This window comes from Coregonus clupeaformis, chromosome 37 (genome assembly GCF_020615455.1).
Source record: "Coregonus clupeaformis isolate EN_2021a chromosome 37, ASM2061545v1, whole genome shotgun sequence".
Lineage (NCBI taxonomy): Eukaryota > Metazoa > Chordata > Actinopteri > Salmoniformes > Salmonidae > Coregonus > Coregonus clupeaformis.
Window position 1 is genome coordinate 35,275,610 of NC_059228.1, and position 288,358 is coordinate 35,563,967.

The 288,358-nt window shown below is 43.1% G+C and overlaps 1 protein-coding gene across 3 annotated transcripts; it reads right to left on the reverse strand.

Moving 5' to 3' along the window:
• Nucleotides 1-14,874: 14,874 nt before the first annotated feature.
• daam2 (dishevelled associated activator of morphogenesis 2) lies at nt 14,875-230,306 on the reverse strand. Of its 3 annotated transcripts, none has more exons than XM_045211643.1 (26): nt 230,127-230,306; nt 136,641-136,892; nt 122,442-122,531; nt 95,030-95,104; nt 85,032-85,126; nt 66,336-66,669; nt 65,802-65,912; nt 65,125-65,228; nt 64,892-64,958; nt 64,458-64,575; nt 53,947-54,085; nt 50,598-50,656; nt 50,073-50,257; nt 49,246-49,527; nt 47,341-47,448; nt 45,247-45,276; nt 43,016-43,122; nt 35,244-35,328; nt 33,527-33,633; nt 32,322-32,410; nt 28,004-28,172; nt 27,661-27,768; nt 27,301-27,361; nt 26,935-27,066; nt 19,393-19,563; nt 14,875-16,864 (listed from the first exon to the last, which is right to left on the reverse strand). In XM_045211643.1, the coding sequence occupies exons 2-26, from the start codon at nt 136,806-136,808 to the stop codon at nt 16,652-16,654; spliced, it is 3,207 nt and encodes a 1,068-aa protein (XP_045067578.1). In that variant the 5' UTR covers nt 136,809-136,892; nt 230,127-230,306; the 3' UTR covers nt 14,875-16,651. The 3 variants fall into 3 exon arrangements, with proteins under 3 accessions (XP_045067578.1, XP_045067579.1, XP_045067580.1); XM_045211644.1 differs by lacking the exon at nt 230,127-230,306 and adding an exon at nt 159,855-160,088; XM_045211645.1 differs by lacking the exon at nt 45,247-45,276.
• Nucleotides 230,307-288,358: the final 58,052 nt, after the last annotated feature.

A 288,358-nucleotide genomic window follows, 5' to 3' on the forward strand; every position in this document is an offset into this window, starting at 1 on the left:
AACCAAAAACTATTAACTTTAAACAAAGAAAAAGGAATGAGGTGTGGAAATGTCATAATGTAGGGTGTAGGTAAGGTGCATGGATGCATGAATCTGTGTGTGAAATAATAATAATAATATGCCATTTAGCAGACGCTTTTATCCAAAGCGACTTACAGTCATGCGTGCATACATTTTTTTTTGGTGTATGGGTGGTCCCGGGGATCGAACCCACTAACTTAGCGTTACAAGCGCCGTGCTCTACCAGCTGAGCTACAGAGGACCACATGACTGAGTGGAAACTAAGTAAACCAACAAAGGAACAAACAAAACAGGACCATACCTGGAGGAGCAGGGAGAGAGAGAGAGAGAGTGGTTAGTGAAGCAGTTTTAAATACCCTGAGCCCAGGTGGCTCCAATCACACCAACTCCAATCACTAACGCCCCTCTGCCTGCAGGAGGGACCGCCCCTGCACTGCAGAGGAGGGGCCGTGACAGTCTTTAGGTGCCTTTTGGCAAACTCCAAGCGGGCTGTCGTGCCTTTTACTGAGGAGTGGCTTCTGTCTGGCCACTCTACCATAAAGGCCTGATTGGTGGAGTGCTGCAGAGATGGTTGTCCTTCTTTTGGAGTGCCTTCAGAAACGATCTACACAAAAATTCTAACATTTTTTAAATATATATGGAAAAGAAAACTCTTGACCAATATGGTTTCCATAAAAACGATTCCCCAGATATGGCGCTTTTGCAACTTGTGGATAAAATATTTACAGTCCTTAACAATGAATACGCTCTTCGCATCTTTTTAGATTTATCCAAAGCATTTGACACGGTTGATCATTAAATATTACTTTCTAAATTGCATTATGTTTTTATGATTATACATACTTCATAATTGGTTATATAGTTATGTTTATGATAGAGAACAATGTGTTTATGCAAACAGCTGTGCATCTACAGGGCCAAGATGTCCAACCGGGTTCGGTAAATGGACCTTTGTTATTCCTAATCTATATCAATGACCTTGCTGCTGTGTCTTCTACCGTACTTCCCATTCTCTTTGCTGATGATACCAATTTGATTTTATTACAATCATTTTGATTCACTAATTAATGAAGCCAACTCAGGCATGGACACATTTTCTGAATGGTTCCAGATAAACAAATTATCTTTTGAATTCACCTTTCAGCAGGACAATAACCTAAAACACAAGGCCAAATCTACACTGGATTTGCTTACCAAGGAGACAGTGAAGGTTCCTGAGTGTCTGAGTTAGTTTTGACTTAAATTTACTTCAACATCTATGGCAAGACCTGAAAATGGTTGTCTAGCAATGATCAACAACCAATTTGACAGAGCTTGAATAATTTTGAAAATAATGGGCAAATGTGGCACAATCCAGGTGTGGTAATCGCTGCCAAAGGTGCCTCTACTAAGTATTGACTCAGGAGTGTGAATACTTATCGAAATGAGATGTTTGTGTATATAATTTTCAAAAAATTAGCAAACATTTCTAAAAAAATGCTTTCACTTTGTCATTATGGAGTGTTGTGTGTAGATGGGTGAGATTATTTGTTATATTTAATCCATTTTGAATTCAGGCTGTAACACAAAAAAAAATGGAATAAGTTGAGGTGTATGAATACTTTCTGAAGGCACTGTAGCTAGATAGCTAGCTAGCAAGCTGGTGAACCAAATACACATCTGTCATACAGTGGGGGAAAAAAGTATTTAGTCAGCCACCAATTGTGCAAGTTCTCCCACTTAAAAAGATGAGAGAGGCCTGTAATTTTCATCATATGTACACGTCAACTATGACAGACAAATTGAGAAATTTTTTCCAGAAAATCACATTGTAGGATTTTTTATGAATCTATTTGCAAATTATGGTGGAAAATAAGTATTTGGTCACCTACAAACAAGCAAGATTTCTGGCTCTCACAGACCTGTAACTTCTTCTTTAAGAGGCTCCTCTGTACTCCACTCGTTACCTGTATTAATGGCACCTGTTTGAACTTGTTATCAGTATAAAAGACACCTGTCCACAACCTCGAACAGTCACACTCCAAACTCCACTATGGCCAAGACCAAAGAGCTGTCAAAGGACACCAGAAACAAAATTGTAGACTTGCACCAGGCTGGGAAGACTGAATCTGCAATAGGTAAGCAGCTTGGTTTGAAGAAATCAACTGGGAGCAATTATTAGGAAATGGAAGACATACAAGACCACTGATAATCTCCCTCGATCTGGGACTCCACGCAAGATCTCACCCCGTGGGGTCAAAATGATCACAAGAACGGTGAGCAAAAATCCCAGAACCACACGGGGGGACCTAGTGAATGACCTGCAGAGAGCTGGGACCAAAGTAACAAAGCCTACCATCAGTAACACACTACGCCGCCAGGGACTCAAATCCTGCAGTGCCAGACGTATCCCCCTGCTTAAGCCAGTACATGTCCAGGCCCGTCTGAAGTTTGCTAGAGTGCATTTGGATGATCCAGAAGAGGATTGGGAGAATGTCATATGGTCAGATGAAACCAAAATATAACTTTTTGGTAAAAACTCAACTCGTCGTGTTTGGAGGACAAAGAATGCTGAGTTGCATCCAAAGAACACCATACCTACTGTGAAGCATGGGGGTGGAAACATCATGCTTTGGGGCTGTTTTTCTGCAAAGGGACCAGGACGACTGATCCGTGTAAAGGAAAGTATGAATGGGGCCATGTATCGTGAGATTTTGAGTAAAAACCTCCTTCCATCAGCAAGGGCATTGAAGATGAAACGTGGCTGGGTCTTTCAGCATGAAAATGATCCCAAACACACCGCCCGGGCAACAAAGGAGTGGCGTCGTAAGAAGCATTTCAAGGTCCTAGAGTGGACTAGCCAGTCTCCAGATCTCAACCCCATAGAAAATCTTTGGAGGGAGTTGAAAGTCTGTGTTGCTCAGCGACAGCCCCAAAACATCACTGCTCTAGAGGAGATCTGCATGGAGGAATGGGCCAAAATACCAGCAACAGTGTGTGAAAACCTTGTGAAGACTTACAGAAAACGTTTGACCTGTGTCATTGCCAACAAAGGGTATATAACAAAGTATTGAGAAACTTTTGTTATTGACCAAATACTTATTTTCCACCATAATTTGCAAATAAATTCATAAAAAATCCTACAATGTGATTTTTGGAGAAAAAAAATCTCATTTTGTCTGTCATAGTTGACGTGTACCTATGATGAAAATTACAGGCCTCTCTTATCTTTTTAAGTGGGAGAACTTGCACAATTGGTGGCTGACTAAATACTTTTTTCCCCCACTCTAGTTCACCCACATTACAAATATTGGTTTCCTTACCCTGTAAGCAGTCTATGTACAAGGTATGACAGCAGTTCATGCTTTGGTTTTGTTTACCTGGCCACTGTTTCCAAATCCAACGCAAGTCAATGGTGCCGATATTAGCATTTTTTGCGCTTCATGTCCAAATAATCTACAAGTTGATTGAGTTACACAATCAATTGTACATACTTTATGATGATTTGGACATGAATTGTGACAATGCACAAATAATGTCATCCTACAACCAACAGTTTGTGAACCACTGGGCTAGATAGTAATAAAACCATAATAAACAATTTAAGGCATTTATAGTGTTAATCATTTATTAATCAATACTCCCACATTTATAGACCATTTACTAATCATTAGTAAAGTTTTGCTGTTCATAATCTAAATACTTTATAAATATTTTGAGTGACCAGTGTAATTTCTCATGCCATTGGTGGACCTTTCAGAAAGTATTCAGACCCCTTGACTTCTTCCAAATGTTGTTACGTTACAGCCTTATTCTAAAATGAATTAAAGAAATAAAAATTCTCATCAATGTACACACAATATCGCATAATGATAAAGTGAAAACAGGTTTTTAGAAATTTTTGCAAATTCATTAAAAATTAAAAAAACAGATGCCTTATTTACATAAGTATTCAGACCCTTTGCTATGAGACTCGAAATTGGTGCATCCTGTTTCCATTGATCATCCTTGAGATGTTCTACAACTTGATTGGAGTCCACCTGTGGTAAATTTAATTAATTGGACATGATTTGGAAAGGCACACACCTGTCTATATAAGGTCCCACAGTTGACAGTGTATGTCAGAGCAAAAACCAAGCCATGAGGTCGAAGGAATCCGAGACAGGATTGTGTCTAGTCACAGATCTGGGGAAGGGTACCAAAACATTCCTGCAGCATCGAAGGTCCCCAAGAATACAGTGGCCGCCATCATTCTTAAATGGAAGAAGTTTAGAACCACCAAAACTCTTCCTAGAGCTGGCCGCCCGGCCAAACTGAGCAATCGGGGGAGAAGGGCCTTGGTCAGGGAGGTGACCAAGAACCCGATGGGCACTCTGACAGAGCTCCAGAGTTCTTCTGTGGAGATGGGATAACCTTCTAGAAGGACAACCATCTCTGCAGCACCACCAATCAGGCCTTTGTGGTAGAGTGGCCAGACTGAAGCGACTCCTCAGTAAAAGGTACATGACAGCCCGCTTGGAGTTTGCCTAAAGGCACCTAAAGACTCTCAGACCATGAAAAACAAGATTCTCTGTTCTGATGAAACCAAGATTGAACTCTTTGGCCTGAATGCCAAGCGTCACGTCTGTAGGAAACCTGGCACCATCCCTACGGTGAAGCATGGTGTTGGCAGCATCATGCTGTGGGGATGTTTTTTAGCGGCAGGGACTGGGAGACTAGTCTGGATCGAGGGAAAGATTAACGGAGCAAAGTACAGAGCGGTCCTTGATGAAAACCTGCTCCAGAGCGCTCAGGACCTCAGACTGGGATGACAACGACCCTAAGCACACAGCCAAGACAACGCAGGAGTGGCTTCGGGACAAGTCTCTGAATGTCCTTGAGTGGCCCAGCCAGAGCCTGGACTTGAACCCGATCTAACATGTCTGGAGAGACCTGAAAATAGCTCCCCATCCAACCTGACAGACCTTGAGAGGATCTGCAGAGAATATATATATATATATTTTTTTTTAATCAATTTTAGAATAAGGCTGTAACATAACAAAATGTGGAAAAAGTCAAGGGGTCTGAATACATTTACGTCATTTAGCAGACGCTCTTATCCAGAGCGACTTACAAGAGCAATTAGGGTTAAGTGCCTTGCTTAAGGGCACATCGACAGATTTTTCACCTAGTCAGCTCGGGGATTAGAACCAGCGACCTTTCGGTTACTGGCATAACGCTCTTACCCACTAAGCTACCTGCCGCCTCTGGCACTGTATGTGTGAATAACTAGCTTACTAAATTTACAAAAGTACGAGCAATGATTTAATACACTATATATATATATATATATATATATATATATATATATATATATATATATATATATATATATATATATATATATATATATATATATATATATATATATATTTTTTTTTTTTTTAACTCAGCGAAAAAAGAAACATCCATTCACTGTCAACTGCGTTTATTTTCAGCAAACTTAACATGTGTAAATATTTGTATGGACATAACAAGATTCAACAACTGAGACATAAACTGAACAAGTTCCACAGAAATTGAATAATGTGTCCCTATCAAAATCAAAAGTAAGTCAGTATCTGGTGTGGCCACCAGCTGCATTAAGTACTGCAGTGCATCTCCTCCTCATGGACTGCACCAGATTTGCCTGTTCTTGCTGTGAGATGTTACCCCACTCTTCCGCCAAGGCACCTGCAACTTCCCAGACATTTCTGGGGGGAATGGCCCTAGCCCTCACCCTCCGATCCAACAGGATTGAGATCTGGGCTCTTCGCTGGCCATGGCAGAACACTGACATTCCTGTTTTGCAGGAAATCAAGCACAGAACGAGCAGTATGGCTGGTGGCATTGTCATGCAGGAAGGGTACCACATGAGGGAGGAGGATGTCTTCCCTGTAACGCACAGCGTTGAAATTGCCTGCAATGACAACAAGCCCAGTCCGATTATGCTGTGACACAGCGCCCCAGACCATGACGGACCCTCCACCTCCAAATCGATCCCGCTCCAGAGTACAGGCCTCGGTGTAACGCTCATTCCTTCGACGATAAATGCAAATCCGACCATCACCCCTGGTGAGACAAAACCGCGACTCGTCAGTGAAGAGCACTTTTTGACAGTCCTGTCTGGTCCAGCGACGGTGGGTTTGTGCCCATAGGCGACGTTGTTGCCGTTGATGTCTGGTGAGGACCTGCCTTACAACAGGCCTACAAGCCCTCAGTCCAGCCTCTCTCAGCCTATTGCAGACAGTCTGAGCACTGATGGAGGGATTGTGCGTTGCTGGTGTAACTCGGGCAGTTGTTGTCATCCTGTACCTGTCCCGCAGGTGTGATGTTCGGATGTACCGATCCTGTGCAGGTGTTGTTACACATGGTCTGCCACTGCAGGACGATCAGCTGTCCGTCCTGTCTACCTGTAGCGCTGTCTTAGGCGTCTCACAGTACTGACATTGCAATTTATTGCCCTGGCCACATCTGCAGTCCTCACGCCTCCTTGCAGCATGCCTAAGGCACGTTCGCGCAGATGAGCAGGGACCATGGGCATCTTTCTTTTGGTGTTTTTCAGAGTCAGTAGAAATGCCTCTTTAATGTCCTAAGTTTTCATAACTGTGACCTTAATTGCCTACCGTCTGTAAGCTGTTAGTGTCTTAACGACCGTTCCACAGGTGCATGTTCATTAGTTGTTTATGGTTCATTGAAAAAGCATGGGAAACAGTGTTTAAACCCTTTACAATGAAGATCTGTGAAGTTATTTTGATTTTTACTAATTATCTTTGAATGACAGGGTCCTGAAAAAGGGACGTTTCTTTTTTTGCTGAGTTTATATATTTTTCTATTTGTACTTTTACCCCTTTTTCTCCCCAATTTTGTGATATCCAATTGGTAGTTAGTCTTGTCCCATCGCGGCCACTCCCCTACGGAGAGGTGAAGGTCGAGAGCCATACGTCCTCCGAAACACGACCCTGCCAAGCCATACTGCTTCTTCACACACTGCTTGCTTAACCCGGAAGCCAGCCGCACCAATGTGTCTGAGGTCCCGTGTAGCTCAGTTGGTAGGGCATGGTGCTTGCAATGCCATGGTTGTGGGTTTGATTCCCACGGGGGGCCAGTATGACAAAATGTATGCACTCACTAACTGTAAGTCGCTCTGGATAAGAGCGTCTGCTAAATGACTAAAATGAAACATCGTCCAGCTGGCGACCGAAGTCAGCTTGCCAGGCCCGCCACAAGGAGTCGCTAGAGCGCGATGGGCCAAGGAAATACCGGCCGGCCAAACCCTCCCCTAATGACGCTGGGCCAATTGTGCGCCGCCTCATGGGTCTCCCGGTCATGGCCAGCTGTGACACAGCTTGGGATCGAACCCAGGGCTGTAGTGACAGCTAAAGCACTGCGATGCAGTGCCTTAGACCGCTGCACCACTCGGGAGGCTATAAAGGGTTTCTTATTGACCCTTAACATAAAGTGTTAGCGATATGGGGACGCTCCCACTGTCTTCAGTGTGCAATGCCCATTCTGTGACCACACTGTAGAGTGCATTCTCCCAGGAGTAGAGGGCAGTATTTAGCTTAGGTACCCTTGTTTTTCATGTGGTGGAAGTTGTTAGACCACAGGATAATTAGTATCAGCTTGTGTTAAAGGTAAACTCAGTGAAATTAAGTTGACATGAGCAGCACTGCAGATATTGAGATGAGCGAGATGCAAGATTTCGCTCTCACACGGTCACACACAGTATCTGCGCATGTGCATGGGTTCGCGTGGTAGCCAGGGGACCAAAAAGAGGAATTGAGCCTCGCACTTCAATGCTCTTAGTTGTAGAGGAAATTGACCCACTATGCCGTACATCATATCGCTGAGTCTACCTTTAAATGGATATTAACGAAATACACAAAGTGCAAGGGACAAAAGTTTATTGCAACCCTACAAAATGACAAGGCGAGCAATGATTTTAATATAGAAATTAAGAAAAAAAGGTTCTCATTCAGTTGGAAACTATCCAACATACACAGAACCACAGTATAATAATTATTCATATTTATATTTTTTATTATAACATTTTGTTATGCTGTGTATACATACAAAATATAGCAAACTAAATAAGGCAAATAAATAGAGGTACAATTTACAGGAAAAGTGAACATTCCTCAACTTTTTTTTACCTTTTCACCTTATCTTAAACAACAATAATGGTGTACATTTTTATTTTTTAGAACTGTACATTTTTCGGTGGAGCGTTTTGTCAAATCAACCATAAAAATACTGACTCCGTACAATTCTACAACCTCTTAAAATCGGGTGCAACTTTTCTCAAGCAATACAAATGTGTAACATTTTGCAGGCATGTTGCAGGTATTAAAATGAAAGGAAAAGTCAAAAGATCACACTTTGTGCACCCCTTTTTGGGCATGTGGGCCAATACCAAGTGCATAATCAGACAGATGTGGTGGAATAACATTCTAGGCATGCCACAAGATGCAAAGCAAGTGATGCAGACAAGAAAAGTGAGGACCTAAAACTTGATTCAGTCTTGCTAAGTTGGAGCATCCCCACCAGGGATGCCCACGCTTGCCTACTAGCACAAGTCCCGCCCTCTCCATCTCTAATTTTTACTAGTGTGACACCAGCAGCCCAGCCGGTAATACCCAACCTCACGTGTTTTTTTCTTTCTCCATCTTCACGTGGGTTATCGCCACAGAATCACCACAAGCTGCACCCTTTCACCTGGGGAGCAAATGGGTGGCCCCGCATTGGTGTCTGAATGGAAATGAACCATATTAAAAGTGCATTCAGCAACAAGCTACATTTTCTCTAATTTTCTCTTCCAACTCCGCACTGCCAGTCAATGGCCAAAATAACATATACCTATACCAAATGTGTAACAATACAAACATAAAATAATACAGTTGATTTTTTTAAATACCCCTCAGTTCTGTAAGTACACTATATATACAAAAGTATGTGGACACCCCTTCAAATTAGTGGATTTGGCTATTTCAGCCACACCTGTTGCTGGCACGTGTACAGAATCTAGCACACCACCATGCAATCTCCATAGACAAACATTGGCAGTAGAATGGCCTTACTGAAAAGCTCAGTGACTTTCAACGTGGCACCGTCATAGGATGCCACCTTTCAAACAAGCCAGTTTCTGCCCTGCTAGAGCTGCCCCGGTCAACTGTAATTGCTGTTATTGTGATGTGGAAACATCTAGGAGCAACAACGGCTCAGCCGCAAAGTGGTAGGCCAAACAAGCTCACAGAACGGGACTGCCGAGTGCTGAAGCACGTAAAAATCGTCTGTCCTCGGTTGCAACACTCACTACTGAGTTCCAAACTGCCTCTGGAAGTAACGTCAGCACAATAACTGTTTGTCGGGAGCTTCATGAAATGGGTTTCCATGGCCGAGCAGCCGCACACAAGTCTAAGATCACCATGCGCAATGCCAAGCGTCGGCTGGAGTGGTGTAAAGCTCGCCGCCCTTGGACTCTGGAGCAGTGGAAACGCATTATTTGTAGTGATGAATCACGCTTCACCATCTGGCAGTCTGATGGCAAATCTCGGTTTGGCGGATGCCAGGAGAACGCTACCTGCCCCACTACCAACTGTAAAGTTTGGTGGAGGAGGAATTAATGGTCTGGGGCTGTTTTTCATGGTTTGGGCTAGGCCCCTTAGTTCCAGTGAAGGGAAATCTTAACGCTACAGCATACAATGACATTCTAGACGATTCTGTGCTTCCAACTTTGTGGCAACAGTTTGGGGAAGGCCCTTTCCTGTTTCAGCATGACAATGCCCCCGTGCACAAAGCGAGGTCGGTGTGGAAGAACTTGACTGGCCTGCACAGAGCCCTGACCTCAACCCCATCGAACACCTTTGGGATGAATTGGAACGCTGACTGCGAGCCAGGCTTAATCGCCCAACATCAGTGCCCGACCTCACTAATGCTCTTCTGGCTGAATGGAAGCAAGTCCACACAGCTATGTTCCAACATCTAGTGGAAAGCCTTACCAGAAGAGTGGAGGCTGTTATAGCAGCAAAGGGGGGGACCAACTCCATATTAATGCCCATGGTTTTGGAATGAGATGTTCGACAAGCAGGTGTCCACATACTTTTGGTCATGTAGTGTATAAAAACAATTAAAGCTTTAGAAAAACTATAATGTTGTACAATGGACTGTTACCAGTAGCAACTGCTAAATCGCTCGCCTAAGAATGAAAATAAATAAAAAGCCAAAAGAAAAAGAATGGAAAATAGAATAGCCTTAAATGCCCAAATATACATTGATGTTGAGGAAAGAGCAATTATGTTGTCAAAATGTTAGATTTTTCCTCAGTTGGGTCTTAATATTTTTTTTCTCCAATTGGAGCAACACTACAAAGTTTGAGTGGGTTTTCTTTTTGGTATAACAATTAACATCAAGGAGTGGGGTGAGTGCTAACTTGACGGCAAGATCCTTTCTTCACCCTCTCCAAAAAAAGACATGACGCGGAAAAATTGTTTTCGGGACCTCAGTGTGATAGCTCCGCTTAATGCAGATTCAACTCTGTGACTCTGTCAAGTGCAAGATTATTGATTATGGATAGATTAAAGCTTCTGTTATTCCCTTGGACGTAAAGAGAAGGGTCCTAAGAGGGATTTCAGCACACAGATGGCAGGGCAAACCTCATGGTTAGATTACTAAAACCTTAAACTCCAGTTTCCCTTATGAAACAGAATTTATCAATACCATAACTGACATACTGTACATAATGACTGAGTCCCAAAAGGCGCCTTATTCCTCTTATAGTCAAAAGTAGTGCACTATAAAGGGAATGGGGCGTCTTTTGGGTTGAAAATAATACCTGGGTGATGTAGTACTTTTTAAGCTCCAGAGCACAAAATGCAAGGTCTACCCATTACATTTTAGCAGACGCTCTTATCCAGAGCGACTTACAGTTAGTGCATACATTTTCATACTGGTCCCCCGTGGGAAACGAACCGACAACCCTGGCGTTGCAAGCGTCATGCTCTACCAACTGAGCTACACACTATGGGAGTAGAGGGTGGGTAGACATGGTTCTCAACCATCCAAAACCCCAAGACAGGTGCTTATTTCTATCCAATCTCTGCACACTTCCAACCTATCCACTGTTTCTCAGTTCCATATTAATAACCATCGACATTTCAGGAAAAACCAATGACGGCAGGAAAGGAACACATCCAAAATAGATCAAGATGCACTTAAAGGTGAACAAAACTGAAAAGGAGGAAAGTGTGGCTAAGAGGAGGAATCATGGTGGTGATGGGGGGGGCCATGTTTCCCATGTTTTTTAATGTACTGTATAAGAACCTTGGCATGACCCTGGACAACACCCTGTCGTTCTCTGTAAACATCAAAGCAGTGACTCGCTCCTGCAGGTTCATGCTCTACAATATCCGTAGAGTATGACCCTACCTCACACAGGAAGCGGCACAGGTCCTAATCCAGGCACTTGTCATCTCCTGTCTGGACTACTGCAACTAGCTGTTGGCTGGGCTCCCCGCTTGTGCCATCAAACCCCTGCAACTTATCCAGAACGCTGCAGCCTGTCTGGTGTTCAACCTTCCCAAGTTCTCCCATGTCACCACGCTCCTCCGCACACTCCACTTGCTTCCAGTCGAAGCTTGCATCGACTACAAGACCATGGTACTTGCCTACGGAGCAGCAAGAGGAACTGCCCCTCCCTACCTTCAGGCTATGCTCAAACCCTACACCCCAACCCGAGCACTCTATTCTGCCACCTCTGGTCTCTTGGTCCTCCCACCACTACGGGAGGGCAGCTCCCACTCAGCCCAGTCCAAGTCTTTTCTGTTCCCCCTTAAAATAGGACAGCAGAGTTCCTGCCAATCTTCCGAAACCCTTCCGCTTCAAAGAGTATCTTAAATAATCCCACAGCACCCCCCTTTGCACCACCTCCTCACCGACCATATTTCTTATGTCAGTGATGCCATAATATCGAGATTGATGATTCTGTTTCATTTTGGGACCAGTGTGATTGTTAGTTCTACCTCTGGATACCCGTTTGAGTTTTATCTGCTTCGGAACTGCAACATGGGATGTTAATTCATCCCCCTTTGCCTCATAAAAAGCAATTGAGAATTTCCAGGGTCTACTGAACACGACCCAGTGTCCAGTCTCTAAAGCTTAGATAGGGCAGTATTGAGCCGCATGGTAATATTCTAGGCCCTGGGTGTAGCGGGAACATGTCTTGAACACTGCCTTCTTCCATTCACCAGGGAGGGTTAAACACACACGAAGAGATTGTCACAGAATGTGTTCAATTTTCTATTTACCCTTAAAAGCCAAAGTCCAATCCTCTTACTGCACTGTTGGGCTCCTCACATATGGACACATACTGTATAACTGTCACCATAGAACAGGAGGGGCCATCATAGAACAACACCGATGTAATCAACTAAGAATAATCATAATTTTGCCTACCTTTTCTAGCACTGAACCACAGGTGGCTGGTGGCATCTTAATTGGGGAGGACAGGCTCATAGTAATGGCTGGAAAAGAATAAATAGAATGGTATCAAATGATACCATTCCATTCACTCCATTCCAGCCATTATTACTACCCATCCTCCCCTCACCAGCCTCCTGTGCAATGAACGGTCAATTATTGAAAAGTGCCTTGTCTTCATTTAACTTCATGAGATTCAATGTCTAATTCGACTCGAGTTCACTGGATGTGGAAAAGTGGTGACCTTTACTGTGCTACGCAGCCCACCTGTCGTCTCTGCTCTGCCCGGCCTCAGCAAGAAGAGAGCCAGTGTTATGACATGGATGATGGACGGTGGCCATGTTTGTTTTTGTGTTCGGGCCCGCTCCACTCTGATCCCTAGCATGGTTTCATGGGGGTTCCCAGGCTTTTGCCCTCCAGGAATCTGCTCCAATGTCTCCCTCAGGATATGTGCTTTAATTTTAGTGGAAAGGAATTTTCTTTTCATTGGGTTTATGTGTGTGTGTGTGTGAGTAGGGGCGGGGTTAAGTATGTGTCAGGCACTGCTCACATGTGACTGTATTTTTGTATATTTTGAATGTACAAAATGTGTACATGTTTATTTTCTATGTAATATGTGTGGGTGTTTTTTAGTCTAAATAGGTTTAGAGTATGTCTGCCCCTTCGTTTGACAGTCCAGACCATAGTATGGTCTAGTTACCCCCTTGGCCTCATCTCCCTAACCACTATGTCTGAGAGCCAATCCCCCATGGCACAGAGAAATCATGACCCCAGGAATGGAGCTCTCCTTGGGGAGAGGACCTCTATTCCTCCCCCCTCTCCTCTAACCTCCCTCCACATCCACATAATTCACCTCAGAAGCCCAAACTCTCAGACAAACATATACAGACCAACCCCAGGACTGCCAAAAGAGCCAAACGTCCACATACATGCAGCCTTTGTCCTGCCTACTGCTAAAGTATTAGAAATGTGTATAACAACAAAATAATAGGAATAAATCAAAACTGAAACAAATAAAATAAAATACCCAAGTGGGCTGCAGTATGTGAACTGTGTGGCCTTGTTCTTCCATGGAGTTGTCTGAACCACTGACCTACTGTCAGAAGAACGATCCCTTAAGCTAAAAGATACATGGGGGACCCAGGGAATAAGGGGTGAAGGATAAAGGGAGGAAGTCTTTCCAGGCTAAAAACACAGGTGTCGCCGCTCGTCTGTTTTGCCTGTTGTCAGTCCTATAGTCAGTTGCGCATCATATTTTAGTTTAGAAGCAACATTTGCTAGCTACCAATTTGCTTTGAGACCACTCCAAGAAATCTTTCACCCTTTTAAGTGCTGTGTACATTCATCCTCACGTTACAATTACATTGAGATCCCACTGGATGGGATGGTCACAAATCACAAAGTCCAAAGAAAGGAGACGAGAAAAAGGATGCCCCTTCAATTATATGTATTATTGTTATTTAATCGTGACCCCCAAATCTTAGTACCAGTAACCACCATTTTGATCAGAATGGAGTTAGCTGCTTGTGGTATAACCAACCTAGCACATAATTATTATTAGAGGATAAAAGTGACAAAATGCATTGCGTTAGCTCCATTGGAATATGTACCATTTTATCAATGTGTTAGGAAACATAGATGATACTTGACAGGGGACGTTTGATTGCCTAGTGGTTAAATAATAGAGGCTGTGGGGGTGAGAAGAGCATATAGGAGAGCGTCGCAGGGTTTGGGGTTTTCAGAGACAAACCAGTGCAAATGAAACCTGGATGTAAAAGACAGGGCATGATCTTTTACAAAAAGCTCAAATAAATGAAAGAAAAAACATTAACCGATTGAAATGTGAACTGAAAGACACCAACAAATAATGCATCAGGAGTACAAACAAGAACATAATGCCATGAAACATAAAAACCCTTATTCTTTGCAATTAGCATGTTTGCTTCTAAATATAAATATATAAATGGCTTCCTAATTGCAGTACTTTTTGTATTAATATATATATATATATATATATATATATATATATATATATATATATATATATATATATATATATACAGTACCAGTCAAAAGTTTGGACACACCTACTCATTCAAGGGTTTTTCTTTAATTTTTACTATTTTCTACATTGTAGAATAATAATGAAGACATCAAAACTATGAAATAATAACACATATGGAAGCTGGTTGAGAGAATGCCAAGAGTGTGCAAAGCTGTCATCAAGGCAAAGGGTGGCTACTTTGAAGAATCTCAAATATAAAATATATTTTGATTTAACACTTTTTTGGTTACTACATGATTCCATATGTGTTATTTCATAATTTTGATGTCTTCACTATTATTCTACAATGTAGAAAATAGTAAAAATAAAGAAAAACCCTGGAATGAGTAGGTGTGTCCAAACTTTTGACTGGTACTGTATGTATATATAGTGTTTTTCTGTTGCTTTGGCACAGTGTAATGCCAAAACAATCCTTCTTTTCTTCAAATTGTTAAAGACAAATGAATAGTAAAAGGTGAACTTGACCCTTAATTGTAGCACAGTCCCACTTTGGGGCACGGGTACTCCCCCACACGTTTCTACTGGGAAGTGTTGTGCTCTCGCTCTGTGAAATTCCGTCTGGGAGTGAGTCCTCGGGAATGCGACGTGGTAGAGGAGGCACATGGGAAGAGGGTGTTCCCAAAGGCAGCCGATGTGGCCACAGTCCCCATTGTGTCACCTCAACATCCTACTCCCAACTCCTGAATGGGCCGACACCAGCTGCAAAGCATTGTGGGACCCATAGTCCCTCTGTTGCAATAATGTTGGCAGTTATGGCTTTTTGGGAAGTACTCCTTGTGTCTTTACGTTCACTATTTGAAGTAGTAAAGCTACTACCAACCAGAATAAGCACCACCAGAGTAAGAGACAGAGCGAGAGAGGCGGCTCCACAGAGAACCACTACCCTCTGCTGGGCTGGAGGAGTCATTACACCAAATAGCAAAAACTCACAGATGCAACACAACATGGCACAAATAGGATAATCAAAGTTGTGTTCCGTGGTTGCCATGGCACCGTGAGATCGGCTAGGCAGAGAGCTCCTGTATATTTTGTAAATATTTGTCATTAATTGTATTTATAGCATTTTTCCCTACAAACGTTTGGTTTTATGAATGAACTATTAGCTTATTACTATAGTCTGAATCCAGCATGTTTTAAAGACTGAAGTTGGCGGTTGTTTTTTGGCTAGCTAGAAAACGAATGTTAGCTGGCTAGTACGCAATGTTTTGATTTGATTATGCGTACTGTCCAGAGGTTGAGGATCGAGAGAAGCCCGAATACAGAGTTATACAGAGATGACAGATGACCATGACTGGCTAATCCTGAATTACTATTGAAGTGTGGTGTGCTTTCTGGCGCCTCGTGACTGCCAAGTGGGTGCTGCATTTTGGTAGTAGTGAAGAGTAGCTGGCTAGCTAGTCCAGTGGCTAGTACGGAACTCTAACTTCATCTGACTGAGTCTGACTACGAAACCACAGACGCCGTGGATGGCGAGACACCATGATGACAACGTGCTGCTTGCCTGCTCCCGGCTCTCCCCTTTGACCACCTCCTCCCTCCGCTGACCTCAACCAAGCCATGAACTTTCTCATTACGTTTTGTTAATTTTGATTGTTTGTTTTTTTGTTGTTGCTTTACAGCACTTTGAGATTCCTTTATGTAATGAAGAGCGCTATAAAAATGATTATTATTAGAGTATGTGTGTGTGTGAGTGGAAGAGCACGGTGAGAAAGGGATAGACAAAGTGAGACATGGAGCACAGTGCTGGAGAGATGTGGTCAAAAGGGGATGGAGAGGTGGTCAAAAGGGGACAGGGAGTCATGTCACAGTGGTCTGTCTGTCAGTCCGTCTAAGTGTCTGTAGTCCACTTCTGAAAATGGGGTCAGGTGTCTTGGTGGAGTTTTGAAGCAGAGCAATTCTCATCAACTAAAGGTCTACTTTCCTTCCATTTTTCCTTCCGATGGGTGGTGTGGCTGCTATATCGAAATGACAGTCCGACACCCACAATCTTACCCTCTGACCCTTAACCTCTAGAGGTCATTGGTGAGGAAAACAGTGCCAACATTGTCCGCTGTATCCCTTTCACCCTTGACTCCTGGGGGCCAGGGGTCATTAATAGTTGACCTTGGTGACCGGTCTTTCGCGGCCACCCCCTTCCACTAGCTGGTTGACCGAACGCTTGCGGTTGCGCTTGAGTTTGGACAGGTCCTTGTCGAAGACCTCACCGGAGCGCAACGCCGACACCAGGTCGTCAAACTCGCCCCCCACCTCGTCTGTGGCACCACCCTTCTTGGCCCGCCGTTCACGCTCTCGCTGCTCCTTCAGCTATAGGGGGGAGGTATAAAGGGGGGAGGTATAAGGGGGGGAGAAAGAGAGACACATAGTTATAGACAGACAGAGCGTTGAACAGCAGTTAGAAGTGCTGATAGAAAAACAAAACAGAGAAACAGAGACCATATGACACACACAGACCAATAAAACACAGAGAAAACTAGACTTGCCATCTTAAAGACATGCTCCGGTACTTTGGTGCCTAAGAAAGTATTTTTAAACCTCCCGCTTTGGGCTAGATGTTTCAATGTGTAGTTCATAAATGTATAATCCATGAGCAGAATGACTGTCTTACCTCAATTATCCACAAAGTCCCTAGTTTGAAAGCGACTGTTTTCTTAAAGCTGTGCCATGGCATTTTCCCTACATTTCATGGCTAAAAAGTATATAAAAGTACCGGAGAATCTCTTTAACAAATGCAGAACAGAGTGCAGACTTTAAGGTTACTACAGATTACTAAAATGCTTATCATCATCTACATCACTACGTAAATATGATGTGGTTTTACTCAGGCTGCAAGGTTGTTCTGTGTCTATGTGTGTCTGTAAGTGTGAGTGCAGGGGGATGGATGTCTGGAGGTCTGTCTTGTTCCCAGACTTGTCCAGTTCTCCAAGCCACATTCCCATGACTGTTGTCATGAATATTCTCCAGGTCCTTCCTGTTGTGTGTACAGTGGGGAAAAAAAGTATTTAGTCAGCCACCAATTGTGCAAGTTCTCCCACTTAAAAAGATGAGAGAGGCCTGTAATTTTCATCATAGGTACACATCAACTATGACAGACAAAATGAGATTTTTTTTCTCCAGAAAATCACATTGTAGGATTTTTTTATGAATTTATTTGCAAATTATGGTGGAAAATAAGTATTTGGTCAATAACAAAAGTTTCTCAATACTTTTTATATACCCTTTGTTGGCAATGACACAGGTCAAACATTTTCTGTAAGTCTTCACAAGGTTTTCACACACTGTTGCTGGTATTTTGGCCCATTCCTCCATGCAGATCTCCTCTAGAGCAGTGATGTTTTGGGGCTGTCGCTGGGCAACACGGACTTTCAACTCCCTCCAAAGATTTTATATGGGGTTGAGATCTGGAGACTGGCTAGGCCACTCCAGGACCTTGAAATGCTTCTTACGAAGCCACTCCTTCGTTGCCCGGGCGGTGTGTTTGGGATCATTGTCATGCTGAAAGACCCAGCCACGTTTCATCTTCAATGCCCTTGCTGATGGAAGGAGGTTTTCACTCAAAATCTCACGATACATGGCCCCATTCATTCTTTCCTTTACACGGATCAGTCGTCCTGGTCCCTTTGCAGAAAAACAGCCCCAAAGCATGATGTTTCCACCCCCATGCTTCACAGTAGGTATGGTGTTCTTTGGATGCAACTCAGCATTCTTTGTCCTCCAAACACGACGAGTTGAGTTTTTACCAAAAAGTTATATTTTGGTTTCATCTGACCATATGACATTCTCCCAATCCTCTTCTGGATCATCCAAATGCACTCTAGCAAACTTCAGACGGGCCTGGACATGTACTGGCTTAAGCAGGGGGACACGTCTGGCACTGCATGATTTGAGTCCCTGGCGGCGTAGTGTGTTACTGATGGTAGGCTTTGTTACTTTGGTCCCAGCTCTCTGCAGGTCATTCACTAGGTCCCCCCATGTGGTTCTGGGATTTTTGCTCACCATTCTTGTGATCATTTTGACCCCACGGGGTGAGATCTTGCGTGGAGCCCCAGATCGAGGGAGATTATCAGGGGTTTTGTATGTCTTCCATTTCCTAATAATTGCTCCCACAGTTGATTTCTTCAAACCAAGCTGCTTACCTATTGCAGATTCAGTCTTCCCAGCCTGGTGCAGGTCTACCATTTTGTTTCTGGTGTCCTTTGACAGCTCTTTGGTCTTGGCCATAGTGGAGTTTGGAGTGTGACTGTTTGAGGTTGTGGACAGGTGTCTTTTATACTGATAACAAGTTCAAACAGGTGCCATTAATACAGGTAACGAGTGGAGGACAGAGGAGCCTCTTAAAGAAGAAGTTACAGGTCTGTGAGAGCCAGAAATCTTGCTTGTTTGTAGGTGACCAAATACTTATTTTCCACCATAATTTGCAAATAAAATCATAAAAAATCCTACAATGTGATTTTCAGGAAAAAAATTCTCAATTTGTCTGTCATAGTTGACGTGTACCTATGATGAAAATTACAGGCCTCTCTCATCTTTTTAAGTGGGAGAACTTGCACAATTGGTGGCTGACTAAATACTTTTTTTCCCCACTGTATGTGTCTCACTATAGCCTCAATGCATGCCCTCCTCATAATGCCTCTCTCTCTCTCTCTCTCTCTCTCTCTCTCTCTCTCTCTCTCTCTCTCTCTCTCTCTCTCTCTCTCTCTCTCTCTCTCTCTCTCTCTCTCTCTCTCTCTCTCTCTCTCTCTCTCTCTCTCTCTCTCTCTCTCTCTCTCTCTCTCTCTCTCTCTCTCTCTCTCTCACTCACTCACTCACTCTCTCACTCACTCACTCACTCTCACCATGGCCTCCATGCGTGCTCTCCTTTCCTCCTCCTGCTTGCGGCGCTGCATGTTCTCCAGGTCCTGCCTGGCTTCGTCGAACGACACCAGGAACGTGTCGAAGATCCCAAAGAATTCATCGGGCTGCATGCGACCCTGCTCCTCCCCAAAGTGCTTCAGCGACTTGGTGAACTGCACAGGGAGAGAGAAGGAGGGATGGTGAATGTTGGAGTTACACATCTCACCCTAATGAAGGTCTAGTGACAGAAATGTAAACGTGTGTTAATTCCTTAGTACTACGTGTGTGAGTTTAACTTGTAATTGGAATTACAGATAGTTCGGGAATAAATGGTATTGATACACCTCTACCATGGACCGTGGAATTTCAAACAAATCCCAATTGAGCCAAACAATTGTAGGAATTAATTTGTTAAAAAATAGATGGAAACACACATGCGCACACTGATTGGTGCTTTGGACAAATCACGATTTCGCAGGTGTTGGCACGTTTCGGATTTGGGAAGGGGACGGGACATTTGGCCCATAGACTTGCCCGTAACGTTCCGGTCCCGATCCTCGTTCTATCTCTTCTCTTAACATGTATGGGTTAACCGAGATTACTCTACACCTAGACAGAGTGTTTTATAGCAAGCCTGATTCCTCTACACCTAGCAGGGGGGGACTTAGTGATTTGGAGGCCCCAGGCAGAGGCCAGTCTGAGGCCCCCCACCCACACATTCCCGCACGCGCATCCACAAACACGTGCACACACACCACCCTCTGTCCAACACAGATTTTTACTACCACAGACGACACACTCCGCTGAGTTCTGTGGGGTCCTAATTCGCAGCAGCTATTAATCATGGAGACTTTATGATGGGTAGAGGAGACAGGAGAGGAGGAGAGAGAGGAGGTGAGGGCAGGGAGTGCTGAAAAAGAGTGTGAAGTGGTCTCTGCAAGTGGAAGTTTGGGTCACACCTTATTTAGGTAGTCCCATATCGATGATCTACAGATGGTCATACTATCAACAAACTGTCTGTTGATAGGCAAATGCTTGGTAAAGTTAAGGTAAGGGCTAGGTTTAGAATAAGGGTTGGGTAAGTGTTAAAGTTAGGGCTATGGTTAGTGGATAGATAGTTGAAATGTTGTTCACAGTTTTTGAACATCTACTGAAGATCTACAAACCATCTACTTGGGACTATCAAAATAAAGTGTTACAGAGGTTTGTAGCTGGCTACATCCCAAGACTGTTAAGTATCCTCCTTCCACATTTCCTTTCCTTAATGACAGTGGATAGATGAAAAGGCTACATGGGCATCCACCATATCATTATCATTACACCCTGTATCATTACCATTTCAATATTACCACTGCAACTTTATTTATTTCACAACGGTTAAGGGTTTTCAGATTAGCCGTCATGAAGGAAACAAGACAAGAAGGAATCACTTAAACAATTTGGACACTTGTGGGAACATAGAACATATTGTGCTACTGATGAGAGCCATGGGACTCCTCATATAGTACAGTGGTCACCGATCCTGGTCCTGGAGAGCAACATGGTGCACAAGCATTTGTTCCAGCCCAGCAGTAAAATGCTTGACACCATTGATCAACTACTCTTGAAATCTCTTGAAAAGATGCAAGACACTAATAATAATGAAATCAATCAAACTCATTCAGGCCTTTGATTAGAATAGAAACCCTTCCTGAATTCTTCATTTTTGGTACATCCCATGTTCCCTCAACTCTCGGGGCAGTGAGGAGCCAGAGGCTTTCTGAATGACTGCGCCAAATTCTGCCCCACAATGGCTCCTTAGTTAGTGCCCGCTGCCCTGTAACTGATTCCCTCACCCTTTAAGCTGACATTCCCGACAGCTTGTCAAACAGTTGTCCCAAAGTTCAACCCTGACGTTCTGCTCCCCTTTCCCCCTTGGTGCGAGTTTATATAGCTAGGAATGTAGACTGTTGAGAGGTGGTTGTATGGTGTAGTTGTTAAGACGTTGGTCTGTTTACCCCAACATTGTAGGTTCAAATCCCAGGTTGGATGACCGCATTACCCCCCCGGGATATTTTTTTCCGGTTATAGTCATTGCCGTGTACAGTTGTCCCAACGTTCCGCTCCCTTTCCAACCTGTGCCCAGCTAGCCTGCCAAGTTTTTGGTGCGAGTTTAAATAGCTGCCATGTACATTCCCCACAAGCCAACACCACGACGGCATTCAAGGAACTACACTGGACTTTGTGCAAACTGGAAACCGCATACCTTTATTGTAGCTGGGGACTTTAATAAATGAAATTTGAGGAAAACCCTCAGAAATTTCGCAGCGCTAAAATTCTTGGCCATTGCTACTCTCCCTTCCGGGACGGCTAAAAGGCCCTCCCCCACCCTTTGGGAAATCTGACCACCTGCTCCTCCTTGCCTATAGGCGGAAACTTAAGCAGGAAGCACCCGTGGTAAGGACTGTTCAACGGTGGTCTGACCAATAGCTCAATCTATGCTTTAAGATTGTTTTGATCATGCGGACTGGGATATGTTCTGGGCCGCCTCTGGGAATAATATTGATGTATACACTGACTTAGTGACTGGGTTAATCAGAAACTAGCGCTGACCCCATTAGTCGACTGGTCGATTGTTTGGTCGCTAGGCTGTTGGTCAACCAACAATATTTTAGTCAAGCAGTTGCAAAAAAAACGGCACGTCTTGATTGATGCCTGTCTCAGTGGACTAATCCATTGTGGAGGCCGTGGGGATGCCACACCAGTATCACTAGTAGTACATTTACCATTCATTCCCATAATTTCTAATCTACAATGTTTGTTTGGTTACCGTAATTTCTGTTAATGCATTCAATATTTTATTATTACAGTCTTTTACAGTTCTCATTCTCGGAGTGGAAAAGTTGTTTGCAGAGCGCACAACCTAGGCTTGTGAGAAACAGGTTTTGGTTTATTTCATTCCATTTACGAGTTGTCAATTTATGAATTGTGTTTTGTTTGGAGCACTCCTGTCAATGTTAAGTAAGGACGCGCACCTGATTATGCATAGAAGTAGGCCTAGGCTACCTGGCCTGCGTGCAAATGTAGGCTTATAACTTTTCCTATTTGGGTATCTGATAGTATTTCTGATTGTCTTAACTCACCACCACTAATGAGCTGTGGAGCTTCTCAAACAAAGTCTGTTTTTACATCCATTGAGAATGACAATAGTTCATCAATGTAGCCTATTTTAAAAATCTTTCCAGCTCTCTCCCTTTTGATAATCACTAAGCCAAAAAAATAAAAGAATGCTCTGATCCGGTGGAAACGTCATAAAATAGGACTACTTGATTACTTCTTATCCCTTGCGCAAATAGCTTACAGCTGTGTCTGTCCGGACCTCACTAGTGCAGAAAACTCTGAGGGTCCAGAATATTTTATACAATGTTGCAAGTTTGTTAGTGCAAGCTTCGGGCTGTTGATACAATGTTTCAAGTTCCAAGTAGCCAATGTGATATTTTCTACCTGCAGGCTGCAATGTTTTTATTTGTTGGCTTTATGTAGGCTATTTTTACATGGTTGGCAATGGCAATAGAAGTTACTTTTAGATTTGTATAATTTTTATTTAGATTTAGAATTCTTATTAATCACATGACAAAAATGTGCATATGAAAATCATAACTGGCACGCAGATCGGTAGAAATGGTAAGATAAATTGGTACTCAGGTGCCTACCCAGGTGGTGGAGGTAGGCAACAACCCCTCCGCCACGCTGATCATCAACACAGGGGTCCCACAGGGGTGCTTGCTCAGCCCGCTCCTTTAGTACCTGTTCACCCATGACTGCGTGGCCATGCATGTCTCCAACTCAATCATCAACTTTGCTGATGACAAAAGTAGGCCTGATTAACAGTGCCTTGGCGTAGTGGTGCCAGGAAAATAACCTCTTCCTCAAAGTCAACAAAACAAAGGATCTGATCATGGACTACAGGAGACAGCAGAGAGAGCACGCTCCCATCCACATCGACAGGGCCGCAGTGGAGAGGGTTAAAAGCTTCAGGTTCACAGAGGACCTGAAATGGTCCCTTTCCACAGACAGTGTGGTGAAGAAGGCGCAACTGTGCCTCTTCAACCTCAGGAGGCTAAAGAAATCAGTCTTGGCCCCTAAGATCCTCACAAACTTCTACAGGTGCACCATTGCGAGCATCCTGTTGGGCTGTATCACCGCCTGGTACGGCAATTGCACTGTATGCAACCGCAGGGCTCTCCAGAGGGTGGTGTGGTCAGCCCAACGCACAATCGGAGGCACACTGCCTGCCCTCCAGGCCATCTACAGCACCCGGTGTCACAGGAAGGCCAAGAAGACCTCAGCCACCCGAGCCATGGCCTGTTCACCCCACTACCATCTAGAAGGCGGAAACTGTACAGATGCATCAAAGCTGGGACCGAGAGACTGATAAACAGCTTCTATCCCCAGGCCATCAGACTGTTAAACATCCATCACTAGACGGCCTCCGCCTAGTACCCTGCCCTCTGCCCAGTACCTTACTTTGACCCTCAGTCACTGTCACTAGCCGGCTACCACCGGGTACTCTACATTGCAACTTACGGACTGCTGCCCTATGTACATAGTCATTGAACACTGATCAATTTAAAGGGATACTTCAGGATTTTGGCAATCTACTTCCCCAGAGTCAGATGAACTTGTGGAAACCATTTTTATGTCTCTGTGTCCAGTATACAGTGGGGTAAAAAAGTATTTAGTCTGCCACCAATTGTGCAAGTTCTCCCACTTAAAAAGATGAGAGAGGCCTGTAATTTTCATCATAGGTACACGTCAATTATGACAGACAAAATGAGATTTTTTTTCTCCAGAAAATCACATTGTAGGATTTTTTATGAATTTATTTGCAAATTATGGTGGAAAATAAGTATTTGGTCAATAACAAAAGTTTCTCAATACTTTTTATATATCCTTTGTTGGCAATTACACAGGTCAAACATTTTCTGTAAGTCTTCACAAGGTTTTCACATACTGTTGCTGGTATTTTGGCCCATTCCTCCATGCAGATCTCCTCTAGAGCAGTGATTTTTTGGGGCTGTCGCTGGGCAACACAGACTTTCAACTCCCTCCAAAGATTTTCTATGGGGTTGAGATCTGGAGACTGGCTAGGCCACTCCAGGACCTTGAAATGCTTCTTACGAAGCCACTCCTTCGTTGCCCGGGCGGTGTGTTTGGGATCATTGTCATGCTGAAAGACCCAGCCACGTTTCATCTTCAATGCCCTTGCTGATGGAAGGAGGTTTTCACTCAAAATCTCACGATACATGGCCCCATTCATTCTTTCCTTTACACGGATCAGTCGTCCTGGTCCCTTTGCAGAAAAAACAGCCCCAAAGCATGATGTTTCCACCCCCATGCTTCACAGTAGGTATGGTGTTCTTTGGATGCAACTCAGTATTCTTTGTCCTCCAAACACGACGAGTTGAGTTTTTACCAAAAAGTTATATTTTGGTTTCATCTGACCATATGACATTCTCCCAATCCTCTTCTGGATCATCCAAATGCACTCTAGCAAACTTCAGACGGGCCTGGACATGTACTGGCTGAAGCAGGGGGACACGTCTGCACTGCAGGATTTGAGTCCCTGGCGGCGTAGTGTGTTACTGATGGTAGGCTTTGTTACTTTGGTCCCAGCTCTCTGCAGGTCATTTACTAGGTCCCCCCGTGTGGTTCTGGGATTTTTGCTCACCGCTCGTGATCATTTTGACCCCACGGGGTGAGATCTTGCGTGGAGCCCCAGATCAAGGGAGATTATCAGTGGTCTTGTATGTCTTCCATTTCCTAATAATTGCTCCCACAGTTGATTTCTTCAAACCAAGCTGCTTACCTATTGCAGATTCAGTCTTCCCAGCCTGGTGCAGGTCTACAATTTTGTTTCTGGTGTCCTTTGACAGCTCTTTGGTCTTGGCCATAGTGGAGTTTGGAGTGTGACTGTTTGAGGTTGTGGACAGGTGTCTTTTATACTGATAACAAGTTCAAACAGGTGCCATTAATACAGGTAACGAGTGGAGGACAGAGGAGCCTCTTAAAGAAGAAGTTACAGGTCTGTGAGAGCCAGAAATCTTGCTTGTTTGTAGGTGACCAAATACTTATTTTCCACCATAATTTGCAAATAAATTCATTAAAAATCCTACAATGTGATTTTCTGGATTTTTTCCCTCAATTTGTCTGTCATAGTTGACGTGTACCTATGATGAAAATTACAGGCCTCTCTCATCTTTTTAAGTGGGAGAACTTGCACAATTGGTGGCTGACTAAATACTTTTTTCCCCCACTGTAAAGGAAGTTAACAAATGATAACTAGTTTTAGCACAATGACTGGAAGTCTATGGGTATCTGCTAGCATGCTATCCACGAGTTCATCTGACTCTGTGGAAGTAGATAATGGGCCTCATTGCCAAAATCCTGAAGTATCCCTATAATAATGTTTACATACTATACATATATATATACTGCTGTACTTCATTTTGGATTATTGTGTGCTTGTTTAGATTTACTGCATTGATTGATAGGAACATAAGCATTTCACTGCACCGAGGACATTACATTACTAGAATCAGTTTCCCTATCCAAGAAGTGATTTCATCAGAAATTATCCTTTCTATTACTTTACTAAGCAAACCACACACACACACACACACACACACCCCATTTCCATGGATATTGAGGAACCTACACGTTGACTCATCCACTCCCCAACACATACACATGCACACACAGCTCTGAGGCAAGAGGGTTAGATAGAGTCTGGCCTGGTGCACACAGAGGTTGTTTTGTTTTATGGCAGCAAATGGAGCTTTGGCTCGTGCCTTTTCCTGTGACGTCCTAAACGACCAGTTTTTTCCCTCCTTTTTACAGCGCTCCTTGAACAAATAATTAGGAGTACAGACGCTAACACAGACGAGGCTCTGTGATGGCAATGAGTGCCCTTCCCTGTCTTTTTCTCTCTCTCCGTCTGTCTCTTTCTCCCTCCCTCTTTCCATCCTTTACGCACGCACACATACACCACATCAATCCTCATGGTCATGTGACTCACCGACAAACATACGCATCATCGAAGAATACTGCAAAACTGCCTTCCCACTCAAACACTCTCATACGCACTCCACTAAAACCCTTCGCCCCCTACAGAGTTCAAAAAGCCTTCCTCTCATGCCCTTGAAAGAAGGAGGTTACAAAGGAGACCAACTACATTTCAACAGGAATAAATCTGAAAACAGAGGGAAAACAATCCAACATCGGGGTTCCCCAGCCTGTTTAAGTCATCACACAGGGTTGGAAAGATGCACAAAGGTTCCTCTCTTTCCTTTTTTGGCTCCCTCTCCCATTCTTTTCCCTCTCTTACCCACCACCAACTCCTCTCTGTCTCATACTGGTTTGGCAAGAGTATTTTGAATGGGATTGGAGCCATTAATGTTCATGGTTGAGAGGTGACACTACCTTGTCCTTGGCCTCATTTAAAATCGTATGATTAGGGCCAGGGGGATGGTAAGGGTTGAGAGGTTAAAGGTCAGGGTTTCTACCTTGTCCTTGGCCTCGTTCAGAAGGTCTTCTAGCTCGGAGAAGCTGAAGCTGGCCACTGTGATGAAGTCCCCCACCACGGGGACAAACTTGTCCCCTCGGTCCCTCGTCCTGCTCTGCTGGTACTGCAGCTCCTGAAGGGGGAGAGAGGGATGTTATCATTTCACTTTCCTTTTCACCCACTTTTTCGGTCAAGTCATATTAGTCATGTCTTATTCTTTCTCTTAAGTGAAGGAGGTATTACAGAGGAATATGTGTGTGTGTGTAGTGTGTGTAGTAAATAAAGACATAGAGAGAGACAGTCGCCAGATGCGCGTCACACGCACACACATATAGAGACAGACACACACACATTATTGACAACTCACCGTCTCTATAGCCTTCAGTCCACTCTTGATGTTGTGCACCTCTTTCTCCAGCTCAGCCAGACTGGTTGAGAAAAGGAAGACGTTCAGATGTCTGATATTATTTAATAAAGTGTATTGGGGTAATAAAGCCTAATCTAATCCTAGATCTGTGGCTAAGAGAAACCTCTCCCTTGCGTTCCCATAGAGCAGCGCTGTATTTCAAATAGCTTTTGAATGGTACTTCAGTAAAGTGTAGGATAAAGTTGCGTTTAGACACTGATCTAAGGTCAGTTTTGTGTGCGCTCCCTAATGGTTAAGGTTAGGATTCGGTATGAGGTAAACTGATCCTAGATCTGTGTCAGCCAGGCGGTGGGTACTTACTTGACTTTGGCAGCCTCAGGTATGCTGAGCAGGTCCTGCTGGATGTGGAGGATGTCGGGGTAGTTCTTCTCAAAGATCATGATTAGGTAGTGCAACATGGTGATGTTCCTGTTTCAACACACATTAGCATGGACAGCGATAGCACACACATGTAATTGAGAGAACACACATGTAATTGAAAGCACACTCTCACTCTCTCACACACACACACACTTTCTCCAACACACTCTCTCTCACCCTTACAAACACACTCTCACACACACATTTGATCTGCAAATCTCTGCCCACCACCCCTCCGCGGTTGTGCAACCGTTAGTTAACCCCTCTCTCTGCCCGCTCTGACCTGTCTATGCTGGACTTGGTGTCTGCAATCTTGTTGAGGGATGACACCTTGAAGCCGTAGGCGTTGCCCCGCTGGCCTTTGTTCATGAAGTTACCGAAGGCCAGGACCACCTCCAGGGTCTGAGTCAACCTCTTACTGCGGACCACCTCCTTTGAGGCACTCAGTATGGCTGAGAGAGGTAGGGGGAGGGGGGTTGAGAGAGAGGGAGAGGGAGAGGGGGTGAGAGAACAATTGCAATGCATCGTGATAGCTTTCACAGACTGCATTCAATAACGAAAGACGTCCATAGTAGTTAAGGTTTGAACCTCAAACTCCAGGGAGAGAGAACAATTGCAATCTTTCGTGATAGCTATAACATGGTGAAGATCTCAATTGCATACTCCTCGCGTCCTCTCTCCTCTCTCATCGTCTCCTTCTCAAAACCCATTGGATGAGAAAGCCAGAGGTCCCGCCCCTCTGACCTCCTCCAATGGGTTTTGAGAAGGAGACGAGGTGAGAGGATGCGAGGAGTATGCAATTGAGATCTTCCCATAGACTACATCCATGACATCTTAGCTGAGGGTTCAACCTCAAACACCAGCGAGAGAGAGAGAGAGAGAGAGAGAGAGAGAGAGAGAGAGAGAGAGAGAGAGAGAGAGAGAGAGAGAGAGAGAGAGAGAGAGAGAGAGAGAGAGAGAGGGCAATTAACAACGCGTCATGATAGCTATTCCACAGACTACAATCAATATGCAAGATGTCCATAATAGCTAAACGGTTAATCCTCAAACGCAAGGGAAGGAGAGAGATTGTTTCTTTGACTTAAAAGAAACAAAACCACAATACACATCTGACACACTACTAGTGGAACAAAAACCATCCCCATCCTAAGCTATCTTTCCCTGGAGTGAGAGTTGACATCACAGAACGGGCCGCATCTCTTCAGAGCAACCCATTCATAATTCTGTCTACTTCTTTCTTCACTTTAAAGGGTCAATCTGCAGCTCAAACAACAAAGCTGTTATCCCACCACTGTTTTGGTAAATAGCTGAGAGATGGGGCTGAAGAAATTTTACCAATCTCAAATTCATAGACATAGCTATGGATGCAATGACAGACCCCCCCCCAAAAAAACTCACTCTTGATCCACTACGACAGAACGCAACTCATACAGTAACCAGAGTTGAGTTCAGGAGGGCACAACTTTTTTGTTGCAGATAGAAATGTCTCAGAGATGACCTACCAAGACAGAGGAGGATGTATATTCTACATGATGTATTTCTATCTGAATGTTCGGTGGCGTTGAACCCCATACACGACACAGGTCAGGTGGAGCCAATGTGGTAGTGGGGATATTTGAAATGAGACACAACATCATCCCCTGCCTAAGCAGTTCATAGATGCTTCATAGACGTCAACAACCTGACCCCTTGACGTTTCCTCTACTCCTGTCTACTTCTGACAATGACAATTGAGAAGTGAGCGGAATCAGGTTTAGTGAAAAGGTAGAGAAGAACCACCTACTGCAAAGAGTGATATTTATTTTTTAAAGCCATTGTCAAAATACATCAAATCACTTCAAAAACTTCCAGATGCAGTATTAAGCAGATATTTTGTGAAATATAGACATAGTCAATAATTACATGACTGAATCATGCTTGTACAGTATCTGCCTCGTTCCATTCCAGAACCTACAAACTGTCCCCACCCTGCATGGACATCATAGAATGAGAGGTAAAATAAATTCCACTGTATAAGGGCTGCTTATTTCCTCCGTTGGCTCTGAGGTTATGACAGGATTACTTGTCTTATACAGTTGAAGTCGGAAGTTTACATTCACTTAGGTTGGAGTCATTAAAACTCGTTTTTCAACCACTCCACAAATTTCTTGTTTATAGTTTTGGCAAGTCAGTTAGGACTTCTACTTTGTGCATGACAGAAGTAATTTTCCCAACAATTGTTTACATAGACATTATTTAATTTATAATTCACTGTATCACAATTCCAGTGGGTCAGAAGTTTACATACACTAAATTGACTGTGCCTTTAAACAGCTTGGAAAATTCCAGAAAATTATGTCATGGCTTTAGAAGCTTCTGATAGGCTAATTGACATAATTTGAGTCAATTGGAGGTGTACCTGTGGATGTATTTCAAGGCCTACTTTCAAACTCAGTGCCTCTTTGCTTGACATCATGGAAAAATCAAAAGAAATCAGCCAAGACCTCAGAAAAAAAATGGTAGACCTCCACAAGTCTGGTTCATCCTTGGGAGCAATTTCCAAACGCCTGCAGGTACCACGTTCATCTATACAAACAATAGTACGCAAGTATAAACACCATGGGACCACGCAGCCGTCATACCGCTCAGGAAGGAGACGCGTTCTGTCTCCTAGAGATGAACGTACTTTGGTGCGTAAAGTGCAAATCAATCCCAGAACAACAGCAAAGGACCTTGTGAAGATGCTGGAGGAAACAGGTACAGAAGTATTTATATCCACAGTAAAACGAGTCCTATATTGACATAACCTGAAAGGCCGCTCAGCAAGGAAGAAGCCACTGCTCCAAAACCGCCATAAAAAAGCCAGACTACGGTTTGCAACTGCACATGGGGACAAAGATCATACTTTTTGGAGAAATGGCCTCTGGTCTGATGAAACAAAAATATAACTGTTTGGCCATAATGACCATTGTTATGTTTGGAGGAAAAAGGGGGTTGCTTGCAAGCCGAAGAACACCATCCCAACCGTGAAGCACGGGGGTGCTTTGCTGCAGGAGGGTCTGGTGCACTTCACAAAATAGATGTCATCATGAGGAAGGAAAATTATGTGGATATATTGAAGCAACTCATCTCAAGACATCAGTCAGGAAGTTAAAGCTTGGTCGCAAATGGGTCTTCCAAATGGACAATGACCCCAAGCATACTTCCAAAGTTGGCAAAATGGCTTAAGGACAACAAAGTCAAGGTATTGGAGTGGCTATCACAAAGCCCTGACCTCAAACCTATAGAAAATGTGTGGGCAGAACTGAAAAAGTGTGTGCGAGCAAGGAGGCCTACAAACCTGACTCAGTTACTCCAGCTCTGTCAGGAGGAATGGGCCAAAATTCACCCAACTTATTGTGGGAAGCTTGTGGAAGGCTACCTGAAACGTTTGACCGAAGTTAAACAATTGAAAGGCAATGCTACCAAATACTAATTGAGTGTATGTAAACTTCTGACCCAATGGGAATGTGATGAAAGAAATAAAAGCTGAAATAAATCATTCTCTCTGCTATTATTCAGACATTTCACATTCTTAAAATAAAGTGGTGATCCTAACTGACCTAAGACAGGGAATTTTTACTAGGATTAAATGTCAGGAATTTTGAAAAACTGAGTTTAAATGTATTTGGCTAAGGTGTATGTAAACTTCCGACTTCAATTGTAACTTATTCAAATGTTATTAAAGTGTGCATGTCTTAATGTCATAAGCCTGATTAGAAACCTCTAAGGTAACTTCTAAAACAAGTGCAAGCACACACATACAAGCACACATTCTCACACATGCACGCACACACACTCTCAAACACACACATGCACGGACATCACAGACAAATACACACACAAAAACACACACACATTCTCACGCACACTCTCTATCTCTCACACACATGCACACACACACGCACAAAGTGTGTGTACTGCATGCCTTTTTCTGAAAGCCTTTACCCATGCAGCTTTTAGAAGGGAACAGCAGTGATTATGAGAACGCCTCTCCCCTCTCAACAAGTGCCAGCTTTCCAAAACAGCCTCCCTGGTAACTTCGCTCTTTATTTCAACTGGAGGAAAAGTCCACAAACGGTCCATATGCGGTCCAAACACACACATGGGCATGCACGCACACGTTCACGTGCATGTGTGCACACACACACACATAACTCACATATACCGCACACACACACATGCTCACAAACACAAAGAGCTCAGAGAAATGCTTTGCTAAATGTCTAATTAACAGACTTATTGACAATTCCTCTCCTCCTACTAGATCTTTCTCTACATTGGGGTTTCACCACAGATAACTAGGGCCTATTTATTCACATTTAATAGTCTGATGACTACTCTCCTCACATTTCCTCTGCTATTTCAGTTAATCTATAGGAGCCTTTTCAAGCACATTCAATATACCCAAATCAAAAAAAGTGAATCTGAATTAAGATATGCTCTTTGGCAGAGGCTTTTGTACGGGTGGCCCCAGAGGGAATCAAACCCATGACCCTGGCGTCGCTAGGGCCATACACTTACTACCTGAGCCACACAGGACCACAGGGCCCGAGTGTCTTTGACTAGCTACTCAATCGTACCTTCGACCTTGGGCTTGGTTTCTGCCAGGCGCTCGGCAAACTTCTTCTTGAAGAACAGGGCCTGAAGTCTCTGCTGGTAGTGGTCAATTCTAGAGATGGGATGAAAGGACGGGATAGAGAAAAGAAACAGACAAAAAAGAGTTAGGAGTTAGAGTTAAAGTTGTCCCCGGGGGAGAGTCATTTCAAAACGAGCAAAGAAAGCATGCTCCCTCCAAAATATATCCTCTTTCTCATTTTTCACTTGGGCTTTCATCGTATAATGGGCTCCCATCAGCTCAGCGAGTTTACAGAGGGCCATGTAAGACATATCCGAGGTTACGAGAGGGAGGGAGGGAGGCTGATTTCAAAGGAGGACCAAAGACATTGAATGGCAAAAAAGGAAAACAGGGAAGTCCCCGGGGGACGAAAGGGAAGACCGGCGGACTAATATTTTACGAAACAAAAAAAAGTTTAATTATCAAGGACAAACACCGAGGAGGGCACACACGGTAAGTCGGGATGAAACTTTGTCATTTAAAACAACAAAAAAGTAGCAGCATTACCGATTTAAGATGCGAGTGGTTCATCCATTTTTTTACTTTCAGGTGGATGATTGCCATTGATTCTTGAAGAATATAACTTATAAATGCCTCATGAGCTTAGTTCAACTGCATTTACCTCATCAGAACCCAAAATAAGCTTGTATTACTCCATTGTTTACGAACAACAAGAATGACAATGACTAAATGACTAAATCTGCAGTTTGCCTACATACTGTCCATGTCATAATAAAGCACTCGGCATCATGCACAATGCAATGCAAATGTTTCATGTATCCATTAATGTACACATGTATGTGTAAAGTTGATGTTTGCTTGATAATATACACTTGCAATGAGACCACATTTTCTTTGGAATTAGGCCTCGTCAAGTGGGGATATGCAAATTCAATTGACTATGTCACATTGTTTTGTATGAAGGGGAAGTGCTCTGTAAGTCGTTTCTTTTTTACTCATAACTAGTAAACTCGAAGCCCACAATATCCTTTGAAAAAAGCACTTTGTGACAACTGCTAGTATAAAAAGGGCTTTTACAAATACATTTGATTGAGTGAAGCAGTCTTTAAAAAAATTGAACACAAAAAACTCATAAGAATTAATAGACTTAGACTACACAAACCCAGAATCTCATTGGAAGTGGAGTGTTAGCAAAATGGCGGAGCTCACCTGCTCATCTCGAAGAGGAAGCGGTCAGCACGGGCCATGCGCTCCAGCTCGTGTTTGTGCTCTTCCAGGAGGTCAATGTCACTCTTCTCAGGGACAAACTTCAGCAGCTACACAAGCACAAACCCAGGAGGAACTCAAAACAAACCCAAGTTTTCTTATAATGCACCTAATAAATCTCAATGTAGTTAGCAATACACGATTGATTAATTGAATTTGCATCCCTGCATTCATATCATCATTTGTGTAATTTTACTGTATAGTCCTGGTTCCTCCCCAAATACAGTTTTTTTTTTTCTGTAGGCCGCAGCTTTTGTGTCTGAAAATTACATATTGAGCTAATGGGAGTAATCCTTACAGACATATTGTGCGTTTTTTGATGGGAAATCATCTCCATTGACCATCTAAAACAAGCACGGGCCTTTGTGCTGTATTCACATTTGTATTAAACTAGTTGACGTGAGTTTAACTTTTGACGGACAGAAATGGACAACTGATTAACGTATATATGACTTTATCCATGTTCATTCGTCGGTGTGGCCGTAGCCTAATCTACAGTTATGTATACAGGTACATATCTTAAGTCTGATATTATGAGTTATACTTAAGTAGATGCCAAAACGATTCTCCACCCTTCTTCCAAAGTGTGCACTTGCACACTTCCAGTAAAGGATTTAAAAGCATTGAATTGGTGTGAGCATTGGCTGGAAGGAGTTTCCACAAGTGTTAAATCCATGACGGGAGTGTGCAAGTGCACACTTTGGATAAGAGAGAAGAATTGGGATGTAGCCAGGAAGTGGATGTAGCCAGGAAGTGGCTTAATTCTCATGTGGTTTACTTTATTGTTGTGGAGCTAAGCAAAGCATTAACCTGATTTTCTTTTGTCTATGTCTGTGCACGCCACAAGACTCACTTTGCATAAAAGTCTGCCAGGCAAAAGGAATTATTTTTCGCTTTCCTGAGTGTACGACTGTGACTATGGGTTTTTTCTTTAAACAGCCACAAGCTAACTTTAGCCACCACTTGCTAACAATCAATGGAAGTGATAGGGGCAACAGAGCAATGTTTTTTTTTTTTATGAACAAATCACCTTTAAGTAACATCAAACCAAATACTGAGTTGATTTGAGTTGATTTGGCATTTAAAGAAAAACCAAACCATGGATTACAGTTTATCCTGGTCCCTAGTCTACTTGGGTGAGGAACCATCTAACATTAAGATGTAAAATACTGAACTACCCCTTTTATAATAATATTAATAATAGATTCAACTTATTTTCATAATAGAAATCTCATTGCGCTCCATAAGCAAAAAACTAACAAACAAACAAGCAATATATCATGACAGGTCAGGTCAACCAATAGGGGCCAAGTCTTTGAATGCTGCATCCTCTGGAGAGGTTCATGGCTTGAGCAGGAGTAAATTATGGTGATGGGTCTGCTGATGATCTTGTAGAGCAGGGGTCGGCAATAGGCGGCCCGCGGGCCAAAACGTTCCCGCAAGTGATTTTTTTTTGGGGGGGGTTAGTTTTAGGTAAAAAAAGTCTTAAATCACCAGGAATTCAGCTAAAAATGAATTGAATTTAGGAAATATTTTCCGAAATATTCCCACAAATAAAAAAAAGAGACGTGATCGTGTCTCAATGTAATCAAGGTATGAAACGATAGTTATTTTCAAATATAATTAATTAATTTATTTTATTTTATGGAGGATAAATTACCTGCTCCAGCATGTCCTTGGCTAGCTCTTCCCGCTCGTCCATCTCTAGAATGGCCCTCTTGATCTCCTCATTGCTCATTTTTAACCTGCGAGGACAGACCAACACACCACAAGAGAGTAAGTTAGCAAAGATGATACAAACGGCAGGGAGGCAGGAGGAATACTGTATCTACTATGTGACTTACAGTGAGGGAAAAAAGTATTTGATTCCCTGCTGATTTTGTACGTTTTCCCACTGACAAAGAAATGATCAGTCTATAATTTTATTGGTAGGTTTATTTGAACAGTGAGAGACAGAATAACAACAAAAAAATCCAGAAAACGCATGTCAAAAATGTTATGAATTGATTTGCATTTTAATGAGGGAAATAAATATTTGACCCCTCTGCAAAACATGATTTAGTACTTGGTGGCAAAACCCTTGTTGGAAATCACAGAGGTCAGACATTTCTTGTAGTTGGCCACCAGGTTTGCACACATCTCAGGAGGGATTTTGTCCCACTCCTCTTTGCAGATCTTCTCCAAGTCATTAAGGTTTTGAGGCTGACGTTTGGCAACTCAAACCTTCAGCTCCCTCCACAGATTTTCTATGGGATTAAGGTCTGGAGACTGGCTAGGCCACTCCAGGACCTTAATGTGCTTCTTCTTGAGCCACTCCTTTGTTGCCTTGGCCGTGTGTTTTGGGTCATTGTCATGCTGGAATACCCATCCACGACCCATTTTCAATGCCTTGGCTGAGGGAAGGATGTTCTCACCCTAGATTTGACGGTACATGGCCCCGTCCATCGTCCCATTGATGCGGTGAAGTTGTCCTGTCCCCTTAGCAGAAAAACACCCCCAAAGCATAATGTTTCCACCTCCATGTTTGACGGTGGGGATGGTGTTCTTGGGGTCATAGGCAGCATTCCTCCTCCTCCAAACACGGCGAGTTGAGTTGATCCAAAGAGCTCCATTATGGTCTCATCTGACCACAACACTTTCACACAGTTCTCCTCTGAATCATTCAGATGTTCATTGGCAAACTTCAGACGGCCCTGTAAATGTGCTTTCTTGAGCAGGGGGACCTTGCGGGCGCCGCAGGATTTCAGTCCTTCACGGCGTAGTGTGTTACCAATTGTTTTCTTGGTGACTATGGTCCCAGCTGCCTTGAGATCATTGACAAGATCCTCCCGTGTAGTTCTGGGCTGATTCCTCACCGTTCTCATGATCATTGCAACTCCACGAGGTGAGATATTGCATGGAGCCCCAGGCCGAGGGAGATTGACAGTTATTTTGTGTTTCTTCCATTTGCGAATAATCGCACCAACTGTTGTCACCTTCTCACCAAGCTGCTTGGCGATGGTCTTGTAGCCCATTCCAGCCTTGTGTAGGTCTACAATCTTGTCCCTGACATCCTTGGAGAGCTCTTTGGTCTTGGCCATGGTGGAGAGTTTGGAATCTGATTGATTGATTGCTTCTGTGGACAGGTGTCTTTTATACAGGTAACAAGCTGAGATTAGGAGAGTGTGCTCCTAATCTCAGCTCGTTACCTGTATAAAAGAGAGTGTGCTCCTAATCTCAGCTCGTTACCTGTATAAAAGTCACCTGGGAGCCAGAAATCTTTCTGATTGAGAGGGGGTCAAATACTTATTTCCCTCATTAAAATGCAAATAAATTTATAAATTTTTTTACATGCATTTTTCTGGATTTTTTTGTTGTAATTCTGTCTCTCACTGTTCAAATAAACCTACCATTAAAATGATAGACTGATCATTTCTTTGTCAGTGGGCAAACGTACAAAATCAGCAGGGGATCAAATACTTTTTTCCCTCACTGTAACTGCCTCAGCTCACTTATGTCTTCTGTTTACTGTGTTTTAGCTCAATTTAAAAAGTAATTTGTACTCACAGTTCAGCTTGTACAATGCCTTGTCGAAGAACAGTAAAACAAACTCTCTCTCTTAACAAGGCAACAGTAAACATGTCATCCCCCATGAGTGATGCAGCTCCCCCCTTGGGCCAATGAGTGTAATTTTGTAAATGCCAAAATCGGGCCAGTGATGTCTGAGATATCGCGTGTGACGTACAGTTGAAGTCAGAAGTTTACATACACTTAGGTTGGAGTCATTAAAACTCGTTTTTCAACCACTCCACTAATTTCTTGTTAACAAACTATAGTTTTGGCAAGTCGGTTAGGACATCTACTTTGTGCATGACACAAGTAATTTTTCCAACAATTGTTTACAAACAGATTATTTCACTTATAATTCACTGTATCACAATTCCAGTGGGTCAGAAGTTTACATACACTAAGTTGACTGTGCCTTTCAACAGATTGGAAAATTCCTATCACGATCGTCGAACGGAGTGGACCAAGGCGCAGCGTTGAAGGCAAACATACTCTTTTATTAATAGTGATAACCCGAACAAAACAACAACCGATACATGCAGCCCTACGGTACAAACCAAAAGGAACAAGATCCCACAACACCTGTGGGAACACAGCCTGTCTAAATATGGCTCCGAATCCGAGACAACCAGCAACAGCTGACACTCGTTGCCTCTGATTGGGAACCACTCTGGCCAACATAGAAATACAATTCTAGACTGTGAACATAGAACAAAACCACAATGAATCTACACACCCTGGCTCAACATATAGAGTCCCCAGAGCCAGGGTGTGACAGTACCCCCAAAGGCGCGGACTGCGACCGCGCCTCAACATAAACCAAACAGGGAGGGCTGGGTGGGCATTCCTCCTCGGAGGCGGTTCCGGCTCCGGGCTTGCCCACCACCCTCCAATAATCCCCCCGTAGCGCCCCTGGTCCGGTCTGGCCCCGCTGGCTGGAGCTGGACTGGACATCGTAGGAGCGGATTGCTTAAGCTCCGGTGTGGAGCAGCTGACCGGTACCTGACCAGGCACCGGTGACCCAGGCACGGGTTGTGCCGGACTGACGACGCGCACCCCTGGCTTGGTGCGTGGAGCAGGAACGGGCCGGACCGGGCTGACGATGCGCACCCCTGGCTTGGTGCGTGGAGCAGCAATGGGCCGGACCGGGCTGACGATGCGCACCCCTGGCTTGGTGCGTGGAGCAGGAACGGGCCGTGCCGGGCTGACGACTCGCACCCCTGGCTTGGTGCGAGTGGCAGGAACAGGCCGGGCCGGGCTGGCGACGCGCACCGTAGGCTTGGTGCGAGTGGCAGGAACAGGCCGGGCCGGGCTGGCGACGCGCACCGTAGGCTTGGTGCGAGTGGCAGGAACAGGCCGGGCCGGGCTGGCGACGCGCACCGTAGGCTTGGTGCGAGTGGCAGGAACAGGCCGGGCCGGGCTGGCGACGCGCAACATTAGCTTGGTGCGGGGAGCAGGAACAGGCCGGGCCGGGCTGACGACGCGCACCATTAACTTGGTGCGGGGAGCAGGAACAGGCCGGGCCGGGCTGGCGACTCGCACCATTAGCTTGGTGCGGGGAGCAGGAACAGGCCGGGCCGGGCTGGCGACGCGCACCGTAGGCTTGGTGCGAGGGGCAGGAACAGGCCGGGCCGGGCTGGCGACGCGCACCATCAACTTAGTGCGGGGAGCAGGAACGGGCCGGACCGGACTGGTGATGCACACCACTTGCTTGGTTTGAGGAGCGGGACTGGGTTTCGTCATAACCCTCCGCTCCCTCCGCTCCCTCAGCTGCCTACATAGTTCCTCTCGCCGTGCCTCTACTCTCACCTTCTCCCTTATCGCCTCCAGTAGCTCCACCCTCTGGACCACTAACTCCTGCTCCCTCTGCACCAATAGCCCCCTTAACCTGGTGGCCTCCTCACCTAACCTCCTAATACGCCCTGTAGCTGCCTCCTGCTGCCCCGTCGCCCATGCCGTGTGCCCCCCCCAAAAAATTTTTTGGGGTTGCCTCTCGTCCGTCCGACGACGACACTGTTGACGCCGTTGCTCCTCTCTCCGTCGCGCCTCTACCGTCTCCTTCCCTACTCGACGGCGATCCATCCCGGCCTGGATTTCCTCCCAGGTCCAGGACCCCTGCCCGTCCATTATCTGCTCCCACGTCCAGGCTGCCTGCTCCTGGACACGCTGCTTGGTCCTGATATGGTGGGATCTTCTATCACGATCGTCGAACGGAGTGGACCAAGGCGCAGCGTTGAAGGCAAACATACTCTTTTATTAATAGTGATAACCCGAACAAAACAACAACCGATACATGCAGCCCTACGGTACAAACCTAAAGGAACAAGATCCCACAACACCTGTGGGAACACAGCCTGTCTAAATATGGCTCCGAATCCGAGACAACCAGCAACAGCTGACACTCGTTGCCTCTGATTGGGAACCACTCTGGCCAACATAGAAATACAATTCTAGACTGTGAACATAGAACAAAACCACAATGAATCTACACACCCTGGCTCAACATATAGAGTCCCCAGAGCCAGGGTGTGACAATTCCAGAAAATGATGTCATGGCTTTAGAAGCTTCTGATAGGCTAATTGACATCATTTGAGTCAATTGGAGGTGTACCTGTGCATGTATTTCAAGGCTTACCTTCAAACTCATTGCGTCTTTGCTTGACATCATGGGAAAATCAAAAGAAATCAGCAAAGACCTCAGAAAAAAAATGGTAGCCCTCCACAAGTCTGGTTCATCCTTGGGAGCAATTTCCAAATGCCTGAAGGTACCACGTTCATCTGTACAAACAATAGTACGCAAGTATAAACACCATGGGACCACGCAGCCGTCATACCGCTCAGGAAGGAGACGCGTTCTGTCTCCTAGAGATGAACGTACTTTGGTGCGAAAAGTGCAGATCAATCCCAGAACAACAGCAAAGGACCTTGTGAAGATGCTGGAGGAAACAGGTACAAAAGTATCTATTTCCACAGTAAAATGAGTCCTATATCGACATAACCTGAAAGGCCGCTCAGCAAAGAAGAAGCCACTGCTCCAAAACCGCCATAAAAAAGCCAGACTACGGTTTGCAACTGCACATGGGGACAAAGATCGTACTTTTTGGAGAAATGTCCTCTGGTCTGATGAAACAAAAATACAACTGTTTGGCCATAATGACCATCGTCATGTTTGGAGGAAAAAGGGGGATGCTTGCAAGCCGAAGAACAACATCCCAACCGTGAAGCACGGGGGTGGCAGCATCATGCTTTGGGGGTGCTTTGTTGCAGGAGGGTCTGGTGCACTTCACAAAATAGATGTCATCATGAGGAAGGAAAATTATGTGGATATATTGAAACAACATCTCAAGACATCAGTCAGGAAGTTAAAGCTTGGTTGCAAATGGGTCTTCCAAATGAACAATGACCCCAAGCATACTTCCAAAGTTGTGGCAAAATGGCTTAAGGACAACAAAATCAAGGTATTGGAGTGGCCATCACAAAGCCCTGACCTCAATCCTATAGAAAATGTGTGGGCAGAACTGAAAAAGCGTGGGCGAGCAATGGGGCCTAAAAACCTGACTCAGTTACACCAGCTCTGTCAGGAGGAATGGGCCAAAATTCACCCAACGTATTGTGGGAAGCTTTTGGAAGGCTACTCGAAACGTTTGCCCCAAGTTAAACAATTTAAAGGCAATTTAAAGGCAATTTAAAGGCAATTTAAAAGCTGAAATAAATCATTCTCTCTACTATTATTCTGACATTTCACATTCTTAAAATAAAGCGGTGATCCTAACTGACCTAAGACAGGTAATTTTTACTAGGATTAAATGTCAGGAATTGTCGAAAACTGAGTTTAAATGTATTTGGCTAAGGTGTATGTAAACTTCGACTTCAACTGTACGTACTAACGTATGTCCAGACGGAGACAGATCCATAGTCCCCCTCCCAATTTCATCGGTGGGGGACAATTAGCACTGTAGAAGCTAACCAACCATTTGCAAACACACAGTGGTGCCATGTTTCCAATCAATGTGGGTTCATACTGAAAAGTCAATATAGCTTATCCCCACCAGGCAATGTGTTACACAATGCGTACAAAGCATTTCACATTAAATAGCCTGGCAAAATGAGTTCCCCATCCACAGTAAATTGGTTTTGTTCAAATACTAGCACATCAGCCTATCCGTTCAATTGGGTAATCAAAGGTTTGATTAATGAAAAACCAACAATACAAGCAACACAATCAGTCCAATGTACTGTGGTACTGTACGGTAACTTCCATGATCTTACTCGGCCTCGTGAGCATGGCCAACTGCTATCAGCAGCAGAGTTGATCAATGCCCACTGAATTGGGTTTGGATCGATGACACTCTCTGGCAGTACACAACAAAGCCCTATTGACTACAGACTGACCTCATTTGGACCTGGTTGGGCCTGTGTATGTACCTACTGGTTTTTAGCCATTAACAGTGACTTTATCCCAAATTGGACCCTTAGGCCTAGAGCTCTGGTCAAAAGTAATGCACAACCTAGGGAACAGGGTGCCATTTGATACGTAGGCATTGACAGGGAAACCTGAACTCCAGGGCATGTGGGGGCTCTAAAATCCTGTTTATTGATCTGTGAAGTGGGACAGGACTCTCAATCATCTCTCTTAGGGCACTAAAGCATACACATGGCCATATTATGAATTGGGGGAGAAGATAGCTCCCTTGAAGTGACAAATATTTATCCCAGTCAAGATGTTATGTGACTGGACATCCACCGAGGAGAAGGTATCATGTTTGTCTAGTTTTAGACATTTGTGTCATTTCAGTCATGTTTATCACTGTGATTCCCCAATTACTTTGAAACATCAGCAAAAAGGAGTGTCATGTTTTTCAAATCACACATCCTTGGCTCCAGTTTGAAAATCCCTGCTCTGCTAAATAAATACTATGTAATTATATTTCCTTAACATATGTCCTCCTCCTTGTGAGTCCATTAAAAACACACTGCCACTGAAAGCTATGATCCCTTATTGATGTCACCTGTTAAATCCACTTCAATCAGTGTAGATGAAGGGGAGGAGACAAGTTAAAGAAGGCTTTTTAATCCTTGAGACAATCGAGACATGGATGTGTGCCATTCAGAGGGTGAAGAGGGCAAGACAAAATATTTAAGTGCCTTTGAAAAGGGTATGGTAGTAGGTGCCAGACACCAGTTTGAGTGTCTCAAGAACTGCAAGGCTGCTGGGTTTTTCACGCTCAACAGTTTCCGTGTATTTCAAGAATGGTCCACCACCCAAAGGACATCCAGCCAACTTGACACAACTGTGGGAAGCATTGGAGTCAACATGGGCCAGCATCCCTGTGGAATGCTTGACCCTCGGAGGTCCCTTGCACCTCCTTGCTACCACGGCACCACAGAGGCGTCAATTGAGTTATCGTGTACTTTGCAGTAAAGCCTACAGTATATTCAGGGTACCTTCCATACTTTCTAACATAATATATTGCAAATATATATTACCATATAATGTCATCTTTATGGTTACAAGAGTTCAGAATTATAATGTGATTAGCCTGGATCCCATATCTGTTTGTGTTGTATAGCTAACTCCTATAACGACCATAGTAGTTGGCTACACAGCACAAATAGATCTGGGACCGGACTATAACATGATGTGCGTAAAAAAAACAACACTGAGTCCTATATGTGGGGCCTGTTGTCAAGTGGTAACGCTCTAGGCACATACAGTATATTGCTCCCCACCAGACTGGGGTTCAATCCCGGAGTCCACCCTTCCAACTATTCCTCCCACCTCTCTGTACCCCCTCTAATTCTGTATGTGTCTAAATGTACTGAGTCCTGTTGTCCCAGTGTTACACCAACTGACTTAGCATCGACACAGGAGGGGATTGTGCATACTTAGAGAGCAGGATGACGCAGTTCTGAGCGCGGCGACCGTCGATGACCGACAGCTCCTTCACCTTGCGCGTGCTCAGGTAAAGGTCATCCATCGAGCCTGTTTCTTTCTTCACAGAGAGAGAAGAGAGAAGAAACGAGATCAGTGTCTGACAGTATACAGTATTGACACATCAAGTGAGAATATTTCCTTTATAGTCCACTACTTTTGACGAAGGCGGGCCCTGGTCAAAAGTATTGGACTATATAAAGAATACAGGTGCCATTTTGGACGAACCCATATTCAGTTTAAAGCTCACACAACACCCTCAGGGTTCTGCACTGACACCTGGAGGCCAATTAGCATATGATTGGATGGAAGAAGTGTGATGCCACTTCTTTTCATGTGAAATGTGACATATTGACACTTTAGTGCAGGAGAAGGGCATTTAAAGCGCCTAGATTGAATTCTGCCCACAATACTACCATACTGTACATACTATGGTTGAATGCTAAGGTTGTGCCAATGTTGGCCTTTGGTCACATTCGCCCTTCCCGGAACCATTGACGAAGGCAGCTGGAGCCAGGAAAGGTTTTCAACTGTCACCGAGTGCTTATGTCAGGTTTCACTCACGTCACTTATGAGGGCGTTATGGAGGTCTTATAAACATTTTGCTGAAATGAAGCGTTGCAGTCAGGCATATAAAAACAGTTCAGAAAAGCCATGAAAAAAAGAGCATCAAAAGTCCATGTTGGTGCGAGCAGCAAATCTAAAACAGGTCTTGGAAGGAAAGCTTTTTGGTGAGTCACCATCAAGAACACAGTGCAGGCTATTCCATAAACATCTCCGAAAGGGCAGAAAACGGCACTACGGACTGGGCTCGAGGCAGGCTGTCAGATATTTTGGTAAGCTTCACACAAATCCACAAGGGGAACGAATAGATGTTTAAAAACTGTCTGGGGTTGAAATGTTCAAAAGTATTTGTATTTATGGCCAAAGCAGGCTTCCTGCTCTTCCGAAATGTCCCTTTGGGGTTACGGGGAGGATGACAAATGTGAAACAGCTGCTGGCTTCCAAAGAAAGCCGCTTTTCTTCCATGCCCGCATTGACCAATAGTTCTACGGCAAAGCCTGACTGGTAGGACGGCACAGGGACCACTCCCATTTGCTGTACTGCGGCCGCCAAACCCTGCTATCTCTCTCTACTCTGCACCAATTTGTAAGTCGCTCTGGATAAGAGCGTCTGCTAAATGATGTAAATGTAAATGTACTCACACGCTCAAGATATCCGTGCCTTTATAATTGTTATGATGAACTGAGGTGATCAAACGGTAGTTGGTGGAACCTTTTTTGTGTTCTTGGCAACACTAGTTTGTGGCTTTAGCTAAGTGGACTTAACTGTGCTCCCCTTCATACTTTTCTTACTTAGTTCATTTTAGTTTAGTGATGATGGTTATGATAATGCTGATGATGGTTATGACAATGATGATTGATAGTGAAATTACACTTCAGCTTCATGAACCCAACTAGGGGCATTATAGGCTTCATGAACCTAACTAAGGGCAGAACTGAGAAGTGCTGCTAACAACTGACTGATGATTTACTACTGATTGTTTTCCCACAGGTACTGTACATGTCAGGGTTGGGGTCAATACCATTTAAATTCCGTCAATTCAGGAAGTAAGCTCACATTCCAATTTGCTTACTTCCTGAATGACTGAATTGAAGTTGAACTAACCCCGACTCTGCTACCATGACACATTTAGACATGAGCTGACTGACATCTTTTGATATGGTATCTAAATGGACAGTTTTAGTACTAAGGTATCATTAAAAGCACAACCCACTTTCCCCCCTTGAGGTTCATGAATCCAATGTCTCCCATCACTGTTAAAACAGATATATCTCTACTGTTATTATTTGTTTATTAATTTAACCATTTTTTATCCAGGTAAGTCAATTTAGAACACATTTGCAATGCTTATTAACCTCTTATCAAGCAAACCAATTCAATTAAATTGAAATAGACTATAAATGGTTAATTTTCCAATATGTATTAAAACATTTATATAAACTTTTAATTAACCAGAAAGTCCCATTGAGGTCAAAAGACCAATAACTCCACTAGCTACTTCAAACACTACATGACTCTCCAGGTGGCAGCCCATGTGTGCTTGGAGAAGGGAGTGAGGAAGGGAGGGAGGGAAGGAGAGACAGAGGTAACAGTGTGGGAGCGCGAGAGACCCGAGACTCACCTGTTTGAAGGATTGGTTAGTGAGCAGCTCCTGCCCAGGTAGTCAGAGAGTGCAGAGAGAGAGAGAGAGAGAGACCAAAATCGAAACACATGCATAGGTTAGCACTTCAAGCCAGCAAAGAAAGGCAGAACCACAGTAGCTAGCTATAGAGCAACTAGAGCCTACATACTACATAGCAGAAGTGCAGATGTCTCTGGGAGGCTTGCTTCATCGAAAGTCTTCAAGGGCTTGTTTCATCACTACTGATGGTATGGTGATATTTGCGATGAGTTTATAAAAGGTTTTGGTCAACAACCCATTAAAAAATGACATTTGTGGATAAAATGACCAATTAAAAGTCTATAAAAGAACACTAGTCATTTGTAACCGTTGGAATACCATCAAACGGAATAAGGCACTATTTTTTACCAATTTTTCTCCCCAACTTCGTGATATCCAATTGGCAGTTACAGTCTTGTCCCATCGCTGCAACTCCCCTACGGACTCGGGAGAGGCGAATTTCGAGAGCCATGCGTCCTCCGAAACACGACCCTGCCAAGCCGCACTGCTTCTTGACACACTGCTTGCTTAACCCGGAAGCCAGCCGCACCAATGTGTCAGAGGAAACACTGTCCTGCTGGCGACCAAAGTCAGCTTGCAGGCGCCCGGCCCGCCACAAGGAGTCGCTAGAGTGCGATGGGACAAGGAAATCCCAGCCGGCCAAACCCTTCCCTGGGCCAATTGTGCGCCACCTCATGGGTCTCCCGGTCACGGCCGGCTGTGACACAGCCTGGGATCGAACCCTGGTCTGTAGTGACGCCTCAAGCACTGCGATGCAGTGCCTTAGACCACTGCGTCCCTCGACAGGCCCCACTCAGTGTATGTTTTGATAATGTTTGTATCACAACTAAAGTGACCAAATAACTCTAAGCGTAGCCTATAGACCTATGACCAAGAAACAGAGCAGAGTGCATGATTTTCATGCAACTTTTTTCAAATCATCATTAGTCACATCATGCAGCCTTAGAATGTATTAGAAATCAAAACATATAGCTAGCCCAACGTTTGTATCACAACTAAAGTTGCATAAATAACTAAATTAAGCATATAGGAGGACCTGTTTCAAATTATCACTTTGTTAACTGCTCAACACAGAATGTTTGCACTCTCTCGGAAATTGCTTGGAGAAAAATATCCTTTCTATTTTATTCAGCTATGTTCAATTGTATTGTTCTTACTAAAAATGTATATTAATAATGCCACTTTATAAACAAATCTTGTCTGCTAAATGAACTAGTCATATGGCATAGCCAGATCAGGGCCTAACATAAGGACAACTCAGAATATGCTATTCTGTTCTTCTGAAATAGGCTACATTTTCTTCATATCATGTTTCTTTAGACCTGCCTAAAATAAATAATGGGTTTATTGTGATGGTGTAGGCTATATTAAATGGATTTATTAGACTTTTTATAATGTAGGCCTAGATGTTCCAAAGGTCCGCATCAGTGGCTTGTAGGCTATGCGTGGAAGCCCAGAGATGCTAAATGTGTTTATGTTAATTAACGGTCAATTACCGTGAGACCGGCAATTATTTGCATGACAGTTACCAGCTGACTAAATTTCATGACCACCACAGCCCTACTTTGCCATTTGGGGTGTAGCACATGAGCCTGTGAAGACACTACTGCATGCTCCAGCTCTTTGGCATTCACACAATCAGCCATTCAGGAGGGAACAGCAGCTAAGGTTAGCCTAAAGCCAGGGGTAAGCCAGACTCCTGGCTTTGGGACTAAGGTCCTCTTCAAAACCACTCAAACACACACACATGCGCACGCACTCACACACACACACACATTCTGTCTCACACAGACAGGCACAAGCACGCACACAAGCACGCATGCATGCACGCACGCACACACACCAAGATATCAAGGCTCAATGCATTACTTCAAACACAATCAATCCCTTTCTGCCACTGCAACCACACTCTTTTATATACACTACACACCTGCGCGCACACAGACACACATCAATCCCCATGATATTTGACAGTTTGGGTGACAAGACTAAAAATGCTGTTTCATTTATCCAATCAATTCAAAGCGTCCATACTTGCTGTCTCTGATAGGCCGAGAACATCTTCTCGATGTCCTTGAGGTCGAGGATCTTGAAGGCCCTCAGGTCATCGACGTCGTGCCAGATGGTGCCAGTGATCTTGTTCTGCGGGGGACACAGGCGGGACATAGGGAGGCCATAAATTGAGGAGGGATTATAAACTCTGAAGTTCCCCCCAGGTACAGATCTAGGATCAGCTTCCCCTTCCACCGATCCTCACCTTAACCATTAGTGGGGAAAATGCGAAACTTCACCCTACACCAGATTATAAACTGTAATTCAGGGATAATCCAGTATTGGGGGGGAACCAGAGATGATTGCAGACGAATGTAAGTGTAAGAATGTTAGGATGTAATAAATGATGCCCTAACTAATAGTTAGCCCCAGAACAGTCTACTGCGTAGGCCTCCTAGTTTGCTAATTAGCTAGCAAGTTAGCAATGTTAGCCATTTCGGGTAACTTTAAGTCCTGCATCACCTTTTGAGAAGTGTAACTAGGTCAAAATAAATGTTTTATTTCAACTAATTTTAGCATTTTGTCAACTTAATAAAAAACACATTTTCACATCTCAATAGGTTAAATAAAAAAATAGCTATAGTAAGTGCGTATTAAGTGCAGAAAAAAGTAACAGGGTTGACCGTGACAGGGTTGACGATTTCTTCTTAAATCAGCCATAAATCCCCTTGTGACGGGTAATGGAAGCTTGTTGTGTGCAACAGGGATTGGCAATTGAATGCAAGCTTCACCAAAAAAATGAAATTGTTAAAACATTTCTAGCCTATTTATGGGTAACAGGGTTGACGTGTTATGGTCGACCCGCTCAGTTTTCCACCACAAAACACCAGAAAATGGCAAAAATTTGTAGAACCAGCTTACCTGTTTTTACTCTATGATTTGAATATTAGACGTTCAATGTTTCTTTAAAAATATATATTGATAAAGGAACAGTTTCACCATATTAAAACGAGAGTTCAGTTCACGTAACAGGGTTGACCTTAAAATAAGGGACATATCTAAATGAATCACTAATAATAATCTTCAGAAATGACTTTGTCAAAGCAACAAAATAACTAGGGCTTTACAATGATGGTAAAACTTGGAGAAAGTTTTGGATTATGGGTTAAAATCTTCAGAGAAACGACACAGGGTTGACGGAGGGGAAGCCAAAATGTGGAATTTTGGCACTTTAGCAAGCCTTTACTCATATAAAAAATCGGATTTATTGAATTCTCCATGTGGTCTATATTAAAGGGTACTTCATTTAATATAACAGGCTTTTAAAATGCAATATTGGTTCATCGCTTCTACTTAAAATATCAAAGGGATGCAAAAGCCACACATTTCGTTGGAAGGACCCATGTAATAAATGATGTGCTTACTGAAAGTTAACCCAGGGCAGAATTGAGTCTACTGCATATTCTCTGTCCTGAGAAACTCAATTCAACAAAATGGGCTCCATTCAGCCCATAGTGAAATGCTAGGACAGTGTTCTGTTGCAATATACATTCATCAATCACCAATGTAAGGACCTTGCTGGATTGCTAACATCCTCCACTTCATATCTGTGGAAGTCTAATTTGCCCCCAAAATGAAAGATGAATGTACACATGCACTTTTTGTGCCCATGGCCACCTATTGGGTTAGTTAATTAACTCGCAAGTTAGCTATGCTAGCCATTGTGGGCAACTGTAAGTACTTGTAAGACATTCATCATTTGGAAATACTCGTTCTGGACTTTTTTCTGAAATAATCAAATATGTTTTACTATTTTACACATGTATTTACACGTTAATACATTAACACAAATATATATATATATATATATATATATATATATATATTAAATGTAGCCCTAGAAGTGGTTATTTCGGTACAAACAGACAACAGACCAGTGCTCTTTACCTCGCCCAGCTTGGCCCAGTTGAAGGATTTGAGCGGGTGCGAGGGCTGTGGGATAGACTTGGAGCGCATGGTAGCAGTAGTACCAAATCCAGGTGGGCCCGGAGGAGGTGGGATTCCAGAGAAGATGGGCGGAGCTCCAGGAGGAGGAGGCGGGCCTCCAGGTGGAGGAGGGGGAGGAGGAGGGCAGCTAAATGGCGGAGGGGGAGGGGGGAAGCCTCCCGTCATGGGGGGAGGGGGGAGGGGGCCACCAGGGGGCGGAGGGGGGAAAGGTACGTTGTCTCCCTATTGGTGGAAAGAAAGACAAAAAGATGGGTCGTTTACTAGTTAGAAATGAGAAAATCAAACAATCTATTAAATACTTTTATTTGCACACCATTAAACCAAAACAAACTATGGAGCATTTGGCATTACATTAAGAACGTAAAATGTGGTTTCAAACCAACCTTCGAACAGTTTGTAATTGAACATGACTGTGTGTTTACCTTTTCTTAATATGTGTAAAAATATGTATACTGTTGAAACTACATTGCTAGATTTTCTGAATCTCAATCTTTAACTACAATTTGCCAACCCTAAGGCTACGGACATACAGAGATTTTGCATCTAATAATTAATACTTTCAATGGAAGTCATTTGTTGGATGATGGACAACTGAAATTATTGTCCGTCAAAAAATACACACAATATGTTTGCATCTTGTCCCAAAATAATTGACTTTTGATGGACAAAAACGGACAATAATGACTGTATATACGATTTCATCCGTCCCTGTGTAGACACAGCCTAAAACAGTGGGACAAGAAGAGACATTGTGACAGTATGCTTACTGCTATGTCGCTGATGCGCGAGTGCAGGTCGAGCACTTGGTCCCGCGCTGACCGCAACTCCACTCCCTCTCTCTGTAGTTTGTCCTTCATCTTGTTGAGGGTCTTCATCATGTCCTCCTTCTCCTGCGTCTTGGTATCACATTCCCTCTCTTTCCGCTCCATCTTGGCCATTAGCTCTGCGTGGTCTAAAAGAGCACAAGGTGTAATGTGTAGGAGATGTCATTGCTGTTCAAATTGTTGTACATTCTCAAATTCGCACATGCAAGCACTCGGACTTGACACACACACACACACACACACACACACACACACAAACAAACAGAAACGCACACACACACACACACACTGTAGACACACAGTAGACACTCACAAACAAACAGAAGGACACATGCCGACACAAATACACACACACAGCTCTCTGCATCTCTGGCCAAAGGCATAACACAATTTCGAAGATCCACTTCTGCACTATGGCCAGCAGACGGTGATGTTTCAAATCAGTAGAGCTAGAAGATACCGTTTTACCTTTCCTGAACTTCTCTGCTTGGTCTCTCCATTGCTTAACCTCATTTTCATTGACCAACCTGTGAGGAAAGACAATGAACATAGCTCTAAACCTGATCAAAGTCCAATTGGTAACAGGGCTCGATGGTCCACGTCAATTCGAGTCAAACGGTCAATTCATAAAATTCAATACATGGATTGGAGGAAAATGCTCATTGACAATGTCAATGCTATACATTATACCAGGTTAGAGTTCAAGGCCTGTATTCAAAAAGTACCTCAGAGTAGGAGTGCTGATCTAGGATCAGGTTGCCCCTGTCCATATCAACTTATTTATGGCAAACTAGAAGTTAAAACTGATCCTACATCAGCACTCCTCCTACTCCGAGACTCTTTGTGAATACGGGTCCTGATATATGTTACAATAGGTACAGTGGTACATTATGTTTGATAGCGGGTGAAAGTGTGAGATTGTATATGAAAGCTATGAGAGAGACTAAGCAATCGTAAAGATGATAAATGGAAGCGCCATGAAGGACTGGATGATGGAGAGGTTGGGAAAGAAACACCTGGTGCAATGGTGGAGGTGAAGGAGTGGAAATAGAGTTTGAGAGAGAGAGAGTGAGAGCGAGATAACGAGAATGAAGATTCAGAAAGACAACATGGACACATTGTTTTGACCGTGTATTGATGACTAGGAAATGGCCAAATAAGTTGGCACAGATTCATACCTACAGGTGGCGCCTACAAGAGATGATGATGACGAGGTGACGTAGGTGTTAACCAAATTGAGATCACTAGTGCGCTTTTGTAAATATATATAACTTTGTTACACTGTGAAAGCACAGTGTACCTGGGAAAAAAACGTTTGACAAGGCCTATATCTCAGAACCAAGTACATTAAACAGCTCAAACCTATCAACGTATGACAGTTATTTGCTAGAACTCACTATACCGCACTAGATGTGTTAGTTTAAAAAATCTGTTTTGCTGAGTGTTCATTTCTGTCGGTGCAGGCGAGCGGTCGGAGCGGTCGGAGCCGTCGGAGCCGTCTTCCCGGCGACTACAAATGATTAATGACTTTGTCCTCATTTGTTTTCAGACCGTCTACTCCTGAGCGTCTGTGCACGAGACAAACCCTTAGTTGCCATCAACAACAACGGCTCCGATGCTTAACCATACTGTAGTCTTTCGACAAGCCACCAAAGCCAGGAAATGCACTCTCAACTTCTACTCTCTTCCTCTCAACTTCTACTCTCTTCCTCTCAACTTCTACTCCCTTCCTCTCAACTTCTACTCTTTTCCAAGCACTATTTACCCTAAGAGGGTTTATATGGAAACAAAACACAAGCCTGCCATTAATGTATACAGAATTATATATTTCAACTGTTTTATGGAGGCACAATTGGCGGACTTGTGTCCAAACTTGCCCTGTTTGCTACTGGAAAGAATTACACCTAAGTGTGCTGATTATACAAACAATGGTTAGTGAAAGACAATTGAGTAGCTAGCGTTGGCCAAAGTTTCCTCCCCGATGCTTTGTAGTGCTTTCAGCGAGAAGACTAAACACATGAATCATTGCTCTTAGCTTGTTTTAAAAATGACAGAGAGAGACAGGGAGAGGGTGTACAGTATGACTATGAGGAGACATGGGAGGAAGAGAGGGAGGGAGAGGGAAAGATGAAGAAGGGAGACAGAGATGGAGAGGGGGATAGAGACAGAACATGGAAATGTCAAGTGAAACATGAGGAAGGAGTCCTGAATTCTGTCTTTTAACACTGTGTACATTATTACAGCCCAAAGCAGGGAATATGGGTTCAGATGCCTATGTTTTACAATTCCCCAACCTCAAAAACAAACCTGTCTACAACCATTCAAAAGGAAATCTCTCCCAGAACCAATGTAAATATTCCCCTTGATGACATATTTCTAAAATGTTTTTCAGCTCAAATGATCACTCTGGTAACACTTTACCTAAAGCATCCAGGTATAATGGCTTACAATGCAATTCTAATGCATTGTAAGACTTTTCATGAGTATGACGCCTTTACAATGTCTTACAATCGTCTCATAATGATCCGGACAAAATAACAGCCAGTTTGAAACAGTTGAGAATTGTATGCAGAGAGACATACCATATAAAAGCCTTGTTATAATTAGGGCCCTGTGTTTTGGTTAATCATGTCACATGACCTGGATTGTCTTTTTTTTTTTGTTGCTTTGTCCAGAAATTAGAATTAGACCAAAAATGAAAGCAATTATCTGAGGATGGTACTGGAACATCTGACAATAAAAACGAAAAGGGGACAGTTTGATGACAAATCCAGGTTATGTGACATGATTACCCAAAACACAGGGCCTTAGTTATAAGACATTATAAAGGCTCATACATGCTTATAACAAGTTATACTGAGATGCTTTAAGTCAAGTGTTACAGTTATTATTTTTCCCCCTTCTTTATCTGACCAAACAACTGCTTCAATGTAACATGGTCGACTGGGCTGGGAATCGTGGAGTCGTTCGGCTAACATGATTACAGCAATTCCTTTTGATCTCGCTTCTGCTTTCAAGACAATTCACCTCACCGAGCGAGGCAGGTACCGTGCAATCCCACAACCCCCTGCTGCCACCCCACCTCCCCATTCTGACCAATCACATTCCCTGAATCCTCACTCAGGCCCAGCTTATTGCTGCAGTCCGATTTTCTATACCTTGTCCGTGAAGGGTACACTTGCTCACTCCCCCCTTGTGGAAATTATAGCATTAGATTGGTGTATGTTAAGGCTAGAGGGTGTCTTTGACATATTTCCTATATCAGTCCATTCTGTATCCATAAGGGGGAGTGAAGGGCTGCAGACTGATAATAAAGGTAGGGAATTGGACCACAGCCCATGTTGAATTTCCAGTTAAAATCCTCTGTCTAGTTTTGTGGACAACATATGCACCCCTTTCTCTTCACTCTCTTTGAACTCTGGTGAGCAAACAGTGAGCTATTTCAGTATTTTTGTGTGTTCCCACCAAGCTTGAAACACTGTGTCGTAACAGCAGCCGTCGATGTCAAGGAAGTCTTTGATCTGCACAAGATGTAATGCCGAAAGGATGCTTCCCTGTGTCTCTTGAATTTCCTACTTGGTTCAGTCGGGTTCTATTTACAGCTCTAGCAATAAAGAAAATATCTCATAATAGCTCTATATATCAACATTTTATCAACACAGTTGCTTGATAACATGAAGAAACATGATCATAAACAACATTGCGGGTGCCAACATCAGGGCGTGTTTTTGGTTGTGTCCGTGAGTGTGAGTGAGAGTGTGTATCTATGTTTGTCTGTGTCTGTGTGTCACAAATAGTGTGAGGCCAGGCTACTCACATGCGAATTATATTTTTGACACTGAAGTTGTCTAGGGGCGCTACATCCGGGTCCTCCCCCTTCTCATCCTGCAGGACTATCTGCTGCAGGATCCGGTCTAGGAGCTGCCAATGCTGCAGACTGCCCCCTCCACGTTTGTCTAGAAAACCCCAAACAGAGTTAATAAACACCACATACTTCTAAGGTCACACACACTGATGATGAAAGGCTGGCTATTTGAAGAATCTCAATTACAACCATCAATGTTAAGATTTTAGCCTCATTACTCTCATCAATACATAAGGGAAGATTTTCTTCAAGAGGAACTGGTGTGTTTTGTAAGAGGGGGTATCAATGGCTCCATGGATTCATGGTTTTGAGTGACCGCAGAAACATTGACCAACTTGTGAGGCAGCTATCATTATCAACCAGCCTTTGCAGTGTTGACTAGTGTCAATCCCCTTTATCAGTTAAGGTACACTGTCTTCACACCCCTGGAGATTTATTCTTGACCAGCGTGAGGCAGATGTAATAGTGATGAACCAGGCTTTGAGGCAGATGTAATAGTTACCAGCCTGGGAGGCAGATGTAATAGTGACCAGCCTGGGATGCAGATGTAATTGTTAGAGCTCGACTGATAAATCGGTTGACCGATATTATTGGCCAACATGAGCCTTTCACAGAAATATATGTATTGGTCTTTATATCACAGATAAAGCTCAGATATTATATACATAGAATAAACAAATATGTCTGCTCATTTGCGGTCATTTTTTAAAATGTTCAATGGTTGCCTGTAGAAGGCGCTCTACGAGTCACTCATTGAACATCATTCAGCCCTAGGTCACAACATTAGAGATAGTAGGCATGGCGGTGACAGTGAGTAGCTTGCCATAGTTAGCATATTTTTATAAGTAAATAATCAAAAGTACACCAAGCAAGCAGCCCTGAGGGGTATCCTACGAAGCAAGCTAGATCTACTCAGTGTTTTCTGAAGCTAACCAGCTTCAGATAGCTTTACAGTCCAGCTAAGGCTTCATCCATACTATGGCGACAGACATTGCTATTAAGTCATACAAAAGTGTTACATTGCGTGAAGTTTAAAATGCATTCTGTCATTGCTAAATGTGTTAAACAAATCAGTCATCTTCCTCAAATGAAAGGGCTGATGACACAATCTTTGCAAGATGGATGGAATCTGATTTAGTTGGTCCTCAACTCTATGATTTCATTCGGGGTAAGTGGAGTTAGCCGTGAGTTAACCTGCCCCGGAGCAGGTTAGTTCTGAAGGATTCGTTGCCATAGAAATGTACCTGGCTAAAAGGTGAGCCACTTTCGTATGACCGGATATCCCGAGTGGAACTTAGAGTTGACCAAAGTTACCTTGCTAACTCCTCAAACCTGCTTTGTAGGATATACCTACAAAGCAGGTTTGTGGTCCTTTGTGGTCCTCTGTAGCTCAATTGGTAGAGCATGGCGCTTGTAACGCCAGGGTAGTGGGTTCGATCCCCGGGACCACCCATACGTAAAAATGTATGCACGCATGACTGTAAGTCGCTTTGGATAAAAGCGTCTGCTAAATGGCATATTATATTATTATTATTATTATTACCCCCCTCCTCAAAGCCAGCAAGGTAGTTAGCTTAGCTAGCAATCTGTGCTACTTATGTGCTAACACTAGACTGGTGCCAAAGTGAACACTCGTCCTTGATACAAAAATAACACTGTTACTGTCTGAGCCTATTACAGGCCTTCAGAAAGTATTCATACCCCTTGACTTAATCCACATTTTGTTGTGTTACAACCTGATCTCAAAATGGATTAAATATATTTTTGTTCTGAGCTATCTACACACAATACCCCATAATGACAAAGTAAAACCATGTTATTTTGACATTTTTGCAAATGTATTGAAAATGAAATACAGAAATATCACCAAAATATTCACACCCTTGAGTCAATACTTTGTAGAAGCACCTTTGGCGGCGATTACAGCTGTGAGTCTTTTGGGGTAAGTCTCTAAGAGCTTTCCACATCTGGATTGTACAATATTTGCCCAATTTTCTTAAAATAAATATTCAAGCTCAGTCAAGTTGATTGTTGATCATTGCCAAACAGCCATTTTCAAGTATTGCCATAAATTTTCAAGCTGATTTAAGTCAAAACAGTAACTAGCCAACTCAGGAACATTCAATGCCATCTTGGTAAGCAACTCCAGTGTAGATTTGGCCTTGTGTTTTAGGTTATTGTCCTGCTGAAAGGTGAATTTGTGTTCTAGTGTCTTGTGGAAGCAGACTGTGCTTGAATTTCACTACTTGATTGAGGGACCTTACAGATAATTGTATGTGTGGGGTACAGAGATGGGGTAGTCATAAAAAAATCATGTTAACCACTATTATTGAACATGGAATGAGTCCATGCAACTTATTATGCGATTTCCTAAGCACATTTTTACTCCTGAACTTATTTAGGCTTGCCATAACAAAAGGGTTGAATACTTATTCACTCAAGACATTTCAGCTTGAATTTTTTTTATTAATTTCTAAAATGTTCTAAAAACAAAATTCCACTTTGACGTTATGGGGTATTGCATCTAGATCAGTGACACAAAATCTTTAAATTCAGGCTGTAACACATCAAAATGTGGAAAAAGTAAAGGGGTGTGAATACTTTCGGAAGGCACTGTATGTTAGCTACTGGGCTTATTTAGTTCGTTTTCCAAAATATGCAATCTGCAAAAAGCAAGACAGTTGGCGCAGATCTATCATTCAGGCCATGTGCTTGCATTCATGATAAGACAAGTAGCTAACATTACCTAGCGAGCTAAATTAGAACATGACTAAAACCAGTGTGGCAAGCATTTGCCTGCATAAACATTTTCAGTCATCAGCACATGCCATTTCCAGTTCAAATTTATAGCCAATCCATTTTGTATTGATCAGTGTAATTTACATATACTGTAGTTTCTGTAAGAAAACATTGTCATAATGAACAGCTAGCTTGTGTTTGTCATAGGTTGCGATAAAGTGTTTGTTTACATGACCTTTGACTGTTGTAAACACTGTAGCAAACCTACTCAAGACAAATGCTGACACTGACACCTAGTGGTGACATTACAAACATCATGTTTCTGCATTTCAATGCTTATTTGTGAACTTGTGAACGGTGCAGTTTCAGTTTTACTTGAAACAAAGTTTAATTCATTCAGCCAGCCACCCCTTGTGGTGGTTTAGCACAAACACTTTTGCATACTTCTTATCCACTGCCATAAATGGACACATCTTTAAGTTGTACCCAACTAAGCAAGTTTTGTATTTACTGTCGGATTTATAGAGGATACAGTGCATTCGGAAAGTATTCAGATCCCTTGACTTATTCCACATTTTGTTACGTTACAGCCTTATTCTAAAATTGATTCAAATATTTTTTTCATTCATCAATCTACACACAATACCCCATAATGACAAAGCAAAAACTGGTTTTTAGAAATGTGACCGACCGGGTCAAATCGGTTTTATGTAGCAAAATTTGAAATTGTGTTTTTTACATTGGATAAAAGTAGACACTCAGAGCTACAAAACTGTATATCATACACTGCATTTGAGGAACAATGGGAAAGTAATTCTGCTTTGAAAGTTGTAAACTCACTTTTGAGAAATGGCCTTTGAATGTTTTGGTCCCTACTGGAGAGCTCTCCTTTGTCTACACCCATTCAGCATTGTTCACACCCTCTTAAGCCAGCCCCACCCATCTCTTTAAGGATTCACATGTGAGGTCATGTGCTAAACAGTGAGTACTGTAGTAAAGACTAAAAGTAGAAGCCTACAATAAGGAAAAATTCCAGGTAAAGAGAAAGTTCCAGATAAAAATATTAAATAAATATTAGATGACGCTTACCCAGCCACAGTTGTCTAAATTGATGGGTCATGTGAAAGAAATGCTATAACCCCCAGCCACATCCACTTCTAGCTAAGTGGATGGGTCTCTACAGAAGGTGTAAACGGTATAGCCAAATGGTTACTTGCATAGTAGCAATATCAGAAATAGAGAGTCAATATAAATAAAATAATATACAGTATGTTCAAGAACAATATGAATAACGATATCAGTGATAGATGAGGTAGTTATATGCATACAATCAGGGCTAAAGTGGCTGAACAGCAGGATAAAAAATATTCGGAGAGCCTGTTTCTGTTCTGCCTTTGACTTTGGTGTAGGGCATGTGATACCCATAGCTTCTTCGTCGTAAAACTCCCTGATCTTCTCAAAAATATAAGTTTGTCTAGCTGTGTCTAGTCCAGGTGGTGCTTGTACAGGCAGACCATCTATGGGAGGAAGGATATCAGTGTTGCGCAGCAGCTGAAACCTGGTTCCGACTGAGTCCGAACACTAATTGGCTACAACAACACCAGGCTCCAGAGCATCGAAGCTGTAACACAGGAAATAACACACAAATAATTAAAGACATTACAACCTTGCACAAGATCAATTCACCTCCCAAGTTTAGATAAGAACAATAACCTCATACAATGCAATGAAAATGATATTCACCTGAAGTACTGGTACTGCTTGATCTGTGGCAGCGGCCTGAAGTATGGAGTCAGGTGTTGTTGCCAGCCATAGCTTCCCACCAGCACCGTACCATCCTCCAGTCCAACCAGCTGTGGGATGTTGACCCCTGTCACAGTGCTGTCCTTGACAACACCAGCAATCTCATACAAAGTGTTCACTCTGGTCTTTCTGAAGCGCTGCTTGATGAGGCCGAAGCACCACTCGGGGGCAAACTTGGTGTGGCCTGTGATCAGGAAGTGAAGGTCCAGACTGTGGTGGAGCTTGTGCATGGTCCGCCAGGCACAATACCAGAGCACAAACAGAGCACAAAGTTCTTGTTTTGGTCACTGCAGTTATCACAATTCAGGTCCACGCGTGTTTCCCCAACTCCGTAGTTGGTAAAGAAATGGTGCATGTAGTTGATGACTGCGCTGCTGCCTTTGCTGGATGACATGCCTTCATCAATCAAGTAGTTGACTTGTTGTGGTATTCCTTCACAGCAGACACCAAAACAAGCCACACTTGCGAGGAGTTAAGAAGTAGATGGGACCTGGCTGCATAGGGTCATAAGGATAATGCACCTGCAAACAACAAAAGAACATTAAGATAAACTAAACTTAATTGTCTCACCCCTGTCAGTCTGTCTTTACACAGCTCAGTGAAAGGAATTTGCCTGCCTCCCATATATATATATATATATATATATCGCTCACTCTGAACAAGCAGGAGATGCTGCTCTTGCTTCTTCAGCTCGGCTGATAGTTGTTCCTCTGGCACTGCCAGCACAGGTATGTCCTGGGCTTAGTGCTTGAGATGTGGGGCAGCAATTTTCTCCACAGATTCCTGAAGGATGACAGCCCGACTACACGTACATCTGGAAAATACAGAAATAATGTGAGATCAATAAAAGTAGTGCCAATTATGTTGGAGGTCAATTAAATAATAAAAACTTGTTGTTTATGCTTTACGTACCACGTGTTGTCATCGATTCCATGTTGAAACGCCACACTGCTGCTTTTGTCACATGGGATGGCAGCAGCTTTCCACTAATGTGTTTGTGTCCAGGGTGGTGTCCTGGTAATATTATTGCCTTATCCTCTGTGTAGATGTTGATAAACTAACCACTCGCTGCAAGTCCTCATGCTTCAGGTGTGACCTGTGCTTGCTTGGGCAAGCTCTCTTTTTGATGGGTCATCAGCTAGCTAGCTAACAGTAACCTTTAACTTGGGGTCTTATGTTAAGACATGTAGCTAGCTAGCTAGCTAAACAATGAACCATAATCCCAATCCATAGAGTACTAGCAATACAAACCGATTGTCATAGCTAGCTTAGGTTAACTAAATAGATTCAATGTTAGCTAGTTAGCTAGCTAACATTAAGCTATAACTAGCAATGCAAAATGGCATACTGAGATAACATCACTACACACAGATCACACACACGTAATGTTAGCTAGAAAGCCAGCCATCTAACGTCAGCTAGATAGCTAACAGTAAGCTTTAACTTAGGGTCTTTTGTTTAGACATGTAGCTAGCTAGCTAAACAATGACTCATAATCCCAATTCATAGAGTCCTAGCAATACAAACTGATTGTCATAGCTAGCTAAAGTTAACCAAATAGGTTCAATGTTAGCTAGTTAGCTAGCTAACATTAGGCTATAACTAGCAATGCTAAATGGCATAATTTCTGAAACTGTAGCTAGACTCTTACCCGTATACATGGATGAACGCTTCACGGCAGACTGTAACCCCTTTCATTAAATAAGATGTCCTGTGCCGTTTCCTTTTTGTTTGTACAGCTTGCTTGGCCCGTTGTGTCAAGACACTCTGGTTCACACTGACCGTGTGCAATGCCATAAGAATCATCAGATCTTTCTCCCTCTCTGTCACCGATGCCATGGTTGCCCTTAGTTTGAAGATGTAATCCGGAGACAGGTGTTTTATACAGCAGCCTTCTGTGTTCTCTTTTCGACTCCCTCTGCATTTGCAATCAAACGCCAGAATTATATTAATCTCCTTATCATACTCTGCTTCTACCAGACAATTCACTGATTTCAAAACTCGGTCAACTTCTTCCGCGACAACAATACTGTTGATTGCCGTTTCTTCCCCATCACTGTCATCAGAAGACTCTACAACATCATTTTCAGAGTCAGAGAGAGTCAGCATGGCACGATCGTCCTCCAGAAAGTAGTCAATCACAACTTTTTCCCACTTACCTTTGTCGATAGCGCCTGATAAATTCAGGGCAGCAATGTTATTGAGCACAGTAGCAACATATTTGTAGAGCTCCATGGCTGACGTTATAAAAAAACTTAAAATGGCTCTCCTGTAAAGTCGTGACTTGCAACATATGCCTAGTTTCCTGAAACGGGTCACAAATGTTTGCAAATGTATAAAAAAAAAACGGAAATATGACATTTACATAAGTATTCAGACCCTTTACTCAGTACTTTGTTGAAGCACCTTTGGCAGCGATTACATTCTTGAGTCTTCTTGGGTATGACACTACAAGCTTCGCACACCTGTATTTGGGGAGTTTCTCCCATTCTTCTCTGCAGATCCTCTCAAGCTCTGTCAGGTTGGATGGGGAGCGTAGCTGCACAGCTATTTTCAGGTCTCTCCAGAGATGTTCGACCGGGTTTAAGTCCGGGCTCTGGCTGGGCCACTCAAGGACATTCAGAGACTTGTCCCAAAGCAACTCCTCTGTTGACTTGGCTGTGTGCTTAGGGTCCTTGTCCTGTTGGAAGGTGAACCTTTGCCCCAGTCTGAGGTCCTGATCGCTCTGGAGCAGGTTTTCATCAAGGATCTCTCTGTACTTTGCTCTGTTAATATTTCCCTCGATCCTGACTAGTCTCCCAGTCCCTTCAGCTGAAAAACATCCCCACAGCATGATGCTGCCACCACCATGCTTCACAGTAGAGATGGTGCTAGGTTTCCTCCAGACGTGACGCTTGGCATTCAGGCCAAAAAGTTCAATCTTGGTTTCATCAGACCAGAGAATCTTGTTTCTCATGGTCTGAGAGTCCTTTAGGTGCCTTTTGACAAACTCCAAGCGGGCTGTCATATGCCTTTTACTGAGGAGTGGCTTCCGTCTGGCCACTCTAACATAAAGGCCTGATTGGTGGAGCGCTGCAGAGATGGTTGTCCTTCTGGAAGGTTCTCCCATCTCCACAGAGGAACTCCGGAGCTTTGTCAGAGTGACCATCGGGTTCTATGTCACCTCTGACCAAGGCCCTTCTCCCCTGATTGCTCAGTTTGGCCGGGCGGCCAGCTCTAGGAAGAGTCTTGGTGGTTCCAAACTTCTTCCATGTAAGAATGATGGAGGCCACTGTGTTCTTGGGGACCTTCAATGCTGCAGAAATGTTTGTGCCCTTCCCCAGATCTGTGCCTCGACACAATCCTGTCTCGGAGCTCTACGGACAATTCCTTCGACCTCATGGCTTGGTTTTTGCTCTGACATGCACTGTCAACTGTGGGACCTTATATAGACAGGTGTGTGCCTTTCTAAATCATGTCCAATCAATTGAATTTACCACAGGTGGACTCTAATCAAGTTCTAGAAACATCTCAAGGATGATCTTTCGAGTCTCATAGCAAAGGGTCTGAATACTTACCTAAATATGGTATTTCTGTTTTTAATTTCTAATAAATTTACAAACATTTCTAAAAACCTGTTTTTGCTTTGTCATTATGGGGTATTGTGTGTAGATTGATGAGGGAAAACATTTATTTAATCAATTTTAGAATAAGGCTGTAACGTAACAAAATGTGGAAAAAGGGAAGGGGTCTGAATAATTTCCGAATGCACGGTATAGTTGCTTTTTAATAGACATTCTGTAAACCACAAATACAATGTTCTTAAATAATGTTAATTTAATATTTTGTTAAGAAATTATAATTTTGTGTATCTGTTAATCCTTTGGTGAACAATTTGTGTAAAAAAGCTCTGTTTTTCATTACACCTCTAAAAAACAATATATTGGCAGATATATCGGTAATCTGTGACTTTTGCCTCCCTAAAATCGATATCACACCCAAACATCTGACATTGGTCGGGCTCTATTAATAGTGATGAACCAGGCTGTAAGGCAGATGTATTACTGATGAACGAGCCTGTGAGGTAGATGTATTAGTGATGAACCAGCCTGTGAGGTAGATGTATTAGTGATGAACCAGCCTGTGAGGTAGATGTACAGTGCCTTGCAAAAGTATTCTACCCCCTTGGCGTTTTTCCTATTTTGTTGCATTACAACCTGTAATTTAAATAGATTTTTATTTGGATTTCATGTAATGGACATACACAAAATATTCCAAATTGGTGAAGTGAAATGAAAAAAATAACTTGTTACAAAAAATTCAAAAAAATTAATAATGGAAAAGTGGTGCGTGCATATGTATTCACCCCCTTTGCTATGAAGCCCCTAAATAAGATCTGGTGCAACCAATTACCTTCAGACGTCATATAATTAGTTAAATAAAGTCCACCTGTGTGCAATCTAAGTGTCACATGATCTGTCACATGATCTCAGTATATATACACCAGTTCTGAAAGGCCCCAGAGTCTGCAACACCACTAAGCAAGGGGCACCACCAAGCAAGCGGCACCATGAAGACCAAGGAGCTCTCCAAATAGGTCAGGGACAAAGTTGTGGAGAAGTACAGATCAGGGTTGGGTTATAAAAAAATATTTTTTTAAAATGAAAGAATATGGGACCACAACAAACCTGCCAAGAGAGGGCCGCCCACCAAAACTCAAGGACCAGGCAAGGAGGGCATTAATCAGAGAGGCAACAAAGAGACCAAAGATAACCCTGAAGGAACTGCAAAGCTCTACAGCGGATATTGGAGTATCTGTCCATAGGAACACTTTAAGCCGTACACTCCACAGAGCTGGGCTTTACGGAAGAGTGGCCAGAAAAAAGCCATTGCTTAAAGAAAGAAAATAAGCAAACGCATTTGGTGTTTGCCAAAAGGCATGTGGGAGACTCCCCAAACATATGGAAGAAGGTATGCTGGTCAGATGATAATAAAATTGAGCTTTTTGGCCATCAAGGAAAACGCTATGTCTGGCGCAAACCCAACACCTTTCATCACCCCGAGAACACCATCCCCACAGTGAAGCATGGTAGTGGTAGCATCATGCTGTGGGGATGTTTTTCATTGGCAGGGACTGGGAAACTGGTCAGAATTGAAGGAATGATGGATGGCGCTAAATACAGGGAAATTCTTGAGGGAAACCTGTTTCAGTCTTCCAGAGATTTGAGACAGAGGTTCACCTTCCAGCAGGACAATGAACCTAAGAATACTGCTAAAGCAACACTCGAGTGGTTTAAGGGGAAACATTGAAATGTCTTGGAATGGCCTAGTCAAAGCCCAGACCTCAATCCAATTGAGAATCTGTGGTATGACTTAAAGATTGCTGTACACCAGCGGAACCCATCCAACTTGAAGGAGCTGGAGCAGTTTTGCCTTGAAGAATGGGCAAAAATCCCAGTGGCTAGATGTGCCAAGCTTATGGAGACATACCCCAAGAGACTTGCTGCTGTAATTGCTGCAAAAGATGGCTCTACAAAGTATTGACTTTGGGGGGGTGAATAGTTATGCACGCTCAAGTTTTCAGTTTTTATGTATTATTTCTTGTTTGTTTCACCCCAAAAATATTTTGCATCTTCAAAGTGGTAGGCATGTTGTGTTAATCAAATGATACAACCCCCAAAAAATCCATTTTAATTCCAGGTTGTAAGGCAACAAAATAGGAGAAATGCCAAGGGGGGGTGTATACTTTCGCAAGCCACTGTATTAGTGATGGACCAGCCTAGCAGGCAGATGTAGTCATTGTGCGTATGTGCACTGCTATTCAGTTTGACATGTTATATAAACTGCCATTGTGTATTGGAAATTGTGAATAAATATACTTAAAATCATAATAGCGATGGACCAGCCCATGAGGCAGATTCAATAGCGATTGATGTACTCACAGGGCATCTGGAGGCAGTGCTGGAGGATAGAGAGCAGGTAAGGATAGGCGTCTGTGTGGTTCAACTTCTTCTTGATCAACTCAAACATCTGGCCAGCGCTCTTGGTGTCTACGTGGGTCTGTTGAATGAAAGTAAAACATCCAATCATTAAAATACCAAGTCAATCGATAACAATAAACCTGAAATTAGGCATGGATGCACTTAGAGATCCTCAATACAAGCACACACGCGCCAAATTCAACAGGTGTAGACCTTACAGTGAATGCTTACTTACCAGCCCTTAACCAACAATGCAGTTTTAAGAAAAGTAAGTGAAGTAAAAAATAGATAACAAATAATTAAAGAGCAGCAGTAAAAGTTCGACATTCATAGATTGAGAACATTCCAATAAAGACACCTTTACTTCACATGGGGATGGTAAAACAGGCACTCACCATGTCAAAATGCTTCGCAAGTTCCGAGTCATCCTCATTCCTCACCATCTCAAAGAAGTCCAAATGCCTGGAAATATGACACAGGCATGAAAGAGACAATAAGCTTGAGAGAGTCATTCCATCTCTGTCTGTATATCTTATGAGCTGGATGCCAGCCTTGAATCCAACAACCGTACTGTAGGGACTAAGAAGCTTTCTAAGAAGCTTAGTGGTTATCTTGTCCCCCGCCTCACCTGTCCAGAGTGGCATTATCGTGCCCTCTGAGCTTGTCAATCACAGGCTGGATCCCCAACATCAGGAACTCGTACCTAAGGTGGAGGCGGAACTCCAGGTTGTCCTAAGGATAGAAGTACAGGGCATCAAACACAGCTGACGACAACAACAGCAACCCTGTATCATTCAGGCATACAGTACTTTGCTCTTGGACTTTTAATTAGCTTTAACAGTTGTTAATGTATGTAGGCTACTGTGTCTGTGCACTATTGTAATACAAGAATAAACTTGACTTATTATTTAAAGCTGGAATCCATAATGATGAAACGGTCATGTCCATTTGCAATATTACAACAACAAAGAAGTTACTGCAAACAACAAACACTGTTTTTTTCCACTCTGACATCATTGCACGCGCGATAGAATAGCACAACATGTACTGCAATTTAGTTGACCATGCTAATACAAAAATAAAAAGAATTACGCTCCTCAACCTGCCAACAAAAACAATAACAACAATGATGTAGCCTCTATCACGCAAATCTAATGTATTTCTTAGGGTGTGTGCAGTCGAACTATTCAATGATATCTTGGTAGAATTGTTTAAATGTGACTCTCATGAATAATCCAATATAATGTAGACCTAGCTGTGGGTGTGACAGGGGAATTAAAGAGTAAAATGGCGATCATGACTGACCTCCCCAGCCCCGGCATTGAGCACAGCGTTGATGAAGGACATGATGGCTGTCTTCAGGTTGACCTCGTCTCTGTATCGCCCCGTACTTCTGTCTAGCTCATTCAGCAACGTCTGCATGGGTTACAGGGACACTTACTCAGTTAGGTGCATGGGTTGAATGGACAATTACTCAGTTATATTAACTACAATGAAATTGATCTGCAAGAGTTGCAGTGGTGGGTAAACTACGGCCAATCCGTCCCGCCAGCCGATTAAATGTGGTGGTTTTAAGGACCTAATTTTGTTTAAATAACTGCCCTTTTTCTTGCCAAATCTGCACTATCTGTCCTGATGTGGCTATTGAACCAATACGTTTGCCCACCCCTGGGATACAGGGACAATGTCCTTGCAACTCTTCTATGCATGGTCAAAAAGACATATTCACTCTTGGGGATGATTTAAAATTAGTGTGGCACACCCACACTAAAACTATAGATTAGATTTACGAGTCATTTACTTAGCTTTAGGAGTACCCCAGCATTTGTTGGACTATACCTGGAAGCGGGTCCTCTCAGCGGCATACTTCTGGTAGTGGGCCATCGCCTGCAGCACCTTCTTGTGGCCATCAGGCACCAGGCACACTGCGCCCAGGATCTCCAGCACGGCAACCTTGGTCTTGACGTTGTCCTGCCGCAAGCTCTGGGAGATGGTGTTAATGCTCTGCGGGTGGGCCAGCACGTGGGCTCGACCCTGCGAGTTGTTCATCAGGGCCTTGATGCAGCCGATGACCGAGGTGTGCACGCGGCTCTCTGACGTCTCGTAGTCCATGCTCCGCAGGAAATTGAGCAGGCAGGTGAGGCCGTCGAGCTCGATGAAGCGCGTCACGAACCTGGGAGGTGGAGGGGTGAGGTGTCAGGATGTGTCAGTCAAAAAAGGTTAAAAGGTAAACAATGGAAGACAAAGATTAAACAAACACTGGAAACTATGGTCTGCTTCACAAATAGGAGGTTAGGTTGACTTTTAGGAATTCTCATTCACCTTGAACATATCTCTGTGTTTAACTGCCACCAAAAGTATGTCTGGCCTAAGTTGTTTGTTAGAGGCTTTAGGATAACAGGAGGTCAAAATGTAAAGTAAATGGGTAAAAGGAGTACCAAGTGTAAAAGGTATTGAAATAAATTCATTAGGCCCTAATCTATGGATTTCACATGAATGGGCAGGGGCGCAGCCATGGGTGGGCCTGGGAGGGCATAGTCCCACCCACTTGGGAGCCAGGCCCACCCACTGGGGAGCCAGGCCCAGCCAATCAGAATAAGTTTCCCCCACAAAAGCGCTTTATTACAGACAGAAATACTACTCAGTTTCATCAGCTGTCCGGGTGGCTGGTCTCAGACGATCCCGCAGGTGAAGAAGCCGGATGTAGAGGTCAAGGCTGGCATGGTTATGCATGGTCTGCTGTTGTGAGGTCGGTTGGACGCACTGCCAAATTCTCAAAAACGACATTGGAGGCGGCTTGTGGTAGAGAAATGAACATTCAATTGTCTTGCAACAGCTCTGGTGGACATTCCTGCAGTCAGCATGCCAATTGCATGCGCCCTCAAAACTTGAGACATCTGTGGCATTGTGTTGTGTGACAAAACTGCACATTTTTGAGTGGCCTTTTATTGTCCTCAGCACAAGGTGCACCAGTGTAATGATAATGCTGTTTAATAAGCTTCTTGATATGCCACACCTGTCAGGTGGATGGATTACCTTGGCAAAGGCGAAATAATAACTAACAGGGATGTCAACAAATTTGTGCACAAAATTTGAGAGAAATATGCTTTTTGTGCGTATGGAACCTTTCTGGGATCTTTTATGTCTGCTCATGAAACCAACACTGTACATGTTGCGTTTATACTTTTGTTCAGTATAGATAGACATAAAGCCACCCCTTCCCTCCCTACCTACACCAATTAACCAGCTATAGTAAGGGATCCCACATGAAACTGTATACCATAAAACTCATACCGCTCTCATTCCTCTTAGAACTTTCCTAATGACAGACTTTATTAACAGGGCTAATGAAGGGTCAATCCCCTCATTAACCCCTTCCTCTTAGAGAACTGCAAGCCTATCAGATGACCTACAATTCACAAACATGAAGGGCATGACATCAACTTTCCCTCACACAGATTCTTTCCCTGATCAAGTTCATAAATCATGTAAATCGATCGAGTTCATAACAAACGAAAGCCTGTTTCTGTTCAGACAGACAAAGAGAGAGAGAGGGAGAGAGAAAGAGAAAGAAAGAGAGGGGGGTGGGTCTTATTTATTAATCACTGAAAGAAAAAGAAATGTAAGAAACATCAAACAGACAGAGAGCAAGCGAGAGAGCAATATTAAGAGACAGAGAGAAAGAAGGAGAAAGAAAAAAAAAGAAGCCGAGGGAGATTTACAGTCAGTCATTCTAACAGATACATTGTTTTGACACTGTCAGACGAGCTGAGTCCAAGTTCCATCCCCTCCCACCGCTTTCTTGGCTAGAGCGGGAGTGGAAAAAATACACCCCTTCCTTCAAAGCACATAAATCACCCCATTATTATCCTATACATCTTAAGCCAGGCTACTCTCCCGCTAACTCGATCAATCCCAGATTTTGAGAGCGCACACGGTTCACCTGGCAATTCTCGTGTAACCCTCAGATCCCCAGGAACACATGGGTGAGGTCATAAATACCGTACACCAGTGTTGGGTTCGAGACTACCTAAAGCGAGACCAGAGCAAATTGAGTCCGAATCAAGACCAAGACCGGGAGGGGGGTGAGGGGTCCGAGACCGAGTCAAGACCATGATTGAAATTGTGTCACATCGCCGCCATAATAAGAGTTCAAAATGTCCAGTATTTCTGTGTTCATATTTCAGAAGAACATATGGATTCCTTAGACATTCAGAATGGTGAACAAATGCATGCTGAGGGCAAATAGAGAGCCACTCTCCAAATGATCACTAATGCAAACAGGTCTATAATAGATAAAAAGACAAAATGTTACAACTTCCGCCGGTCTCCCCTTACTAATAGTGAGAGTGCAACTTTCAAATTATTTCCTCCACTCTTCCCTACCAGCAAATCAAGGAAATTCTGACGAGCTCGACAAAGTTTGAGGATATTTTTATTAAAATGAATGTGTCGTAAAAGGAGTGTGGATATTTGGCCTGGTGAAGAGGTTTTATGCGCTGACTGAATGGGAGCTGATAATTATGATTTTTTTACTCCACTGGTCTCAGGAAGAAATTCTGACTCCTCATTGTCCGAGACCTAGTCAAGACCTAGTAAAAATATATCTGACACAGAGACAAGACCCGAAACACTCAATATGTGACCGGTCTCGAGTACTACAACACTGTCGTACACACACACACACGCACCATGCACCCACACACAGGCCAAACGTACACATACAGTACATTCACATAGACGTGCGCGCACACACACACAGGGAAAACAGTCTCCCTCGCCTAGCAATGTGCTTCTCGTTTCAGCACTAACATTACTCTTTGTCACATTGCAAACTGAAGTTGATTTCTCTACCTAAAGACGTAACATCGCCAGCTCAATGTTGGCAGAATCCTTCAAGTATTACGAAGGTGGGTGTCTAGGTTTTACACATAGATACTCACAGCTATGCTCTGTCACACACAAGAGCACGTATGCAGACAAGCACGCACATACACGTACACACACAGGCACACACAGGTACACACACTCTTCACGCTCCATGAATTCCTGCTCCCTACAAAGGACATCCAACGATGCCTAATCCTCAACAGTGAAAACAGTCCCCCCTCTACATACCAACATCATCCAACCATTCACTAATTTTCTCACTCTCTTTCTTGTTCCCTCATTCTTTCTCTCCTCTTGTTCATTCTCTCTCCTCTTTCTCTCCTCTTTTAGGTCAAAATAGTTCATCTTAACAAAGGAAATAGAGGTACTAAAGGTACAGACAAATAGCAATAAAAACTGTAACAGAGGCACATAATAAGTTAGAGGAAAAACAAAAAGAAATGGAGGAACTTATTCAAGAAAGATCAAGTGAAATATACAGTGCCCTCCACTAATATTGGCACCCTTGGTAAATATGAGCAACAAAAAAAAAAACTGTCTTTATCGTTTATCCTCTTGGTCTTTCATTCAAAATATTCACAAAAATCTAACCTTTAATTAAAGTAAAATCATAACACTAATATTTTTCTCATATATGTGTGCCACAATTATTGGCACTCCTTCATTCAATACTTTGTGCAACCTCCCTTTGCCAAGATAACAGCTCTGAGTCTTCTCCTATAATGCGTAATGAGGTTGGAGAACACATGGCAAGGGATCTGAGACCATTCCTCCATACAGAATCTCTCCAGATCGTTCAGATTCCGAGGTCCACGCTTGTGGACTCTCCTCTTCAGCTCATCCCACAGGTTTTATATGGGGTTTAGTTCAGGGGACTGGGATGGCCATGGCAAAACCTTGATTCTGTAGTAAGTGAAGCATTTTTGTGCTGATTTTGAGGTGTGCTTTGGATCATTGTCCTGCTGGACGATCCAACCATGGCCCAGTTTAAGCTTCCTAGCAGAGGCAGTCAGGTTTTGATTTAATATCTGCTGGTACTTGATGGAGTCCATGATACCATGTATCCTATGGAAGAAAAACAGTCCCACAACATCAACAATCCACCAACATACTTCACAGTAGGGATGAGGTACTTTTCTGCATGGTTATCTTTCTGTCTACGTCAAACCCACCTCTGGTGTTTGTTTCCAAAAAGGTCTGTTTTGGTCTTATCTGACCATAGAACCCGGTCCCATTGATAGTTCCAGTAACATTTGGCAAAACTGTAGGCGCTTGAGTTTGTTGTTTGATGACAGCAAAGGCTTTTTTATGGCAACCCTCCCAAACAACTTGTGGTTATGTAGGTGGCGTCTGATCGTAGTTTTGGAGACTTTCTGACCCCAAGACCCAACTAACGTCTGCAATTCTCCAGCTGTGATCCTTGTAGATTTTTTGGCCACTCGAACCATCCTCCTCACCGTGCGTGTGGTCAATATAGACACACGTCCTCTTCCAGGCCGATTGTTAACATCTCCAGTTGCTTTAAACTTCTCAATTATTGCCCTGATAGTGGAAATGGGCATTTTCAACCGTTGAGGTATTTTCTTATAGCGATTTCCTGATTTGTGCAGCTCAACAACCTTTTGTCGCACATCATTACTGTATTCTCGGGTCTTTCCCATAGTGATGGATGACTATGGGAACTTGGCCTGTGTGTCACCTCATATTTATACCCCAGTGAAACAGGAAGCCATGGCTTACCACTTAAGTGTTCCTAATCACTCATGTGAACTTAAAAACATAAAATATGAATGGGAATATATTTCAGTTCGATTATACTCATACGAATTACTAGGGGTGCCAATAATTGTTGCACAAATGATTCTGAGAAAAATATTTATTTCTTTTATTTCACATTTATTTTTTTGAATCATTTTACATCAATTAAAGGTTTGATTTTTTTAAATATTTTGAATGAAAGACCAAGAGGATAAACAGCAAAGATTTCTTTCACAGCCCATTTTTCTCATATTTACAAAGGGTGCCAATATTAGTGGAGGGCACTGTATTACACAAAATAAAGTGAACTGGATGGAATATGGGGGAAAATGCACAAAATTGTTACAAATGACAATCATCAAAGATTCAACAAACAATATTTTGAAAAAGGAAGCAAAGTAATTTAAGCATATGTTTTCATTTGTCTCCTCCAGCTCCACTAAATGAAGTTAATTGCAAGGATTTTTTTTCTATTAATAGTACAAAATTAACAGCTATACAGAAAAACTCATCTGAAGGCCTAATTACAGAGGAGGGACTTCTAGATGCAATTAAAGTCTTCAAGTCCGGGAAAACTCCAGGGCTGGATGGCATATCAGTTGAGGTACATCGCATTCGGATAGTATTCAGACCCCTTGACTTTTTCCACATTTTGTTACGTTACAGCCTTATTCTAAAATGGATTCAATTGTTTTTTCCCCCTCATCTACACACAACACCCCATTATGACAAAGCAAAAAACGTTTTTTAGACATTTTTGCAAAAACGGAAATATCATATTTACAGTGGCTTGTGAAAGTATTAACCCCCCTTGGCATTTTTCCTGTTTTGTTGCCTTACAACCTGGAATTAAAATGGATTTTTGGGGGGTTTGCATCATTTGATTTACACAACATGCCTACCACTTTGAAGATGCAAAATATTTTTTATTGTGAAACAAACAAGAAATAAGACAAGAAAACAGAAAACTTGAGCGTGCATAACATTTCATCCCCCCAAAGTCAACACTTTGTAGAGCCACCTTTTGCAGCAATTACAGCTGCAAGTCTCTTTGGGTATGTCTCTATAAGCTTGGCACATCTAGCCACTGGGATTGTTGCCCATTCTTCAAGGCAAAACTGCTCCAGCTCCTTCAAGTTGGATGGGTTCCGCTTGTGTACAGCAATCTTTAAGTCATACCACAGATTCTCAATTGGATTGAGGTCTGGGCTTTGACTAGGCCATTCCAAGACATTTCAATGTTTCCCCTTAAACCACTCGAGTGTTGCTTTAGCAGTATGCTTAGGGTCATTGTCCTGCTGGAAGATGAACCTCCGTCCCAGTCTCAAATCTCTGGAAGACAAACAGGTTTCCCTCAAGAATTTCCCTGTATTTAGCCGCATCCATTATTCCTTCAATTCTGACCAGTCTCCCAGTCCCTGCCGATGAGAAACATCCCCACAGCATGATGCTGCCACCACCATGCTTCACTGTGGGGATGGTGTTCTCGAGGTGATGAGAGGTGTTCGGTTTGCGCCAGACATAGCGTTTTCCTTGATGGCCAAAAAGCTCAATTTTAGTCTCATCTGACCAGAGTACCTTCTTTCATATGTTTGGGGAGTCTCCCACATGCCTTTTGGCGAACACAAAATGTGTTTGTTAATTTTTTTTCTTTAAGCAATGGCTTTTTTCTGGCCACTCTTCCATAAAGCCCAGCTCTGTGGAGTATACGGCTTACAGTGTTCCTATGGACATATACTCCAATCTCCGCTGTGGAGCTTTGCAGCTCATTAAGGGTTATCTTTGGTCTCTTTGTTGCCTCTCTGATTAATGCCCTCATTGCCTGGTCCGTGAGTTTTGGTGGGCGGTCCTCTCTTGGCAGGTTTGTTGTGGTGCCATATTCTTTCCATTTTTTAATAATGGATTTAATGGTGCTCCGTGGGATGTTCAAAGTTTCAGATATTGTTTTATAACCCAAACCTGATCTGTACTTCTGCCCCTTGCTTAGTGGTGTTGCAGACTCTGGGGCCTTTCAGAACAGGTGTATATATACTGAAATCATGTGACAGATTATGTGACACTTAGATTGCACACAGGTGAACATAATTTAACTAATTATGTGACTTCAGAAGGTAATTGGTTGCACCAGATCTTATTTAGGGGCTTCATAGCAAAGGGGGTGAATACATATGCACGCACCACTTTTCCGTTATTTATTTTTTTGAATATTTTGAAACAAGTTTACCATTACATGAAATCCAAATAAAAATCAACAAAATAGGAAAAACGCTAAGGGGGATGAATACTTTTGCAAGGCACTGTACATACGTATTCAGACCCTTTACTCAGTACTTAGTTGAGCACCTTATGCAGCGATTACAGCCTCAAGTCTTTTTGAGTATGACGCTCATTCTTCTCTGCAGATCCTCTCACGCTGTGCCAGGTTGGATGGGGAGCGTCGCTGCACAGCTATTTTCAGGTCTCTCAGAGATGTTCGATCGGGTTCAAGTCCAGGCTCTGGCTGGGCCACTTAAGGACATTCAGAGACTTGTCCCAAAGCCACTCCTGTATTGTCTTGGCTGTGTGCTTAGGGTCGTTGTCCTGCTGGAAGGTGAACCTTGGCCCCAGTCAGAGGTCCTGAGCGCTCTGGAGTAGGTTTTCATCAAGGATCTCTTTGTACTTTGCTCCGTTCATCTTTCCCTCGATCCTGACTAGTGTCCCAGTCCCTGCCGCTGAAAAACATCCCCACAGCATGATGTTGCCGCCACCATTTTTCGCCGTAAGGATGGTGCCATGTTTCCTCCAGACGTGACTCTTGGCATTCAGACTTTATTATTACTGCTACTGCTGCATAAGGCTATAAAACTGCCACAACAAGTTGATCCCTGCAATGCAAGAATTTATTTTGAAACCCATCCGCCAAATCCATCCATTCAGCACGGTTCTTCCTCTCAAGTGCTCCTTCTTGAGGAGATTTGCCTTATCATCTGTGACGAGTACTGAGTATACGAAGAGGCAGGATGCAGACGCAGGAATTAACAAGGTCAAGGTATACTTAAACAACGACAAAGAGAAATAACAAAGATAGAGTACACGACACACAGCTAAACAATCAAACACAACATCATAGGGAACAGTCCAGGGCTAAATAGGGGTGGTGATGAGATGACGAGGTGCAGGTGCGCTGGAGGTGATTAGGGTGCGTTGGGTTTCTATTCCGGTGGTGCTCTCAGACCGGTGGCTCAGTAGACCGGCGAATCAGAGCGCCGGAGGGGAGCAACGGGAGGAGACATCATCAAATGAATAGGTTGTTGTCATCGGTGCTATTGAAAATCGTATCGCTTCCTTAAGTTTCAGTAAACCAAGTTTATTATCTCTACATTTTATTTTGGAGATTAAATATATATTTTTCCCTGTTATTGTTAACGGTAGGTTATAATAAGTGAAATATTTCAATTGAAGGCCTATCACAAGCCTCTTTTTGTAGTCGATTCTGGTAGGCTAATAAATAAAATGCTGTTCACAGCATAAACCAGCCTATTATCTTGGAAGTTCATTCATTTATTGGTGATGGATACTTTAATTGTATGTTTAGGCTACTTTTAAAGCTTTCACATAGGCTACTTCTCTGCCAGAGCGGGTGAGAACTAGTCATACCAGTAAGTGCGGTCTAAGGGATTCCCTTATGATATCACGTTTCCTCCCTGCATTGATTCTATTGATGGAAAAACTTTGTTTACCTCTTGTCGCATTCAACATTTCATTCTACCTCACAATCAAGGACGGCTGTGTATTCCCTCCAGCAGTCAAGTGTAGGCCTATGACTATGTAGCCTTGTGACACTGACCTACTGGACTCTGTGCTTGACCCTACTTAAATCTAATAGAGTACTATGGTATGTTGGAATCTCATTATCTTTGTGCAGATGGCAGTATTGAGCCATGAACCAAGGGCCTACTTGTTCTTTCTCCAATCAAATCTAAATATTTTCAAATAAATTCCATTCTCCTTTTTCGTGTTCATATTATGACTATATTCCCACTAATATTCCTTTATGTAAATAACATATGTAGCCTAGCCCATAGGCCTATATGTTTTAAAGGGGTCAAATAACTTCTTAAAATTAAGCATATTAATCCGATTTACAAAGGGTGTAGAGCCTAACTGGCATACATAAGCAGTGCGTGAGTTTCAAGTTTGGGGAAGATAATTTTCACCATAAAAATGCACCTTTATAATAAAAAGCATTACATTCATAATTGCATTTGCGATCACTTTTGATAATGTTTTTTTCTGCTAATGGAACATTCGTGCTTATGGCCTACTACCATGTGCGCATTGCTGCGCTTATAATGTGAAGAAATAGCCTAATAGTTTATCAACATTTTAAGCAAAATGTTCTGATATGTTGTGTCAGCCACATTACATAAAAAAAGGTTTATTGATGCTAGTAGTTGTATTAATTTGGGATCTATCGCATCCCACAACTGTCCCAGACTTGGTTTGGAATATCTATTTCTCGCACAGAATAGGTCAACTTTTGTACTAAGGGGGATAGTATATTGACATAGGGTAGTGCTTTTGCTGTTCGTTAGGCCTACTCATCCTGTTGGCTGACGAAAAGTAAATGTGGACAGTTCTTCAAATATCTTCAATATGCACCTCGAAATTGGATAAGGACGTGCGCAGTTGAGTCTGTCTTCTTAACTTGTAGCCTGTGAGAAAGACCCGATCACGTGACGGGCATTGGCTAATAAGAATTGAGATATCTGAGAGATCCATGTGAGTGAGAGACGCTTCGGATTGCGCAGCACACTCATGGAGAAGGGCACATCGCAGCAAAATGCATGGATTTTTCTAGGGTGCATTACAAGCCACAAAGGGGATGCTTCCGTGCTTGTCCAATTGGGAATGAGAGACTATTGAAGTGTGTACAGCCTGCGCAAAAAAACAAAGCAGAGCTCATGCCTTTCAAGCTACTTTTTTCAAATCATCATTAGAGTCTCATCATGCAGCCTTACAATGTATTAAAATTCAAAACATATAGCCCAACGTTTGTAGAACAACTAAAGTTACATTAATAACTCTAAATTAAGCATATAGGAGTACCTATTTCTTTGTTAACTGCTCAACACAGAATAGCCGCATGTGCACACTCCCTCAAATCGTTTGGAGAAAAAATGTATATTTTATTTAGCTTTGTTCAATTGTACTCTTTATACTATAAAATACTATAAAATAATGCCATGGAATTATAAGCAAATCTTCTCTGCTAAATGAACTAGTGTAACCCACAGCCATTTGGCATATCCACATCAGGATCTAACATAAGGACAACTCACGAGTATGCTATTCTTTTCTTCTGAAATAGACTACATTTTCTTCATATTATGCTTCTTTAGACCTGTCAAAAATAAATAATGGATTTATTGTGAAGGTGTAGGCTATATTAAATTGATTTATTATACTTTTTTAAATGGCTTGTAGGCTATGTGTGGAAGCCAGGAGAGGCTAAATGTGTTTATATTAATTAACGGTCAATTACCCTGAGACCGACAGTTAATTGCGTGACAATCACCGGCTGACGAACTTTCGTGACCACCACAGCCCTGTGTGTGATCATGGGTTCCTAAATCTTGATATTTACAGTATATTTGTATCAAACGTTCGTCAGCTCAAGCCAGTGGACCAGTGGCAAAGACTCTAACCAAAGCCCACACGAATCGGATCAAAAGAGACTGTCAGTCCTTACTCTCTGAACTTGTGTGTGGTCAGATTTTCTTTTAACGTTTCTCATTTTATTTGCAGCTTAAAGACCAGAGCTTACTCTGACCATTTTTAGTTCTCACCCCCTCCATCTCCTTCTCTGTTTTAGCTATTTTTAGATGTTGTTTACTCTATGACTGTCATAAAAATGCAGGTCCTGGGTTTGTGAGAGAGTTGCTTGGGCACATCTATAAACATTCTCTGTGACATATTTATTTATTAGATTCAGAGATGTTATTTAACCTGGTCATTTATTCATTATTTATCCTCCCAAGCCTTATCTCCGAATCTAACATGGAAAAACTATGGGCCACAACCATGATATGTTTGAGGACTACATGGGATGTGCGCATGTTTGTGCACACGTGTACGCACGTACACATGCGCACAAACATGTGCACACCACATGTAGTCCTTACACATATTATGGCGTGAACATGTGCAGCGTGAGGGTATTTTTCTGTCATACATATGTACAGTACCCTTCCCCAGATCTGTGCTTCGACACAATCCTGTCTCGGAGCTCTACGGACAATTCCTTCAACCTCATGGCTTGGTTTTTGCTCTGACATGCAGTGTCAACTGTGGGACCTTATATAGACAGGTGTGTGCCTTTCCAAATCATGTCCAAAAAATTGAATTTACCACAGGTGGACTCCAATCAAGTTGTAGAAACATCTCAAGGATGATCAATGGAAACAGGATGCACCTGAGCTCAATTTCGAGTATCATAGCAAAGGGTCTGAATACTTATGTAAATAAGGTATTTTTTAATTTAATGTCATTTTTTGTGCAACAATGTCTAAAAACCTGTTTCGATTTGTCATTATGGGGTATTTTAATAATTAAATAAATAATGCAGCGTGAGGGTATTTTTCTGTCATACATATGTATTTTTCAGTCATACATAATGCATTTTGTGTAGATTGATGAGGATTTTTGATTTATTTAATCCATTTTAGAATAAGGCTGTAACATAACAAAATGGAAGGGGTCTGAATACTTTCCGAATGCACTGTATACCTCTACTGGTATGCCATAAAGCCCTGGGGTTTTTCCAGACTGAAAGGATTTAATAGCCTCAGAAATGTCCTCTGTAATTTGGCATTTGCACCGATCTTTTTGTGGATTTGTTAATTTTTCAGTTTTTGCTTACAGTATTCCTTACAGTAATCGTCATTCAGATGGTACCTTAACCGTCATTCTGTAGTACCATTTTTATTGCCATCTACACTACCGTTCAAAAGTTTGGAGTCACTTAGAAATGTCCTTGTTTTCTAAAGAAAATCAATTTTTTTGTCCATTAAAATAACATTAAATTGATCAGAAATACAGTGTAGACATAGTTAATGTTGTAAATGGCCATTGTAGCTGGAAACGGCTGATTTTGAATAGAATACGCCTCACAGGTCCTCAACTGGTAGCTTCATTAAATAGTACCCGCAAAACACCAGTCTCAACGTCAACAGTGAAGAGGCGACTCCGGGATGCTGACCTTCTAGGCAGAGTTGCAAAGAAAAAGCCATATCTCAGACTGGCCAATAAAAAGAAAAGATGAAGATGGGCAGTCTGAGATATGGCTTTTTCTTTGCAACTCTGCCTAGAAGGTCAGCATCCCGGAGCCAGTTTGCGCTGTTCTGTGAAGGGAATAGTACACAGCGTTGTACGAGATCTTCAGTTTCTTGGCAATTTCTCGCATGGAAAAGCCTTAATTTCTCAGAACAAGAGTAGACTGACGAGTTTCAGAAGAAAGTTATTTGTTTCTGGCCATTTTGAGCCTGTAATCGTACCTACAATTGCTGATGCTCCAGATATTCATCTAGCCTCAAGAAGGCCAGTTTTATTGCTTCTTTAATCAGCACAACATTTTTCAGCTGTGCTAACATAATTGCAAAAGGGTTTTCTAATGATCAATTAGGCTTCTAAAATGATAAACTTGGATTAGCAAACACAACGTGCCATTGGAACACAGGACTGATGGTTGCTGATAATGGGCCTCTGTACACCTATGTAGATATTCCATAAAAAAATCAGCCATTTCCAGCTACAATAGCCATTTAAGACATTAATAATGTCTACACTGTATTTCTGATCAATTTGATGTTATTTTAATGGACAAAAAAAATGCTTTTCTTTCGAAAACAAGGACATTTCTAAGTTACCCCAAACTTTTGAACGGTAGTGTACCTGTACTGTTAGTTCCTGTATTTCTCTTGTTAGCCCCGTCTCTTTATACAGAAACTGCTTTTTCTTTACTGATGAATATTGAATTGAATGACCTCTGAATGTATATTTAAAGGTATCCCAAACAATAAGGGGATTTTCTGAACCTATATTGTACTGGAAAAATGCAGATATAAATTATTTTCTTTCCTCCAGTAGACTTTGATAAAATGTCTAATATTCCCTTCCAAGTGGAAATTATGTAAGAGTTATGTGAAGGGCAATTAGATGATGGTCGAATCTCATACCGTCTCCTATCAATACTTTTTTAACCTTTGATGCAAGAGAGAGAAGGAGACAAGAAAGTAGTCAACACAACTAGCTTGATTAAGTCTCCTCCATGTATATCTCACTAGGTCAGGGTTTTTTAGTCTCCAAATATCCACTATTTCTAATGTGTCCATAATATTTGTGATCTCCTTAAGGGCACAAGGATGATAGTTTGTAGAGTGATTTACTTTACGGTAAATAGAGTTACTTAACACTCTGTTATAGTCTCCCACCATAATGATTTGATCGTTTGTTGCCTTTAAATTCAACAGATTGGTATAAATATTGGATGATCCTGATTTGAACCATTTAGATTAATTAGACAAATCTGTTTTTCTCTAGGATTTGGCTAATCCTAGAGGAAAACCTGGTTCAGTCTGCTTTACACCAGACACTGGGAGATGAATTCACCTTTCAGCAGGACAATAACCTAAAACACAAGGTCAAATATACACTGGACTTGCTTACCAAGAAGACAGTGAATGCTCCTGAGTGGCAGAGCTACAGTTTTGAATTAAATGTACTTGGAAATCTATAACAAAACTTGAAAATGGTTGTCTAGCAATGATCAACAACCAATTTGACAGAGCTTGAAGTATTCTGAAAAGAATAATGGGCAAATGTTGCACAATCCAGGTGTATTCACTAGGTCATTACGGGGTATTGTATGTAGATGGGTGAGAAAAAAAAAATACATTTAATCCATTTTGAATTCCAGCTGTAACAACAAAATGTGGAATAAGTCAAGGAGTATGAATACTTTCTGAAGGCACTGTATATACTGGACATTTGCATAAATGTGTATAAAATAACCCACCAACAGTAACTCTTGAACTGTCCAAGCTAGAGACACCAAACCGACTTTTACATATTCAGACTATCCTGACTTCAAACTTTTATCAACTATAACTACACTGAGTATACCAAACACTAGGCCCAACTTCCTAATATTGAGCTTTTTCGAAAGCGTTCCGCAGGGATGTTGGCCCATGTTAATAATAATAATAATAATAATAATAATAATATGCCATTTAGCAGATGCTTTTATCCAAAGCGACTTACAGTCATGTGTGCATACATATTTACGTATGGGTGGTCCCAGGGATCGAACCCACTACCCTGGCGTTACAAGCGCCATGCTCTACCAATTGAGCTACAGAGGACCACATGTTGACTCCAATGCTTCCCACAGTTGTGTTAAGTTGGCTGGATGTCCTTTGGGTGGTGGACCATTCTTGATACAAAAGGGAAACTGTTGAGCGTGGAAACCCAAGCAGCGTTGCAGTTCTTGACACAAACCAGATTGCCTGGCACCTACTAACATACCCAGTTCAAAGGCACTTAAATTTTTTGTCTTGCCCATTCACCCTCTGAATGACACACATACACAGTCCAGGTCTCAATTGTCTCAAGGCTTAAAAATCCTTTAACCTGTCTCCTCTCCTTCATCTACATTGATTGAAGTGGATTTAACAAGTGACATCAATAAGGGATCATAGCTTTCACCTGGATGCACCTGGTCAGTCTATGTTAGTGGTTCCCAACTCGAGTCCTCGAGTACCCCCAACAACACACATTTTTGTTGTAGCCCCGGACAAACATACCTGATTCAACTCATTGAGGGCCTGATGATTAGTTGACTAGTTGAATCAGGTGTGCTTGTCCGGGGGCTACAATAAAAATGTGTACTGTTGGGGGTACTCGAGGACCAGAGTTGGGAACCACTGGTCTATGTCATGGAAAGAGCAGGTGTTGTTAATGTTTTGTATATAAATGTCCCTTACATTTGCATAAAATAACCCACCAACAGTAACTCTTGAGCGGTTCAAACTAGAGACACCAAACCATGTTCATGCTATCCTATCCACTTCCACAGAAATACTTTCAAAGAAGAAAGATTGTGTGACTTCATGGAAAAATGACCATCTAGTTAACGAAATGCAAATGAAAAAAGTGAGAAGAGACGAATATAGAGGAGAGGAGAAGTGGGGAAGAGAGGAATGTAGGAATATACAGTGCATTCGGAAAGTATTCAGACCCCTTCATTAAAAAAAAAAAATTCACATTACAGCCTTATTCTAAAATGGATTAAATAACACATTTTACAGTACCCCATAATGACAAAGTGAAAAGAGGTTTTTAGAGATTTTTGCAAATGTATTAAAAATAAAAAACATATTTACATAAGTATTCAGACCCTTTGCTATGAGACTCAAAATTGAGCTCAGGTGCATCCTGTTTCCAATGATCATTACATTTTACATTTACATTTACGTCATTTAGCAGACGCTCTTATCCAGAGCGACTTACAAATTGGTGCATTCACCTTATGATAGCCAGTGGGACAACCACTTTACAATTTTTATATATTTTTTTATTATTATTTATTATTATTTATTAATTATTATTATTATTATTATTATTATTATTATTATTATTATTTTGTGGGGGTGGGGTGGGGTGGTGGGGGGGGGGTAGAAGGATTACTTTAATACAATCCCAGGTATTCCTTAAAGAGGTAGGGTTTCAAGTGTCTCCGGAAGGTGGTCAGTGACTCCGCTGTCCTGGCGTCGTGAGGGAGCTTGTTCCACCATTGGGGTGCCAGAGCAGCGAACAGTTTTGACTGTGCTGAGCGGGAACTGTGCTTCCGCAGAGGTAGTGGGACCAGCAGGCCAGAGGTGGAAGAACGCAATGTCCTCGTTTGGGTGTAGGGACTGATCAGAGCCTGAAGGTAAGGAGGTGCCGTTCCCCTCACATCTCCAAAGGCAAACACCATGGTCTTGTAGCAGATGCGAGCTTCAACTGGAAGCCAGTGGAGTGGGCGGAGGAGCGGGGTGACGTGAGAGAACTTGGGAAGGTTGAACACCAGACGGGCTGCAGTGTTCTGGATGAGTTGTAGGGGTTTAATGGCACAGGCAGGGAGCCCAGCCAACAGCGAGTTGCAGTGATCCAGACGGGAGATGACAAGTGCCTGGATTAGGACCTGTGCCACTTCCTGTGTAAGGTAGGGTCGTACTCTGCGAATGTTGTAGAGCATGAACCTACAGGATCGGGTCACAGCTTTGATGTTAGCAGAGAACGACAGGGTGTTGTCCAGGGTCACGCCAAGGTTCTTTGCACTCTGGGAGGAGGACACAATGGAGTTGTCAACCGTGATGGCGAGATCATCCTTGAAGATGTTTCTACAACTTGATTGGAGTCCACCTGTGGTAAATTCAATTGATTGGACATGATCTGGAAAGGCACACAACTGTCTATATAAGGTCCCACAGTTGACAGTGCATGTCAGAGCAAAAACCAAGCCTTGAGGTCGAAGGAATCGTCCGTAGAGCTCCGAGACAGGATTGTGTCGAGGCACAGATCTGGGGAAGGGTACCAAAACATTTCTGCAGCATTGAAGGTCCCCAAGAACACAGTGGCCTCCATCATTCTTAAATGGAAGAAGTTTGGAACCACCAAGATTTTTCCTAGAACTGGCCGCCCGTCCAAACTGAGCAATCGGGGGAGAAGTGCCTTGGTCAGGGAGGTGACCCAGAACCCAATGTTCACTCTGACAGAGCTCCAGAGTTCCTCTGTGGAGATGAGAGAACCTTCCAGAAGGACAACCATCTCTGCAGCACTCCACCAATCAGGCCTTTATGTTAGAGTGGCCAGATAGAAGCCACTCCTCAGTAAAAGTCAAATGACAGCCCGCTTGGAGTTTGCCAAAAGGCACCTAAAAGGACTCTCAGACCATAAGAAACAAGATTCCCTGGTCTGATGAAACCAAGATTGAACTCTTTGGCCTGAATGCCAAGTGTCACATCTGGAGGAAACCTGGCACCATCCCTACGGTGAAGCATGGTGGTGGCAGCATCATGCTGTGGGGATTTTTTTCAGCTGCAGGGACTGGGAGACTAGTCAGGATCTAGGGAAATATGAAAATAGCAAAGTACAGAGAGATCCTTGATGAAAACCTGCTCCAGAGCACTCAGGACCTCAGACTGGGGCGAAGGTTCACCTTCCAACAGGACAATGACCCTAAGCACACAGCCAAGACAAAGCAGGAGTGGCTTCGGGAAAAGTCTCTGAATGTCCTTGAGTGGCCTAGCCAGAGCCCGGACTTGAACCGGATCGAACATCTCTGGAGAGACCTGAAAATAGCTGTGCAGCGACGCTCCCCATCCAACCTGACAGAGCTTGAGAGGATCTGCAGAGAATAATGGGAGAAACTCCCCAAATACAGGTGTGCCAAGCTTATAGAGTCATACCCAAGAAGACTTGGGGCTGTAATCGCTGCCAAAAGTGCTTCAACAAAGTACTTAGTAAAGGGTCTGAATACTTATGTAAATGTAATATTTAAGTTTTTTATTTTTTATACATTTACAAACATTTCTAAAAACCTGTTTTTGCTTTGTCATTATGGGGTATTGTGAGTATGAAAAATGTATGCACTCACTAACTAAGTCGCTCTGTATAAGAGTGTCTGCTAAATGACTAAAATGTAAATGTGTTTAGATTGATGAGGGGAAAAAACTATTTAATCCATTTTAGAATAAGGCTATAACATAACAAAATTTGGAAAAAGTCAAGGGGTCTGAATACTAGGTACTTTGAAGTGGAAGAGTGGAAAACAGAACGATGTACTCACTCCAACAGAATTGGTATTGTGAACATTATAGAGTAGATTGTTAATGTCATATAGCTAATGACAAGAATAGTCAGGTAAATATTTCAGTTTTTCTGGTGTTTTTTAACCCTGTTTGGAGTTGCTCTAGAAATGAAACTAAGGGAATACAGCTGGTTTCTTGTAATGTACGATTGTGAGGCTAAAACAATCCTTTATACAAATAATTAATTCTTAGAGCTATTTGTGGAAATTCACATTATAGGATATCTTAGCCTACATTTGTGCATTCCTCATCCTGCTCACAAATGAACTTTCATACTTCTTGCCTCCTTAACATCCTCATAAGTATTAGCGCTGTGGTTCTGTTTTATGTTACTTTGTTCTACAAAATGAAAGACTACTAGCCAAAGGTGGTCAGGAGCAATAAGGCTAGGGCCAATCACCCTGTCCACCTCAACATGACACACACACACGCGCGCACGCACACACACACACACACACACAAACCCAGACGTGACCCAGACACCGTGGTCCTCGTGGGCATATGTCACTCCACACTTAAGGCTGACGCTGCACTGGCCCCTGGGAGAAAACTCAACACCCCCCATCTCGGTCCAGACCATTACATCACACAACTGGCACAGACAGACGGACATGCTCCTGATGGTGGGAGATTTTATATTGGCTGGGCTGTCTAAACCTCCTCACATGTTTCTTTGTGGTTGATCAATGAGATCTCAAAGCTGCTGCTGAATGTGTCAAACAGAGGAGAGGGGAATTGCACTGCCTAATAAAGAGAGTGAAAGCTTTTCTAGTGATGAAAATGATCCCATATACAGTATATACTGTAAGTAATGAAGTGGATAGACCTACCTTGTGACACAGTGCTCTCTTATGGAGAGACATTGTGATGGAGCCATTTAACTTGACCATAGAGTGTGGTGAGTAACAAGAGCGTCATCCTAAAGTAGATAGGTGTAAGATGAGGATGAACAGCTGTTATTGACTGAATGTATGCCGGCTGTGGTTCAAATCCCTACCTCATTGGCTGAGTCCGAAGCGCTGTTTTCAGGTCCTCCACCACTTTGTTCCTCATCTCCATCTCCTCCTCGTCAAAGGCGAACAGGGTCTGCATCTGCACAATGACAAAACAAACCCCATGACACAGCAGAAAAAACGATGATAACAGTATTTTAAAGGAGAACCTTTGATTCTGGCTTAATTGAAGGGTGTCAGAATTATCTTTATCACAACTGCACAATAAGGAACACAATATCAGTTTATCATTGGAGTTCTCCATTAAGTTTGACTTTCGGTTGGTGGGGTGGGGCGACCAAGCTAGATTGTGTGCAGACCAGGGTTCAAATGCATGTGTAATTGAGTATCTGGTATTTGAAATACTTTTTCTGTTTATTTGAGTATTTTCAATTGCACAGCCCAAAACAGGTGTTTTTGTTTGAGTGAAGGCCAGGTGGTCTGCCAAGTTGTATTTGACAGGATTTTCGCATGCTTGTTTCAAGTATCATTTTCGGATGCCTGGGTTGAATGGATAAGAATGTATTTTAGTCAGTATACTTGGATATTTAAAATGTATTTCCATGTGTATTTCCAGGTACATTGAAGTGTTTAACTACTTGTATTTTCAAGTGGACGATGTCTGAATACTTGCTTTGAATGTACACTACGAGTCAAAAGTTTGTACACACCTACTCATTCAAGGGTTTTTCTTAATTTTTACTATTTTTTTTTACATTGTAGTCATAATGTAGTAAACAAAAAAGTGTTAAACAAATCAAAATATATTTTATATTTGAGATTCTTCAAATAGCCACCCTTTGCCTTAATGACAGCTTTACACACTCTTGGCATTCTCTCAACCAGCTTCACCTGGAATGCTTTTCCAACAGTCTTGAAGGAGTTCCCACCTATTCTGAGCACTTGTTGGCTGCTTTTCCTTCACTCTGCGGTCCGACTCATCCCAAACCATCTTAATTGGGTTGAGGTCGGGGATTGTGGAGGCCAGGTCATCTGATGTAGCACTCCATCACTCTCCTTCTTGGTAAAATAGCCCTTACACAGCCTGGAGGTGTGTTGGGTCATTGTCCTGTTGAAAAACAAATGATAGTCCCACTAAGCCCAAATCAGATGGGATGGCGTGTCGCTGCACAAAGCTGTGGTAGCCATGCTGGTTAAGTGTGCCTTGAATTCTAAATAAAATCACAGACAGTGTCACCAGCAAAGCACCCCCACACCATAACACCTCCTCCTCCATGCTTTACGGTGGGAAATAGACATGCGGAGATCATCCGTTCACCCACACCGTGTCTTACAAAGACACGGCAGTTGGAACCAAAAATATCAAATTTCCAAGGGACAGATTACTACCGGTCTAATGTCCATTGCACGTGTTTCTTTTCCCAAGCAGGTCTCTTCTTCTTATTGGTGTACTTTAGTAGTGGTTTCTTTGCAGCAATTCGACCATGCAGACCTCATTTCCACAGTCCCCTCTGAACAGTTGATTTTGAGATGTGTCTGTTACTTGAACTCTGTGAAGCATTTATTTTGGCTGCAATTTCTGAGGCTCTAATGAACTTATATTCTGCAGCAGAGGTAACTCTGGGTCTTCCATTCCTGTGGCGGTCCTCATGAGAGCCAGTTTCATCCTAGCGCTTGATGGTTTTTGCAACTGCGCTTGAAGAAACTTTCAAAGTTCCTGAGATTTTCTGTATTGACTGACCTTTGTGTCTTAAAGTAATGATGGACTGTCATTTCTCTTTGCTTAATTGAGCTGTTCTTGCCATAATATGGACTTGGTCTTTTACCAAATAGGGCTATCTTCTGTGTACTCCCCCTACCTTGTCACAATACAACTGATTGGCTCAAACGCAATAAGAAGGAAATAAATTCCACAAATTAACTTTTAAGAAAGCACACCTGTTAATTGAAATGCATTCCAGGTGACTACCTCATAAAGCTGGTTGACAGAATGCCAAGAGTGTGCAAAGCGGTCATCAAAGCAAAGGGTGGCCATTTGAAGAATCTCAAATATAACATATTTTTTGATTTGTTTAACACTTTTTTGGTTACTACATGATTCCATATGGGTTATTTCATAGTTTTGATGTCGTCACTATTATTCTACAATGTAGAAAATAATCAAATTAAAGAAAAACCCTGGAATGAGTAGGTGTGTCCAAACTTTTGACTGGTACTGTATGTGGAAGTGGTTAGTATATTTGGAATAGTATTTGAACCCAGGACTGATTGTGTACAAAGAGAGCTCTACATTGTGCTGTTGCTGTGTGTAAGGGATAATCAACGAGGGGCTATGCATTCTATGGAAAATTATGAACGACGTGGAAGGTGTGTTCCACGATGCGCTAGCGGAGTGGGAACTGACCTTCCACGGAGTTGCATTATTTTCCAGAGAACGCATAGAGCCCCGAGTTGATTATCCCTTTTATACCATGGCTATAATTTTACACATTTGCCACTAGAAATGTGTACATTTGCCGGTAGAAATGTGTTCAACATCCACTGAAGTAAGTAGCAAGTTTATTAGATAGCTACAGTGGTTGCCGTGGTAACCAAACACACATACTTGTTAGTTAAGCTAACGAAACCATCAGTCCTAGCTTGCTATTATGAAAATCAAATTCAACAATACCAATAATGTTGCTTTCAAAAGCAGCTCAAACAAAACTTGCAAAAATGAACTATAGCCATTGAATTCTACCGTGCAAATATACTGTGCGTTATATGGAAATAATGCACACTAGAATGCCCTTCAAGCCATTCAGAAAGGAGTATTCAACAATGCCATGGTATAGTAAGTATATGTGTAGATCTCTCAGTCATCCATAACACCAGAAAAGCTCTGTATAAAAACATTGCTCACCAATATCTGAGCTCATTATGGGGTACTGTCTCTGTTTTAGGCACCGCAAATCAAACAGATCACATCTTCTCCATTTTCCTGCTATTTTCCTATTACAGAGGCGTAACGCGTTTGAAGCGGCTGTACGACTATGCCAAAAAGTCCCTTAAGGTCTAAGGGCCCGGAGCTGGGTTTCTACTACATTTACATTACATTTTATGTCATTTAGCAGACGCTCTTATCCAGAGCGACTTACAGTTAGTGAGTGCATACATTTTCATACTGGCTCCCCGTGGGAAACGAACCCACAACCCCTAGCAACTGAGCTACAGGGGACTTACGGTAAATCTAAATCTATATTGTATGCCTGTGTGTGTTGGGTGTAGGGTAGAGAGAGACAAAGAGAGAGAGGAAGTTAAAATTGGGATTGGGTTCCTCATGGGGCGCTGTAACAATCCTCCTCGATTCCAATTTGTTAGCTTGTCACCCTCACTATAGGTATTTTTCAGTCAAACTCTGTGAGCTCTTGGTAGAATGGGGCAATGTAGAAGTTGAGAACACTTGGCTTCCTCTGGGCCACCTTGTCATGCACTTTGTCCCATCTTTAGGGTTCATCATCTTGGGTTGATTCCAATGTAGTTTCTGACAGCATGAGGTTGGCACCTGAACTAAACTAACATATGGAATTGTTTTAAGATGGGCATACCAAGGATCCTTTAGCTATTTGATTTTACATTTTAGGACCCTTGTAAGCATCCCAGAAATATATATATATATTTTTTTTTTCTTTTTTCTTTTTGATGCAAACATTGAATTTGGCCTTACTGCCATTAGCCCATAGAAACACATTGAATAACATATTAATATGTAGCAAAAAAGTCAAAACATTTACCAAAAGGAAGTATGTTTTGAAGTGTCTGTCCTATATCTGAGAGATATAAAAAAAATCAGGATACATATATTTTTTACCCATATCTAACCCTTTTTTGGGCCACTAAAGTATGTCCATATCTACTTCTGTTCCTGTGTGCACGCGTGTGTGTAACCTACAGATGTTTCAGTCATAACATCCATCGGGCCGGCTTAGCCTTGTCCAGATGGTTCCGAGGCCCTTGCCAAGCAGTCATGTCTCTGGCTCCTGTTTCTCCAAATGAGTATTTTCATTCTCAATAGGAAGTTGGACGGAGGATTCGGAGAGAGGAGGATCTTTTTGCTCGTGCAGTGAGCCAGTTCACCGTGTCAAACCTACTAGCCAAAATGCTAACTTCCAAATACATCTGGTATTTGTGTGCTAGTGCTAACCTGTGGCCAGACACAGTACCTTACCCTTCTGCACACTATTTCAGGCCTAGAATCTAGCCAGCCAGACACTATGTAAATGCTAGCCTAAAACCAGATGTTTTTTCATACAATGGTCGCCAACCCTGGTCCTAGAGGGCTACAGTATGAGCTGGCTCTTGTACCAATCAAGCAAAACAAATTGTTGAAGTCCAACCCATACCCAGCTAGACATGCTAGCCAAACAGAAACCCTCTCAACTCCATAGGAGAACTCTGAGGTACAGGTTAGAGACACTCAATGTGGCTTGTCAGAACTGGGCGCTAGCTACCATTTTGAGTTGGTGCTTGGTGGCTATTGAATTCTCCACGGGTCAGCCCGTCAGGAAGTCCAGGACCCGGTTACACAGGGCGGGATTCAGACCCAGGGCCTCAAGCTTAATGATGAGCTTGGAAGGTACTATGGTGTTGAATGCTGAGCTATAGTCAATGAACAGCATTCTTACATATGTATTCCTCTTGTCCAGATAGGATAGGGCAGTGTGCAGTGTGATGGCGATTGCATCATCTGTGGATCTATTGGGGCGATAAGCAAATTTAAGTGGGTCTAGGGTGGCAGGTAAGGAAGAGGTGATATGATCCTTGACTAGTCTCTCAAAGCACTTCATGATGACAGAAGCGAGTACTACAGGGCGATAGTCATTTAGTTCAGTTACCTTTACTTTCTTGGGTACAGGGACAATGGTGGCCATCAAGCATGTGGGGACAGCAGACTGGGATGGGGAGAGATTGAATATGTCCGTAAACACACCAGCCAGCTGGTCTGCGCATGCTATGAGGACGCGGCTAAGGATGCCATCTGCGCCGGCAGCTTTGCGAGGGTTAACACGCTTAAATGTCTTACTCACGTTGGCCACGGATAAGGAGAGCCCACAGTCCTTGGTAGCGGGTCGCGTCGGTGGCACTGTATTATCCTCAAAGCGGGCGAAGGAGGTGTTTAGCTTGTCCGGAAGCGATGTGGCTGGTTTTCCTTTTGTAGTCAGTAATTGTCTGTAGACCCTGCCACATACTTCTCGTGTCTGAGCCATTGAATTGCGACTCTACTTTATCCCTATACTGACGTTTTGCCTGTTTGATTGCATTTTACATTTTACATTTTAGTCATTTAGCAGACGCTCTTATCCAGAGCGACTTACAGTTAGTGAATACATTTTTTTTTATACTGGCCCCCCGTGGGAATCGAACCCACAACCCTGGCATTGCAAACGCCATGCTCTATCAACTGAGCTACATCCCTGCCGGCCATTCCCTCCCCTACCCTGGACGACGCTGGGCCAATTGTGCGCCGCCCATGAGTCTCCCGGTCGCGGCCGGCTGCGACAGAGCCTGGATTCGAACCAGGATCTCTAGTGGCACAGTTAGCACTGCGATGCAGTGCCTTAGACCACTGCACCACTCAGATTGCCTACACTGTTTGCATTCTGCCATATTCCCAGTCACCTTGCCATGGTTAAATGCGGTGATTCACGCTTTCAGTTTTGTGCAAATGCTGCCATCTATCCACGGTTTCTGGTTAGGGTAGGTTTTAATAGTCACAGTGGGTACAACATCTCCTATTCACTTCCTGATAAACTCAGTCACCGTATCAGTATATACGTCGATATTATTCTCTGAAGCTCCCAGGAACACATCCCAGTCCGCGTGATCAAAACAATCTTGAAGCGTGGATTCCGATTGGTCAGACCAGCGTTGAATAGTGTTTAGCACGGATACTTCCTGTTTGAGTTTCTGCCTATAGGAAGGGACGAGCAAAATGGAGTCGTGGTCAGATTTTCCGAAAGGAGGGCGGGGGAGGGCCTTGTATGCATCCCGGAAGTTGCAGTAGCAGTGGTCGAGTGTTTTAGCAGCGCGAGCACTACAGTCAATGTGTTGCTAGAACTTTCGGCAACCTTTTCCTCAAATTTGCTTTGTTAAAATCCCCAGCTACAATAAATGCATCATCAGGATATGTGGTTTCCAGTTTGCATAAAGTCCAGTCAGGGGTCAAGGGGCAGTGACACAAAGCTGCCAGTCACTGAGGTTGCACTGACATCTCTATATCATATCCACCAGTGACCTTGATCTCTCCCAGCTTCATTCGTCATTACAGTGGTTCTCTTACCATGGAATAGGTGCGACGGCCTTCCTCCTTCCTACGTAGTTTAAAGCCAGTTGCTTTGGTGCCCCGCCGGGAAAAATTTAAGTAAGGGGAAACACTGAGCTGAATTGTTTGGATTTCCCCATCCCACAAGGGCATCACCTTCCTCTCATCCTCTCATTTCCTCTCCTCTTGCAGCATTAAGCCTAGGTTGGTAATTTTCTGTGATTTTACAACACAACCTCCATTTTTTTGTTCTAAAACCATTATTAAGGTCAACAGTAACAGCCTATGCATTATGTTGATTTCTGCTTTGAAAGTATCTGCCTGTCCCTGTTCGGCTGCTGTGTGATCGAACCACTCACTCCCTTTTTTGCAGTATTACTTTAGTGCCTTGTTGCAAACATGATGCATGTTTTGTAATATTTGTATTCTGTACAGGCTTCCTTTTTACTCTGTCAATTAGGTTAGTATTGTGGACTAACTACAATGTTGTTGATCCATCCTCAGTTTTCTCCTATCACAGTCCTTAAACCTGTAACTGTTTTAAAGTCACCATTGGCTTCATTGTGAAATCCCTGAGCAGTTTCATTCCTCTCCCGCAACTGAATTAGGAAGGATGCCTGTATATTTGTAGTGACTGGGTGTATTGACACACCATCCAAAGTGTAATGAATAACTTCACCATGCTCAAAGGGAATTCAATGTCTGTTTCAAAAATGTTTTTCATCTACCATTAGGTGCCCGTCTTTGCGAGGCATTGGAAAACCTCCCTGGTGTTTGTGGTTGAATCTGTATTTGAAATTCACTGCTCAACTGAGGGACCTTACAGACAGTGGCAATTTTAGCATGTACATCTTGGTGGGGCAAACAAAACAAAAACATTTGGGATGCATGCCAGCAAAGCCACTACACAACACAACACTAAACAATACATTAATTGCACTACAAACTGTGCCCACAAACTGTTAGGGCATGCATAAAGCTGTCCCAACAGCAGTCCCAACACCTTACCACTGCTACACATGGCTATCAGCGGAGCCTTGTCTGGCAGTGAAACAGTTCTATCAGCCTCATTTATTGCCTTTAAAAAAAACATAGCTGTTTGTACAAACTATGGCATAAGGTGACGACAAGCGGATATGAGGCAATCCGTAATTTTGATTAAGACATTAATGAGCGAGCTAGGACGGACGTAGTCAATATAACTATTTGTTCAGCACTTTTGAAATGTACAGCGACAGAATTCAATACATGGGCCGTTCTTACAGTGTTCTCCCTGTACACCAAGTTTATAATTTTAAGCTTGGAAAAGAGACCCTTAAACCCAGAATTGGGACCACACACCCACTCCACTGAATAGCAGGCTAGTGACTGCTTTGCAATGCTTGCAGTTAGCCACTGATTCCTTCCAAACCACCCATTGTTGAATTTACGATTTCCAACTTGTTGTGTCATGTTTATGTCCAATGGGCGATGAGCACCGATATATTTTATCTATAATTTCTCTTCATTATTTCTCTTCATATGACAAGGATTATTTAAAAAGGATTTGCCAGTAGATTGTCGACTTGATTCATGATGATGACTGCTAGCTAAGATTTTGAAAGTATGTTGACATGATCAGTCCAATCAAAGCTACTGTAGATATAACATGATTTGACATCATTTTATCTGTGGCCAATGACCTTGAGCCTTCTTCGATTGGGTACTTCTAATGTAACTCTATGGCAGCACCCAAGGGGCATGAATTTTCGAGCTCTACCCTTACATTTGGCAGTGATGTAGTGTCCCCATGAGTGACAGAACACTGAACCAATCACAGCGCAAGTAGAGAACATTACCAACCCCTACACTCCGTATTTTCCACTGGCTGCCCCACAGAAAAAACTGAGCTAGGCTGAAACACCTGCATTTTGGAGCTGCCTTACTCAAAAAAGTAATTCGGCTTTATTAACTCAATGATTTATTTTCTTTGTTTACATTGTTTGCATACTGATATGTGACACGTATTAATGCCAAAATAACATGCAAAACAGGCAACAAATGTGGTGCTCAAAAGCCCCACCTGCCCTGAATGACAGGTCGCCACTGCGTACAGATAATTGTATGTGTGGGGTACAGAAATGAGGTAGTCATTCAAAAATCATCTTAAACACTATTATTGCACAAGAGTAAGTCCATACAAATTATTATGTGATAAAGACAGTTTTCAAAGCAACTACTGTTGTTCTAGTTACAGAGAGGTGGGTCACAGCTTTCTGTGAGTATATCATGTATTTCTCACCTCTTAATATTGAGTTTATGGCACCACTTTATAACCGGAGTAGGCTGTAGTAACTGTAGTAAGATTTTGATGTGCCCGCAGAGCGGCACACCATTTGCGGTGAATAGGCTTACATCAAGTAGCCTTGCCTAGGCCTAGTGCTGGAAAGTTTTTGTAGGACATTACATTTACTGATAGATTAATCAATTAGCCTACATGGCTATCTAGCAACAAGATCATATTTAGATTTAGCAATTTAGCTAAGTGTTTCCCACTTCCTAATAATATAGTCTAGGCCAATATGCACAAAGATGTTGTTAAATGCATCTCTGAAGAGCCAAAAGGAAATCTGATAATTCTGGATCCTATTTTGACAGGTTGCACATCAAAATATCAATCATGCATTCCCTGGATATGTTAGATGAAATAGCTTAGACATGAGTCAGACATGTGAAGTCCCATAAAGAGAGGTAATAATTAAATTATTGCTGTGCTGTTTGCGCTAGCTAGCTAAAATGAGGTAATGTTCTTGAACTAATTAGCTTGCAATGAAAATTGAAAATTGCATTGAAATTGTCATAAAACACTTAAACATTGACTTGAGGACTCGAAACCCAAATTTAGAGACGTGACTTGAACATGACCTGAGCTGTGGGCGTTGGAACTTTACTTGAGACTTGACCATTATTACTTGGGACTTGACTCATAGGTAAAGACTTGAGACTTGCTTAGGACTTGCAAGATTGTGACTTGAATATGTATCATTAGCATGTTAGTTGGCATCCAGAAATAAAGAGCGGGAAATAAAAAGGAGGGAGGTGTAACAATGTTGCTTCCGTCCCTCTCCTCGCCCCTACCTGGGCTTGAACCAGGGACCCTCTGCACACATCGACAACAGTCACCCTCGAAGCATCGTTACCCATCACTCCACAAAAGCCGCGGCCCTTGCAGAGCAAGGGAAACAACTACTTCAAGGTCTCAGAGCGAGCGACATCACCGATTGAAACGCTACTAGCGCGCACCGCTAACTAGCTAGCCATTTCACACCGGTTACAGAGGCACAGGTAGAAAACATAAGGAGAAATGAGGGTTAGAGAGAGAAAGTTCAAGGGATACTTCAGGATTTTGTCAATGAAGCCCTTTATGTACTTCCCCAGACTCAGATGAACTCGTGGATGCCATTTTTATGTCTCTGCGTATAGTTTGAAGGAAGATACTAACTAGCGTTAGTGCAATTGCTAATTAGCTTTAGCACAATCACTGGATGTCTACAGTAACTGTTAGCATGCTAGTAGATACCATAGACTCCCAGTCATTGCGCTTACGCTAATTAGTGTTGGCTTGTGAAACAACCTCTAACTTCCTTCATACTGGATGCAGAGACATAACAATGGTATCCATGAGTTCATCTGATTCTGGGGAAGTAGATACAGTATTTAATTGGCAAAATCCTGAAGTATCCCTTTAAAGTTGTCACTTACAGCAGCCATGGAGTTGATGCGGTCGATGTAGTAGTCGGGCCAGCTTGTGGCCAGCTTGTTGGGGTCCTCTTGCTCCTGAACAGTGACAAAAAGAGAGGGAAAACACGTGAAGAAAACACAGAGAAACTAATCCATGTACACAAAAGTACTTAATAATGGTTCTCAGTTGGTTGGAGCATAGTGATTGCAACTGCAGAGTCATAGGTTAGAGTGCTACATGGACCACATAGTGTTAACCAGGGATGTAGTGCCAAAGAAACATGGGTTTTCCATAAGGGGCAGTTTCCCGGACACAGATAAATCCTAGTCCTGGACTAGAACGCACTTTCAATGGAAATTCTCCATTACGCTCCATTAACCTTTTTAGTCCAGGACTAGCCTTAATCTCTGTCCAGGAAACCGGACCTAAAAGTGGAGATGGAGAGCGATGCATCAACGTACTGTAAATGTTAATGCTAATATAGCATAATAGGTGTTTTCACTATTCACCAGATAATAATGTGCATAAACAGCACTTTAAGTGCATTTACGCTTCACTATATCCGTTGTGTTAACTGTAAGTGCTTTGGATAAAATGGTTTAATAAATGACTTGCTATGCACTTAACACTGCAAGCCAGGTTTTTTTCTTTCGTCCATGCCCTTTACAGTTACAACTCCATGACAACATCCCAAACAGACAAAATGTGTGTGTGTGTTTGTGTCTCTTCATCCCAGTAATACTACTCCATCTCCCCATCCCAAACAGACTATGTGTGTGTGTGTGTGTGTGTGTGTGTGTGTGTGTGTGTGTGTGTGTGTGTGCATCCTCTCAATGTCCCAAACAGACAAAATGAAGGAGGCCTTATACTTTAAATCTGGGTCACAACACAGTGCACATCAAACTATTCAATTGTCTAACCATTTTAATACAGTCAGGGACAGACCCTTCGGGATGGAGTATTATGCACAATGCTTTTCAATAGCGCTGTCTGAAATCAATTTGTACTGGCCTTTCCAGGGAGCGCGATGCCACGAGCAACAAACGCACAGGAGAATATGAAGACAGTTTAGCTCCGAGATCCTTCACCGATGTTTCACGTCTGGTACTGTTTAGCTTGGATTTGAGCACAGGGGAGTAAAGAACTTCAGGCTCACTTTGCATACCCACAGCGTAGGGAACTGGAAAACAGTTCGATTAGTGTGTCTTTAAAGACTGCGTCTACATCCCAAATGGCACCCTTTTCCCTATTTAGTGCACTACTTTTGACCAATGCCCATAGGGCTCTGGTCAAAAGGAGTGCACTACAGTACGTAGGGAATAGGGTGCCATTTGGGACACAGCCTGTTTGTTGGGTTGTTTCCATGCACTGACTTTCTCCTAATCAATCATTGAATTTGGTTGATATGATCAATTGAGTAGGACAGGGTCCAGTACATAGTAAGCCCTCAAGTACTTTACCAGGGGACAACATGGTTCTGGCAACGGAACAATCGTTCTCGAGTCCCATGTCAGTGCATGTGCCACTGAATTTTCAAACAACAAAACAAAACTAATGGAAGGGAACACTGCCGCTCCTTTGCTTTCCAACCAATGCATGAATTGAGGAGCAAACTGAAGTAAAGAGGAAATTCAGCAACTCTTGCTGGACAGTGGAAGTTGATAAAAGTGCTTCTCTATTGTAACAATAAAGAAGCACCTTTATCAACCTTCACCGTCCTCCAAGAGTTGCCGAATTTTCTCTTCACTCCAAACAACACATGACAATACTGGAATTCAGAGCAGATGTCAGAACTGGCCAGTTATTAGGCACATAAATACTTCCTTTGTTTACAGAATTTGGTATGTATGTCAAGTACAAGATTAAGAAACTGCTTACCTTGCTGCTAATTCATTTCTGACCTGATGACACCTAATAGTCTCTACTAAGCGCTAAATGTATACGTAGTGACCCCTTCCCTGAAGTGTTAACCACGTCCAATAAATAAGTATTTAAATGCAGGGCAGACAATAAGGCCAGTGTTTTCTCCAGGTTCGTACTGTACTCTGGTGTCGATTCAAAATAAAAACTATTATTAGCACTCCCAGTTCTCAGACCAGTTGTGTTCTCTTGTTGCCACATTAGTCGACAGATGCGGTCTGGACATACAGCCAGACTGATTTTGATTGCAAGATAAAAAACTTAACTGCCTCTCTCCAGACCCATTTTGTCGTATTTCAGAAGTCGATACGGCTCAAAACAAGTCACGTCCAATGCAACATTTACCCTGGCAGTTTCACAAGTCTGCACAAAATACTATAATTTCCATCTTGCTTCAGGACAAATGAGAGGTGATTACCAGACAGGGGTTGTTTGTTTTGGTGGTCCTAACCGTAGTAGGCTGTTCCCTAGTGCCTGAATAAAGAACAGTACCCTTTAAAAGACAGGGCAGGAGAAACAAATAATAAACATTGCCACGTCAGCTTCTTGGCTAAAACCCTGCAAGGCGAGGGCGTTCTACTAAGCTATATGGAATTGTTTTAAGAAGGTCATACCAAGGATCATTTACCTATTTGATTTTGAATTTTAAGACCCCTTGAAGTATAACAAATGTATATATATATATAAAAGATATTAGATTTTTTTTTTATGATTTGGCCTTACTGCTATTAGCCCATACAAAACATTGAAAAACAGATTCACTACATGGAACAACAGATAGTCCTGAATAAAATCAAGAGTTATTTAGCGTCTGTCCTATATCTGAGAGATACAAGAAAGATCACTAAACATATACACTACCGTTCAAAAGATTGGGGTCACTTAGAAATGACCTTGTTTTCGAAGTAAAAGCAATTTGTTTGTCCATTAAAATAACATCAAATTGATCAGAAATACAGTGTAGACATTGTTAATGTTGTAAATGGCTATTGTAGCTGGAAACGGCTGATTTTTAATGGAATATCTACATAGGCGTACAGAGGCCCATTATCAGCAACCATCAGTCCTGTGTTCCAACTAGTCTCAAGAAGGCCAGTTTATTGCTTCTTTAATCAGCACAACATTTTTCAGATGTGCTAACATAATTGCTAATGATCAATTAGCCTTTTAAAATGATAAACTTGGATTTGCAAACACAACGTGCCATTGGAACACAGGACTGATGGTTGCTGATAATGGGCCTCTGTACACCTATGTAGATATTCCATTAAAAATCTGCCGTTTCCAGCTACAATAGCCATTTACAACATTAACAATGTCTACACTGTATTTCTGATCAATTTGATGTTATTTTAATGGACAAACAAATTGCTTTTACTTCGAAAACAAGGTCATTTCTAAGTGACCCCAAACTTTTGAATGGTAGTGTATATATATATATATATACAGTGGGGAGAACAAGTATTTGTTACACTGCCGATTTTGCAGGTTTGCCTACTTACAAAGCATGTAGAGGTCTGTAATTTTTATCATAGGTACACTTCAACTGTGAGAGACGGAATCTAAAACAAAAATCCAGAAAATCACATTGTATGATTTTTAAGTAATTAATTTGCATTTTATTGCATGACATAAGTATTTGATCACCTACCAACCAGTAAGAATTACGGCTCTCACAGACCTGTTAGTTTTTCTTTAAGAAGCCCTCCTGTTCTCCACTCATTACCTGTATTAAGTGCAACTGTTTGAACTCGTTTACCTGTATTAAAAGACACCTGTCCACACACTCAATCAAACAGATTCCAACCTCTCCACAATGGCCAAGACCAGAGAGCTGTGTAAGGACATCAGGGATAAAATTGTAGACCTGCACAAGGCTGGGATGGGCTACAGGACAATAGGCAAACAGCTTGGTGAGAAGGCAAAACTGTTGGCGCAATTATTAGAAAATGGAAGAAGTTCAAGATGACGGTCAATCACCCTCGGTCTGGGGCTCCATGCAAGATCTCACCTCATGGGGCATCAATGATCATGAGGAAGGTGAGGGATCAGCCCAGAACTACACGGCAGGACCTGGTCAATGACCTGAAGAGAGCTGGGACCACATTCTCAAAGAAAACAATTAGTAACACACTACGCTGTGATGGATTAAAATCTTGCAGCGCACGCAAGGTCCCCCTGCTCAAGCCAGCGCATGTCCAGGCCCGTCTGAAGTTTGCCAATGACCATCTGGATGATCCAGAGGAGGAATGGGAGAAGATCATGTGGTCTGATGAGACAAAAATAGAGCTTTTTGGTCTAAATTCTACTCGCCGTGTTTGGAGGAAGAAGAAGGATGAGTACAACTCCAAGAACACCATCCCAACCATGAAGCATGGAGGTGGAAACATCATTCTTTGGGGATGCTTTTCTGCAAAGGGGGACAAATGCACCGTATTGAGGGGAGGATGGATGGGGCCATGTATCGCGAGATCTTGGCCAACAACCTCCTTCCCTCAGTAAGAGCATTGAAGATGGGTCGTGGCTGGGTCTTCCAGCATGACAACGACCCGAAACACACAGCCAGGGCAACTAAGGAGAGGCTCTGTAAGAAGCATCTCAAGGTCCTGGAGTGGCCTAGCCAGTCTCCAGACCTGAACCCAATAGAAAATCTTTGGAGGGAGCTGAAAGTCCGTATTGCCCAGCGACAGCCCCGAAACCTGAAGGATCTGGAGAAGGTCTGTATGGAGGAGTGGGCCAAAATCCCTGCTGCAGTGTGTGCAAACCTGGTCAAGACCTACAGGAAACGTATGATCTCTGTAATTGCAAACAAAGGTTTCTGTACCAAATATTAAGTTCTGCTTTTCTGATGTATCAAATACGTATGTCATGCAATAAAATGCAAAGTAATTACTTAAAAATCATACAATGTGATTTTCTGGATTTTTGATTTAGATTCCGTCTATCACAGTTGAAGTGTACCTATGATAAAAATTACAGACCTCTACATGCTTTGTAAGTAGGAAAACCTGCAAAATCGGCAGTGTATCAAATACTTGTTCTCCCCACTGTCATATATATATATACAGTGGGGAAAAAAGTATTTAGTCAGCCACCAATTGTGAAAGTTCTCCCACTTAAAAAGATGAGAGAGGCCTGTAATTTTCATCATAGGTACACGTCAACTATGACAGACAAATTGAGAAAAAAAATCCAGAAAATCACATTGTAGGATTTTTAATGAATTTATTTGCAAATTATGGTGGAAAATAATTATTTGGTCACCTACAAACAAACAAGATTTCTGGCTCTCACAGACCTGTAACTTCTTCTTTAAGAGGCTCCTCTGTCCTCCACTCGTTACCTGTATTAATGGCACCTGTTTGAACTTGTTATCAGTATAAAAGACACCTGTCCACAACCTCAAACAGTCACACTCCAAACTCCACTATGGCCAAGACCAAAGAGCTGTCAAAGGACACCAGAAACGAAATTGTAGACCTGCACCAGGCTGGGAAGACTGAATCTGCAATAGGTAAGCAGCTTGGTTTGAAGAAATCAACTGTGGGAGCAATTATTAGGAAATGGAAGACATACAAGACCACTAATAATCTCCCTCTATCTGGGGCTCCACGCAAGATCTCACCTGTGGGGTCAAAATGATCACAAGAACGGTGAGCAAAAATCCCAGAACCACACGGGGGGACCTAGTGAATGACCTGCAGAGAGCTGGGACCAAAGTAACAAAGCCTACCATCAGTAACACACTACGCCGCCAGGGACTCAAATCCTGCAGTGCCAGACGTGTCCCCCTGCTTAAGCCAGTACATGTCCAGGCCCGTCTGAAGTTTGCTAGAGTGCATTTGGATGATCCAGAAGAGGATTGGGAAAATGTCATATGGTCAGATGAAACCAAAATATAACTTTTTGGTAAAAACTCAACTTGTTGTGTTTGGAGGAAAATAATGCTGAGTTGCATCCAAAGAACACCATACCTACTGTGAAGCATGGGGGTGGAAACATCATGCTTTGGGGCTGTTTTTTCTGCAAAGGGACCAGGACGACTGATCCGTGTAAAGGAAAGAATGAATGGGGCCATGTATCGTGACATTTTGAGTGAAAACCTCCTTCCATCAGCAAGGGCATTGAAGATGAAACGTGGCTGGGTCTTTCAGCATGACAATGATCCCAAACACACCGCCCGGGCAACGAAGGAGTGGCTTCGTAAGAAGCATTTCAAGGTCCTGGAGTGGCCTAGCCAGTCTCCAGATCTCAACCCCATAGAAAATCTTTGGAGGGAGTTGAAAGTCCGTGTTGCCCAGCGACAGCCCCAAAACATCACTGCTCTAGAGGATATCTGCATGGAGGAATGGGCCAAAATACCAGCAACAGTGTGTGAAAACCTTGTGAAGACTTACAGAAAACGTTTGACCTGTGTCATTGCCAACAAAGGGTATATAACAAAGTATTGAGAAACTTTTGTTTTTGACCAAATACTTATTTTCCACCCTAATTTGCATATACATTCATTAAAAATCCTACAATGTGATTTTCTGGATTATTTCTCCTCATTTTGTCTGTCATAGTTGACGTGTACATATGATGAAAATTACAGGCCTCTCTTATCTTTTTAAGTGGGAGACTTGCACAATTGGTGGCTGACTAAATACTTTTTTTCCCCACTGTGTATATATATATATATATATATATATACATACAGTGAGGGAAAAAAGTATTTGATCCCCTGCTGATTTTGTACGTTTGCCCACTGACAAATAAATAATCAGTCTATATTTTTAATAGTAGGTTTATTTGAACAGTGAGAGACAGAATAACAACAAAAAATCCAGAAAAACGCATGTCAAAAATGTTATAAATTGATTTGCATTTTAATGAGGGAAATAAGTATTTGACCTCTCAATCAGAAAGATTTCTGGCTCCCAGGTGTCTTTTATAAAGGTAACGAGCGGAGATTAGGAGCACACTCTTAAAGGGAGTGCTCCTAATCTCAGTTTGTTACCTGTATAAAAGACACCTGTCCACAGAAGCAATCAATCAATCACATTCCAAACTCTCCACCATGGCCGAGACCAAAGAGCTCTCCAAGGATGTCAGGGACAAGATTGTAGACCTACACAAGGCTGGAATGGACTACAAGACCATCGCCAAGCAGCTTGGTGAGAAGGTGACAACAGTTGGTGTGATTATTCGCAAATGGAAGAAACAGAAAAGACTGTCAAGCTCCCTCGGCCTGGGGCTCCATGCAAGATCTCACCTCGTGGAGTTGCAATGATCATGAGAACGGTGAGGAATCAGGCCAGAACTACACGGGAGGACCTTGTCAATGATCTCAAGGCAGCTGGGACCATAGTCACCAAGAAAACAATTGGTAACACACTACGCCGTGAAGGACTGAAATCCAGCAGCGCCCGCAAGGTCCCCCTGCTCAAGAAAGCACATATACAGGGCCGTCTGAAGTTTGCCAATGAACATCTGAATGATTCAGAGGAGAACTGGGTGAAAGTGTTTTGGTCAGATGAGACCAAAATCGAGCTCTTTGGCATCAACTCAACTCGCCGTGTTTGGAGGAGGAGGAATGCTGCCTATGACCCGGAGAACACCATCCCCACCGTCAAACATGTAGGTGGAAACATTATGCTTTGAGGGTGAAACATTATGCTTTGGGGGACAACTTCACCGCATCAAAGGGACGATGGATGGGGCCATGTACCGTCAAATCTTGGGTGAGAACCTCCTTCCCTCAGCCAGGGTATTAAAAATGGGTCGTGGATGGGTATTCCAGCATGACAATGACCCAAAACACACGGCCAAGGCAACAAAGGAGTGGCTCAAGAATAAGCACATTAAGGTCCTGGAGTGGCCTAGCCAGTCTCCAGACCTTAATCCCATAGAAAATATGTGGAGGGAGCTGAAGGTTCGAGTTGCCAAACGTCAGCCTCGAAACCTTAATGACTTGGAGAAGATCTGCAAAGAGGAGTGGGACAAAATCCTCCTGAGATGTGTGCAAACCTGGTGGCCAACTACAAGAAATGTCTGACCTCTGTGATTGCCAACAAGGGTTTTGCCACCAAGTACTAAGTCATGTTTTGCAGAGGGGTCAAATACTTATTTCCCTCATTAAAATGCAAATCAATTCAAAACATTTTTGACATGCGTTTTTCTGGATTTTTTTGTTGTTATTCTGTCTCTCACTGTTCAAATAAACCTATCATTAAAATTATAGACTGATCATGTCTTTGTCAGTGGGCAGACATACAAAATCAGCAGGGGATCAAATACTTTTTTCCCTCACTGCATTTATGTATTTAACCCCTTATTTTTGGCACTAAACATTCTCCATATATACAGTTGAAGTCGGAAGATTACATACACCTTAGCCAAATACATTTAAACTCAGTTTTTCACAATTCTTGACATTTAATCCTAGTTAAAATTCCCTCTCTTAGGTCAGTTAGGATCACCACTTTATTTTAAGAATGTGAAATGTCAGAATAAAAGTAGAGAGAATGATTTATTTCAGCTTTTATTTCTTTCATCACATTCCCAGTGGGCCAGAAGTGTACATACACTCAATTAGTATTTGGTAGCATTGCCTTTAAATTGTTTAACTAGGTTCAAACGTTTCAGGTAGCCTTCCACGAGATTCCCACAATAAGTTGGGTGAATTTTAGCCCATTCCTCCTGACAGAGCTGGTGTAACTTAGTCAGGTTTGTAGGCCTCCTTGCTCGCACACGCTTTTTCAGTTCTGCCCACAAATGTTCTATAGGATTGAGTTCAGGGCTTTGTGATGGCCACTCCAATACCTTGACTTTGTTGTCCTTAAGCCATTATGCCACAACTTTGGAAGTATGCTTGAGGTCATTGTCCATTTGGAAGACCGATTTACGACCAAGCTTTAACTTCCTGACTGATGTCTTGAGGTGTTGATTCAATATATCCACATAATTTTCCTTCCTCATGATGACATCTATTCTGTGAAGTGCACCAGTCCCTCCTGCAGCAAAGCACCCACACAGCATGATGCTGCCACCCCCGTGCTTCACGGTTGGGATGGTGTTCTTCGGCTTGCAAGCCCCCCTTTTTTCCTCCAAACATAAAGATGGTCATCATGGCCAAACAGTTCTATTTTTGTTTCATCAGACCAGAGGACATTTCTCCAAAAAGTACGATCTTCGTCCCCATGTGCAGTTGCAGACCGTAGTCTGTCTTTTTTATGGCGGTTTTGGAGCAGTGGCTTCTTCCTTGCTGAGCGGCCTTTCAGGTTATGTCGATATAGGACTCGTTTTACTGTGGATATAGATACTTCTGTACCTGTTTCCTCCAGCATCTTCACAAGGTCCTTTGCTGTTGTTCTGGGATTGATTTGCACTTTACGCACCAAAGTACGTTCATCTCTAAGAGACACAACGTGTCTCCTTCCTGAGTGGTATGACGGCTGCGTGGTCCCGTGGTGTTTATACTTGCGTACTATTGTTTGTACAGATGAATGTCGTACCTTCAGGCATTTGTATGAACTAGACTTGTGGAGGTCTACTTTTTTTTCTGAGGTCTTGGCTGATTTCATTTGGTTTCCCATGATGTCAAGCAAAGAGGCACTAAGTTTGAAGGTAGGCCTTGAAATACATCCACAGTACACCTCCAATTGACTCAAATGATGTCAATTAGCCTATCAGAAGCTTCTAAAGCCATGACATCATTTTCCGGGATTTTCCAAGCTGTTTAAAGCACAGTCAACTTAGTGTATGCAAACCTCTGACCCACTGGAATTGTGATACAGTGAATTATAAGTGAAATAATCTGTCTGTAAACAATTGTTGGAAAAATTACTTGTGTCATGCACAAAGTAGATGTCCTAACCGACTTGCCAAAATTATAGTTTGTTAACAAGAAATTTGTGGAGTGGTTGAAAAACGAGTTTTAATGACTCCAACCTAAGTGTATGTAAACTTCCGACTTCAACTGTACTTCCATTCATTTTTTCAACTGGTTCCGGGGGAACTTCAGACAAGTCTTGTGAGGCCTGTGGGCGCCCTAGAGCAAAACAACTGACATGTATGTGTTCAAGAGTCTCACCTTTCCACAGAGGGGTCATATTACTGTGTATCACAAACTGTTCGGACGCTACAGACAGAAGTTGGCAGATCGCATCCAATGCAAAAAAACATTTATCTAGCTTAAACTACCATACCATCGCTTTATCAATTCCTCTGTGTGTGGTATGGTAGTATTCTATTAAAGTACCATACCATCACTTTATCAACATGCAAACACCAGTCAACAAGTTGAAGGAAATGTGAAATATGTAAATATGTATACGTTTATTTTTCCACCAATAAAACTGTGTAAAAAAAGAAAGAAGTCAAGTTCCTTTCACTGTTCATTCAACACCATATTCAAGTTATAAACAGTTGTAGAAACAGCTGTAGGAAACTTGGAATATGAGGTACTCAAGGACCACGCATGGTTTATATACATGTTTTATTTTTTTTCATCTTACTGTGCTCCCTTCAAGGTGTGTTGTCAATTAATTTTCTGTGTTATCCTAATCAAATCAATCAAGAAATCTCAAACAAAGCTTCATATCTTAACCAAGACATATCATAGCCAAGACATAAGGGTCTCTCTAAAAGGAATTCTAAAATGCCATAGGAGTTTCTTGTGTTTGTTTCCGTCTTAACCTCATTCTTACTTCAGCTAATCTCTTTTTATAAAAGGGGAATAAAATCAACATTGGAAGACCACTGCATTGGTTGGTCTCTGCCAACTTCAATATCTGCCAAATCACGACCCCATTACACATGCACACACACGCGAGCACACACACACACACAGAAGTGCAGACATACGTGTTCCAAGATCGTAGGGAGCCCATTTCACTTTCAAGTCTTCTGAAGTGCCGAACTACTGGTTTTGGCCCTAACTCACTCCAACTCGCTCATTCACTGATTTCTGTAGCCAGGCAAGCTGTTAGCTCTGGAACGGGCTGATGTCGACCCCTGGCTAACTCCGCAACGGCCTGAAGTGTTTCTCCCATTCTCTGGTTAATGGAGCGCTAGTCGGTTCCTTTAACTGTGTTCCCAGGCCTTCAGTGAGATGCTAGGGCTCTGGCTGAACCCCTTGGGCTGAGACAGCCGTGAGTGAAGCTGCCTCTACAGAGAACACACCATCCACAAAGATCACTGGCTTCATTAATAAGTGCATTGACAACGACATCCCCACAGTGACCAAATGTGCATACCCCGAACCAGAAGACATGGATTACAGGCAACATCCGCACTGAGCTAAAGGCTAGAGCTGACACTTTCAAGGAGCGGGACACTAATCCGGACATTACAAGAAATCCCGCTACGACCTACGAACGAGCCATCAAAAAGGCAAAGGATCAATACAGGACTAAGATCGAATCCCACTACGCCGGCTCTGATGCTCAACGGATGTGTCAGGGCTTGCAAACTAACATGAATTACAAAAGGAAACCCAGCCGTGAGCTGCCAAGCGACGCAAGCCTACCAGACGAGCTAAATGCCTTCAATACTCGCTTCGAGGCAAGCAACACTGAACCATGCACGAGAGCACCAGCTGTTCCGGAGGACTGTGTGATCTCACTCTCCATAGCATGTATGAGTAAGACCATTAAACAGGTTAACATTCACAAGGCTGTGGGGCCAGATGGAATGTCAGGACGTGTACTCAGAGCATGGGCTGACCAGCTGGGAAGTGTCTTCACTGACATTTTCAACCTACAGTGGGGAAAAAAAAGTATTTAGTCAGCCACCAATTGTGCAAGTTCTCCCACTTAAAAAGATGAGAGAGGCCTGTAATTTTCATCATAGGTACACGTCAACTAAGACAGACAAATTGAGATTTTTTTGACAAGCAAGATTTCTGGCTCTCACAGACCTGTAACTTCTCCTTTAAGAGGCTCCTCTGTCCTCCACTCGTTACCTGTATTAATGGCACCTGTTTGAACTTGTTATCAGTATAAAAGACACCTGTCCACAACCTCAAACAGTCACACTCCAAACTCCACTATGGCCAAGACCAAAGAGCTGTCAAAGGACACCAGAAACAAAATTGTAGACCTGCACCAGGCTGGGAAGACTGAATCTGCAATAGGTAAGCAGCTTGGTTTGAAGAAATCAACTGTGGGAGCAATTATTAGGAAATGGAAGACATACAAGACCAGTGATAATCTCCCTCGATCTGGGGCTCCACGCAAGATCTCACCCCGTGGGGTCAAAATGATCACAAGAACGGTGAGCAAAAATCCCAGAACCACACGGGGGGACCTAGTGAATGACCTGCAGAGAGCTGGGACCAAAGTAACAAAGCCTACCATCAGTAACACACTACGCCGCCAGGGACTCAAATCCTGCAGTGCCAGACGTGTCCCCCTGCTTAAGCCAGTACATGTCCAGGCCCGTCTGAAGTTTGCTAGAGTGCATTTGGATGATCCAGAAGAGGATTGGGAGAATGTCATATGAAACCAAAATATAACTTTTTGGTAAAAACTCAACTCGTCGTGTTTGGAGGACAAAGAATGCTGAGTTGCATCCAAAGAACACCATACCTACTGTGAAACATGGGGGTGGAAACATCATGCTTTGGGGCTGTTTTTCTGCAAAGGGACCAGGACGACTGATCCGTGTAAAGGAAAGAATGAATGGGGCCATGTATCGTGAGATTTTGAGTGAAAACCTCCTTCCATCAGCAAGGGCATTGAAGATGAAACGTGGCTGGGTCTTTCAGCATGACAATGATCCCAAACACACTGCCCGGGCAACGAAGGAGTGGCTTTTAAGAAGCATTTCAAGGTCCTGGAGTGGCCTAGCCAGTCTCCAGATCTCAACCCCATAGAACATCTTTGGAGGGAGTTGAAAGTCTGTGTTGCCCAGCGACAGCCCCAAAACATCACTGCTCTAGAGGAGATCTGCATGGAGGAATGGGCCAAAATACCAGCAACAGTGTGTGAAAACCTTGTGAAGACTTACAGAAAACGTTTGACCTGTGTCATTGCCAACAAAGGGTATATAACAAAGTATTGAGAAACTTTTGTTATTGACCAAATACTTATTTTCCACCATAATTTGCAAATAAATTCATTAAAAAATCCTACAATGTGATTTTCTGGATTTTTTTCTCTCATTTTGTCTGTCATAGTTGACGTGTACCTATGATGAAAATTACAGGCCTCTCTCATCTTTTTAAGTGGGAGAACTTGCACAATTGGTGGCTGACTAAATACTTTTTTTCCCCACTGTATATCTCACTGGTCATCCCCAAAGCCAACACCTCCTTTGGCCGCCATCATACTAAATACTAAATTATAATTGTTATTATTTTGCACTATGGCCTATTTATTGCCTTACCTCCATAATTTACTACATTCGCACACACTGTATATATATATTTTCTATTGTATTTTTGACTTTATGTTTTGTTTACCCCATATGTAAGTCTGTGTTGTTGTTGTTTTTATCGCACTGCTTTACTTTATCTTGGCCAGGTCGCAGTTGTAAATGAGAACTTGTTCTCAACTGGCTTACCTGGTTAAATAAAGGTGTAATAAATTAGAAAAATAAAATAAACTCACTAACAGGGATATAAACAAATGTGTGCACAAAATTTGAGAGAAGTAAGCTTTTTGTACATATGGAACATTTCTGGGATTTTTTATTTCAGTTAATGAAACATGGGACCAACACTTTACATGTTGCGTTTATATTTTTGTTCAGCATATATTATACAGTTGAAGTCGGAAGTTTACATACACTTAGGTTGGAGTCATTAAAACTATTTTTTTCAACCACTCCACAAATTTCTTGTTAACAAACTATAGTTTTGGCAAGTCGGTTAGGACGTCTACAGAACTGAAAAAGCGTGTGCGAGCAAGGAGGCCTACAAACCTGACTCAGTTACACCAGCTCTGTCAGGAGGAATGGGCCAGAATTCAACCAACTTATTGTGGGAAGCTTGTGGACGGCTACCCAAAATGTTTGACCCAAGTTAAACAATTTAAAGGCAATGCTACCAAATACTAATTGAGTGTATGTAAACTTCTGACCCACTGGGAATGTGATGAAAGAAATAAAAGCTGAAATAAACAATTCTCTCATCTATTATTCTGACATTTCACATTCTTAAAATAAAGTGGTGATCCTAACTGACCTAGGATTAAATGTCAGGAATTGTGAAAAACTGAGTTTAAATGTATTTGGCTAAGGTGTATGTAAACTTCCGACTTCAACTGTATATAATTATATAAATCATGATTTCTTCAAGAATCAATGGGTATATATAAGTCCATAAATGGATGTACCAAACAAAGACTGCCCATTTAAACATGTTGCCAGTTTGAAGCAGATCACAATCCAAATCAGTGGATTGTCCCTAGCTATTGTCTAACTGTGTGTGTTCTATTGGAGCCTTCCCTACCTAAAGCAGGTTTAAGATATATTGATTGCGGAATTTATAACTGATTTTGTCCGACATAACATAGGTACAGCAAATCCCCTTATTGTATGGGACACTTTTAAATGTGCCTTTATAGACCATGCAATTCAGTACTCATCTCGAAAACAAAAACAACTTAGGTCAAAAGAGTCCATACTAACAAAGGAAATAGAAGGTCTAACAGAACAGATAGAAAGCAATAAAAACTGTAACATAGAGGCTCATAATAAATTAGAGGAAAAACAAAAATAAATTGAAAAACTTATTCAAGAAAGATCAAGTGTAATATATTATAAAAATAAAGCAAACTGGATGGAATAAGGGGAAAAATGCACCAATTTTTTTTTTTAATCTTCAACATAGAAATGCTACCAAAAATAATTTACTGAAACTGGTTACAAATGACGGAGTCACCCATGATTCACCAAATTATATTTTGAAGGAGGATTCAAAGTACTTTAAGCATATGTTTTCATTTCAGTCGCCTACATCTCTTCTAACAAGCTAATTGTAGGGATTTTTTTTTCTATTGATAATGTAAAATGAACAGCCATACAGAAAGACTAATGTGAAGGTGAAATTACAGAGGTGGAACTTCTGGATGCAATTAAAGACTTTAAGTCCAGGAAAACTCCAAGGTTGGATGGCATACCAGTCGAGGTATACCAAAACTTTTTTTATATACTCAGAGGACCATTATTAGCATGTTTTAACCACTCCTATGTAAATGGTAGATTATCAGACACTCAAGAAGGTCTGATTTCATTATTACTGAAACAGGATACAAGTGGGAAATATAAAGATCCAGTCCATTAAAACAATTGGAGGCATCTTACACATCAGTGTTGTGGTTCAAAAATTCTAGCAAAATGTATAGTGCATAGAATTAAAAAGGTATTGTCGGACATTATTATCCATTCTAATCAGACAGGTTTTTTTTTACATGGATGATACATTGGAGATAATATAAGGCAAGTACTGGAAACAATAGAACACTATGAAAAATCTGGGAAACCAGGCCTGCTATTCATAGTAGACTTTGAAAAGGCATGTCATAAAGTACGACTGGAGTTTATATATAAATGCCTGGATCATTTCAATTTTGGAGAATCTCTTATAAAATGGGTTAAAATCATGTATAGTAACCCTAGGTGTAAAATAGTAAATAATGGCTATTTCTCCAAAAGGTTTAAACTGTCAAGAGGAGTAAAACAAGGTTGTCCACTATCGGCATATCTATTTATTATGACAATCGAAATGTTAGCTATTAAAAACAGATCCAACAATATTATCAAGGGATTAGAAATCCAGGGCTTAAAAACAAAGGTGTAATTGCACGCTGATGATTCATGTTTTCTTTTAAATCCACAACTTGAATCCCTCCACAGCCTCATAGAGGATCTAGATACATTTTCTAACCTCTCTGGATTACAACTAAATTATGTTAAATGTACTATATTATGTATTGGATCACTAAAAAAATAATAATAATAACATTACCATGTAGTTTACCAATACAATGATGGTGATGTGGATATACTCAAAATACATATCCCAAATGAAATAAATGATCTCACTCCAATACATTTTAATAGAAAGTTAGCAAAAATTGATAAGATCTTGCTACCATGGAAAGGTAAATACCTCTCTATTTGTGGAAAATTCACCCTGATTAACTCTTTAGTATTATCCCAGTTTACCTATTTGCTTATGGTCTTGCCTACGCCTAGCGAACAGTTTTTTAAATTATATGAGAAAAAAATATCCCATTTTATTTGGAACGGCAAGCCAGACAAAACTAAACGGGCCTATTTAAATAATTAATATGAATTAGGAGGACAGAAATGATTAAATATTAAAGCATTAGACCTATCACTAAAAGCTTCAGTCATACAAAAGTTATACCTAAATCACTATTTCTAAAACAAGCCATAGAAAGTTGGTTGCAATTTCAATTTAATCCTCCAGAAATGACAGAAAAAATAATGCAACAAATATTGTGGTTAAACTCAAATATACTAGTTGATAAAAAAACATTATTTTTTGAAAGAATGTTTAAAAAAGGTATAATCTTCGAAAATGATATCATAGGTAGGACTGGTGGAGTTATTTCACACATTCAGCTAACAAAAACATCTACCCAAAATGGGGGGCAGGTAGCTTAGTGGTTAAGAGCATTGTGCCAGTAACCGAAAGGTCGCTGGTTCTAATCCCCGAGCCAACTAGGTGAAAAATCTGTCAATGTGCCCTTGAGCAAGGCACTTAACCCTAATTGCTCCTGTAAGTCGCTCTGGATAAGAGTGTCTGCTAAATGACTAAAATATAAATGTAAATGTAAAATTACAACCAAATAATTGCAGAATTACCTCAAAAATAGAAGAGGAAAGTGGAAGGGGGAAAAAGTAAGGAAATTGTCTGTCGACGCTGCATTAAAGGACATAACTGGTTAAAGAAAATTGTGATAAATAAAAAAGCATACCAGTTTCATTTAAGGACAATAGGATTGACAGCCGTCCCATATAGATTGCAAAATAGTTGGGAAGAGATGTATGACATACTGATTCCACGCCGGATTCAAAACGTATTATACAAAATTCTTGCTACCAATAGAATGTTATTGATATGGGGGGTACAATCTTCCCAGCTCTGCAGATTTTGCTGCGAATAGACAGAATCATTAGACCATTTGTTTTGGTACTGTCCATTTGTAGCTTGTTTTTGGTCACAGGTCCAGGAATGGCTGAAGGATTGCAATATTTACCTGGAGCTAACCCTGCAGATAGCACTACTGGGTGATCTGAAAAGTCATAGTCAATCGATCAATAATATAATCATACTTTTAGCAAAAATGTTTATTTTCAATTTACAATCTGTAGAAACAATGAGAACAGAAGTGTTCAGAACTTTTGTGAAACATCACAGTACAGTTGAAAAATATATGGCAAATAGAAATCCAATATGGATGGTGTTAAGAGATAGATGGGAGGTGTTGAATGGAGCTGAAGGATGGGACTAATAACAACAAACAACAACTAATAACAACAACATAACTAATGTAAAGCATGCTGTGTCCATAATACAGTGGGGGGGGGAAAATATTTAGTCAGCCACCAATTGTGCAAGTTCTCCCACTTAAAAAGATGAGAGTGGCCTGTAATTTTCATCATAGGTACACGTCAACTATGACAGACAAAATGAGAAAAAAAATCCAGAAAATCACATTGTAGGATTTTTAATGAATTTTTTTGCAAATTATGGTGGAAAATAAGTATTTGGTCAATAACAAAAGTTTCTCAATACTTTGTTATATACCCTTTGTTGGCAATGACACAGGTCAAACGTTTTCTGTAAGTCTTCACAAGGTTTCACACTGTTGCTGGTATTTTGGCCCATTCCTCCATGCACACGGACGTTCAACTCCCTCCAAAGATTTTCTATGGGGTTGAGATCTGGAGACTGGCTAGGCCACTCCAGGACCTTGAAATGCTTCTTACGAAGCAGCTCTTTCGTTGCCCGGGCGGTGTGTTTGGGATCATTGTCATGCTGAAAGACCCAGCCACGTTTCATCTTCAATGCCCTTGCTGATGGAAGGAGGTTTTCACTCAAAATCTCACGATACATGGCCCCATTCATTCTTTCCTTTACACGGATCAGTCGTCCTGGTCCCTTTGCAGAAAAAACAGCCCCAAAGCATGATGTTTCCACCCCCATGCTTCACAGTAGGTATGGTGTTCTTTGGATGCAACTCAGCATTCTTTGTCCTCCAAACACAACGAGTTGAGTTTTTACCAAAAAGTTCTATTTTGGTTTCATCTGACCATATGACATTCTCCCAATCCTCTTCTGGATCATCCAAATGCACTCTAGCAAACTTCAGACGGGCCTGGACATGTACTGGCTTAAGCAGGGGGGACACGTCTGGCACTGCAGGATTTGAGTCCCTGGCGGCGTAGTGTGTTACTGATGGTAGGCTTTGTTACTTTGGTCCCAGCTCTCTGCAGGTCATTCACTAGGTCCCCCCGTGTGGTTCTGGGATTTTTGCTCACTGTTCTTGTGATCATTTTGACCCCACGGGGTGAGATCTTGCGTGGAGCCCCAGATCGAGGGAGATTATCAGTGGTCTTGTATGTCTTCCATTTCCTAATAATTGCTCCCACAGTTGATTTCTTCAAACCAAGCTGCTTACCTATTGCAGATTCAGTCTTCCCAGCCTGGTGCAGGTCTACAATTTTGTTTCTGGTGTCCTTTGACAGCTCTTTGGTCTTGGCCATAGTGGAGTTTGGAGTGAGGTTGTGGACAGGTGTCTTTTATACTGATAACAAGTTCAAACAGGTGCCATTAATACATGTAACGAGTGGAGGACAGAGGAGCCTCTTAAAGAAGAAGTTACAGGTCTGTGAGAGCCAGAAATCTTGCTTGTTTGTAGGTGACCAAATACTTATTTTCCACCATAATTTGCAAATAAATTCATAAAATATCCTACAATGTGATTTTCTGAAAAAAAAATTCTAAATTTGTCTGTCATAGTTGACGTGTACCTTTGATGAAAATTACAGGCCTCTCTCATCTTTTTAAGTGGGAGAACTTGCAATATTGGTGGCTGACAAAATAATTTTTTCCCCCACTGTAAGTACAGTGCCTTGCAAAAGTATTCATCCCCCTTGGTGTTTTTCCTATTGTGTTGCATTACAACCTGTAATCTAAGTGTCACATGATCTCAGTATATATACACCTGTTCTGAAAGGCCCCAGAGTCTGCAACACCACTAAGCAAGGGGCACCACCAAGCAAGCGGCACCATGAAGACCAAGGAGCTCTCCAAACAAGTCAGGGACAAAGTTGTGGAGAAGTACAGATCAGGGTTGGGTTATCAGGGTTGCATCCTACGGAGCACCATTAAATCCATTATAAAAAAATTGGAAAGAATATGGCACCACAACAAACCTGCCAAGAGAGGACCGCCCACCAAAACTCATGGACCAGGCAATGAGGGCATTAATCAGAGAGGCAACAAAGAGACCAAAGATAACCCTGAAGGAGCTGCAAAGCTCCACAGCGGAGATTGGAGTATCTGTTCATACGACCACTTTAAGCCATACACTCCACAGAGCTGGGCTTTACGGAAGAGTGGCCAGAAAAAAGCCATTGCTTAAAGAAAAAAATAAGCAAACACGTTTGGTGTTCGCCAAAAGGGATGTGGGAGAAGGTACTCTGGTCAGATGAGACTAAAACTGAGCTTTTTGGCCATCAAGGAAAACGCTATGTCTGGCGCAAACCCAACACGTCTCATAACCCCGAGAACACCATCCTCACAGTGAAGCATGGTGGTGGTAGCGTCATGCTGTGGGGATGTTTTTCCATCGGCAGTGACTGGAAAACTGGTCAAAATTGAATGAATAATGGATGGCGCTAAATACAGGGAAATTCTTGAGGGAAACCTGTTTCAGTCTTCCAGAGATTTGAGACTGGGACAGAGGTTCACCTTCCAGCAGGACAATGACCCTAAGCATACTGCTAAAGCAACACTTGAGTGGTTTAAGGGGAAACATTTAAATGTCTTGGAACGGCCTAGTCAAAGCCCAGACCTCAATCCAATTGAGAATCTGTGGTATGACTTAAAGATTGCTGTACACAAGCAGAACCCATCCAACTTGAAGGAGCAGGAGCAGTTTTGCCTTGAAGAATGGGCAAAAATCCCAGTGGCTAGATGTGCCAAGCTTATAGAGACATACCCCAAGAGACTTGCAGCTGTAATTTATGCAAAAGGTAGCTCTACAATGTATCGACTTTGGGGGAGGTGAATAGTTATGCAAGCTCAAGTTTTCAGATTTTTTTGTCTAATTTCTTGTTTGTTTCACAATAAAACATATTTTGCATCTTCAAAGTGGTAGGCATGTTGTGTAAATCAAATGATACAAACCCCACAAAAATCCATTATAATTCCAGGTTGTAAGGCAACAAAATAGGAAAAATGCCAAGGGGGGTGAACACGTTCAGGTTTCAAGCTATATAGGTTATAGTTTGAGAGCTTTTGTGAAAGAGCACAGTTAGAAAGATATGACATATAGAAGCAAACCGGATAGACATCATGAAAATGATCGGAGATGTTGAGGGTAGAGGAAGTTCAGGAGTAAAAACAAACAAAATATAATTATTGTAAAATTGACTGTGTCCATAAAATGTATATTACATTTACATTACATTTTAGTCATTTAGCAGACGCTCTTATCCAGAGCGACTTACAGGAGCAATTAGGGTTAAGTGCCTTGCTCAAGGGCACATCAACAGATTTTTCACCTAGTCGGCTCAGGGATTACAACCAGCGACCTTTCGGTTACTGGCACAATGCTCTTAACCACTAAGCTACCTGCCGCCCCATAGTATGTATAAACTGGAAGTAGAGGCCTAAGCGTTGTTGTTCACTAGTTTACTCCAATTAGGGAACGGGTGGTGGGGTTGGAAAGGGGAACTATATTTAAAAGAAAGGATATGTATATATGTATGTATATGTATTTATATGTATGTATGTGCATATATATATATATATATATATATATATACAGTGGGGAAAAAAAGTATTTAGTCAGCCACCAATTGTGCAAGTTCTCCCACTTAAAAAGATGAGAGAGGCCTGTAATTTTCATCATAGGTACACGTCAACTATGACAGACAAAATTAGAAAAAAAAATCCAGAAAATCACATTGTAGGATTTTTAATGAATTTATTGGCATATGATGGTGGAAAATAAGTATTTGGTCAATAACAAATGTTTCTCAATACTTTGTTATATACCCTTTGTTGGCAATGACACAGGTCAAACGTTTTCTGTAAGTCTTCACAAGGTTTTCACACACTGTTGCTGGTATTTTGGCCCATTCCTCCATGCAGATCTCCTCTAGAGCAGTGATGTTTTGGGGCTGTCGCTGGGCAACACAGACTTTCAACTCCCCTCCAAATATTTTCTATGGGGTTGAGATCTGGAGACTGGCTAGGCCACTCCAGGACCTTGAAATGCTTCTTACGAAGCCACTCCTTCGTTGCCCGGGCGGTGTGTTTGGGATCATTGTCATGCTGAAAGACCCAGCCACGTTTCATCTTCAATGCCCTTGCTGATGGAAGGAGGGTTTCACTCAAAATCTCACGATACATGGCCCCATTCATTCTTTCCTTTACACGGATCAGTCGTCCTGGTCCCTTTGCAGAAAAAACAGCCCCAAAGCATGATGTTTCCAACCCCATGCTTCACAGTAGGTATGGTGTTCTTTTGGATGCAACTCAGCATTCTTTGTCCTCCAAACATGACGAGTTGAGTTTTTACCAAAAAAGTTATATTTTGGTTTCATCTGACCATATGACATTCTCCCAATCCTCTTCTGGATCATCCAAATGCACTTCAGACGGGCCTGGACATGTACTGGCTTAAGCAGGGGGGACACGTCTCGCACTGCAGGATTTGAGTCCCTGGCGGCGTAGTGTGTTACTGATGGTTGGCTTTGTTACTTTGGTCCCAGCTCTCAGCAGGTCATTCACTACGTCCCCCGTGTGGTTCTGGGATTTTTGCTCACCGTTCTTGTGATCATTTTGACCCCACGGGGTGAGATCTTGCATGGAGCCCCAGATCGAGGGAGATTATCAGTGGTCTTGTATGTCTTCCATTTCCTAATAATTGCTCCCACAGTTGATTTCTTCAAACCAAGCTGCTTACCTGTTGCAGATTCAGTCTTCCCAGCCTGGTGCAGGTCTACAATTTTGTTTTTGGTGTCCTTTGACAGCTCTTTGGTCTTGGCCATTGTGAAGTTTGGAGTGTGACTGTTTGAGGTTGTGGACAGGTGTCTTTTATACTGATAACAAGTTCAAACAGGTGCCATTAATACAGGTAACAAGTGGAGGACAGAGGAGCCTCTTAAAGAAGAAGTTACAGGATCTTTGAGAGCCAGAAATCTTGCTTGTTTGTAGGTGACCAAATACTTATTTTCCACCATAATTTGCAAATAAATTCATTAAAAATCCTACAATGGGATTTTCTGGATTTTTTTTTCTCAATTTGTCTGTCATAGTTGACGTGTACCTATGATGAAAATTACAGGCCTCTCTCATCTTTTTAAGTGGGAGAACTTGCACAATTGGTGGCTGACTAAATACTTTTTTGCCCCACTGTTATATATATATATATATATATATATATATATATATATATATATATATATATATATATATATTTGTGAGAAACAAAACATATGGGGGTTTGGAAGTGATGCAGACAATTACATTGATGGAAGTTACAATCTACCTTAAAAAAAAAAGAAGATTGCCCATTTAAACATGTTGCCAGTTTGAAGCAGATCAGAATCCAAATCAGTGGATTGTCACTAGCCATTGTGTAACTGTGTGTGTTCTATTGGAGCCTTTCCCTACCTAAATAAGGTTTAAGATATAGTGATTGCCCATAAGATCAACATCCTGTCAGTTGCGGTCAGTGCCGTTTAAGATGAGGGAGGATGATTTGTTTTTCACGAGCATGGGTTTATTTATATTACATCATATTGGATGACTGTCATTCATATTCCATCCACCCAGTTCAATGTAACAGCGATAGGTTTAGGCTACTAAATGATACTAAAATTTTCCCTATAGCCATCATGAGATTGTTACAACCTAGCCTATGAATAACATTTTACAACGTAGGTGCACATATGTCAAGAGACAAATTTGAGGTGACAGACTGTGACACATGGACAGACAGTGACTTTCAAAACCGCCTTGCACACTCTTGCCTGCATCTAGCTGATAAAGCCCTCAGAGTCAATTCTGGACCTCGAATCCAGTTGCACTGCATTTTTCAGTCAGGGACTGATTTCAGTCAGGGACTGATTTAGACCTGTGACACCAGGTGTGTGCAATTAATTATCAGGTAGAACAGAAAACCTGCAGGCTCCGGACCTCGTAGGGTAAGAGTTGAGTACCCCTGTGATATAGGGTGTAATCATTAGTCCAACAGTTGCAAACAAGAGTTTCTATTGGACAAATTCAGGGATGTTTACCCCCATTTTGTTCCATTTGCTTCAGTTTAAGAAAAGTTTTTTCAACAGAATCGGCGGAATCAATACACCCCGATCACGCGTATACACAGTTCACTTTCATAGCAGCCACGTTGTATTCCTTCTCGCATATATGCGCTCTCCTCCTCTCACCTTCGCTTGTGGACTTCAATGCACAACACATCAGCTGTATGTGACCAAGCAAAAAATAACTTTCTACTACACACAGCCTACATCATTGTCACCATATTAGCTAAAGCAACATCATAGTCAGCATAGCTAATAGAACTTACGCGTTAGTAAACCCGCTACAATCAATCAGGAACGTTACAGTGTAGAGTCAGTAAGCAGTTACATCGGCGGGCCCCGGTGGCAGTAAATTAGTAAAACCAAAAGCTTACCTTGACCTGGAAGAGTTCCAGTGTTGTGTTGGATAGTCATAGCCAGCTAGCTAACGTAGCATCCCTCTGTTAGAGTAGGGTGTTTCGGTAGGCTAAACTAGCTAGCTGCATTTGCTAGCTAAATAAGTGAAAAAAAATGTTTCTCTCTATTTCTCCCTTGCTTCTCGGGCACATGCACGCTGACACGGTCGCCAGTTGTACGGTGTTTCCTCCGACACATTGGTGCGGCTGGCTTCCGGGTTAAGCGAGCAGTGTCGTCAAGAAGCAGTGCGGCTTGGCAGGGTCATGTTTCAGAGGACGCATGACTCTCGACCTTTGCCCTCCGTAGGGGAGTGGCCGCGATGGGACAAGACTAACTACCAATTGGATATCACGAAATTGGGGAGAAAAAAATAAAAAATATAAACTATTGTCTTTCTCTCTCTTTGAGTCAACTACTCATCACATTTTATGCACTGCAGTGCTAGCTAGCTGTAGCTTATGCTTTCAGTACTAGATTAATTATCTGATCCTTTGATTGGGTGAACAACATGTCAGTTCATGCTGCAAGAGCTCTGATAGGCTGGAGGATGTCCTCCGGAAGTTACTGTGTGAGTCTATGGAAGGAGGTGAGAACCATGAGCCTCCTAGATTTTATTTTGAAGTCAATGTACCCAGAGGAGGGCGGAAGCTAGCAGTCCTCCGGCTACACCACGGTGCTACCCTATAGAGTGCTGTTGAGGCTACTGTAGACCTTATTTGCAAAATAGTGTGTTTTAATCAATTATTTGTTTTATCTAAAAAGGATAACTTTTTAAATGTTTTACAATATATATTTTTAGGAAATTCACTGAGGATGATGGTACTCCCCTTCCTCCTCTAAGGAGCCTCCACTGCATCCTGTGTGTAGTGGTAATGCTGCAGCCTCCGGTACACATGTCTATGGTGTTGGCATAGGTTCGAATACGGGCTACTAACCTCTCTCTCTCTTTCCCCACTATCATCTTCTTTCTATCAGTTCAATAAAATCCAAAAATACTTTTAAAATATACCGATATTTTAAGTTCAAGATCCTAAACCGCACTACACTGCAGTTTTACAGCTACATTTGTAAAGTGGACTTGAGTTACTCAGAAAACTCTTATTGGCTTTCCTAATGTTATCATACAGGCAAAACAACAACAACAACAGCAACAACAGCAGCTGCTGGTTTGGCCCAAATAACAAGAGGGCCACTGTTTCTAGAGACTGAGGGAAGGAAAGTTTCCCTAATCCGTGCTATGGCTCTGAGGTACTTCGCATTAAAATCACTGTCATTTCGACCAAACAATGGCTGCTTTGTGTGTGTGTGTGTGTGTGTGTGTGTGTGCATGCCTGCATGCGTGCGTGCCTGCCTGCATGCGTGCCTGCATATGTCCGTATGTCTCTGTGTGTGATTAAGTGTGTGTGTGTACGTGTGTGTGTGTGTGTGTGTGTGTGTGTGTTTGCGTACACATCGTCCTGCATTCTAAGCAGTCGGTGGTGCTGTTCTTCTCCCCATTTCCCTATTCTCCATTACCCCTGGCTGCCTATGAATGAGAGGTGTGTTTGGTGTGTACTCCTTGTTTCTGTTCTGACTTGTTCCTTGGTCCTGGCCTATGTTTCCTGGCTCTGCGTCCGGCTGATTTAGTACAGGAGACTCACAAAGGAAATGGGTTTTGACTGGGGAGCCAGGAAAGGAACAAAGAGACTTAACCCTCACTCCTAGACCTTCAATCCTAGAACCTCAGAAATAAACCCTCACTCCTAGACCCTCACTCCTAGAACCTCAGTCTTAAACCCTTCACTCCTAGATACTCACTGTTTAACCGGTCTACATTTGTTGGAGTGTGTATGACTATTACTGTACAAAGAGTGTGTCAGTTTTGAATCAATTTTGATACAATTTTGAATAAACCTGAGGTGTCGAAGCCTTCTTGTCTTGCAATCGGTACAGACCTTGGTCAAATACAAATACACACTTAAAAGTATTTGAGGTGCACTTGATTTAGGTGTATTTGCACTTTTGGGACTATTCCAAACTAAATCAGGAGCAGGCTCAAGTATTTGATAGCATTTGACATGCGTTTCTTCTAAAACACCATTCAGTCCTTCAAACTCTTTTCCTAAATATGGCCTTTTCTCAATTGGGTAACAGTTTGTCCTCTTCTCGACTCCTTAGTCCTCCTCTCCTCCATGACCCTCAAACCGGTAAGTTGTCGCCATATGTGGAAGAGTGTAAATGAATTAATAGGTGAACAGAGGAGTTTCCTCCTCTCTTCGATTGCCTCCTCCAGCGGAGGATGCTCAGGTGTATCCTACCGCGGAAGAGCTTTGAAATCAGCCACACACCCTTTGAAACCGCTGTTGTTTTCTCAAAGGAGAAAAATGTGTAAACATTTTTAAAATGATAGCTACTTATCCTTTTATCTATAAAACAAAAAGATTGAGAAGAGGAGTTAACTCCTCCGTTCACCTAACTATAGAGGACGGGAGGAGAGGACGTGAGGAGTCTATGAAATCCAATTGAGAAAAGGCCCATGTCTTTCTTTCCAGTAGTTCCAACCTTCCAGGGGTATAGAAATCCTACACACAGGGACAGTTCTAGGCATAAGCGGTCGCTTAGGGCCCCCGGCCACTTGGGGACGAGACCATTTACTTACTATTGACTGTTAGAATAGTAGAATACACCAGGTGCAATTTAGAAATTTGGTTATGAATCAGCCATTTTTCTCATGTTATGTAAGTCACTAACAGTCACTCAATTAGCAATATCAGCTAACAATTTTTAGATTGGTAGTTAGTCTAGACAGCTATCTAAACTTGTAGTAATCATGGTGGAACACCGACCGGGCACACGGGGCACGTGCCCAGGGGCCTTGACCTCCAGGGGGTCACCACTGATTTTGTTAGTCATTCTCACTTACATATCATATTAACATGGCATTAGTCATTACAAAATGTGTCGAATTGCAGGAAATTAGCTGTAAAACTGCCATTTTTTTCTCTCTGCCCCATGGCAAAATGAGTAGAAATGCATGACATTTGTTATAAAATTGCTAAGTTGTCTTTACTGCCCATGGCAAAATGTGTAGAATTGCAGGAAATTAAATCTCTCTTAGGGCCCCCAAAAGGCTACACAGGAGCGCATGTGCACGGTCAAAAAATGCATGTGCTTTGCCCATGTCTACATCCCAAATTGCGCCCAAGCCCAGGCTCTGTTCAAAAGTAGTGCACTACATAGGGAATAGGGTGCCATTTGGAAAGCACACCCTGTGTATTTATTTCATTTGCTGTTGAGGAAGGGGCCCAAGCTCACTTTTTTATATCGAGAATGTCTTTTCCTCACGGAGACCTGACCACAGAGTAAACCGGCACTGTTATGGATCGAGAAAGGAGGGACGTTATGGCAAGAGAGAGGGGTGAAAGGGAGGTCTAACCAAAATGTTCCCCCCTTTCAGACAGTATGTTGACAATCTGAAGCTGCACGAAGGAACAGTCTGTTCAAGAGATGAGGTTGGATATAGCGTGTGTGTGTGTATGTGCGTGTCTATTCAACTAAGGGAAATGGGATAAATGTTGTTGATTTTAAATAATGTTCTGTGTGTATGTCAGAACTCACCTTCTTCTTGCTGCAGTAGATCTGCCATTTCTTCTCGGCGGGTAGAGCAAACATTGCCTCCCTGTTCTTGTCTGTCAGGTCCAATTCATCCTGTGACAACAGAAAAGGCAATGAATCAATCAGTCAGTCACAATCAATCCATCAATCAAGGAATTAAGTAATCAGTTATAGGATTATCTAATGTATTGTTTTGAGGCTTCATAATGATATGTCAAGAATTACATACTGTATAACTCATTAACACTAGAACCGCTAAAGCAGTCATTTGGACTGCTCATGAATTGTATTGTTTTATTACTCTGAGTCTGCCATTTTTAAAGTATGCCCCCCTCCGTCCTTGAATTTTCCTAAATAAGTCTATATAACACACTGTTATAACCAGTTTTAGGAGGGCATGTCTTTTTTTGAATGGTTTACCCCCGTTGCCCCTCCTTCTCCCGACCGTTGAAAGTGCCGTGCACAGTTTATAATCACCCTGATAATTGCCTCAAAACTGAACCTAAACTATAATTTCACACATATAGTATAATAACAGATTAAATAAATGAAGTAAAGTATGATGGGGGAGAAAGGGGGGAGAATGGGTGAGTTGATGAGCGAGGGTAAGTGAACGATGCATAATTACGTAATCACCAATTGTGAATGAAGTCTTCTCAGTCTACTCTGGCCTACTTGGAGTACACAATTGACAAAATCTGAATGAAAACGACTCTGATGTTTGGGAAGAAATGAATCATGACATCTCTGATGATTATTCTTCTGATTCTGAGCCTCAGCCTGAACCTACACCTCCAAAGCCTAAGCGCAAAAAAAGCCAGAACAGTGCGCACTGAGCAGGTGCCCACGCCACCACCAAATGAAACGGTGAGACAGGAGAGAGGAAGGGGCGGCACCTTTTGGCTAGAACGAGCCGGGCTGATTAACAGCACAAAATGTCATCACTGAGAGAGCAGACCCTACAAAATGCAAAAAAACATCAGCAACACACTCACCAGCTTTTGTTGTTTATGTGACATTGACATTCTCCAACTGATGCAAATGCGTGAAGAAGCACATCACGTAAGCACGAGCTAACAATAATTTACTATTTTTTACTGCTGTCATATCGACAAATATTCATTATAATGGCATCATTGCTTTTGTGCTAAATTTCACTATTTATCAAGCACATTTGGCGCTTATAATGATCTTTAGGCTACTGATGTTTTCATAATTTGACCGCACGTCTTGCTGACTGTGGTTGGGGTATAAATGTTTTTGTTGTTATAAAAATACGCTTTTACCGCGTTCCAACACATATGTTTTTTGTTTTTACATACTGTATACCCTACAGGGTCATAAACTAATGAAAATGCTATTGTGTTCTAATGTTACCTAAAACCTTCATAAACACAACCAAATTATTATTTTTGCGATAGCATATATGAAATGTATTAATTACACGGTTAGAATGTTGCAGTCAGAATGACTGCTCATTAGCTTGAAGGGGGGTCCCTCGAGGCCCAGCGGTTCTAGTGTTAAGCAACAATACACTCAACGTTTAATGCCAGTCAGCCCGTAAATTCAACAATGAGTCAGTATGTCATTCATCCGATTGTCGCAACAAACCTGCCGCGACACCTCTGATGGGTTTAGTATTCAATGCGGTGTCCATTTGTTCACCCTGGAACAAGGTGCTTCCCTCCCGGAGACTTTTGAAATGCATATGAGCTAAGGAAATGAATCTCAGCCATGGAAGAAAGTAAGCCAAGTCTTGGAAAGAGCCCTCTAGCAGTAGAGAGAAAAGAAAGAGGGACAGATAGAGAGAGAGAGAGAGAGAGAGAGAGAGAGAGAGAGAGAGAGAGAGAGAGAGAGAGAGAGAGAGAGAGAGAGAGAGAGAGAGAGAGAGAGAGAGAGAGAGAGAGAGAGAGAGAGAGAGAGAGAGGGTAGAGGAGGAGATGTTAAAGAGCCAGGCTTTGTGGTCCACTCTCCACTAATCTGGGCCATAATGACTAGGTTGCCATGATGTCAACCATGCAACCAGCCCCCCAACCGGGCCCCATCTGAGTTTGGGGTCTGGGCCTGGACAAGCAAAGCCAGGGGATTCATGTTTTATTGTTAAGCATAGCATCAGGGTTCAAATGTTCAATTACAACACATTGGTTTGGCTCACTTCCGGGATAAACGGCCAGTGTGTTAAGAAGCAGCGCGGCTTGGCAGAGCATGTTTCGAAGAACGCATGTCCCGATCTTCGCCTCTCCCGAGCCCGTTGGGTAGTTGTCGAAATGAGACAAGGTCGTAACTACCAATTGGATATCACGACATTGGGAGAAAATGGGGTTAAATTTAATAAACAATAGTAAAAAGTTTATAAAAATGTACAATTACAGAATCTGAATTACAAGATTATTTTATATACAAGAAAACAAACATAGGACTGCCAGGGGATTCAGAGGAGCTGTCTTCAGCTATTCAGCTGGGAGGACATGGCCGGCATTCTAAGCAGCCACTGTTAGGAGTGGCATCACCTCTAAGCCAGGCATTTCAATGGGAGAGCCAACTGCAGAAATGCAGTAGACATAGGAAGGAATATAACTTTTTAATTGCATCTTATTTCACCTTTATTTATAAAGGTAATTCAGTTTAGTCTGGCTGTTTTTTTTTTTTTTTTACAATTCATGTCCAAATCATCCTTTGTTAAGTATCTAAAAATGTTTTGTCTAACTCAAAGAAGTTACTTATAGATTATATGGACAAGCGCGAAAATGATAATATAGGTACCATTGACTTTCATTGGATTTGTGCCACAAATGCAAACAATTTAGCATTTGAAACAGTGGCCAGGTAAACAAAACCAAGGCATGGCTTGCTGTCATATTCTGTCCAATGACTGCTTGCAGGGTAAGGAAACCAATATGTACATTTGTAATGTGGGAGAACTCTCTCTTTAAGAGCAGATTAGGTATTACAATGACATTATTATGATTATATTTTTGGGTGAGAACGGAGGTCCAAACTTCCTTGCATATTTTAGTGAAGTTTTAGATAGGATAGTAGGACGTGAGACATGGGGATAGACAAAGGAGGAGGAGAAACAGGTAGGAAGGGCACAGACAGTCAGCGAAGCCGAGGCTCAAACTCCCGTGGCCATGGAGGGTATGTGTAGTCCGGAGTCAGGAGTGTTACTGCTGCGCCAGACTAATGCATTATTGCAATAGATTATGTTTACTAGTTTAAGTAGTGCACTATATGAGGCATAGGGTGCCATTTGGGATACACACATAGCTTTCAGTCCTCATACAGTTCAGCCCTGCACCAGAAACCCATTCTGAAATGCATTCTCTGCAGACTTATAAACTACAGAATGAAATTGGGATCGGGAGAGGAAAAACACAAACTCTGATGTTCTGGGCTGATTGCCTACTCACGGGTCAGAGCCCCGGTGTCCAAACCACTGATGTTTTCGAGATGATCTGGCGAGTTCGGGAATCAGTAAGGAAAAGACCCCTGGATTATAACCAGATGGGAAAGAGGCCCGGTGAGCTTATCCTCTCCTGTTCCTCCACTCAGCCCCCGCCTCCTGTTTATGACCTCGCCAGGCCTGGGCTGCATCCCAAATGGCATGCTATTCCCTACATAGTGCACAACTTTTGACGAGAACCCTATGGACCCTGGTCAAAAGTTGTGTACTACGTAGGTAGAATGATTTGTTCTTAACTGACTTGCCTAGTTAAATAAAGGTTAAATAAAAAAAATAAAAAGATTGGGTGAGAGATTGCGAGAGCGAGAGAAAGCGAGAGAGAGCGAGCGAGGCAGAGAGAGAGTGAGCGAGAGAGGCAGAGAGAGAGAGCGAGTGTGCACAGTTACACCACAACCCCCCTAAAAAAAATCACATGGCTTTCCTCATGACCAGTGGCACCCCAACCCTCCAAAACCGAATCTGAGAATCGAAAAAACCTCCTGCACCCCTTCACTGGTATGCCCCCACATTGGCCCGTGCTCCTGTGGAATTCACATAAACCAAAGCTAATATTGATACACCTGCTGTCGGAAAAAGAAAAATACATACCTGGCCTTTCGTAACACCAACTGATATTCATATTTCAGCTAAAAACCTAATTGAATAATGTTAGAAATTAAAACGGGTATCAAGCACATTGGATATGACATGCGAGTTAGCTAGCTAGTATTCTCGGAAATCAATAACTGAAATCTTGTATAATTGCGTCAGTTACTCGATTAAGTTCTGGGGGAAGATGCTAGAACGAAAATATGCTAGAACGAGGAGCAGAAGCAGGGCGGTAGCGCCTCCCCCCTCTCTCTGCAAGTTTCAGTCAAGTCTACGGGCCCCCTCCCCTTCCCAATTCCGAAAGACATGCACACCCACTTAATTGTGATTTGTCAAAATAACCAGTGACGAAAAACCTGCGAGCCAAAACAACTACTGTTGACAGATGTTACGATACAATTGATGTTATGTAGTCTGTCCACAAAGGATAAGCTAGCTAGCTACTCGAATATCTGTCATTCATTCCTTTGTCCCACTGCTGAGGAACTCATGAACTGTCTGCAGTGAGATGATCCACACACCGGTGTAGAAATGGATACAACAGAAGCTGAAACTTTCATATTCCCTCTAGTATACCACATTGAAGCATTGAAGGATTAGAAGGGTCGGGTCTGTGTGACGTGATGTACAGTATGAGAGTAGATTATTTTATCAGTAGTTCGAGGAGAGACAAACCATCTTCAGTGGCCTTGTGATTAGAGTGTCCGCCTGAAATTGGAAGGTTGGGGGTTCAATCCCCAGTCGAGTCATACCAAATCCTCTAAAAATGGGATCTGATGCCTTTCTGCTTGGCACTTAGCATTAATGAAATAGATTGGGGTTAAGGCCATGCGAAAGACTAGTGTCCTGTCCAGAGGGCGTACTTGTACATCAAGCTGCCTCACACTACAGAAACAGGAGATGCTCTATTGGCAATTCTGGCTTGGACAAGGCTTACTTGTTCAATGCTTACTTTTTTCCCCCTATGATAGACTGCTACTTAGACCCGTCAATGAGACTAAATAATTCTGAGCTGAGCAGGCCTGATAAGAAAGTGGACAAAAGGATAAGATTGTGTGTTAGTTTTGTTAATTTTGTGTGCAAGTGTGTGTGGAGAGAGAGAGAGAGAGAGAGAGAGAGAGAGAGAGAGAGAGAGAGAGAGAGAGAGAGAGAGAGAGAGAGAGAGAGAGAGAGAGAGAGAGAGAGAGAGAGACGTGGAGAGGAAATGGTAAGGGAAGGAAAAGGTGTGTGTGAGTAGGTGTGAGGTGTGTGCATATAGGAGTACATGTGGATGAGTGATTATGGTAAGGAATGATTGATGGTGTGAGATATTGAACACAGGGAGAATGTGTGTGTGGCTTAAAGATGCACTGTCAAACATTTGCATAATTTCAGCCAGTAGTTTTGAAAGTAGCGCTCACGAGCCGAATGTGGTCCCCGAAAATTGTGTACTACGTCACATATGTGCATTTATGTGCACCACATCATTGCTGTCTCTCTCTGCTGTGGGGCCCGCCCTGCAACCTCATTGGATAATGCTGGGCAGGCCTCTTGCTAGTTGTTGCTCAAATGGCGAGGGACTGAAGCTCATTGGCTGAAACTCAAATTACTAGGGGGCTGGCGCACGTGGGGGAAAATCTAGGGAAAATGACACTGCACAGCATCTAGAAAACAGTAGCTTTCAAACTAGGGATTTCATGGCAAAATGAGGTAAAACAGTAATGCTGCTCATAGATTATGCATATTTGAACTACAAATTCCATCCAGCCCAAAGCGGGAGGTCTAAAAAAATCAGCCATTCAATCTCTTTAGGTATGATGCTTGGCCGTGATGATAGATGTGTGTGTGTGTGTCATCGAGTGTACAGTGGGGAAAAAAAGTATTTAGTCAGCCACCAATTGTGCAAGTTCTCCAACTTAAAAAGATGAGAGAGGCCTATAATTTTCATCATAGGTACACGTCAACTATGACAGACAAAATGAGGAGAAATAATCCAGAAAATCACATTGTAGGATTTTTTATGAATTTATTTGCAAATCATGGTGGAAAATAAGTATTTGGTCAATAACAAAAGTTTCTCAATACTTTGTTATATACCCTTTGTTGGCAATGACACAGGTCAAACGTTTTCTGTAAGTCTTCACAAGCTTTTCACACACTGTTGCTGGTATTTTGGCCCATTCCTCCATGCAGATCTCCTCTAGAGCAGTGATGTTTTGGGGCTGTCGCTGGGCAACACGGACTTTCAACTCCCTCCAAAGATTTTCTATGGGGTTGATATCTGGAGACTGGCTAGGCCACTCCAGGACCTTGAAATGCTTCTTACGAAGCCACTCCTTCGTTGCCCGGGCGGTGTGTTTGGGATCATTGTCATGCTGAAAGTCCCAGCCACGTTTCATCTTCAATGCCCTTGCTGATGGAAGGAGGTTTTCACTCAAAATCTCACGATACATGGCCCCATTCATTCTTTCCTTTACACGGATCAGTCGTCCTGGTCCTTTTGCAGAAAAACAGCCCCAAAGCATGATGTTTCCACCCCCATGCTTCACAGTAGGTATGGTGTTCTTTGGATGCAACTCAGCATTATTTGTCCTCCAAACACGACGAGTTGAGTTTTTACCAAAAAGTTATATTTTGGTTTCATCTTTTCATCTGACCATATGACATTCTCCCAATCCTCTTCTGGATCATCCAAATGCACTCTAGCAAACTTCAGACGGGCCTGGACATGTACTGGCTTAAGCAGGGGGACACGTCTGGCACTGCAGGATTTGAGTCCCTGGCGGCGTAGTGTGTTACTGATGGTAGGCTTTGTTACTTTGGTCCCAGCTCTCTGCAGGTCATTCACTAGGTCCCCCCGTGTGGTTCTGGGATTTTTGCTCACCGTTCTTGTGATCATTTTGACCCCACGGGGTGAGATCTTGCGTGGAGCCCCAGATCGAGGGAGATTATCAGTGGTCTTGTATGTCTTCCATTTCCTAATAATTGCTCCCACAGTTGATTTCTTCAAACCAAGCTGCTTACCTATTGCAGATTCAGTCTTCCCAGCCTGGTGCAGGTCTACAATTTTGTTTCTGGTGTACTTTGACAGCTCTTTGGTCTTGCCCATAGTGGAGTTTGTAGTGTGACTGTTTGAGGTTGTGGACAGGTGTCTTTTATACTGATAACAAGTTCAAACAGGTGCCATTAATACAGGTAACGAGTGGAGGACAGAGGAGCCTCTTAAAGAAGAAGTTTTAGGTCTGTGAGAGCCAGAAATCTTGCTTGTTTGTAGGTGACCAAATACTTATTTTCCACCATAATTTGCAAATAAATTCATTAAAAATCCTACAATGTGATTTATTTTTTTATTTTTTCTAAATTTGTCTGTCATAGTTGACGTGTACCTATGATGAAAATTACAGGCCTCTCTCATCTTTTTAAGTGGGAGAACTTGCACAATTGGTGGCTGACTAAATACTTTTTTTCCCCACTGTATATGGGCATATGGGTCCTGTGTGTGTGGGTAAGACTGAGATTGCTTGCTGGTAAAGAGTGGCGCACGCACACACACATGCACACGCACAACCTTCTGCTCCAGCCCATTCAGGGTTGGACAGGAAAGGAGAGGAAAGACAGGCAAGATGGGAGGAAGTCATATAAGGCCCCAGGAGGACCAACAGGAAGCTGTAGCGACTAAATGAGATGAACGAGACAGAGAGAAATACCGCAAGGCTGTCTTCATTAGGGCACACCGTAGTGAAACGTTTTGCAACAGACAAGGTCCAGATAGTACCTCCCCCATTTTGGCACATTTTCTTCAGCTTCATGCCTACTGAACACCACCCAGACCTCTTTCCCAACCTATCCCGTGAGGTCTTTGCCCTGGAGCAAGCCCAGGACCAGTATTCATCAAGAGTCTCAGAGTGCTGATCTAGGAACATGTCCTCCCTGCCCATAAAAGTCTAATCTCAGTGAGATGTCAGAGATCAGTGTCTTGGGCTTGGCACCGCTCTGGTATTTGCCAACTCCACCCATACATCCACCACCACCACAATTCCTCCCCCCACTGCTACTCTTCCCTCAGCCCCTTTTGATGAGTCACAGTGTACCCCCTCTGGTTCAAGTGAGCCCTGGGTCAAGCCCTGCTGATGGGGTTGGCTCAGGACATGGAGGGTTGGCTGGAGAGGAAGGTGAGGGAGATGGGGGAGGAGAGGTGGGGGGGTGGGGGGTGGAATAAGGGGAGCAAGAGAAAGGGAGAGAGAAAGAGAGGTGAAACCAGAGCGAGAGAGAGAGAAAGAAAGCGAGAGAGAAAGAGAAAGGGTGGGGAGGGGCAAGGAAGGAAGGAAGCCAGTTGGACAGACATGCACTACTAGGGAAAGAGGAAAAGAGAGGGAAGAGGAAGGAGGGTGCATCCCATGGCCTCCGCTGAGGGTAGTCACTCCAATGGGCTCTCAGGGCGGAGGGCTGTTCCGCTCTCCCCGTGTTACGCAACACATTCTTGTTCTCATCCGGCTCGAAGGACCGTTCCCCCACAGCCGGGGAAACGTTAGGTTAGGATTTTTAACATTCAGAGTTAGTTGAATGCACCGACTGTAAATCTCTCTGGATAAGAGCATCTGCTAAATGACATGAGTATAATGTCACATGAAACATAGTAACTAGAATGTACATAAAAACAACTATGATGTACTTTATGGGGTGGGGTCTTTGAAGGTTGCGGTGCAAAGATCAAAGATCAAGATTCTGGTCTTGGGCTGGACATTAGTCAGGAATGTCAGGATTAAAATGGCCCCAGATTAATCTCTGCTGGGGGAAAGACAGAGAGAGAGAAACACAGGGGTAAAGAGAAAAAGACAGAGAGAGTGGGAGAGGGAAACAGAGACAAAGAGAGAGAGGAAGAGAGATACAAAAAGAGAAATACAAAGACAGAGAAAGAGACAAACAGAGAGAAAAACAGAGAGAGAGAGAGAGAGAGAGAGAGAGAGAGGGGGAGGCAAAGAGAGAGGAAGAGAGAAAGCCTACAGACTAATCTGTCATCTGCCCCCTACTCATGCCAGATGCCCACTAGTCTTGATGTTGTCGCACCAACTGGGCTAGGCTCAACAAGCCACTCCCCACTTACAGCCACCCAGAACAGCCTATGATCCAAGCTCATAAGACTTGGGAAGTACAACACACATTCAATCAAAACAAATACATACACAATCAGGTTGTACTGTATATCTTTTCTTATATTTTGGGAAATTATTAGTTGTTAGTTACAAACACAACCAATAGATATTATTTACTTTATTTGCTGCCCACCCAAACCTCTTTATTTTTCTCCCCTCACATCTTATGTCAGTCTCTCATTCACTTTCTTTCCTCTTTCTCTTTCACTGTGCAGTGTATGGAGGTAGCGCCACGGTTGGGTTTGGCCCACTGTGAGCATATTGTGTGCACATGGCAGCCATATGTAGACTTTTCTACAGCATTGCAGAAGCCAACAGTGACCTGAATTCCACTGCATCTATCCTATCGCCATCAGTACTCATTTCAAATGGCAACCTTACACTTTGGCTCTTTTGCCAGGAATTGCAACAGGCATTTCACCTAACCATACTGGCATCACAACAAACTAGCACACTACAGACAAGCGCACAGATATGCATGCGTGCGCGCACACACACACACACACACACACACACACACACACACACACACACACACAACATTTACAGAGATTACAGAGAGAACCCATTTTCAATTATCCAAATGTGAGAGCAATTCTGTTTTGATGATTAAATGATATCACCCAAGCCAGAATTGCCAGATTAACAAAAAAATGTACTGTCACCGCTCCACCCAGAGTCAAAGTTTCACATGTGGCACATAAATCATTGGTGTGTGCGTGCCGTGAACACATGACACTGGAAAGAAACCGTTTTAATGAGCCCAAAGTCAATTAATGGAAGCTAAACATTCTGTATCAGGAAATTCTGCGGCCTGCCCTAAATGGCTATTGTGATTAGTGGTATCCATTATACTTGCCCAAATCAATCGCAATTGTTCCCAGGTTCCTTTGGATTTGTTTGAGAGTTAGCGAACGGCACGGAAGGATCTCGTGAGGATAGACCGAGAATACTGTAAAGAACCAAGGGGCACGAAGCCCAACACGCTGTGGTCTTGACGTAAGAATGACGTCAGTTAGCGAAATACGACACAAGTCCTATGCCTGTACTTCATGGTATCTGTGGACCAATAGGTGATGCTGTATGAAGATCAACAGGTTTGAATCAATAAATGTATTTCTTGCAGTGTTTTACGCAGCTGGCACTACAAAATGTTGACTGGCATGAGTGTACATATCCGAAAGGAAGTATGGTAATATGACCCCGACTTTCAGTATCTCTAATAAAACGGGTGTCGGTCACACTTTATTTAGATAGTCCCATATCTGTTGACAAGCAACTGCTTGCCAAGGTGATGGTTAGGGTTAGGTTTAGAATAAGGGTTAGGGTAAGAGTTAAGATTAGGGTTAACTTCAGGGTTAGGATAAGGGTTAAGGTTAGGGCTAGGGTTACAGGATAGTTAGTTGAAATGTTGTTGACAGTTATTGAACATCTACAAATTATCGACTTGGGACTATCCAAATAAAGTGTTACTGGGGTGCCAAAACATAACCCGTTGTGTATTAATGTGGCACAATTACTGCCCACTGTAAACACAACTCTATTTTAGAACTAAACCTACAGTGGGGAAAAAAGTATTTAGTCAGCCACCAATTGTGCAAGTTCTCCCACTTAAAAAGATGAGAGGCCTGTAATTTTCATCATAGGTACACATCAACTATGACAGACAAATTGAGGGAAAAAAATCCAGAAAATCACATTGTAGGATTTTTTATGAATTTATTTGCAAATTATGGTGGAAAATAAGTATTTGGTCACCTACAAACAAGCAAGATTTCTGGCTCTCACAGACCTGTAACTTCTTCTTTAAGAGGCTCCTCTGTCTTCCACTCGTTACCTGTATTAATGGCACCTGTTTGAACTTGTTATCAGTATAAAAGACACCTGTCCACAACCTCAAACAGTCACACTCCAAACTCCACTATGGCCAAGACCAAAGAGCTGTCAAAAGACACCAGAAACAAAATTGTAGACCTGCACCAGGCTGGGAAGACTGAATCTGCAATAGGTAAGCAGCTTGGTTTGAAGAAATCAATTGTGGGAGCAATTATTAGGAAATGGAAGACATACAAGACCACTGATAATCTCCCTCGATCTGGGGCTCCACGCAAGATCTCACCCTGTGGGGTCAAAATGATCACAAGAACGGTGAGCAAAAATCCCAGAACCACACGGGGGGACCTAGTGAATGACCTGCAGAGAGCTGGGACCAAAGTAACAAAGCCTACCATCAGTAACACACTACGCCGCCAGGGACTCAAATCCTGCAGTGCCAGACGTGTCCCCCTGCTTAAGCCAGTACATGTCCAGGCCCGTCTGAAGTTTGCTAGAGTGCATTTGGATGATCCAGAAGAGGATTGGGAGAATGTCATATGGTCAGATGAAACCAAAATATAACTTTTTGGTAAAAACTCAACTCGTCGTGTTTGGAGGACAAAGAATGCTGAGTTGCATCCAAAGAACACCATACCTACTGTGAAGCATGGGGGTGGAAACATCATGCTTTGGGGCTGTTTTTCTGCAAAGGGACCAGGACGACTGATCCGTGTAAAGGAAAGAATGAATGGGGCCATGTATTGTGAGATTTTGAGTGAAAATCTCCTTCCATCAGCAAGGGCATTGAAGATGAAACGTGGCTGGGTCTTTCAGCATGACAATGATCCCAAACACACCGCCCGGGCAACGAAGGAGTGGCTTCGAAGAAGCATTTCAAGGTCCTGGAGTGGCCTAGCCAGTCTCCAGATCTCAATCCCATAGAAAATCTTTGGAGGGAGTTGAAAGTCTGTGTTGCCCAGCGACAGCCCCAAAACATCACTGCTCTAGAGGAGATCTACATGGAGGAATGGGCCAAAATACCAGCAACAGTGTGTGAAAAGCTTGTGAAGACTTACAGAAAACGTTTGACCTGTGTCATTGCCAACAAAGGGTATATAACAAAGTATTGAGAAACTTTTGTTATTGAAAAAATCTCATTTTGTCTGTCATAGTTGACGTGTACCTATGATGAAAATTACAGGCCTCTCTCATCTTTTTAAGTGGGAGAACTTGCACAATTGGTGGCTGACTAAATACTTTTTTCCCCCACTGTATATAGTGACTTCTCTGGGAGACACCATTTGGGGAGTGCCAGGCCCCCACAAAAACATACAGAGATGGTTTGCTCCACTGTTTGGCCCAGATATGTCACTCCTACTCCAGACTTCACCGAAGCTTATTTCTCTTTGTGAAAAAAGGAGCTGCATTTCATCATAATAATCCCTCACTCCCGGTGACATGGAAACACACTCAGTTTTGTTTTTCCTAAAATTTTCCCCCACTACTTTCTCTCTACTGTGTTGTGCAAAGCTTCAGCTCAACATGACGGAGCTCAGTTTTGGTGTAAGGTCCTACAGCCAGATGTTCAGATGAAAAGACGTCCAAATTAACCAGAACTAGTAAAACACCTGACAGGTGTGGCATATCAAGAAGCTGATTAAACAGCATGATCATTACACAGGTGCACATTGTGCTGGGGACAATAAAAGGCCACTCTAAAATGTGCAGTTTTGTCACACAACACAATGCCACAGATGTCTCAAGTTTTGAGGGAGATTACAATTGGCATGCTGAATGCAGGAATGTCCACCAGAGCTGTTGCCAGAGAATTGAATGTTAATTTCTCTACCATAAGCCACCTCCAACAGTGTTTTAGAGAATTTGGCAGTACGTCCAACCGGCCTCACAACCGCAGACCACGTGTAACCACACCAGCCCAGGTCCTCCACATCCGGCTTCTTCACCTGCGGGATTGCCTGAGACCAGCCACCCAGACAGCTGATGAAACTGAGGAGTATTTCTGTCTGTAATAAAGCCCTTTTGTGGGTAAATCTCATTCTGATTGGCTGCGCCTGGCTCCCCAGTGGGTGGGATCCAATTACGATCTTGTCTCATCGCTGCAACTCCCCAATGGGCTCGGGAGAGGCGAAGGTCGAGTCATGCGTCCTCCGAAACATGACCCGCCAAACCACGCTTCTTAACACACGGAAGCCAGCCGCACCAATTCACCGTTCAACTGACGACCGAAGTCAGCCTGCAGGCGCCCGGCCTCCACAAATAAAGCCCCCCCGGAAAAAAACATCCCCTAACCCGGACGACACTGGGCCAATTGTACGCCGCCCTATGGGACTCCAGGTCACGGCCAGTTGTGACACAGCCTGGGATCGAACCCAGGTCTGTAGTGACGCCTCAAGCACTGCGATGCAGTGCCTTAGACCGCTGTGCCACTCGGGAGTCCTGTATGCTCTCTTTTTACCATAGCATTTCAGTGTGACTATGTAAGGGAGGCTGGTGTCTATTTAAATCGCAGGATGGCCTCATTGTAATGGCTGGAATGGTAGGAAAGTTTGCACGCATCCACCGATTTCTCCAATCATCTGATTTCCTTCTCCATCAGTCTCCACTGGTGTATATACTGTAGTATAGGCTTGCCCAACCCTCTTCCTGGAGATCTAGGTTTTCAGGGCCAACCCACATTTTTTGCACACCTGATTCTACTTATTAGCTGCTTACCAAGACCTTGGTCGCGTTCCTCTGCTTAGATGTTGCATGCATCAACCAATGGTTGCGTGCCATGTCATCGACTGTGCAGTAGAGCACCAGACTACTATGATATATGATGTGGTTAGTTGATACCTAAACAGTGGAAGCTGTTGGGAGGAGCTATAGGAGGAGGGGCTCTGTGTAATAGCTGGAATGGAATTACTGGAACGGAGTCAAATGTGTTTGATACCGTTCAATTGATTCTATTCCAGGCATTACAATGAGCCCGTCCTCCTATAGCTCCTCCCACCAACCTCCACTGTACATAAAATACCTATCCAGGCGTTGTAAGATCTGGCATGCGTCAGCAACGTCTGAGCAGGGAAACACAACCTTTAACTAGCTGAATCAGGTATGTTAGGTTAGGGTTGGACTCCAGGAAGAGTGTTGGGCAGCCCTGCTGTAGTAGGTGATGGAAATATGTTTTTCTCCCCAACTCACCACCAGTTCAGAGAAACGTGCGTGCAGTTCCTCGGCCGGGGGCATGGGTGCACTGAACTCCAGCAACTGCAGTGGCACGCTGTCCTTCAGGTTGATCTCCGGGGGCTCGCTGCTGCCGAAGCAGCACAGGAACCCCAGGGCGGGGCGCGTCCGCTTGCTTGGGGGCATCGTGGACCACCGGAGAGTAGGGGACGAGGAGGGTAAGGGGGGGGGAGTAAAGGGGTGGTGAGGCTGCTATCTAGGGGGCATGATCTGAAAGACAAGAGAGAAAGAGAGGTAAGGCTAGAATTAGGGCAAAGCAACCCAAGAGGGTGGCTTGTCACAGCAACATTGAGTGTTGCAACATTGTTGAGAACTTCACAGCCTGACATGCGCAAAGATATAGTGCTGTACAATCACAGAACCTCCTACGGAGTGAAAAAAACAACAGGTATAATAATATGGATACTGTGATTCAATATTACAGCATCATCTGCAGTCATGTTGATAGCCATATCCTCTTCCCTGACTCGCCTTTTATATTTTCCTTCCAATTTGGTGTACTGGTATAAAATGGGACACAAGGTTTGCCAGATCTTCCCCTAACAATATTCCTAGGTAAGCAGGTTAGGTTACCATAAACCCGTGAATGAAGGGCTAGTAAAAAGTGAAGAAGGCTTCCCTTCCAGAAAACCCTCTCACTCTGAGCCAAGAATGAAGATGTGTTTCTTTCTATAAAACCACACTGAACCCCTCACCCATGTCCACTCAAGGGGCCATACTCTTCATCCCTCCCTCTCTTCCTCCATCTCACGCAGGGGGTATAAGGAAAGGGAGGGGTCACAGCGGGCTGAGATGCGGTCTGCAGGGACTGGCACCCATCTCCTCTCTGTGCATTCGCATGGGCCCTATTTGGCCCTCTTCGACCACCTACAACGAGGCCACTGTCTCTGTGGGGCGAGGGCGCAGGCAGTGGCACTAAAAGATGGCTGTACCACGCTCGCTTCACTCGAGCAGCACAAAGAAGATGGGGATGGGGGGGGTTTGCGCAGCAATGGGCTGGTTATACTCTGAATGACACGGTCTACAATAAGGGCAGATTTTTCAATGAGACTAGATGACAGGAGGATTTCCGAGCTGCAGAGATTAGAAAAGGATATGGGTGGTCTGCGGCGTATGAATGCTTACTCTCATCCCGGTGTTGCACAGACGCACATGCACGTGCAGATGTATTTATAATCATTCACAAAGCATAATAATCCATAAGCATTTATAAGACATAACACTGGCACACTGTTCCCTATACAGTGCGTTACATTTGACCAGAGCCCAAATCTCAAGCATCTCTCTTGCAGGTTCCCTAAGCGTTTCCTGAACGTAGGAGTGAGTTTCCACTGCAATCTCTAAAAATAGATGGTAGCCAACACACTGTAAATTCTTTATGAATATGCTCCTTTCTCAACAGAGACTGAGGGGGAAAAACGCTACAAAAAAATAACACTTGGTTTCTCTCATTCTTTCTCTCATTTGTTTTTCCACCTCCTACACCTGCTCTCTCTTTATAAGTAAATTAAGAAACATTACAATTGTGACTGAAACATGGACTTCAGAAGCACATTATATGTGTGGTCAGGCACTCAGGAAGAATCAATGTTTTCCATAGAGTCCATACAAATAATATGGTAATCAACAGAATGTAGTTTGTCAAGGAGAAATAACAGACTTGCTCTGACCCTCCTAAGTAAAACAATTATTTGTATGTATGTGTGGCTGTGCTCAATCTGTCTTTGTAGGTTTGCAAGCCAGTACTGGTTATACTTTATACAGTATGTGCGAGTTTGACATTGCATCTGTGTGTTTGTGTATGTAGGTGTGTGTGTGTTTGTACAGGCACAAACACTCGGGCACACACACACACACACGGGTACCGACACAAACAGACAAAAAAACTGACAAACAGGCAAACAGACCCAAACATTCGCAGGGGAGGTGTGACATTCCAATGCTATCACTGTCCCCATGGAGACCACCTGGTAGTAGCGTGGGGCTAACGTTGTCTTAATTTTACTACGGCATTTACGTCAGCGTTGCGGTCAGATAAGGGCAATTCCACAGTAACGGAATTGCGCTGAGAGTCTGATTTTTCACTTAAAATGTATGCCAAACAAAGACCATTGATTTGAACGTTTAACAAACCATACAACTCTACGAACAAGGACGACTTTTAACCAATTACACTGAACATGTTACAAAAACACATTTACTGAAAGAACTGTGCGGTGCAAAGTTTGGTAATAGAATTTTGTTATTTTGTGTCCATATATCTGCTCAGAATTAGCATTCAACGATGTCTGCAGAAAGAACGGGGTGTCAGCTATGACATGACACATTGACTTAGAAAAACATATTTAGGTTATTGTGTGAAGGGGATTTACACCCGGTAACGGAATTGCGGTAACGGAATTTCATTATGGGTCCCTGATCTGTACTATACAGAAATGTATAATTATGGATATGAATGTAATTATCTTCATGGTGATGTATCCTAAATAGGTACACAAAGATAGAAATATGCAATATCCTCCATTGCATATTTCGGTATTATTCTGCACACTGGCTATTATTTTAATGAGCACTGGCCCCAAACAAGACCAAATCTGGTTAGTCCGGACCCGACCAAATCTGAACCAATCATAGAAGTCTATAGTACAGTACAGCACAGCACAGCACAGTAGAGTTCAGTATAGTTCAGTACAGTACAGTAAAGTAGAGTGTAGTTCAGTACAGTATAGTTCAGTACAGTACAATACATTATAGTGTACTCAAATCTAGTGTGCTCTACTGTGTACTGAACTATATTCTACTGTACAGTACTGCACTGAACTATACTCTACTTTTCTTTACCGTACTCTACTGTGCTGTACTGTGCTGTACTGTCCAAACTTGTGAACCCAACTGTGGTTTGTGACTACTATGATTTCCCATTGTAGCCAATTCAATTGCAGAAATTCCGTTACCAATTTTTCTGGAAATTCCGTTACAGATTTGATAATGACATTGAGTTTTAATAACTGAATAATTAATAAACAAAAGTTATATCAGTAAAAACCCTATAACTAATTTATAGGTCTACCTGTACGTGTTATTTCTGTGAATTTATGTTAAAGATATGTGGGTTTTTGGTAAGAGAATGTCAAGGCTCAAGGCAATGTTTTTTAAACTTACAGAAGTCAGAAACATTTATCAAAAACTAATTATAAGTATTGATATTAGTTGGCAGGGGACTAAGACCCGTTTTCCATCCTTTTGACCAGAAATCAAAGCCTTTGCATATTCCTAATTTTTAGGATGGAAAAATTTTAGAAAAATTTATTTATATGCCTTAATTTCGCAAAAATAGACTCTTAACTTCCATGTGACACCCAATTTGACATCCTTCTATGAACTTCACATGTTCGTGCTCATGGGTCCTTTTAGACTTGCCAGCCTCTTCCATCAATCTGCCAGACTGTCTGTCTGTCAATGGGGACAGGGTCTTAAAAGGGGCAATTTGGGATAGCTTAGAAATGCCTCATGAGTTTAAATTCAACGGTCAGACTTCATCAGAACCCGAAATATCATCTTGTTTTACTCAATGTTTGTAAACAAACACTAGCTTTAAAGCATGGTTAAAACTATAATTTTGTTCTCCTGGATGGTCAGTCTTTGTATCCATAGCTGCATACCCCATCCATCAGCTGTTCAACAAAAAGCTCCCGGATGGTCATGTATCACTCCCCACCGGAGACAGGAATTCCCGCATTTACCCGTCCTCCTGCATTAACTTGCCACTCTCCCCCTCTGTTTTCAACTGTGTAAATGAAGTGAAAATGTCAAAATATTTTGGGGAAAAAGTGGCGGGGTATCCTGTTTGTTGTAGTATGAATAAAGTTGGACAGAATGTTGACACACATCCCATAAAGCAGTTCCTTCCATAGGATATAATACACTGACTAGATGTGACCACCCATCACGTCAACTGCCACCAGAGTCGTTCATCTGCAGGCCAGGGTAGCATTTTCTGTCAACTAAACTGGAATTAATCAATCAACATAATAGTGATGACAGATGTAAGTAAATGTTTTATTAGGTCTACAGTTGCATAGGCCTGCATGATGCAAACATGCATAAAGCAAGCTCAGTCCTGTGAGTTCTATTGTCTATCAGTTGTTGTCTCTGTCTCTTGTCTAAATATAATTCTTATGAACAAGTATAAGGTTGCTGCAGTTTGACAGGGTTTTCATCCCCTCCAGGGAAGCAGTTCTTTTCTGGAGTTTTTTTTTTTTTAAACCATGTGACCTGATTAGGAAAAACTGGTCCCATCACAGCCCATATAAAAGCTTTTTACAACTGATTAATCACTCTCATACCTTACAGGGTCCAGAGTTTTCCTGGTTAGGTTAATTTCCCCACCACTCTGGGACCTATGGTGCCACCAGTCTGCTTGCAGTTGTCAGTTATCGTCAGGTATGTGGATGATCAGGGCTTTATTCAGGAACGTTTCTTGGGCTACTTTGATGTGTCAAGTGGGCGAGATGCGCAGTCTGTGAATTCTGAAATGTTTGAGTTTAACTTCATGGAGAAACTCCTTGTCAAAAACTACGATGGAGCAGCTGTAATGGAATGTATCTGCTATTTGTATTTACAGCTAAGTCTCCTCCTGTTCCCTGATTAAGAGGTGATGACAACTCCACTCCACTTCCATTGTCAACTCTCTCCTGACATGAACTGAAGCAACGTCTCATGTGCCCGCTCATCCACTGGCACATTGAATGTTTCCTCTCCAAGCACTGAGTACCCATATCAATGCTCTCTCATTACTGTATGTAGAGTCAATCACAAACACAATCACATTATTACACATCAATGATTTTACTCCTTGCTTGGACTAACTCATTCTTAGCTCTTTCGTCTAACTGTGTAGTGTGATGCGTTATTGTTTTTTGTCTCCCCAGTCAAATCCTGTCCTGCACTGAAGTCAAGCCTCTGAACACCTCAACTCATGCCTCATACCCTCATTCAATCACTGCTGTGATCCCTTCCCAACACTGTGTAAGTATCCCTCTCATTCCCATTCCCCATAATACTGTACTATAAATGTCTTCATTAAATGCTTTAGGTTAAAATGATTCGTTTTTGACGATTTTTGAAACACACTGTCGTCTCCGTGTGTTCCGCGCCTATAACGTGGGTCTCCCATCCTTCAAAATGTTTCAAGTCACCAGCCTCCACTGACATGCACACACACACATCCTGGAGCAGAGAGGATCATGCTGGCTGCTCTGCATTTGATTTCTCCAGAGAGCAGCAGCAGTGACGATGAGAGAAGGATGGGAGGGAGGGAGGGAGACTGGGAGAAAAGGGTCCATATCAGGTGATATAAAAAATATAAATAAAAACATGCAACAATTTCAAATATTTTACTGAGTTACAGTTCATATAAGGAAATCAGTCAATATAAATAAATAAATTAGGCCCTAATATATGGATTTCACATGACTGGGCAGGGGCGCAGCCATGGGTGGGGTGGGCCTGGGAGGGCATAGGCATACCCACTTGGGAGACAGGCCCAGTCAATCAGAATGAGTTATTCCCCACAAAAGGGCTTTATTACAGACAGAAATAATCTTCAGCACCCCCTCCCCCCTCAGACAATCCCGCAGGTGAAGAAGCTGGATGTGAAGGTCCTGGGGTGGCGTGGTTACACGTGGTCTGAGGTTGTGAGGCCGGTTGGACATACCGCCAATTTCTCTAAAGCAACGTTGGAGGCAATGTATGGTAGAGAAATGAACATTCAATTCTCTGGCAACAGCTCTGATGGACATTAATGCATTCAGCATGCCAATTGCATGCTCCCTCAAAACTTGACATCTGTGGCATTGGGTTGTGTGACAAAACTGCACATTTTAGAGTGGCCTTTTATTGTCCCCAGCACAAGGTGCACCTGTGTAATGATCATGCTGTTTAATCAACATCTTGATATGCCACACCTGTCAGGTGGATGGATTATCATGGCAAAGGAGAAATGCTCAGTAACAGGGATGTAAACAAATTTGTGCACAACATTAAAGAGAAATAAGCTTTTTGTGCCAATGGAAAATGTATGGGACCCTAGATTTCAGTTCATGAAACATGGGACCAACACTTTACATGTTGCTTTTATATTTTTCGTCATTATATTTACATGACACGTTTTTGACATTCTAGAGAAGGCAGACCATTTCAAATGGATATGTTGAGTTTTGTGGATATGCACCATATCCTGACAAATTCTGAATCCAGGTGTGTCTTTTAGACACATATGATAATGGGAATACTCTGAATATCACAAATGGACATTTCCTATCCTGAGATATGTGACATCCTATTTTCTCTCTTAATTTTGACAAATACTATATATAGTATTGTATACACAGCATTCAAGTTAGGAATCTATATTGAAACCAGATATGCGTCTCTTGGCTGAGGTCCATATCCGGATCTTGAAATACTTTTGATATGCTGAAAATAAGGACGATTTCTGATGCGTTTCGGAGTTTTCAGCACATGCTCAATCATTTGACAAATTTGAATTACATCATTTTATTTCATGCACATATCATTTTTGGATTCCCTCCGGATATCATACAGTGCCTTCAGAAAGTATTCATGCCCCTCGACTTATTCCACATTTTGTGGTTGTTACAGCATGAATTCAAAAAAGATTAAATCCCTATTTTTCTCACCCATCTACACACAATACCCCATAATGACAAAATGAAAACATGTTTTTAGACATATTGAAAATGAAACACATACAGTGCCTTCGGAAAGTAATCAGACCCCTTGACTTTTTCCACATTTTGTTAGGTTACAGCCTTTTCCTCATCAATCTACACACAATACCCCATAATGACAAAGCAAAAACTGGTTTTTAGAAATGTTTGCTAATTTATAAAAATACTACATTTACATAAGTATTCAGACCCTTTACTCAGTGCTTTGTTGAAGCACCTTTAGCAGTGACTACAGCCTCAAGTCTTCTTGGGTATGACGCTACAAGCTTGGCACACCTGTATTTGGGGAGTTTCTCCCATTCTTCTCTGCAGATCCTTTCAAGCTATGTCAGGTTGGATGGGGAGTGTTGCTGCACAGCTATTTTCAGGTCTCTCCAGAGATGTTAGATCGGGTTCAAGTCCGGGCTCTGGCTGGGCCACTCAAGAACATTCAGTGACTTGTCCCGAAGCCACTCCTGCATTGTCTTGGCTGTGTGCTTAGGGATGTTGGCCTGTTGGAAGGTGAACCTTGACCCCAGTCTGAGGTCCTCAGCACTCTGGAACAGGTTTTCATTAAGGATCTCTCTGTACTTTGCTCAGTTCATCTTTGCCTCGATCCTGACTAGTCTCCCAGTACCTGCCGCTGAAAAACATCCCCACATCATGATGCTGCCACCACCATGCTTCACCGTAGGGATGGTGCCAGGTTTCCTCCAGACATGACGCTTGGCATTCAGGCCAAAGAGTTCAATATTGGTTTCATCAGACCAGAGAATCTTGTTTCTCATGGTCTGAGAGACTTTAGGTGCCTTTTGGCAAACTCCAAGCGGGCTGTCATGTGCATTTTACTGAGGAGTGGCTTCCGTCTGGCCACTCTACCATAAAGGCCTGATTGGTGGAGTGCTGCAGGGATGGTTGTCCTTCTGGAAGATTCTTCCATCTCCACAGAGGAACCCTAGAGCTCTGTCAGAGTGATCATCGGGTTCTTGGTCACCTCCCTAACCAAGGCCCTTCTCCTCTGATTGCTCAGTTTGGCCGGGCGGGCAGCTCTCGGAAGCGTCTTGGTGGTTCCAAACTTCTTCCATTTAAGAATGTGTTTTTGGGGACCTTCAATGCTGCAGACATTTTTGGGTACCCTTCCCCAGATCTATGCCTAGACACAATCCTGTCTCGGAGCTCTACGGACAATTCCTTCAACCTCATGGCTTGGTTTTTGCTCTGACATGAACTGTCAACTGTGGCACCTTACATAGACAAGTGTGTGCCTTTCCAAATCATGTCCAATCAATTGAATTTACCACAGGTGGACTCCAATCAAGTTGTAGAAACAGCTCAAGGATGATCAATGGAAAGAGGATGCCCCTGAGCTCAATTTCGAGTCTTATAGCAAAGGGTCTGAATACTTATGTAAATAAGGTATTTCTGTTTTCTATTTTAATACATTTGCCAACATTTCTAAAAACCTGTTTTCGCTTTGTCATTATGGGGTATTGTGTGTAGATTGCTGAGGATTTATTTTTATTTAATCAATTTTAGAATAAGGCTGTAACGTAACAAAATGTGGAAAGCGTCAAGGGGTCTGAATACTTTCAGAAAGCACGGTATATACACTATATATACCAAAGTATGTGGACACCCCTTCAAATTAGTAGATTTGGCTATTTCAGCCACACCCGTTACTGACAGGTGTATAGAATCGAGCACACAGCAATGCAATCTCCATAGACAAATATTCGCAGCAGAATGGCCTTACTGAAGAGCTCAGTGACTTTCACCGTGGTAACGTCATAGGATGCCACCTTTCCAACAAGTCAGTTCGTCAAATTTCTGCCCTGCTAGAGCTGCCCTGGTCAACTGTAAGTGCTGTTATTGTGAAGTGGAAACGTCTAGGAGCAACAACGGCTCAGCCGCGAAGTGGTAGGCCACACAAGCTAACATAACGGGACCACCAAGTGCTGAAGCGCGTAAAAATTGTCTGGCCTCGGTTGCAACACTCACTACCGAGTTCCAAACTGACGAGTTCCAAGCCTAAGATCACCATGCGCAATGCCAAGCGTCAGTTGGAGTGGTATAAAACTTGCTGCCATTGGACTCTGGAGCAGTGGAAACACGTTCTCTGGAGTGATGAATCACGCTTCACCATCTGGCAGTCCGACGGACTAATCTGGGTTTTGTGGATTGGCAAGATAACGCGACCTGCCTGAATGCAGTGTCAACTGTAAAGTTTGGTGGAGGAGGAATAATGGTCTGGGGCTGTTTTTCATGGTTCGGGCTAGGCCCCTTAGTTCCATTGAAGGGAAATCTTAAATCTACAACATACAATGACATTCTAGACGATTCTGTGCTTCCAACTTTGTGGCAACAGTGTGGGGAAGGCCCTTTCCTGTTTCAGCATGACAATGCTCCAGTGCACAAAGTGAGGTCCATACAGAAATGGTTTGTTGAGATCGGTGTGGAAGAACTTGACTGGCCTGCACAGAGCCCTGACCTCAACCACACCGAACACCTTTGGGATGAATTGGAACGCTGACTGAAAACCAGGCCTAATCGCACAACATCAGTGCCTGACCTCACTAATGCTTGTGGATGAATGGAAGCAAGTCCCCACAGCAATGTTCCAACATCTAGTGGAAAGCCTTCCCAAAAGAGTGGAGGCTGTTATGGCAGCAAGGGGGGACCAACTCCATATTAATGCACGTGATTTTGGAATTCGATGTTCGACGAACAGGTGTCCACATACTTTTGGTCATGTGGTGTATCTCATTTACATAAGTATTCAAACCCCTGAGTCAATACATGTTAGAATCACCTTTGGCAGCGATAAGTCTCACACCTGGATTGTGCAACATTTGCCCATTATTATTTTCAAAAACCTTCAAGCTCTGTCAAATTGGTTGTTGATCATTGCTAGACAACCATTTTCAAGTCTTGCCACAGATCTTCAAGCAGGTTTAAGTCAAAACTGTAACTTGGCCACTCAGGAACATTCTCTGTCTTCTTGGTAAGCAACTATACTGTATCAGACAACCAGGTTTTCCTCTAGGATTTTACCTGTGCTAAGGTCCATTCCGTTTCTTTTTTATCCTGAAAAACTCCCCAGTCCTTAATGATTACAAGCATACCCATAATATGATGTTGGGTCGTGATTGAAGCTCTGGCTTTTTCTGGTCTGGGAGTACAGGTTGAGGTTGAGGGAGGGAGATGGAGAGAGAGAGAGACACACACTATTCTTTGGATGTATATCATTGCGTAAGATTTTTTATTTTATTTTTTAACACACAAACACTTAATTGCCTACACAATACTGATACTCCCACATTGCCTACACAATACTGTGGGAGCTGAACTACGCAGTGACCCAGACCCCACACTGTCGAAGACAACACACACTTTCATTCATGTTTTTCTTTCCATCTGTATGTCTTGTATTGTAAATGTTTGTTATGCTTTGGCAATACATACTGCCTGAATGTTGTGCCAATAAAGCAATTTCAATTGAAAAGAGAAAGGAGAGTGTGTGTTGTAATGGACTGTAATGGTGAGGCAGAAAGGCACAGACACTGCCCACACATTGTTCTAGCCCTGCTAAAGAATGCCCATCTACAGGGGCACTGGTGGCTTACGTAACCAAACGTTGGCGGGGAGGGGGGGGCTGTGGCTTGCTGGCACACGCAGGCCTATGGCAAGAGAGACAGACAGAGATTATGGGGTTGGCATGAGGTTGGCATAGGGGCATGGGAATACCAACTTTTCAAGTACTCGAGGTAGCCAAATATAGTTTATTAAAAACAAAAAACTACTTTTTAAGTGAGAATAGGTATTGGTCTGAAGCCAAAAAAGAAAGGAAATTCACATGACTGGGGCATTTGGCCGGCAATGCCCCAAATATGCCCTCTCAAATGTACTTACCCCCCTTTCTACTGTCTGTTCCTGCAATGACTAATGGAGCCAAATCTCTGGGTCATGAATGGGCCACTGGAAACCTCTTCTCCCTTGGGACCCGCTACCTTTGTGTCCCATCCACTGAGGTCACTATGGAGCCCCTTGGGAAATCCTAACCCTACAGACTATACATCAGACTATACATCAGTCTTCCCTGTCAGGGTCAGAGGCAAATGTTGTGGAGCTAATCAGTTACGTTAGCCTCTAAGGTAGCGCATTGGAGGCCAACGGTTACAGTCCTGGACAGTTGGGAGACCAAGGTGCTTGCAACACTAGGGTTGTGGGTTTGATTCCCACTGGGGCCACCCATACAAAAATGTACAGTGTGCATGCTAAATGGCATATGGACATGGCTAGCAATGATGAGCTCACATTATGTATGCATCACTGGTTTCTCAGCACAGGGTTCAGCAAGAGGATGAGGGCAAGACAAGGGAGTGGCCATTTTGGTGCAGTTGGAACTATCGCTGAGGGCGATTCCAGCATTATGGATGTTACATTTGCACGCAAAATCACAACTTTAATGTCTCATAGAATGGACAAAATATGAATTCAACTTTTAATGTGTGTGTCTATAGTACCCCTTGGGGGGAGTGTATGCCCAAAAAGGCAGACTTCTAAATATTGGCATGTTGAAGAAATCAAGCAAATTACTGGTCAAATAAAGCCTGCACTTCTACATGTACACCTTATCCCGGGCATACACTACATGAATTCGCCACGTTTTTGCTGTCCCAGATACATTTTCATGATCGGGGTAAAATCCAATGAACTTGGGCTAGGATCAGTACGTCGGGTCAAGGACGCACAGATTATGGCTGTTCCGTTCTCCAGACCCCTGTCGGATGTCCCGATCATTTTCTGGTCATGCATCTTGTAGTATGACTAGTGCTACGATGAGATTGGGCAAAGACTACTGCCAATAGCCAATGAGCACTCAGCATGTGAGACCAAAACAATGATGGCGAAGAGGAAAGCAACGTGTGAACTGAGGTGACGGAAGACACAGACGGAGCAGTGGAGAGAACACAGCTGGTTTTTTTTCAATATGAAATGTTTTATATTACCTCCAATTCCCTCTGTAGAATAGAACGTCCATATTGTCCACTTATGCCCAAACATTTGCAGGTCCATATTCTGTGCCCCCTGTCTCTTATTTTATGTTTCTGCACATACTAATGTGCACACTACGCAGGGCAGGATCAACTAAGAAATCATTGTGTAATAATTTTTGAAGGTGTGTAGTGTATGCCCAGCATTAAGGATAATTATCAAAGTGGTTTAATTTGAAAATGACTAACTTTCTTTGGCATGCTCAGGTTGACTTTCCCACAGAATCGCCCCTAAACATTTGTACCCATTAACTAAAATAACGAGAACGATAGGAAGGACGATACGAAAACTTGAGTGTTCAAGTTGGACGGGTTTAGGTGGCACAAAAGCCTTTAAATGTTTGCTCTGCAGTAGTCCAAGTAAATTAGGTGAGGCCTGCGTATTTACACTGAAACATTTCTTGGATGAACGTGACCATTTAAAGAGACCATTTTAGGTCAACGACAGGCCGGCCGGCATCCTCATCTGAAACAATGGGAAAGAGGATTTGGTTTGGACAATTCTGGAGGGGCCATGTAGGGTTGTTGTGAACGGCGCAGGCCAGGGTATTTTTCAATGTGTGCAACGTTAAATATCTTCCCCTTTGCTTTAGGGCATGTGTGTGTAGGCTAAATCTGAGGGTGGTTATTTTTAGCAGTGATAGCATGACTCTTTTCCAGAAGTGTCTTGGTTACTTTGAGTGGCACAACAACAAAATCAATGAACTAGTATTACACCAAAGTACTGTATTAGAATTTCTAAGTTGTTGACCTGAAATCAACAGCTAAAAAGCTTTTGGAGTCTGCTCTGTCTACAGTTAAGGTACAGAGATTAGATATGCCCCAAGCTGCCCCTATGCCATTTGCCTCCACCCCTAGAATGCCTCAGGGTTTTAAGCGACTGCTGATAAGGTTGTGTGTGTGTGTGAGTATGTGTGTTTTTGTGTGTGTGTGTGTGACGTTTTGTGTGTTTGCTGATATCTGTACCTACGTGCCTTTACCAGGATGAGCAAAGGATCTGAAGATCGGAAATTCACCCCTCCCTCTCTCCTTCCCTTGTTCTTACTCACTTTCTCCCTAAATCACTTCCTCTATCCCTCGATCAGATAAAGGAAAGCACGAAGAGGACTTGGTATTTGATACTGAAAACCTATTCAACTGGCCAATTCAAAGGCATCCTTTCAGACAGTCTGCATCCTCTGGGACAGTAAAACCATATATACATATACAATCAGTCAATGTGGTCCTTCCCAGTTTCAGATCTTTTCTTTGGGCAGTACAGTTCATCACTTTGGACTACAGTACCAAGTTTTTTAGGAATAAAAGAGCAACACCTTGGAAACTACAGTAATAACTGGTCAATGGGGCGCAATAGTGTTTCCCCAAGGATTATTTTCCGCTGCTAAATTAATATAGGGAAACACTGGGGTACTTGCAGAGTTCTTAAATGTGCAAGTACCCCAGGTTTGCGCGAGAGAACGCCACTCTGAGTTATTTTATGAATTTATGAATCCATACAGTTTTCTTTGAAAAGAAGCAACAGAGCTACAATATATATTGTAAAATACATACAAAAATGTATGCACGCATGACTAAGTCGCTTTGGATAAAAGCGTCTGCTAAATGGCATATTATTGTTATTATTATTATTTATTATTATTATTATTATTATTATTATTATTATTATATTATATATGGAATGTACTGCTCTAGGCAATTGTAGGGGAACCATTGCACTCCACAAAAACAGGAAATGCACATCAGAATGGTTCAAGACAAGTTAACCATTATTACAATGACTATTAATTGCCATAATTGTCAGTGGTTGCTGCTATTGTTGGATTGCTTACAGAAGTTCCCAAAAGAAAATGCAATCACATTTGGGTCGAGACATTTTTCATTTGCATTGCAGTTTATAAACAGATCCAGCTTTTGGTATATCTAGGCTTTGCGAGAAAGAGACTATGGATAGAGAGGACATATTTCTTTGAATGCACTCAAAGGATTACACTATTGCTATTGTATCCACTGATCTTTCATAATGGGCTTCCTCTGAGAGTTAGCCTGCGTCCCAAATGGCACCCTATTCCCTGTATAGTGTACCACTTTTGACCATGGCATATCAATTCCATTCTATCCATTTTTTTCTTACAGAGAGATAGCTCTGCCTTCTAGGTTTCAGACCACCATTCGTATGGAACAACAGCCTGATAATACTATTAAGATAATTCGTTAAGACTCTCGTCCAGCTGGTTGGTTTGATCTATTGCAGATGTTGATGGAGGCAGTGTCAGGGGGTCAAAGTCAGAGTTCTGATGGCCATACAGTTGACCCACTTTTCATTGACACAGTTGCATCCCCCAAATAGACTGAATCACTGGGATATCTCTGCTATTAATACTGGAGTTATAGTAGAAAGGCAGGCACACCGGCATTCCATGGACACTTATATTCCCACATATTAACAGGGCTTTGACTGAAACCCAATCCTGGCATCCTTTTCCCTCAAATCCCAGAGCGCCCCTGCAGTGTGAAATCAATGTTCTTATTTTGTCAGAAAGGGCATCAGTGGCAGTCACCAGCCCTAGCTGGGCCACAACCTAAAACATGTCACCGTCCGTACGGCTGAAAAAAATATAAACAGTGGCTTGCGAAAGTATTCACCCCCCTTGGCATTTTTCCTATTTTGTTGCCTTACAACCTGGAATTAAAATATATTTTTTGGGGGGGGTTGTATCATTTGATTTACACAACATGCCTACCACTTTGAAGATGCAACATATTTTTCTTGTGAAACAAACAAGAAATAAGACAAAAACTATTCACCCCCCAAAGTCAATACTTTGTAGAGCCACCTTTTGCAGCAATTACAGCTGCACGTCGCTTGGGGTATGTCTCTATAAGCTTGGCACATCTAGCCACTGGGATTGTTGCGCATTCTTCAAGGCAAAACTGCTCCAGCTCCTTCAAGTTGGATGGGTTCCGCTGGTGTACAGCAATCTTTAAGTCATACAACAGATTCTCAATTGAATTGAGGTCTGGGCTTTGACTAGGCCATTCCAAGACATTTAAATGTTTCCCCTTAAACCACTCGAGTGTTGCTTTAGCAGTATGCTTAGGGTCATTGTCCTGCTGGAAGGTGAACCTCCGTCCCAGTCTCAAATCTCTGGAAGACTGAAACAGGTTTCCCTCAAGAATTTCCCTGTATTTAGCGCCATCCATCATTCCTTCAATTCTGACCAGTTTCCCAGTCCCTGCCGATGAAAAACATCACCACAGCATGATGCTGCAACCACCATGCTTAACTTTGGGGATGGTGTTCTCGGGCTGATGAGAGGTGTTGGGTTTGCGCCAGATATATGTTGGGTTTGCGCCTTGATGGTCAAAAAGCTCAATTTTAGTCTCATCTGACCAGAGTACCTTCTTCCATATGTTTGGGTAGTCTCTCACATGGCTTTTGCTTATTTTTTTCTTCAAGCAATGGCTTTTTTCTGGCCACTCTTCCGTAAAGCCCAGCTCTGTGGAGTATACGGGTTAAAGTGGTCCTATGGACAGATACTCCAATCTCCGCTGTGGAGCTTTGCAGCTTCTTCAGGATGATCTTTGGTATCGTTGTTGCCTCTCTGATTAATGCCCTCCTTGCCTGGTCTGTGAGTTTTGGTGTGCAGCCCTCTCTTGGCAGGTTTGTTGTGGTGCCATATTCTTTCCAAAAAAAAATCTAATGGATTTAATGTGCTCCGTGGGATGTTCAAAGTTTCTGATGTTTTTTTATAACCCAACCCTAATCTGTACTTCTCCACAACTTTGTCCCTGACTTGTTTGGAGAGCTCCTTGGTCTTCATGGTGCCGCTTGCTTGGTGGTGCCCCTTGCTTAGTGGTGTTGCAGACTCTGGGGTATTTCAGAACAGGTGTATATATACTGAGATCATGTGACAGATCATGTGACACTTAGATTGCACACAGGTGGACTCTATTTAACTAATTATGTGACTTCTGAAGGTAATTGGTTGCACCAGATCTTATTTAGGGGCTTCATAGCAAAGGGAGTGAATACATATGCACTCACCACTTTTCCGTTATTTATTTTTTAGAACTTTTTGAAACACGTAATTTTTTTCATTTCACTTCACCAATTTGGATTATTTTGTGTATATCCATTACATGAAATCCAAATAAAAATCCATTTAAATTGCAGGTTGTAATGCAACAAAATAGGAAAAACGCCAAGGGGGATGAATACTTTTGCAAGGCACTGTATATATACAGTACCAGTCAAAAGTTGGACACACCTATTCATTCAAGGGTTTTTCTTTATTTTTACTATTTTCCACACTGTAGAATAATAGTGAAGACATCAAAACTATGCAATAACACATATGAAATCATGTAGTAACCAAAAAAAGTGTTAAACAAATTAAAATATATTTTATATTTGAGATTCTTCAAAGTAGCCACCCTTTGCCTTGATGACAGCTTTGCACACTCTTGGCATTCTCTCAACCAGCTTCATGAGGTAGTCACCTGGAATGCATTTCAATTAACAGGTGTGAGTTGTTAAAAGTTAATTTGTGGAATTTCATTCCTTCCTAATGCGTTTGAGCCAAATAAGCAAAGAGAAATGACAGTCCATCAAAGTGCAGTCACAAAAACCATCAAGTGCTATGATGAAACTGGCACTCATGATGACAGCCACAGGAAAGGAAGACCCAGAGTTACCTCTGCTGCAGAGGATAAGATCATTAGAGTTAACTGCACCTCAGATTGCAGCCCAAATATATGCTAGTTCAAGTAACAGACACATCTCAACATCAACTGTTCAGGGGAGACATCGTGAATCAGGCCTTCATGGTCGAATTGCTGCAAAGAAACCACTACTAAAGGACACCAATAAGAAGAAGAGACTTGCTTGGCCCAAGAAACACAAGCAATGGACTTTAGACCGGTGGAAATCTGTCCTTTGGTCTGATGAGTCCAAATTTGAGATTTTTGGTTCCAACCACCATGTCTTTGTGAGACGCAGTGTAGGTGAACGGATGATCTCCGCATGTGTGGTTCCCACCGTGAAGCATGGAGGAGGTGATGTGATGGTGCTTTGCTGGTGACACTGTCAGTGATTTATTTAGAATTCAAAACACACTTAACCAGCATGGCTACCATAGCATTCTGCAGTGATATGCCATCCCATCTGGTTTGCGCTTAGTGGGACTATCATTGGTTTTTCAACAGGACAATGACCCAATTCACACCTCCAGGCTGTGTAAGGGCTATTTGACCAAGGAGAATGATGGAGTGATGCATCAGATGACCTGGCCTCCACAATCACCCGACCTCAACCCAATTGAGATGGTTTGGGAAGAGTTGGACCGCAGAGTGAAGGAAAATCAGCCAACAAGTGCTCAGTATATGTGGGAATTTCTTCAAGACCATTGGAAAAGCATTCCTCATGAAGCTGGTTGAGAGAATGCCAAGAGTGTGCAAAGCTGTCCTCAAGGCAAAGGATGGCTACTTTGAAGAATATATTTGGATTTGTTTAACACTTTTTTGGTTACTACATGATTCCATATGTGTTATTTCATAGTGTTGATGTCTTCACTTCACTTATTCTACAATGTAGAAAATAGTAAAAATAAAGAAACACCCTTGAATGAGTAGGTGCAACCAAACTTTTGACTAGTACTGTATATACAGTGGGGAGAACAAGTATTTGATACACTGCCGATTTTGCAGGTTTTCCTACTTACAAAGCATGTAGAGGTCTGTAACAAAAATCCAGATAATCACATTGTATGATTTTTAAGTAATTAATTTGCATTTTATTGCATGACATAAGTATTTGATCACCTACCAACCAGTAAGAATTCCGGCTCTCACAGACCTGTTAGTTTTTCTTTAAAAGCCCTCCTGTTCTCCACTCATTACCTGTATTAACTGCACCTGTTTGAACTCATTACCTGAGAAGACACCTGTCCACACACTCAATCAAACAGACTCCAACCTCTCCACAATGGCCAAGACCAGAGAGCTGTGTAAGGACATCAGGGATAAAATTGTAGACCTACACAAGGCTGGGATGGGCTACAGGACAATAGGCAAGCAGCTTGGTGAGAAGGCAACAACTGTTGGCGCAATTATTAGAAAATGGAAGAAGTTCAAGATGACGGTCAATCACCCTCGGTCTGGGGCTTCATGCAAGATATCACCTCATGGGGCATCAATGATCATGAGGAAGGTGAGGGATCAGCCCAGATCTACACGGCAGGACCTGGTCAATGACCTGAAGAGAGCTGGGACCACAGTCTCAGAGAAAACCATTAGGAACACACTACGCCGTCATGGATTAAAATCCTGCAGCGCACGCAAGGTCCCCCTGCTCAAGCCAGCACATGTCCAGGCCCGTCTGAAGTTTGCCAATGACCATCTGGATGATACAGAGGAGGAATGGGAGAAGGTCATGTGGTCTGATCAGACAAAAATTGAGCTTTTTGGTCTAAACTCCACTCGCTGTGTTTGGAGGAAGAAGAAGGATGAGTGCAACCCCAAGAACACCATCCCAACCGTGAAGCATGGAGGTGGAAACATCATTCTTTGGGGATGCTTTTCTGCAAAGGGGACAGGACGACTGCACCGTATTGAGGGGAGGATGGATGGGGCCATGTATCGCAAGATCTTGGCCAACAACCTCCTTCCCTCAGTAAGAGCATTGAAGATGGTCGTGGCTGGGTCTTCCACCATGACAACGACCCGAAACACACAGCCAGGGCAACTAAGGAGTGGCTCCGTAAAAAGCATCTCAAGGTCCTGGAGTGGCCTAGCCAGTCTCCAGACCTGAACCCAATAGAACATCTTTGGAGGGAGCTAAAAGTCTGTATTGCCCAGCGACAGCCCCGAAACCTGAAGGATCTGGAGAAGGTCTGTATGGAGGAGTGGGCCAAAATCCCTGCTGCAGTGTGTGTAAACCTGGTCAACACCTACGTATGATCTCTGTAATTGCAAACAAAGGTTTTTGTACCAAATATTAAGTTCTGCTTTTCTGATGTATCAAATACTTATGTCATGCAATAAAATGCAAATTAATTACTTAAAAATCATACAATGTGATTTTCTGGATTTTTGTTTTAGATTCCGTCTCTCACAGTTGAAGTGTACCTATGATAAAAATTACAGACCTCTACATGCTTTGTAAGTAGGAAAACCTGCAAAATCGGCAGTGTATCAAATACTTGTTCTCCCCACTGTATATACAGTATATCTTTTTTAATATACTTTCTCCCCAATTTCGTGATATCCAATTTGTAGTTACTGTCTTGTATCATCGCTGCAACTCCCCTACGGACTCGGGAGAGGCGAAGGTCGAGAGCCATGCGTCCTCCGAAACACGACCCTGCCAAGCCGCACTGCTTCTTGACACACTGCTCACTTAACCCGGAAGCCAGCCGCACCAATGTGTCGGAGGAAACACCGTCCAACCGGCGACCGAAGTGTGCTTGCAGGCGCCCGGTCCGCCACAAGGAGTCGCTAGAGCGTGATGGGACAAGGAAATTCCGTCCGGCCATACCCTCTCCTAACCCGGACGACGCTGGGCCAATTGTGCGCCTCCTCATGGGTCTCCCAGTCACGGTCAGCTGTGACACAGCCTGCGATGCAGTGCCTTAGACCGCTGCGCCACTCGGGAGGTTGGGAAGAAAATATACAGTACACCTTTTTTGGCAGTGGTACAGCTGAAGAGGGTGTAACTGAGAATCTCTAGAAGAGGGGAAAGACTTAGCATAATACTGAAATGTTCCTAAAACATTCACTCCCTCAAATGTAATGTAGTCTAGTCTCAATCCTGTTTGGAGGGAAGCGGACATTTCCATGGGCTCTGTCACCGAAACAACACGAGGTCTTGGGAACTGCCAGACGGTCAAGGCTTACCCTTGGACTTAACAGCTAATAACCAATTACTTAAATTTCCATAAGTGCTAATGCTGAAAACACTATCTGGTCCCGCTCTGCTATTTTCAGCGGATGTGTTTTGTCAGCTTGCTGTAGCAATGGCAGGTCTAATGTCTGTGTAACCCCGGCTAGAACGTCTGGTTTTGAGGGGTTCCCATGGAACACAGTGCCATGGACGTGAGTACAGTCTTGTCTGTGGACGTGAATGGTCTACGGCTCTGCGCACTCCATATTGCACATTGTTTATAGCTGTGCCACATCTTCGCAGGGGTCAAAGGTCAACAGCTGCAGCTCTTGTGGGTAATGTCTGGAATGTTCGTCTTGGACCATTATAGCAGCATGCATGGTAATGGCTTCTGAAGGGGCCGGCTATAAAATAGCCTCCAGTAAAGATCTTCTCTGAATTGAGGCACTGTACAGTAGAGATATGCTTATACATTATAAGCCCCAAAAGTGTGTCACTGGCACAAATACAATGGGCACCATTTCACACATACGATGAGGGGACTTCCAGTTAGCAGGAAAGAGGGAACAGCGGGCAATTCCACTGTGTTTCCCCCTGCAGACAATCTAACTGTGAGCACCCTAAAATACTGATACTGCAGCAACAGTAACTAATGCATGTATACATTAAAATATTAATACTATTATTTCAAGAGATGTACACATATTTAACAACCACATTGAGGGATGTAGCTCAGTTGGTAGAGGGTTGTGGGTCCGATTCCCACGGGGGGCCAGTATAAAAAATAATGTATGCACTAACTGTAAGTCGCTCTGGATAAGAGTGTCTGCTAAATGACTAAAATGTCAATGTAAATGTAAGATGACTGTCTTAGATGTCTCTCTCTCTCTCACTCTCTCTCTCTGCAAATGAGGAGGTAGTTAAACTTTAACTGAGCAGCAGGGTTGAGATGATAAAAAGCTGTAAGTTGCTCATTATCCCTCCCACCCACTCCTCTAATCGTGAGAGAGTAGTTCATGCATCCGTAATGGATGACAAACAATGAAAACCTATGAGAGCTGACTGCAGGGGCCTGGCTGTAGCTCCTCATCTTTCATTAATGCCCTCAAACACTCTGAATCTGAAAGACATGTCACTCTGCTTGCCCTCACTTACGTGCGATTATTTAGCTCATACAGATATTTTTTTGTATTATATTTAACCTTTATTTAACTAGGCAAGTCAGTTAAGAACAAATTCTTATTTACAATGACGGCCTACACCGGCCAAACCCGGACGACGCTGAGCCAATTGTACGCTGCCCTATGGGACTCCCAATCACGGCCGGTTGTGATAGAGCCTGGAATCGAACCAGGGGGTCTGTAGTGACGCCTCAAGCACTGAGATGCAGTGCCTTAGACTGCTGTGCCACTCGGGAGCCCAAAATATAGCATAGCAATGTATTATCAAAGCCACGTTGCAAAAAAATGACATTGCTCCAGCGGGGTGAACATGCACACTGTCATTGGTCTCAAAATTGTTTATGTTCAGCAAACATAATTAATTATTCAATGAATTAGAATGATCGTTCTTACGGCGCACAAACAGCTATTATTCTGCAACTGAATCTCCATTAACATCCAACATTGGACGGCCCATCTTTTCAAGCAAAACGCTGAGAGGTTGTGGCATCCATTTGGAATCTTCCCCCCTATAAACGATTGGGCCTAGGCAGAGCTACAACAGGTGTCCCTAACTGATTTCACAGATGGAAATTTGCAGGGCTGATGCATGAACTTTAAAATCACTGTGATTTCGACACTTGGGGGATTTATGAGCGAGATGAAGTCCTCTCACCGGGATAGCGGCAACTGCCGCTGGGGAAAGGGGAAAGATGCAAGGCAGAGCCTCCCTAATTCTCTAAATGAGTAACTCTGGGGGGAAAGGAGAGAGAGAGTTTATGTTGGTGAGAGCTGCCATAAAGTAGTGGTTTCCCAAAAGAGAAAATGTGGCACTGACAATGTTTAGTATTCTTAAAGCCTTCCCAAACAGCATTAACATCACTGGGAGACTTTGCCACTGTAATCCCTGCAATCAAGCCTCAGGAAACAAAGCTACACAGTAAATGGGAGTTCCAAAGTGGGACTTCACCAAGTTAGCACTGGGATAATGGGCCATAACATAGGACAAAAGGCTGACTTGGTGATTGATAAAGATCAGCCCAGGTATTGGACAAAAATAGTGACACTCAAGATCTATGACCATGAGACATGACATCCTCCCTCAATAGAGAGAAATAGTAATGGCGTCTTTTTGTAGGCACTAACTTCGCCATTGTTCATTGGACAAAGCCTATGGAGAAAATGAATAGCATTTTTGTAAGGTCTGTGGTAAAGACAGGCTTAGGAGATCTTATACGTTTTGTTCTATGAGATAATCTTCATCAGCTAACGTCACTTTTTGTGAATTTGTAAGAATTTACGTACTTTAAAATACACATAAAGCACATAAAGGCTTGATAGTTCATAAAGGTCATGTTAACTGACTGCTATTATCTCAGAACAAAACGTATAAAATCTCCTAAGACCTTATTTTCAGTGTTTATTCCAAAACCCTTCGCCATTCATTTTTAATAAATAATAAATTTTTCCCATAGCGATGGCTGAACGAACCAGAGTTAACTCATTTCCGTGTTTTAGGACTACAAGCTGGCAAGCTCTATTCCTGAAATTCCAAATGCATCCGAAACCATTATATGGATCAAAGAATTCCCATACGGGACATATGGAATGTTCCTTTTGCCACCCCGGACGTTCCAAAGAGTGCCTAACCCTTTAAAACTATGGGTCGCTTCATTCCCACAGCAACATTTTCAACTGATCAGAATCTTCCTAAACTGCTTAGCATGCCTAAGAGGCTTGACGATTTTGAAACAAACGGATGTGTCGAACTGTAAAAAGACTCCTTGACTATCTGCAGGCAGAACAGAGCCTTACACGTACTATATAACCCACCTCACTCAAGGGGCGAATGAAAGAGTGCTGTCATCGCCAGTCGATGGGGAGCACTAACTTCAAGACTGCTCCTGTTGCACACACACACACACACACACACACACACGAGTCCCCGCTACCATTTATTACCTATAAAACCCCTGTAGTAAAAGATTCCGTAAAAGTCTCGGTAAAAACACAATCCTTGTCTTCTGTCTCCAATCACAACAAGACAAAGAAAATGGGGAAACATTTCCAACTGAGTCTGTTTGTTGCCGTCCGACCTTTCCTCTACCCTCCCTACTCAGCTTGCCACAGACACCATTCCCGAAAGTTTAATTGCTCGGGTGAAGAAGTCTATGGTTCCCTACTAGACCAACAGTGGATGTGCTGCGCTGACAAGCTGGCCTGGCCACGCTCAACATGTATCCTCTAAAACCATTCTGCTTGCAAACTCCTTCCGATAGCACCGGGGTGCAGAAACATGGACATGCGAGGAAGGGTCCAGGGAGCAATGAGAAGATCTCGTTACTTACCTACTTCAGACAGCTGCCTGTGGATCGTCCTTTTCACGGTTGATCAACACAACCCAAAAGACACTAGAAATTTCCCAGGAGAAGTTTTGTACATCCTATCCTTGCATTATATTCCTCTCTTTCTGCAGTCGGTCCTGTTTTGTCTCTCAGAGAGAAATCCAGGACGTTGTGAAGTTATACTGTATACCCCGGCTCAACCTGCATTGCTACTTCCTCTCCGAGCTACTGCATCGAGGTCTGGATTTCAGCTGACTGCGCTGGGAGTCGAGCTGTTGACATTGCCTGTCTGCCTGCCCCCTCCCTCCCTCCCTCCCTCCCTCCATCCATCTCCCCTCTGCTCCCTCGCTTATTCCCTCACCCCTCCCCTTCTGGATTCCAAGCCCTGCATATGACAGCATGCGTGTGTAAGTCTGTAAACCAGTGTGAGAGTGGGAGTCTGTATGAGTGTGTGTATGAGTGTGTGTGTGAGTGAGTGTAGGTGTGTGTGAGTGAGTGTACGTGTGTGTGTGTGTGTGTGAGTGAGTGAGTGTAGGTGTGTGTGAGTGAGTGTACGTGTGTGTGTGTGTGTGTGTGAGTGAGTGAGTGAGTGAGTGAGTGTGAATGTGTGTGAGTGTGTGTATTTGTGTGAGAGAGAGTGAGAGTGTGTGTGTGTGTAAACCAGTGGGCGTGTGTGTGAGTGTGTATGTTAGTGAGTGTGAGACAGAGTGTGAGAGTTAACAGTGTGAGTGTGTGTGAGTGTGTGTATGTATTTGAGTGTGCTTGTGTGTGAGTGAGGGTGAGTGCGAATGTGAGTATTTGTGAGATTGAGTTTGTGTGTGAGTGAATAGGTATGTAAGTGAGTGTGTGAGAGAGTGAGTATGTGTGTGCATCTGTGAATGTGTGTTTGTGAGTGTTTGTGTACGTGAGTGAGTGTGTGTGTGAATGTGAGCGTTTGAGAGAGTGTGTGAGTATGTGTGTGTGTCTGTGTGTGTGTGAGAGAATGTTTTGAAAAGAAAAGGCCATTCAAGATGGTCTAAAGCCTTTTTGGCATCAACAGCCATTAATGATGAATCTATATCTTGTTTTTTTGCATATTGTATTAAACTGAAACATGTTCTTGTATTGGTTTGTGTCTATTTTTAATAAACCCTATTTGATTGATATGTATCAAGTCTGGTAAGACTTTTGCCATTCTATTGCTTATAAGCTTTGTTATTATTTTATTGTCACAATTTATTAAACTTATTGGTCTATAAATCAGCATGGGGACTCTCCAGATTTTCCTGGTTTTAATATAACTTAAATAAATAATACATGTAACTAGGAAGTACTGAATTTGGTGAATGTGTTGTCATTTGTGTAAATAGGGGGGCTACTTTGTCCCAAAATCTTGAATAAAATTCTATGGGAAAGCCACCCATTCCTGGTGCTTTTCTCCATGCTAATGTTTTAACATTTTTTTTACATTTTACATTTTTAGTCATTTAGCAGACGCTCTTATCCAGAGCGACTTACAGTTAGTGAGCGCATACATTATACATTTTTGTTTTGTTGATTTCATCTTTTATACTGGGAATCGAACCCACAACCCTGGCGTTGCAAACGCCATGCTCTACCAACTGAGCTACCTCTCTGCCGGCCATTCCCTCCCCTACCCTGGACGACGCTGGGCCAATTAACAGTTCCTAATATTTATTCTTGGGTGATCTGTTTTTAGTGATTATTTTTTGTCTGCTGATAATTGCTTCACAGTTGTTGAGTCTAAGAAAGCTATTGGATCCACCCAACGGTTGTTTAATTCTGATTTATGTCCATTTTCATAGAACCTTTTAAAATTGTAATTCATCGCGTTGTTGTTTCTAATTACCCATTTTGTATCTTTATCTTTTAAAATTATAACTGGTTTAGCATGTATTGATTTTGTGAGAGCTGCAAGATATTTACCAAGTTTATTTGCCGTTAAGTAGTATGCTTTATTTGTGTTTAATCTTCAAAAGTAAAATATCGTATTTCTGCTTAAGCGTTCTCTAAGACAGTGACTTATTTTACTTTAATTCTAATTTCTAAATTAGATAAACTCAATCTATTGATAAACTAAATATTGAACAACAATAGTTCCAAATTATACAGCAAATAACGGGCATTATTGTCAACATAAAAAGTGAATGGAGGCGTTTGCCAGGTGGAGTTTTAATGTTCGTTCACGTTCAGAAATTGCGCACTGAGGAATTTAGTGTGAAATTTAGGCAAAGGTTATAAATGAGGCCAGGGCCTTGGGAAATGGTTTTAAATGATCTTATCATGATAGTATCAGGGTTTGGGGAGCGCAAAGGGAAGCGTCAGAAATGTGATACTCTCTTCACATAAGCCTACATGTCAGAAGTGCTGAAAATATAGAAATTGAGATAACCAAATTGGAAACACCGTCATTTTCTCAGTCCAACTCTGAAGTAATTCCACAGAATCATATTACAAAGGCTAAAATTGCACAACATGAATGAATAATCTATACAAACACTAACAAGCGGCAAGAGGATATTGAGTTATTGGGTTCTCGGGTCCGTACAGATCCAATTTTCCAAATGAACTTCCACCCAGACCACACTCACACAGTCAAAGTCACTGAAGAATCTATAAGCAAGCAGAGCTCCACGTGATCAGCACAGCAGCTGCAACATCCATTGATGACCTTTGACCTATGTTTATCAAACTATGGGTTACTGACCAACATTCCATAGTACCCCATACCCTTAGCTAGACTGTGCTAAAGGTACGTTCTTTGAAGTGTCAGGTCAGGTGTGAATTTATTTGCTTTCGCACAATCCTAGTTTTAGCCATCTTCTGAAGAGATTCGACAAGCTGACAGTCCCCTCTGATGTATTCCAATCAATACACATTAATTCAGCCATGCATATTCCGTGGAGCTCGGCCGCATGCAAAAGAGCTGCTGAAACATTCCATGGCTATTGAAAAATGCTACCTCTTGGTCAAGGTTAAAAATTCGAAACAACTAGCACATCACAAAATAGTTGTATTGAATGTAGTTTGTTTGATCAATTTGTTGAACATTTGGCACCACTAACATTTGCAAAATGACGGGATTGTACTATGAATTCAGATCGGGGTCAAGGTCAATGGATTAATTAACATTCTAATAGAGTCCTTGTAACCAAATGAGAATAGTGGGAACCCTTTATACATTGCATTTGGAAGTATTCAGACCCCTTGACTTGTTCCACATTTTCTTACGTTACAGCCTTATTCTAAAATTGATTAAATAAAACATTTTCCTCAATCTACACACAATACCCCATAATGACAAAGCAAAAACAGGTTTTTAGATATTTTTGCAAATGTATTAAAAACAAAAACAGAAATACCTTATTTTACACAAGAATTCAGACCCTTTGCTACGAGACTCGAAATTTAGCTTGTGTGCATCCGTTTTCCATTGATCATCCTTGAGATGTTTCTACAACTTGATTGGAGTCCACCTGTGGTAAATTCAATTGATTGGACATGATTTGGAAAGGTACACACTTTATTATATAAGGTCCCAAAGTTGAAAGTACATGTCAGAGGAAAAACCAAGCAATGAGGTCGAAGGAATTGTCCGTAGACCTCAGAGACAGGATTGTGTCTAGACACAGATCTGGGGAAGGGTACCAAAACATTTCTGCAGCATTGAAGGTCCCCAAGAACACAGTGGCCCCATCATTCTTAAATGGAAGAAGTTTGTAACCACTAAGACTCTTCCTACAGCTGGCCACCCAGCCAAACTGAGCAATCGGGGGAGAAGAGCCTTAGTCAGGGAGGTGACCAAGAACCCGATGGTCACTCTGACAGACCTCCAGAGTTCCTCTGTAGAGATGGGAGAACCTTCTAGAAGGACAATCATCTCTGCAACACTCCACCAATCAGGCCTTTATGGTAGAGTGGCAAGACGGAAGCTACTCCTCAGTAAAAGGCACATGACAGCCCGCTTGGAGTTTGCCAAAAGGCACCGGAAGGACTCTCAGACAATGAGAAACAAGATTCTCTGGTCTGATGAAACCAAGATTGAACTCTTTGGCCTGAATGCCAAGTGTCACGTCTGGAGGAAACCTTGCACCATTCCTAAGGTGATGTATGGTGGTGGCAGCATCATGCTGTGGGGATGTTTTTCAATGGCAGGGACTGGGAGACTAGTCAGGATTGAGGGAAAGATGAACGGAGCAAAGTACAGAGAGATCCTTGATGAAAACCTGCTCCAGAGCGCTTAGGACCTCAGACTGGGGCGAAGGTTCACCTTCCAACAGGTCAACGACCCTTAGCACATAGCCAAGACAACGCAGGAGTGGCTTTGGGACAAGTCTCTGAATGTCCTTGAGTGGCCCAGCCAGAGCACGGACTTGAACCCGATCGAACATCTCTGGAGAGACCTGAAAATAGCTGTGCAGCGACGCTCCCCATCCAACCTGACAGAGCAGAGAAGAATGGGAGAAACTCCCCAAATACAGATGTGCCAAGCTTATAGCGTCATACCCAAGAAGAATCGAGGCTGTAATCGCTGGCAAAGGTGCTTCAACAAAGTACTGAGTACAGTGTCTAAATGTGATATTTCAGTTTATTATATTTAATAAATTAGTTTTTGCATCATTATGGGGTATTGTGTAAAGATTGATGAGAAAAAACTACAATTTAATAAATGTTGTGGAAAAAGTCAATGGGTCTGAACATTTTCCAAATGCACTGTATATTACTCTTTACAAAAAAAATAAGGATTAGTCAGCATTATCTGAAACAGGTGCAATATATACAGTGAGGGAAAAAAGTATTTGATCCCCTGCTGATTTTGTACTTTTGCCCACTGACAAAGACATGATCAGTCTATAATTTTAATGGTAGGTTTATTTGAACAGTGAGAGACAGAATAACAACAACAAAATCCAGAAAAATACATGTAAAAAATGTTCTAAATTGATTTGCATTTTCAAATGAGGGAAATAAGTATTTGACCCCTCTGCAAAACATGACTTAGTACTTGGTGGCAAAACCCTTGTTGGCAATCACAGAGGTCAGACATTTCTTGTAGTTGGCCACCAGGTTTGCACACAACTCAGGAGGGATGTTGTCCCACTCCTCTTTGCAGATCTTCTCCAAGTCATTAAGGTTTCGAGGCTGACGTTTGGCAACTCGAACCTTCAGCTCCCTCCACAGATGTTCTATGGGATTAAGGTCTGGAGACTGGCTAGGCCACTCCAGGACCTTAATGTGCTTATTCTTGAGCCACTCCTTTGTTGCCTTGGCCGTGTGTTTTGGGTCATTGTCATGCTGGAATACCCATCCACGACCCATTTTCAATGCCCTGGCTGAGGGAAGGAGGTTTTCACCCAAGATTTGACGGTACATGGCCCCGTCCATTGTCCCTTTGATGCGGTGAAGTTGTCCTGTCCCCTTAGCAGAAAAACACCCCCAAAGCATAATGTTTCCACCTCCATGTTTGACGGTGGGGATGGTGTTCTTGGGGTCATAGGCAGCATTCCTCCTCCTCCAAACACGGCAAGTTGAGTTGATGCCAAAGAGCTCCATTTTGGTCTCATCTGACCACAACACTTTCACCCAGTTCTCCTCTGAATCATTCAGATGTTCATTGGCAAACTTCAAAAGGGCCTGTATATGTGCTTTCTTGAGCAGGGGGACCTTGCGGGCGCTGCAGGATTTCAGTCCTTCACGGCGTAGTGTGTTACCAATTGTTTTCTTGGTGACTATGGTCCCAGCTGCCTTGAGATCATTGACAAGATCCTCATGTGTAGTTCTGAGCTGATTCCTCACCGTTCTCATGATCATTGCAACTCCACGAGGTGAGATTTTGCATGGAGCCCCAGGCCGAGGGAGATTGACAGGTCTTTTGTGTTTCTTCCATTTGCGAATAATCGCACCAGCTGTTGTCACCTTCTCACCAAACTGCTTGGCGATAGTCTTGTAGCCCATTCCAGCCTTGTGTAGGTCTACAATCTTGTCCCTGACATCTTTGGAGAGCTCTTTGGTCTTGGCCATGGTGGAGAGTTTGGAATCTGATTGATTGATTGCTTCTGTGGACAGGTGTCTTTTATACAGGTAACAAACTGAGATTAGGAGCACTCCCTTTAAGAGTGTGCTCCTAATCTCAGCTCGTTACCTGTATAAAAGACACCTGGGAGCCAGAAATCTTTCTGATTGAGAGGGGGTCAAATACTTATTTCCCTCATTAAAATGCAAATCAATTTATAACATTTTTGACATGCGTTTTTCTGGATTTTTTTGTTGTTATTCTGTCTCTCACTGTTCAAATAAACCTACCATTAAAATTATAGACTGATCATTTCTTTGTCAGTGGGCAAACTTACAAAATCAGCAGGGGATCAAATACTTTTTTCCCCTCACTGTTGTCACAGCAATTTCAAGTACAGTATAAGAAAAATATACAGTATTAAGGAAAAGAGCAAGTCATTGATACTCATGAGTCAAGTCTTTGTATAGGTATACCAAAACTAAATGAAAAGCATCTCTGTCCATGAAGATGAGATACACAAAGACATACACAGTCACAACACCCAAACCTCCATCCCCCTCTACTGATACTACTATTCATTGATTCATTTTCAAGGGGCAGCCATAATGTTGTTTGTCATCTTTCTCAGGGGGACAGAAGACACAGACTCGCCAATGATAATGCTTGGACACATTCCTGAGCAAGCTCTAGGGACAATTCCATTAGCCCAGCTCCCAGCCCGGCCTGTCTACTTCGCTACTAGGCCTATAGTTCATCTCACAATTCAATGTAGCCTTGTACACCGTGACCACCCCAGGCACACTGATTGACAGGATGAAAATGAAATTGGTTATTTGTTGTGAATAGGGATGCACCAAATGTACTCAAGATATACATTGACAAAACAACTTAGGAACATCAGAGCACAAATTATCCCAAATTCCATCTGTTATTCTTCTCTCTGGATTGGGTGTGTTTGTTATGACTCGTTGTTATTGCAGTGTGCGCTTTCCAGTAAAATAAAATGAGAGGGTAGAAACCCTCGTCTGCGACACCATACTCTTGTTCTGTACGCCATAGGACGGACCATAGAGTGGCCTCCCCAGAGTCCTTTTCACAGATCCTCTAAAATCAGTGATTTCCAACCAGGGGTACCAGGACCCCTGGGGGTACTTGGCCTATCCACAGGGGGTACTTGAGAAGACTCATGAGACCATAGGCCTACTGCTCAAATGTACACTCCGGGCAGTTGGTGGTACAGTAACCAAAAAAGGTTGGGAACCACTGCTCTAAATCACTCGGGTGAACTTGCACTGCACCCTGGGTAATTACGTGTTACTGATCGGTGTCTCCCGCCACCAAGGTTCTATGTTTACCCTCGCTTGTTGAAATGGGAGGTAAAGGAGTGCGATGGGCAAACAAGTTCAATGGTTTATTGGAGCATTCCACTGAGAGTTTCTTCTACCCCTAGAGGCCAGTGCAGAATGGAATGACGCAAGGCCCCACAGTACCTGTCAATCACTTGCCAATCATTCAGGACTAGCTTACAGGGAGGCTTGCGGGGTGCAGTCTGAGGATTCAGCTGCTGCTACAACAGAGGCAATGTTATAGCTCTCCTAACAAACGCTACATTTAGTCAGTGTAAGAAAAAGGAAACTTGGCACTTGTATGGAGTTGGACAAAAGGTGGATGGAACATTGGATACGATGAACTGGCCGTCCAGGGTGGTCTCTGTAATGCCTCTATAGCAGCTTGAGCCTCTTTTTCTCCCTTTCTGTTTCTTCTAGTAGGGAGGAGTAGTCAAACTCAATAAGGTGAGAAGAAGCAGAGTTTCTAAGAATCCATTGAAAACAGCATAAAGCAGCCTCTGAGGTCAACTTTGCTGGGGCCTCACCGAATGGAACCAGACAGAATTGGAAAGAGTCCTTGTGCCGTTGCCGGAGCTGAATCACGGCAAAAGTCATGTTTTACGACGTGTTGTTCTTTAATGCATTATTGAGGGTTTCTCTTGGCCAGAAAGTCAGTCTATTTCTGTTTGTTTGGCTCGAAAGGAATTCCTGGGACCGCACTTGAAGCATTCTCTCTGGTGCCCGCACATAAATGAACTGGCAAAGGAGGAAACGTCGCTGCTCGCTCGACATGCTCATACTGTAGCAGAAACTTGACAGGGTTACTTGGCTAAAAACTATAACTGACAGCAGTAACCAGCAGACACATTTTGTGGGCATGAACAAACTGTAGGCCACCAATTAACTACAATGACCAATGTAGTTCCAATATGCAAAAACACAACCTTTCTAAATTTAAAATTTTTAAGTACAGTACATTTATGGTCAGTGGTGGTGATTTGCCACTGCACCTCACACACCAGCTACATACTACTGTTCATATGTTGCTAAATAATACATTCTGCCCCTTTTTCCCACTCTCACTCCTCTCTCATAACCAAGGAATGACCACCGACAACCTCAACTCAACTGTCTACTCAAAGTGCCAAGTAGCAACCTAGCAATTTAGCATTACTTGCACCCTCCAGGCCCAACCATTGCTGTTTGTATGGGTCACTTAGTAGCCACTGGGCCTCTGAATACCTATTTTGTCCACGAAGCAGACTGGGCAGGGTTAGAAGTCAACCAACCGCCTGCACCCTCAAAGCTTCTCACTGTATATATGGACATGTGCCAGCTACATTCTGTCATGTTTGGAGAATGGCCTGGCATCGCAAATGACTTACTCACGATGACAGCTTCATCATATTAACTCATGCAACAGTTATGAACGACCAAACAGATTATTATGAACAGATAACTTATATACATCTTTATGCAGTTCTACTTGTTATGAGTGTAACGTTTGAAGATGTGCGCTCAAACAGACTGCACGGATTGGACATTTTTTAGGTTCACACAGTAAGCAGCCTGATTCTGCCTTATCAGGCCACATTGCGAGTGTTGTCAACGTTCAGCTTTTGTTTGAGTGTACAAAAAGAGCGCTGTAATGTGTCTAGATGAAGAGTGAATCAAAAATAGAAAATACAGTAATGATACTTGTATATAAAAATGGCTGACCCTCGGCTCATTGCTTAGAGAAGCACTAACACTGTACATCCAGGTGTGTAAGAGAGAATAATATGAGGACAGAGAGAGAAAAGGAGGGTCTCTTTGCCAGTTCAAACGCATGGTTTATATATTCAAGATGGTATTATATTGGTACCATGGGGCCGCTCCATAGAGTGCAGCTTCAGCTGTGCATGGCAGACATTACACTTTATCACTGTTTCTTTTTACTGCCACTAAAAGAACCCAGCTCAAATAGTACCAAAACATTAAGGGGAGATTTTTAGGAGGGAGTTCTTAATAAGAAAAAAGCTTTTCCATGTGCAAAAATGTCCTTTCTTAAACTCTATAAAAAACTGTAAATCAGTGCTTTTTCACCCCTTGAAAGTAAAGTGCTTGTTCGTTTACAGTGGAACATGTCTGGAAAGTTTGCGATTGGAAAGTGAAGGGTCCAAAAAAGTGCCTGGTCCAAAACGACTTCAACCACAAAAGGTAGCTCTCAAAACAAACAAACACTCACTATCACTGACTAAGCAACAACAACAAAAAACGAACTGGACCAGTTATTAGAAACGTAATGAACCATGAATCCACAGCAAACTTCCCTCGTGGTCACTAACCTCTTCTTTAGCCGTCAGTAGTTAACCTTTTCTTTAGCCGATAGGGTGCTGCACTGAGCTGTAACTCTGTCTAATGTAGTCCCCAGAGAGAGGATAACCATAACAAACACAGCAATTCCTGTTTATCTATAAAGATGGCTGGCTGGAACAATCTGTTTCGATGGGTGAAGTTGCCACTAGATGCTGATCTTTGGTAAATTTGTAATTTTCCCCACTAGTGGTTAAAGCTAGAATCCTTAATTACTACATTCATTTTTGACTAATTAATTAATTAATTAAATATACCCATTGATTCTTGAAGAACAAAACAAATAAGCCTTAAAACATGGTTAAAACTATAATTGTGATATCATGGATGGTCAGTCCTTGCATACATCGCTCTTGCTTCAAATTTGATAGTGATTACATTTCTCCAGGCCCATCCCTCAGCATTTTACTAAAACACAGGCAGGGTGACGTGTTTTTTTTTTTTTCTATTAAGGATTCCAGCTTTACGGTTAGAGATTGGGGGAGGGGAAGCAGATTTTAGATCTGTACCTAGGAGAAACTTCACCCTGAAGCAATCCATTGTCCTTCCTACTGAGTCCTTTATTTCACTCCTTTATATTTTATTGAACCAAAATGAACACAACTAAAACAGATGAAAAGTACAATGATAGCTGAGTGTTGTCGAAGGTTGTGAAATTAAATATCAGCAATGGATGTTGTTTCGTACTGTGATTCGGCTGGTACCTAGCTGAACTCGGCTAGCCAAACCGAAGGACTGTGCCCGCATACTCCTTTAAAAGACCTTTGCTTGAAAAAACAAGAAAAGAGCGGCAATAGTACTGTTTGTCCATTTTGAGACGTCGTAGCCATTACACACTTCGTCAAAATAGTCTGAATTAATCTAAGATAACTCAAGAAATCTGTCATTAATTTTGACGGTTTTGCCGAAGAGATCTTGGTCGCGCAACTAACTAACTAAGATGTTTGGTGCAGTATTTTTCAATGAAAGAATGTGCATGAAAACGGGTCGTCTCTCGTAGAATGACAACAAAGACTTTATATTGAAAAATCCCTACTGTTGACCAATCACTGACGAAGGAACGTAGACTTCGATTCCAAACTTCGGCTTGCCGCCAGAAAATATGTTGTGTGCCCGAATTGCCGAAAACACCCTCACCGAAATCCAAAATGAATCCAAAATCGTCACAAATATAATATATGCACAAACTCTACCAAACTGTTTCGGCTGGGAAGCATGTGGACGTCTTTAGGCTCCTCAAACATCACATCCGACAGTCTCCAAACCACAGCTGACCCTGCCCATTATTCAAGCGCGCATGCCTTGTGTGTCCCCGAGCCCTGAGAGAGAGAGTTTCTGTCTTTCATCCCTCCCTCCTTCAGTCCAGCAACCCTCTTAGGGAGGAGAGGCTCTCAGTCTGATTTACAACTACCGCCGCTCCTCTTGGACGCCCGGTCTGCGTCCCAAATGACACTCTATTCCCATAGGGCTTGGTCAAAAGTAGTGCACTATATAGGGAATAGGGGGCCATTTGGGACGCAGACATGGACATCCTGTTCTCCAGAGAGAGGGGAGGGATCCCAAATTTACATTCCTCCAAGGCAGGGCGACCCCTGGGCCCTCCAACCGAGTCACGTGGAAGACAATCTGAGACAGTGTGATGTGTTGTTGTCCATTGGGTCGTGTTGTACTGAAGTGGAACCATTAGCCCAAGTCCTTGAAATTCATGGTTTCAGTATTATGTAAGTGTTACCCTGTTCCTTCTATTCTGGGATGTATTCATTCCCAAGAGTTTATATTGGACAAATGCAGGTAGGTTTCTCCCTGTTTTGTTCAGTTTGCTTCAGTTTAAGAAATGTTTTGCAACAGAATCGGTGGAATGAATAAACCCTGCTGATAGCTAGCTAATGAACTCCCAGTCTCATCTTCTGGAAGCTATGAGAGGGCTTCGTAAATTAAGTGAACACCACGAGACCAGATAGACAGGTGTGTGTGTATGTGTGTGCAAAATGGGCTGTGGATTACTCTCCTGAGTGGTGTGAGTGGTCCTGTTGATTGGAACCAGCTGGGTACAGCTAGACCCTACCGCTTCAGCACACGCCATTCGCCACACGTCTCAAGATCAACCCCCAACTACGAAATTACACTTTCAAACACACACTCTCCATCACTCTCACCTCTAGTTTGGTTACCGATCTGTATGCCCTACCCCCAAGGGCAGCTTATTAATTTATTTCTGAATGACTACAGTTAAGGCTTGAACACACCTATACAACTACCGCCAACTGACTGAACAAAAATATAAATGCAACATGCAACAATTTCAAAGATTTTGCTGAGTTACAGTTCATATAAGGAAATCAGTCAATTGAAATAAATTGATTAGGCCCTAATCTATGCATTTCACGTCACTGGGCAGGGGCGCAGACATGGGTGGGCCTGGGAGGGCATAGGCCACCCGCTGGGGAGCAAGGCCCAGCCAGTCAGAATCTGTTTTCCCCCACAAAAGGGCTTTATTACAGACATAAATTCCTCTGCAAACCCCCTACCCCCCTCTGATGATCCTGCAGGTGAAGAAGCCGGATGTGGAGGTCCTGGGCTGGTGTGGTTGCATGAGGCCGGATGAACGTACTGCCAAATTCTCTAAAACGACGTTGGAGGCGGCTTATGCTAGAGAAATTAACATTCAATTATATGGCAACAACTCTGGTGGACATTCCTGCAGTCAGCATGCCAATTACACACTCCCTCAAAATTTGAGACATCTGTGCCATTGTGTTGTGTGACAAAATTGCACATTTTAGAGTGACCTTTTATTGTCCCCAGCACAAGGTGCACTTGTGTAATGATCATGCTGTTTAATCAGCTTCTTGACATACCACACCGGTCAGGTGGAAGGATTATCTTGACAAAGGCTAAAATGCTCACTAACAGGGATGTAAACAGATTTGTGCACAAAATGTGAGAGAAATAAGCTTTTTGTGCGTATGGAACATTTCAGCTCATGAAACATTGGACCAGCACTTTACATGTTGCGTTTATATTTTTGTTCAGTGTATATCTGGCAGCGACTGACTACATTCTGGGCAGAGTCTTTTTAACAACTGTCCATAGATGGTTCAGTGGATTGTAGTTCGGTAGATGTGTAGAAACATTAAGTCATGTGGTTAGACTACAGTTGAAACAGGGCGATCCTCACTCGCCTTCATGGGCTACGAGGCAAAGTTAGTTTCAAATACAATGTCTTATGACATTGTTTAGGCCTAGGTGTTTTCAGCAGTTTCAGAGCACAAACACTCATGACTATGGAACGACCCCTCTACATTATTATTTCCCTATCAACTACAAGGAAATCGGAGAACATATATCAATGAACAACAAAAGTCTGCATGTTCAACCTCCACCGAGCTCAATGTGGAGAGGTGTATTGAATTCTAGCTGATGTATCACATCTAGAGCTTTACTACAGTATTCACCCAATGAAACAAAGTTTCCTTTATAGGAGTGGTGAAATTGCTGTTGCATTTAATTGAGCTGTTGCACGGCTCATCGGCATCAGTAGTCACGGCGCCTTCGATGCAAGTTGCCATAAAGGTCAGTCAGTTTAAGCTAAAGATATCTGTTTTTTTGCATTGGATGCGCCTCAATCCACCGCATCCGCCTATGTCGCACTTCCGCATCAGAGGTGAAAGGTGACAGAGCTAGAGAAGTGTTTATCAGACCAAGAGACATTCCGACAATCGGTCTTCTCACAAAATCGTCTGTAGCGTCTGAACGGTTTGGCCTAGAAACTATTATGACCCCTTTATGGAAAGATGAGACTCTCATGAAAAACAATGGTGTTCTCCGTTTTGACAGCCGATCTGATAACTTCTGTCTGTAGCTTTCGAACAGTTTGGGCTACACACTAATATGACCCCTCTGTGGAAAGGTGAGACTCTCACGAACAAGTACACTACCGGTCAAAAGTTTGGACACACTTACTCAGTCAAGGGTTTTTCTTTATTTTTACTATTTTTTACATTGTAGAATAACAGTGAAGATATCAAAGCTATGAAATAACACATATGGAATCATGGAGTAACCAAAAAAGTGTTAAACAAATCAAAATATATTTTATATTTGAGATTCTTCAAATAGCCACCTTTTGCCTTGATGACAGCTTTGCACACTCTTGGCATTCTCTCAACCAGCGTCATGAGGTAGTCACCTGGAATGCATTTTAATTAACAGGTGTGCCTTCTTAAAAGTGAATTTGTGGAATTTTTGAGCCAATCGGGGGTGGGGGTATATAGAAGATTGCCCTATTTGGTAAAAGACCAAGTCCATATTATGGAAAGAACAGCTCAAATAAGCAAAGACAAAATGACAGTCCATCATTACTTTAAGACATGAAGGTCAGTCAATACGGAACACTTCAAGAACTTTTTAAGTTTCTTCAAGTGCAGTCGCAAAAACCATCAAGCGCTATGATGAAACTGGCTCTCATCAGTACCGCCATAGGAATGTGTTACAGGAGGGAGTCGCAGTTCCGGAGCGACCCACTAGGTGTCATCCTCCAAACAACCTTAGGCACCTCCTAACTCACATTCGGGACTAATCATCTTCCTATTGGTGTCACCTGTGTCTATCTGATTCACCTGTGTATTTATGCACTCACTTCCCTGTGTTCCCTTGTTCAGTTTTCTCTGCTAGTTTCACACCAGTTACCTCTGCTGCAGAGGATAAGTTCATAAGAGATACCAGCCTCAGAAATTGCAGCCCAAATAAATGCTTCACAGAGTTCAAGTAACAGACACATCTCAACATCAACTGTTCAGAGGAGACTGTGTGAATCAGGCCTTCATGGTCGAATTGCTGCAAAGAAACCACTACTAAAGTACACCAATAATAAGAAGAGACTTGCTTGGGCCAAGAAACACGAGCAATGGACAATAGACCGGTGGAAATGTGTCCTTTGGTCTGATGAGTCCAAATTTGAGATTTTTGGTTTCAACCGCAGTGTCTTTGTGAGACGTGGTGTGGGTGAACGGATGATCTCCGCATGTGTATTTCTCACAGTAAAGCATGGAGGAGGAGGTGTTATGGTGTGAGGGTGCTTTGCTGGTGACACTGTCTGTGATTTATTTAGAATTCAAGGCACACTTAACCAGCATGGCTACCACAGCATTCTGCAGCGATACGCCATCCCATCTGGTTTGGGCTTAGTGGGATTATCACATGTTTTTCAACAGAACAATGACCCAACACACCTCCAGGCTGTGTAAGTGCTATTTTACCAAGAAGGAGAGTGATGGAGTGCTGCATCAGATGACCTGGCCTCCACAATCCCCCGACCTCAACCCAATTGAGATGGTTTGGAATGAGTCGGACCGCAGATTGAAGGAAAAGCAGCCAACAAGTGCTCAGCATATGTGGGAACTCCTTCAAGAATGTTGGAAAAGCATTCCAGATGAAGCTGGTTGAGAGAATGCCAAGAGTGTGCAAAGCTGTCATCAAGGCAAAGGGTGGCTATTTGAAGAATCTCAAATATAAAATATGTTTTGATTTGTTTAACACTTTTTTGGTTACTACATGATTCCATGTGTTATTTCATAGTTTTGATGTCTTCACTATTATTCTACAATGTAAAAAATAGTAAAAATAAAGAAAAACCCTGGAATGAGTAGGTGTGTCCAAACTTTTGACTGGTACTGTACATGTCAGTTGCTCTAGGACGCCCACAGGCCTCACAAGACTCACCTTAAAGTCCCCCGGTACCAGTTGAAAAAAATGAATGGAATAAATGGATACTGTTTAGTGGCAAAAGTAAGGGGTTAAATACATGTTTTCTGATCTTTCTTATATTTCTCAGATATAGGACAGACACTTCAGAACAACCTTCCTTCAGATTTTTTGGGGGGACTATCTGTTGTTCAAATAATTTTAGAAAATGGTATACTTCAAGGAGTCTTAAAATTCTAAATCAAATAGCAAAATGATCCTTGTTATGACATTCTTAAACCAAGCGCAAGAAGTATGAATGCCCTGACTTCTGCAGAGGCCATATCACCGTAAATACTGCAGACGTTGGAATGACCATGCAGCACCTTTAATCCATTGCGAAGGATGGCACAGTCCAAGAAGAAGGGGAGTGTGGCTAAAATGCATGTCTCTCTCCAATGCACTCTCTCCCGCCAATTTGTACACATTCATTGTTTCATAACTTCATTGTGTGAATTGTTTGCCCTCATTGTTAGTGTCTATCAATTCCCCATTGCTTACATTGTATATCATCAGTAGTAGCCTACATTTACCGTTAATTCCTATTATTTCCAATCTACAATGTTTGTTTGGTTATGGTAATTTCTGTTAATGCATTCAATATATCATTATTCCAGTCTTTTACCATTCTCATTGTCAGAGTGGACACGTTGTTTGCAGAGTACACAACCTATGCTACAATTGTGAGTAACAAGTGTTGGTTTATTTCATTCCATTTACGAGTTTTGTCAATTTAGTCATTGTCTTTTGTTTGGAGCACTCCTGTCAATGTTGAGTAAGGCCGCGTAGAAGTAGGCCTATAGGATACCAGGCCTGCATGCAAATGTAGGCTTATAAATGTGCCCATTTGGGGATCTGATAGTATTTCTGATTGGCTTAACGCACCACCACTAATGAGCTGTGGAGCTTCTCAAAGTAGTGTTTTCTTCACCTCAAACAGCAAGCAAACAAATTATGTTTTTACATCTATTGAGAATGACAATAGTTCCAGCTCTCCCCCTTTCGGTAACAACTCAGCGTGAAAGGGAAAAATGTCATGTTCTGATCCAGTGGAAACGTCATAAAATAGGCCTACCTGATGATCTCTTATCCCTTGCGCAAAATAGCCTACATCTGTGTCTGTCCCGAGCTCACTGGTGGGGGAAACTGAGGGCCCAGAATATTTTATACAATGTTACAAGTTTGCTAGCGTGGGCTGGACCCAAATTGATAGTTGATACAATGTTTCAAGTTAGTTCCAGACAGGCCATGCGGAGCTAATGTGATATATAGGATATTTATTTTTATCAGAATCATTTATACCAGCAGGCTGCAATGTTTTGATTTGTTGGCTTTTTGTAGGCAATTTTTACATCGTTGGCAATGGCAATATAACTTACTTTTTAGGTTTGTAGCATTTTCATGTAGATTTGGATAGAGTTTTGATTAACCACATGATAATGATTTTGAGATACGAAGACGTTATTATAAATTAAATGAAACTGTTCCACGAAAACGTGCATATGAAAACCATAACTGGCACGCAGATCAGTAGAAATGTTAAGATAAATTGGCATTCCACATGAGAAAGGTTGCCAACTCCTCGTGTAGCCTAATACCAGCAACTTCAGGAGAGTAATGGCAGAATCTGCGAAAGTAAGCACGAGGGGAAGAGGATGGTCGGGTCAGGTTTAGGTTTTTCTCTTATGGTTATCTTGATATCTGTCTCCCTCTTGAGTCATTTGTGTCTTATTTAATCAAATAGCATCAGACAAGCATATAGTTGATGTTATTAAAACACATAGGGGTGTGTCTATATATGGAAAAATACATGTTTTATAATTTCGACCAATCAATTTGTCGAAAGAACAGACGACTTTCGGTCGACCAAGATTTTGTTTAGTCGGCACAGCCCTACTCAGCTGTTTACCAAAATGAGCGAAGGGAAGCTAACGATGCATAATTATGTAATCACCAATTGTGAATGAAGAACAGGGCGGGCCATTCTACACTCCAAGAAAAAAAGGTTCCTTACAGAACCAAAAAGGGTTATATTGATTGCTTCATATATGGAACCCCTACAAGTTATACAGTGCCTTCAGAAAGTATCCAGACCCCTTCACTTTTTCCATATTTTTTTGTGTTACAGCCTGAATTTAAAATGGATTAAATTTAGATTTTGAGTCTCTGGCCTACTCACAATACCCCATAATGTCAAAGTGGAATTATGTTTATAGAAATGTTTGCAAATTAATTAGAAATGAAAAGCTGAAATGTCTTGAGTCAATAAGTATTCAACCGCTTTGGTATTGCAAGCCTAAATAAGTTCAGGAGTAAAAATGTGCTTAACAATTCACACAATAAGTTGCATGGACTCACTCTGTGTGCAATAATAGTGTTTAACACGATTTTCTAATGATTACCTCATCTCTGTACCCCACACATACAATTATCAGTAAGGTCCCTCAGTCGAGCAGTGAATTTCAAACACAGATTCAACCACAAAGACCAGGGAGGTTTTCCAATGCCTCGCAAAGGGCACCGATTGGTAGACAATAAAGCAGACAATGAACATCCCTTTGAGCATGGTGAAGTTATTAATTACAATTTTTATCCTGAATACAAACCGTTATGTTTGTTTGGAGTACCAATCTTCATATGTGACTCGTTTCAGGAAACTAGGCGTATGTCACACGGTACTATTTCACAGGAGAGCAATTTGAACAGAAACTTTTTTTTTAATCAAAATGCATTTTTTTGCAGAAATGCCTTGTGGAACAGGTGAACTTTCATGTGCCTTAATAACAAACTTGTATGCCATCTGTAAATACGAATACAATTGTTAAATTACGAGCCTAGTTGGTTTAGCTACAGAAAAAGACAGCAACCTTCCCGTTAGCCATGATTGGCTGAGATAATGAGTGGGCTGGACATGCCGAGAGATGAGTTCGGATTGGTCTGCCATGTAGCACGCTTCTGTCTATTTGAGCTGGTCAATATGTGTAGGTAATCCTGTCTATCGCGACTTTAAAAAATATATATTGCGTAGTAGAACTGTATAAGTGTTGCTCTCCACTTTCTGGAGGACCGGGTTTTAAGAAATCAGTGGAAATAGAGTATGATAGCTAAGGCGATGGAGAAAACACCTGTCTCCAGATTACATCGTCAAACTAAGGGCAACCATGGCATCAGTGACGGAGAGGGAGAAGCGTCCATCCATGTATTCGGGTAAGATAGTCTAGCTAGCTAAATATTCAGATATTACAAGTTTCAAATTTTGTCAGAAAGTCGTTTTCATTTCAAGTTAAAGTGTACTGTTAGCTAGCTAACTCACTAGCTAACGTTACGTGTATGATCTGTGTATTAATATTATTTGTATTTCAGAGCCATTTGCTTTGCTAGTTATAGCCTAATGTTAGCTAGCTAACATTGAACCTGGTTGGTTAGCTACAGTGGCTTGCGAAAGTATTCACCCCCCTTGGAATTTTTCCTATTTTGTTGCCTTACAACCTGGAATTAAAATAGATTTTTTTGGGGGGGGTTGTATCATTTGATTTACACAACATGCCTACCACTTTGAAGATGCAAAATATTTTTATTGTGAAACAAACAAGAAATAAGACAAAAAAACTGAAAACTTGAGCGTGCATAACAATTCACCCCCTCATTTCCTTGATGGCCAAAAAGCTAAATTTTAGTCTCATCTGACCAGAGTACCTTCTTCCATATGTTTGGGTAGTCTCCCACATGGCTTTTGCTTATTTTTTTCTTCAAGCAATGGCTTTTTTCTGGCCACTCTTCCGTAAAGCCCAGCTCTGTGAAGTATACGGGTTAAAGTGGTCCTATGGACAGATACTCCAATCTCCGCTGTGGAGCTTTGCAGCTTCTTCAGGATTATCTTTGGTATCGTTGTTGCCTCTCTGATTAATGCCCTCCTCGCCTGGTCTGTGAGTTTTGGTGTGCAGCCCTCTCTTGGCAGGTTTGTTGTGGTGCCATATTCTTTCAATTTTTTAAATAATGGATTTAATGGTGCTCCGTGGGATGTTCAAAGTTTCTGATATTTTTTTTTATAACCCAACCTTGATCTGTACTTCTCCACAACTTTGTCCCTGACCTGTTTGGAGAGCTCCTTGGTCTTCATGGTGCCGCTTGCTTGGTGGTGCCCCTTGCTTAGTGGTGTTGCAGACTCTGGGGCCTTTCAGAACAGGTGTATATATACACTGAGATCATGTGACAGATCATGTAACACTGAAATAAAGTCCACCTGTGTGCAATCTAACTAATTATGTGACTTCTGAAGGTAATTTGTTGCACCAGATCTTATTTAGGGGCTTCATAGCAAAGGGGTGAATACATTTTTAATACAAGTCATTTTTTTTCATTTCACTATGTCCATTACATGAAATAAAAATAAAAATCAATTTAAATTACAGGTTGTAATGCAACAAAATAGGAAAAACGCCAAGGGGGATGAATACTTTTGCAAGGCACTGTAATGGGTATTGTAATCATTTTGATTACAGGCTGTAACAACCAAATCTGGAATAAATCAAGGGGTATGAATACTTTCTCAAGGTACTGTATACAGAACCCAAAATGGTTCCATATAGAACTCTACCTGCTTGACTGGTTCCAGAGAAGAAGAAAAAATAAGAAAAAATTGAATAACCAAGATTTATTTTACATAATTTATTATAAATAATTCATACATACATACCTCCTCTCAGTCTGCAACAGTATTCTAATGGCTTCATGAAACATAGGCTAGTCCTCTCAATTGACTACACACTGAAACACTGATATAAAATAAACAATTAACTAATTGCCAATGTCAGGCTGGGTCTGTAGCTCTATATAGCATATCCCATAATACAAAATAATATTTATTTGAAAGAGTTAGCTGGCTAGCTTCTAAAGTGGCAAATTCAAGTAGCCTACCTTTTTCGGTTTAGCTAGCTAAGTTAGCTTGCTAGCTACAGTAGCTTACAAACGTGCTGAAATTCGAATAACATTTAAACATGATTTATCATCTGACTTTGGCTTCATACTTCGACTTCGTCTCGGGCCTAACACCACCCAGGCCAATATATCCTCCAAACACTGGCTTCTCGTGCATTATCACTTTTATACAATAGGTTACCAACATATTCAAATAATGATTTACATATTTTCATAACAAATGTTATATTGATGAATTTATTAATACTATTTCATCCTTCCACAAGGTATAGTCCCGACACAAATCTAGGGTTAGTACCTAAGCGTGGTCGTTCGTTCTATCGGTTCGGTTGCCAGAGACACGACCGAGTCATTAAGTATTTTTGTTCTAAATGTTTCATTGCCATACTGGCTGGCGACGTTCTTACCCCTTGCTTGCTGGCTAGCCAACTACGGCTAACTTATAGTCATGTCAAACAATGCAGACAGTAGATGCATTTGCATTTGCTTCAGCTGTTTTCTAGTGACATTTATTTGGATACATCCATAACAATGATCTAATGAGGCGTGATTTCGCCTAGCATAGAAAATGTGCTCTCAGGACACTGTTGTTCAGAGGAGCTAGCCAACAACACAGCTAACACAATAACTTCAAACTGAATCTGGAAAGACTGCAAACTAGCTGCACTTCATTTCGTTTGACCTTTTTCAATTGACATTTCTCGTCATATCCATAAAAATTATGCCAGCTGATTCATGATTTCGACTGGCTGAGAAACGCTGCCTGCCTGTGTCTCGTCCCGACTCCTACACGTTCATTACTATGGCACAGCTGGAGATCGAATTTGAATATTGAAACAATGTTGCAAATGTCGGAGAAACAGACAGCAAGGTTTATACAAATCTCCACTGCTGAAAACTAAATGTTAGTCTAAAAGAAATGTGAGATAATGTCTAGATGCTTTTTATAGTGGAGATCAAGTTTATAACTTGCCTGGCTGGACTGATGAGACAGTGGACTGATGAGACAGGCATTTTAACGTCATAGATTTAGCTGGTGGTAACTTGTGGAATAGACATCAGCTGGAATGCGCTTTTAACCAATCACCATTCAAGGATTAGACCCACCCGTTATATGAATTTGAATTAAATAATTAACTTTGCTTACCTTAATACATTGGTAGGCTACTTGCAAGTTTGTTCAACCACTGTCCTCTTGCATCGTCATGTTGGAATGGATTGGCAGTTGGTTTTTGAATCGGAATGGCAGTTACATTTTGAATTGACTGATCCAAAAGGTTTTATACAGAACCCCTTTTTTATTAGAGTGTATGCTTGAATTAAAACACATTATTAACTCTTGCTTCTAGCAAGCATTTACTTTGCAACAGCACAGGTTTCTGTGAACCTTGCCGTTTGCCACTCACACATTGGCAACAATGAATTTGATCTTCCCTTTTTTATTAATTTTTTTATTTCACCTTTATTTAACCAGGTAAGCCAGTTGAGAACAAGTTCTCATTTACAACTGCGACCTGGCCAAGATAAAGCAAAGCAGTGCGATAAAAACAACAACACAGAGTTACATATGGGGTAAACAAAACAAAGTAAAAAATACAACAGAAAATATATATGCAGTGTGTGCGAATGTAGTAAATTATGGAGGTAAGGCAATAAATAGGCCATAGTGCAAAATAGTTACAATTTCGTATTAACACTGGAATGATAGATGTGCAAAAAGACGATGTGCAAATAGAGATACTGGGGTGCAAATTAGCAAAATAAATAACAATATGGGGATGAGGTAGTTGGGTGGGCTAATTTCAGAATGGCTGTGTGCAGGTGCAGTGATCGGTAAGCTGCTCTGACAACTGATGCTTAAAGTTAGTGAGGGAGATGAGAGTCTCCAGCTTCAGAGATTTTTGCAGTTCGTTCCAGTCATTGGCAGCAGAGAACTGGAAGGAATGGCGGCCAAATGAGGTGTTGGCTTTGGGAATGACCAGTGAGATATACCTGCTGGAGCGCAGACTACGGGTGGGTGCTGCTATGGTGACCAATGAGCTAAGATAAGACGGGGATTTGCCTAGCAGTGATTTATAGATGGCCTGGAGCCAGTGGGTTTGGCGACGAATATGTAGTGAGGCCCAGCCAACAAGAGCGTACAGGTCACATTGGTGGGTAGTATATGGGGCTTTGGTGACAAAACGGATGGCACTGTGATAGACTACATCCAATTTGCTGAGTAGAGTGTTGGAGGCTATTTTGTAAATGACATCGCCGAAGTCAAGGATCAGTAGGATAGTCCGTTTTTACCAGGGCATGTTTGGCAGCATGAATGAAGGAGGCTTTGTTGTGAAATAGGAAGCCGATTCTAGATCTAGATCACGGATTACAAAGGGAAAACCAGCCGCGTCGCGAACACCGACGTCTTGCTCCCAAACAAGCTAAACACCTTCGCCTTGCTTAAAGATGTCCACCATTGTTCCTGTACCCAAGAAAGAAAAGGTAACTGAACTAAATTACTATCGCCCCGTAGCACTCACTTCTGTCATCATAAAATGCTTTGAAAGGCTAGTTAAGGATCATATCACCTCCACCTTACCTGACACCCTAGACCCACTTGAATTTGCATACCGCCCCAATAGATCCACAGATGATGCAATCGCCATCGCACTGCACACTGCCCTATCCCATCTGGACAAGAGGAATACCTATGTAAGAATGCTGTTCATTGACTATAGTTCAGCCTTCAACACCACAGTACCCTCCAAGCTCATCATCAAGCTCAGGGCCCTGGGTCTGAATCCCGCCCTGTGCAACTGGATCCTGGACAACCTGACGGGCCGCCCCCAGGTGGTGAAGGTAGGAAACAACATCTCCACTATGCTGATCCTCAACACAGGGGCCCCACAAGGGTGCGTGCTCAGCCCCCTCCTGTACTCCATGTTCACTCATGACTGCATGGCCACACACGCCTCCAACTCAATCATCAAGTTTGCAGACAACAGTAGTGGGCCTGATTACCAACAATGACAAGACAGCCTACAGGAAGGAGGTATACCACCCCTACCTTGTCACAACACAACTGATTAGCTCAAAAGCATTAAGAAAGAAAAATATTCCACAAATGTACTTTTAACAAGGCACACCTGTTAATTGAAATGCATTCCAGGTGACTACCTCATGAAGCTGGTTGAGAGAATGCCAAGAGTGTACAAAGCTGTCATCAAGGCAAAGGGTGGCTACTTTGAAGAATCTAAAACACTTTGATTACTACATGATTCTATATGTGTTATTTCATAGTGTTGATTATTCTACAATGTAGAAAATAGTAAAAATAAAGACAAACCCTTGAATGAGTAGGTGTGTCCAAACTTTTGACTGGTAGTGTATATACAGAACCTTTTTTAGTAAAGGGTTATTTAATCTCGTCCAAAAAACCAAAAGTTTCTATATAGAACCCCAAATAACATTTTTTTCTAAGAGTGTATTGTACTGGTATATTCTAATTATAATCTGAAAATGGTACGTACCCTATATCAGTCCAACAAATCCAAGCAGTCTTATCAGTCTACTCTGGCCTACTTCGAGTACACAGTGAGAGATGCACATGCTGCGTTAGCGCTGCTACAAGATCTGAATGAAAAACTACTCAGGTGGTGGGGAAGAAATTAATCATGGCATCTCTGATGATTATTCTTCTGATTCTGAGCCTCAGCCTGAACGTACACCTCCGAGGCCTAAGCACAAAAAGCCAGAACAGTGTGCACTCAGCAGGTGAAACAATGAGACAGGAGAGAGGAAGGGATGGCACCGTTTGGATAGAACAAGCCGGTGACAATGCTACTGGCCAATTATCAGCACAAAATGTAAATCACTGAGAGAACAGGCCCTACATCTTAAGCCAAAAATGAACATCAGCAACGCACTCACCAGCTTTCATTGTTTATGTGAAATGGATATGCTACAGCACATCAGGTGGCTGAGGCACACCGGGAGCTACTGCCCGGGATCTGTCTGTTGGTGAGCTGGAAGCGTTCATTTCAATCCTGTATGTCCGCCAATCATTCGGTGGAAAGAGTGTGTATATGGAGAGCTTCTGGTCAGACATGTATGGGCTACCTTTCTTTGGAGAAGCCATGTCACGGAATAGCTTCAGAGAGATCATGCGTTACCTCCGTTTTGATAAAAAAATTAACGAGAATGCGACGCCTAGAAACAGACAAATTCGCCATGGTATCCGACGTATAAATAACGGACTATTTTTTTTTGCAGTCATATCGAAACATACTGTATTCATTATAATGCCATTATCGCTTTTGTGCCGATTTGCTGTCTGTGCTGCTTGTTGGTTGGGGTATTTTTTGTATTTTGCCTAAAGTAACAAACTAATAAATGCTATTGTTATTTGAAAAATATGGTAACCTAAGACCTTCATAAACACAACCAAATGATTATTTTTGTGATAGTACAGTGCCATCAGAAAGTATTCATACCCCTTGACTTATTCCACATTTTGTTGTGTTACAGCCTGATTTCAAAATTGATTAATTACATTTTTTTCCTCTCACCCATCTACACACAATACCCCATAAGGACAAAGTGAAAACATGTTTTTAGACATTTATCCAAATGTATTGAAAATTAAATACAGAAATATGTCTTACATAAGTATTCACACCCGAGTCAATACTTTGTAGAAGCACCTTTGCCAGCGATACAGTTGTGAGTCTTTCTGGGTAAGTCTCTAAGAGCTTTCCACACCTGGATAGTGCAACATTTGCCCATTATTCTTTAAACAATTATTCAAGCCCTGTCAAATTGGTTGTTGATCATTGCTAGACAACCATTTCCAGGTCTTGCCATAGATTTTCAAGCAGATTAAAAAAACTGAAAGGTGAATTCATCTCCCAGTGTCTGGTGGAAAGCAGACAAGCAGGTTTTCCTCTAGGATTTTGCCTGTGGTTAGCTCCATTCTGTTTATTGAAAAACAATTACAAGCATACCCATAACATGATGCAGCTACCACTATGCTTGCAAATATGGAGAGTGGTACTCAGTAATGTTTTGTATTGAATTTGCCCCAAACATAACACTTTGTATTTAGGACAAAACAGTTAATTCCTTTGACACATTATTTGCAGTATTACTTTAGTGCCTTGTTGCAAACAGGATGTAAATTATGTTTTGGAGAAAAAAACGTATATGTAAAGGCTTCCTTATTTTCACTCTGTCAATTAGGTTAGTATTGTGGTGTAACTACAATGTTGTTGATCCATCCTCAGTTTCCTCCTATCACAGCCATTAAACTCTGTAACTGTTTTAAAGTCACCATTGGACTCATGACAAAATCCCTGAGCAGTTTCCTTCCTCTCCGACAACTGAGTTAGGAAGGATGCCTATATCTTTGTAGTGACTGGGTGTATTGATACATCATCCAAAGTGTAATTAATAACTTCACCATGTTCAAAGGGATACTCAATGTCTGCCTTTTTTTTTTATTGTTTACCCATCTACCAATAGGTGCCCTTCTTTGCAAAGCATTGGAAAACCTCCCTGCTCTTTGTGGTTGAATCGGTGTTTGAAATTCACTGCTCGACTGTCATTCAAAAATCATGTTAAACCCGATAATTTCACACAGAGTGCCCATGCAAATGTTTACTCCTGAACTTATTTAGGCTTGCCATAACAAAGGGGTTAAATACCTATTGACTCACGACATTTCAGCTTTACATTTTTAATTCATTTGTAAAAAGTTCAAAAAACATAATTCCACTTTGACATTATGGGGTATTGTGTGTAGGCCAGTGTAAAATAAATAAATATATATTTAATCAATTTTCAACTCAGACTGTAACACAACAAAATGTGGGAAAAGTCAAGGGGTATGAATACTTTCTGAAGGCAATGTATATATGAAATGTATTAACTACACTGTTAAAATGTTGCAGTCAGGTTAGTCCCAACCTGTTTCGGAATATTTGCTTCCATTTGGTTCCTAGTGAATACACCCCTGCTTGGTGGTCAGGGAGCCAAAATGGCTGACTCAGTGTTGGCCTAGCACTCATGTTTCACCAGGGATGGCAGGGAAATAGAGAGAACGCTGCCAACTGGACAGGAAAAGTGTGTCTTAGACTGTTGAAATACAGCTGGGGGTTAATGCCACTGCCAAAAATAGACTAGCACTCAATCCCTGTCCAAAAAAAAAGAAATGTATACAGACACACTTTACAAGAAGTAATATACACCAAGTCAATCATTGAAGCAGAGGAGAAAGTCACAAGAAGAACAGTCTGGGAAGTGTACTGCACACCTTGGAGTGGCAGACTCCGAGAACAAGAGTTTTATGACCGGTGTCTTTCAACCGGGACAGACACTCTGCTAAGTGAGCTAGCAAAAACACACGCATGCACACACACACAATTCCCTTACCACCCCACACGTTATGTACATACACAAGGAGACTCACGCCCAAGCAAAGGGCTTGCCGTAGGGGTTCTTCCAGGGATCCTGGGTTGTGAACCGCACCAGGAGACCTGTTTCCAGTCATCATCTGCGGCATTTCCTCTTCCTCAGCACTCGGATGGAATATCAGGAAGTGTGTGTGTGTGCATGTATATATTGTGTGACAATGCACTGTTTGAGACCACATGCAAGAGTAAATGTTACTTGATCCTACGAGGGTCATCTAGGGGGCTAGGAGTTTGTCAATCTCATCTGTCTCCATCTCTAAAGTCTCTCCCTTTCCACCTAAAACCCTCGCTCTTCCTCTCCTCTCTTCTCTTCCTTATCTTAATGTTCTCTGTCACCCAAGCTCGTAGAAGAAATGTGGCCTGTTAAGCGCAATTTTCCCCCTCACCATGTGGCCCGAAAAAGGAGACATCATAATTGTCCTTCTCAATGGAATCACTTTGTTGTAGGCAAATACCAAGTGAGACATTTTTTAGTGTGAGTTAGAAAGCTAGAGTTACTATAAATTAATTACTTTTCTTCCCGTTTAGTTAGTAAGCGAGGGTGTCATCATGGGAATACTGTAATAACCCTAATAAGTAATACAGAATAAATAAAAGGTACTTTTAAAAGTTAAAGCATTAACAGAGTAAACGTATCCATACATTTCACTCATATTTGCAGCACCCACAACAACAATATCCATGCACTAAAGCCTATCTTTCTTGACATAAGACATTATCATTCTGAATCAAAAACTGTAAGACATTTTTCAGCCTATTTTTCCAGTATAAAATGACTTTTCTACTCGTCTCCCTTAATAACCGAGATGACTTTGGTAGTTAATTTAAGGGCATTTAAGAGATGTGTTTGTAGGAGCAGCGGGGGAGGAGTGGTCGATACTGTGGCACTAATGTATCCATCAGGCCACAGCCCCATTAAGACCTTAATCTCCCCCCTCAGTCAAGGGCATGGCCACAGTCCGTTGCTCTCTCTCCATCTCTCTTTCTCTATAGGTCTCTCTTTCACACCGTTTCACTCTCTGTATGTTTGTCTCTCTCTCTCTGTGTCTGCACATCTCTCTCTCGCTCTCTGTCTCGCGCTCTCCCATTCCTCTCTCGCTCTCTCCCCGTCTCTTTCTCTCCGTCCCTCCCTCTCCGTCCCTCCTCACGCAACATCACAGCATTAATCCCAGTGCCTGCTGGTCGAGACCCCCACAGAGGGGGGAGGGATGAGGGATGAGGCAGGCTTCAAAAGGATAATGTCATAAAGGCCTATACCTCCTTCCCTGAGTAAATATTGTGTGCAATAGGCCTAGTTCCTATATAATATTAAACGGTTAGTCATAGTGCACAGAAATGAGTATGAGTGAAAGAGCGAGTGAGGGAGGGAGAGCTAGAAAGAGGGGGATGGAAGGAGAGACTCAGTCTCAGGTAGCTATGTAGTTCCACTGCTTTGTTTCGTTCCGTATGAGAGGTTCTGTGGAGAATGAGAGTTTGGCACACACACAGAACAGTACCTTATAGGTTATCTGTTCGTCCTCGCTGACAGGACAGACCATTCAAACACACACACACACACACACACACACACACACATACACACATAACCTGCTCTCTGTGGTTGCTATGACATAGCCCAATCATTTGCGTCTCTCTGTTAGCAGCTTGGCGCTTTAATTTGTTTACCTCCGGACTTCCTGGATGCTGATAGCAGATCTTATTCCCATTTATGCACAGAGCGCAACCAAAAACAACACGCCACTCTACAACTTAGCTGTAGCCAAGCACGTCCTTTTAAAATGAAGGAGAATGAGACTTTGACTAACAGTTGCTAACGGAATACAGATCTCCAGTATTCTAAAGTATTCTATAGTATAACATTTTAAATAGCGCTCTCTTGCGGTCTGTCCTATAGATGCACACTAAATCAAAGCAATGGGAACCCAGTCATACTTTATGCACATTGTATCTGAGAATGGCCATTTTGATGAGTCTGCCTTCTTTTGGTTGATTTACAATAAAACACAAGGCGCTTCCAAAACTACATCCATCAACACAGATAGGAGGGCAGCATAACCTAGATACTTTGAAGTGGCGTTCTCTACTTCTCTCCTTTCCATCAGTAACAACAGAACTAAAGAGGAAAGCAATTCCTATATCCACCATATTTATTTCACCTTATGCTGTTTTTCTGTTCCAGTGGAGATGAAGGAAGGTAGACAAGATAGCGGGGGGGAGGGCAGGTTGAGGGGGCAAGGTCAGGGGGGTTGTAATGGGGTGATAGTAACAACACCTGTGTGTGTGTGTGTGTGTGTGTGTGTGTGTACACACTCAGTGGTAAGACGGGTTTTGGGAAAGGGGACGGCTGAAAGCCCAGCACAAATAAACGTTCCGCTTTTCAACAGTCCATTTGAAGTGCACTACCAGCGCAAACCTGGAGAGTTCAATCTGCCTCACCGGGGATGAAAGCTAAATGCCTCATTTCAGCAGGGCCCTCAAGAGAAAGAGCCCTTTTCATAGCTCTGCTGAATGCTTTGGTTGTTGCCAACCATGCGGTTTGTCATTTGGCGAACAGGCTTTTGTAAAACGGTGGACAAGGGGTCTATGGCCCTTGCCGTTTGGGTGGTGTCGTCCGCTGCATTTTCCGATGGAAAAGGCACAGTGACTGACGAACAGGGGTGTAACGGTTCACCAAACCCACGGTTTGGTACGTATTGAAGTTTTGGGGTTACGGTTCGGTTACGGTACAGCGGGAAAATGAAATGCCAACAATAACTGTAGTTCTTTTTTTTTGGGGGGGGGGGGGCAAAAGATGCAAAACTAAAAAGCACCCTGTTTACATTTAACATTTTAGTCATTTAGCAGACGCTCTTTTCCAGAGCGACTTACTGTTAGTGAGTGCATACATACATAAACATTTTTTTTAAATCCATATATTTGTGGCCCAAGTCCAGCTTCTGACAGCATTCAATGTTCCTGGCATTGTTTGTTGTGACAGGGATTGTTATGTTGGGCCTCTCAAGTAGAGGTCTTCACGGGTCCAAAAAGTTAGACCCGTTCCGAAATGGACCTGGGGCTTTCCCACCCGGACCCGATACGCATAAATACATGTTTAAACATAGAGAACCATTTCGAACGGACCCAAAGACAACTAGACCAGTTCCGTATAGACGTGGTCGGATCCAAACCCGTCCGATCCGAGTGAGGGAAGCAGCAGAAAAGTCCAATTGTAAGCTACTTTATTACCCAGAGCTGATAAAGCGAGAGGGAGAGACGCTCTAGTAGGCGGAGGGGCCTTGCAGTGTGTGTACTGTGAGCGAGTGACACAGGAGCAAGGAGGAGGGAGGGAGAGACCGAGACAGCAACCAACCATACAAAAGCCGACTTGAGCTAGTAAACTAACTTCTAGCTTGTCATAGCTAGGTTATTTATCATCCAATATGATTACGTCAGGGATGGGCAACTGGCGGGGTCTCAACTTACTGTTGAGAGTTAGAATAATAGAATACACAGTACAAGATGCAATTTCGAAATTTTGTTGTGCATCAGCAGTAACTCAATTAGTCCATGTCAGCAAATTTTATTTTGATTGGTAAATTAGTCTAGCGGCCAGCTATCTAAACTTGTAGTAAGCATGGTCAAATTACAGACCAGGGTGGGGCCCATTGATTATCAGTTTTCATATTAAAAACTGCAAACATTTGCCATTTGGATGGGGCCACAGTGTCTCCGGACCGCTCCTGTCTCAGCCTCCAGTATTTATGCTGCAGTAGTTTATGTGTCGGGGGCTGGGGAGTTGGTTATACCTGGAGTACTTCTCCTGTCTTATCCAGTGTCCTGTGTGAATTTAAGTATGCTCTCTCTAATTCTCTCGCTCTCTTTCTCTCTGAGAACCTGAGCCCTAGGACCATACGTCAGGACTACCGGGCATGCTGACACCTTGTGTCCCCAGTCCGCCTGGCCTTGCTGCTTATTCCAGTTTCAACTGTTCTGTCTGCCTGCGGGTCAGAAACCCCTACCTGTCCCAGACCTGCTGCTGTTTTCAACTCTTAATGATCGGCTATGAAAAGCCAACTGAGAGACCTGAGCCCTAGGACCATACTGCGGGACTACCGGCCGTGGTGACTCCTTGCTGTCCCCAGTCCGCCTGGCCTTGCTGCTATTCCAGTTTCAACTGTTCTGCCTGCGGTGTATGGAACCCCACCTGTCCCAGACCTGCTGTTTTCAACTCTTAATGATCGGCTATGTAAAGCAACTGAGATTTATTCCTGATTATTATTTGACCATGCTTGTCACTTATGAACATTTTTGAACATCTTGGCATGGTTCTGTTATAATCTCCACCCGGACAAGCCAGACAGAAGAGGACTGGCCACCCCCAATAGCCTGGTTCCTCTCTAGGTTTCTTCCTAGGTTTTGGCCTTTCTAGGGAGTTTTTCATAGCCACCGTGCTTCTACACCTGCATTACTAGCTGTTTGGGGTTTTAGGCTGGGTTTCTGTACAGCACTTCGAGATATTAGCTGATGTAAGAAGGGCTATATAAAATAAAATAAAATTGATTGATTGATTGGCCTCCACCCCACGGCAAAATGTGCAGAATTGCAGAAAATGAACTTGAAAATTGTTCTCTTCGCTGTCACGAGGGGGGCCGCTAAAATGTTTTGCTTGCAAGGTGGGGGGGAGGGGGTATGGATGTGGGTGCGCAGACGCTCGAGCAACTGCGGCCCCTCATGATGAGTTCCATTTTTTTGTTGCCCCCACCCCCATCAAAGTTCCCCATCCCTGGATTACATAGAACCTGTCTTCACTGCATCCAACCAAGAGAAGCTAGATCGCTAGCTAGGCTAATTGAGGCTGCATGCACTTTCGCTCTCCCTGTCCTAAAATGACAAATAAATCGGATTATTAAGTAGCAGCCTACCTGTTGGCTCTTGGTCGTTGTAGCATATCCTTCCAATTAAACTTTTAAATCCATCATTTTAATTCCATCTATCATTGATTAGATCATCTCTTTACTTGCTTTGCCACACACGAAGTCTCTATTACTGTAGTGCCGCTTTGATGGCTTGTGATCAATTGTCTGTTTTCATGGATGCCAAGGGAAGCCAGGCTTCCCCCCAAAAAATTACCAATAAAAAATAAATGATAAAACAAATGTCTTTCGTCTCTCTGTGTTTTCATAATTTTCCTTCAATTCACAATTGGCTGCATCGATCTCACCGGATAAATCATCAGAGTGAGGGAAACAGCGTCCCTCTGTCTCAGTATGTGAAGCCCATGTATCTTATGCTGTCTGGACAAAAAGAGTACGACGTGTTGCCCCTGTAGCATTTGATTGATTGATGTCAGCGGGCATTATGGGTCCGTTGATAAAAATACATAAAAAATAGCCAATCAGCGTTGTGCTGTGCTCAACTGTGGGTGGTCCTGGCACAGCAAAACGCCCCGAAGGGAGGACAGTTTGGATTTAGCATCACACCAATCAAATCACATCAAAAGCTGTTTCTGGCATTGGATTCTGGTCTGCTTTTGACGTGTTGTTGCCCTGCAGTAGCTAGCTAGCTAAAATCGGCCCTTTCCTAAGCCATGGATGGAGATTTGGACTTGGTGTTTTTACTAAATTCTCCGTACAGGCCAATGATTATAACGACCATTCTGATCCAACCATAAATTAATACATTGTGCCACTGGCCTGAGACGATTGAAGTTCAATATGTAGCCTAGATGTAGTAGGCGCACGTTAACTAGCTAGCTAGCTAACTTAGCTGGTTCATTGTTGCCCATGCAAGGAAGTTAGGCTAGCAAACATTTTTCAAAAACTAAAAACATTGGCGTTCAACTAGTCTACACACTTTTTCTACACACACACACACACACACACACACAGAGAGAAATCAGTACCATGGAAAGCCACATGATATTTAGCAACGTTGAATGGACTTCATTGTTTTTGGTATCTTTAAGTTTGTTTTCACTGTATTAGACTAATCATATATAGCCTAGTTGATTTGATGATGTTTAAATGTTTAAGTTGAAATGGTGCTGGAATAGCGGAGACTATCCACAACTCTGTCCATCACTGTTGTCATCTACTGTGAAGCCAAAATGTTACCAAACTGGAGATTTAAACGATGATGGAGGATCCTCCAATTCTGGTTTATCGACCCCACCACTCACCATCGTACAGAACTAGTTCCCGGCTGGGCCTCATAAAAATATAGTTTGAAATGCGCCAGTTAAGTTTAGAATTTTGATTACAATGTGTGCATAGGCTCTAGTTGGTTTATCGCAATAGCCTACAATGTTTTTCAAGCTCCCGAGTGGCGCAGCCATCTAAGGCACTGCATCTCAGTGCTTGAGGCGTCACTACAGACCCCCTGGTTCGATTCCAGGCTGTATCACAACCGGCCGTGATTGGGTGTCCCATAGGGCGGCGCACAATTGGCCCAGCGTCGTCTGGGTTTGGCCGGTGTAGGCCGTCATTGTAAATAAAAATTTGTTCTTAACTGACTTGCCTAGTTAAATAAAAGGTCAAATAAAAATAAATAAAAGCTCAGATTTACTCAAGAGGCAATGGCATACAACGCAGCCTAGGCATTGCCTATAGGCCTAGTGTTTTTATTTGTTTAAATAAATTTATATATATATATATATATATTTATATTTATGTATTCATTCGGGTTCACAGTGCGGACCGAACCGAGGTCCCCATTCAGAATGGTTCGGTAGGAATATGTGTACCGTTACACCCCTAATGACGACCACCCTCCTTTCCATGCAAGTTTGTTGTCGATCTGGGATACTTAACTGCATTCGCTCATCCATCTCCCACAGAGCTCAGACACAATGAGACAGGAGTTCTAGGGCCGCAGAGAGAGAGAGAGAGAGAGAGAGAGAAAGAGAGACTAAAAGGGCCTGTCACGACTGTCTATTATTTTAGAGTGCTTTGATCTGTATCGTAAACTCATTATTACAGAGTAAGTAAAAAAGAAAAACCAGCCAAAATGTATAATTCAAAAGTTGAAAAGGAAGGAACCAACAGCTTGGTTTGCTTCTAAAACATATTGCTGAGAAATGCCTTTTTTGTATCGAAATTGAAAATGAGATGATTTATACATCTGAAGAGTTAGTGACTTCCGACCGCATCAAGTGAAGACATTACTCCTTTACTCATTTAAGAAAGAGGAAGAGACATAACAATGTGGAGCGAGAGAGAGAGAGAGAGAGAGCAAGAGAGATTACAAATATTATGGAAACAAATATGAGCAAGCACTCCTCAGTCCCCACCCCTTTTTAAAACCCTCCTCCCTAATGTTGCTTTGGCAAAACAAATGTTTGTCATGCCAAAAGTAAATAGAATTTGCTCCAATTGAATTGAGGAGGCTGGGGGAGAGAGCTACAGTAGAGGGAAAAAGAATGTAAAACTGATTTGGCCTTATCTTAACAAGAAGATTCACAATCTTCTTACCTGTTGGAGCAGGGCAACATGATAGTGTTTAAGCCACATGACAGTGTTTGTGTCAAAGCCAATCATGTTTGCACAGGTGGAATGCCCCTGAAAACCTCAGGTAATAACAAATGTGAAAGTAGAAATACACCCGGCATGATGCAATGACATAACAAAGCTGACATTCAAGTACCACAAGTGAAGTGAGAATTAAAAAAATGGAAAAAGGCCCAACATATTAAGCTGCATGCTAGAATTAAACAGGCTCAATTCGAAAGCCAAATCGTAAACCTATGAACAGACCAAAAAATGTATTACAAACTCCAGCCTCCAAGCTCTACCTATCTCTGGTTCAATATCAGGCCTTGGAAGCCGAGCACATTCTGCAATTAAATCCAAAATAAACCCACCATATCCTGAACAAAAATATAAACGCAACATATAAAGTGTTGGTCCCATGTTCCATGAGCTGAAATAAAAGATCCCAGAAATGTTCCAGAGTAGCAGCAGCGTAAAAGGGGGGGGGGGGGGGCAATGAAAATAGTCTGGGTAGCCATTTGACCAGCCTTTCAAAGCACTTCATGGCTACAGACATGAGTGCTACGGGTCAGTAGTCATTTAGGCAGGTTACCTTAGTGTTTCAGTATTACTTGCCTCGAAGCGAGCATAGAAGTAATTTATCTCATCTGGTAGGCTCGTGTCACTGGGCAGCACGCGGCTGTGCTTCCCTTTGTACTCTATAATAGTTTGCAAGCCCTGCCACATCCGACGAGCATCGGAGTCGGTGTAGTAAGATTCGATCTTAGTCCTGTATTGTCTCTTTGCCTGTTTGATGGTTTGTCAGAGGGCATAACGGGATTTCTTATAAGCTTCCGGGTTAGAGTCCCGCTCCTTGAAAGCAACATCTCTACCCTTAGCTCAGTGCGGATGTTGCCTGTAATCCATGACTTCTGGTTGGGGTATATACGTACAGTCACTGTGGGGATGACGTCATCGATGCACTTATTGATGAAGCCAGTGACTGATGTGGTGTACTCCGATGCCATCGGAAGAACCCCAGAACATATTCCAGTCTGTGCTAGCAAAACAGTCCTGTAGCTTAGCATCTGCTTCATCTGACCACTTTTTTTATTGACCGAGTCACTGGTGCTTCCTGCTTTAGTTTTTGCTTGTAAGCAGGAATCAGGAGGATAGAATTATGGTCAGAGGGTGAGGGAGAGCTTTGTACGCGTCTCTGTGTCTAAAGTTTTTTTCCCTCTGGTTGCACATTTAACATGCTGGTAGAAATTAGGTCAAACGGATTTAAGTTTCCCTGCATTAAAGTCCCCGGCCACTAGGAGCGCCGCCTCTGGATGAGTGTTTTCCTGTTTGCTTATGGCCATATACACTTCATTGAGTGTGGTCTTAGTGCCAGCATTGGTTTGTGGTGGTAAATAGACAGCTACGAAGAATATAGATGACAACTCTCTTGGTAGATAGTGTGGTCTACAGCTTATCATGAGATACTCTACCTCTGGCGAGCAAAACCTCGAGACTTCCTTAGATATCGTGCACCAGCTGTTGTTTACAAATATACATAGACCACCACCCCTTGTCTTACCAGAGGCTGCTGTTCTATCCTGCCGATACAGTGTATAACCCGCCAGCTGTATGTTATTCATGTCACCGTTCAGCCACGACTCGGTGAAACATAAGATATTACCGTTTTTAATGTCCCGTTAGTAGGATATTCGTGCCTGTAGTTCGTCCATTTTATTATCAAGCGATTGTAAATTGGCCAATAGTATCGATGGCAAAGGCAGATTAGCCACTCATCGCCAGCTCCTTACCAAGCACCCCGATCTCCTTCCACGATATATCATTTTCTTTCTACTGCGAATGACGAGGATGAGGGCCCTGTCGGGTGTCTGGAGGAAATCCCTCTCGTCCGACTCATAAAAGAGAAATTATTAGTCCAGTTCAAGGTGAGTAATCGCTGTTCTGAAGTCATAAGAGACGGTAGCAGCAACATTATGTACAAAATAAGTTACAAACCATGCGAAAAAACACACAAAATAGCACGGTTGGTTAAGAGTCCATAAAACAGCAGCCATCCCCTCCGGCGCCATCACATTCACAGCAAGTGATGTCTGCTAAATAAACAAGTTGATGGCGCAGTCATATGGCCTCGGCTACTTGGCGCAGATAAAGTAAAATTCAAAAAAAGGTTTCACATATTTTCAAGACCTGAGCTATTTCATTGATTTGTTTTATTTATTACATTTACTTGTGGAATGTTACCGAATAGATAACAATAGAAATAAGCATCTGGTGGAGCATGGAGTGAAAGTGTGCTGTACTGCAAGTACGCGACAACGCTGTGGGCCAGGTGAAAATGGTTTAGCAGCCTTTCCAATTAATTGGAATACAAAAGAAGCCATCCACCCTTGATGTCAATGTCAGATTTTTATTTTCACCGAATTTCCGTTAGGATATTGGTTAGGCTACAATTAGTCTGTGGAATAATGTAGTCTAAAAAAAAATAAGGAGTAAGCCTATTATTTTGCTATATCGTGTACATCATAGGCAACTCCAAACGCCCGCAGAGGTTGTGAAATACAGTATGAACACGAGACACGTTGCAGTTCATTTATTGTTTAATTATTCAACGCTCCCTTTGTTATTTCGTTTTTGTTTTATAAATAAAATCATTGAACGAATGAATGATATATATTGAAGTAGCAATTGAAAGAGAACACATTGGAGATTATGGGGCAATTATCAGACCAAATGTGAGGACAACAGTTCACCTGATACAATACTATAGTTAGTAATGTATCAATATCACAGAACAGATTGGCCCTAATGAAAAATGCATCAACCCCTACAAATATTTTAATTTATTATAATCCACATAATAATCTAAATCAACCTTATAATAGGTAATGATTTTAGAACACCTACTCATTCAAGGGTATTTCTTTATTTTTACTATTTTCTACATTGTAGTATAATAGTGAAGACATCAAAGCTATGAAATAACACATATGGAATCATGTAGTAACCCAAAAAGTGTTAAACAAATAAAAATATATTTTATATTTGAGATTCTTCAAATAGCCATCCTTTGCCTTAATGACAGCTTTGCACACTCTTGGCATTCTCTCAACCAGCTTCACCTGGAATGCTTTTCCAACAGTCTTGAAGGAGTTCCCACATATGTTTGACACTTGTTGGCTGCTTTTCCTTCACTCTGCGGTCCGACTCATCCCAAACCATCTCAATTTGGTTGAGGTCGGGGGATTGTGGAGGCCAGGTCATCTGATGCAGCACTCCATCACTCTCCTTCTTGGTCAAATAGCCCTTACACAGCCTGGAGGTGTGTTGGGTCATTGTCCTGTTGAAAAACAAATGATAGTCCCACTAAGCCCAAACCAGATGCGATGGCGTATCGCTGCAGAATGCTGTGGTAGCCATGCTGGTTAAGTGTGCCTTGATTCTAAATAAATCACAGACAGTGTCACCAGGAAAGCACCCCCACACCATAACACCTCCTCCTCCATGCTTTACGGTGGCAAATACACATGCGGAGATCATCCGTTCACCCACACCGCGTCTCACAAAGACACGGTGGTTGGAACCAAAAATCTCAAATTTGGACTCCAGACCAAAGGACAAATTTCCATTACGTCTAATGTCAATTGCTCATGTTTCTTGGCCCTAGCAGGTCTCTTCTGCTTATTGGTGTCCTTTAGTAGTGGTTTCTTTGCAGCAATTCGACCATGAAGGCCTGATTCACAGTCTCCTCTGAACAGTTGATGTTAAGATATGTCTGTTACTTGAAATCTGTGAAGCATTTATTTGGGCTGCAATTTCTGAGGCTGGTATCTCTAATGAACTTATCCTCTGCAGCAGAGGTAACTCTGGGTCTTCCATTCCTGTGGCGGTCCTCATGAGAGCCAGTTCCATAATAGCATTTGATAGTTTTTGCGACTGCACTTGAAGAAACTTTCAAAGTTCTGGAAATGTTCCGTATTGACCTTCATGTCTTAAAGTAATGATGGACTGTAGTTTCTCTTTGAAATTCCACAAATTAACTTTTAAGAAGGCACACCTGTTAATTGAAATGCATTCCAGGTGACTACCTCATGACGCTGGTTGAGAGAATGCCAAGATAGTGCAAAGCTGTCATCAAGGCAAAGGGTGGCTATTTGAAGAATCTCAAATATAAAATATGTTTTGATTTGTTTAACACTTGTTTGGTTACTACATGATTCCATATGTGTTATTTCATAGTTTTGATGTCTTCACTAGTCAAAATAAAGAAATACCCTTGAATGAGTAGATGTTCTAAAACTTTTGACTGGTAGTGTACATGTAGAGATGAAAAACATATTTTTAGATATACTGTAGGCCTACCATAGGCGAGGTGAGTCTCACTAATGTTAAATAATGTGCTGTGAAAAAGTGTTGTAGGTCTACTTACTCTTTTGGCGTCTTAACCCAGTTTATGCCCTCATTTGCAATGCAAACCCGGGAGGCAGTGTGTTTTGGGTCATTGTCTGCATTTTAGAGAGATCGCTCATCATCATAGCTACAGTATGTGCTACAGCATAATCAAAGTGAGGACAGTGGGAGGTATACTTATTGCCTATTGTTACCTGGAGTCACACCTTTCCAGTACTCCTCACCCCACCCTTAACACAGTTACCATTCAAAAATTCTGTTCATCTCAGAATTTTTTCATTGAGACCAAAGAGAACAGACGGAATGGACATCGTTTTCAACAAGCCAGCTTATTTCTATGGTGCTACCCGTTCCAGAGATACGGGCAAGTCAGGCGGCATTGGCGGCGAGTCAGGCGGAGAATGACGCATTGAAGAGGGTGAGGGACGAGATGATGGAGTCACAATCCATGCCAGGCACCCCTTTGAGCTCTGGAACTCCACCTCCGACAGGCAGAGGCAACAATCGTGGTGGGTTCGTCAGGTCGTCGGTTCACCCTGACATTTCCATTACTCTTCTGACACCAGAACTTGACAAACTACTCACCACAATAGATTCTCTCAAATGTTATGCACAAATTACTTTACATCCCTGTTAGTGAGCATTTATCTTTTGCCAAGATAATCCATCCGCCTGACAGGTGTGGCATATCAAGAAGCTGGGGACAATAAAAGGCCACTCTAAAGTGTGAAGTTTTGTTACAAAACAATGCCACAGATGTCTCAAGTTTTGAGGGAGTGTGCGATTGGCATGCTGACTGCAGGAATGTCCACCAGAGCTGTTGACAGAGAATCAAATGTTTATTTCTCTACCATAAGTCATTTTAGAGAATTTGGCAGAACGTCCAACAGGCCTCACAACTGCAGACCACGTGTAACCACGCCAGCCCAGGACCTCCACATCTGGCTTATTCACCTGTGGTATCGTCTGAGACCAGTCACCAGGACAGCTGATGAATCTGTGGGTTTGCGCAACTGTCAGAAACCGTCTCAGGGAAGTTCATCTGCATGCTCGTCTTCCTCAGCAGGGTCTTGACTTGACTGCAGTTCGGTGTCATAACTGACTTCAGTGAGCAAATGCTCACCTTCGATGGTGGTCACACCAGATACTGACTGGTTTTCTGATCCAGGCCCCTACCTTCTTTTTATGGTATCTGTGACCAACAGATGCATATCTGTATTCACAGTCATGTGAAATCCATAGATTAGGGCCTAAGTAATTTATTTCAATTGACTGATTTCCTTATATGAACTGTAAATCCGTAAAATCTTTGAAATTGTTGCATGTTGCTTTGATATTTTTGTTCAGTGTAGTTCGGCCTGTTCTCCAAACTCTGCGTCACATCAAGATCCATGTCTCGATCTTGGCCCTCGATCTGAGGTGATTTATTTGGGGAGCAGTGTTTTCGCTAGGCTACTTTATCTCAGCGGCCCCCCTTTTGTTTTGATTGTGTTTTCAAATTTCTCTGCAGTGGCGTGAGAGAGTGGCAGTGAGGGATTGGGAAAAATCGCCCTGGATATGTAATTGGTTTGGTAAGGCTGGGGGAGGACATTTTGGAAGCAGTGGATAGTGCAGGAAGTGCCCGCCACCCTCAGTGACTTTTGGAAGAAGAGGGACCCTAAAGCTCCGGCGGGGCTCGGCCTCGCCGAGCCGGGAGACCCCCAGGGAAAAACGTGTCCTGAGCAGGGGGCTCTCACGGACCGACCAGGAATTTTCCCACAATCAAACAAACAAACAGAGCTGCACAGGGCAGAGACCAAGACCCCTGTCCTCTGGAGGGATGGAGGGAGGGAGGGAGGGAATGAGGGAGGGAGGGAAAAGCTGCTACAGGGCAATTCCACATTAACAGAATTGTGCTTCGACTCTGATTTCTTATTTTAAAATATATGCCAAACAAAAACCATTGATTTCAAAGTTTAACAAACCATACAACTCTATGCACAAGCACTACTTCGAATAATTTAAACAGAAAATGTCACAAAAACACATTTACTGAAAGAACAGTGCAGATACAAAATTTGGTAACAGAATTACAGTAAAACCTCCCTCAGTTTTTTATGCGATCACATTTTCCAAGAACTCTTAAATGCTCCGAATTAAGATTCAAAGATGTCTGCAGAAAGATGGGGTGTCAGTAGGTGAAGTGGATTTACTTCCGGTAACAGACTTACGTAAACGGAATTACATCATAGGTCCCTGATCTGTACTATACCGAAAAGGCTCCCGCTTTAAATGACGTTCAGCTAAAAAGGCTTCATAAAGCCTTCATAAGCATTACATAAATGTGTTACAAAGCATTGTGTTGTCATGCTTTATAAATGGTTCATACATTTGGCACAACTGTGTGACATAATCACCAATGTAAAATGTAACATACAGTGAGGGAAAAAAGTATTTGATCCCCTGCTGATTTGTACGTTTGCCGACTGACAAAGACATGATCAGTCTATAATTTTAATGGTAGGTTTATTTGAACAGTGAGAGACAGAATAATGATTTGCATTTTAAATGGAGGGAAATAAGTATTTGACCCCCTCTCAATCAGAAAGACCTCTGGCTCCCAGGTGTCTTTTATACAAGTAACGAGCTGAGATTAGGAGCACACTCTTAAAGGGAGTGCTCCTAATCTCAGCTTGTTACCTGTATAAAAGACACCTGTCCACAGAAGCAATCAATCAATCAGATTCCAAACTCTCCACCATGGCCAAGACCAAAGAGCTCTCCAAGGATGTTAGGGACAAGATTGTAGACCTACACAAGGCTGGAATGGGCTACAAGACCATCGCCAAGCAGCTTGGTGAGAAGGTGACAACAGTTGGTGTGATTATTCGCAAATGGAAGAAACACAAAAGAACTGTCAATCTCCCTCAGCCTGGGGCTCCATGCAAGATCTCACCTCGTGGAGTTGCAATGATCATGAGAACGGTGAGGAATCAGCCCAGAACTACATGGAAGGATCTTGTCAATGATCTCAAGGCAGCTGGGACCATAGTCACCAAGAAAACAATTGGTAACACACTACGTCATGAAGGACTGAAATCCTGCAGCGCCCGCAAGGTCCCCCTGCTCAAGAAAGCACATATACATGCCCGTCTGAAGTTTGCCAATGAACATCTGAATGATTCAGAGGAGAACTGGGTGAAAGTGTTGTGGTCAGATGAGACCAAAATCGAGCTCTTTGGCATCAACTCAACGTGTTTGGAGGAGGAGGAATGCTGCCTATGACCCCAAGAACACCATCCCCACCTTCAAACATGGAGGTGGAAACATTATGATTTGGGGGTGTTTTCCTGCTAAGGGGACAGGACAACTTCACCGCATCAAAGGGACGATGGACGGGGCCATGTACCGTCAAATCTTGGGTGAGAACCTCCTTCCCTCAGCCAGGGCATTGAAAATGGGTCGTGGATGGTTATTCCAGCATGACAATGACCCAAAATACACGGCCAAGGCAACAAAGGAGTAGCTCAAGAAGAAGCACATTAAGGTCCTGGAGTGGCCTAGCCAGTCTCCAGACCTTAATCCCATAGAAAATCTGTGGAGGGAGTTGAAGGTTTGAGTTGCCAAACGTCAGCCTCGAAACCTTAATGACTTGGAGAAGATCTGCAAAGAGGAGTGGGACAAAATCCATCCTGAGATGTGTGCGAAACTGGTGGCCAACTACAATAAATGTCTGACCTCTGTGATTGCCAACAAGGGTTTTGCCACCAAGTACTAAGTCCTGTTTTGCAGAGGGGTCAAATACTTATTTCCCTCATTAAAATGCAAATCAATTGATAACATTTTGTTGTTGTTATTCTGTCTCTCACTGTTCAAATAAACCTACAATTAAAATTATAGACTGATCATTTCTTTGTCAGTGGGCAAACGTACAAAATCAGCAGGGGATTAAATACTTTTTTCCGACCCATTATGTCGAATATGATATAAACATGTGCTTTATAAAAGGGTGACATGTTGTGCTGAAGGATGGCACACGCTCTAAAGTGAAGTGATGTTAGCCACATTACATCTAAACTTGTTCCCAGACACTTCCTGAAATAGATACAGTTACATATTGGGATATTATTTTTGACTATATATGGTATCATTTTGACAATATCTCAATATAAGTTTTGCGCTAGTTGGCTGTACCTGCACAAATACTCCAGTATTTTTCCTTCATAGCTTGTTCTCCATCTTCTTTTTAAATACGGGGCCAAATTCAATCTACACATTGGCTTTTATTGTAATGAGCTCCGTCCCCAAACAAGACCACATTTGGTTGGTTCGGACCAGACCAAATTTGAAATGATCATAGACATCTCAAGTTTGGACATCACAGTAGAGTTCAGTACAGTAAAGTAGATATGTTCAGTACAGTACTCTACTCTAGTGTGCTCTACTGTACTGTACTCTATTCTGCTTTACTGTACTTTTCTTTACTGTGCTGTTCTCTTCTGTACTGTCCAAACCTGCGAAACATAGACGTCTATGATTGGTTCAGATTTGGTACGGCCAAGGGGACATGGACATCCGGAGTCGGTCGGTGCGCAGTGGGTGAGGATGCTTGTTGGAAAAGAGGGTAGGTGTCAGTAAGAAATGGGAGAGGTGACATTAATATATATATGCAGTGCATTCGGAAAGTATTCAGACCCATTGACTTTTTCCAAATTTTGTTATGTTGCAGTCTTATTCTAAAATGGATTAAATAAATACAAATCCTCAGCAATCTACATACAATACCCAATAATGATAAAGCGAAAACAGGTTTTTAGAAAGTTTTGCAAATGTATTAAAAATAAAAAAACAGAAACACCTTATTTACATAAGTATTCAGACCCTTTGCTATGAGACTCGAAATTGAGCTCAGGTGCGTCCTGTTTCCATTGATCATCCTTGAGATGGTTCTACAAGTTGGAGTTCACCTGTGGTAAATTCAATTGATTTGGCATGATTTAGAAAAGGCACACACTTGTTTATATAAGGTCCCACAGTTGAAAGTGCATGTCAGAGCAAAAACCAAGCCATGAGGTTGAAGGAATTGTCCGTAGAGCTCAGAGACAGGATTGTGTCTAGGCACAGATCTGGAGAAGGGTGACAAAACATTTCTGCAGCATTGAAGGTCACCAAGAACACAATGGCCTCCATCACTCTTAAATGGAAGAAGTTTGGAACCACCAAGACTCCTCCTAGAGCTGGCCGCCCAGCCAAACTGAGCAATCGGGGAGAAGGGCCTTGGTCAGGGAAGTGACCAAGAACCCGATGGACACTCTGACAGAGCTCCAGAGTTCCTCTGTGGAGATGGGAGAACCTTCCAGAAGGACAATCATCTCTGCACCAACCCACCAATCAGGCCTTTATCGTAGAGTGACCAGACGGAAGCCACTCCTCAGTAAAAGTCACATGACAGCCCGCTTGGAGTTTGCCAAAAGGCATCAAAAGACTCTCAGACCATGACCACGTCTGGAGGAAACCTGGCACCATCCTTACGGTGAAGCATGGTGGCGGCAGCATCATGCTGTGGGGATGTTTTTCAGTGGCAGGGACTTGGAGACTAGTCAGGATCGAGGGAAATATGAACGGAGCAAAGTACAAAGAGATCCTTGATGAAAACCTGCTCAGGACCTCAGACTGGGGCGAAGGTTCACCTTCCAACAGGACAACGACCCTAAGCACACAGCTAAGACAACGCAGGAGTGGCTTCGGGACAAGTCTCTGAATGTCCTTGAGTGGCCAAGCCAGAGCTCGGACTTGAACCAGATCGAACATCTCTGAAGAGACCTTGAAAATAACCTCACAGAGCTTGAGATCTGCAGAGAAGAATGAGAGAAACTCCCAACATATAGGTGTGCCAAGTTTGTAGCATCATACCCAAGAAGACCCAAGGCTGTAATTGCTGCCAAAGGTGCTTCAACAAAGTACTGAGTAAAGGGTCTGAATACTTATGTAAATGTGATATCAGTTTTTTTGTTTTTAATAAACTAGCAAACATTTTCTAAAAACCTGTTTTTGCTTTGTCATTATGGGGTATTGATGAGGAGAAAAAACAATTTAATCAATTTTAGAATAAGGTTGTAACCTAATGTGGAAAAAGTCAAGGGGTCTGAATACTTTCCGAAGGCACTGTAGAGAGAGAGAGACAGAGAGAGAGATTGTTTCACAGACTTGCTTTGACCACCAGACGACAGAAATGACCCCTTTTTCATTGGTTTGACCAGAAATCAATGCCTTTGCTTATTCCTAATTTTTTGAATGGAAAGTGGTTGAAAAATGTATATATATGCCTTAATTTCTCAAAATTATAGACTCTTAGCTTTCATTTGACACCAAATTTGACATGATCCTATGAACATCACATGTTAGTGCTCATGGGTTCTTTTAGATGGAAATGCCCTACAGCTAGAATAACAAAAAACAGAGACTCTCAACTAAAACTTCTCCCCATCTCTCCACCAGGAATGGGAAGCTCTTCACAGCTAATCTGAAACCAAACCTTGGAGCAAATGCCATGCCTTGACATTTGACACAATGGCTTGTTTCCTCTGAAGCTTCACAACTTCAGCGGCCCGAGCTGGTAGTTCAAGCAGATGCTTATTCCACCATGAAGTGTAACCTGTGGATAACCTTCAGACCAGACAACCAGGTGGGCAGGAAGGATGGACCTATTTTCCTCAGATGTGTGCCGCTGCCCTCACAGTTCACAGATAGAATTCTGGACCTTCCGCAATCTAACACCCTGAATACCATCTGCTGGGGGGGGGGGGTGGAATAGTTCAGTCTAGATTTGGTGGAGGAGTAAAAAATATAACACAGTCAGATGACTCCAGAGCTTGGTGTGAAATGCCGTTGGGTGACTACCCCAAGCTGTCAGCATAATTGAATCCAAAGCATATAATGAGAACCCCTTTACAAACAGAATAAATGTCTTGGAGGGTCAAGTTGGCAATTAGACATCTGCAGAGGTTAAAGGGTCAAACCCCTCCACAGGTCTCTGTGTGTTGGGTCTAGCCTTTCCTTGCAGGTTGTCATTTATTGGGATGAATCTTGTCCTGGAGGCCTACAGGGTGGTCACTAGCCAGCCTGGCCACAGTCATTACATCTGAAGGACTTTGAGGATCTATGAACGGGAGTCTGTTCAATGTGTTTATCTGACCAGCGCCGTTGCCCACATTGTGAATCACCAAATAATATGGCTACCAGTAGTTTGACTGGCTCATATACAGAGGAGGACGCTGCTATATTTTTATGTTCTGCAATACTGTTGATGTTATTGAGTTGAATATTGTTGTAGTACATTTTTATCTGATTTTGAATAATAAATAAACGTTCTGACAAATAAAATGTCTAGCCTCTGGATAAGCATTGTGTTACCTCTACGTAGAAGGGCTAGGATTATTGAAATCAATTTAGCTGGTTTCTTTTTCTCCACCAGCCTCCAGCTTTTCCATAATATGGAAGTACAGTTCATCCTGGACCACCATTTCAAACCCTAAACTCCATGATATACATGGAAGATACACAAGCAGATCCCTACTGAAGGAGCTTTACAGTTTTCCATTTGCAGCCTTCGGATTTTGCCGAGCTTTGCTACGGTGCCCAGTCATGTATCTCGCAATCTTTGACCCTTGCCAAACTCCCAATTATTTCACAGTGTGATCGATGTCTCTCTGCTGGAAATCTAAAGGTTACATCTCTGGAAAATGTAGCATGCAAGCCTCCTTTTTTTGCGAGTTCGCAAAATGTCCAAACTTCCTTTTATAGAAGTAACCCCCGGAGTTGGATATCATTGCTATTATAAATAAGAAGCTGGAATGCAGTGGGGGAAAAAATAAACAAGCTGTGCTGTTATCTGCAACCAGCTGTGCAGTCAAAGGTCTCTGCTCCGAGATGATGTCACACTAATATTGTATTACTGTTGTACTGATGTTACTCTAGTGTTGCGCTTATACTAATCCAATTATGGAGAAGTAAGCAAACTTTACTGAGCGTTGATCCTGAACGCAAGGAACCAATCTTGAACAAAGGCAAGGAATGCAAGGAGGAACCTACCCTGAAATCTTTCTGTGAAGCAGAAAATGCAACGAATGCCAAAATGCTCTGTTGTTTATGTCATCCAATTGTCTGCTGCTACCTGACAGCAGGGTGTACCTTTGCAAGAATCTCAGGTAATGACTGACCTAAGGTATCGTGTCAAATTCAAAACAGCAACAGTCATACTCGTCTCATTGAATTAGAATGGCTGGTATTGCCAGACAAAGCAAGCCCTAACCAGAAGCCCTCTTCAGCAGTATTGACGCAGGTACAATTAGGCTTCTTCACTCTTGCGGCTAGAGGGCAAGGCCCCGTAAGTGAATGAGCAGACATTGAGGAGGCAGTAGGGTGCATGGGTAGGGTTCTGTGGTACAAGGAGAGGGAGGGAGAACCTTTTCCAGGTACAACACTGCCCTCCGAAAGATCCTCAGGTAGACAGCAGATTGAGAAGTGGAGGTGAGGGGGAAACCTGCAGTCAAGGGGAAGAAAAGGGGGTTTGCTTGGGGGGCGTTTAGGAAAATGTTTCCATATGTGCACCAGATCCCTAGTGAAAGAGGTGCTTTGTGCTCAGTATGGTAGCACGTGCGAGGGTCCAGAAACAGACCCCGCCTTTTCCCCACAACCACCCCCCTACCATGGTTCTTTCACGGTAGCCCAGGGTAATATTAGATAACTGTGGGGTGGGTAGGTGGGAGGAGTAGCGCGAGGGTCGGGTGCCCACTCTCGGCCTCCGTCCTGCGGCCTGTTTTGACGGGCGCTAATTGCCTGTGACTGCGAGGGAGACGGGGGACTGAAACAACCATTTCATTTAGTTAGTGGTCTGGGGAGGTGATGGAGGGAGGGAAGGAGTGAAGAAGGGGGGTGAGGAGGAGAGTAGGGCAGGGGCATAGCGGGAGGATTATGGAAGGGGGTTGAAGCTGTCAGGATGCAAGAAGTATTAGGATATTCACAACCCTCATTACCTCGGTGCTAAAGCATTCCCCATGATGGCCAAATTATTCTCAGAAAATCGCATCAGATAATCACTGAGGAACCCATCTAGCCTTCATTTATGCAGAAATTGATGCAAATGCAGGCCCTTCTTCTCCATAGAATTCAAACAATTTGAAGAGAGGCCAAAGCTTAAATTGCCTCCAATATAAATTAGTGGGAGAAACAGAGAAAGGCTAATCAGGTAGCCAAGGAGGCAAACCACGGTTTCCAATAAGTACTGGGACAGGTAGGAAAAGTCTCTCCTCGCAACAGTAGCACTGGTGTCAAGGGGTAGACAACAATGACACGTTGTGTTAAAAGGGAACGTGAAAACAGAACTTGAGGCAACGTTTTCTACAATTGAGTATGCAGAATTTGAGTTTTTAATTAACCATGCGATTACGTCGGTGTGGGTGTTGTGGAACTGAGAGAGGAAATTAAGATGATGGGGAGACTGAGGAAGAAAAAGTGTAGGAAGAAGAAGTGGGGGGGTTAAGAATAAGAAAGCTTCTTCCACTGTTTTGTTTAATAGATCCCATTAGGCAAGGAGACTTCCTCCTCGTAGGAACTTAGACTATGGTCTGTATAAATGGGTGGCTTTAGGGCTTATTAGGCCAGACAGGGATGTAAGTCGCTCTGGATAAGAGCATCTGCTAAATGACTAAAATGTGAAAATGGATCATGGAGTAGATTCATTACAAGTTGCATAACTGCATACGATAAATCATGCTATAGTTCCCATGCTATGTAAGTACGTACATTTTAAGATATGGACCTCAAGTTTTAAAAAAATGCATAAGAAAATAAGATGGAGTAGAAAGAGGTAGAGGAAGACCAAGAGGCAACAATGGAGCAACAGAGAGACAGACACACGCTGTGGAAAGTAAGCACGTGGGCGCCAGCCCACATACATTCAGTGCCTGTTAATATCGTAGCATCACTCCACGGTTGGACAAGCCCCGTCCCGATCTGACGCCAGTTGTAGTTGGCACAAGGGGGCATTCCTGCCACGCTGCCGTTCCTATCCGACTCAGGTGCTTCACAGCCCCACTACTGTGTGAGGGAAACAGACCAGAGACTATTCAAACCCTAGCACCACCCCCTCACCAACCCACCATGAACACTAGGCCCCCCAAGTTAGACATAAATACTTTATAGTAGGCCAGACAACTGCCTGAAGTAAAAATACATTAAAGACTCTCCCAAAACAATCCTCCGCTGACAAACTAGACAGGAAACAAAGACGTATAATAGAGGGTTAGTGACTAACCGTTAGTCCAAGATGATACATGGACTTTAAAAAGGGACAACTGGTCAATTTCTCAACCTTATGAGTAACACCCAACCCATGACAAAGAGGTAATATTCTCTTATTATTTTCATCTAACAAGAGCCAAGTTGCTAATGCAATGACTTCAATCTATTCATTGGAGGTGGTGTTGCATTTACTGAGGCTCATATACAGTGCCTTCGGAAAGTTTTCAGACCCCTTGACTTTTTCCACTTTGTTACATTACAGCCTTATTCTAAAATAAATATTATTAAATAAATAAAAATCCTCATCAATCTACACACAATACCCCATAACGACAAAGCGAAAACACGTTTTTGTTATTCTTTTTTATTTTGAAAAACCTGGAGGAAACCTGGCACCATCCCTACGGTGAAGCATGGTGGTGGCAGCATCATGCTGTGGGGATGTTTTTCAGCGGCAGGGACTGGGAGACTAGTCAGGTTTGAGGCAAAGATGAACGGAGCAAAGTACAGAGAGACCCTTGATGAAAACCTGCTCCAGAGCGCTCAGGACCTCAGACTGAGTTGAAGGTTCACCTTCCAACAGGACAACAACCCTAAGCACACAGCCAAGACAACGCAGGAGTGGCTTTGGGACAAGTCTCTGAATGTAATTGAGTGGCCCAGCCAGAGCCCGGACTTGAACCCGACCGAACATCTCTGAGGAGACCTGAAAACATCTGTGCAGCAACGCTCCCCATCCAACCTGACAGAACTTGAGAGGATCTGCAGAGAAGAATGGAAGAAACTCCCCAAATACAGGTGTGCTTAGCTTATAGCGTCATACCCAAGAAGACTCAATGCTGTAATCGCTGCCAAAGGTGCTTCAACAAAGTACTGAGAATAGGGTCTGAATACTTACATAAATGTGATATTAATACATTTGCAAAAATGCCTAAAAACCTGTTTTTGCTTTGTCATTATGGGGTATTGTGTGTAGACTGATGAGGGGAAAAAACTATTCAAATCAATTTTAGAATAAAGCTGTAACATAACAAAATTTGGAAAAAGTCAAGGGGTCTGAATACTTTTTGAAGGCACTGTAGGTATTTTTCAAGACCAAAACTAGTATGTCTTTACCATGCTTCCTTTATCCCCACTGGAATGTCAGTGTCCCTATGCACATCACTGAGATTCACCTAGATCAGCCTGAGCCCTCGAACACACCCGCTGTAACACTTCACTGAGTTGGTGTGTCCTCTAGAAACCTCTCAGAGACTCTTCTGTGGCCCTGATAGGCAGACTGAGATAGAGGCTTAAAGGTACAGGAAGTAGAAAATGAAAATGAGGTGGGGAGACAGCGTATGTCTAATATTCTAGCATACTGCACAGTATGAAGTAATGTTTCAGCCAAGCAAAACATTTGTAGGCCTATTTTAACAATGAAAAAGCTTTGCTTAAATGTAATTTAAATGATCCTTGTGACATTGTTACCTGTGAATTTATTAAAACAAACTTTTTAATGTACTTTCTATAAAAGGTGCATTCAGCTACTGCTGCGCATTTAGCTCTCCATTCTGCCCCGACATCGGTATGCGAGTTTCCACAAGACCTGACACAGATCAATGCAAAACACTCACCAGAAAACGTTTTTGTATCAGAATCAGTTCTATCCTGGCAAAAATCGGACTTCTTTTCCACTGTTAGACAAAACTCAAATCAATAAAATGTTATTCGTCACATGCTTCGTAAACAACAGTTGGAGACTAACAGTGAAATGCTTATGGGCCCTTCCCAACAATGCAGAGAGAAATTTTTGAAAATTGAGTAGTGATAACTTGGCTATATACAGGGGGTTCCAGTACCGAGTCGATGTGCAGGGGTACGAGGCAATGGAGGTACACTATATATACAAAAGTATGTGGACACCCCTTCAAATTAGTGGATTCGGATATTTCAGCCACACCCGTTGCTGACAGGTGTATTAAATTGAGAACACAGCCATGCGATCTCCATAGACATACATTGGCAGTAGAATGGCCTTACTGAAGAGCTCAGTGACTTTCAACGTGGCACCGTCACAGGATGCCACTTTTCCAAATTCTTTCGTCAAATTTCTGCCCTGCTAGACCTGCCACGGTCAACTGTAAGTCCTGTTATTGTGACGTGGAAATGGCTAGGAGCAGCAACGGCTCAGCCGCGAAGTGGTATGCAACACAAACTCACAGGACGGGACCGTCGAGTGCAGACGAGCGTAGTGCCTAAAAAGCCTGTCCTCGGTTGCAACAGTCACTACCGAGTTCCAAACTGCCTCTGGAAGCAACGTCAGCACAATAACTGTTCGTCGGGAGCTTCATGACATGGGTTTCCATGTCCGAGCAGACGCACACAAGCCTAAGATCACTATGTGCAATGCCAAGCGTCGGCTGGAGTGGTGTAAAGCTCGCCACCATTGGACTCTGGAGCAATAGAAATGCGCTCTCTGGAGTGATGAATCACGCTTCACCGTGTGGCAGTCCGACGGACAAATCTGGGTTTGTCAGATGCCAAGAGAATGCTACCTGCTCCAATGCATACTGCCAACTGTAACATTTGGTGGAGGAGGAATAATGGTCTGGGACTGTTTTTCATGGTTCAGGCAAGGGACATGTTAACACTACAGCATAAAATGACATTCTATACTTCCAACTTTGTGGCAATAGTTTGGTGAAAGCCCTTTCCTGTTTCAGCATGACAATGCCCCCGTGCACAAAGCGAGGTCCATACAGAAATGGTTTGTCGAAATCGGTGTGGAAGAACTTGACTGGCCTGCACAGAGCCCTGCCCTCAACCCCATCGAACACCTTTGGGATGAATTGGAACGCTGACTGCGAGCCAGGCCTAATCGTCCAACATCAGTGCACGAACCTCACTAATGCTCTTGTGGCTGAATGGAAGCACGGGACGTGTTCAATCCCAGGGTTCTTAGCTTAGTGATGAGCTTGGAGGGCACTATGGTGTTGATGTGAGCTATGACCAGCCTTTCAAAGCATTTCATGGCTACAGATGTGAGTGCTAAGGGGCGATAGTCATTTAGACAGGTTACCTTGGCATTCTTGGGCACAGGGACTATTGTGGTCTGCTTGAAACATGTAGGTGTTACAGACTGGGTCAGGGAGAGGTTGAAAATGTCAGTGAAGACACTTGCCTCAGTCACACTAATGAAACAAGGCACAAGTTCGCCAGCAGCCGGGTTTCCTTATTCATTCTCTGCTAACACGCCGTTAGCCCACAGTGCACACATAAGGCCTCTCACCAGTCTCTCTGTCAGTATTGGTTTTTCCAACCCAACTCTTTCTTTGTGCAGCAGGCAGGCAGCATGCAGGGTTACTGTATGGAAAGCAGCAGTAGCCCCTCAGTCTCTGGCACGGATCGAAGGGTTGCGTCCCAAGTGGCACAGTATTCACTATGAAGTGCACTACTTTTGACCAGGGCCCATTAGTAGAGCACTAGATAGGGCAAGGCTCTCCAACCCTGTTCCTGGAGAGCTACCGTCCTGTAGGTTTTTGTTCCAACCCTAATCTAGCGCACCTGACTCTAATAATTAGCTGGTTGATTCACTGAATCAGGTTAGTTACAACTGGGGTTGGATTGAAAACCTACAGGAGGGTAGCTCTCGAGGAACATGGGTGGAGAGGTAATAGGGTGGCATTTGGGACACAGTCAAGGAGTCTGGGAGTAATTTACCCTTGTACCCAGCAGTAATTAGCTGTGGTACAGTGCTTTACTGTATACAGTACCCTTGTATCCAGCTGGCTAGCATTACTACCAGCAGAAGTTGAAAGTCAAGCCTCTTCATTTAGCTCGAAACGCGCCACAGTGCGAAACCTAGTTTTTTCACTGTGCACTTGACTCTATCAGGGCACTATTTTGGTGTGTGTGTTAAAGACGGGCATTTGAAAATATTTTCCTCTTCGAATAATTTCATGACATTTTTTTTTGTATATTCAGAAATATTACCTTGACTCTCTTGACCAATCAAAATGACGAAAAGGCACATGGCAGAGGTAAACAGCGGACAGACTTTTCTCCGGTAGTTGACCATAACTATCCTCCTGATTTTCGGCTTACAAGCAAAAACTCAAACAGGAAGTACCAGTGACGAGCTCAATACAGAAGTGGTCCAATGGAGCTGATCGTGGACTACAGAAAACGGAGGGCCGAGCATGCACCCATCTATATCGATGGGTCTATAGTGGAGCGGGTTGAGAGCTTCAAGTTCCTCTGTGTCCAGTAAGGAATTAACATAGTCCACACACACCAACACTGTCGTGAAGAGGGCATGACAATATCTCTTCCCCCGCAAGAAGCTGAAAAGATTTGGCATGAGCCCTCATGTCCTCAAAGTTCTACAGCTGCACAACTGAGAGCATCTTGATTGGCTACATCCCCGCTTGGTATGGCATCTGGCATCCGAACGCAAGGCGCTACAGAGGGTAGTGCATATGGCCAGTACATCACTGGGGCCGAGCTCCCTGCCATCCAGGTCCGCTATTCCAGGCGCTGTCAGAGGAAGGCCCAAAAAATGGTCAAAGACTCCAGCCACCAAAGTCATAGACTGTTCTCTCTGCTACCACAAGGCAAGTGGTACCGATGCACCAAGTCTGGAAACAATAGGACCCTGAACAGCTTCTACCCTCAAGCTATAAGACTGCCAAATAGTTAGTTAAATAGTTAACCAAATAGCTGCCTGGACTATCTGCATTGACCCCTTTTGCACTAACTCTGACTTATCACATACGCTGCTGCTACCGTTTATTATCTATCCTGTTGCCTAGTCACTTTATTCCTAGTTATATGTACATATCTACCTCAATTACCTCGTACCCCTGCACATCGACTCGGTAATGGTACCCAGTGTATATAGCCAAGATATCATTACTCATTGAGTATTTATTATGTATTTTATTACTTTTCTATTATTTCTCTATTTTCTTTCTCTGCATTTTTGTGAAGGGTCTGTAAGTAAGCATTTCAAATGGTAGTGTACACCTGTTGTTTACGAAGCATGTGTCGAATAAAATTAGATTTGCAAGACCATGAGTTTTCACTGTAGGAACGCTAGGACTCTGAGTGCTAATGCTAACAAATGCTAATAGCAGATACATTCAATGAGGTGTCAGTGTTGTCATGTGAGTAAGACAGTTGTTTAGATAAGCCTTCCTTCTGTGTGGGTGCGTGTTGATGGCTGGCTATGCATTTGAATGGATGTGCACCATTTGATGTGTATCCCTTTGGACCATTCTTTACCACGTCTGTTTGTGATCATGTTTGTGTACTGTATTGATGGCAGTGGGTGTGCTACAACTCCCTCCTCTAAGAACCTATCCACTCCTCTAAGTACCCTCTGCCTGTCCGCCCATGCAGCTAGCCCAGCCCAGCTTCTCACCTTACCCAGCGACTGGCAACCCTCTTGCCAACCACAACATCTGGCCTGGTGGAGCAAGCAAACCCCTGCCTCAGCGCCTTCCAGGGAACAATGAAGCGGTCTTTGCACCCTCAAACCCTCCCATGCTAGGGATAAAGCTGTGGCTTGGTGCTCGGGCAGGGGTAGTTGGGCTGGGCACCCAACACCTGCTGGCCAGCCCTTGATTTCCCTTCATTGCACGCACACACACATACCTGTGCCCCATCGCCAAAAAGCCCCTTACCCGCCTTGTCAGCAGTCTGTGCACTACTCTGGGGCATGGCCAAGATGAGAAGACCTCAGCCCAGCCAGTCGTCCTGTTACTCATGGACGCCAGACATGTTTTTCATCTACCCTCTCCAAAATATACAGGTAGCCGGACGAGCATGGGGGTCATCAAAATAGGACAAAAATATTAGAAAACCCAAATGTGCCAAAAAAAAAAGGCTTGAATTCAACTCAAAAACTAATCAAAGTGACTTTGTGCTAAATGTAGCTCGCTGAAAAGCTGAAATTGAAGAACTTGTATTAAACGGTGTATTAAAAGCTTGCTGAATTTGACCATAATGCAGTCCTTCAAATACACACTGTATGTTGCACTCAGGCCTGTGACTTTCCTACTAATCCATCCATTGTTGACTCGAACATGGTGAGCTCTGGTTTCAATGCTGGCCTCTTGATGCTTGTAAAAGTATGTGCATTTCACATTTAGACAAATTCCTTCAACAGCATTATATTTCCAGATCCCTCAAAAAACACTTACTCCCAAAGGGTTAGTCTGATTAAAATGTGATTTCTATGTGATAACCCACACCAATCCCTTCATCCATAAGGCCCTAACTACTGGCAAAGAAATTCCAGCTAACAGATGAGGTGCATTGCCAGTTGTTCAGTTTGATTAAATAGTACTTGATAGTTTTTCATCACATCTAACGACCTGGAATGGACATAAAGGTATGCCAAGTCCCTAATCAAAATTTGTCTATTAAACTGTAATATAAAATCATGTGTTTATTCAACTCAAAACGTGAATGAAGAAAATTCATTTTGATTGGCCAATGCATGTTAAAAGTGAGTTCCCCTTCACTCTGCTTTTCCTTCACTCTGCGGTCCAACTCATCCCAAACCATCTCAATTGGGTTAAGGTCGGGTGATTGTGGAGACCAGGTCATCTGATGCAGCACTCCATCACTCTCCTTCTTGTTCAAATAGCCCTTACACAGCCTTTGAAAAACAAATGATAGTCCCACTAAGCCCAAACCAGATGGGATGGCGTGTCGCTGCAGAATGCTGTGGTTAAGTGTGTCTTGAATTCTAAACAAATCACAGACAGTGTCACCAGCAAAGCACCCCCACACCATCACACCTCCTACTCCATGCTTCACGGTGGGAACCACACATGCAGAGATCATGCGTTCACCTACTCTGTGTCTCACAAAGACAGTGGTTGGAACCAAAAATCTCAAATTTGGACTCATCAGACCAAAGGACAGATTTTTACCGGTCTAATGTCCATTGCTCGTGTTTCTTGGCCAAAGCAAGTTAATTCTTCTTATTGGTGTCCTTTAGTAGTGGTTTCTTTGCAGCAATTCAACCATGAAGGCCTGATTCACGCAGTCTCCTCTGAAGTCTCTTCTTCTTAATGGTGTCCTTTAGTAGTGGTTTCTTTGCAGCAATTCAACCATGAAGGCCTGATTCACACAGTCCCCTCTGAACAGTTGATGTTGAGATGTCTGTTGCTTGAACTCTGTGAAGCATTTATTTGGGCTGCAATTTCTGAGGCTTGTAACTCTAATGAACTTATCCTCTGCAACAGAAGTAACTCTGGGCCTTCCTTTCCTGTAGCGGTCCTCATGAGAGCAAGTTTCATCATAGCGCTTGATGGTTTTTGCAACTGCGCTTGAAGAAACCTTCAAAGTTCTTGAAGTGTTCCGTATTGACTGACCTTCATGTCTTAAAGTACAGAGAGGGAAAAAAGTATTTGATCCCCTGCTGATTTTGTACGTTTGCCCACTGACAAAGACATGATCAGTCTATAATTTTAATGGTAGGTTTATTTGAACAGTGAGAGACAGAATAACAACAAAAAAAATGTCAAAAATGATTTGCATTTTAATGAGGGAAATAAGTATTTGACCCCCTCTCAATCAGAAAGATTTCTGGCTCCCAGGTGTCTTTTATACAGGTAACGAGCTGAGATTAGGAGCACACTCTTAAAAGGGAGTGCTGCTAATCTCAGTTTGTTACCTGTATAAAAGACACCTGTCCACAGAAGCAATCAATCAATCAGATTCCAAACTCTCCACCATGGCCAAGACCAAAGAGCTCTCCAAGGATGTCAGAGCCTCTCCACCATAACTAGTTAACGTTAGCTAATCAAACCAATGCTCAAATGATATACAATAGCATAATGCCCCGATAGTTTAATCAAACAGAAGTAGAACGTTATAGAGGTCTATTCTTACCTTGATCGTCAGTATTAGCTACTCTTTGTTGTTCTGCACTAAGATGGCTGTTGACTGATGTTGCAGCATCTTAGCCAGATTTATCCTCACTTTCTGACAATTGTGTAACTCATAAACAATTTAGCTATTGAAATGCAAGAAGCAGGTGATGAGACCAGTTACAGAAAGTATTACAATATCAAAACAATCATCAGTCCTATTCATAATGACTTACTGGACCTCCTTAGCAAAAACAAACAAGAATATGAAACAAAGATTATTCACTTTATTTTAAATGATGATGAAATGGTGAATGAATCACACTGTTAAATGTGGTAGCTGCAAGCCGTCTGCGTTTACATCCCTCTCAGTCCAATCACCAAAGACAGCTATAGTAGAAGGAAAGAGGTTACAAGAGAAAAGGTTGGTGGGACTAGGTGGAAGTTCAGATCTCCTGGAGAGTTACCCTCCTGTAGCTTATCAACCAGCTAGTTATTAGAAATCAGGTGCACTAGATTAGCGTTGGAGAAAACCTACAAGTCGGTAACTCTCCAGGAGAGCCCTGTATCAGATCATGCTGTATCTTGCGTCGAGTCCGTCGATTCCATCTCGATCTGGTCATCCTCATCAAGGTACTCCAGCCGTCGGGGGCCTGATTGGGGTCACACTTTTTCCCCAGCCAACACACCTGATTAAACGAATTGTATTCTGAGGACTAGAGTTGCCCATCTCTATGATAGACTGTCACCATGATGTGTCTGAAAAACAGTGTCACAATTACTTTGCTAGCAAACTGTAGCAACACTGAAACTTATTCAAAACCAAGCAATGCTCTGATTACTAACCTACATGTTTGTGGTCGACAAAGAAAGCAAACAGGTACATGTAACAAACATTCATTGAAGTATAGTCAATGTGTTCACAGAGTTGGATGTCTACATATGGTGCCAGGGAGAGTTGAGGTGGAGAATGTGATTAGTCTAGATAGAACAGCATTTCTTAATCATGTTCCTGGGGACCCAAAAGGGGCGCACATTTTATACTGAACAAAAATATAAACGCAACATGTAAGTCTTGGTCCCATGTTTCATGAGCTGAAATAGAAGATCCCCGAAATGTTCCATACACAAACAACGCTTATTTCTCTCAAATTTTGTGCACAAATTTGTTTACATCCCTGTTAGTGTTCATTTCTCCTTTGCCATCATAATCCATCCACCTGACAGGTGTGGCATATCAAGAAGCTGATTAAACAGCATGATCATTACACAAGTGCACCTTGTGATGAGGACAATAAAAGGCCGCTCTAAAATGTGTAGTTTTGTCACACAACACAATGCCACAGATGTCTCAAGTTTTGAGGGAGCGTGCAATTGGCATGCTGACTGCAGGAATGTCCACCAGAGCTGTTGCCAGATAATTGAATGTTAATTTCTCGACCCTAAGCCACCTCCAACATCATTGTAGCGAACTTGGCAGTACTTCCAACCTTATAACCGCAGACCACGTGTAACCACGTGCCAACCCAGGACCTCCACATCCGGCTTCTTCGCCTGCGATATCGTCTGAGGGGGAGCTGAGGAGTATTTCTGTCTGTAATAAAGCCCTTTTGTGGGGGAAAATTCATTCTGATTGGCTGGGCCTGGCTCTTGGGCCTGGCTCCCCAGTGGGTGGGCCTATGCCCTCCTAGGCCCACCCAGGGCTGTGCCCCTTCCCAGTCATGTTAAACCCACAGATTAGGGCCTAATGAACTTATTTCAATTGATTGATTTCCTTCTATGAACTGTAACGCAGTAAAATCTTTGAAGTTGTTGCATGTTTCGTTTATATTTTTGTTCAGTATATTTTTTGCCATAGCACTACACAGCAGATTAAAATTATCAACTTATCATCAAGTATTAACAATTTGAATCAGGTGTGTAGTGCTAATGCAAAAACAGTATATCTGGTATCCCAGCCATTAGATTAACAGAAAGAGATGCAAGGGAATGGTGGTTAGTGTGTGTGTGTGTGTTACAGTGTGTGTGGTATACTACGAAGCAAGCTAGATCTACTCAGGCTTCTATAAAGCTAGCCAGCTTCAGTTAGCTCCTCATCCCAGGTCAAGCTTCATCCATACAACAACGGTGTATATTGTATTGCTCGCACGCCAGCCGCTAACTCTAGCAGGCTTGTAATTGCGCGTGCATGTCGCACATGGACAGTCGAACACCTTACTCTTCATTGAGACAATGCAGAAACATCAATCCATGGGCGAGTCAGTGCCACATTTTCATTTGTGCCTAAATCAAAAATAAATTAAAGTTCCGTCTTGATCTTATTACTTATCGTTAATTCCGTCTTTGGTGTGCTTATCAATGCACAAGCACCTTTTCCCCCACTCCTGTCGCTCCTTTCATCTGTGGAACAGCTTGTTGCGTTGTGGCCATAGACATATAATCCATAGAAGTCTTTTAGGACCTCTATCCCTGGCAATTTGAATGTTAAACTCATCAGTACAGTAGCAATGGCTGCCAGTCTTGACTTGAATGGGAACTGCCATCTATGGCTGTCAGTTTGCCTTTCGCAAATAAAAAAATACAATTAGGCGAAAAAGTACAGTTTGGAAAGGAAATGCTGTTCTTACTAAATGTGTAATGTGATAGGTATTTTAGTCTGCCCGGAGCAGGTTAGTTCTCGATTCTTTGCCATAGAAATGTACCTGGCTAAAAGGTGAGCCACTTTCATGGTACCGGTTATCCCGAGTTGAACTCAGAATTTACCGAAGTTATCTCGCTAACTCCCCAAAACCAATTCGTAGCATAGGGCTCAGCACACACGTACATTGTAATATTGTTGTATGGTGGTATTATACATATGTAGTGGTGTAATAATGTTATGCGATGTACTGTTTTATCTATTGTTTGATATGTAATGTAAGTGCCTTCATGTGTTTGGACCCCAGGAAGAGTAACTGCTGCCTTGGCAGCAGCTAATGGGGATCCCTAATAAATACAAATACAATTACAAATACAGCACTGTGCTCCCAGTTCACCCCCAACAAGCTGATCGCTGTGTCTGTGAATGCATCCATCCACACACACACAGCAAAACAAACAATTAACAAAGCAATCAGTAATTAGGAATTGATGATTCATCATAACGAGATGGTAAGCGAGTACTGAATGACTCCAAATACTAAGCATCACTGAGAGACTGTAGCATGAGGTCATAAAGACAGATGGAGACATGCTGACCTCTATTGTGCCTTGCTGTGCCTCTACCTCTTCCTTCCCTTTTTTGATTATCTTTTCTGGTGCCCACTGCTGAAAGAGAGGTCTCATTAGACTCCATTGAACAACAAGGCAGACCGGTCCAGTATATTACCCTCAATCAGGCTAATAATGGTCACATTGTTGGACCACACACCACTGTTACACAGTCTGTTACATTGGCGTGTGACACTGTTCACTACAGACAAACTCTGACAATAACAAAGGGGCTGAAGTCTACATCATCCTATATTACAGTACACTCCATTAGGCCCCATTAACTTCCATTAGCCCGCTGTGTGTGTGTTGCACCTGGAACTGAGGCCAGTCAGTGGGAATGCCCAGTCTGTGGGTGTTCTTCAACCAGCGCAGTTTGTCCTGCTCATTGATGGCAATGAGAAATAAATAAATAATAGTCGTCTAGGTAGCTAACATCATAACTTTTAGGACCTAATGTGATTGATGACAGGTAAAACTCGCAAGTCTGTAGCTAGCCAGCTAGATAACTTGGCTAGTTAGTAGTCTGTGACCTAACGTTAGCTAAATGGTAGTGTCCACTAATATCAGTACAATGGTACCGTTTGCTAACGTAACTAAATGTTATGTAGCTATAACATTAATGTAGATAAAAAGGGAATATAATGACTTCTTTGGTTACCATGACTGAAGGCCATACCAAACTAGCTAGCTGTGTATCTTATTTAGGGGGGGGGATTTGCTATACATCTTGTGAGAAAGTTAGCTAGCTAGCTATCAATTTTCAAATGTTACCTAACCTAGCTAGGTTATCTAGCTAAGGTAGCTAGCTAGGTGGCTAGCTAGTACCCATGTTCAAGATCTAACGTTGTTAGACTGCAGAAAAAGGCACACAAGGACATTTTTAACCAAGCATGCTCGCAGATACCCATAGACTTCCAGTCATTGCGCTAACACTAGTTAGCATTGGCTCGCAAAACTACTTCTAACTTCCCTGATACTGGACAAAGACACATAAAAGTGGTATCCACAAGTTTTTCTGATTCTGAAGAAGATAAAAGGGCCTCATTGCCAAAATCCAAAAGTATCTATTTAAATCATTCTTACCTTAACATAATAGCTAGTTAGCTATTTCAGTATGGACATTCAACACTGGTACAATAATCCAATCTCTTATGATTATGTCCTAAACTTACAGTATGGTATTCACTCGTCTATGCAAAAGTTATTCTGGTAGTCTTCTATGGTATTATGGCGGCCTGGAAACAAAAGTTAGCGGTGCATACCGCCACCTACTGTACTGGAGTGTGTAGTCAATCACAGTGTACAGACTAAATGAATAAAGAAACAAACATTACGAAAAACTAAACCTTCCTACCTAATAATGTATTATTAAGAAAATAAAAAAAATAAAGAGCCCTACTGTCATTAAGGCAAAGGGTGGCTATTTGAAGAATCTCAAATATAAAATATATTTTGATTTGTTTAACACTTTTTTGTCACTACATGTGTTATTTCATAGTTGTGATGTCTTCACTATTATTCTACAATGTAGAAAATAGTAAAAATAAAATAAAAACCCTTGAATGAGTAGGTGTTCTAAAACTTTTGACCAGTGGTGTATATATCCGGACTAGATTTTCTGGTGGAAGAATGAAATTGTATTAATTTACTTATCAAAATAAATTGTATGAAAATATGTAATTCATTGTTATTTTAATACGTTGGTAACTGTTTTCTAAAAGCAATAAGGCACACGAAGCAGTGCTGTATCATTATTACAGTCACAGGTAAATGGGTTGACTTTTACTTCAACTACTTCAACTAGCCGGTGCCCCCGCACATTGACTCTGAACCGGTACCCCCCTGTATATATAGCCTCTCTACTGTTATTTTATTTTACTTCTGCTCTTTTTTTTCCTCAACACTTTTTTTGTTGTTGTTTTATTTTTACTTTTTTGTTAAAAATAAATGCACTGTTGGTTAAGGGCTGTAAGTAAGCATTTCACTGTAATTTCTGTACCTGTTGTATTCGGCGCATGTGGCCAATACAATTTGATTTGATTTGATTTGACTGGCCCTCCGCCATCGTGTCAGGCTGAACAAAGCCATTTACCTGTGACTTTATTCAGAAAATCCATCATGGGGGAAGTTAGCTACTGTGGTAAATGTATACCTTTTATGCAAATGTATGTATATTTAAATCATTATATAGTTCATAAACCAGTTATTTAATTATAAGACCTTTTTACAGTTATTTGTCTCTAGATTAAACTGTTAAAAAGCTGTACCATTTTGAAAACCATTAACAGCCATGTTGTTTTATGCTATTTCAAATTGTTATAATGCACAGTAATAATGTTTAGTGGCAGGCTTGTGCTATTATCACACCTTCCGGGGGGAAAAAAAACTGAAATGTATACAAAGAACTGTGTTAAGTAAAATACAGTGCCATCAGTATTCATACACCTAGACTTATTCCACATTTTGTTGTGTTACAGCCCAAATTCAAAATGGATTAACAATTATTTTTTTACCCATCTACACACAATACCCCATAATGACAATTAAAACATGTTTTTAGATTTATTTGCACATTTATTGAAAATTAAATACAGAAATCAAATGTATATACAGTACCAGTCAAAAGTTTGGACACACCTACACATTCCAGGGTTTTTCTTTATTTTGACTTTTCTACATTGTAGAATAATAGTGAAGACATCAAAACTATGAAATAACACATATGGAATAATGTAGTAACCAAACAAAGTGTTAAACAAATCAAAATATATTTTACATTCTTCAAAGTAGCCACCCTTTGCCTTGATGATATATATATTTATTTTTTTCACCTTTATTTAACCAAGTAAGCCAGTTGAGAACAAGTTCTCATTTACAACTGCGACCTGGCCAAGATAAAGCAAAGCAGTGCGATAAAAACAACAATAATAATAATAATAATAATATAATATGCCATTTAGCAGACGCTTTTATCCAAAGCGACTTACAGTCATGCGTGCATACATTTTTTTTGTGTATGGGTGGTCCCGGGGATCGAACCCACTACCTTGGCGTTACAAGCGCCGTGCTCTACCAGCTGAGCTACAGAGGACCAACAACAACACAGAGTTACATATGGAATAAACAAAAAAGTATAGTCAAACACAATAGAAAATCTATATACAGTGTGTGCAAATGTAGTAAGTTATGGAGGTATGGCAATAAATAGGCCATAGTGCAAAATAATTACAATTTAGTATTAACACTGGAGTGATAGATGTGCAGAAGATGATGTGCAAATAGAGATACTGGGGTGCAAATGAGCAAAATAAATAACAATGTTAATAACAATATGGGGATGAGGTAGTTGGGTGGGCTAATTACAAATGGGCTGTGTACAGGTACAGTGATCGGTAAGCTGCTCTGACAACTGATGCTTAAAGTTAATGAGGGAGATAAGTGTCTCCAGCTTCAGAGATTTTTGCAGTTCGTTCCAGTCATTTGCAGCAGAGAACTGGAAGGAATGGCGGCCAAAGGAGGTGTTGGCTTTGGGGATGACCAGTGAGATATACCTGCTGGAACGCATACTACGGGTGGGTGTTGCTATGGTGACCAATGAGCTAAGATAAGGCGGGGATTTGCCTAGAAGTGATTTATAGATGACCTGGAGCCAGTGGGTTTGGCGACGAATATGTAGTGAGGGCCAGCCAACGAGAGTGTACAGGTCACAGTGGTGGGTAGTATATGGGGCTTTGGTGACAAAATGGATGGCACTGTGATAGACTACATCCAATTTGCTGAGTTGAGTGTTGGAAGCTATTTTGTAAATGACATCGCCGAAGTCAAGGATCGGTAGGATAGTCCGTTTTACGAGGGTATGTTTAGCAGCTTTGCACACTCTAGTACTCAATATGAGTTTTTATTAGTCAGTATGGCAATGTAACGTTATTGATCTGTCAGTTTCCCTAGCTAATTCCCTACTTTTCACAATGACACAGTAATAAACAGCTCTAACGTTACAGGCTTCACTGTCATGGTGCACAGTAGAGATTTGCACAGCTTTTCATACCGCACCCCGCCAGCACCCACTGGCTTTCTGTCCTACTCCCACCCGCTACCGCAAGAACTGGTCCCAAACCCAACCGCAGTTCCACAATGTTATTTTATGCGTATGTGACGCATCTCACTTGCCAGCCATGATCCCAGAAATGTTGCACCTTATAGGCAATATTGAATGCACAAAAATAACTTACAAAATAGGTTAAATTACTAGAGATTCTCCCATGGTCCTTATATTAGGCTAACTGTATTACTGGGCTATATCAGCCAATATGCTAGATGTAGTTTGAAGAGAGCAGAACTGGAGAGACTTGCACTTTCTCTTGCTACGTTTTGCATATTCCTATAGGATATAGCCTAACTTTTAGGTGGACGATTTGCAGGCAGAGACAAATAAATGGGTTATTTACTTACTGAAAAATAAAAAGGCGCAACGCTCGCTCACCATAGTAGCCTAACATGTGCGCCTTTTACTTCTCAATTATTACATTTATTGAATGCACTTCGACTCACGCTGGTTGAGCGCCCTCCACTTCTTTCCATTATCAATATTTATATACAGACACTGTAGTAAATTACAGTCTAATCATATTTAAGTTAATTTCATATTCAAATTAACTGCCACGTGATTCTCCACCCATGAAGGCAGCCTACTCTACTTCAATGAGACCACACATACTAGGCACCTCTCATGCTTAACTAGGAGAGGTAGGCTACTGAAGTTGAAGCAGCGAATGTGTGAGTAATGCGAAAAATATGTGTTTTTAATACAATAGGTAGGCTAATGAATACAAAGCAGAAAGAGGATCGTCTGTGGGACAACACAAATATGTTCATCTCAAAGTCGTCTGTCTGACCACTTGCTCCCGCCCACACAGAATGAATAATGCAGACTGTGCCGTAATGATCTCTGTTGGGACCTGCAGGTCCCGCAGGCATCCTCTAGTGCATTGTCAGTACGCAACACTATGCTCATCATGTCTTAGCAGCATCAGAAGGTGACAGGGGTCCCAGCAGGGTCAGACAGCCAGGGAAGACCAGTCTATGAAGCTCAGGTGAATTTTGTATATTAACAATTAACAAGTTCCATCTTGAAATGATGGGTAGACCTACAGTAGCTACAGGACTGCATCTTGAGCATAAAGCTACAGTCTGGGATCTGGGAATAAGGGTCATTTCAATTATTGAACCATTGGTTCTATTCTTGGATAACAATGTATAAATGACCATTATTCCCATTATGGTAATTATTTGTCATTTTAGGAGGACAGATGGTGACAGGGGTCTCAGCAGGGTCAGGCAGCCAGGGAAGGCCAGTCTGTGATGGAGCTGAGGTGAATTTTTTGCAGATACAACACTTTATTCTCTCTGTGCAGCAAACTCTGGACAAGACAGATGCTATTTTAAGGCATTCTGACAAACCTCCAAAGTTGATTTCCAAACTGTATCAAGGGTTGATAGAGGCTTTTCCCAATGACACAAAATATCTAAAACAAAAATGTGAGGAAGATCTGGTAGAAGCTATTGGTGATGATAAATGGATACATACATGTTTGAATGCCCAGTCATGTTCATATCATCTCAGACATAAATTACTGCAGTTTAAGACCATCCATAGAATGTACTATATGCCAGTGAAACTGAATAACATGCACTCACAAATGTCATGCTGGAGGTGTAAAACACAAAAGGGGACATATTTGCATATGTTATGTTCTTGTGAAGGCTGGCTGAATTCTGGCAAAGACTGTACTTTTATCTCATCAGGTCTACAGATTCTCCCTTCTCCCTGTTTTTGTATGCTTGGAAATGTTGATACTAGAGACTTATCTGAAGAAACTGTGTGACCAAGCATTTATAACGGCTAAGAAATGCATTGCCATTAATTGGAATGTTGGTTTTCTTCTCACAATGTCAAGTTATGCATCACTAGATTTATTACAAGATTAAGGGTATACTGGGCAACTTTCATAAGGTCTGGATGCCTTATATGGAATACAGTACGACTAAGGGAGTCTGTATTGAAAACATACCCACATCAGGGGAGATACCTATTTAGGCAATCCCTAGCTGCCAGGCTGCTCAGTCCTGTCCCTGGGGGTCTGCCATGCTGTGGGTTATCACTCTGGCCTTGACCTAACACACCCGAAACCAATAATGAATGTATCACTAAGATCCTAAAGCTGAGTGGGGTGTGTTGGGTTGGGGCGCTGCAGGGTGGTTGACCCCTGGGGACAGGACGGGGCTACCCAACTATATTGTGTGCAAGTAAAAAGAGCTCTATAGTACTATTAGGCCTATGATATTAATTATATGAAGGATTTGCTGTTTGTGTGTTAATGTATATTTGAAGTGTATGTGTTTTTGTTTTCTTGTGTGTTTTTTGTTCCCAAACCTTCCCAAGAAAAAATGAAGGTGGAAACTGGGAAGGAAATTGTGTTGGGAGAGAGTTGAGTTATTGAATAGACTGGTGGGGATCGGGCGTGCAGGCGGCTCGGACTGGCTGATATTTTATATAGAGTCTTAATAAAGAAAAAATACAAAGACTTTTGATTGTCAAGAGTTGTTCATTTGTTAGGCCATTGGTTAAAGGTGCAACACAATATTATTGAATTACCTTTGATAAGGTTCAGTCTTATTAAATCACTTAAACATATTTAATAATGATCTCTTACCTAGCTTGATGACTGTGGGCATTTTTCCTTAGTTTTGTTCGAAATAGAGACGGCATATTAGATTGTGTAAAAATGCAGGAAATGACCTTTAGATGCCTAAATAAATTCTGGGAGAGGACACCCAGACCCCCCCGCCAGGTTATGCCCCCCCACTTCTAAACCCAACGTGGCGCCCCTGCATTATGGCGTATTGTGTGCAGGCCAGTGACACAAAATCTCAGGCCATGACAACAAAACGTGGAAAAGGTCAAGGGGTGTGAATACTTGTATTCACAAAGGCATTGTACAAAGGCATTGTTTTAGCCTTTGTCTGAAGCTGAAAAAGACAGGAAATTCAAAAAGCTAATTTTGACCTGTAGCTTTATTTATCTACTGTACTTCAACAACAGATGTACTTACATTGGATGGGTTGATTAGGATTCAAACCTTCTCCCAAAGCCTAATACATTGTCTTAGAGTAGGTTAACCCCATTAAAATGTACTTGGTAATATAAACGTGTTTAATGTAAGACATCATCCCATTTCACTCATTTAAACATTATGGGGAGGTTTTCCTGGACTAAAAAGCAATATCAATGAAAAATCTCCAGCCAAAATTCATTCTAGTCCACGAAACCGTTCCTTTAACCTACATTTGGCTTAGCCTAATACATAAGGCTACTCAGTAGTTGACAGCTTTTGAAGCTATACATGGTTAATATTCCTATTATAAACAATGGAGTAATGCAACCTTATATTTTAGGTTATGATAGGGTAATACAGTTGCGCTATGCTCTTGAGACATTTAAAAAGTTATAGTATTTAAAGAGTCAATATAATGAACATATATAATAAATGTCTCATGAGCTTAGTCCAATTGTCATACCCCATCAGAACCCCAAATATACGCTTGTTCTACTTCATTGTTTCTAAACAATGCAATTGTAAACAAACCCTGTTTAGCCCCTGAATATGGTTAAAATGTGTATTTTCTATCCATAGCTCTATCGATGAACATGAGTGGTTACATTCCTCAGCTTTTTCCCAAAACATTGGCGGAGTGTCAGCTTTGTTGTTGTTTGAACTCCAGACTGCCCCTTTAAGAATCAATGGGTATATATCAAGATTAAGAACATTGAACAGCTTCCCAGATGGCAGATTGCATGTGTGTCTTACATGAAAAAACATGTTTACATTACCAAGTACATTAACGGGGCAAACCTACTCTAAAAGTATGTATTAGGCTCTTTGAAAGAAGGTTTGGATCATAATCAACCCATCCCATGTGAGTACATCCGTTGTTGAAGTACAGTAGATCAATAAAGCTACAGTACTCTAGCAATAGTCAAGATGCATGCTGAAAAGCCTTGTTAGAGCATAGGTCAAAATAGCTTTTGAATTTCCGGTCTTTTTCAGATTCAGACAAAAGCTAATATTTCACTTCAAATGTATACTGAACAAAAATATAAAACACAACATGTAAAGTGTTGGTCCCATGTTTCATGAGCTGAAATAAAAGATCCCAGAAATGTTCCATACGCACAAAATGCTTATTTCTCTAAAATGTTGTTTACATCCCTGTTAGTGAGCATTTCTCCTTTGCCAAGATAATTAATCCACCTGATATGTGTGGCATACCAAGAAGCTGATTAAACAGCATGATCATTACACAGGTGCACATTGTGCTGGGGACAATAAAAGGCCACTCTAAAATATGCAGTTTTGTCACACAACACAATGCCACAGATGTCTCAAGTTTTGAGGAAGCGTGCAATTGGCATGCTGATTGCAGGAATGTCCACCAGAGCTGTTGCCATAGAATTGAATGTTAATTTCTCTACCATAAGCCTCCTCCAGTGTAGTTATAGAGAATTTGGCAGTACGTCCAACCAGCCTCACAACCGCAGACCACGTGTAACCACACTAGCCCAGGACCTCCACATACGGCTTCTTCACCTGCGGAATCATCGGAGACCAGCCACCCGGACAGCTGATGAAACTGAGGAGTATTTATGTCTGTAATAAAGCCCTTTTGTGGGGAAAAACTAATTCTGACTGGCTGGGCCTGGCTACCAAGTGGACGGGTGTATGCCCTTCCAGGCCCATCCATGGCTGCATCCCTGCTCTATAATGTGAAATTCATAGATTAGGGCCTAATTAATGTTTTGATTTCCTTATATGAACTGTAACTCATTAAAATCATACGAATTGTTGCATTTATATTTTTGTTCAGTATATATTTTTTTTATTGATTTTGGCATTGCCTAAAAGTAGCAATAGATGACTGGGTAGGCTATGGACCATAATTTTGAAATGCAGTTGAATTTAAGACTGCATTGAATCTCTATTTGAAATAGCCGGACATTCTTCACTCAACTAATAATAGCTGCAAGACAAATGCTTGCCTTTAGATTAGAAGCACGAGCCCGGAGTTCATTCTTTACAAGGGGGAACTATTTTGACAAATTGGTGGTGTAAAACACGACCGAAACGTTTCACAAGCCAAATTGTACAGCAAGACTATAGAAAAGGTATGGATAGACCGCTGACCAGATTATGATAATGTATTTTCCACTCTCTATTGTCTTGTTGACAGAACTGTTGAGGTGAAACAGTGCATAACAGTGCCCTCCATCTGTAGCGACGGGAATGACAAAAGTCATCACAGTTTAGCCTGCTGAACATACACAGCAAAGATAATCGTTGTCAAAAACAGTAAACATACGCCGATTAAATCAAACTGGCCAGCACCAGACATGTGCACAATAACAATGTACAGTAGCCTAACAGTGGAAATGGACAGATATTAATGCCTGATATGTCATTTTTTGCTAAATTACCTTCCAAAACCATTTGCTAAACCATCCCAGCTGAAGAACATAACGCTAGCTGTGCATGCTCCTGTGCAAAACGGCATTACGCATCTAACGACTTGCCTCCCACCCGGTGTTCCCATACAGTATTTTGGTAAGTAACCATAGTGCGTTTCAATTAGCCTAAATAAATAAATAGCCTACGAATTGCCCTTTGGTGTATGTTCTCATCGTGAAACAAATGTTTTATACTGCAAATGAAATGCTCCACAGAAAGCAATGATCTGTCATCATAATCATGAAAAATCAGTTGCCTACATTGTTTTATTGGCCAAATTTGCATATCTAGGTTTCATAGTAGCCATCATGAGTGGAAGTATTTCATAGATTATTGAGACCCGAACCCGCATAGGCTATATCCACATACAATTACATTATGCAAATTACAATTGGATACACGTACAAAACATTGAGCTACAAAGTAGCAGTGCAGTCGCACATGACATATTTTCAATAGGCTACCACAATTTTACTAAATAGCAAAGTGGAGGCTGTGGTTTTACCTTTGCCTCTATGGCACTGGACATTGACTCTATGAAAACCAAACGAGGGGAGCGCTCAAAATTAGCCTAACCATTTTCAGCATATATAACATCAATGTGACTTACCGACTGGTTTCATTTCAGGGAAACGTTTTTTCGTTCGATAATAATCCTTTGACGTTGTAACCATCAGAAGATGCGACCACACAGACAGGTTAAAGCCAATAAAGAACGATGCCTACTTAGTAGGTTTTAGTTGCCTGCCTCCCTCTCCTACAGACTGTTTACTCGCCCACTGCACTCACAGCGAATGTGACCGGTTTGGGTGAACGAGCAGAGAAGTAGAAATCAGTCAAAGCACGAGCACCACGCCTCCTACTCATACCCTCTTAAAGGTACCGCTCTTGTATACTATTATTACGCAGCTGATGCCCTGTATACAGTGTTACTGTTTGGGTGGGATACTACCACTGAACCTGTGCGTGTGTGTGTGTGTGTGTGTGTGTGTGTGTGTGTGTGTGTGTGTGTGTGTGTGTGTGTGTGTGTGCGTGCGTGCGTGCTTGCGTGTGTGTGTGTGTGGTAGTAGTCTATAAGTAGTTGGGTTGGGCTGCATATAACTGATTAAGAGAGTTTGTTGATAGTTTTTCAAATGCCCATCTATTTTCTATTGATAAAGTGTTGCATAACATTTTGTCTATCCCTGTCCATATGTTGGTGTGACCTGCAGTTACAAAGTTACATTCAGATATCATCCTGTGGTCATCTATAAGGCTACGGCCACACAGAGATGCATGAACACAGATTAAATTGTAGGCCTACATGCATTCACCAATTGTCCGTTTTTGTTTGTCAACAGTTCAACTCAAGTCAACTATTTTCAGATTGGCTGCATACGGCACAAAGGCAGACATAGTGTGCGTTTTTTTACCACAGTCATCTCTGTTGAAAAACCATGTGGCAAAATCTCTATGTGGCCGCGGCCTTCAGTTGCCCATACTGTACATTACAGGGCATTGCAGAGCTACAGTGAATAAGGATTTGTTAAACACTAATGAGACAAGGTACCAGGCCCAGGCTGCTGCTTAGCAACACCCTAAGAATTTAATCCTCTGAAATATGAAGAAACGCTATGACCACTGTGTTTTGATCTTCTCCCAGCCCATAATCTGTCATTAATTGCGAATTCTGGGCACATGTTGACCCACATCGCTTGAAATTGAAATGATAATATTCTCTTCGATAGAGAAACTGGCTGGGTCTGGGGAGGTGGTGGTGGGAGGGGTAAAGGAATGTGTGCAATATAGGGAGCTTGTTTATTTGATTGGGATAAGGTCTATTCAAGAATGGGAATGAAATTAGGAATTGGATGAAGTTTAAAGTGGATAGGGATGAGTAGGATGAAAAGTACTGCAAATGCATGAGCAGAGTGGCAAAAAAAACTATGGATGGCAAATTCTTTTGACATAATTCTGTGGTGAAAATATAAGTATGTTTTAACTGTTATGTCATCTGGACAAGACAAAGACCTAGTAAGTGACTCACTACTGACAGAGAGACTGTAGCCTATATAATAACGAGATGGTCTTGTCTCCACCCTAACTATGGGAGTCCTCCCAAAGGCGGGAAGGCAGGCGGTCGGCTTATCAGTCTGCTTATCGGTCTGCTTATTGTGGACCCATTTTGATGAGTGTGGGCCCTCTTGCTTCTCTTCTTCTCTGCTACTGATAAAGATGGGAGAGACCAGAGCTATATAAAGTATATAGAGAGTTAGGCCAGGTTGAGAGAGCGGCCGCCATGTTAGTGCCCATATAGAACTTTATTCTCTACATGTTGGTGCTGTAACAACACAAGAGCGCCTCCGACAGTTCCCTATGAACTGACCCGCTGTAAACAAGCAAAACAGAGCAGCAGATTTAACAGATGCTTTTATTGATTAGCATTCGGGATAATGTGTATCCAAGTCTTTACTGGGTTGTAGTGTCATCAAATTGCATATCTGCTTTCACTGGACATCTTCATAGGTTTTGAAAACGATCAGAAATAAACAGCACAACGCAGAAGCATTAATTATCACTTAGCAACGGCTATGGAGGAAAAAGTGTCGCTCTAGGAATGTTCCACCGCATTGGCCTAACTCTCTATATATATGGCTATGGGAGAGACTATGGTGACCTTTCTGACCTGCATCCCATTGTCAACCTGACTTAACCTAACTTTAACAACCTAACCTAACACCTAGCGACCTCTTCAAGATGTTCGGATCTCTTGGCATAACGGCTAAGGCACTGGGTTGATCATCGCTGGAAGCGGGTTTGAGTCCCGGTCCGGGCTACCCCCCGAATCGCTACATTGGTGTCAGAAGTGGGTTGGTGCCAATAGGTAGTGTAGCGACCTTAATCCAACACCTTGAGACGTTGTCAAGATGTTCGGATCTCTTGGCCTAACAGCTAAGGTGTTGGGTTGGCACCCGGGTTTGAGTTCCGATTGGGGCTACCCAATCTTAACCTAATTGTAACCAGTTTGGAATTTCCATTTCGGTTTACAGATCAGTCTCGTCCCGTGAATTTGTCCCGATAAAGACATTGCTACTAGAGGTCACTGTTTATTGTCAACAACAAGTTTCTTGGCAAGAGATGATGACTGTAAGATACTATTTCTTATTGTAAAAGGGACATTACTCTGTATCAAAACAAACTTTCCTTAGGATTTATATGGGCCATTGGTTAGACATACAGTTGAAGTCTGAAGTTTACATACACCTTAGCCAAATACATTTAAACTCAGTTTTTCCCAATTCCTGACATTTAATCCTAGTAAAAATTCCCTGTCTTATGTCAGTTAGGATCACCACTTTATTTTAAGACTGTGAAATGTCAGAATAATAGTAGAGAGAATGATTTATTTCAGCTTTTATTTATTTAATCACATTCCCAGTGGGTCAGAAGTTTACATACACTCAATTAGTATTTGGTAGCATTGCCTTTAAATTGTTTAACTTGAGTCAAACTTTTCGGGTAGCCTTCCACAAGCTTCCCACAGTAAGTTGGGTCAATTTTCCCCCATTCCTCCTGACAGAGCTGTTGTAACTGAGTCAGGTTTGTAGGCCTCCTTGCTCACACACACTTTTTCAGTTCTGCCCACACATTTTCTATAGGATTGAGGTCAGGGCTTTGTGATGGCTACTCCAATACCTTGACTTTGTTGTCCTTAAGCCATTTTGCCACAACTTTGGAAGTATGCTTGGGGTCATTGTCCATTTGGAAGAGCCATTTGCGACCAAGCTTTAACTTCCTGACTGATGTCAGGAGATGTTGCTTCAATATATCCACATCATTTTCCTTCCTCATGATGCCATCTATTTTGTGAAGTGCACCAGTCCCTCCTGCAGCAAAGCACCCCCACAGCATGATGCTGCCACCCCCGTGGTTGGGATGGTGTTCTTCGGCTTGCAAGCTACCCCCTTTTTCCTCCAAACATAACGATGGTCATTCTGGCCAAACAGTTCTATTTTTGTTTCATCAGACCAGAGGACATTTCTCAAAAAAGTACGATCTTTGTCCCCATGTGCAGTTGCAAACTGTAGTCTGGCTTTCTTATAGCGGTTTTGGAGCAGTGGCTTCTTCCTTGCTGAGCGACCTTTCAGGTTATGTCGATATAGGACTCATCTTACAGTGGATATAGATCCTTTTGTACCAGTTTCCTCCAGCATCTTCACAAGGTCCTTTGCTGTTGTTCTGGGATTGATTTGCACTTTTCGCACCAAAGTACGTTCATCTCTAGGAGACAGAACGCGTCTCCTTCCTGAGCGGTATGACGGCTGCGTGGTCACATGGTGTTTATACTTGCATACTATTGTTTGTACAGATGAACGTGGTACCTTCAGGCGTTTGGAAAAGGATGAACCAGACTTGTGGAGGTCTACAAATTATTTTCTGATGTCTTGGCTGATTTCTTTGATTTTCCATTGATGTCAAGCAAAGAGGCACTGAGTTTGAAGGTAGGCCTGGAAATACATACACAGGTACACCTCCAATTGACTCAATTGATGTCAATTAGCCTATCAGAAGCAACTTAGTGTATGTAAACCTCTGTCCCACTAGAATTGTGATACAGTGAATTATAAGTGAAATAATCTATCTGTAATCAATTGTTGGAAAAATTACTTGTGTCATGCACAAAGTAGATGTCCTAACCGACTTGCCAAAACTATAGTTTGTTAAAAATAAATTTGTGGAGTGGTTGAAAAACAAGTTTTAATGACTCCAACCTAAGTGTATGTAAACTTCCGACTTCAACTGTAACAGAGGCAATGTGCTGTCTTTGAGTTGTTGACAGTAAATAATGACCCCCTATGTGACTTATTTTTGTTGTTGTTGACAACTTCCAATAGAAACCGCTCATCACATTTTGAGGATGTAATTTTGTGCTGATGTCACCGAACAGCAATAGCATTAGAGTGGTGAGAAATCACACAGTGAGCCACAGTAGTAGCACCGGACATCTCAATAACACTAAAAAGGATGGAAATAAATAATTGTAGAAAGAGTGAGGGATGGTCCAACATAGCTTGGCCTGTAAGAACTCAGTTGACGTCATCCTTAGCCTCAGTCCTTCACCCTTACCCCCAGTCATTCACATTCACACACACCTACACACACAAACCTACACACAGACGCATGCACGCACACGCGCACACACACACACACACATACAACATCCCAAACCTGTCCTGCACACCACCACCAGTCAGCCCAGACTTTTTTAGCGATGCTATTATTTAGAGTAAAGTATACATGACATATAATATAATATAACAACGTGCAGGGGGAGAATTAAGTACTTTTCCAGCTTTCCCAATAAGATGGGATATCCATCCAAGGCAAAAGGGGGACCAGGCTTATTCCAGGTTTACGCAGTCCCAGGTGAGAGAGGGAATGCCAGGGTAGACCGATTGAGTTACACCAGTATCTTTCTTCTATTTTAAGACACTCTTGGTGTAGCGGGCGATTTGGACAGTCATGCGCAGGACGTGTAAATCACAGAATAATGGTTTATTCGGCCAATACAGCAGTTCGCAGCAATGCGTCAAACATCTACAGTGCGACTTAACGGCGCACTGGGAAAAACAAAACATACGGGTGAATATCCCGGCGATAAAGTACATAATGCTCCACCGAGCTATCGACACCTCCACATGGAAACAATCACACACAAAGACATGGAGGGCAGAGGGAATAATTATACAGGGACTGATGAGGGGATATGAACCAGGTGTTTGTAAAAAACAAGACAAAACAAATGGAATGATGAAAAGAGGAGCGGCAGTAGCTAGAAGGCCGGTGACGACGAACGCCGAAGCCTGTCCGAACAAGGAGAGGAGGCAGCTTCGGAGGAAGTCCTGACAGTACCCCCCCACCCTTGACGTGCAGCTCCAGCAGGGTGCCGACACCGGCTTCGGGGACGGCCAGGAGGACGCAGAGCAGGGCGATCCGGATGGCGACGGTGGAAATCCCGCAACAGGGAGGGATCAAGGACATCCTACATCGGGACCCAGCACCGCTCCTCCGGACCGTACCCCTCCCACTTCACGAGGTACTGAAGGCCCCCCACCCGATGCCTCGAATCCAGGATGGAATGGACGGAGTACGCCGGGGCCCCCTCGATGTCCATGATCGAGGGGGCGGAGGGACCTCCCGCACCTCAGACTCCTGGCAAGAACAGAGACCACTCCCCCCGGCCGGTCCTGGCAGTAGGACCACAGGAACGTACCCACGTCCTGATTCACCCATTCCACCTGCCCATTAAATTTGTGGTGAAACCCAGAGGTCAGGCTGACCGAGACACCTAGACGTTCCATGAACGCCTTCCAGACCCTGGACGTAAACTGGGGACCCCGGTCAGACACTATGTCCTCTGGCACCCCATAGTGCCGAAAGACGTGAGTAAACAGGGCTTCCACAGTTTGCAGGGACGTGGGGAGACCGGACAAAGGAAGGAGGCGGCAGGCTTTAGAGAAGCGGTCAACAACGACCAGGATAGTGGTTTTACCCTGAGAGAGGGGAAGATCAGTTAGGAAATCAATGGATAAGTGGGACCATGGCTGTTGTGGAACTGGTAAGGGATGTAACTTACCCGCTGGAAGGTGCCTAGGTGCCTTACTCTGGGCGCACACCGAGCAGGAGGAGACAAACACCCTCACATCCTTAGCCAAGGTAGGCCACCAGTACTTCCCGGTCAGGCAGCGCACTGTACTTCCGATGCCTGGGTGACCAGAGGAGGGGGACATGTGTGCACAATAGATCAGACGATCACGGACTGCGGGGCACTGAGGTGGAGATGTCTCTGTGCGTAACACCTGCTCTATGTCCGCATCCACCGCCCACACCACCGGCGCCACAATGCAGGAGGCCGGGAGTATGGGGGTGTTGTCAATGGGCCTCTCCTCTGGATCGTACAGCCGTGACAGTGCATTTACATTTTACATTTTAGTCATTTAGCAGACGCTCTTATCCAGAGCGACTTACAGTTAGTGAATACATATTTTTTTATACTGGCCCCCCGTGGGAATCGAACCCACAACCCTGGCGTTGCAAACGCCATGCTCTATCAACTGAGCTACATCCCTGCCGGCCATTCCCTCCCCTACCCTGGACAACGCTGGGCCAATTGTGCGCCGCCCATGAGTCTCCCGGTCGCGGCCGGCTGCGACAGAGCCTGGATTCGAACCAGGATCTCTAGTGGCACAGTTAGCACTGTGATGCAGTGCCTTAGACCACTGCGCCACTCAGGAGTACGCCACTCAGTGCGTCTGCCTTCACGTTCTTCGTGCCTGGTATATAGGACAGCGTGAAATCAAACCGGGTGAAGAACAAGGTCCACCTGGCCTTGCGAGGGTTCAGCCTCCTCGCTGCACGGAGCCAGTGCCTCCATGCTGTCAGGGCTCTGACAACAGCCAACAGCTCCCAATCACCAACGTCATAGTTCTGCTCCACCGGGCTGAGCTTCTTAGAGAAGAAGGCACAGGGGCAGAGCTTGGGTGGCGTGCCTGAGCGTTGGGATAGGACAGCGCCTACCCCTACCTCGGACACATCCACCTCCACTACGAATGGCAATGATGGATTGGGATGGGCCAGTACCGGGGCCGAGGTGAACAGATACCTCAGGTTACTGAAAGCCCTGTCAGCCTCAGCAGACCAGCGGAGCCGGTATGGCCCACCCTTCAACAGAGAGGTGATGGGAGCTGCGACCTTGCCAAAGCCCCGGATAAACCTCCGATAGTAATTGGCAAAGCCAATGAAGCGCCGCACCTCCTTTACCGTGGGTGGAGTCGGCCAATTACGCACGGCTGAAATGTGGTCTCCCTCCATCTCCACACCTGAGGTGGTGATGTGGAATCCGAGGAAGGAGACGGATTGTTGGAAGAACAGACACTTTTCTGCCTTGGCATACAGGTCATGCTCCAACAGTCGACCCAGCACTCTGCGAACCAGGTACACATGCTCGGCGCACGTAGCGGAATACACCACAATGTCATCGATGTAGACCACCACACCGCTACCAAGCATGTCCCGAAACACCTCGTTCACAAAGGACTGGAAGACTGATGGAGCATTCATCAACCCGTACGGCATCACCAGGTATTCATAATGCCCTGTGGTTGTACTAACTGCTGTCTTCCACTCGTCCCCTTCCTGGACACGCACCAGGTTGTACGCACTCCTGAGATCTAATTTCGTGAAGAAGCACGCCCCATGCATTGATTCGATCACAGAGGAAATGAGGGGTAGAGGATAACTATAGCGAATGGTAGTTTTATTAAGCACAGTAATCAATGCAAGGGCGCAGACCCCAGTCTTTCTTCTTCACGAAAAAGAAACTTGAGGAGGCAGGTGGAGGGACGTATGAACCCCTGACGCAGGGACTCGGAGACGTATGTTTCCATAGCCTCCGTTTCTGCCTGCAACAGTGGACATACATGACTCCTGGGCGGCACAGCGTCTAACCGGAGGTTTATCGCGCAATCCCCCGCCTGATGGGGTGGTAATTTGGTCACCTGCGTTTTGGAAAACGCGTGCACCAACTCGAGGTTTTCGGGGGGAATGCGCACGGTGGAGGCATTGTCTGGACTTTCCACCGTGGTCGCACCAACGGAAACAGCTAGACACCTACCCTGACACTCTCGAGACCACCCCGTGGGAGCCCTCTGTGGCCATGAAAAGGTGGGGTCATGTAGTGCTAGCCAGGGAAGGCCCAACACAACAGGGAAATCAGGGGACTCAATCATGTGAAACGTGATTTGCTCATTATGGGTCTCCTGCGTAATCATAGTGACTGCTGATGTAACCTCCCTAACAAAACCTGACCCTAATGGTCGATTGTCAAGTGCTTTGATGGGTAATGGAATAGACAGGGGAACCAATGGAATACATAGACTAAGAGCTAAAGACCTGTCCATAAAGTTCCCAGGTGCGCCTGAATCTACCAGCGCCTTACACTGGGGAACTACCAATCAGGGAAGTTAACGTGGATGGTGAAATGCGCAGCAGAGGGCTCTGAATGAGTGTGGGTTTGCGCTACCTGGGGTGACGCGAGAGTGCCCTGCCTGCCGCCTCCAGAACCAGAAGAACTCTGACAATATCGTGCAGCAGAATGTCCTCTCTTGCCACAAGAGTGACACTGGATCTGTCGTCCTCCGTTCTCCCGGAACGCTGCCCCACCCAGCTCCATCAGAACGTGATCCGGGCTGTAATTATCAAGTTACTAACATGTAGCCTGGTGCTGCATTCAATGGCCTGTTCGTAAGGGAACCTAGATGGAACTAACTGCGTACAGAGTTGCTGAGAACAGATATTGGCTAACTTGCTCGTAGTGGTTATCAAAAGCGCTGTTGCACTATTGTGTCATAGTGATAAGCTTGTTTTCATTTACAACAACCGTGTTTATGTGTTGCCAGATAATGTGAGCTACTGTAAGCAGGTTACTAAGCTTTGGGTCAGCTTCCTTAGTGTTTGATAAGCTAAAACCCAAGTAAGGGCTTTTGGGAACACAGCATTGGCACACAAACACACACACACACACACACACACACACACACACACAATATGGTGCAGGTCACAAGTACACAATATAGTGCCAGTAAAGGACCCTATTCAAGAACATGTAATTCAGGCACATTCATGGTGTACTGTAGCACTGTGATGCCCTGTAAGATAAACTAAAGATGTGTAAGGATGGCTGGTCTACGTCTTCTACTGGAAGGATAAAATGCTCTAGTTCCCTTGACCAGGGCACTTATCGGAAATTGCCTGAGTAACAACCTTGCTGAATAAATGGCTGAAATGTTCAACGTGAGCAGCAAAATTGCTCCAGTAAGTGTGTCCATTCAGCAAAATGAGTGATGGTGAAAATCCTTAGGAACTCTCTAAGAAGGAAATGACTTCATCCATTGCAAATTAGAAACTTGCTTATATGTCTAAGAACCATTGGGCACAAATAATGCACACTATCCACAAGAGTTGGCAACAGGTTTACACTGTGATGCTTTATGGAGAGGGACACAATAAGAAATACATAAAAAATAAAGAAAGAAAGAATGAATTAATGAATTTGCTGTCTATTGTGTTAGTGAGCCCAGGACTCCATAACAGTCTATGACTGGGAGGAAATGTTCCTATAAACTAACTGTTATCACAAAAATATAAACTTCATATCAAACTTGCCCTTATGCAAGTCTATACTAGCCTCAGTAGCCTCAAATACTATTTGAAGTCATTTCAAATATGTTATCTGTGCCTGAGTGGCACACTGGAACCAACAGAAAAGCAACAAAACAGAAAACCACACCCATCTGGCACTCCAGGCAGGCTAATGTAGGTAAGCGCTAAGTATATGAACGATTTCAAATAGTTTTTGAACTCTCTGATCAGGTTCCCTCAATTACCTAACATGTTCTCCACCCCTGGCCTGGCCGTATTGTGCCATTTGCTTTGCTAGCCCTGCACTGGCTTCCTCTCAAGTTGAACACAAGAGCCTACTGTTATCCACCACCGCACTACTCAGCATGCTGGTCCTCACTCTCTCCAACACCCAACTCTCTTTCTGTTTCTCTTTCTTCTCTCAGTCTTTCCCTCCCTATGTTTCTCTCTCTATTCCTCCAACACCCAACTCTCCTACTGTTTCTCGTTCTCATTGTTTCCCTCTGCTGGTTCTCTCTCTCTGCTCGGTAGGGTGGCGTGGGGTGTGTGGGGGACAAGGGAGAATACAAAAGAAGGTGCTGCTCATTTTCCCTAAGCAAAGTGCCTGATCATGCCATTTTCTGCCACACTTAACTTCAAGGTCATTCTTGTTTTTCTTCTGTCCACCCATCTCTCTCTCTCTCTCTCTCTCTCTCTCTCTCTCTCTCTCTCTCTCTCTCTCTCTCTCTCTCTCTCTCTCTCTCTCTCTCTCTCTCTCTCTCTCTCTCTCTCTCTCTCTCTCTCTCTCTCTCTCTCTCTCTCTCTCTCTCTCTCTCTCTCACTCAATTCAATTCAATTGGCTTTATTGGCATGGGAAACATATGTTTATATTGCCAAAGCAAGTGAAATAGATAATAAACAAAAGTAAAATAAACAATCAAAATGAACAGTAAACATTACACTCACAAATGTTTCAGAGGAATAGAGACATTTCAAATGTCATATTATGGCCACGTACAGTGTTATAACGATGTGCAGATAGTTAAAGTACAAAAGGGAAAATAAATAAACATTTACAATGGTGTTTGTTCTTCACTGGTTGCCCTTTTCTTGTGGCAACCGGTCACAAATCTTGCTGCTGTGATGGCACACTGTGGTATTTCACCCAATAGATATGCAGTTTATCAAAATTGGATATTTTTTCAAATTCTTTGTGGGTCTGTGTAATCTGAGGGAAATATGTGTCTCTAATATGGTCATGCATTTGGCAGGAGGTTAGGAAGTGCAGCTCAGTTTACACCTCATTTTGTGTGTGCACATATCCTGTCCTCTCTCAATAGCAAGGCTGTGCTCACTGAGTCTGTACATAGTCAAAGCTTTCCTTAATTTTGGGTCAGTCACAGTGGTCAGATATTCTGCCACTATGTACTCTCTGTTTAGGGCTAAATAGCATTCAAGTTTGCTCTGTTTTGTTGGTAAATTCTTTCCAATGTGTCAAGTAATTATCTTTTAGTTTTCTCATGATTTGGTTGGGTCTAATTGTGTTGCTGTTGCTGTCCTGGGGCTCGGTGGCGTCTGTTTGTGTTTGTGAACAGAGCCCCAGGACCAGCTTTCTTAGGGGACTCTTCTCTAGGTTTATCTCTCTGTAGGGGGTGGCTTTGTTATTGAAGGTTTGGGAATCGCTTCCTTTTAGGTGGTTGTAGAATCTAACAGCTCTTTTCTGGATTTTGATAATTAGCGTGTATCGGCCTAATTCTGCTCTGCATGCATTATTTGGTGTTTTACATTGTACACAGAGGATGTTTTTTCAGAATTCTGCATGCAGTCTCAATTTGGTGTTTGTCTCATTTTGTGAAATCTTGGTTGGTGAGCGGACCCCAGACCTCACAACCATAAAGGGCAATGGGTTCTATAACTGATTCAAGTATTTGTAGCCAGATTTTATGTTCCTTTTAATGGTGTAGAAGGCCCTTCTTGCCTTGTCTCTCAGATTGTTCACAGCTTTCTGGAAGTTACCTGTGGTGTTGATGTTTAGGCCGAGGTAGGTATCTTTTTTTGTGTGCTCTAGGGCAACGGTGTCTAGATGGAATTTGTATTTGTGGTCCTGGCAACTGGACCTTTTTTGGAACACCATTATTTTTGTCTTACTGAGATTTGCGGTCAGGGCCGAGGTCTGTTGGAATCTGTGCAGAAGATCTAGGTGCCCTCCTTAGTTGGGGACAGAAGCACCAGATCATCAGCAAACAGTAGACATTTGACTTCAGATTCTAGTTGGGTGAGGCCAGGTGCTGCAGACTGTTCTAGTGCCCTCGCCAATTCATTGAAATATATGTTGAAGAGGGTGGGGCTCAAGCTGCATCCCTGTCTCACCCCACGGCCTTGTGGAAAGAAATGTGTGTGTTTTTTGCCCATTTCAACTGCACACTTGTTGTTTGTGTACATGGATTTTATAATGCTTTTCTCCCAACACTGCTTTCCATCAATATATATAGCAGATCCTCATGCAAAATTGAGTCAAAAGCTTTTTTGAAATCAACAAAGCATGAGAAGACTTTGCCTTTGTTTTGGTTTGTTTGTTTGTCAATTAGGGTGTGCAGGATGAATACGTGGTCTGTCGTACGGTAATTTGGTAAAAAGCCAATTTGACATTTGCTCAGTACATTGTTTTCACTGAGAAAATGTACTAGTCTGCTGTTAATAATAATGCAGAGGATTTTCCCAAGGTTGCTGTTGTCGCATATCCCACGGTAGTTATTGAGGTCAAATTTGTCTCCACTTTTGTCGATTGGGGTGATCAGTCCTTGGTTCCAAATACAGGGGAAGATGCCAGAGCTGAGGATGATGTTAAAGAGTTTAAGTTTAGCCAATTGGAATTTGTGCTCTGTATATTTTATCATTTAATTTAGGATACTATCAACACCACAGGCCTTTTTGGGTTGGAGGGTTTGTATTTTGTCCTGTAGTTCATTCAATGTAATTTCAGGATCCAGTGGTTTCTGTTAGTCTTTAATAGCTAATTCTAAGATTTGTAATTGATCATGTATATGTTTTTGCTGTTTGTTCTTTTTTATAGAACCAAAAAGAATGGAGAAGTGGTTTATCCATACATCTCAGTTTTGGATAGATAACTCTTCGTGTTGTTGTTTGTTTAGTGTGTTCCAAGTGTGTTCGATTCTATGGATTCTTCAATTACATTGAGCTGATTTCTGACGTGCTGTTCCTTCTTTTTCCGTAGTGTATTTCTGCATTGTTTTAGTGATTCATCATAGTGAAGGCGTAGACTCAAGTTTTCTGGGTCTCGATGTTTGTGGTTGGATAGGTTTCTCAATTTCTTTCTTAGGTTTTTGCATTCTTCATCAAACCATTTGTCATTGTTTTTAATTCTCTTAGGTTGTCGCTTGAAATTCTTAGATTTGATAGGGCAGCTGAAAGGTCAAATATACTGTTTAGGCTTTCTACTGCCAAGTTTACACCTTCACTATTACAGTGAAATGTTTTGTCCAGGAAGTTGTCTAAAAGGGATTTAATTTGTTGTTGCCAAATTGTTTTTTGGTAGGTTTCTACACTACTTTCCTTCCATCTATAGCATTTCTTAATATTGTGCAGTTCCTTTGGCTTTGATGCCTCATGATTGAGTATTGCTCTGTTCAAGTAGACTGTGATTTATCTGTGATCTGATAGGGGTGTCAGTGGCCTGACTGTGAACGCTCTGAGAGACTTGGTTGAGGTCAGTGATAAAGTAATCTAAAGTACTACTGCCAAGGGATGAGCTGTAGGTGTACTTACCATAGGAGTCTCCTCGAATCCTACCATTGACTATGTACAGACCCAGCATGCAACAGAGCTGCAGGAGTTGTGACCCGTTTTTGTTGGTTATTTTGTCATAGTTGTGTCTAGGGGGCATATTTGGGAGGGAACACTGTCACCTCCAGGTAGGTGTTTGTGCCCCTGTGTGCTGAGAGTGTCAGGTTCTTGTCCAGTTCTGGCATTTAGGTTGCCATTTAGGTCGCCACAGACTAGTACATGTCCCTGGGCCTGGAAATGGTTGATCTCTCCCTCTGAGCTGTCATCGTTAACGTATTGGGATTCTATTGAGGGGATATAGGCAGCACACATGAGGACATTTTTCTCTGTTGAGATAATTTCCTTATTAATTTCTAGCCAGATGTTTTGACTAATTTAATAGAGTGGGTTAGGTCTGCTCTATACCAAATTAGCATTCCCCCTGAGCCTCTTCCCTGTTTCACACCTGGTAGTTTGGTGGATGGGACTACCAGCTCTCTGTAACCTAGAGGGCAACCAATGGGTCCGTCTCCTCTATACCATGTTTCTTGTAGGATGACAATGTCTGTAATTCCAATTTCTTTGATGAAGTCTGGGTTCCTGCTCTTTACGCCAAAGGCAGATGACCTCAAACCTTGTATAAAGCTTTGTGTTCCATAGTGTCTAGTGTTGTTTTCGTGTGGTTTAGGCTCGGACCATTACAGTAGGTGTGAGCGGAGCATATTGAGCATCTGAAGGTCGCAGGAATGGGCTTGGGCGGGTGTATTAGTGGGTGTTGGGCCTGTTGCTCTGCTCACGGCCTGGGCTTATGTGCGGCTGTCATTTTGAGGTCCTTGCTGCAGGGGTGGGAGGCATAGGGGGTGCAGAAGGGGCAAAGTCTGATCTGCGGGGGCCTATATAGGGTGTGGCCAGGGTTTGTTTCGGCGTGGGTTCTCTCTGTGCAGGTCCTTTGGGAGGGGGTCTCGCAGGTCTGGGAGGGTGTCTCACTGGTCTGGGCGGGGTGTCCATTGCTCTGTTGCTCCTGTGCGAGGTGCTGGGACTACGGTTGAGGGTGACGTCCTTCAGGGTCCTGGCAAAAGTTGGGATTGCTACCTTGTAGAGGTGGACCTGGTTGTAAAGGCTGTTCAAGTCTAGGGTGGAGTGGTGGGCCAGGTAGACATTAGGTTTTGAGGCACGGTCCCGGGAAATGCTTGCATTCACCCGCTGTATGTTGGCAGGGTGAAAGTATTTTCGTGGTAGCAGGGTGGAAATAACCACTTGTGCGTTGGGGAATGTAGAAGAAGCTTTTTCAATCACTCCCTTGAGTGCTGTGACCACCCTTTCCTGCTGGGCCCTCAGGTTGTTTGTGCCCATGTAAATTGTGATGTGGCTGGGGGACCCTAGTCTGTCCTCTGACAACAGCTCCAGGGCATGCCTAGTGTTTGGGCACCAGAGTTTAGCCACTTTGTGTTTGGTAAAACGTTTATTCTCTTGAATGTATTTGCCATTTAAGTCAATGAGGAGCATAATCTCTGGCTTTTGTGTGTCCTCAGTAGATGTTTGGGGGTTGTCAGGAGGGCTATCGGGGGAGCTGACAGGGGGCTGTTAGGAGGGGTGGGGTCTGTTGGGTTGGTGGGTCCTGTATTGTCTGTCCCATTGTGGTGTTGAGGTTGTGGTCTGGGTCTGAGGTGGGCTGTTCTGCTGGCTTCTCTGGGGGAGTGTCCTGCTCTCTGTCACACCTTAGCTTTCTCACCTCCTTCAGTGCTGTTAGCTGTACCATGTCTTCCTCTCCCTCCTCCTTCACTGCTATTAGCTGTGCCATGTGTTTCTCTCTCACCTCAGTCCGGAGTGCAGCCAGCTCTCTCAGACAGCCGTCTATCTCGACCATCTCCACCTCTGGGTCTTGTGGGGTGGGTGTTGTTGTGGTGCTCTGTTTTGTGGGTCTGTTTTGTCTGGAGTGTGTGGACTAGCTCTCTGAGCTCCACCATCTCTCTCTCCAGCTCTGTGAATGTATCTCTCTCAACAATGGAGGAGCAATGCAGTTGTGGGACCTGGGTCTGTTCAGTGCTGGAGGGTGACTCTCCTCTTTCGGCTGCTCGTCTGCAGGGCAGTTTGAGGATGAGGTATGATCAGACTGACTCAGGATGGGGGAGTCGTCACCGAGAGAGAGCTTTTCCTGCTGTGCTCTCTTTTTGATCCTGTAAAAGTCCTGCTGAAACTGCATGAGGATGCCCTGCACCATTATTGTTCTAGACTTGTACACATTAACGGAGGTTGTTTAAATTTCCTCAATGTCTAGTATTCTGAGTTTCCACCCTAGGCCAATACCCTCTCTCTTGACATATGGGTAGTGTGCTCTTATAGCACTGTGCCATGCCAGGGGATGGTCTGTGTGGGAAATTAAGTTGCTTACGTTCCCCTCTTTGTAGCAGTCAGCAAATAGTGTCTCTGTATGGTCCTTGAGGAGCTTCTTTTTGTACTTATTCCGTGCAGTGTTCTTTTTTATATCCAAGGGGTACTGTACTGTGATGACATCTGCACAGGTGGAAGCCATGGAGCAGGGGGCTTCAAAGGCCTCTGCATTTGGGTCGGGAGGTGCTAATTGAAGTTACAGCCAGGTCTGTTCTGTCCTAGCAGCTTGGTAGCTTAGTAGCGTTATTTACTTAGCTTTATATAACAAAATTACCTAGAAATTATTGTCTTTTACTTTTTGGCCTCAGAAGTAGCTTCAGACTGAACATTACTCACTCAGTTTTGTGTTGTATGGTATTTCCAGGTTTCAGCTGTCTTTCTTCTGCAGGTTTTGCATTGCTAGACATTTTTTATTGACAGTCCTTGGTAGCAATAATCCATTCAGGTAATTTTGTCAAAAATCAAGGTTATAGATATGGAATTTTGATTTGGATTGAAGGTTTTGATGTAGAAGGTATTATACTGTATAAGTCCACGGGAGAAAAAAAATCCAAGTTTATCTACATTTATCCAACTCTAATTCCATTTTTTTGCAAAAGAACTCAGGAGCCCATGAGCTCATGACCTCCTCTCTCTCTCTCTCTCTCTCTCTCTCTCTGTCTCTCTCGCTCTCTCTCTCGGTTCCTGAAGTAGAATAAAGGGAAAACGTTTTCCTGATTCTGGAAGGTTTGTAAGGTCAGTACAACACGTGATGAAGAATGAGGGGTTTAGTGTCCTCAATATAGGCTAAGGAATTGGGTCACAGTGGTGCGTAAGGGCTTGTCTTCAGACTCCGATTTGTCTGGGAGAGACAGGGGGAAGAGGGGTTTACTGAGTGATTTCTTTGCAAGAGACACACAGTGATGTGAATAATGAAGTGGATTGGGGGGATTGGAACTGCACCATTGACTTTACTAAAGACAGGAATAGTGACCCACATGAAAAAATACTATAGTATATTATGGTATAAATACTATAATATTCACTGTAGTGTTTTTGCTGACTTTACTATTTCATGTAGTATACTGTTGTATTTACAGTTAACTATGGTATGAATACTGTAGTAAAATAATTGTAGTATATACCATAGTAATTAATATAGTGTTTTTGTGAATTTTGTCGTATACTACAGTATTATCCGCAAAAAAACCACTGTAGTAAATACTGCAGTAATGTCCGCAAAATATTCTCGATGATCTGCTGCAGGCTGCGGTCGTGCTGATCCAGCATGGCTCCCTGCGCTGCCAATGCGCTATGATACTGTGCTGCCTCCGCTGGGTCCATATTGGCTCAGTTTTCTGTAAGGGTTGGTGTGAGGTGTGACCCAGGTGCGGTGCAGGATAGACAGTAGGCAGTAGGCAAGGATGGTGAAACAAGGATCTTTACTGGTGGTCCAAAAGCCAGGATACAAAACAACGAACTATACACAAAAACAAATGAGGAGCACATAGGTCTCCAAAAAACAGGCTGACAGCAAACAATACGAAATACTAACTCTGACTGGAAAAACACAATGACACAGGGAGAACTAGCAGAGAAAACGGAGCAAGGGAACACAGGGATGTGAGGGCATAAATACACAAGGTGACACCAATAGGCAGATAATTAGTCCCGACTGTGAGTGAGGAGGTGCCTATGGTTGTCAGAGGATGACATCTAGTGGGTCGCTCCGGAACTGCGACCCACTCCTGTAACAACTGTGTACCAGGACCCTCAATCACAGACAATCATTTCATAATCAGGGACATGCTGGACCTGTCAAGGTATTCAAATGTGAACTTTGGACTGGTTTCCTTAGACCAGGAGAATTTTGTGGCCTGTGTTAAAATGTTGTGTGCTGGGGCTTCATGTATGGTCAAGGTGAGGGCTCACTAGGCCAGTCTGTGTAGGGAGGGGCATTCGCCAGGGATGCCCTCTGTTGGGGCAGCTATACACTCTTGCTATTGAGCCCTTTCTGGGCCTGCTATGCAGGAGACTACAGGTGTATGTGTGACAGGCATAGGGTTGGGGACAGGCATAGCAGTGTCAGCTTATGCTGATGACGTCTCTGTGATGGTTAGGGATGAGCAGGACCTACGGGCCCTGGAGACTAGTTCAAGGTTGTATGAGGGAGAGTCTTCGGCTAGGGTAAACTGGGGCAAGAGTGAGGCTCTGTTATGTGGGGCATGGGGGAACAGGGCACCTCCGCAGCTTTCAGTGGGGTTGCACTGGGGCTGTGAGTGGCTCAAGATTCTTGGGGTGCACTCTCAGAAAAAAGGGTTCCAAAAGGGTTATTCAGCTGTCCCCATAGGAAAACCCTTTTTTCCAGGTAGAACCAAATAACCCTCTGTTATGCCTGGAACCAAAAGGGTTCTACCTGGAACCAAAAAGGGTTCTTCAAAAAGTCGAATAACCTTTTTAGGTTCTAGATAGCACCCTTTTGGTTTCTAAGAGTGTGTATCTGGGCTTAGGAATAACTGGGAATGAGTGTCGCAGGCACCATGCAGGGACATTTAATGGCAGGAGGCATCAAGAGACTGGCTGATGGGGGTGGGGGGTGGAAAACCCCCCAAGAGTTCGCACAGCAGGAGGGACTAACATCTCTTAGGCTGCTGGAGAGAGACATAGACATTTTTACATTTACATTTACGTCATTTAGCAGACGCTCTTATCCAGAGCGACTTACAGGAGCAATTAGGGTTAAGTGCCTTGCTTAAGGGCACATCGACAGATGTTTCACCTAGTCGGCTCAGGGATTAGAACCAGCGACCTTTCGGTTACTGGCACAACGCTCTTACCCACTAAGCTACCTGCTGCCCCGGGGAGGAGGTGCTGCCTAAACCAGTGAGGAGGGTGCTTGAGCAGACTCGGGAGGAGAGCCCACCACCGTTTCCACCACTGCAAGTGACAGCAGAGATTTGGGACTGGCAGGAGGGTATGGAGGACGTACTGACTTTTAACACTCTGGGGAATTTGTGGAAGTGGGGGCTAAGGAACTTTACTAGTAAGTGCTGTCACGTCACCAATACATCAATCCCCAAACCCGTTGCTATAGGAATAGCCCCCACGGAACTACCTCTCCCTTTATTCATTAGGCGTAGTGATTATTTGTCACAACAGAAACACATCGGTCAGCCTGACTATGGATTGCTGTTTTTAGATGTTACATGAGGGGGTTACGACATAACACATGGACTATTGTGAGGAATGGCATGCGACAACAGCATACAACAGCAGCTCCACGGTGCATTCCCCAATAGGAGGTCAATGTTATGAAAGTGCAATACCGTGAGGTATTTAATTGTCGCACCTCTCCATGGAATGGAGGTATTTGGAATCTAGAAATCCCGCAATACAAGGAATTTGGTCAGCATAGGGTTAAATGAGATAGACACATTGTGCTCACTATTGTTTCCCAGAATGCATTCTTGTCATTTTTAGACTATGCATAGAACCACCAGAAACGGACTGGCCATAGCATAGGGTAGTTCGGGCAAATGCCCGGTGGGCTGGTTCATCTTTAGGCCAGTGTATGTGGGGGGGTAATGCAGAGAGTAATGCAGAGAGAGTAATGCAGAGAGTAATGCAGAGAGAGTAATGCAGCCCATGCATGGGCAGTTTTACAACTTAATAGATGGTTCATCAACATGAAAGTAGTCTATGGGCCAGGAGAAACTGTAATCCATGGTTCAGTTTTCTGTAAACAGCCACTACAATCTAGCTACCCCTAGCTAAGACGGTCCCATTTCACAGACACATTGATATCAATGTATGATTTACGTGAAACTCTGAGGTACACACACAGATCTCGGGTTACAGTTTGGTCAATGAGTGAACAGACTAACATTTACATTTTAGTCATTTAGCAGACGCTCTTATCCAGAGCGACTTACAGTTAGCGCATACATTATTTTATCGAACTCACAACCCTGGCGTTGCAAAAGCCATGCTCTACCAACTGAGCTACATCCCCTGCCGGCCATTCCCTCCCCTACCCTGGGCCAATTGTGCGCCACCCCATGGGTCTCCCGGTCGCGGCCGGCTACGACAGAGCCTGGATTCGAACCAGGATCTCTAGTGGCACAGCTAGCACTGCGCCACTCGGGAGGCCCAGAAAGGATTTCTCATTCCAATCTCAAAGTAAGCTTTTATTTCTTATTTTCCTCCCCCCTCCTTTTTTCTGTATCTTCCATTCCTCCATCTGTTACATCTATTTCTCACCACTGTCTTTCTATCTCTTTACACTCATTTCACTCTCAAACTCTTATTTTACTCCCAATGGCCCATATTCATAAAGCTTCTAAGAGTAGGAGGGCTGATGTAGGTTCAGTGTTGCCTTTTAAATCATAATGAATGAGAGGGGGGACCTAATCCTAGATCAGCACCCCTACTCTGAGACACTTTGTGAATATGGGCCAATCTTCCTCTAGTGCATCTGCCGGTCTCTCATTTTCGCTTCTGTCTTTATGATGTGGAGTCTTAGTACTCTCTCTCCCTCTCTCTTTCTAGAGAGAGTTGGGAGTCTTCTTGTGGGCTCTAGCAAATCCAAGAAGCTTCTATTTATACTTGTGCAGTTAGTGCTTGGTTAGCTCCATGCAGGCACAGGGATGGGGCCTGCGCTCCAAAGACTTCCCGCTGCCAAGCACCATGGAGCAAGGACGGCCAGCCCATTCCCTGGCCTGGCCTGGAGCTGCCCACCATCACCTAACCACAGCAAGCTGCAGCAGGGCAGAGTTGCATGGGTCGATCTAGAGAATTGTCACGATCGTCGTATTGAACAGACCAAGGCGCAGCGTGATGAACGAACATGTTTAACTTTATTATCTTTAGTGATAATAGAACACAATCAACAAAACAAGAAACGACTCGTGAAGTCCACGGTAACAATGACCGAACACGGAACAAGAACCCACAAACACAAAGGGAAAATAGACAGTATAAGTATGGCTCCCAATCAGAGACAACCAACGACAGCTGACACTCGTTGCCTCTGATTGGGAGTCACTCTAGCCAACATAGAAATAAACACACCAGAATTACCAACATAGAAATAAACACATAGAATGAACACACCCTGGCTCAACATATAGAGTCCCAGAGCCAGGGTGTGACAAGAATGGGATATGAAATCCAAACCAATCCAATCCGATCCACTTAAATATCTGAATACGCAGTAAAAACACAAAGGTGTTTATTTGAGCATGATTTAAACACCTCAGTGGTGTCTGCCCCTCTTACCTGACAGGGCAAGCTGTTCCATAACTGTGGAGCTGTGATGCTCCTTCACAGGCGTGGCCTTGGTCCTACCCCTTGGTATTGGAGGAGATGGATGAAGTAGTAGCTGTACCCTGCCTGCAGTGCCAGATTGGCAGGGTTTGCACTTTTGGGACGATGTCATGCACTCTCATAGGCTCTCTGAAAAGTGCCTCTTTACTGCACACCAAATTGACACATAGCAATTTTTATTGGAAATACAAATCTCAGAGAAAATAAATCAGTGAGAGAGAGGGGGAGAGAGAGAGAGAGAGAGAGAGAGAGAGAGAGAGAGAGAGAGAGAGAGAGAGAGAGAGAGAGAGAGAGAGAGAGAGAGAGAGCAAGCTATTTACACAGATGGTTTAGATTGCATACCATGGAGAAAACATGAGAAAAAGACTAGGTGATCTCGTACATGAGAGAGCTTGGTCTAATGTCCATTATGCAACGACAGACTCATATCTTCCCCAGTGCCAAAATGCTACGCGTTAGCATTGCTATAAAAGGAAATGGTATGCATCTCAATTTCCTGGCAGAAGCTTTGTTGCATGTCACAGATAATTTTGGCAGGATTTTGGTAGGCAGTTATGAAAATGTTATCGAACAGCTATCAAAAGGCCATCAAGCAAATACGTACAGAAAGATGTGATGAAACAATGTTTATTTACAATGAAAGACAAATCGTAGTAATCACAGCATGGAGTGATTAGATAGACATTCCAAGGAGAGCATCATTGGTCTGGTTGAAATGCAAAACAAAATGTGGAGAAAATGAATGAAATTCGGCGCTGATTGTTAGGATTAATCGATGTGCTTTCATGTAGAGTTTTGAGAGTTTTTTTGTTGTTTGATAGGGCTAATTGAGCATGGTATTTTATTTTACGATAACAACTGGAATTATTTAATGACTAGCCATGGAATTATGTGCTGTAATGTAAAGTGCTACCAAATTCATGTTCTGATTTTACGTACTGTTGTTATTACTCTACAGGGTGGTTGTATTCAGATATGCTAGTGCTAATACTGCATGCTATCTTTTGGGGTGCTGACTGTCTGTTGCTCAAACGAATCAATCTAGATGTTTTATTTCTCTCCCATCAATGTTCAAATCAATTCCATTACAGAGGCATACTGCCAAGCAACATTTACAGTATCCATTTTTTTGTGACTAAGAGAAAAGCCAGCAAAGGGAGAAGGCGATAAGAGTTTCATATTGTCTCTCCGTGACTGCTTGTTCATCCCAAATTCCATCCCGGAATATGCTTTGTGTCTCCGAGACACAGATACAGTATTTAAGGAATGCAGACTCCATTGTGCCTGAATAGCAGTTGTTTTGGCAACGTCACCCGGGCCATCTAGCATAAAAGAGGGCTGAGCTGCCCTCAGAGCCCTCAGAGCCCTCAGAGCGAAGCGTGTAACCAAAGCCCCAAAGAATTCCCTTGGATTCAGTTCTGACCCAAAGTTAAAAAAGAAAGGGAGCAAAGTTGCTGACACCCGGGACCGTAAATAGATACACTCTACCACTGGTGATTTCTTGAGATAAGCATTTTCTGTTTTTCTCTCTTACTTGACTGGGAGAGCAGAGGCGAGTGGAAGGTAGTTGATCCATGTGATGGACTGTATTAAAATATGCAAATGACATGATTATGATAATACATTATAATAATAGAAATCATCATCATCATAATTGTCATTATCATCATCATCACCATTATCACCATCATCATAATCATCATCATCATTATTTAGAGAATTTCTATTTATTTAGCTTTTTATGCATTTGCTTCTCAAAATGTGAGCCCACATTTGCATTGAGGGGTTAACTTTACAGTTTTAAAATGAAAAAAATGTGTGCACTTGCATGCAATTGAATTTGGATTAAAAAGAACCCCATATGAGTCATTGACTGGGTTTAAACTGATCATTCAGAGCTGGTGGGACAGTCCCTGTGATGATTTTTTAACAAACTGTTTCATATTGAAATCTGTAGGCCCCCTCACTCAGTTCCAAACAAAAATGGGACTTTCTAGACTCACTCACCAATATAATGAAGTGACATTTTATTTTGTTCTCATCAAACACACACACACACACACACACACACAGGCACACACACACTGAACCCGTAAACCACACAGTTTTTGCACACAGACACTCATACGACACAAATGTCACAAAAGAAGAGTCCCCCAACAGTACAACGCAAGCCATATCGGGTTAGGGTAGTGAGGAATGTGCTGATGACACGACCTGGTTAAAAACACCACATAAGCTTCTCATTTGAGCCAGCCCTTTTCATGTAACCTCCCCACAACGACAAAACTGCCCTTACAACTTAAGTAAGTACAAAAATCTATGGGGCCTATTTCCTAGGTACAGATAAGTCTAGTCCAGGACTAAAGAACATGCTAGGCTTAATTTGTGTCCGGGAAAACGCCCCATAGAGTGAACTACAGTCTATCTCTTACTGAATGGACTGGTCTTATTTTGCAGGAACTGTGCCACTCAAGGATATGTTGAATGTACATATTTTTCTGTGGCACTGCTCTATGTATAATGAACAAAAATAGGCAGGGGTGCAGCCATGGGTGGGCCTGGGAGGACATAGGCCCATCCACTTGGCAGCCAGGCCCACCTACTGGGGAGCCAGGCCCAGCCAATCAGAATGAGTTTTTCCCACAAAAGGGCTTTATTACAGACAGAAACACTCCGATTACAGCCTAGAGTCTTCTTGGGTATGATGCTACAAGCTTGGCACACCTGTATTTGGGGAGTTTCTCCAATTCTTCTCTGCAGATCCTCTCAAGCTCTGTCAGGTTGGATGGGGAGCATTGCTGCACAGATATTTTCAGGTCTCTCTGGCTGGGCCATTCAAAGACATTCAGAGACTTGTCTGGAAGCCACTCCTGCATTGTCTTGGCTGTGTGCTTAGGGTCGTTGTCCTGTTGGATGGTGAACCTTCGCCCCAGTATGAGGTCCTGAGCGCTCTAGAGTAGGTTTTCATCAAGGATCTCTCTGTACTTTGCTCCGTTCATCTTTCACTTGATCCTGACTAGTCTCCCAGTCCCTGCCGCTGAAAAACATCCCCACAGCATGACGCTGCCACCACCATGCTTCACCGTAGGGATGGTGCCAGGTTTCCTCCAGACGTGACGCTTGGCATTCAGGCCAATTTTGGTTTAATCAGCCCAAAGAATCTTGTTTCTCATGGTCTGAGAGTCTTTAGGTGTCATGTGCCTTTTGCCCTCGGAGTGGCTTCCGTCTGGCCACTCTATCATAAAGGCCTAATTGGTGGAGTGCTGCAGAGATGGTTGTCCTTCTGGAAGGTTCTCCCATCTCCCATCTCCATAGAGCTCTGTCAAAGTGACCATCGGGTTCTTGGTCACCTCCATGACCAAGGCCCTTCTCCCCCTGATTGCTCAGTTTGGCAGGGCGGCCAGCTCTAGGAAGTCTTGGTGGTTCCAAACTTCTTCCATTTAAGAATGATGGAGGCCACTGTATTCTTGGGGACCTTCAATGCTGCAGACATTTTTTGGTACCCTTCCCCAGATCTGTGCCTTGACACAATCCTGTCTCGGAGCTCTATGGACAATTCCTTTGACCTCATGGCTTGGTTTTTGCTCTGACATGCACTGTCAACTTTGAGACCTTATATAGACAGGTGTGTGCCTTTCCAAATCATATCCAATCAATTGAATTTACCACAGGTGGACTCCAATCAAGTTGTAGAAACATCTCAAGGATGATCAATGGAAACAGGATGTCAATTTTGAGTCTCATAGCAAATGGTCTGAGCACTTATGTAAATAAGGTATTTCTGTTATTTATTGTAATACTTTTGCAAAAATTTCTAAAAACCTGTTTGCACTTTGTCATTATGGGGTATTGTGTGTAGATTGCTGAGGATTATTCTTTTTTAAATCCATTTTAGAATAAGGCTGTAACGTAACAAAATGTGGAAAAGTCAAGGGGTCTGAATACTTTCCGAAGGCACTGTACATCTCTACAGCCCTGTGGCTACCCTCAGTCCATGGACAACTCCGACACAAGACATTAAATATCTGTGTCCCAAATGGCACCCTATTCCCTGTTTAGTGCAGTACCTTTGATGCGTGCCAGTCTCTCTTGGCTAATAGTTGAGGAGAGACTGACTGCAGCACTTCTTCTTTTTATAAGAAACATGAATGTGTTGATTAATTGTTTGCATTGTCAACTTACTCACAGCTCTGACATACACACTTACCCCACTGGACATGCCACCAGGGGTCTTTTCACAGTCCCCAAATCCAGAACAAATTCAAGAAAGCGTACAGTATTATATAGAGCCATTATTGCGTGGAACTCCCTTCCATCTCATATTGCTCAAATGAACAGCAAACCTGGTAAAAAAAACTTACAAATAAAGCAACACCTCACGGCACAACGCATCTCCCCTATTTGACCTAGATAGTTTGTGTGTATGTATTGATATGTGGTCTACGTGTGCCATTTTTAAGTTGATGTAGTTCTGTCCTTGAGCTGTTCTTGTCTATTAATGTTCTGTATTATATCATGTTTCATGTTTAGTGTGGACCCCAGGTAGAGTAGCTGCTGCTTTAGCTAATGTGGATCCTAATAAAATACCAAAAATACCAAAATACTAGGGCTGTGGTCAAAGGTAGTGCACTAAATGGGGAATAGGATGCCATTTGGGACCATTGATAACAGGCCGTCACAAAGCAACAACCGGGTAGCGCAGCCCAACTACCAACCCTCTGAAATGCTTCAATCGGAGGCATCATCTTCTCCTAGTCTGTAATAAGAGCAAACTGATGAAGGGAAAATCAAAAAAAGTTATGTTTGAACCAGGAAGCCAATCAGACTTTGTAAGGGATTGATTACGTCTTAGGGTCCATGGAATGTAAGGACTTTGGGATGTAACCTACGTCTAGAGCTTCCCAGTGCACTCTTTATTGTGTGGTGCGGATATGTAGACAGGTGAGTTACAAAGGCACCCTGACCGAGGTTCATGTGTGAAAGTCACTTTGTCACAAATCTTCCATAGACATCACTCAATGTCATTGTGAACTCAAGTCAGATTTTTGGTCACTGTCTAAGTATCAGTCATAGTTTCTTATGGTATTAAGTACAATTCCAAGATTATTTAAATCAGGGATGGGCTAATTTGATGGGGTGGGGGCGACAAAAAAAACAGAACTCATCATGAGGGGCCACAGTGGCTCGTGGGTCTGAGTACCCACATCCATACTCACCTTGCGAGCAAAACATTTTAGCAGCCCCCCTCGTAAAAGTGATGAGAAAATTGTTCAGTTTTACAGTTCATTTCCTGCATTGCTATACATTTTGTCATGGGGCGGCGAGAAGACTCAGCAATTTTATAACACATTTCATGCAATTCTACTTATTTTGCCATGGGGCGGAGAGAAAAATTAGCAGTTTTACAGCTAATTTCCTGCAATACTACACATTTTGTCATAGGGTGGAGGCAAATGTTTGCAGTTTTTAATATGATAACTGATGATCAATGGGCCCCACCCCAGTCGGTAATTCGACCATGCTTACTACAAGTCTAGATAGCTGGCCGCTAGACTAACTTACCAATCGAAATTGCACATATTATTCTAACTCTCAACAGTAAGTTGAGACCCCCCCCCCCCAAAAGGTTTTTATTTGTATTATTATAGCAAATTTTTTCATTGGTCCATGGGTCTACAAAAGGGCCGCATGAGCATAATATAGAGAAACATAGAGAGTAGCATAGGAGTCAATTCACATGAAGAAACATCACTGATGATAATGATACAGTAATAATCCTGACTGGCACCATGAACAAATAGACTTTGTTCATAACAACATGGGACACATACTGTAAGTCAAATCAAGATGTACTGAGCTGCCCTGGTTACTACACCATAGTTGCTGGAACCGTGCTGAAGAACAAGGAAGGACAAAGTGAAAAAATATATATGCAAGCCATCAGCTTGGTTTCGGGTCAACACGATAGTGTGAAAAGGGTCAGAGTTGGTTGTGGGAATATAACCTTCGTTTTTGAAATCAGAGGAAACCTACAGTAGAAATATACTGTTTTTCAAGTAGTGCTAGTCTCTGAAGGTGAGAGTTTCACAGACTTCCAGTCAAGCTCAATTCCTTTGATGCTGAGCACACTTTTTTGATCGTGTGTGTGTGTGTGTGTGTGTGTATGTGTGCCTTTGTATGTGTGCGTTCCTTTGGCTTGGCTGCGGTTTTAGGACCCTTGGTGTTATGCAGTAGGAGGCTGTCTTAAAGAACATTGTATAATGACAAGGATCGCCGCTGACAAGGCCTGCTGCGAGCGTGCCAGTGCAGCGTGAGAGTCATGCGGTGTGTTCGTGCGCAAGTGTATTTGTTTGTACGTATTAAAAGCACCTTGATAATTACATGCGTCTGCTCAACTGGTTCTTCTCATCAGAGCCAGAGCAGAGTGCCGGTCTCCATGTCACATTACTTCTTTGTGAACAAAAGCACCAATCATATGAAAAAGGACACTGGGTCATGTTTCTACTGGGAAAAGTGTTGCCTAATTAGTGTAAGTGTCAATAATAACGAGTAGCGCACTTGCCAAGGGGAGGAATGCAGTCTGCAGTACAAAACAGGTTCCTGTGAACTATGCATGCAAAACTTTATGTGCATCCCAAAAAGCACCCTATTCCCTATATAGTGCACTACTTTTGACCAAGGTCCATAGAGCTTTGGTCAAAAGTAGTGCACTACAAAGGGAATAGGGTGCCGTTTGGGATGCATTCTTGTGGTGCGAAGAAAAGGCTGACGGTGTATCATTCATTGTTCTGGATCATTCAAATCTACTGATCGTTTCACTGATGGTTGATGTTGCCTGCCTGCCTCCTTCGGTCGAAACCACAGCTATGTCAATGCTTAGCTTAAGACAACATTGAGACCAAAACAGGATCAAAAAAATTTTTAGGGCTTCAAAACAAGCCATGCGAAGCTGGGAAGAGGTTTACCGGTCTTGGGTGAGTTTCACAAAAACATAAAGATCATCTTTAGCACCTGTTTTTCGGGTTCCTGAACAATTGTGCTATTTTGTGTATTTGTTTGTGCTGATCGTAACTTTTTTTTGTACATAATGCTTCCGCCATCATTTCCTATGACCGAAAAGAGCTTCTGGACATCTGAACAGCTATCACTAACCTCCATTTGTAGGACTTCTACTTCAATGTGTCAGAGGCGAAAGACATATTGATTATCCCGGACCAGGCCCTAATCCCAGACACTCGTAGACGGCGCGGGCACACTGGTGAGACTACAGTGGCAAATTAATAAATCACCTCTACTGTACCTTCTGTTCTATTGGTGAATGTGCAATCACTGGAGAATAAACTGGACGAGCTCCATTCGAGACTAACCTATCAACGGGACATTAAGAACTGTAATATACTATGCTTCTCGGAGTCATGGCTGAACAAGGACATGGATAATATCAATCTAGCTCATTTTTCTATACATCAGCAGGACAGAACGGCAGAGTCCGGTAAGATCAGCGGTGGTGGTGTGTCTCTTTATTAACAACAGCTGGTGCGCAATCTCTAATATTAATAAGGAAGTCTCAAGGTTCTGCACGACTGAGTTAGAATACCTCATGATAAGCTGCAGACCACACTATTTACCAAGAGAGTTTTCATATGTATTTTTCGTAGCTGTCTATTTACCACCACAAACCAATGCTGGCACTAAGATCGCACTCAATGAGCTGTATAGGGCCATAAGCAAACAAGAAAATGCTAATCCATAGGCGACACTCCTAGTGGCCGGTGATTTTAATGCAGGAAAACTAAAATTAGTTTTTGTCACCTGTGCAACTAGAGGGATAAAAACTCTACTCCACACACAGATGCATACAAAGCTTTCCCCCACCCTCCATTTGGCAAATTCGACCATAACTCTATCCTCCTGATTCCTGTTTACGATCAAAAACTCAAACAGGAAGTACCAGTGATGTGCTCAATACGGTAGCGGTCCGATGAAGCGGATGCTAAGCTACACGATAGTGTCCATAAAATGTATATAGTATGTATTAACTGGAAGTAGAGGCCTAAGCGTTGTTGTTCACTAGTTTACTCCAATTAAAGTAAGTGTCACGGATGCCGCCGAGGCTGCTCCTCCTCCTTGCTCGGGCAGGCTTCGGCGTTCGTCGTCCCCGGAGTACTAGCTACTACCGTTTGATGTTTTCGATGTTTGTTTTGTCATGTCTAGTTAGTGCACCTGTTTCGTATTCTGTATTGATTATGTCACCTATAAGTTCCCCTATGTTATGTTTGTATCTTGTGTGTTATTGTTCCACCTGTCGTGTATGGATAGGTTCGGTGCCTTGGCTCTACGTTGTTGTTTTACACACTCCGCGTATTTTGACTCTTCGTGTTGTTTTACGCACTCCGCGTATTTTGACTCTTCGTGTTGTTTTACGCACTCCGCGTATTTGTTCGCCTCCAGTGTTTTGAGGCCGTTTATTTCGTGTACAATTTCTAGTGTTAGTAAAGTCGTCTTGACTTATCCTCTGTGTCCTGCGCTTGACTCCACCACCGCATCCACATCAGCACACTCTGACAGTAAGTAATAAAGGGAAATATATTTTTTTAAAGGATATATATAATAATAATAATAATAATAATATGCCATTTAGCAGACGCTTTTATCCAAAGCGACTTACAGTCATGCGTGCATACATGTTTGTGTATGGGTGGTCCCGGGGATCGAACCCACTACCTTGGCGTTACAAGCGCCGTGCTCTATATATGTATGTGTATGTGTGTATATATATATATATATATATATATATATATATATATATATATATATATTTGCGAGAGGGAAAAAAAACATATGGGGGATTGGAAGTGATGCAGACAATTACATTGATGGAAGTTACAATCAATCTGCAATATTAAAGCTGATCTACCCCTAAAAATATATTTAAAAAAGCTACACGATTGTTTCGCTAGCTCAGACTGGAATATATTCCGGGATTCATCCAATGGCATTGAGGAGTTTACCACATCAGTCACCGGCTTCATTAATAAGTGCATCGACGATGTTGTCCACACAGTGACCATATGTAAATATCCCAACCAGAAGCCATGGATTACAAGCAACATCTGCACTGAGCTAAAGGCTAGAGCTGCCGCTTTCAAGGAGCAGGACACAAATCCTGCTACGACCTCCGACGAACCATCAAACAGGCAAAGCGTCAATACAGGACTAAGATCGTACTACACCGGCTCTGACGTAATACCTAAGTTTCAAGCAAACCACCATAGTCCCTGTGCCTAAGAACGCCAAGGTAACCTTGACTACCGCCCCATAGCACTCACATCTTGTAGCCATGAAATGCTTTGAAAGGCTGGCTATGGCTCACATGAAAACCATCATCCCAGAAACACTGGGCCCACACTGCCCTCTCCCACCTGGACCAAAGGAACACCTACGTGAGAATGCTGTTCATACAGCTCAGCGTTCAACACCATAGTGCCCTCCAAGCTCATCACTAAGCTAAGGACCCTGGGACTGAACACCTCCGACCTCAAGGCGCTACACAGGGTAATGTGTACGGCCCAGTACATCACTGGGGCCGAACTCTCTGCTATCCAGAACCTCTATACCAGATGGTGTCAGAGAAAGGCCCTACAAATTGTCAAAGACTCCAGCCACCCAAGTCTGTGACCAAAAGGCACCTGAACAGCGTCTACCTTCGAGCCATAAGTCCATAAGTCTGCTGAACAGTTAATCAAATGTCTACCCGGACAATTTACATTGACCCCCTTTATTATTAATTTCTTTATCTTAATTGTTTTGCACTGACTCTCTTGCACCGGCTCTACCCACACACTCACACATACTACACTGACACTCCATCCCACACACACACACACACACACATACATGCAAATTGACGCCACACACACACTCACACAGACACACTTCCACACTTCACATAAACTGCTGCTATTATATACTATATCCTGATTTCCTAGTCAATTTTACCCTTACCCATATGTACATATTGTATTACCTTAATTACCTCAACTACCTCGTACCCCTGCACATTGACACGGTACTGGTACTCCTTGTATATAGCCTCATTATTGTTTTTGTGTGTTACCATTTCCTTTTTTATTTAGCAAATATTTGTCTTACTTTTTAACTCTGCACTGTTGGGAATGGGCTCGTAAGTAAGCATTTCACTGTAAAGTCTACACCTGTTGTATTCGGTGCATGTGACCAATACAATTGTTATTTGATTCGATGTCCATTGGTAGACAATGAATGGGTTAACGATGAACTTAATGCTAATGATTACCTTTATGTTTCTAGGAAACTCACCCCTTTTTGGTGAAGCCAATATATTTGCATGCATTGTGCAGTGTGCATATAGTCATTTGTATGGCAGTAAGTTAATCTCTTATTCTTCAAATGTATAAGCCATGCATTGTTTAGGCTTAACATGTGTCTATGTTTAACAGAACTGAGTCATACTCACTGACATAAAGATCAGGAAGTGTTTGATTCCCATGAAAAGGTAAGAAAAGACAATAGAAGAAAGTGAAAGTCAACCACATCGTCTGCAAAAGATCCTGCTGCCAATTGCATAGTCTGCCAAGCAAGACATTTCCTCGCAAAAAAGATAAGGAGATAAGATAGAGCGACCTGACACAGGGTTTTCCTGTGAAGCTGTCTTGTCTGATGCTTGTGCCAATACTTTTGTGTGACATCATGGACACTCTCGCATACTGTACATGCCATCACACCAATTTGTTTTATTCCAAATGTCGGGAGGGTGAAAGGGCTTTACAAGGAGAATTCCAAATTGGGCGATGAGGTCAGCAACACTAAAACCTTTTCAATACCTAGCCTTTACAATATTGAATGAAATATTATTAAATTACATGGGGGGCAAGTGTGTGTGTGTGTGTGTTCGTCTCCCATGCCCCCTTACCCCAACCCCAGGGTAATCAGGTCATTAAGGAGAGTCATCAGTGGACAAACTTTACAACAACCTTTCTCCCAACACCAGAAAGTCAAAGGAGCTGATCGTGGACTACAGGAAACGGAAGGCCGGGCACGCCCCCATCCACATCGACAGGGCTGTAGTAGAGCACATCACCAACTGTAGCTCAGAGACCAGTGAGATATACCTGCTGGAGCGCAGACTATGGGTGGGTGTTGCTATGGTGACCAGTGAGCTAAGATAAGACGGGGATTTGCCTAGCAGTGATTTATAGATGACCTGGAGCCAGTGGGTTTGGCAACGAATATGTAGTGAGGGCCAGCCAACAAGAGCGTACAGGTCACAATGGTGGGTAGTATATGGGGCTTTGGTGACAAAACAGATGGCACTGTGATAGACTACATCCAATTTGCTGAGTAGAGTGTTGGAGGCTATTTTGTAAATGACATCGCCGAAGTCAAGGATCGGTAATATAGTCAGTTTTACGAGGGCATGTTTGGCAGCATGAGTGAAGGAGGCTTTGTTGCGAAATAGGAAGCCAATTCTAGATCTAACTTTTGATTGGAGATGCTTAATGTGAGTCTGGAAGGAGAGTTTACAGTCTAACCAGACACCTAGGTATATGTAGTTGTCCACATACTCTAGGTCAGACCCGCCGAGAGTAGTGATTCTAGTCGGGTGGGCGGGTGCAAGCAGCGTTCGGTTGAAGAGCATGTGTTTAGTTTTACTAGTGTTTAAGAGCAGTTTGAGGCTACTGAAGGAGTTTTGTATGGCGTTGAAGCTCGTTTGGTGGTTTGTTAACACAGTGTCCAATGAAGGGCCAGATGTATACAAAATGGTGTTGTCCGCATAGAGGTGGATCTGAGCGTCACCAGTAGCAAGAGCGACATCATTGATATACACAGAGAATAGAGTCAGCCCGAGAATTGAACCCTGTGGCACCCCCATAGAGACTGCCAGAGGTCCAGACAACAGGCCCCCCGATTTGACACATTGAACTCTATCTGAGAAGTAGTTGGTGAACCAGGCTAGGCAGTCATTAGAGAAACCAAGGCTATTTAGTCTGCCAATAATAATGCGGTGGTTGACAGAGTCAAAAGCCTTGGCCAGGTCGATGAAGACGGCTGCGCAGTACTCTCTTTTATCGATCGCGGTTATAATATCGTTTAGGACCTTGAGCGTGGCTGAGGTGCACCCATGACCAGCTCGGAAACCGGATTGCATAGCGGAGAAGGTACGGTGGGGTCGAAATGGTCGGTGATCTGTTTGTTAACTTGGCTTTCAAATACTTTCGAAAGGCAGGGCAGGATGAATATAGGTCTGTAACAGTTTGGATCTAGAGTGTCACCCCCTTTGAAGAGGGGGATGACCGCGGCAGCTTTCCAATCTCTGGGGATCTCAGACGTTACGAAAGAGAGGTTGAACAGGCTAGTAATAGGGGTTGCGACAATCAGCTGTCTGAATTTGTGTGAAGGAGAAGCGAGGTGGGGGGGCGGCATGGGCAAGTTGCAGCGGAGAGTGCAGAACTGGTGGCCGGGGTAGTGGTAGCCAGGTGGAAAGCATGGCCAGCCGTAGCAAAATGCTTGTTGAAATTCTCGATTATTGTAGATTTATCGGTGGTGACAGTGTTTCCTAGCCTCATTGCAGTGGGCAGTTGGGAGGAGGTGCACTTATTCTCCATGGACTTTACAGTGTACCAAAACTTTTTGGAGTTAGTGCTACAGGATGCACATTTCTGTTTGAAAAAGCTAGCCTTTGCTTTCCTAACTGATTGTGTATATTGGTTCCTGACTTCCCTGAAAAGTTGCATATCGCGGGGGCTGTTCGATGCTAATGCAGTACGCCACAGGATGTTTTTGTGCTGGTCAAGGGCAGTCAAGTCTGAGGAGAACCAGGGGCTATATCTGTTCTTAGTTCTGAATTTTTTGAACGGGGCATGCTTATTTAAGATTGAGAGGAAAGCACTTTTAAAGAACAACCAGGCATCCTCTACTGACGGAATGAGGTTAATATCCATCCAGGATACCCGGGCCAGGTCAATTAGAAAGGCCTGCTCGCTAAAGTGTTTTAGGGAGCGTTTGACAGTGATGAGGGGTGGTCGTTTGACCGCGGACCCATTACGAACGCAGGCAATAAGGCAGTGATCGCTGAGATCCTGGTTGAAGAGAGGGTAAATTTGTCAGGATGATATCTATGAGGGTGCCCATGTTTACAGATTTAGGGTTGTACCTGGTAGGTTCGTTGATAATTTGTGTGAGATTGAGGGCATCAAGTTTAGATTGTAGGTTGGCCGGGGTGTTAAGCATATCCCAATTTAGGTCACCAAGCAGTACGAACTCTGAGGATAGATGGGGGGCAATCAGTTCACATATGGTGTCCAGGGCACAGCTCGGGCTGAGGGGGGTCTGTAGCAAGCGGCAACAGTGAGAGACTTATTTCTGGAAAAGTGGATTTTTAGAAGTAGAAGCTCAAACTGTTTGGGCACAGACCTGGATAGTACGATAGAGCTCTGCAGGCTATCTCTACAGTAGATTGCAACCCCACCCCCTTTGGCAGTTCTATCGAGATGGAAAATGTTGTAGTTTTTTTGGTGGCCTTCCTATGCCAGGATTCAGACACTGCTAGAACATCAGGGTTGGCGGAGTGTGCTAACACAGTGAATAACTCAAACTTAGGGAGGACGCTTCGGATGTTAACTTGCAAGAAACCAAGGCTTTTACGGTTACAGAAGTCAACAAATGATAACGCCTGGGAAGTAGTAGTGATACTGGGGGCTACAGGGGTTAACCTCTACATCACCAGAGGAACAGAGGAGGAGTAGAATAAGGATATGGCTAAAGGCTTTAAGTACTGGTCTTCTAGTGCGTTGGGTACAGAGAAATAAAGGGGCATATTTCCGGGCATTGTAGAATAGATTCAGGGCATTATGTACAGACAAGGATATGGAAGGATATGAGTACAGTGGAGGTAAACCTAAGCGTTGGGTAACGATGAAAGAGATAGCATCACTGGAGGCACCTATTGAGTCGGTCTCCGCGTGTATGGGGGGGTGGGACAAAGGAGCTATCTATGGCAGGTTGAGCTGGGCTGGGCGATCTACAGTGAAATAGTACATTTACATTTACGTCATTTAGCAGACACTCTTATCTAGAGCGACTTACAAATTGGTGCATTCACCTTATAGCCAGTGGGATAACCACTTTACAATATGTTTTTTTTGTATTTTTTTATTTTGTATTTTATTTTGTATTTTTTTCTTTGGGGTGGGGTAAGGGGGGCGTAGAAGGATTGCTTTATCCTATCCCAGGTATTCCTTAAAGAGGTGGGGTTTCAAGTGTCTCCGGAAGGTGGTGAGTGACTCCGCTGCCCTGGCGTTGTGAGGGAGCTTGTTCCACCATTGGGGTGCCAGAGCAACGAACAGTTTTGACTGGGCTGAGCGGGAGGTAGGGGGGCCAGCAGGCCAGAGGTGGATGAACGCAAGGCCCTCGTTTGGGTGTAGGGACTGATCAGAGCCTGAAGGTACGGAGGTGCCGTTCCCCTCACAGCTCCGTAGGCAAGCACCATGGTCTTGTAGCAGATGCGAGCTTCAACTGGAAGCCAGTGGAGTGTGCGGAGGAGCGGGATGACGTGAGAGAACTTGGGAAGGTTGAACACCAGACGGGCTGCGGAGTTGTAGGGGTTTAATGGCACAGGCAGGGAGCCCAGCCAACAGCGAGTTGCAGTAATCCAGACGGGAGATGACAAGTGCCTGGATTAGGACCTGTGCCGCTTCCTGTGTAAGGCAGGGTCGTACTCTCCGAATGTTGTAGAGCATGAACCTACAGGATCGGGTCACCGCCTTGATGTTAGCGGAGAACGACAGGGTGTTGTCTAGGGTCACGCCAAGGCTCTTCGCACTCTGGGAGGAGGACACAACGGAGTTGTCAACCGTGATGGCGAGATCATGGAACGGGCAGTCCTTCCCCGGGAGGAAGAGCAGCTCCGTCTTGCCGAGGTTCAGCTTAAGGTGGTGATCCGTCAACCACACTGATATGTCTGCCAGACATGCATAGATGCGATTCGCCACCTGATTATCAGAAGTGGGAAAGGAGAAGATTAGTTGTGTGTCGTCTGGGTAGCAATGATAGGAGAGGCCAGGTGAGGATATGACAGAGCCAAGTGACTTGGTGTATAGCGAGAATAGGAGAGGGCCTAGAACTGAGCCCTGGGGGACACCAGTGGTGAGAGCACGTGGTGCAGAGACAGATTCTCGCCACGCCACTTGGTAGGAGCGACCTGTCAGGTAGGACGCAATACAAGAGTGAGCCGCGCCGGAGATGCCCAACTCGTAGAGGGTGGAGAGGAGGATCTGATGGTTCACAGTATCAAAGGCAGCAGACAGGTCTAGAAGGACAAGAGCAGAGGAGAGAGAGTTAGCTTTAGCAGTGCGGAGAAATAGTACAATAAGAAATAACCGAAACAGCAATAAGCAAGGCATATTGACATGGGAGAGAGGCATAAAGCAATCACAGGTGTTAATCGAGAGAGCTAAGACAACAGCTGGTAATGGCAACAAAGTTTGGGCTGAGGCTAAACATAAACAGGATGTGGTACCGTATAAAGGAACAGTCCAGCAGGCATCAGCTGTATAGCTGAGTTATCATAAGGTCCGGTGAACAGCAATAGGAGAGTTCGGAGGTAGTTCAGGGGCTGCTACAGCACTGGCGAGCAGGAGGCCATGCCTTGCGTGTGCTAGCGGGCCGGGGCTAGCAGATGGATCTTCGTGGTCGACGTCGTAACGGGAAGCCTGTTGAAACCACATCAGACGATTTTGTCCGCAGACCAGTCGTGTTGGATCGGCGGGGCTCCGTGTCAACACTAGGAGGTCCCGTCCAGTTGACAGAGGTAGATAGCCGGGAGATGGGCCTGGCTCGAGGCTAGCTCGAGGCTGATTAGCCAACAACAACATCCATTCGGTTGCGGCTAGCTAGTTGCGATCTGGTGTTAATGTCCAGTGATTCAGTTATTTCGGCAGAAAATCCGATGTTCTGGGTGAAAACCGCTAACGGTGGCTAATAGCAAGTAGCTAGTTAACTGGCTAGCTAGCTAGTTTCAACTGGAGATTCTAGATAAAAGGGAAGTCAAAAATAGATTCCGTTCCACATTGAGTGAGGCGGGTTGCAGGAAAGTATATTTAGTAGAAGGATGAAAAGTGTGAAAGGGAAATATGTACGAAAAATACAAAAAAAATACAAAAAACTGGCTATTTACACGGACACACTGCTACGCCATCTTGGATTAGAATGTGATAAATAAAATGTGATTCGATTTGAGAACTAGCACCTATTCCTCAAGAGTGCGCATGAATCCACGCACGCACGCACGCACACACACACACAGGAATGCAAGGCTACATTCTTTAACAATTAAGTGCACAAATTAAACATCCCGTTAAATTCTGACCCCTTGCTTTTCCTCTCACATCACAGGCATGTTTACCCCTGTGTGAGTCAAGTCTTTAGTTTGTACTAATAAGTTATGTGTGGAATTCATGATAGTGTGGAAGTCGTGAAAATGTTTGTTTTGTAAACAATGCCTTAAAGTGGCATTTCATAGGACACGAGGAGAGAGGCGTAGCCTACAGCCATGCTTTCTTACCGGGATATGTTAATTCTTATGTCAAATGTCAAATTAGAAGCCCTTCTTCTTGAGACAAAGTGACACCAGGCAGGGTCTTTAACGTAATAAACTGTGTTGTTTATTTTAGGAAATCATGTGGTGGATAGCGTTAGAGAAATGTTTGTTTTTGGGTTACTGTAGTTACAACTCTTTTTATGGTGGTGGGCCATCACCAGTGAAATACGCAAACTGGATTCCTGAAATGACATCAACTCTCATTGAAAAAACGTCTAGCTGGAGCCGTCTGAGCGGTTGACTTCTGACCCCACTACAGGCGGTTCGGCAAGAACCAGGCAGATGTGTCCATATCCAGAGTTCTCTTCTCTTGGTCACCAACACACAGTTGCACACTGTGGTAAACCGTGGGGTGTTGGGTTGAGTGTGCAGAGATGAACACAGAGACAGGGAGGTTCTAGTCAGAAAACACGACTTTACTAGGCAACAAAATAAACAGAGCAACAAAATAACTTAGGTCTGGCTCTGTCCTTCTTCTCAGATTTGGCTCCGTGCCTACGGGAGCTTCGTTCCCCTCCGTAAGCTAACTCCTTGTCTCTCTCTCTGTCTTCCTCGCAGTGTGCCATGGTGCTCCCTTTATGTGGCTTGCACGGCTGGTTGGCACTCTCCCCTAATTACCTCTACCTGGGTCCATCAGCGTCGGGGTACCCAGCCCGTGTGCTCCCAGCAGAGGGAGCCAACGTCACGGCACGTACCTCCCCTCTATCACCAACCCCCGGGGGTAGACCAGGTTTTTTGAGAAGTCCGGGGTGATGAGTACCGGGTGCGAACATAACACGTCCTTCAGGGCCTGGAACGCCGCCTCTGTGTCCTCCGTCCATCGCACCATCTGGGGTAGGCGTGCCTTCGTTATGTCTGTGAGGGGAGAAGGAATTGTGGCAGAGTTAGGCACAAATCGACTGCAGTAGCCTGCTAACCCCAGGAACAACTTCACCTGCCTCTTGGTTCGGGGGACCTGCCATTCCCTAATGGTGGCCCCAAAAAAATATTGGGGCTTCACATTTCTTCACCCGATTCCATAGCCCAGGTACTCCACCTTGCCATAGCCCAGCTTGCACTTGTGGGGGTTCGCGGTCAGCCCCGCATCCCTTAGTGCATTAACCTCCGCCCGTAACCTACAGAGATGGGACTCCCAACTGTCACTGTGCACGATTATGTAATCCAAATAAGCAGCAGCGTACTCACGGTGCGGGTTCAGGACGCGGTCCATGAGTCGCTGGAAGGTCGCTGGAGCCCCATGGAGCCCGAAAGGAAGAACCCGGTAGTGGTATAGCCCCCCTAGGGTGGAAAAGGCAGTCTTCTCCCGGGAGTCCGCTGTCAGCGGCACCTGCCAGTACCCCTTCGTCAGGTCCAGGGTGCGGACGTATCTTGCCTTCCCTAAGCGGTTGATCAGTTCGTCCACCCGGGCCATGGGGTAGGTGTCAAATTTACTGACCTCATTCAGGCCCTTGAAGTCGTTGCAGAAGAGGACAGTTCCGTCCTGTATTGGTACCAGCACTATAGGGCTAGATCACTTACTGTGGGACTCCTCCAGTACCCCGATCTCTAGCATTGTCGTCACTTCCCACTGGACCGCAGTCCTCTGGGCTTCTGGTATCCGGTATGGCCACTTACGCACGTTTTCTCCCGTACGTGTGTGGATATGATGTTCCACGAGATCCATGCACCCTGGCACCTCGGAGAACACGGCCGTATTCCACTGGACCAACTCTCTGAGCTTTTTTTGTTGGGTCGGGCTGAGGTCTTCCCCCATGGAAACTTTAACAGAGGGCGGGTTCGGCTGTGGCTGGGTCCACGTTGCACACAGTGCCTCTCGTGCGTGCCGCTTCTTCAGTAGGTTCACATGGTAAAGCTGGAGGGGTGGCGTAATCCACGATTACTAGGATGTATTGGTGTCCCCTCGCGGTCTTCACCAACGGACCCACCAGATCCATCGCCACCTGCTCAAACGGCACCCTACAATGGGTAAGGGAACCAAAGGGTTTCTATAATGTGCCCTCTGGGCTGTGATCTGGCACTCCGGACAGGTACGGCAGTAGTCATCCACGGCGCGCTTGACTCCGGGCCAGTGGAACTTATTCCTAATCCGCTCCCTGGTTTTCTCCATCCCAAGATGTGCCCCGAGCAGGTGGGTGTGGGCGAGCTGCAAGACAGTCCTAACATACTGGGTGGGTATGAGTAACAAGTATTTCGTCTCCCCATTGTACTTTACTACCTGATACAATACATTTTGCTTGATGGCGAAGTGTGGGTAGCACCACTCACTTACCCAGGGTAATAGCGCGCCGCGATCACCTGGCCCCTCGTGTTCTGGAGGTTGGGGCATGGGTTGCACAGGCAACCGTCCTTTTTCCTCTCCTTCCTTCCTCGCACGTGCGCCTCCCCAGGTCCCTCCTCCACAGTGCCTGGAAGAGAGGGCAATCTCTACTGAGGAGAATGGGCATGGGCAGGTTAGAAACAGCCCCTACGCGCATCTGGCATTCCCCCCTTAGGGTGGTTATCCACACCGGCAAGGTTGGGTACCTCTTCGTGTCCCTGTGTACACAGGACACTGTCATCTCCTCATCCCCAGGTTCGTCTTTCCCCTCATGTGTGAGACACTGCGGTTGGGCCAGGGTCACCATGCTGCCGGAGTCCAGCAGAGCGCTGGTGTCGACGCCATTGATTCATACTGGAACCACCAGAGGGGCCGTCTCAGTGTGAGCCCAACAGGAGGTGACATAAGCTGGGGGATGTGGAGGGCATGGACTCCCTCCGGCTGGGGCAGCTCCACGTGAAGTGTCCTGGCTCACCGCACTCATAGCAGTGCCTCTGATCTAGGCCTAGCAGTGGATGTCGTCGTCGGTTCGGGTCACCCTCCCGCTTCATGGCTTCGGCTGGTTCCGTCCGGGCCCCCTTCAGCCCCGTCCGGGCCCCTTTCAGCAGGTCCTGGGTGTTCTGTTGGGTTTCCACTGCGGTCAGCAATTCCTCCAGGCTCTGGGGGTTCTGCAGGCTCGCCACCTTTTTCGTCTCGTAGGTGAGGGCCCAGAGGTACTGATCCAGGACAACCTTATCGATTATCGGGAGGGACGGTACGTCGGTCAGTAGCCAGCCCTCGGTAAGGCGCACCAAGTCGCTCATCTGAGCGCGGGGAGAGATGGTGGGTCGTGGCCCAGTCATGGACCAGTTGTGCACGGCGTGCGAGGCTGAATTAACAACGGCTCAGGATCTCGCGTTAGAGTCCCTCATAATTTTCTGCCTGGTCGCCGTTTAGGTCAAAGTAGGCCTTCTGGGCCTTCCCGGAGAGGTAGGGTGCCAAAAGGAAGGCCCACTTGGGCTTGGGCCATCCTTCCCTCTGCACCGTCCTCTCGAAGGTGCACAAATACGTCTCCACGTCAACTTCCTCCATTAGCTTGACCAGGAACTGATTCGGGCTAGACTCCTGAGCCATCCCACCCATCAACTGGGCTACCTCCGCTACCAGTTTGAGGTTTTGTTGGCGCTGCTCCTCCAGCACTTGCTCCTGGAGAGCCTGTTGCTTCTGCTGGCTGAGAATAAACTGAGCCACCAGTTCCTCCATGATAATCTCCGTAAACTCTACCCTACTGGCCCGCCCGCATTCTCCACCACATGTGGTAAACCGAGGGGTGTTGGGTTGAGCATGCAGAGATGAACAAAAAGACAGGGAAGTTCTAGTCAGAAAACACAACTTAACTAGGCAACAAAATAAACATAACAACAAAATAACTTATGTCCTTCTTCTCAGATTCGGCACCATGCCTCCGGGAGCTTCGTTCCCCTCCGTAGGCTAACTCCTTGCCTCTCTCTCTGTCTTCCTCGCGGTGTGCCATGGTGCTCCCTTTATGTGGCTTGCACGGCTGGTTGGCACTCTCCCCTAATTACCTCTACCTGGGTCCATCAGCGTCGGGGTACCCAGCCCGTGTGCTCCCAGCAGAGGGAGCCAACCTCACGGCACATACCTCACCTCTATAACCAATCCCCGGGGTAGACCTCCCGGGATACCACAACACTCACACATTTACATCAGAAGTGTTTTTAATATAGGTGTGTGGTTCTAAGGAAAGACAAAACAATACAAGGATTAGGATCCATTATAAGATATTAATACATACTAATACATCATGCAACTATAGTAAAGAGATTACCTTCAACATATGGCACGCTGTTCTTACAATGGATGCTATAGTATAATATGCAAACACTTGGATATTCACACAGCAGGAATAAGTGTACAAAACATTAGGAACACCTGCTTTTTCCATGACATCTACTGACCAGGGGAATCCAGGTGAATGCTTTGATTCCTTATGGATGTCACTTTTTTTAAGCCTTGAGACAATTGAGACAAAATATTTAAGTACCTTTGAACAGGGTAGGGTAGTAGGTGCCAGGCGCACCAGTTTGCATCAAGGCTCACCGGTTTGTGTTTTTCACGCTCAACAGTTTCCTGTGTGTATCAAGAATGGTCCACCACCCAAAGGACATCCTATGGGAAGCATTGGAGTCAACATGGGCCAGCATCCCTGTGAAACGCTTTTGACAACCTGTAGAGTCCATGCCCCGACGAACTGAGGCTGTTCTGATGGCAAAAGGGGGTGCAACTCAATATTAGGAAGGTGTTCCTAATGTTTTGTAAACTCAATGTATAGGTCGCCAGAGAGAGAGAAATACTTTTGTACCTGTTTCCTCCAGCATCTTCACAAGGTCATTTGCTGTAGTTCTGGGATTGATTTGCACTTTTTGCACCAAAGTACGTTCATCTCTAGGAGACAGAACGCGTCTCCTTCCTGAGCGGTATGACGGCTGCGTGGCCCCATGGTGTTTATACTTGCGTACTATTGTTTGTACAGATGAACGTGGTACCTGCAGGCGTTTGGAAATTGCTCCCAAGGATGAACCAGACTTGTGGAGGTCTACAATTTTGTTTCTGAGGTCTTGGCTGATTTCTTTTGATTTTTCCATGATGTCAAGCAAAGAGGCACTGAGTTTGAAGGTAGACCTTGAAATACATCCACAGGTACACCTCCAATTGACTCAAATGATGTCAATTAGCCTATCAGAAGCTTCTAAAGCCATGACATCATTTTCTGGATTTTTCCATGCTGTTTAAAGGCACAGCCAGCTTAGTGTATGTAAACTTCTGACCCACCGGAATTGTGATACAGTGAATTATAAGTGAAATAATCTGTCTTTAAACAATTGATGGAAAAATGACATATGTCATGCACAAAGTAGATGTCCTAACCGACTTGCCAAAACTATAGTTTGTTAACAAGAAATTTGTGGAGTGGTTGAAAAACAAGTTTTAATGACTCCAACCTAAGCGTATGTAAACTTCCGACTTCAACTGTGCATGTAGGTAGATTTATTAAAGTGACTATGCATAGATAATAAACAGAGAGTAGCAGCAGCGTTAAGGTGGGGGAGAGGTTGTTGTCCTGGCACCACACGGCCAGATCTCGGACCTCCTCCCTATAGGCTTTCTCGTCGTTGTCGGTGATCAGGCCTATCACTGTTGTGTCATCGACAAACTTAATGATGGTGTTGGAGTCATGCCTGGCCATGCTGTCATGAATGGAAAGGAAGTACAGGAGGGGACTGAGCACGCACCCCTGAAGGGCCCCCGTGTTGAGGATCAGCGTGACTGATGTGTTGTTACCTACCCTTACCACCTGGGGGCGGCCCGTCAGGAAGTCCAGGATCCAGTTGCAGAGGGAGGTGTTTAGTCCCAGGGTCCTTAGCTTAGTGATGAGCTTTGAGGGCACTATGGTGTTGAACGCTGAGCTGTAGTCAATGAATAGCATTCTCACATAGGTGTTCCTATTGTCCAGGTGTGAAAGGGCAGTGTGGAGTGCAATAGAGATAGCATCATATGTGGATCTGTTGGGGAGGTATGCAAATTGGAGTGGGTCTAGGGTTTCTGGGACCAGCCTTTCAAAGCACTTCATGGCTACAGACGTCAGTGCTACGGTTCGGTAGTCATTTAGGCAGGTTACCTTAGTGTTCTTGGGCACAGGGACTATGGTAGTCTTCTTGAAACATGTTGGTATTACAGACTCAGACAGGGAGAGGTTGAAAATGTCAGTGAAGACACTTGCCAGTTGGTCAGCGCATGCTCGGAGTACACGTCCTGGTAATCCGTCTGGCCCTGCGGCCTTGTGAATGTTGACCTTTTTAAAGGTCTTACTCACATCGCCTACGGAGAGCGTGATCACCCAGTCGTCCGGAACAGCTAATGCTCTCATGCATGTTTCAGTGTTACTTGCCTCGAAGCGAGCATAGAAGTAAGCGTGCACACGAGATAGGATTAGAACCTCTAGAAATTCAGCAATACAGCAGTAACATCTAAGGCTATACATTTCAGCGGTAACATACAAACAATTAAATCGAGTACAGGCTTAACTGAATGAACAACAAAGACGGAATGCAATATGACATTTTATTAAATAGTTCTGGGAATGGCCTCGTCTCCGAAGGTGATGTGATGGCAGGTAGCCCTATGCAGGGCTGCTGGCATCGAAAACCCCCTGATGGGTGAAAGGAGTTCCAATGATGGGCCTTACCCTTTTTACACGTACCAACAAATGGGTGTGATCATTCTACAGTGTGATTAGAACGCTTAATTAGAACGTCCAGTTTCGATTGACGCAACAGTCAGCATTTGAGCTAGCCACATTGTTTATTTTTCACAGAAACATTTTGCACAAATACAGTCCCTACAAAATTATGTCCTAAATGTGACCTGTTTATTTTTCGATGCAATGTTCAGACATTCACAGAAGTAGCGACAGCATACACAATCATCCAAATCGGAAAATGTAGGCTACATAAGTCCTAGCGCTAACTGAGGAAATAATAACTCTCGGCTGACAGAAACCACAATATGAATTAGCTAATAGCAATTACTATGTATAATTCATCACATCACGGTTAAGCAAAACATTGATCCAAATAATTGAGTAAAACACTTCAAAAGTAATCCGACAATGGGTAGTTTGTGCGCGCCACCATGTTTGTTTTTTCGCGTCAACCAAACATAATAAGAGGAGAAAATATGAATTTGGTCTGTTTGCAGTGTGCATGTTGAAGAGGGTGTGTCGTCTACGATCAGTCACTTCCCTTCATTCACTTCCTTAAGTTTACCCGAAAGATGAGTGAACCATTCCTTCACCTCATTATAACATCTTTGGTATGACAGACGTTTACGTGACACCCAGAATGCATTGTATAATGTCAACAAACATGGCATCACACATACCTGGCAAATAGCTTAGCATTAGCCCATTATAATCAGTACAACGAAATACCAAAAAAGTATTTTACACACATCATTGGTGTCCATTACCATCTATGCAATAATCGGAATGCATTATTTGTCACCAGTACTTGAAAACGTGAATAAAACTGTAAATACATTGTGCTCCATACATACATACAGTGGCTTGTGAAAGTATTCACCCCCCTTGGCATTTTTCCTATTTTGTTGCCTTACAACCTGGAAGTAAAATGGATACTTTGTAGAGCCACCTACTGCAGAAATTACAGCTGCAAGTATCTTGGGGTATGTCTCTATAAGCTTGGCACATCTAGCCACTGGGACTTTTGCCCATTCTTCAAGGCAAAACTGCTCCAGCTCCTTCAAGTTGGATGGGTTCCGCTGGTGTACAGCAATCTTTAAGTCATACCACAGATTCTCAATTGGATTGAGGTCTGGGCTTTGACTAGGCCATTCCAAGACATTTAAATGTTTCCACTTTAACCACTTGAGTGTTGCTTTAGCAGTATGCTTAGGGTCATTGTCCTGCTGGAAGGTGAACCTCCGTCCCAGTCTCAAAAAACAGGTTTCCCTCAAGAATTTCCTGTATTTAGCGCCATCGATTATTCCTTCAATTCTGACCAGTTTCTCAGTCACTGCCGATTAAAAACATCCCCACAGCATGATGCTACCACCACCATGCTTCACTGTGGGAATGGTGTACTCGGGGTGATGAGAGGTGTTGGGTTTGCGCCAGACACATGTTTTTCTTGATGGCCAAAAAGCTCAATTTTAGTCTTACCTTCTTCCATATGTTTGGGGAGTCTCCCACATGCCTTTTGGCAAACACCAAACGTGTTTGCAATTTTTTTCTTTAAGCAATGGCTTTTTTCTGGCCACTCAGCTCAGTGTTCGGCTTAAAGTGGTCCTATGGACAGATACTCCAATCTCCACTGTGGAGCTTTGCAGCTCCTTCAGGGTTATCTTTGGTCTCTTTGTTGCCTCTCTGATTAATGCCCTCATTGCCTTGTCCATGATGTTTGGTGGGTGGCCCTCTCTTGGCAGGTTTGTTGTGATGCCATATTCTTTCCATTTTTAATAATGGATTTAATGGTGCTCCGTGGGATGTTCAAATTTTCTGATATTGTTTTATAACCCAACCCTGAGCTGTACTTCTCCACAACTTTGTCCCTGACCTGTTTGGAGAGCTCCTTGGTCTTCATGGTGCCGCTTGCTTGGTGGTGCCCCTTGCTTAGTGGTGTTGCAGACTCTGGGGCCTTTCAGAACAGGTGTATATGTCATGACTTCCTCCGAAGCTGCCTCCCCTCCTTGTTCGGGCAGGCTTTGGCGTTCGTCGTCACCGGCCTTCTAGCCACTGCCGCTCCATATCTCATCATTCCATTTGTCTTGTCTTGTCAATTACACACACCTGGTTCTTATTCTCCTCATTAGTATGTGGTTAAGTGTTCCCTCTGCCCCCTTGGCCTTGTGGGTGATTGTTTCATGTGAGATGAGTGTACCTCGGTGGAGCTACCTGTACTTTGTATTGCCGGGGTATATTTTCCCTGTGTGCCTGTATTTGTTCCAGTGCGCCTGTTTTGCGCACTGGACTGTTGACGCTATCCAGCGTAACTGTGTACTACGGAATAAACTCTGTGTTCTGTGATTTACCCTCCTGCGCCTGACTCCTTCAAATCACAATCTCACAGTATATATACTGAGATCATGTGACAGATCATGTGCCACTTAGATTGCACACAGGTGGACTTTATTTAACTAATTATGTGACTTCTGAAGGTAATTGGTTGCACCAGATCTTGTTTAGGGGCTTCATAGAAAAGGGGGTGAATACATATACACGCACCACTTTTCCGTTATTAATTTTTTTAGAATTCTTTGAAACAAGTAATTTTTTTATTTCAACAATTTGGACTATTTTGTGTATGTCCATTACCTGAAATCCAAATAAGATTCCATTTAAATTACAGGTTGTAATGCAACAAAATAGGAAAAATGCCAAGGGGGATGAATACTTTTGCAAGGCACTGTACCTACATACATACTGTATGCTACAGTAGATACGACAACACGATATAGAGAAAATAAGGTACTTACTTTGATAGGAATGCAAACATGTCCAAAGGTATTATTTGTAAGGAAATCAACAATGCAATAATGCAAATGCCAGCCAGAAAATGTGCCATTTCTTGGAAGACTGCGCACATGTCTGCACACTTGATGTGCAGAAAAAATGGGGAAGGGCTCTCCTTGAAGGGAAGTTTGTCCGGCTCAGTAAAAGCCTCAAACATAAATTGTTCGCAACACTGAAATGGGCTACTTCTATGTAAATTAATGAGGAGGCGGAACACACCTCAATTCAAACTGTTGTTAGAAAATACAACTTGTTAGAAAATAATTTGAAATTGACAAGTTGAAACATAGCCTATAGATAATTAGCAGGCAGCGCGTGTTAACGGTCCTATTGCGTAACTGTTACGGATACAGATATCCTGTATGTGTTTTTGCTCTCCTTCTGCCCTAATCACAGGTGTCCTTTGTGTTCCTGATTGGAGGTCGTTGGTGTGTGTTACGTTCTCCCCTCGGGTGTAGTTCGTCTGAGGAGGAGACGTAAATGCCTGGGCCTGCGCACCCAAGGTAAACTAGATGAAGGTGGGAGAAATATGGGGTGTAATGAACTAAAATAACCAGACAACAACCAGATCTCAAGGTTAGCCCTCGGGGGACGTTTAGTAATGTACTTAAACAAAATAAACAACACCCATAAAGAAACAACAAATCAATCAAATAAACCAGGGAAGGTAAGAGAAGGGAATATTTGGGAACAGGGTCCAATTAATGAAAATAAACAAAAGGTCCCTCCTCTTCTACACACCTAAACCTTCCTATCACACTCTAACCCTAACCCACTTTCCTACCTGTTTACCAAAAATACAGGGGTGACACCCGCCCGGCTAACCTAGTGTGTAAAACAATGGGTTATCTACGTGTGAATGTACACCCATGGGCAGATCTACCTTTCCCTTCTCCAGGACCTTAATAGGGTGGAGGACAGGCTGGAACACAAACAAACAACAAGTGTCCTCTCCCCTCCTTCTTCGATCTCACATGGCAAACAGGTATACTCTCGTCAATCAGCTACAGCTGCCAGGACTCCGGACCGAAGCCACGCCCACCATCGTCAGCCGCAACTCAGCACACCTGTAATGCCCAGAACACACAAATACACTACAAAGGGAAATGGGGAGAAAGAAAAATACGTCACACGTAACAGTGTGTCCCACCTGTCAGTCATCAGTTAATCTGCTGATTGCTGAGGTGGACCAATCAGTGGACATTTCTCCTGATTGCACCACCTGTTTCTGTTTTCTTACCCAATCATATCACACATCCCCTTGTTTTAAAAGCCAGTCAGTTGTGTTTTCTGACAGAGACTCTTTTTGTTTGTGAGTATGTATACGGTGGTGTCTTGTTTTTGTGTACTCACTCGTTAACTGTTTAGTCCGTATGGTACCTATATTGTTTGTTTGTGCCTGGGAAAAGGGGAATTTAGCAAGTTGCCCTTGGACATACACTACCCGTAGGAAAACCTTGTCTAAACACACTAGTTAGACCTGAGCGGACCACCCACTGTATTTTTGTATGGTTAGCAGTAAGCTTAGTAGTTCTTGAGGCAGTCAAGATCAGTTAGGGGTTTTTGACTTTTATTGTTTCATTCCTTGGGTCCAGCTCAGCCCCTTCTCCCCAAACCTTTACCGTGTGTTTTATAATAAACATTTTGTGTTTGACGGTAGCTTATGGTTGTCGGTGTATTTTGTTCTAACTGTTCCTAGGCAATATTCTGATTCGCATGAGTTATGTTACGGGCCTCTTTTCCATCCACCTTAGACTTTTAAAGCCACAGGGTTCGTAACAGTAACAATCACATTTTGGAACAGTGAGTGCATTCTGACATCACGTGCATAAAACAACTCACGCTGGGGTGACCGTTAGAGATATTTGGAACTCATATGTGAAAAGGTTATTATAGCTGGTGGGGGTGGGGAGGTAGATGGTTGTCAAACTGTTTCTGAAAAACAGCAGGTAAGAGAACAAGGGTAAGTTGAAATATAAATACATGCCAAGATTTACACCCATTGGTTGGAAGAGGAAGGAAGGTGATCATTTTTAAGAGTGAGCCCATAGGTTAAACAGGAAACTATAGGAATGCATATTATTGTGCCATGCCTATAGGCTTTTAGGTAAATAGGTGAATGACATTCCGCACATGGCTAATAGGAAAGAGGAGAAGAAACATGACGCTATGCTGATGATGATACTGTATGTTTGTATTCACTCCCACTATGCCCATAGAATAGGAAACAAAGTATTATTATTTTATGCTTAGTGGATGAAGTTAATAAGCATTCAGACCAGCCTTCATGATATAACCTTTGTAAACTACATTTCAATCGAGTACAGGCTTAACTGAATGAACAACAAAAACAGAGTGCAATATGACATTTTAGTAAATAGTTTGGGGAATGGCCTCGTCTCTGAGCGAAGCTCCTCAAAGCCAGATGATGTGATGGCAGGTAGCCCTATGCGAGGCTGCTGGCATCGAAATCCCCACAAAGGATATGTTACTTACCAGGGAGAAGGGACACAACAAAGCAACAATTGGATCTAAAGATTGAAAACAATTATAAATTAGATATAAAAGAGATGCAGGCGAGGAATAGGGCGGCAGGTAGCTTAGTGGTTAAGAGCGTTGTACCAGTACCCGAAAGGTCGCTGGTTCTAATCCCCAGCCGACTAGGTGAAAAATCTGTCGATGTGCCCTTGAGCAAGGCACTTAACCCTAATTGCTCCTGTAAGTCGCTCTGGATAAGAGCGTCTGCTAAATGACTAAAATGTCTAAAATGTAATGTAAATGAATAGAACAAAAGTTGGATTGTGCTGTAATGGAAAGTATTATATTACATTTTTCAACAAAGAATGGAGTGCTGAATGCCAGAATCAAACATTTGCTGATGTTTTTAGATGAAATGCTATGTATGCTTGTACATAGAACCCAACAACACATGCTGTAATCGATTTGTATGATAAAATGAGACATTTGTTTTGCGTTGAACCCAGTCATGCATGCGGTAATACGAAGCGTTAGGGACATGTGCCAAAGAGTGTCTGACCCAATGCTGGCCTGCTGAGTGCCTCGCATTGAAATTAAAATGCCTAGAGTGATGATTTATATGATGAGCAGTAGTAGGTCTACTGAGCTCATAAAGCATGAATGAAATACGTCAATTATTTTTAATCACTGAAGAATCAATTGATAAAATGACTGTGATATTGCGAAGCACCACTTGTGAAATAGGTTACAATTATGCATGTACAGTGAGGGAAAAAAGTATTTGATCCCCTGCTGATTTTGTACGTTTGCCCACTGACAAAGAAATGATCAGTCTATAATTTTAATGGTAGGTTTATTTGAACAGTGAGAGACAGAATAACAACAAAAAAATCCTGAAAAACGCATGTCAAAAATGTTATAAATTGATTTGCATTTTAATGAGGGAAATAAGTATTTGACCCCCTCTCAATCAGAAAGATTTCTGTCTCCCAGGTGTCTTTTATACAAGTAACGAGCTGAGATTAGGAGCACACTCTTTAAGGGAGTGCTCCTAATCTCAGTTTGTTACCTGTATAAAAGACACCTGTCCACAGAAGCAATCAATCAATCAGATTCAAAACTCTCCATCATGGCCAAGACCAAAGAGCTCTCCAAGGACGTCAGGGACAAGATTGTAGACCTACACAAGGCTGGAATGGGCTACAAGACCATCGCCAAGCAGCTTGGTGAGAAGGTGACAACAGTTGGTGCGATTATTCACAAATGGAAGAAACACAAAATAACTGTCAATCTCCCTCGGCCTGGGGCTCCATGCAAGATCTCACCTTGTGGAGTTGCAATGATCATGAGAACGGTGAGGAATCAGCCCAGAACTACACGGGAGGATCTTGTCAATGATCTCAAGGCAGCTGGGACCAAGAAAACAATTGGTAACACACTACGCCGTGAAGGATTGAAATCCTGCAGCGCCCGCAAGGTTCCCCTGCTCAAGAAAGCACATATACATGCCCGTCTGAAGTTTGCCAATGAACATCTGAATGATTCAGAGGAGAACTGGGTGAAAGTGTTGTGGTCAGATGAGACCAAAATGGAGCTCTTTGGCATCAACTCAACTCGCCATGTTTGGAGGAGGAGGAATGCAGCCTATGACCCCAAGAACACCATCCCCACCGTCAAACATGGAGGTGGAAACATTATGCTTTGGGGGCGTTTTTCTGCTAAGGGGACAGGACAACTTCACCGCATCAAAGGGACGATGGACGGGGCCATGTACCGTCAAATCTTGGGTGAGAACCTCCTTCCCTCAGCCAGGGCATTGAAAATGGGTCATGGATGGGTATTCCAGCATGACAATGACCCAAAACACACAGCCAAGGCAACAAAGGAGTGGCTCAAGAAGAAGCACATTAAGGTCCTGGAGTGGCCTAGCCAGTCTCCAGACCTTAATCCCATACAAAATATGTGGAGGGAGCTGAAGGTTCGAGTTGCCAAATGTCTGCCACGAAACCTTAATGACTTGGAGAAGATCTGCAAAGAGCAGTGGGACAAAATCCCTCCTAAGATGTGTGCAAACCTGGTGGCCAACTACAAGAAACGTCTGACCTCTGTGATTGCCAACAAGGGTTTGCCACCAAGTACTAAGTCATGTTTTGCAGAGGGGTCAAATAGTTATTTCCCTCATTAAAATGCACATTAACTTATAAAATTTTTGACATGCGTTTTTCTGGATTTTTTAGTTGTTATTCTGTCTCTCACTGTTCAAATAAACCTACCATTAAAAGTATAGACTGATCATTTCTTTGTCAGTGGGCAAACGCACAAAATCAGCAGGGGATCAAATACTTTTTTCCCTCACTGTAAGCCAACTATGCTTACAGACATGTTGTCTCTGATTATTGTACGATACAAATCCATCATTGCTCGTTATTCGACAAGCTGCTCTTGGGTTCACCTTATTTCGAGTCCACTCCTATGCAACCATACACTCTGACAACAAGGTGCCATCTAGAACCTAAAAGGGTTATTTGGCTGTCCCCATAGGAGAACCCTTTGAAGAACCCTTTTTGGTTCCAGGTAGAACCCTTTTGGTTCCAAGTAGAACCGTTTTGGGTTCCATGTAGAACCTTTTCCACAGAGGGTTCCACATGGAACCAAAAATGTTTTTTCTGAAACCAAAAAGGATTTTCCTATGGGGACAGCCGAAGAACCCTTTTGGAACCCTTTTTTCTAAGAGTGTATAGCTGTGAACAGCACAGCAGCAATAGGCCTGTGTAGACCAGTGGACGGGAGTTTTCACTCCCAGGCAGGGCACGACCATGAAAGACGGGACGGTTTTATATGCCGCTCCATCAAATCAAATCAAATGTTATTTGCCACGTGCCGAATACAACAGGTGTAGACCTTACAGTGAAATGCTTACTTACAAGTCCTTAACCAGCCAAATAAGTGTTAAGTAAAAAATTGATACAAATAATTAAAGAGCAGCAGTAAAATAAAATAACTGTAGGGAGGCTATATACAGGGGGTACTGGTACGGAGTCAATGTGCGGTGGCACAGGTTAGTTGAGGTAATATGTACATGTGGGTAGAGTTAAAGTGACTATGCATAGATAATAAACAGAGAGTAGCAGCAGTGTAAAAGAGGGGGTGGGGTGTGGTGGGGTGAGGGGGACAATGCAAATAGTCCGGGTAGCCATGATTAGCTGTTCAGGAATCTTATGGCTTGGGGGTAGAAGCTGTTAAGAAGCCTTTTGGACTTAGACTTGGTGCTCCTGTACCGCTTGCCGTGCGGTAGCAGAGAGAACAGTCTATGACCAGGGTGGCTGGAGTCTTTGATAATTTTTAGGGCCTTCCTCTGACCGCCTGGTATAGCGCTCCTGGATGGCAGAAAGCTTGGCCCCAGTGATGTACTGGTCCGTACGCACTACCCTCTGTAGTGCCTTGCGGTCGGAGGCCGAGCAGTTGCCATACATTCTAATATAATTAATAGAGAGGAGAGAGCGATAGCCAGGGGGAAGGAACAGCACAACACGTTAAAGGGAAAGAGTGGCCCGTGGGCTACACACCTGAAACCAAACATTAAACCTAGACTGCAAACGTGTGCTAGATCCATGCTAGATCAACATGACATGATAAAAATAGACATAGCCCCATGATGAATGAATACGATTGCCGCCAGTAAGCATTTCATTGAACTGTGAAGCCTACACCAACTTCTATCCTGTACATATGACAATAACATTTGATTGATTTGTGCAGGCACAATAGCCGCTACAATGAAGGATATATTATAATAATAATGCCAATGCATTGCGTACAGAATTTAAGAATGAAGTGACAATGAGTAACGATGAATATCATCAGATAAATATAGGCTAATCATGAAATATACTTGCGAGCCACAACCAGTAGCCAAAGACTGAGTATCAGTCTCTTTCGCAAACATTCCATGCCTTGCCTCTCCTTGTCATTGCCAAAGAGACTGGCCAGCAATCTTCAAATATTAACATTATATCATTAATGAGCTCAAGGAGATCAGAGGACTTTATCCAGATTGATAACCCTCACAGTTATCCTCTAATCACAATGTTTATGCAAATTAGACTGATCGTAAAATGTTCTAACTTAATTCATAAATGTTACTGTAAACATTCTAGCATTGGGTATTCTGATGTGATACATTTCATTGTAATCATTGGGCGTGGGGAGAACAGAGGATTCCTGTTTTTTGCATTTTTACCACCAGCCAATGTGATCACATCACACCAAGAGAAGCTCTCGCCATTCAAACTTCCCCGCCTTTTCATTATAAATACTGTAGCCTATTTTATATCCAGCAAGCAAGAGCAAGGTGCTTCTTTCCCGAATATATACACTGGGGAAAAAAAGTATTTAGTCAGCCACCAATTGTGCAAGTTCTCCCACTTAAAAAGATGAGAGAGGCCTGTAATTTTCATCATAGGTACACGTCAACTATGACAGACAAAATGAGGAAAAAAAATCCAGAAAATCACATTGTAGGATTTTTTATGAATTTATTTGCAAATTATGGTGGAAAATAAGTATTTGGTCAATAACAAAAGTTTCTCAATACTTTGTTATATACCCTTTGTTGGCAATGACACAGGTCAAACGTTTTCTGTAAGTCTTCACAAGGTTTTCACACACTGTTGCTGGTATTTTGGCCCATTCCTCCATGCAGATCTCCTCTAGAGCAGTGATGTTTTGGGGCTGTCGCTGGGCAACACGGACTTTCAACTCCCTCCAAAGATTTTCTATGGGGTTGAGATCTGGAGACTGGCTAGGCCACTCCAGGACCTTGAAATGCTTCTTACGAAGCCACTCCTTCGTTGCCTGGCGGTGTGTTTGGGATCATTGTCATGCTGAAAGACCCAGCCATGTTTCATCTTCAATGCCCTTGCTGATGGAAGGAGGTTTTCACTCAAAATCTCACGATACATGGCCCCATTCATTCTTTCCTTTACACAGATCAGTCGTCCTGGTCCCTTTGCAGAAAAACAGCCCCAAAGTATGATGTTTCCACCCCCATGCTTCACAGTAGGTATGGTGTTATTTGGATGCAACTCAGCATTCTCTGTCCTCCAAACACAACGAGTTGAGTTTTTACCAAAAAGTTCTATTTTGGTTTCATCTGACCATATGACATTCTCCCAATCCTCTTCTGGATCATCCAAATGCACTCTAGCAAACTTCAGACGGGCCTGGACATGTACTGGCTTAAGCAGGGGGACACGTCTGGCACTGCAGGATTTGAGTCCCTGGCGGCGTAGTGTGTTACTGCTGGTAGGCTTTGTTACTTTGGTCCCAGCTCTCTGCAGGTCATTCACTAGGTCCCCCCGTGTGGTTCTGGGATTTTTGCTCACCGTTCTTGTGATCATTTTGACCCCACGGGGTGAGATCTTGCGTGGAGCCCCAGATCAAGGGAGATTATCAGTGGTCTTGTATGTCTTCCATTTCCTAATAATTGCTCCCACAGTTGATTTCTCCAAACCAAGCTGCTTACCTATTGCAGATTCAGTCTTCCCAGCCTGGTGCAGGTCTACAATTTTGTTTCTGGTGTCCTTTGACAGCTCTTTGGTCTTGGCCATAGTGGAGTTTGGAGTGTGACTGTTTGAGGTTGTGGACAGGTGTCTTTTATACTGATAACAAGTTCAAACAGGTGCCATTAATACAGGTAACGAGTGGAGGACAGAGGAGCCTCTTAAAGAAGAAGTTACAGGTCTGTGAGAGCCAGAAATCTTGCTTGTTGGTAGGTGACCAAATACTTATTTTCCACCATAATTTGCAAATAAATTCATTAACAATCCTACAATGTGATTTTCTGGAATTTTTTTTCTCAATTTGTCTGTCATAGTTGACGTGTACCTATGATGAAATTTACAGGCCTCTCTCATCTTTTTAAGTGGGAGAACTTGCACAATTGGTGGCTGACTAAATACTTTCTTTCCCCACTGTATACTTTTTAATTGCTCAAAATATAGTTTGGCCATGACCCTCCGGTACACTCGGGGGACGGCAGCAGGAGGCTGCCGAGGCTGACGTCTTTCCCTTGAAGGTTCGTGGTCCTCTGACCGGGAGACACATAGGCTTGTGTGTTGGAGTTATCCCAGTGGTGTAAAGTACTTAAGTAAAAATACTTTAAAGTACTACTTAAGTAGTTTTTTTGGGTATCTGTAATTTACTATTTATATTTTTGACAACTTTTACTTTTAATTCACTACATTCCTAAAGAAAATAATGGACTTTTCACTCTATAAATTTTCCCTGACACCCAAAAGTACTCATTACATTTTAATGCTTAGCAAGACAGGAATATGGTCAAATTCACACATTTATCAAGAGAACAACTCTGGTAATCCCTACTGCCTCTGATCTGGCGGACTCACGAAACACAAATGATCACTTGGGTCGCCTGGGAGAACGTCTAGATCGATCACTGGAACATGGGACTTATCCTTTCAGCACCATAGTGCCCTCCAAGCTCATCCCTAAGCTAAGGACCTTGGGGCTGAACACCCCCCTCTGCAACTGGATCCTGGACTTTCTGAGGGGCCACCCCCAGGTGGTGAGGGTATTTAAGTTGACTGAGAACACATTCTCATTTACAGCAACAACCTGGGGAATAGTTACAGGGGAGAGGAGGGGGATGAATGAGCCAATTGGAAGCTGGGGATGATTAAGTGGCCATGATTGTATAAGGGCCAGATTGAGAATTTAGCCCGACACCGGTGTTAACACCCTTACTCATACGATAAGTGTCATGGGATCTTTAGTGACCACTGAGAGTCAGGACACCTGTTTAATGTCCCATCCGAAAGATGGCACCCTACACAGGGCACACCATCATTAAAGTTTGCAGACGACACAACGGTGGTAAGCCTGATCCCTGACAATGATGAGACAGCCTATAGGGAGGAGGTCAGAGACCTGGCAGTGTGGTGCCAGGACAACAACCTCTCCCTCAAAGTCAGCAAGACAAAGAAGCTGATTGTGGACTACAGGAAACTGAGAGCCGAGCACGCCCCCATTCACATCGACGGGCCTGTAGTGGAGCCAGTCAAGAGCTTCAACTTCCTCGGTGTCCACATCACTAAGGACATATCATGGTCCAAACACACCAACACAGTCGAGAAGAGGGCACGACAACGCCTCTTCCCCCTCAGGAGGCTGAAAGGATTTGGCTGGGAACCTCAGATCCTCAAACAGTTCTACAGCTGCACCACTGAGAGCATCTTGACTGGCTGCATCACCACTTGGTATGGCAACTGCTTGGCATACGACCATAAGGCGCTACAGTGGGTAGTGTGTACGGCCCAGTACATCACTGAGGCCGAGCTCCCTGCCATCCAGGACCTGCCATCCAGGACCTCTATAACAGGCGGTGTCAGAGGAAGGCCCTAAAAATTGTCCAGACTCCAGCCACCAAAGTCATAGACTGTTCTCTCTGCTACCGCACGGAAAGAGGTACCGGAGTGCCAAGTCTGGGACCAAAAGGATCCTGAACAGCTTCTACCCCCACGCCATAAGACTGCTGAACAGTTAATCAAATGGCTACCCTGACTATTTGCATCGACACCCTTTTTATTTGCACTGACTCTCTTGCACCGGCTCTATGCACACTCACTGGACTCTACCCTCACACATACTACACTGACACTCCAACACATATACACAGACCACATACGCTCACACACACACACACACACGCTGCTGCTACTCTGTTTATCTATCCTGATTGCCTAGTCACTTTTACCCCTAACTACATGTACATATTACCTCAACTACCTCGTACCCCTGCACACTGACTCGGTACCAGTACTCCTTGTATATAGTCTCGTTATTTTATTGTGTTACCATTTCCTTTATTTATGTATTTTATTGAATATTAAAACATACAATCTGTGAAGCCGCTCAACATCTACATCACATTAGTCATCTAACAGACTCCCATCCAGAGTGACACACAGAAGCAACCAGGGTCAACACCCTGCTCAAGGGCACGTCGACAGATCTCCCACAAGGTCAAAAAACGGGGACCCCAACCAGCGACCAACCACCAACCACCCCCCCAGATGGGATGGCGTATCGGTAGCCATGCTGGTTAAGTGTGCCTTGAATTCTAAATAAAATCACTGACAATGTCACCAGCAAAGCACCCCCACACCTCCATGTTTCACAGTGGGAACCACACATGCGGAGATCATCTGTTCACCTACTCTGTGTCTCACAAAGACACCGCAGTTGGAACCAAAAACCTCAACTTTGGACTCATCAGACAGATTTCCACCAGTCTAATGTCCATTGCTCGTGTTTCTAGGCCCAAGCAAGTCTCTTATTGGTGTCCTTTGGTAGTGGCTTCTTTACAGCAATTCAACCATGAAGGCCTGATTTACATAGTCTCCTCTGAACAGTTGATGTTGAGATGTGTCTGTTACTTCAACTCTGAAGCATCTATTTGGGCTGCAATTTCTGAGGCTGATAACGCTAATGACCTTATCCTCTGCAGCAGAGGTAACTCTGGGTCTTCCTTTCCTGTGATGGTCCTCATGAGAGCCAGTTTCATCATAGCGCTTGATGGTTTTTGCAACTGCACTTTTACGGGTTGACGGACCTTCATGTCTTAAAGTAGTGATGGACTGTTGTTTCTCTTTGCTTATTTGA

Coding starts and splice junctions, on each gene's coding strand:
- daam2 (XM_045211643.1), bottom strand. CDS start 136,808: ATGCCCCCAAGCAAGCGGACGCGCCCCGCCCTGGGGTTCCTGTGCTGC. Junction 95,105..122,441: donor TCTACTGCAGCAAGAAGAAG/GTGAGTTCTGAC, acceptor GTCACTGTTCAG/GAGCAAGAGGACCCCAACAA. Junction 49,528..50,072: donor CGCGCATCAGCGACATAGCA/GTAAGCATACTG, acceptor TTCCACCAATAG/GGAGACAACGTACCTTTCCC.